General features: G+C 35.0%; 5 protein-coding genes across 11 annotated transcripts in view; 3 read left to right on the plus strand and 2 right to left on the minus strand.

Annotated features, from left to right (window-relative positions):
- Nucleotides 1–14,190: 14,190 nt before the first annotated feature.
- SLC15A2 (solute carrier family 15 member 2) lies at nt 14,191–63,011 on the minus strand. Its single transcript, XM_051985366.1, has 22 exons — nt 62,370–63,011; nt 56,401–56,488; nt 53,885–54,026; nt 38,928–39,020; nt 38,595–38,694; nt 36,763–36,853; nt 36,559–36,636; nt 31,463–31,545; nt 30,996–31,082; nt 30,404–30,493; nt 30,253–30,297; nt 29,277–29,309; nt 27,692–27,780; nt 26,949–27,030; nt 25,826–25,960; nt 24,994–25,155; nt 23,314–23,360; nt 22,659–22,769; nt 22,047–22,143; nt 21,110–21,256; nt 19,527–19,631; nt 14,191–17,810 (listed from the first exon to the last, which is right to left on the minus strand). Exons 1-22 carry the CDS (start codon nt 62,505–62,507, stop codon nt 17,637–17,639), a joined length of 2,217 nt encoding a protein of 738 aa, XP_051841326.1. The 5' UTR covers nt 62,508–63,011; the 3' UTR covers nt 14,191–17,636.
- A 12,358-nt stretch (nt 63,012–75,369) lies between these two features.
- Nucleotides 75,370–132,780, minus strand: EAF2 (ELL associated factor 2). The gene is made up of 6 exons (XM_051985374.1): nt 132,593–132,780; nt 125,423–125,517; nt 120,255–120,391; nt 103,922–104,067; nt 97,068–97,328; nt 75,370–75,848 (listed from the first exon to the last, which is right to left on the minus strand). Exons 1-6 carry the CDS (start codon nt 132,696–132,698, stop codon nt 75,802–75,804), a joined length of 792 nt encoding a protein of 263 aa, XP_051841334.1. The 5' UTR covers nt 132,699–132,780; the 3' UTR covers nt 75,370–75,801.
- Nucleotides 132,781–132,850: 70 nt separating this feature from the next.
- IQCB1 (IQ motif containing B1) lies at nt 132,851–181,205 on the plus strand. Of its 5 annotated transcripts, XM_051985371.1 has the most exons (16): nt 132,852–133,083; nt 133,480–133,614; nt 137,074–137,188; nt 137,546–137,708; nt 140,109–140,238; nt 146,717–146,810; nt 149,792–149,891; nt 150,423–150,595; nt 152,532–152,638; nt 157,595–157,704; nt 166,843–166,985; nt 173,390–173,538; nt 177,431–177,562; nt 178,121–178,147; nt 178,853–179,009; nt 179,762–181,205. In XM_051985371.1, exons 3-16 carry the CDS (start codon nt 137,089–137,091, stop codon nt 179,980–179,982), a joined length of 1,806 nt encoding a protein of 601 aa, XP_051841331.1. In that variant the 5' UTR covers nt 132,852–133,083; nt 133,480–133,614; nt 137,074–137,088; the 3' UTR covers nt 179,983–181,205. The 5 variants fall into 5 exon arrangements, with proteins under 5 accessions (XP_051841332.1, XP_051841331.1, XP_051841329.1 ...); XM_051985372.1 differs by lacking the exon at nt 133,480–133,614 and having other exon boundaries at nt 132,851–133,083; XM_051985369.1 differs by lacking the exon at nt 132,852–133,083 and having other exon boundaries at nt 133,111–133,614.
- A 32,256-nt stretch (nt 181,206–213,461) lies between these two features.
- Nucleotides 213,462–217,547, plus strand: LOC127557939 (uncharacterized). The gene is made up of 2 exons (XM_051991206.1): nt 213,462–214,024; nt 216,123–217,547. Exons 1-2 carry the CDS (start codon nt 213,849–213,851, stop codon nt 216,916–216,918), a joined length of 972 nt encoding a protein of 323 aa, XP_051847166.1. The 5' UTR covers nt 213,462–213,848; the 3' UTR covers nt 216,919–217,547.
- Nucleotides 217,548–225,174: 7,627 nt separating this feature from the next.
- Nucleotides 225,175–288,358, plus strand: part of GOLGB1 (golgin B1) — a 70,186-nt gene continuing 7,002 nt past the window's right edge. Inside the window, exons 1-20 of one of the 3 annotated variants that reach the window (XM_051985375.1) lie at nt 225,175–225,237; nt 228,361–228,435; nt 231,590–231,701; nt 242,258–242,352; nt 243,746–243,898; nt 244,091–244,249; nt 247,443–247,574; nt 248,253–248,384; nt 250,019–250,141; nt 251,187–251,300; nt 252,300–252,702; nt 253,993–254,108; nt 257,126–257,240; nt 265,879–265,955; nt 266,640–271,828; nt 273,612–275,535; nt 280,361–280,539; nt 286,829–286,994; nt 287,176–287,313; nt 288,183–288,341. In XM_051985375.1, coding sequence (XP_051841335.1) covers nt 242,260–242,352; nt 243,746–243,898; nt 244,091–244,249; nt 247,443–247,574; nt 248,253–248,384; nt 250,019–250,141; nt 251,187–251,300; nt 252,300–252,702; nt 253,993–254,108; nt 257,126–257,240; nt 265,879–265,955; nt 266,640–271,828; nt 273,612–275,535; nt 280,361–280,539; nt 286,829–286,994; nt 287,176–287,313; nt 288,183–288,341 — 9,372 coding nt within the window. In that variant the 5' untranslated portion in view covers nt 225,175–225,237; nt 228,361–228,435; nt 231,590–231,701; nt 242,258–242,259. Of the gene's footprint in view, nt 225,238–228,360; nt 228,436–229,988; nt 231,702–242,257; nt 242,353–243,745; nt 243,899–244,090; nt 244,250–247,442; nt 247,575–248,252; nt 248,385–250,018; nt 250,142–251,186; nt 251,301–252,299; nt 252,703–253,992; nt 254,109–257,125; nt 257,241–265,878; nt 265,956–266,639; nt 271,829–273,611; nt 275,536–280,360; nt 280,540–286,828; nt 286,995–287,175; nt 287,314–288,182; nt 288,342–288,358 lie in introns of those variants that run through there. The other 2 variants (XM_051985376.1, XM_051985377.1) reach the window with 2 other exon arrangements.

The raw sequence follows: 288,358 nt of genomic DNA on the forward strand, positions 1-288,358 counted from the left end.
TGAAAAAATAAAACACTTGAAAATAGAGAAAGAGAAAGAAGAGAGAGAGAGAAGAGAAAGAAAGAGAGAGAGAGAGGAGAAAGAAAGGTTAGCACACCAGACTTTTTCCTTTTCAAAGACAGCTGATAGCCAGCTAATCAAAGACTATAAAAGCATTGTCCCTTGAGAACATTTCTACTCTGGCTCTGAGAAATGTCTATTTGAATTATTTGGGGTTAGTGTCCCACGTCTCTATAGTCACAACTTCAGAGATTGAAGCAACATGTTGCTTCTGAGTAAGTTCTTTGCTTTAAAGGATTTCATTCTCAGGAATATTTTGAAGAATGTGGAAAAGTTATGGGCCATCTCTGCAAGACTGATTCTCTCTTGACCATATTAAAGGCAGAGTTACCTTCCCTGTTCATAACCTTATGAAAATTTTTGAAGTACTATCCAGAAGTTCTTGAAAAGCAATATAGTATAGGGAATGAGGAAGTGGCCTGATCCATAAATGAAGAATTGTTTTTGATTAGCTTTTTTTGAGGGGGGGGGGTGTTAAAATTTATTTAAAACAAATGTAAAATAAGAAAAAAAAAAAAGAAACCACAAAAACATTGTCCTAAGAATTGTTGCTTTTCAGTTTCTCAATTATGTCTGACAATTCATGATCCCATTTGGGTTTGTTTGTTTGTTTGTTTGTTTGTTGCTGTTGTTGATTTTGGTTTGTTTGTTTTTGGCAAAGATACTGGAGTGGTTTGCCAGTTTAGGGCAAACAGGGTTAAGTCACTTGCCCAGAATCACACAGCTAGTGTCTGAGGCTGGACTTGAACTATCTCTGACTCCAGGACAAAGGTTCTATCCACTGAACCACTTAGTTTCCCCCATTCAAATCTTCCCTCTTACATACATTGATAGTGTGAAGCTAGGAAAGTTATTTAAACTGTTATGTAGCACTCCCTGCCCCATTCCCCTTTCTTTAAATGAGTAGAGGGAATCCCTCACTGGAAAGCTATGTCCAAGGATAAAATCATTAAAGGACCAAAAATTCCAGAACCCTTAATGTTTGGGGTTTTTTTTGCTAATGATGCTAATTTGTCAATAATGAATGTGTTTCTTGAATCAATGAAAATATTAAAATAAGTTTTCTTAAGTGTCTGTGAGAAGAAACATCATGGCATTCAGACTAAGTAGAGAATCAAGTGAAGGTGGGCTGCAGAAGCAGATTGATAAATTGGGAAAAAATTATTAGATCATAATGGCATTGGGAAAATTAGTTTAAAATTATCCCCTATGCCTGGAATGCTCTCCCATCCTCTACTGAAAACTTTTCTCAACTGCTCTGAATCCCAGTGCTTTCCTTTATTAATTATTTCCCATTTGTCCTGTATATAGCTCACTTGGTATATATTTGTTTCCAAAATTGTCTCCCTCATTAGATAGCAAATTCCTTGAGGACATGGATTATCTTTTGCCACTTTCTGTATCCCTAGTATTTAGCACAATGCTTGGCACAGAGTAAGTATTTAATAAATCTTTACTGATTAATTGATTGGAAATGCACTTAAAAGAATTTCAGGACCATCATCAGGGTGCTTTGGTGGAATTTCTAATATTTCAAAGGAATTAAATTTGTTCTCAGCAGATCTTTGGTTTGCCCATGCATAAAAGAGGGATACTTGTATTTTATAATATCTATTTTATCTTTCCCCTCCTCCCCCTGCTTCCTTTCCATCCATAAAATTATTTTGGATTTAGATTCACACAGTATATATTTTATATTTACTTATCATGTGTTTTTTTTTTTCCCTCTGCTACAATATAAATTCTCAGAGGGCTTAATATTTAAGTCCAGTGCCTGAAGCATAGTAAGTACTTAATAAATGGTTTTGACTTAAAGGATTGTGTTTGTGTCCCTAGCATCTAGTCTGGTGCCTGGCCCTCGGCACATAGTAGGCCTTTAATAAATGCTTGTTAAGTTGAATTGTATTGAATAACTTTAATGACTTCATTTCCTCCCATCTAGCCTGGGCTTCATGACCTACTATTTTCCTAGAATTCTAGACTCCCTTCTCTTTATATTTGACTATTTCTTAAATTATATCAATCCCCAACTCTGTTTCAAAAATACCATTCTTATTTTCCTGCAGCAGTTGGGAAGAGATGAATTCATATATGTAAAACTGCCTTCTGGTTAACTCTGAAGTCATACAAAAAAGGGTAAAAAGATATAAGACTTAAAAACATTTTGATCCTGTCAATTTCCCTAATTAGTTTTTTGGTATTTGAACAAACTGCTATGGAGGACGCTGCTATAATGGTTGCCTAGCTTTGCTCTGGGCAGCTCCCAGTCCCTCGTTTTCTGGAATTAAAAAAGCCTAGAGATGACAAATACTTTCACAGTAAATTAGTTAAGATTATTCAAGTGCCTATGTATTTGTACTAAGATTGTGATAGAACAATGCCTTCTATAACTAATGGAAAGACCATACAGACTTAGCATCAATCTCCATACATTTTGTGGGGTGGGAAACAATTATTAAAGAGCTCCTTAAATAGATAAGAAGGCGGGATTTATTCTTACAAGGATATTTATCAAAACATGTTTAAAACCTCTGTGTCTGCTCTCTAACCTCCCAAGTAATTATGTAGCAGGAAATCTGCGTATAACTGTGGAATGTATCTTTTTCTCTGGAGAAATAGCATCTGGAAAAAGTGATAAGAGTTGACACAATGAGGACAGAAACATTGAAAGAAACAACTTGTTAGAGGGAGGGATCTCTCTCCCTTCCTAGGAACCAGGACATAGTCAGTAACTAGATAGCAAAATCTTGGAACGCTCCCACCTTGGCTGTAACTCACTGATAACAATTTTGAGGCAAAGAAGGATTTTTTCCTATGCTGTTATCACCTGAGGGCTTAGGGCTCCTTCTTGAAGATATGATATTTTCAATTATCTCCAATAATCCAGGAAGGCGGTAGTAGCAGTATCAGAGGAGAGGAAGGGGCATATATGAGAGATGTTACAAAGGTAAGCTTGATACCCATTGGCAATAAATTGGCTATGGAAGTGAGAGAGATCAGGGAGTTGAGAATGACACCTAATCTGCAAGCCAGAGTGACTGGAAAGCTGGTGATATCTTTGATCCTAACAGGGAAGATAGAAGAATAGGTTTGGGAGAAGTGATGGATTCAATTTTGGACATATTGAGTTTAAGGTATCTATAAGACATCTAGTTCCAGATGGCCAATAAGAAGTTGAAATTGAGAGCCTGGAGGTCAAGAGAGAGGTTATGGATAAATAAATAGATTTGAAAATCATCTGCATAGAGATGATGACTGAATCTCTGAAGCTGATAGGAGTACCAAGTGAAGTAAACAGAAGTAGAAAAGAAGAGAAGAGGAAAATCCCCATGGTTATATGAAGATCCAGCAAAAGGAAACTGCGAAGGAGCAGTATTCTATTCCTGTGTCTTTTTTACAAAGTCTCTATCTAATATTCAGAGGCCTTCTTCTTGGTCTTGTTTGTATTTCACCAATAACAGTGTAATATTTGAATTATACATTTATTATCCTTTTCTTTTATTGACTACTGATAGGTTTAGACCTGGAAAGGATCTTGAAGTTTATCTAATTCAACACATTCATTTAACAGATGAGGAAACTGAGGCCAGAAAAAATCAAATGACTATCCAGGATCACTCAGGTAGGAGGAGAGAAAGAATTTAAACCTAGCTCTTAATTTCAAATTCCTCACTTCTCCTGTCATGCAATATACCCCATTTTCTGATTACAGTTTTCTTGGATGATACTTTCCATTAAATATTGCAATAAGTTAATGAAAACAAAATACTCAGAACACAATTCACACACATTCCCATGAATGGTGTGAGAATATTTTTCTTGTCTCCCTATTTAGCCTGGACTTCATAGCCAATCAATTAATTTGCATCTTCTTATAGCATCCTGGTGACCTTCACCATGCCCTTTATGTCAGCCCCCAGACCTGGATTACCAACACCTAATTTTTCCATTACTATTCCTATTTTACTAGAGACAAGACATCAAAAAATGCACATAAATGTGACCCATTGCCAATTCATACATATTTCCCCTAGGTCTTCTCTGAGTATGGTAATACTTTTATTCATTCTTTTTGTTAATAACAATTGTACCAAATTCTTCAAATTGCCAATCTCTCTTTCTTTTTACTTCTACTTTATTGAGATCATAATTGAGACATTCCATTAAGGCAATGGTATCATTTCCCTGCCTTTTCATCTCAAAAATTCTCTGTATCATTAACACACCTTCCTTTTTAATTCAGTGGAAGAAATTACCTTCTTCCTTTCCAATCCTAAAATTTTCAGATCTTCTTGATCTTGTCTCTTCCTATTTCCTCTAGGATCTTCCTCTATCAATTATGTTATACCCTCATCTATATATGTGTGTGTGTGTGTGTGTGTGTATATGTGTGTATGTGTATGCATATGGATATATATATTTGTTTGTTTTGTCTGGAATTGTGATTTCATCAGTGTGAGAAACATTCTGAACTTGACATCAGGTCCTGTAATATTGACACACTGCTTGAGCCAGACGAATTATTTAGTCCCTCAGTTCTTTACTACTATAAAAGTAATGCTATAATAATAATAATAACATTAATATATAATTTTAGGGTTTGCAAATCACTTCACATATATTATTTCATTTTATCCACACAAAAATCCTGCTATAAAAATTTTAGCATATTTAAGACCAAAATTTTGTTTACAGTTTTTTGCAATGACAAATAATACCACTATAAATATTTGAAAACATATCTTAATTTGGGGCAAAACTTGGGTTATATTCTGAATAGAATCACTGGGTTGAATATGACAAAGTGTATGATTATTTTTATAACTTTTGTTGCAAGCCTTGTTTGAGTGCTTCCCCAAAAGTTCCTAATATCATGCAGTTCCACCAGCAATGACTTAGTATGGCTGTTTTATCTTAGTCCTTCCAGCCTCTCACTGAGTTTTTAATTGCCTTATCAACTTTAAATCTAATATAATACTACAAAATTATTTTCATTTGTATCATTTTGTTGAATAATGAGGTTTAATATTTTAAAATATTATATATATGTATATACATATACACTTTACACATAAAATATATAAAGTGACAATTCACTGTATTTCCTGTTAGAAACTGAGGTTTCAAAACTACTATTTGTTACACCATTTTTTAATTGTATCTTCAATTTTTTTCTTTACTGTCCTTTTTCACTTCTCATCCAACTTTCTCAAATCTTATCTAAAAACAAAACAACCTTCCTATGATATATTCCCCCCTTCTTTTATCTTCAAATTTCTCCAAAGACCACTTGTATAGATTACATTGCCTCACTTTGATTGTTTCTAGAAAGCTGTGCATCTATCTAAATGTGCCCTTGACCAGGACTTCTGAGTACTTTATGCAATTAGCACGTGTATAGACTTATTTTATGAGATAGATTTTCATAAAGGCAAACAGAAAAATGAAAAGTATGGATGATCCACTCTGTATAAAAATTACACTGTACTAAATGTACACTGTTGTATTAAAAAATGGAACTTACCTTTAAGTAAATATGGCAAAATCTATGCATTCAAAAGAAAACTATCCTTCCAAATAGTTATCTTGGGATATTCTACATTTTCAATATGCTCAAAATATCTTTTTGGGGCCATCTTTTAACATTGTTTTCTCAGCCAATATACTAGCAAAAGAACAAAATAAGTCACATTATCTCATAGTCATGTTTTTTTAAAAAAAAACAGAAATGACATTATTCAATTTCATTGCTCACCAGATTTGATTCCAGATAACTTTTGACTATTTAAAAAATAAAATCTTTCCTCAAAGGAGCAATGTTTTCTACCAGTGAAAATAATAAAAGAATTTAATAGAGTCTGAAAGCTGGAAGGAAACTAGAAGTAATCTAGTTCACCACTTTATCTAAAGTATGATTCACATTGACAGCCTCCCCACTGAATAAATTATCTTTCAGTCATTATTCACTGACATGGAACTCACTATCCAAGTAGCCAATTCCAGTTTTATAATAATAATAATAATAACAATAGCTCATATTTAAGCCTTCTTAAGACTTAAACATTAAATATTACCTCATTTTTTCCTCACAATAACCCTAGGAAGCAAGTTGTTATCTTGATTTTACAAATGAGGAACTGAGGTAGACAAGGTATGACTTATTCAAAGACATACAACTTAATGTGTGTGCCTGAAGCTATATTTTAACTACTTCATGACTCTAACTGCAGTCTTCCATCCACTATTCCACTTAGCAGGTTTAGTTTTTATCCTAACAATGTTATGGCAATAGCCACATTGGTAGGATTCTTGGAAATACTCAGTTTCCTTATGGAAATTTCTGTCTTTACAAAGATATCTCTGAGCATCTCAATGCAACTTCAAACCAACATTATTGGTGCACAGTTTGGGGATACAATCTGATTACTTATGGTATTCAAGGCCATATAAAAAAAACTCTCATTTTTAATTTTTAAGAACTTGTTATTTTTATTAAAAAAAAAAAAAACAAATAATCAACACTCTTCCCCCCTCACTAGAATTTAGTACATCCTAACTACAACTATACAGGATGTCCCAAAAAGTTTTTATGCACTTTCAGGGTCTACCAGCTTTAATAGCTTAAAGTACACAAAGATTTTTGAGACGCTCTTGTATAAAAAAATTAATGGGGAAAAAGAAATCTGATGATAGAGAATTAATGAGTGACTGAAAAATTATGGCATTTTATGAGTTGAAATTAATTTATTTAAATATAAAGAGATGTGAAGCAAGTTTGTATTGATGATTATTAATAAATTTATAATAATAATTTGATTAACATTATGTTTTTTCTAATGTAATAAATCCCAGATTTATTAGTTTGCTCATTATTTAGATGAATAATTATAACTATTTTAATATTTCTTAATAATCCAATGACCAATGTGCTTTAAGTTTTCTGAGCATAATTAATTTTGTTATCTAATAGTAATTTGTACCAAATAGTCATAGAAACTATTTTCTAAGATTTAGGGTAGAAACTAAAAATCTATATTATAATTTTGAATCATATGCTTTAGATAATTCCCTTATCTTACTTGTTTCATGAGGAATTTACATGCAGAGGTCTTCTGCCATACATTTGTTTATGTCTACCAAAAAATAAAATCTCTTAAGAACTCTGATCTGAGTTTCTAATCTATCACAACAAATGATTCTCCTAGAATGTCCAATGCTAGTTAAATGTCATCTTCCAATATAACTGCTTCAAAACTGCACAGCAATTTTTTGGATGCACCTTAAAGTGTTTTTATTTTTAATCTCCTCAAATCACTTCATGGTTATACTTCTTAACATTGAAAATGATTAAGTCCAGTATTTTAATGGGAAGGAAAATCTAAAAAAAAAAAAAATACTTCATGATTTACTCAGGGAATTGTTTTTAAGAGGTAGGGTGATATAATGAATCACTTATGCTAAATTTGGAGCCAGGAGACTTGAATTTAAATTCTATTTTTGATAATGACTAGCTATATAATCACAGACAAATTACTTAACTTCTGTGAGTTTTAGTTTATTTGTAAAATGAGCATTAGGATACCTATAATACCTACCTCACAGCATTATTGGTTTTTTTTTTTTATTAAAGCTCTTTATTTTCAAGACATATGCATAGATAATTTTCAACATTCACCCTTGCAAAACCTTGTGTTCCAATTTTTTTTCTTTTTTGTTAGTTTTACCATTCTAATGTGTGTGAAGTAAAAACTCAGAAAGGTCCTACTTTTGATTTCTTTAATTATTACTTATGTGTTATATTTTTCATATGCTTGTTGATAGTTTGGTTTTCAACCTTCGAAAATTATCTGCGAAAAATATCTGCAGCAGCTCTTTTTGTGGAGGCAAGGAAGTGGAAACTGAGTGGAAGCCCATCAGTTGGGGAATGGCTAAATAAGTTATTGTATATGAATGTTATGGAATATTATTGTTCTATAAGAAACAACCAACAGGATGATTTCAGAAAGGTCTGCAGAGACTTACATGACCTGAAGCTAAGTAAAATGAGTAAAATCAAGAGAACAACAAGATTATGTGATGATCAACTGTAATAGAAGTGGCACTTTTCCACAATAAGGTGATCCAGACCAATTCCACTACACTTGTGATGGAGAGAACCATCTGCTTCCAGAAAGAAGATCATGGGGACTGAATTTGGATCAGAACATAATATTTTCACCTTTTTTGTTGTTGTTTGCTTGCTTTTTTAAAAATTCTCTTTCTTTTCATTTTTGATCTGATTTTTCTTGTACAGCATGATAAATGTGGAAATATGTATAGAAGAACTGCACGTGTTTAATAAATATTGCTCTCTAAGGAGCAATAGGATGTAGTGGGGGGAAGGGAGGGAGAAAAATTTGGAACACAAAATTTTGCAAGGATGAATATTGAAAACTATCTTTGCATAAAACAAAAGGCTATTATTAAGAAAAAAGAAAATTACTGCTCATATTCTCTAATCATGTGCTTATTGGGGTTTGGCTTTTGTTTTGTTTGAATCAGTTCTCTCTCTCTCTCTCTCTCTCTCTCTCTCTCTTTCTCTCTTTCTCTCTCTCTCTTCCTTTTTCTTTTAATTGTTTGTTGCCACAAATGAAGGAATTAAAAAAAATCTTAAGTATTTACAATGTGCAAAGCATTGAGTACTGAATGATAAGGATAAAAAGAGAAAAGTCTAACAATTTTTGCTCTCAAGAATGCAAAAATGCCTCAATCTCATGAGGGAGATAATATATATATAGAAGATTTCCTGTAAAATTCAAATACAAGCAGTCCATTGGTCCTTGAGTGCAATAGAAAAGCAGATGATAAGGTATCTTTTAAAATAGTATTTATCTTTACTAAAATCACATTCAATGGCCAAAGACTTTGAAAATGAGAACTTTGTTTCTGGTTTTTTAGTTACCAGACTACCAGCAGAGGCAGCTGCCTAGTTTCAACCCCTTAAGAGATGTTCTTTTAAGGGATAGCTGCAGAGGCAGGCTGAAAGAAAATTCAGTAGCCACAGGGTCCTGTTCTTATCAGAGATCTTGAGTTCAGTGTTCTGCATGGTCTCCAAGGGAGTTTGAAAGAAGCAGGGGTTAACATGGCAAAAGTGGCAGCTGGCACATGCTGTACTCGTTTTCATTCGTTCTCTCTCTCTCTCTCTCTCTCTCTCTCTCTCTCTCTCTCTCTCTCTCTCTCTCTCTCTCTCTCTCTTTCCCTGTCTTTATGTGTGTGTGTGTGTCTTTGCCTCTCATTCTCACTTTTGCTCTCTCATCTATCTATATCTATAAGATTTCTAAAACTATAGAATCTTTATCTTTATATAATTACAAATATCTATGAGGTTTCTGTTCTAGTCAGCTACATTCGATTTGTTTGCTTAAAACCTTTTAATTATATGTAATCAAAACTATCTGTTTTGTATTCTGTGATTTCTTTCCCTATTTATAGATTTGAATGTTACTCTAATTTCCATGTTCCTCTAATTTGTTTATAGTGATAGGTGGGTGACACAGTGGATAGATTAGTAGGCTTTAAGCAAAAAAGACCTTTAGTTCAAATCCTCTCTTGGATACTTACCAGCCTTGTGACCTCTGCCTCAATTTCCTCAATTGTAAAATGGGGATAATAATAGCATCTACCTCACAGAGTTTTGTTGATGAGAATCAAATGAAATAATATTTGTTAAATGTTTAGCACAATGCCTGACATATAATAGCCAGTATATAAATACTTTATTCTTCCTCCCTTATGATGTGACCTTTTATTTAGAACATTCATCCTATTATCTCCATTATCAATCAGCTTCAAATGCCTCCCATTTCAATCCATCCTCCATTTATCCACCAAAGTTATTTTCCTAAATCTCAGATATACCATGTCATCCTCTAATTCCCACTCCATTCAATAAACTCTAGTGTCTTTTTTTCACCTTACAAAACTCTCTATTTGGTATTCAAAGCCTTTTAGCTTGGTCCCTTTTTGTCTTTCCAGCCATCTTATATAGTATTTCCCATTATGTTATTTTTTTTTTTAATCCAGTAACACTGGTCTCCTCACTGTTCAATAAAAAGAAATTATGTTTCTTGGCTCCAGGCATTTTATCTGTCTCTCATACCTGCTTTCTGATTTCCCTGACTTCTTCTAAGTCCCAAGTAAAATCACCTCTTTTACAAGACGTCTTTCCCAATCCCTTTTAATTCTAGTGCCTTCCTTATTGTATTTTCTATTGATCCTGTTTATGTACATTTTTTGCAAGTTCTCTCTCCAATGGGGCAGCTAAGCGGTATGGAATCAAGAAGACTCACTTACATGAATTAAAATTCAGCCTCAGACACTTACTAGCTTTTTGGCTCTGGACAAGTAACTTAACTTTGCCTCAGTTTCCTCATCTGACCAGTAATCTGGAAAAGGAAATGGCAAACCACTCTAGGATTTTTGCTAAGAAAATCCCAAATAGGGTCACAAAGAAATAAAAGCTGAAATTATCACCACCAACAACAATGAAATTGTTTCCCCCATTAGATATGAGTTCCTTGAAGATAGGAACTATCTTTTGTCTCCTTTTGAATCCCAATGTCTGCCACAGAATAGGTACTTTAATTTCTTAAAATTGTTTTATTTTTTCTGATTATATGTGGACATTAACTTTTTAAATATACATTTCTTTATGAATCATGTTGGGGAAGAAAAATCAAAACAAAAGAGAAAAACCATGAGAGAGAAAAAAACAGGAAAAAAAATGAATGTGTCCTGTTTTGATTTACTTTCAGTCTCCACAATTCCCTTTTTGGATGTAAATGGTGTTTTCTATCCAAAATTTATTGGAATTCCCTTGGATCACTGAACTGCTGTTCATAATTGAACATCGCATTCTTGTTGTTACTATATATGATTCCTGGTGTTTCTTGTTTTGGGCAGCATCAATTCGAATAAATCTTTCCAGGCCTTTCTAAAATCAGCTTATTCAGCTATTCTCCAGTTGATGGGCATCTACACATTTTTCAATTCTTTGCCACCACAAAAAGAGCTGCTATAAACATTTTTCCTCATGTAGATTCTTTTCCCTCCTTTATGATTTCCTTGGGATACAGATCAAGGGAATGTAGAGTTTTATGATCCTTTGGGCCTACTTCTAAATTGTCTCCAAAATGGTTGGATCAATCCATCACTCTACCAATAATACATTAATGTCTCAGTTTTTCCATATCCTTTCCCAACATTTATCATCTTTTCCTGTCATCTTAGCCAATCTGAGAGGTGTGAGGTGATACCTCAAAGTTGTTTTGTGTTTCTCTAATCAATAGTGATTTAGGCATTTTTTTTTCATATGACTATAAATGGCTTTTACTTCATCATCTGAAAATTGTTCTTATCCTTTGACCATTTATCTATTGGGGAAGGACTTCTATTCTTATAAATTTGACACAGTTCTTTATATGTTTTAGAAATGAGATCTTTGTTAAATTTTTTTCCAGCTTTGTATGTTCCTTTTAATCTTCTTTGCAATGGTTTTGCTTATGCAAAACCTTTTTAATTGAATTTAATCAAAATTGTCCATTTTGCATTTCATAATGTTTTCTAGTTCTTCTTTGGTCATAAATTCCTACCTTCTCCAAAGATGTGATAGATAAAATATTCCTTGATTTCCTATTTGCTTATGGCATCACTCTTTACACCCAAATCATGTACCCATTTTGACCTTATTTTGGTATGGGGTGTGAGAAGTAGGTCTGTGCCAAGTTTCTGACAAATTATTTTCTAGTTTTCCCAGCAATTTTTATGAAATGCCGAGTTCGTATCCCAGAAACTGGCATCTGATGGTTTATCAACTATTATATTACTATAGTTATTATGTCATATGTGTCTTACCTATTCCACTGATCCATCACTCTATTTCATAGCCAGTACCAAATGGTTTTGATGACTGCTGCTTTATAATAGAATTTTAAGTACTGCTAGGCCACCATCCTTTGTATTTTTTTTCATTAATTTCCTTGATATATTTCCCTTTTGTTCTTCCAGAAGAATTTTTTCTAGCTCTATAAAATAATTTTTTGATATAGTAGGCATTTCTAAAACTTTTTCCATTGATCAGTTGATTTGGGGGGTAATCTTTGTGGAACACTGGGCCTGAAACTGGAAAGAAAAGTTCAAATCTGGCTTCAGACACTTACTAGCTGTGTGACCCTAAGCAAATCACTTAACCCTATTTGTCTGTTTTTTCATCTGTAAGTGAGCTGAGGAAGGAAATGGTAAACCACTCCAGTATTTTTTGCCAAGAAAATCCCAAATGGGGTCTTGAAAAATTGGACATAACTGAAAAATGACTGAATAACAAGAAGTCATGCACCTGTCTGAAACAATTAAGTTCTAACATAGATGGAAGAATCCTGCTTTCTCGTGCTTCTGATTGCTCTTTCTCTCTGCTTTTCTATCTTTCTAGATTTAGACTTGGCCAGAGACCTCAAGACAAGCTGGGCCCAACCCCCATAGCAAAGCACTAACTTCTGCCACTGATTCTCTTTCAAAGCTTTGGAGACCAACTGGCAGAGGGGCCCCAAGGAAAATGGTGCAGGCAGGGTGCCTTTCATTTCACTCTCTGGGGGTTATGACTTTTGCCAGTCAGAGAAAACTGTTGGTAAATTTTGGGGAGAGCAATTTCAGCAGAGTGATAAGTTGAAAATCTAAATTGCAAAAGATTGTGGAATAAGAGATGAGGAAGTAAAGGCATCAGGTATTTTTTTGTTAGAAGATTAGCTAAGAAAGGAAGGATCAGTCTTTCAGATCAGACAGCATGAGTTGGGCAGGGTGGGGGTAGATTTGTCTGTAATGATATGTGGAGAGAGACTGTGTGGAGACTTATAAAGACTATGAGAAAAAAAAATGAGTAATTTACACTTGAGAAAGTCCATTCCATTCATGAATAGCTTTATTTGTCTCGAAGTTTTTCCTGATATCAAACCTCTTTGTAATTTCAATTCATTATTCTGTCCTCTGGGGACAAAGAACAAATCTCATCTCTCTTCCACATGAAAGCCCTTCAAATCCCTGAAGGCAGCTATCATGTTCCCCTTTAACTTTTATCTTCTGTATCTGAACATCGCCACTTCCTTCAACTGGAACTCACATGACATGGATTCACCATCTTCTGTATACTCTAGAATTTTTCAATGCTTTTTCTAAATAGTCTCAGAGAAGCAAATACAATATTTCAGAAGTATGATTAGTGCATTTGTATAGTGATTATTTTCACCTTATTCCTTGAAGTTATGCCTTTCTTGATACAGTCCAAGATCACAACAGCTTTTTTAACTCTGAAATAACGACCAGTAAAATCCAAAGATTTCTTTCACTCTTCTAATCACACTAGAATGGATGAGCAATACCTGGGAGGAAAAATTTTCCTTACTAAACATTGGGAGATACAAATAAAAAAAAGAGATTGGGCTCTCAAGGGATTTGCATTTCCTCAGTCAATGCATTGAGAATTTATGCCTAGGAAAGAGTAAAGCCATAATAATGAATAGAGCCACAAGGCAATGAAAATATGAGGAGCATTGGGAGTATCAATTTGATTACTGTAAGGAACCAATGCACAGCTGACATGGCAAGAGCGACAGTGGAGTAACTGGGATTGACTGGCTAGATATAGTGAAGTCTTATACATCAATTTGTTCCCACACATGAGCTGTGGATTTCACTGGTTGGGTGCACAAACAAGGCCAAATCAAGTCAATACGCATTTATTTAGTACTTATTATATAAGACTCTTTCCTAAAAGGTGGGGATACAAATAAAAGCAAAGAGACTCTCAAGTAACTCATAGTCTAACTATTTAAGGGCAAACAATATACAAGTTAGAATGGAGATAATCATAGAGGATGGACATTAACATTAAAGGGAATTAGGAAAAAGCTTCTTGTAGAAGATGGGGTTTTAGCTAGGATCTGAAAGAATCCAGGGAAGCCAACAAAGGGGAAATTCCAGGCATGAGGGACAGCCAGAAAAACTTTCCAGAGTCAGGAAATACAGTGTACTATAAGCACTGTGACTCTGTATCACAGAGTATGGTATAAAAATACTGGAAAGGTAGGAAAAGACCAGGTCATGAAGGACTTTAAAAGGCAGAAATGCCATGGCAGTTAGATGATATGGAGGGATGACTGGAAGTGAGGAATGGGGCTAGATTTAATTATCTTTCAACGGACAGTTTGACTCATCCCATACTTAAGAAACTAGGGGTTTTGGAAGGATTCTAAGTCTAAAAGTAATACTCAATATTTATTCCTATTGACCTGTATGTGCCAAAATGTTTGTAGCAGCCCTGTTTGTAGTTGCTAGAAGCTGGAAAATGAATGGATGCCCATCAATTGGAGAATGGCTGGGTAAATTGTGGTATATGAATGTTATGGAATATTATTGTTCTGTAAGGAATGACCAGCAGGATGAATACAGAGAGGACTGGAGAGACCTACATGAACTGATGCTAAGTGAGATGAGCAGAACCAGGAGATCATTATACACTTCGACAACGATATGGTATGAGGATGTATTCTGATGGAAGTGGATTTCTATGACAGAGACCCAACTGAGTTTCAATGGATAAATGATGGACAGAAACAGCTACATCCAAAGAAGGAACACTGGGAAATGGAATGTGAACTATTTGCATTTTTGATTTTCTTCCCTAGTTATTTTTACCTTCTGAATCCAATTCTCCCTGTGCAACAGGAGAACTGTTTGGTTCTGCAAATATGTATTGTATCTAGGATATACTGCAACATATTTAACATATATAGGACTGCTTGCCATCTTGGGGGGGGGGGGGTGGAGGGAGGGAGGGGAAAAAACGAAACATAAGCGAGTACAAGGGATAATGTAAAAAAATTACCCTGGCATGGATTCTGTCAATACAAAGTTATTATTAAATAAAATAAAATTAAAAAAAAAGTTTATAGGGAAATATTTGTAAAATAAAATAAAAAATATAATATTTCTATTAAATTTCATCTTAATCATATTTAACACAGAGCTCTAGTCTCTGTGGTCTTGTCATCCAGTGTGTCAGCTATCCTTCTCCCTGTTACCTTTATATTATGTATAAATTTGGCAAGCATATCACCTGTCACAAATTGTTAGGCAACACAAATCCTGAGGGCAACTGACTGCCCTAGGATCCTTCTAAGAGAGGATATTATGTAACAATCTTGATTACATATAGCATCTTTCACTTTTTTAATTATATGAATTTACAAATTAACAATAAAGGACATATAAAGAACACTATCTGCATCTGGAGAAATGATAAATAGAAATACATTTAGAGTGATTTTACATATATATATATAGGTATACATATATATATACCTATTTGTTTCTAATAGTAGCCATTTCTAGGGTGGGGGAGAGAAGAGGAAATACAAATTTACATAGCTTTGTTGTATATTTGGAAAAATAGCAGATTGTATATGGTAGATTTGTAACTTCATGTGCAATTTCCTAATTCCTCCAGTTGTTAAGTCATCTTTCCTTCCTGGAATTATACATTCATTTTAAAATCTTAATCTCACCAAAATTTGGAACTGTACTCATAAGACTATAAAACTATATAACCTTTGTTCCAGCAGTGTCACTACTAGGTCTATATCCCAAAGAGAACAGAAAAGAGGGGAAAGGACCCACATATGCAAAAATGTTTATAGCAACTCTTTTTGTGGTGGCAAGGAATTGTAAATTGAATGAATGACCATCAATTGGGAAATAACTGAATAAATTATGGTATAGGAATGTAATGGAATAGTATTAGTTCATTTAGAAACGATGAATTTACATGAACTGATGTTAAGTGAACAGAACCAGGAAACATTACACACATTAACAGCAAGATTATGTGATGATCAGCTGTGATAGATTTAATTCTTTTCAGCAATTGGATGATCCAAAACAATTCCAATAGATTTGAGATGGAAGATGTCATTCACATTCAGAGGGAGAACTATGGAGATTAAATGTGGATCAAAGCATACTATCTTCATTTTTTGTTTGTTTGCTTTTTCTTTCTCATTGTTTTCCCCTCTTGATCTGATTTTTCTTTCACAATATGACAAATATGGAAATATGTTTAAAATGATTATATATATATGTGTGTGTGTGTATATTAGATGACTTGCTGTCTTTGGGAGAGGGAAAATAAGAGGGGGTGGGAGAAAAATATTGGAACTTATAAAAAATGAATGTTGAAAACTTTACATGTAACTAGAAAAAAATAAAATATTCAGAAGATTAATATCACTTATGACATATAAATTATTTATATATACCTTGCCTTCCTACTGTGCTGTAAATTTTTGAATTCAGGAACTGTGATTTTTTAAAATTTATATCCCATTTCATGCCCTAGAAATAGTATGTACTTAACAAGTATTTGTGGAATTGAATTGCTGAAGGAATCCACGTAAAAAAGATTTTCAGAATTATAAAGCAATTTTGAATGAGGGTTAAGTGGAAAAGGAATGGTATAATTTAAAGAGGCTATAGAGAAAAGTACTGAATACTGAAAATGATGACAATTAGCAAATATATTGCATGTTCTGGAGCATTATGGTTCAGTGATGTGAAGATTGGATGGCTAATCATTATTCCATAATTTTCATACTATATTCCCTTAAAGAACATTTAAGTGACTTAGACTGATTTCCTTTTTCTGGCTCCAAGAACATCAAACAGACTTTTAACCTTTAACGTGATTTCCATTATATGTCAATACTTGGAAAAAAAGATGTCCCCCTCTTTTCATGTTAGGATAGAAAAATTCTAATCTCTTTCAAGCTCTTCCTTTTCCCCCCATTAGAAGTTAATAAACTAGCACTCTGATCTATTAAATTACCTACTACATAAGGTTGTTATAAACAATAAAGTGCTATGAAAATATAAGCTGCTATTTAGTAGCAATATCCTTAGTAGATTTTGTGAATAATAATTGCACAATGATCAATCATCTAATATAGTTTGATTAGTATAAATCAATTTACTTAGATTCAAACAATCATGATGCACTGACAAAAGCCCAAAGTTAAATGACCAAAACCCAGATAAGAGAACCAAGAACATTTGGCAATGTTCGAATGGCAAATACAGGTGCATATTTCCCCTTCTCCCACAACAGTATGCATTCACATATTGAAAAATGTCACAGTTAAACAGTTATATAAAAAGTTACACAGTAACATCTAAATTATTTTCTTCACATTCTTTTAGACACACAAGAAATAACCATCTGTCCCAGCTTCACCAGAACAATGCATGACTCTATTCTCTAAGAATAGGTGATGAGACTGAGGTGTGGAGTGGCTGAATTTCTTGTTCGAGTATGATGAATGACAGCTGCATCGGCGTCTCTGATGAAATAGGTATTACTTCTTTGACCTAGCCCAGTGAGAAGGATACTCAATATAGATATAGGCTAAGATCAGGACTAGGGATGAGATAGACTGATTTGGGTAGATAAAATAATATAAAAGAAATAAAGGTTTGGAGTAGAGCTAAGGGAACAATCAGAGTTTCGTTTTCTGGATTGCCAGGTCTCTCGTGTTTCCCTCGATGTGAGAAGGTTCTGTGTCTTCCAGATTATAATCTTCTGGTTTTATAGGAATATAGTAGTAGCCCATTATGGAAAAGATAATACAAACAATAAGCAGGAGACCAGAAAACAAGATAAATTCGGCCCACTGTGAAGAGAAAGACAGAAAGAAAAAAATTTTTAAAGACTTTAGAAAACATGTCAGGACTCACTGGGAAATTGTGTATATAGGTGTCACATTGTCATACAAAAAGTCTTGCAGAACAGGGATTTCTTATGAAGACATTACAGGGAATATAAAAATGGAGGGAATGGTTATTATAATGGACAAATAGTAAATCCAGCTTTTCTGAGGATTAGTCAAGCTAAACAGATTGACCTTGCAGCATGGGAGTTGCTAGCTAAATATTAGAAATATCTTTGTTTCCTTCTATAATATGTGGTACTGGGACTGTGGAAGGATATGAAATCGACCTTTTCTGGATATCTTGATGTCGGAACCCAGAGTTTGGTTCCCAGTTCAATAACTCTGGACAAATAACCTCTCTTTAAGACTGTTTCCTCATGTGTAATACTTATATTTGCTGTGTCACTGAATTATAGTGAGGAAAGTGCTTTGTAAATTGTAAACTATTCTATAGTTCACTCTGTTAAAGGTCTGTGGTTGCTGATGTAGATATCAATGTAGATCACAACCTATTTTAATAACTTATCAGAGCCTTTTAGAGTTATTGCTGATAACTTCATAGTTTGGTAGAATAAACCAGAGTTTATGCTCTTCTGGCATAGTCTTCTCATCATTCTAGAATCACCTATATTCTTTGATGAGATAGCAGAATAGGACATTTAAGGGAGAGTACTACAAGAAAAATTTATACACTCTTGCCATAATTTTTTTATTAGTGAGAAGTGATCTCTAGGAGATTCTGACTTCACTGAATCTATCAGTATAACTCACTCAAGGATCTCAAAGGACCAGAACTATAACTAGATGTGCATGGGAGAAAGGAAATAAGTTGTTCTCAGTAGGTTTCCATCACAGTGTAAACTCTGACCAGGCCCCATTCTTTCCATATCCCTCAATTCAAATCCAACAGTTTTTCTGCCACACCATGTTTTCCTAAAGACATTCTGAAAAAGTTCTTTTTAACTCTCATTTTAATTCTGTACTGATCCAACCATCTTCAAATGATCATAATTCAATGCCTCAAAGATCTGTGATTTCTTTTGTCTTGAGTATTTTGTTTACTATTGTGATTCGCACAAATGAAAGGAGCTCTTATCAAGCTTTCAACATTGTAGATAGATTAAACGCATTCCTGAAGCCACAAAAATTCACCACCTAATGATGATTTGCATATCTGAACTTATTAAGTTGGTGCTTGGACAGCAGATGTGGAGGCCATTTCTGGGCTTGTTTTAAAAACTTTCCCAGATCAGGAGGACCTGACAAGAGTTTATAAAAGTTTATACTGTTGATATAATCCTTGAGAATTCAGGATTCCCTCCATACCATGATGAGATCTCAGAGTAGGACTTTAGTGGATGTTATGAGGAAAAACTCTCATCTCTCTACCTAACTTCCATATAGCTTCCTTGCCCCTACAGCCCCTACAGCTCCTACTCAATTCTTGTCCTCCTTGGCAGAAAAATTACGCAATTCTGAGGCATTCTGTGGTCATTAGCTCATATCATTAAAAAAAACAAACTAGTTTCTCATCTACATCCACAGGAGTCATTGTTCACTTCCAAAGACATATCCCCAAATGTTCACTTTTCAGACAGCAGCCATGCAGCTACCTTGTTTTGTACCACAAGTGCCTGGGGGAATGCATGTGACTAGGTGTCATAATAGGACCCATACCTGCACCAAAGCACTGGTCTGTGCCACAATAAGTACGATGACGTTCCCCATACCCACTGTCATGAGCCAGGCTGCTTGTAACACTGACTTCATGCTGGAGGGTGCCTAAAGAGAGTACAAAAAACAGAGTTTCTCTAAGCCTCCTCAATTTCCCCCAGAAAGTTTCCCTCCCCTACTCCACTTCCCACTCAATAAAGATTTAAGTGTCTACCTTATGTAAGATACCATGTTAAGTTGTGAATATATAAAGACAAAATTCAAATTATCCTTGTCTTTGAAGAACTTTTTATTCTCCTAGGATATAAATCTTTAAAATAAAATAGTACCCACTAAACTTAGCTATCATGTGAGCTTGAGTACTACACCTTCGCCTGAGTATATGAGTTGCTTGGTTCTGTGGTTATGAAGGTCGCTTGGAGCCAAGCTGCCATTCTACCATTGTCATAGGTTAGGAATCTAAAGGCCTAAGAGGAAGAAGGCCCTTGGCCTATGTCCTCTATCCTGTTAGGGAAACTCAAGAATTCAAATTACTAGTTCCCTGAATTATGCTCAAAGATTACTACAGATGGTGATGGCAGTCACGAAATTAAAAGATACTTGCTCATTAGAATGAAAGCAAATCTGAACAGCATATTAAAAAGCAGAGATATCACCTTAGGGACAAAGGTCTATATTGTCAAGGCTATGGGTTTTCTAATAGTAACATATGGCTATGTGAGTTGGACTACAGGGAAAGCCGAGTGCCACAGAACTGACACTTTTGAATTGTGGTGCTACAGCAGACTTTTGAGAGACCTTTGGACAGCAAGAATGTTACATCAGTCAATTCTCAAAAGGAATCAATTCATGCTATTTACTGGAAAGTCAAATACTGAATCTGAAGCTTAAATATGTTGACCACATATTGAGAAGACAAGATACTAGGAAAGATTGAAGGCAAAAGGAAAGTGGGACAGCAAAGAATGAGATGGATAGACAGTATCACAGAAACAAGGAATGTGAACTTGGACAGACTTCAATAAGTGGTAGAGGACAGAAGGGTCTGGTGTGCTATGGTCCATGGAGTCACAAAAAGTCAGACATGACTGAGTGACTGAACAAGAATCATGCTCTTCCTACCTCTGAAAAGCCTTACCTGAGACAGCTTTGAAAGCTGGTCAATCAGTCAATAAACATTTGTTAAATGCCTGTTGGGCATTGTGCTAAGCCCTGGGAATACAAAGAAAGGCAAAAGGTAGTCCCTACTCTCAAGAAACTCACAATGTGTTCTAGGAGACTACATGAAAACATACAAACAATAAATAATTTAAAAGGAAATAATCAACAGAGGGAAGGCACTAGAATAAAGAAGGATTGGGAAACGCCTCCTTTAGAAGGTGAAATTTTAGCTGAGACTTAAAAGAAGCTCTCTGGAAGCTGACTAATTACTATAAACTTGAAAAGAAAAATAAGCTGTATATCATAAATAAAATCTGCAGTTTCATGTATAATTTAATTTTTTTATTATGTATATTGAAATTTTCATATGATTTGGTATTTCTTAATTCAACATAAAAAGAAAATATATAAAAAAAAAATGTTACCTGAGCATAGGAGAACTCAAGCCCTGTGATAGAAAACATAATCTCGCCCGCAGTAACTAGCATGTATTGTGGCACCTGCCATGCAATGGACAATTGATTGGCTGGAATATCTTCAGTTTTCCACGCTCGGAGACCTTGATCAGAACTCTAAGCAGGAAAGAAGGGAGATTTACCAGCAGTACCAGAAAAACTGTTCTGAGATGCAAGTATCTTTTCAACCAATCATAATAACAGTATTCTCTTGGTTATTACTCTTTTCAAATTAATATTTTCAAGATGATCATTAATTTCTATTCTTTGTCATCTAATAGGTCAGAAACAATAAGGATTGAAATTTATATTAGAAATCAAGGATACACCTTTCCTCATATATACTTAATTTGCTCGGCTCTCCACGATAAGAGCTCTGAAGGGTCCAAAACTAAATTGATCTTTTTGCAGTGTTAAGACAGCTGCTTAATTTCTTATACTTCAAAAGAAGCGTTTCAGTGATTTCGTTTCCAGGATTTCAGGGAATCAAGTGAAGTAAGTCCTTTAGCTCAAGTCATACTTAGGGAAGCAGCAACCTAATCAAACATCCTAGATAGTGATATTATTTCTAGGGGCCATGTTGAGACTAGAGCAAATTATCTTATTTGAGTATGAAGAACGGACGTAAATTCTGATTTCTAGTCTTCACACTATTTAGAAGTATAAAATGCCATAACTCTTTAAAATCCCATACATAGAAAAAGGTCCACAAAATGAAGAGATCTCAGTGGGCCTTCTATGGGTAGGAAATGAGTCTCTTGCCCAATGAATAACATCTCATCTTTCCTCATTTACTTACATCTACTTCCAAGCAGGCTCCTTGGATGAAAGAAAGTGAAGATAGGGGGAAAGAAATGAAAAAGGGGTTAAAAAAAAGGAAGAAATGAGAAGGGAAAGAACTACCTACATTAATAATGACAACTGTGTATGCTGCACCAAAATCAAGTAGCCCCAGGTCCAAGGAGAAGTCCTTGTCTTGTGTCCTACACTGCACATTATGGTATCTGGAAAAAGAACGAAAGAGCGATCTTAAACCCAAAACTACACTGTGCCTCAAAAGGATATTTCCTATTCTAAGCAAACTAGACTTCAAAAGGTCAGAAATCTGTCTCAAAATTATTTAAATAATAATACAATAAAAGCAAAAAGTAAGGGATTTAAGTGCTTTTTTAATGTGAAAAGAATAACATTTCAGCACCTTGATCTAAAATGTTTCTTAAATAATAGCTTTTTATTTTCAAAATACATGCAAAAATTTTCTCTTTCCTATTTGATTACTGCAGATATGCCTCAATCTTTTACCCTTGTACATTACAAACTTTTGAGAACATCTTCTTAAAGTAATTTCCAAAAAGATAAATTTCTGGGGCAGCTAGATGGCGCATTCAATAGAGTACCAGCCCTGAAATCAGGAGGATCTGACTTCAAATCCTTAACCCGTCCTAGCCGTGTGACCCTGGGGAAGTCACTTAATCCCAATTGTCTCAGCAAAAGAAAAAGAAAAAGTTAAAGCTCTTACTTTCCCCTTTCCACGGTTTTGTAAACAGAGATGCCATAGTCTTTGCCAACAATGAGGAAGGCATTTCTGCTTAAGGTGATGTTAACATCTTTATCCAAGGTGTTAATAAACCTGTGAGTCAGAAAAAAGTTGTTAGAACAGAAATAGACAAACCTCTGAAAAGAATTCCCTACTGTATAAATTCTTAACCTAGGGTCCATGAGCTTGTTATTTTGTTTTTAAATGTTCTGATAAATGCATTTTCCACAGAATTGATGTTCCTTATAATTCTATCCATTTTATATTAATTTTAAAACATGCTTCTGAGTAAGAGTAAACAGGCTTTAGACTGCCAAAGAGTTCATGATACAAAAAAAGGTTAGGAATTCCTGACCTAATTCTCTTTTTCAGAGCACAGAGCAAGAGGGAAATAATAAATATAAGCAGGAGACAAAAGGACTCAGGACTGTGAAGAACCTGGGTCATGCCCTAATCCCATCAAAATTAACTTGCCTTTCTGCTATGCTTTGTTGACCTGATCATTCTAGGCAATCCACAATGAATCTCTAATCAACACAAGCAAGATCTCTCAATCTACAGGTCACAGATCAAACCTACATCATGATCCAGTGGAGAAAGAGAACCCCAGGAATGCCCAGTGATTTGTGATTTATACCTCACAGCTGCCATTCCACTGACTGTTGAGGTTACTGTGTTCTTTATCTGTAATATAGAGAAATCAAAATGAATTAGAAAATCATCACAGCATATAAAAAGGCAATTCTCTTTTTTTGTTTTTAAATAACTTTTTATTGATAGAACCCATGCCAGGGTAATTTTTTTTACAGCATTATCCCTTGCACTCACTTCTTCCCCCAGATGGCAAGCAGTCCTTTACATGTTGAATAGGCTACAGTATATCCTAGATACAATATGTGTGCAGAACCGAACAATTCTCTTGTTGCACAGGGAGAATTGGATTTAGAAGGTATAAATAAGCCAGGAAAAAAACAAAAATGCAAGCAGTTTATAGTCATTTCCCAGTGTTCTTTCTTTGGGTGTAGCTGCTTCTGTCCATCCTTGATCAATTGAAACTGAATTAACTCTCTTTATCGAAGAGATCCACTTCCATCAGAATACATCCTCATACAGTATCGTTGTTGAGGTATATAATGATCTCCTGGTTCTGCTCATTTCACTTAGCATCAGTTCATGTAAGTCTCGCCAGTCCTCTCTGTATTCATGCTGCTGGTCATTCCTTACAGAACAATAATATTCCATAACGTTCATATACCACAATTTACTCAACCATTCTCCAATTGATGGACATCCATTCATTTTCCAGCTTCTAGCCACTACAAATAGGGCTGTAAAAAGGCAATTCTCAAAGGAAGAAAAAAATCTTCCAAACCATGGATAAATGAAATTTAAAATCATGTGGTCCCACATCATACCTGTATTATATCAACAAAGATGACCAAAAAAAGAAAAATGATAACTATTGGAAGGATTGCAGGAAAATAGGGTGATTAATTTTTTTCCCTGAAGTCAATTGTGGTTAAGTGACTTGCCTAGGGTCACATAGCTAGGAAGTGTCTGAAGTCACATTTGAACTCGGGTCCTCCTGACTTTAGGGCTGGTGCTCTATCCACTGCATGCTTAGACTTAATCTTCAAAGATATCAAAGAAAAAAGAAAAAGATTTCTGTGTACAAAAGCATTCATATCACAACTTTTGTTGTATCAAGAATTATAAACAAAAGAACTGTCCATCCAGTGGGGAATGGCTAAATAAATTATGTGAATAAATTACATATGAATGTAATAGATGAAGCAAGATACTTTCTTCCTAATAGTCATAAATAAACTTGATGGAAGGAATGAAACATACATTGTCCAATGAGTAAAGCATTGCATTTTTTTTTATTTGACAGGAGAGTAGAATGGAAGTTCAAAAGTAAACACAGATAAGCAGGTTAATTTAAAAATAACATGTTGAATACATTACATACTCTTTAAGAAAGGCAAGCTGTATGTCATAGAAACTTGCATTTTCACAGATAATCCTTTTCTGTATTCTACTTTGTATGTGGAAATATATGATATAGCTTTTCCTCTCTTTTGTGGGGAGGGGAAGGAGTATAGAGGGCCCACAACAAAGGGCATGGGTCATTAAATTCTGAGCAAAAACAAGTCTTATTAATCCTTTAGACTTAGCCATCAATGAATTATTTATACTAGAGGAGCAGGGACTTGCTTGATAACAATCACAAAGACCATTCTGCCCAGATAATGAGCCCATCACTTCACTGGGTATACCAAAGAGGTTCACCATTAAGGACTATCCCAACACTCACCAGGAGACTGGAAACTCCCCTTTGATCTGCATGAGTGACCAAGCTGTATTTGTTCTTCTCTTCCAGGATATGTTCATTGGTGACAGACGTGTTGTGAAAGTGTAGCTGGAAGTAAAAACTCTGTCTCTCTGTGTTCAGGAGCATTTTGGAATGGTCTATTTGCTACAGAAAGACATTAAAAAAAATATGCAGGATAAAAAAAATCTTCACTGCAAAGTTGAACATGATAGTTTTGAACTTACACAATTTTGGTCAAATCACATAACTTTTCTGGGTCTCATTTTCCTTATTTGTACATGAGGATGTTAGAAGTGGAATCCAGCGATCACCAGGTGATGTCTAAGGTCTCTTTTAATCTAAATCTATGATTCTAGGCAGTTACCAAATAGTCTCTTTGCTACTTTCATGAGCATCACAATTCCATAAGGAGTGAGGGCAATGGAGACTCAGAAATGCTTACTATCATTATAGATATGAGTGAAGATATAATACAGATAGCAATCTTTATTGTCAAACTGGTGAATAGATCAAGAGTTCTTCACCTTTTTTGTATCATGGAGTTCTTTGGAAGTCTGGTAAAAACCTATGGATCTTTTACTTCTCAAAATAATGTTTTTTTAACACAAAAAATACATAGGATTGTAACGAAATCAATTGTATTGAAATAGCTCTCCATTATATCCACAGACCCACGATTAAGAGCTCTATTTTTGGAAGTGATTAGGAGATAGGCTGAGATCTTTGGCTAGGTCACTCTAAATAACCATGCTGATAATTGGGGATACCATGCAAGTGTGATCCCAAATCATCCTGGTTCCATCTCCCCCCTCACCTGGAAGGGCTTGATGGTGTCTGAAAACAGAGAGTTGTTCTGATAACCCATCAATCCCACTTTCACTTCATCATCTGCCAGATTCAGTATTTTCAGGTACATCTCTTTGCTTCCTGGCTTGTGTGGGCTCATTTCCTAAGAACAATAAACACCATATGAGAATCATAAACATCAGGGGCAGCTAAATGGTATGTGGCTAGAAGACTGGCCCTGAAATCAGGAGGACCCGAGTTCAAATCTAATATACCAGCAGATATGTGATCCTGGGCAAGTCACTTAATCCCAATTCAGTTCTTTAACTCTTGATATTCATTTGTTTAATATATCATATGTGTTTCTAGCATTGGTTTCATAAACATTTCTAGTTTAATAAGAATGATTAGATTTGGATTGGGCAGGCAGCATTCTGAAGTGGTTAAAAGATCTGGAATCAAGTCTCATGCCTAGTAAGGTTACAATTACTAGCTCTCGCACTTTGGGAAAACCATCTAGCATCTTTGAGCCTCAGTTTTCCTTTGTAAAATGGAGATAAGTGCCAATTCATATACTGTCAAAACTTTTTAAGTTTGTTCCAAAAGTTTTACTTCAATTTTAAGCCATTAAAGCTTTTGTGGGGGCCGAAAATTTAATTTATAAAGTAAATTATTCTGATGCCTCCTGATATAGGTAGGCAATCTTTGGTTCTCAAAGTAATGACAAGTTCTGATAGATCCCATTATGCTGGAGAGCCTTTGACTATGATCCCAATGAAAAACTAATGTATTTGTCATTCAAGGAGCAACTTATTATTACTAGAAATTTGGTTACCAGGTGGTGAAACTTAAACCATATAAATTCCTAAAAATCAACTACTAAAATGCAAATAATCTGTATTAGTAAAAGATTCTTCTACACTACACTAATAAAACCATGGATAAAATTTGCTATTATTATAAATAACATTGTAGAGAAAAATGTTGAAAGAACTGATACAATGATAAATGAAGGTTTTCGTTTTTCTTTTTTTTATTCATTAAAAAATTTTTTTATTAATGGATCCTCTAAGTAAACAGAATGAATATTCAGTGAGGCATTTTCAATTTACATTAGAGCTCATGTATTTGAATCTTGGGTTTGTACTCACATTTATCTTGATCTCAACAGCAGCTGCAACTGCAAATGATAGGGATGCCAGGATCATACCAATTGCTATTTTCCTAATAGATCTGGGTAAGGGAAGGAACAAGATTCATGTGACAAAGGACTATTTGAAGATGTCCCTACTAAGCAGAAAATGAGCAGATGCTATGAAATGTGTTTTGCAACAAGAGAAACATTTATCTATGTGTAGACTTGGATTGAACTAGTCTAACAAAGGCAAAAAGATTGATTACTCTCTCCATCCAGGGATTATCTGATTCACCTTTACAATGAGGAATGGGTCTCATCACATTCAAATTATGTCACCAAATACTCTAAACTTCTTAGAAGAGGGAATGAAAGAAAATAAGGTATTTATTAAATACCTACTATGTGCCAAGCATTATGCTAAATTCTTTACAAAATTTCATATAAACACAATACAAAAGAAGCTGGTCCTTAACTCTCACTATATTCTCAGTAAAAAAAAAGGCAAGAGATTTCATAATCATAAAGCCTGAATTAAAAGCACAGCTATATATGGAACTGGAAAAAAGAAAATTATACAGATCAGTTTTAATTTTGTAGGAATTTACAAAATGATCTTGAAATTAACAAATAAGAGACAGCAGAAAAACTAAGGTAAACTAACTTCAATGTATCACTAGACAAATACTACCAACATCACTATCTCAGAACTCAATAGAGAACTTGTGTCCAAGGGGAACAGATGCAGCAATAACTTACGTTAAGTTGATTCCACATTTCTTGACCAGAGGATAGATACCCAGGTCAAACATAGGGATGAAGATAAGCACCAGAAGGGGATTCAGCACCTGTAATGCCGTGTAAGGAAGATTGGTTACTAACATCACAAAAGAGACAATAAGTTTTAAGGAATATTCTAGCTGGTAAGACCAATAGCATTCCCAGGTTGCTCTAGGACATTCTGTGAAGAGTCCTTTTTCAGTTTAGACCTGGCACCCCATTTCCCACGAATTTCCAAAGATTTGCATTTTCAGTCATCATTATATTGTCATAATCAGCCCATAAGCATTTGTTAAGTAATTGACATACGGCAGATATTAACCTACTTGTTAGTATTATTTTTAAAAAAGAAAAAAAAAAGTAGTCCCTGCCTTTATAGTAATAGAGGAAATAGCATAATTAATTAACTACATTAAGGATTTTTCATAGTTCAGGTGGGAGGTGATGACGCTCTGAGTGGCAAGGAAGTATTGTAAAGGAGGAAATAATCAATACAATTGAGTATGTGGACTAAGACAGGTAAGTCAAGGATGCCACTGAGGCTGGGTGACTTGAAGGACAGTATTACCATAGGCAGTTACAGCAAAGTTGAGAAAAGTTTGGAGGGAAAGCTGAGGTTTGAAATATCCAGCCTGAAATGTCCAAGAGATAGCAGATGTGTGAAGTGGAGTTCAGGAGAGAGACTGAATATACAGATTTGGGATTCATCTGAATAGAAAATAATTCAAACCCTGGGAGTTGATGGAATCATGAAGGGAGAGAGCATCTCCTTCCTCCCCTTCTCCCCCCCCCCAAAAAAAAAAGACACGTTCAGAACAGTGCATGACATGGCTGAAGAAACAGCAGTGACTGAGAGTTAGTTTATTGCCTAACAGGAGAGCTAGCTAAGTGAATGTCATGAAAATCTAGATTTCAAAAAAAGTAAGGAAAAGCAGATTTCTTTACACATCCCTCCACTGCCTTGAGTATTTAAACCTTCATAGTTTACCTCCCAAATTCTTCACATCCAATTCCTGAATCCCCTCATCTATAAGTTCTTGGTAATATCCCTTGTTTTCTAACCACCTAGTCTCTCTCAAACTTTCATTTAGTTTGTCTGATTTTAAAAGGGCCAATTACATTGTGAAGGGCAGGAAACCTCTTCCTCTTTTCAAGCTACCTCTACGTAGAGCAAGTATAAAAACGACTGCTTATGGATTTTCACAAATACCTCAACTGTATAGTCTTAAGAAAATGAAACTGAAAAGGAATATATCCGGTAAGAAGTAGAACTAAAGGATATAACTACATAAAACATATTTTGCATATGAAATATCTATAAAATGATATTACATCTGCTTTGAAAAGACTTAAGTCAACCCCCTGTGCTTTATCCAGAATCTGAATATTCATTTTACTGGCACTTGGGAGGTAGTTTGGAAAGGTGGGTCAAAAAGAAGACATTTTTCCCACAGCCCCAAGACCTCCTTGTCTCAAAGAAGAAAGCAGGAACGTCATTAACAGCTGAACTGGGAAGGAGTGCAAGAAAAGTACAAGGAGGCATGGCTATGGGGAGGGATCCCACCTGTATCTGGTCAGGCTGGAACACAAAAAATCCCTGAAACATGAAAAGGAAAAACATGAATAAATCTCTGAAATGTGAAAAGTTGGTTTGTAACCACCTGTGGTTAGCATATACTTAAGATGTAAAAGAAAATAAATATTCGTCATGTATAAAATTGAGGGAGGGAACAATAATACTTTACACCATCTATCTCACAGGCTTTTCTGAAAAAAAGATTATTAGTATAGTAGCACTATCTATTTGTAAGACTAGTAGTCTTACAGAAGTCAGGATCTGATTCATATTGTTCAGATATGTCCAACTCTTGGTGACCCCATGGACAATAGCAACTGTCCATGGGCTTTTCTTGGCAAGGATACTGAAGTAGTTTGCCATTTTTTCTCTTCTATGGTTTAAGGCAAAAAAAGGTTAAATGACTAATCCAGGAGCATATAGCTAGTAAGTATCCAAGCTGTTTTGAACAGAGATCTTCCTGACTTAGTATTTTATAACACTGAGTCATCACCTAGCTATTCATCTAATGGATGGGTTACATTAAAATAATGATACATAGCAGGAAGAATACACAAAAGGCAGTGTGAAGTAGTAGACAGCTTGGAATCAAATCCAGCATGACACATATTAGCTGTGTGACCTTGGCAAGTTACTTAAGATTGTTCCACAGGTTGAAGTGATATTACAGATTATCTACATTTTACAAATGAGAATTACCCTTCATAAGATCAACTTTCACACTGTCAAGTTAGTCATAAGACATCTTATAAGTTAGTTCTAAGACTAGTTAAAAGACTAACTTGCCAATTTTCTTCAGTAGATGGAGATTCAAAAGCATGCCTCATATCAAATCTAAATCAGAGTCTGGTCCAAAAATATAGGAAAATAAATGCAAATAGACAGTCTATCATTTGGCAAAGAAATCAGTTCCTTTGATACAGAGCAAGAAAATAATTTACATGATAAAATCATTTCTACTCACCATATTACCATTCATTCTAGTTGCTTGCAAAGTCCACCGAGAGCCCTAGAGAACAGAAAGGGTTTCATGAGATATTTTAAAGGAAAGAAATGGAAGGAACAAACTTAGGAAGGGCACAACCCGAAATTCTAATTAAGAAACCTTTTTCTACCTGTTGATCCATAAGAGCCCAGAACATTGGTAGTGGAATATAAAGGAACAGCACACGAGTCAATGTCTTCACTTCCGAGATGAGCTGTTTCTGTAGAAAGAAAAAGATGTAACTTCCTTAGTTTGCAAAAAATCTACTAATACTTGAATAACTCATCAGAACAAAAAGTGCAGAAAGCAGTAAGAAAACAATTTAGTTCAGAGGTGCCTGCCGGGGTAGGGAGGGGAGGGGGGGTCCTCAAACCAGCAGTATGGATTTAGATTGAAGATCATAAAGACAAGTTTCTGATGAATAAGTGAGTGAATAAATGAGGCTATGGAATCTTTCCCAGGTCAGGTAGTCCCTAAGTCTTCTCCAAAACAGAGTTGTCTTCTGTTTTTGTCTCAATTTGTTTATATCAGGAATTAGGTTCAGTGATGTGAGGAAATTGGAAGCATAGAAAATTATGTCAGTTGAAGAAGTCCACACTACCAAGTACAAGTAGGAAATGGCCTCTGGAGCCAAGAGCAAAGGAAAAGTTATCAGTCTGTCACTCGCCAGCACATGGTCCTTACCACTTAGTAGACAATTCATCTCTATAACACCAACTCACCGGGTACTTTTCCTCTGCCCAGTCCAACCAATGCTCTCTTTTTGAAATTTCACTGGAACGGTTCTTTAGACGATTTAAAATAGCAAACTAGGGAAGAGCCAAGAGAAGATCAGAAAAAGAAGAAAAGGGGGGACCAATCTTCTCCCAAGCAAAACCACTTTCATCTATTTCACTTCTGAATTTTTGAGATAAATCAATTAACATTAATAACAGAATTTCAGAATCCTTAATAGCTGAGTTTTTGTGCTCTTTGGAAAGTAGTCTTTGTCTAATTAGGATTTTAACAAAATGATGTCATTTTGAAGATGGCTAAGCACAACTAGAACGACAATCTAAGCTTGGAAAAGTAGGCTATAATAGAACAGACCCACAAAGTCATACACACAAATGTGTATAGCTCCCTAAATTAAATGTTTCCTGAATTTCTCTATGGCTTAAAATAGAAGATTAAAGATTCACTGACTTACCCAGATACATTTGATGACTTTAACCACTATGTTTCCTTCAGGGGGAGGTTTTCTGTACATCGTACTTCCAAGAGCAAACACAACTGTAAGTGATTGTGGATAGGAAAATTAAAGCAAACCTCTTACAGAAGGTGCTGGGGTTTTTTAGGGGGATGGAGGGGGGGAGGGACAAACATTTTTTCAATGGCATTTTATTTTTCCAAATACATATAAAGGAAATTTTCAACATTCATTTCTGCAAAACTTTGTGTTCCAAATTTTTCTCCTTTCTTCTACTTCCTCCCTTCCCAAAATATCAAGCATTCTGATATAGGTTAAACCCGTGCAATCGAAAGGCATTAGCTTTTGAATCGCAGATTTTGGGTTAAACATTACTGAATACAAACATTAAGATGCAGACGAGCCTCATTTGTAAGGTGTAAGGAAAGAGATGTTATGTTTTTATCATCTAATATGTGTGTCTGAGATTTTGCTGGATCCTGTAGGATGAAGACCACAGGGTTTGTACATGGTGGATGTTTATTAAATACCTTTCAATTTGCTATTCCAATAGGGAACAGAAGACCAAACATATTAATAAGGATTAACAAAACATTACTTAATATTGTTAAGATATCAGGAGACAGTTTTCCAGAGCCAAGGCCCAGTAAGCATGCTGTTCCCCAAGTTTGACATAACAATTCTTTGCACTCATCTCCAGATGATCTCAAGCTTTGCCTAAAAATCACATAATTATTATATTGCTCTGATCAGCACTCTGAGCTCAAACACTGGACAAACTCAGATAAATGCTGGTCATGAAGCCTTGCTACAAATCAACATTGTTGTCACATTGTTACTGTTAACTTTTATTGCCAGGGTTACACATGCCAATGTGTAACCATTGGTATAAGTATCAAGGTTTAACCACACTAAAGCAAGTCCCCGGGACTAGGGGCAGGCCCTCGAACATATGTCTAATTTCTCTCTTTCTTGCAAGCTATTTCCCGCATTTGAAATTAAATTTCTCCTTGATTCCTGATCTCTAGTCACTAGCCTATTCTGTTCAGCTCCAGCCTGCCACAGGTTAGAAACCAGTGTGGTCTATTTGACATTAACTGGTGTTAGAAGTGAGACTGGCATGGAACTGGGATATTGCATTCCTCAGTACCAGTGAGAACGGACCAGAAAAGATTGCTTTGTGGTCATTTACATACTAGAGTACAGGCCAAAAGATTAGTAAACATAGCTCTCTCTAGATCACGTCACCTCAGAAGAATCAAAAACTTACAGATTATCTCTAAAAACAGCTATACAAAAAAACCTGATGTTGAAATGTGGCCCGTCCATACTAGAAGTGGATTGCCACTTTAACAGTTAAAATTCATGAAGAAGGCTGGAAAAAATGAACAAACAGCAGAAAAAAGATACTGAATATAGAAAGTTACTATGATGACTGGGAAGAGTAAAACACAAACTCAAAAGAGACAACAACAATCAAAACTGCGCCATCAAAAGTCTCAAAGAAAAATATGAATTGGTCTCAAGTCATGGAAGAAGTAAAAAGGATTTTAGAAATCAAATGAAGTAGAGGAAAAATCAAAAAGAAATTGAGTGATACAAGAAAATCATTTAAAAAGCGTAAACAACTTCATAAAGGAGGCATAAAAACATTGAGGAAAATAACACTAAAAACAGAATAGGCCAAATGATAAATGAGGCACAAAAATTCAATGAAGAAAAGAATTATCTTAAAAAGCAGAACTGGTCAAATGGGGAAAGAAGTGGAAAAGTTTGAAGACAAAAATAAATCCTTAAAAATTAGAATTGGCAATTAAAAAGCTAATGACTCCCTTAGATATCAAAAAATAGAAGAAAATGTTTTAATGCCTCTTTGGAAAAACAACTGACCTGAAAAATAGATCCAGGAGAGATCATTTAAGGATTATTAGACTACCTGAAGCCATGATTTAAAAAAAAAAAAAAAGAGCCTACATATCATCTTTCAAGAAATTTATCAAGGAAAACTGACTTGGTATTCTAGAACCAGAGGATAAAATCAAATTCTAAAGAATATACTGATCACCTCTTTAAAAAGATCGCAAGATGAAAACTTCCAGGAATATTATAACCAAATTCCAGACCTCCTGGGTCAAGGAGAAAATACAGAAAGTGAATTTGGAACTATGCTATCAATCTGTGCAGTGTCTCTACTGGCCTGTATCTCAAAGATATTATAAAAAAAGGGAAAGGGATTCCCATGTGCAAAAATGTTTGTAGCAGCCCTTTTTGTAGTGGCAAGGAACTGGAAACTGAGTGGATGCCTATCAGTTGGGGAATGGCTGAATAAGTTATGGTATATGAATGTTATGGAATATTATTGTTCTAAAAGAATGATCAGTATACTCAACAATGATACTGTTTGAGGATGTATTCTGATGGAAGTGGACCTCTTCGATAAAGAGATTTAATTGATCAAAGATAGACAGAAGCAGCTACACCCAGAGAAAGAACACTGGGAAATGAATATAAACTGCTTGCATTTTCGTTTTTCTTCCCGGGTTATTTATACCTTCTGAATTCAATTCTCCCTGTGCAACAAGAAAACTGTTCGGTTCTGCACACATATATTGTATCTAGGATATACTGCAACCCATTCAACATGTAAAGGACTGCTTGCCATCTGGGGGAAGGGGTGGAGGGAGGGAGGGGAAAAATGGGAACAGAAGTGAATGCAAGGGATAATGCTGTAAAAAATTACCCCTGGCATGCATTTTATCAATAAAAAGTTATTTAAAAAAAAAATGATCAGTATAATGATGTCACAAAGACCTGGAGACACTTATAGGAACTGATGCTAAGTGAAATGAGTAGAACCAAGAGAACATTGTACACAAGATTATATAATGATCAATTCTGATTAATGTGGCTCTTTTCAACAATGAGGTGATACTAATAGACTTGTGATGGAGAGAGCCATCTGCATCCAAAAACATAATTATGGGGACTAAATGTGGATTTTCACCTTTTGTTTTGTTGTTTGCTTCCTCCCCCCCCCCCCAGCCTTTTTTTGATCGGATTTTTTTGGGGCAGTATGATAAATGTGAAAATGTGTATAAGATTGGATATGTTTAACCTATTGAATTATTTCCTGTCTAGGGAAGAGGGTGGGAAGGAAAGGAGGGGAAGAAAAGAAAGGGAGAAAAATTTGCAATACAAAGTTTTTTAAGAGTAAATATTGAAAACTAGATAGTTTTAAATGCATATATTTTGAAAATAAAAAGATATTATTTAAAAAAAAAATTTACTGCAAGTGGCCAGAAAGGAACAATTAAAATATCATAGAGCCATAGTCAGGATAAAACAAGACTTAGCAGTTTCTACATTAGAGAATCCTATACAGTATCAATGTGAAACTTTCTATAAAGCTTTCCAACTCCTTGATTCTGTGGGGATTCAAAACAGGAACCTTCTATTTTTTCCCCTGGTCACTGTCATTTTCTTTCTGACCAAGTCCTTTATGAAATTTCATACTATGCTTTTTGTTCAAACACCAATAGCTTTGGTGTAGCCCCTGGCTGTCTTTTAGCTCCTCTACTGTAATGTTTTTTCCATTTACGTTCTATTGACTTCAACATCATTTCTCTCCTTTTTCTATTGTTTTTCTCCACTCTATGCCAATTCCCATTTTTCCAGAGCCCAGCAATGACTTTTCCATTATCTCTTAAATAAGAACCAAATTATTCATTTTCTGTTTCAAACATCCTCCTCCCACATTTACATATATGTGAACTCATTTCTCTCTATTTTTCTATCCCACCCATTCTCTACATTCTTCAAGATTTCTCTGTTCTTTGCTTACTAATGATACTCTCAACAGTACCTTATATCTAAAACAAACCTTCCCCAGCTGACAATGGGGGAAGATGATGAGGGTTCACTGGTAATTAACTGACAATAGGAAATAATTTAAGTTTCATAAACAGATGGATTTTACTGAAAGGGAGATTGGAATAGAATGGGATTTAAAAAAAAAAAAAAAGGAATAGAATGGGATAGTAGCAGCCACTACAATAGAGGGAAAAGGACTTGGGGTAGACATCTTAAGAGAAGAGAACAGCACTTAATAAGTGCTCACTATGCTGAATGCTTTACACATACACACACTATCTCATTTGATTCTCACAATAACCCTTGGGAGGTGGGTGCTATTATGATCTCCATTTTCACATAAGGAAATAAAAGCAGACAAAGGTGAAGTTGCCCAAGTACAAACAGCTATTAAGTATCTAGGGCTATTTTTAAACTCAGGTATTCCCTAACTCTAGGCCCAGTACTCCATCTATTATGCCATGTACCTTCACTGCAGGTGACATGATTGGGCAGTGAATCTGGATCAGATAGTAGGTGTTTAATAAAAACTTGCTGACTTGACTAATCAAAGAACAGCTGAGGAAACATTTGAGAAAGTGTGTTCTGGTGGTAGTAGGAAAGAAAAGGGATAGAGAGGGATAAAAGAGGCAACAATGGCTCCCTAGAATGATGAAGAAGTTAACCTCATACAAAGGAACTATTAGAATTTCTCCCTTCTCTGAACAATTAAAACTAAGAAAAATGCTGCATTCCTGGGCTACTATTTCTCTGTCAAGTTCTTATTGTTTGGGGCTGGATTTGTTCCAAGAATGTCATACTGGGCCTCAGGAAAGAAAAGTATTTTAAGGTCAATGATTAAAAACAAAAACACACAGAGCTGCCCGGGGATGAAGTAACCCAAGTAACCAACCCAACCCCCTCTTCTAGGGCTTGGTCCTGGGAGAGGAATTTGGATGAATGAAGAATCACACCTCGTTTCAATTGCATTAAACTTAGCCTCACCTGCACGTTGACAAATAGAATATGGATTTTCTAGCTCCAGTCACTTAAAGAACTCAATTTGTATTATTAGGGCAAGGCACAGGAGCAGCCAGCTAAGAGTACATACATTCACTTCAGAGTGTGCTTTTGGGTATCCTAAGAAATCAAAGTACCCTACAATTGCTCATAGAGCTGGGTTTAATTTAAGTGAACTAGGTTTAGGGAAGGGAGGGATTCTTTTCTCACTTCCTCAGTCTACTTACCAAGAGCTACCACCATTAGGATTCCTGGAACCCCAAAGGCTAATGCATAACAATCTCCTCCAAAGCACCGTATATCACCTGGAGAAAGGACAAAATAAAGGCAGGTCATCCTAGGTCTCAGCTTTTCTACAAATCAATTTCATACAGTCTTCTCCAACATCACCCTCCTTTCCACAACCATTTACCAGAACAAAGAACTCTAACCTCTTAGCATAGGTGTGATAAAGGTGGAGATCAAACCCCCTGCATTGACGGACAGATAGAAAACTGAGAAGAATCTGCTCCTTTCTTTTACCTAGGACAAAAAAAGAAAGAAAGAAAGAAAAAGAAAGAGGAAAAAAAAAAAAAAACACAGGATAAATCTCACCATCATTATCATCAAGCATAGAAGCACAGATCCTTACAGTCCATATCTTCCTGACTTGCCAAATTCAGAACTACTATAAACAATGATAGTGATAGTATCTCAAAAGTCTTAGAGCAGCTTAAAGCTATTAGAAATTAAGCCTATCAATCCCAATAAACTTTGAATGGAAAATGTCATCTGTATCCAAAAAAAATAAAAAAAAAACTATGGAGACTAACTGTAAATCAACACATATTATGTTAACTTCTTTTTTCCGTTTTTCTCCCTCTATTGGTTTTTCCCTTTTGTTCTAATTTTTCTCTCCCAACATGATCTATAAAGAAATGTGTAATAAAGAAGTTAATATATATAACCAGAAAAAATAAAGAAACAAAAATTTTTAAAATTAAGCCTATTTTAAAAACAATTTGCTTAAGCTTATTAAGCTAATTACAAAAAGCTTAAATTTGCACTAAGATTTTGGACACCTAGTACATGCATAATCCTTGTTCTCTGCGAATTATATTACATATTACAAACTTATGGTATTTGCAGGTATTGCTCACCAAATCTACATAAACTAAACTAAATCATATGGGTTGTACGTATAATGTAATGATATATATTATATATTATGTATGATATAATAATAAATAATATAATAAAAATGTTAGCAGCAGGGAGGAAAAACAAGGGAAAGAAAGAAATCATTGACCAGACGGAAGACTTTATTTGGCGCTTGCCAGGGAAACTGTCTGAAAGTTTAATAGAAGAATTAAGAGCTATTACTTTATCATTTGCAGTCAAGTGTGTGGGTCTAAGAGTTCAATAAATGCATTTCTTCAGGCAGAGGATGACACAGAAAACAACTTGGATCCTTCAGATATCCCAGTTCCTTTACCCATTTTGTTTCCCCATCCCAAGTGGACTTTCCTCACTCCACTCATACTTGCCCAATTCTTTATTTCACAGAGCTTGCAGATGAATCCCCCTTGGTACGGGGACTAGTTGACTTTGCAAACAATCTAAGCCCAAAGAAACTCCGTTTGGAGTGAAAAAGGAATTCCAGGGACCTCCCCATCCTCTGGACATAATTAATTCAAAGCCAAAAACTTGAAATGTGCATAAAGATTGGCAATTACTTTATTCCACTAGATTACCAATCACTTTCCTGTCCAGGAATATTCGCATGGGTCAGAAATCACAAAGGTGATTAAAAAAAAAAAAAAAAAAAAGAACTGGGAGAAAAACAAGAATAAAAAAAAAAAAAAAGCACAAATATACCCAATACAAGATGGGAAAAGACCAGAGCTAGAAAGAAAAGAAAGAAATACATGAAGTAATCAAGACAGAAGGAAGCTAGGTATATGGGATAAAGTGAAATATATGTGATTCTTACTTGAATCCTCAGACTCTCAGACCCAGCTGAATCCTCTTCACTTTGGGCATCTATTCATTTATATTTTTTCCCCCTTCATTGACTGAGGGGAAAAGGCTTTTCTAAGTAAGAGTGATATCTACAGGAAGCCTTTATGTTGTTTTCCATGGTTTGATGATTCTCCTCAATGGTAAACCATGTTAATTTGCATTTAGCCAGGCCTTCTACCTTTCCAAAGTCCCTCCCCAAGCTGGGATGCCTGGGTCCATTTTCAAAAAGACAAAAAAGATGCTGAAATCATATGGTTCTTACATGTTCTTCTTCAAACTGGTCTCCACCAAAGGCTGCCACACAGGGTTTGATACCTCCTGTTCCCAAGGCTATGAAAAAGAGGCCAAGCATGGATAGAACCCTATAAGAGAAAGATAAGGATACTGACAGTGTTTGTTGTATAGTTTTACTGCTGCAGTCTTGACTGTGGGACTACAAGACACAAAGTACATTAGAGCAGAGAGTATCATAACCCTTTTCTCTCCCACATTCCTAAGAAAGAGCCAGTTATCTCCCTGCCTGGCAGAAGGGAAAGGGGGAACTGAAGCCTGCAGGAATAACCAAGGAGAATTTGTGTTCGGTGATTCTACTCACGTGTGCATTGCATGTCCCCCCAAGACTGGCACTGCACCAAGAGACTTGACCAAGTGACCCAGCACGTATACCAAAGAGAGATAGATGATTGTCCTGTCAAGAAATTCAAGTTATTTAAGAGGAAGAGGAAGTTTACAAGTAATTTTACAAAATTAAACAATAGTACTTGCTTTGAACACACAGAGATGCACTAACAAATGTTGGTGCCATATTCTACCCCACTCTCAGCATTTTCCTCAGGTAGATATTTTGGAAAGCATTAAAATTACACACAATGGATGGAGAGGAAGATGTTTCAAGGAACAATTGCAAAATTTTAAATGAAAGGAACTATAGGGTGGCTTAATAGATAGTAGTAAGGAGTTCAGATACTATTTACTTGCTAAGTGACCTCGATCAAGTCATTTTAATCACAACAGCTTCATTAAAAAAAAAAAAAAGAACAAATTTTATATGAGAAACAAAGGTGAAAGTTAAATAGGAAAAAGACATGTAGGAGTTCAATAATGAATCTTTTTCTTTTATGAGGGGCTAGGCAAGAATAACAAGTGTCTTCCATCTACTTCCAGCCCCTTCAAGTGCAGGCAAGGCAAAAACTTCAGAGGATAGAGTCTCTGGTAAAGTTGAAGGGATAATAAAATTTGCAGAGCCAAGCCAGTGACTTATATTGATTTATCATGTATTTTATTCAAGAAGTGACTGTGACAAAAGGGAGTCATAAAGACTAGGGTAGGATCAGAGAGGAAATTAGAGCAACCTGTATAGAATTTGCTCCAAACTTACTCTAATATAAGGGAAGGTGAAATTTGGTTCCCTGTCCTCACTCCCAATTCAGCCAATTTTATCAATGGATATAATCTAAAGTGACATTATTTCTTTTTCAGGTCATAACATTTGACTGCAATACACTCTTCTTTTGATTACTGTCACAGTCAGCAACAGACCTCTAGGTCACACTCTTACTTTATGATTCTGTCACCTAGCTCAATCTCTTCACAATCCATTAAATTCTATCATTCTCATCACTCTATAGCAGCAGCTTTGTTCAAGGAGACACACACACACACACACACACACACAAAATCCCCTCCCCCCCCAAAATCCTATGGTTATTTTTCTTATTTTGGTCCTCTTTCATCTGTTTGTAGCATTTATGAAATCGCTTTTTGATGGTCTTTCTTCCCTTGGCTTTACTCTGATTATTTTCCTTTTACTTTTCAAATAATTTCTCTGCTTCCTTTTGTTGGCTTCTCATCCTGCTCCTGTCCCTTAAATATGGTTTGTGCCCCAAGGCTCAGTTATAGACTTTTATTTTTTCTTCCTCATCTTACTTGGTATTCCACCTATAATTATAGACTTCAATTATTGTAACTCTGAAGAGTACTCTCAAATCTAAATATCATATCCTGAATCACTAACTGCCTCCTGGACATTTCCATCTGGATGTCTCCTTGGCACCTCAAATTCAACATACCCAATAGCTATCTCATTCTCTACAGTTAATCTGGTTGTTTCTCTAAAATTTTTACCTCTTACTTCACACTATATATACAAGCCATTGGAAAGACATGCTGTTTCTGCTTCCACAATGAATTATTCTTGTTTTTTTTTTTTTTTTTTTTTTTTTGCATTATTATGATAGCCCAGGTCTTCCTATCTCCTTTTCAGTATATCTTTCACATTATTTCCTAAAAAATTTTCCTAAAACTTGATATGGTCATTTAGTCCATAATCAAAAACCTTCAATAACTTTTCATTGCCTTCTAAATGCATATTCAATTAAATGTTCTTTTACACATTGTATTATCCTTACAAAAAGGGGTGCAAAACTTTAGAACTGAAAATCATTAGCTTGTCCAGCCATCTCATTTTATAGATGAAAAAACTGGGCCCAGAGATATTACATGATTTGCTTAATGTAACAGATATAGTTAGGAGTAAGTGTCAGGACAAAAATGTCTCATCTATTAGATTATTGAGCTATCTACTTCACTATGTATGAAATGAGAAACACAGAAGGGAAGACTCATGAATCTACAGAGTATCCTTATTGAAGGGAAATGAACCTACATATGCAAAAAATGTGTGAAGCAGCTCTTTTTATGGTGACAAAAAAATGGAAAAAGAGTAGATGCTCATCAATTGGGGAACTGCCAAATAAACTATAGTATATGAAAGTAATGGAACAGTATTAATGAGCAAAGCTGATTTTAGAAAGGCATGGGAAGATTTACACAAACTGATGCTGAATAAAACAAGCAGAAATAGAAACACATTGTATGTAGTAATAGCAGGATTGTGCGATGGTCAACTATGAAAGACATGGTTCTGTTCAGAGGTTCAGTGACCCAAGGCAATCCCAATAAATTTTAGCTACAAAATGCCATCTGCACTCAGAGAAAGAACTATGGAGACTGAATGTAAATCAACACATGCTATATTCACTTTTTTTTTTCCTCATGGTTTTCCTGTTTTGTTCTGATTTTTCTCTCCCAACATGATTCATAAAGAAATGGGTATTTTAAAATATATATGCATGTATAACTTTTTAAAAATTGGGTTTTTTTCTAAAGAAAAATATTTATCATATTTGAAGATGACATAAAACCAAGAAGGATACATACTGGGTGACAGTCCAATAGATCCAATAGAACTTGGGTGGCCTACAACATTGTGTTGAACCCCCACAAAGAAATTCAATAGGGATAAATGTAAAGTCTCGCACTTATCCAGAAAATAATCCCACTCAAAGTTTCTAAGTCATATGAGCAACAAGATGCCAGACTAGATACTCATCCCTGATATATGAGGGTAATGAATATTATTGTTCTTTAAAAAATTATGAACAAGAGGCAGCTAGGTGGTGCAGTGGATAGAGCACCAGCCCTGAAGTGAGGAGGATCCCAGTTCAAATCTGACCTCAGTCACTTAACACTTCCTAACTATGTGACCCTGGGCAAGTCACTTAAGGCCAGAAAAAAAAAAATGATGATGATGAACAAGCTGATTATATAGAAAAGTCTGAAAAGATTTACATGAAGTGATGCTGAGTGAAACAAACAGAAGCAGGAATACATTGTACACAATAACAGCAAGAATGTAATGATAATCAACTATTGAAAGGCATGGTTCTTCTCAGTAGTTCAGTGAACCAAAACAATTCCAATAGACTTTGGACAGAAAATGCTACCTGCAACCAGAAATAGAACTAAAGAGACTGAATGTAAATCAACACATACCAAGTTCACTTCTTTTTTCTGTCTTTTTTTCCTCTCCCATGGTTTTTCCCTTTTGCTCTAATTTTTCTCTCCCAACATGATTCATAAAGTAATGTGTATTAAAAATAAAATTACTACAATAAAATTTTTTAAATAGATACTAATCTCCATGACCTTTCAAACCTGTCCAAAAGAGAAATAATGAACCAAAGGTAAGACAATTTCAGCTATTTCCAAGTCTAGAACAGCCAGAATCCAAAAAAAAAAGGGAAAATCTCCCCAAACTCGGGACTTGATGCTCACCAATCTTGAGCTTACTCGGCAGTCTTCCTACACACCTCTCATTCTATCAGCCGTGAGGCAACATCAGTAAACTCAAGGCCACAATACAAGGTGGCATCAAAAATTTATACTCCATTATCCTCTCCCTCTTCCCATATGAGACTTCGAATTTAGGCTGCAGAAGTTTTCTAACTCCTCACTAGCAACTTGGGCACAATTCTTTAGGAAAAAAAATCTGCCAGGGGCTACAACTAAGAAGGACTTGTGTCATGGAAAGCAGGCTCTTAACTATCAGTGTCATACCAAAGAACTGAAGAATAGAGGGAATAGGACAGATCACCAGGACAGGATAGGACAGGATGGCATGTGTGTAAGGAACAGTGTAGCACGATACTAAGACTGAGGAAAAGAACATATCATGCTGCTGAAGTCAATTCTAAACACTCAAGTCATTCAGGGCAGAAATCTATGCTAGAAATCTTTGAAATGCCTATTTTGGGGGCAGTTAGGTGGTACAGTGGAGAGCACCAGCCCTGGAGTCAGGAGACCTGAGTTCATATCCAGACTCAAGACACTTGACACTTACTGTGTGAACCTGGGCAAGTCACCTAACTCTGATAGGAAGAAAGGAAGGAAAGAAGGGAGGGAAGGAGGGAGAGAAATAGGAAGGAAGGAAGGAAGGAAAGGAGGAAGGGAGTAAGGAAGGAAGGAGGAAGGGAGGAAGGAAAGGAGGAAGGAAAGAAAGAAAAGGAGGGAAGAGAGGAAGGAAAAAAAGGAGGGAGGAAGGGAGGGAGGAAGAAAAGGAGGGAGGGAGGAAGGAAGGAAGAAAGGAAGGAGGGAGGGAGGAAGGAAGGAAGGAAGGAGGGAGGGAGGAAGGAAGGAAGGAGGAAGGGAGGGAGGAAGGGAGGGAGGGAGAAGGAAGGGAAGGAAGGAGGGAGGGAGGGAGAAGAAAAGAAGAAATGTCTACTTTGGAGAAGACTGAGAAACTCAGATCCAGCCCCAAAGGAAACCACAATTAAAAAGGGAGAGTCAGAAATTATCAATAAGGAAAATAAGGCTAAGGGAAAAAGGAATAAAAATACCAAAGATTTCAGGAAGAAAACTCAAAAACTTTGAACACAAACATAGATCAATAGGAAAAAATAGTAACAATCCAAGGAAATATGGCCTCCAGATCTAATAAAGAATTTCAGCTGTCTAATAAATACTGCCCCCCCAAAAAAAATTAAGCCTGTGGAATTTGCAAAGATCATATAATCATAAGATGCTCTTCCTGCATTGTTTAAAAAAGAAATTAGAAGCAGAATTTAGGTCTGACAACACAAAAATAATGAGCAGAATGGAAAAATTTAAATGTGAAACCACAGAAATATGTAAGAACAAAAGAGAAATTAATAGATTTGAAATATAAATACACAGAACTGAAGGATACTCTAGAAAGAACATTAATAGAAACTATGCAAACAAAAATATACTGAACTAAAAGACAGGATAGAGACAATCTAAGCATCATAGATCTCCCAGAAGAGCACACTAGGATAAAAACCTTTAACATCACAATGAAATATAGCCTCCAAAAAAATCTTCAAGGATGCTAACTCCAAGATAGACAGTGTTTCTGAACAAATCAGTAAAGAAGCAAGTTCTGCAAGCCAATAGAGAAAACATTTTAATTATAAAGAAAAAAGCATTCAAATAGCTCAACTTTTCTGCACTCACTAGAAAAAAGAATAGATAATGCCAAGTGAAATAAGCACAATCAGAAGATCATTATACACAGCAACAGCAAGGTTATAAGAAGATCAATTCTGATGGACGTGGATCTTTTCAACGAGATGATTCAGGTCAGTTCCAAAGATCTTGTGAAGAAGAGAGCCATCTGCATCCAGGGAGAGGACAGTGGGAACTAAGTATGGATCATAACATAGCATTTTCACTCTTTTTGTTGTTTGCTTGCATTTGTTTCTTTTCCATTTTTTTCCTTTTTGATCTGATTTTCTTGTGCATCATGATAATTGTGGAAATATGTATAGAAAAAGTGCACATATTTAACATATATTGGATTACTTGCCATCTAGGGAAGGAGGTAGGGGGAAAGGGGGGAAAATTTGGAACACAAGGTTTTGAAAGGGTCAATGTTGAAAAATAATCCATGCATATGTTTTGAAAATGAAAAGCTTTAATTAAAAAAAAGGAATTGCATATGTTTAACATATATTGGATTACTTGCTGTCTAGAGGAGGGGTTGGGCGGAAGGAAAGGAAAAAATTTAGAACACAAGGTTTTGTAAAGGGGAATGTTGAAAATCATCCATGTATGTATTTTGAAAATAAAAAGCTTTAATTTAAAAAAAAAGAAAAAAGAAAGGAAGAAGAATAGAGAATGAAATGCTGTGTTTCAAAGCGCAGTGGAGATCAAGATGCATCCCAGGGTGACCTATCCAGCAAATCTGAGATTAAACATACAGCAAAAAAGATGGGTGTCCAACAATAAACAGTTTGAAACATTCTTATAAAAAAAAAGAACTGAAAAGATTATTTGCTTCTTGAACATTCCTAACAGAAATTTAAGAGGAGTGAATAAAGCAACAAGCAAGGATACTAACGGCAACATAGAGATAATAAAGAAACCAGGAAAAGACTTCTTTCTAAATGAACACAAGGAGATATAGAGCAAAGCAGAAATCTAGTGAAGAGGACAAGGCAGATTATAGAACCTGGCAATGCCCTGCCTACAGAATATTCAAACATATGTCTAAATTTTAGGTATAAAAAAACAAGATAATGGAACATTGTTGTGCCATAAGGAATGACAAATATGAAAAATTCAGAAACATACAAAGAGTGAAAAAAAGTATCTTAATTGATCTCCCTGCCTCAAGTCTCCTCTTTTTATATCTTCCATACATTTGCCAAAGTGATGTGCCTTGAGCAAAATTTGAACGTGTCATTATGTTCCCCTACAGATAAACCCTGGTGCTTCTTTCTAGGATCAAATATAAGCTACACTGACATTTAAAGCTCTTCACGATGTGGTCCCATCTTATTAACCCAGCCTCATAATATACTATTCCTTTAAATGTACTCTATAGTCCAAACCAACTTTCTTGCTACTCTTTACATATGACTCTCTAGTCTTTAGTGCCTTTGCACTGGCTCTCCCATTTCTAGATTGCATTTCTTCTTCACCAACATCTTCTGAATTTCTCATTTCCTTCAAAACTCAGCTCAGGTACCAACTTCTGCAGAAGCTTCTCCTGATCTTCATTGTTACTGCATATCTCTCCTGCAGTATTACCTTATTTTTGTCTTCAAAGTGTTTTCATACACTTATGAACATAGCTAATGTCCCCTCCCCATTAGAATAAAATAAATTCCTCCAAACAAGAACAATTTCTTTGTATCCTCAGAATCTAACTCAGGGTCTAGTAAGGTCACAGTAGATACTAAATAAATGCTTGACAATTAGTTGATTGACTTACATAGGAATGCAAAGTGAGGAAAGTAGAGGCAAAAGAAAACTAACCATAATGATTATATCAACGGAAATAAAGTCAACAGAAAGGAACAACAGAATACTAAGCAAAATAAACTACCAAGGTTAGTACTATACTGTCAGAGTAGAATATGTCTCTCCTTTTTCTTATCTCTAATGTAATTTAACCTTTTTTTTGATGGGGAGGAAGGTGGTGGGAAATGCACTTTGGGGGTTTTTTGTTGTTTTTAAGATTTTTATTTTCAAAATATATGCATAGATTGTTTTTAACATTCACCCTTGCAAAACCTTGTGTTCCAATTTTTTTTCTCCCTCTCTTCCCACCTCCTCCCTTAGACAGCAAGTAATCCAACATATGTTAAACATGTGCAATTCTTCTATACATACTTCCACAATTATCATGCTAGAATGCATTTAGTAAGAGTATCTGAGTGACTGTCATGAAGAATCTGTTACATCAAAACATTGTATCAATAAATTAAAATTCTTGACTGCTGTTATTTTTGTATTCCAGATGCCTTGCCCATAGTAAGCACTTCATATCTGCTTGCTGGATAAACATATGTAGATTTTGGATAAAAAGAGGGAAAAGACTCATCTTTTAAAAGAGAAGGGGTCCAGATATAAATGATTTTGCTATTCTCAGCAGTACAATGACCCACAATTACTCTGAAGGACTTAAGATGAAAAATCCTATCCATACTCGGAGAAGAAATAGGTTGTCTGAATACAGATTGAATCATACTCCTTTTCTTTTTTAACTTTATTTTTCTTGAGGGTTTTTTTTTTTAAATTGGGGTGAGAGAGCTGCTTTCTTTCCCAACATGACTTTTTTTGAAATATTTTTGCATAAATTCATATGTGGTTTCTTAATGGGGGAGTGGGGTAGGAATAAGGGAGAGAATCTGGAACTCAAAAGTTTAAAAAAAAAATGTAAAAAACCTGTTTTGAATGTAACTGGGAAAATATTAAATAAATAAGAAAAAAGAAGAGGTCCCTTCTCAGAATGTTTACTGCTTACTTCATGATTTAATTCTAAGTTTCAGTTAGGGCTTAGTAAAACTATGTACATAAATTTTTTTAGCTAAGTTCAGAGTCCTCTGTCATCTGCTTATGGACTTCCAAATATAGAATTACTGGCATAACAAATGAAAATTTTGCAGGTGGAACCTGGGAATTAAAAATACTCTGTGCAGGTGAGCAAGTCTGCTTTAGTCAAATCTTCAGGAATCACTGTCACTGCTATTACTATGTCTTGAACTGCTCATCCTCTAGTCAACTCACTCATAAAGTTATGTTTGAGAATACATGTACTTTGTAGCATCCCTTTTTGTAGTGTCTAGGAACTGGAAATAGAGTGAGTGCCCCTCAGTGGGGGAATGATATAATATATGAATGTAATGGAATATTATTCTATAAGAAATGATGAGCATGCGGATTTAAGAAAAGCCTGGAGAGATTTGCATGAACTGATGCTAAGTCAAGTGAACAGAACCAAGAAAATATTGTACACAGCAACAACTAGACTATGTAATGATCAACTGTAATGGACTTGGCACTTCAACAATAAGGTGATTCGAAAACAATTCCAATAGACTTGTGATAGAAAGTGCTATCAGTATTCAAAGAACTATAGAGACTAACTATGAATCAATGCATGACATTTTCACCTTTTTGTTGTTTATTTGCTCAGTTGTTTTTCTTTCTCATGCTTTTTTTTCTTTTTTGATCTGATTTTTCTTGTGCACCAAGATGAATATGGAAATGTTTACAAGAATTGCACATGTTTAACCTATATTGGACTGCTTGCTGTCTAGGGGAGGGAGGAGGGAGAAAAATTTGGAACACAAGGTTTTGCAAAGGTGAATGCTGAAAACTATCTTTGCATGTATTTGGAAAAAAATATATTTTTAAAATATTTTGAAAAGAGAATACAATATATATGTTCCATATGCTCCCTGTACTAAGGCATCTATGCTCAGGTCCCAGATTGAGGAAAAGTGTGCTCATATACAGGTTTTGCCAAACTTCCCCATTATGGATTCCTTGTGAGGAGGAGATTGTACTGGTACATAAGCTTCCTAAAACCCCACAACCCTGTCCTTGAACACAGGTTTGTTCCATTCTGGACTAGCCTGTGCTTTGAAGAGGGAAAAGAAAAGAACATAAAAGAATGGGGAGGAAGCATTTTATCTTCCCTATCCCGGTATCTATCTGGGCACTTCTTGTGAGTTCTCCTCCCTAGAATGCATTATTCTGTGACTTCCTTGAGATCTGGGACTGTCTTTTGCCTTTCTGTGTGTTCCCAGCACTTAGGCACAGTGTCTATCATACAGTTGACAATCAGTAAATGCTTATTGTCTGATTTAACTGACTTCCTACAATCCGAGCAAATCAGATCATCTTGGAAGCAGCCTTAGCCCCTGAAACTGCCCACTTTTCTTTCAACAAGCTTGTCTACACTTTCGTGAAGAGGTGCCTACAAGATGACAGGGGTTTCTTAATCTTTCACACATCATGGACTCTTTGATATAGTAAAGCCTATGAATCCTTTGTCAGAACAATGCCCTTGAATGCATTAAACAGAATACATAGGGTAATAAAGGAAACCAAATATACTGAAATACAGCTATCAAATTAGAAAAAAAATTATAGAATCCAGGTTAAGGAATTTGTTACTAAGTCTTTTTTTTTTTTTTTTTTTAAGTTATGTCTGACTCTCCATGATCCCATTTGGGGTATTCTTGGCAAATACTGGAGTAGTTTGTCATTTCCCTCTCTTGCTCCCTTTTACAGATAAGGAAACTGAGGCAAACAGGGTTAAGTGACTTGCCCAGGGTCGTAGTGTCTAAGGACAGAGTTGAACTCAGGATGATGAATCTTTAACTGCAGACCCAGCATACTATCCACTGTCAGCTAGCTACCACCTACCTCCACCTCCCACCCTTGGCCAGGTGAGCTTCATTATAAATCTACCAGTTGATTGGAGAGCTCACAGATTTATTAGGAAAAAGGGAGATTTCCCTAATCAAGCCTCCCTTATAGAAGGAATATAAGAAGAGAGCTAACATATTTTTATCTAAAGCTAGAAAGGACTTTAGATCATCTAATTAAGTCAATAAACATTTATCAAAATTGTGGATGTCTGACATATCTTGGATTGATTGCCATCTAGGGGAGGTGGGGGAAGAGAGGGAGCAAAAACTTTGGAGTGCAGGGTTTTACAGGGTGAACGTTGAGACCTCTCTCTATTTGAAAATAAAAAGCTTTAAAAAAAAACCACAAATAAAAACATTTATCAAGTACCTAGCATTTCCCAGACACTGTACTAAGCCAAGAGGATACAAAGATCCAACATACCTCATTTTATTGTACTTTGCAGATGTTACTTTTTTTTTAAAAATAAATTGAAGGTTTGTGGCAACCCTGCATCAAACAAGCCTATCAGTGCCATATTTCTTTCCTTTTTTTTTTTTTAAATGTTCATTTTCCCCATTACATGTAAAAACCAATTTTTTTCTGATTATACATGTACTTTTTTCCCACATATTTTCTTATGAATCATGTTGGAAAAGAAAAATCAGAAAAAGGAAAAAGCATGAGAAAATAAAAGCAGAAGAAAAAAATGAATAAAGCATGTATTGATTTTTGTTCAGTCTCCATAGTTTTCTCTCTGGATACAGATGATGTTTTCTATCCAAAGTTTATTGGGATTGTCTTGAATCACTGAACTACTAAGAACCAAGTCTTTCATAGTTGATCATTGCACAACTCTGCTATTCTGTGTAGTGTTTTCCTGGTTCTGCTTGTTTTACTTAGCATCAGTTCATGTAAATCTTTCTAGGTCTTTATAAAAATCAGCCTGCCATCATTTTCTTAAAATAATAGATTTTAATTTTCAAAATATATGCAAAGATAATTTTCAACATTTACCTTTTAAAACCTTGTGTTCCAAATTTCCCTCCCTCCTTCCCTCTATCCTTTCCCCTTCCCCTAGACAAGTAATCCAATATATGTGAAACTTGTGCAATTCTTCTATATATATTTCCACATTTGTCATACTGCAATCTCTCTCTTTTCTTTTTGATCTGGTGCACAAGAAAAACCAGATCAAAAAGAAAAAAAAGAGAGAAAGAAAAAAAAAAGCAAGCAAACAACAAAAAAGGTGAAAAAACTATGTTGTGATTCACATTCAGTTTGCAGTCATTTCTCTGAAGGCAGATGGCTCTCTCCATCACAAGTCCATTGAAATTGGCCTGAATCACTTCATTGCTGAAAAGAGCCATGTCGATCATTGTAATCTTGTTGTTGCCTTGTATAATGATCTCCTGGTTCTGCTCATTTCATTTAGCATCAGTTCATGTAAGTCTCTCTAGGCCTTTCTGAAATCATCCTACTGATCGTTTCTTATAGAACAATAATATTCCATAACGTTCATGTACCTTAACTTATTCAGCCATTCTCCAAATGATGGGCATCCACTCAGTGTCTAGTTCCTTGCCACCACAAAAAACTATTCATAATTTTTAATAGAATATTATTCTTCAGTCATTCCCCAATTGATCGGCATCTCATTTTCCAATTCCTTGCTACCACAAAGAGTACTGCTACAGAAATTTTTGCACCTCTGGGTCCTTTTCCCTCCTTTAAGATCTCTTTGGGATACAGACTTAGCAGCAGCACTGTTGGGTCAAAGGGTATATACAGTTTTATAACCTTCTGAGCATAGTTCCAAATTGCTCTCCAGAATTGTTGAATTAGTTCATAGCTTTACCAATAATGCATAAGTACCCCAGTTTTCCCAATCCCCTTCAATATTTTCTTTTCCTCTCATGTTAGCCAATTCAATAGGTATGAGGTGGCACTTCAGAGTTGTTTTAAGTTGCATTTCTCTAATCAGTAGAGATTTAGAGCAGTGCCATATTTCTAATGGTATGTATTCATACCATGTCACATCCTGGTAATCCTCATAATATTTCAAACTTTTTCATTATTATCATATCTGTCACGGTGATTGTGATCCTTGACCTTATTTGTAATTGTTTTGAGATGCCTAAACTGTGCCCATATGAGATGGCAAACTTGATCAATCAAAGTTGTGTTTTCTGACTGATTAATTGACTAGCAATCCTCACATCTTTCTCCTCTCCTTGAGAATCCTCATCTCCTGAGATGCAACAATATTGGAATTATAGTTAATTAATCATCCTACAATGGTTTCTAAGTATTCAAGTGAAAGGAAAAAAAATCAATCAATGGAGCAAACTTCATGTACTATTTTAAGACATTGCCACAGTCACCCCAACCTTCAGCAAGTACCACCCTGATCAATCAGCAGTCATCAACATCAAGGCAAGACTCTCCAACAGCAAAGAGATTACGATTTATTGAAAGGTCTGATGATGGTTAGCATTTTTTAAATAATAAGGTATTTTTTAATTAAGGTTTTTTTTAGACATAATACTATTACATACTTAGTTGACTACAATTCAGTGTAAACATAACTCATATCCACTAGAAAACAAAAAAAAAATGTGTTTGGTTCACTTTATTGTGATATTTACTTTGGAGTAGTCTAGAACTGAAACCCACCTATCTGAAGTCCATATTTCTACTGCATTACAATAGATCAGTAGTTCTCAAAGTGTAGTCCAGTCTCTGAAACTCTTTCGGAGAGTCTTCAAATTCAAAATTATTTTTTATTTCTAATATGGTAAATATTTATAGCTATAACCCACATAAACAAAAACTTTTTGGACAGATCCTCAATAATTTTTAATAGTATAAAGATATTGAGAACAAAAGTTTAAGAACCACTGCAATAGAAGAAGAGACAGTGAAAATGAAAGGCAGAAGACAGGGACTGCACATGGCTAGAATTGAGATTATTTGGGAGTGGGCAGAAGGAGAGAGTAATGTGCCTTTCATTGCTTAACCCCACCACCATGTCTTTTGTTTGAATGGAACCAGACCCTAAACCAAGTAATAGTAGGGAGAGAGGTACAGACACTTTGTCCATACCACTCTGGTAGGAAGGTGGGCTGACAGAGGCTTGATGGCTATAGGACCCTTAGGATAGAGAAGTAAATGGACAGAGAAGGATGGGATAGGTATTTGCTGGTGCTGGGTTGGAAGCAGGTTGACCTTCTCCCACTTCAGGTTGCAGGCATCTGACTACAAGGTAGTTGGCAGAATAGTTGCTTGGGGCCAATTCTGTGTGGTGTAGTTTTTAAAAAAGCAGCTTCCAGTCCCTTCAGAAATAGTTTAGAGGCAGACAATAAGCTAAAAACTGAGATGAAGGCCAGCATTTGAACTCCTTCTCCCTTCCCCCCTCCATCTCATGGAATCCCTTCCCTTCCTTTAAAAGTCAGTTCAAGTATCAACCCCTAAGAAAGGATTGATTTCTTTAATCTTTTCAGTATAATAATAACAGCTATGATTTATGTAGTTTAATTTATGTGAGATTTGCAAAATGCTGATATGTTGTCTCAATTGGTACTCGGACAACCCTGATGCTATCACAGAGGGTTGCCCTCCATTTCCACACATGCGATGACAAACAGTACTTGGGAAAAGTCTTTGCCTTTCCTGGCAAGGAGGCATGAGAAATAAAAAAAATAAAATAAAATAAAAAAACAAAAACAAAAAACAAACAAAAAACCCCACAATTTTCAAGAGGAAAAGACTTAAAAACCAAAGAACCCAATTTCCAAATCAGAGTAAACTATACTCTTAAGAGTCACTTAGAAAAAGCCTCATTTCCTTCTTGGTATTGATATACCTTGGATATAGCTATTGTTGGTTCAATTCCAGACCACCACAGTAAAGCAAATATTGCAATCACAAACTTTTGAGTTTTTCAGTGCATATAAGTTATGTTTATATTATGCTATAGTCTACTAAATGTGTGTGTATGCACATGTTGATATTTTAACTTTAAAATATATTATTACTAATAATAACAAAAATGCTACCCATCATCTGAGCATTATGAGTGTTCTGATAGAGATAGATATGTGTGAATGTGTGTGTATATATCTTTAATTTGTGAAAACAATGTTTGAAAGACAATCACATTATAAGTGCCCTATTAGTGCTACTTTCTGAGACAGAATGAGCCAGTCTCACTGAAGAAGGTATTTCTTATGTTCTTATAAAAATATAGCAAAGATTTAAGAGACCACGAGATAGAAGAAAAGCAGGAAAGCCAGGTTTGCATAGCAAAGATGAGGAGCTGAAATTACATAACTTAAAGAAAAGAAAGTTGATTTAATACTGAATATTTATAAATGTGCAGATAATATCCATAGACCAGAGGAATAGAATAAAAATTGTAGCACAGGGCATTCAATATATATTTATGAAAGAACCTTTTGATTGCAATAGCTCTTAATATACAACAAGAATGACTGAGGAAAGTCTGCAAAAACCTTTTCTGTTAAGGCTGAAATAAATTTGTTGTTGGTTATATAATTGAATGTGTGAGTGGTGAAAATATGATTATAAGCAAATGTTCAATTTGTATATCAGTTTCAAATATTTATATGCCCAGGGTCACATAAAAATTTCTCAGGCAAAAAAGGGGTTGAGTAAAAAAAGTTTAAGAAATCTAGTATAGTGATAGAAAGCTGGGTCTAGTGTCAGAAATACTCATTTTCATGAGTTCAAATCCATCCTCAAGTACTTGCTAGCTATGTGACCCTTGGCAAGTCACTTACTTCTGTTTACCTCAGTTTCCTCCTCCGTAAAATGAGCTGAAGATGAGAATGGCAAACCACTCCAATGTTTTTGCCAAGAAAACCCCAAAATAGTCAGAAACAACAGAAATGAAAATATAACAACAAATCTGTTATTGTCTAGTGCCAAAGGGAAAGAAGACAGGACCTCTGGTGGTCTTCATCTGTGAATTCCCTTGGGATGTGGTCTTTCACATTATGATGTTGGATGAGGTTGTTTTCTTACCTGAACCTTCCCAACCAAGAGTCAGCCATGACTGCTCCCAAAAGAGGAGTGAAATAGCAAAGGCCACTGAAGGCATGGTACACAGATGTAGCTGTATCTTCACTCCAGCGTAGGAAGTACAGAAAGTAAAGTGTCAGCACAGCTAGAATGGAAAGAAAAATATAGGTGAGATGAAAGATGGATTAGATCACTATTTGGGAAGGGAGAAGTTGGAAAATAATGGTCAAATATTATCTGATGAAGAATGGAGCCCATTTTCAAATACCTATACCAATTAAATAGACTTCATGTCACTACTTATTCTTTTATCTCCATCATATTCCTCACAATGATTTGTGAATTAGTTTATTTGTACATATCTTAGTTATATCTATATTTGACAAGGACATAACATTTTCTGGCGATGGTGGTTTCTGGGTCCTTTCAGTCTCAATATTATGGCATGTTTTATATCAGTCAGTCTTCTGAAGGAAATGATAACAGTCCATTATGTTCTATTTCCATTCACATATTTCTGATTTTTAGAGTCAATAATTTGTTTAATAAACAAACGAAAACAAACACTTGTGCCAAGTGGAAGGGAATTATGGCATAAATAATCCAAAGTATCAGCCTTACAAAAATCACTTCTATTTGGCTTGAAAAACAGTAATGATTTTGTAGCAGGTTTTCTTTGTCAATTATATTTTGCTCAGTTAAAATTAATCTACCTACTCTAAGCACCTAATGTAGAAATGTTAGGACTAAAATTTCTGATAGATAACACCGAAAAAAGAATAATCTGCATTTGGATGAGAAGCTGACTTGATAAACTAATCTCCTAGACTCTAGAAAGTTGGATGGGCCATGAGACACAGTAAACTATTGCTTATGATGCTAAATGAGCCTTTCCTTCCAGGGCATTCCACAATAGAGACTGCCCATTCGCAGTTTAACTTTCTAGATTTGGAAGGCACAAGGATTTGCAAAGGATTTGGAGAAAGAAGCAAAGGGAGAAATTGTTGAGATTAGGAGGATTGGGGAGCTGGAGAGACAAGCATTTTAATAGACCTTTGCTCTAGTTTTCATAGGTAATTCAAGGACTAGAAATGGTTCTCTCTGAAAAAAAAAATTTAGATGTAACTTTATAGTAATTGAATTTTAAGAGCTCTAGGCAAGAAACAAAACTCAAAACAATGAGCTAGAGGCAAAGCGGAGACTAAGGGTAGACAAAGTAGGTATTCCCTAGGATAAAATACATGGAGACATAAGGAGATGCATTTTTTAAACCGAGATTCTTTTAATTCACATATTTTTACAGCCAGAAAATTGTTCTCCCTGTGGTCTGTAGGTATTTATTTTGTGATAAGTTAAGATCTATATGTCAAGACTCAAAGTAATTCAAGTTGAGGTAGAGCAGGGATGGATTTTTGTAATTATGCCTAGTACCCAAGAATACTCTATTTTTTCTCTAAGATTTCGTCCCATGTGAAGAGACCGATGATACAAAATAGGGAAGGGATATTTGATAAAGCAAAGTTAGATAGGAAAGAATGGAAGAATGATGCAAATTTGGATAGCACTTTGCCTGACACTTGATAGAGGGTTAATAAGTATTTATTCATTTATAAAAAGATTAACCCCAGTCTAGAGAATTTAGACTCCTTGGGGAAAATATATGGAGAATTCATCCTCAATCCCTTTTAGATCAAACCTCTAGAGATCATTTTTAGCAATTCTGTGTCCAGTGCTGTCTACAGGATAGAAAGCACTTGTGAAAAGACTGACAGCTGAACAATGGAATCAGGTCATGGTAATGTATCATGGGACCAGACTGAACAAGATCCAAAGCAGAAGAATTTATAAGCATATCTCAAAATTAAAATTCCTCTGGTCAATGTGTGTTAGTACTATCAGTACTAACTCTTGTATTTCTAGTGTTACAATACAAAACTACTTTCTCTGCTGGGTAGGAACTTCATACCAACAACCTTCAGTGCCACAATGAAGATATATGGTGAACTCACCATTTGGTGTAAAAGCAGTTTTTCTGCAATTGGGGTTTTGGGCAAGTCACTTAACCGTATCTTCATATATAAAATGCCTGCCTCATGAGGTATTGTAGGGAAAAAGTTTTATAATCCTCAATATACTAGACAAGTATGAATTACTGTTATTATAGTTATTTCTCAGCTGATAAAAGGTCAAGGTTGTGGGTAAGAGTAGCAGGGGCTTTCATATTAAAACTAAGACCTGGAAAAGCTTCCATTTTCACCTTTAGTTTTCTGGCTTGCACTAAGATTTCTTCATTCAGTCAATGGACTTCTGCTTTTAACTGGTTATGAACTACAAAGTAACTTCTTAAACAGGAAGAATTCTAAGAGGGCTTTTTAGAAAGCCTTGGCCAGAAAAGAAGTGTTTTCTTATACTAAGAGAAGAAAGGGGATTGTCTAAACCAAGGATTGGAGGGTGGGTATAATATAGAGAAATGGAAGAGTCAGGCAGGTGTGGAAGGGTATCAGGGAGTCAAAGAGTACCTTTCATGCCATAGTAGGAGAACCGTTCACAGAACTCATTCGTCACGATGAAGACAATGCTCAGTGGGTAATTAGAGCCACATATTTTCTGTGGAACAAAATGGGAGAAAATTCCCCAATTAGAGTGTAATGGAAATATATTTGAAACGTCTGTCTCCCTGCCCCCAACATCATAACAAGCATTATGGTCAGAAAATGCACTTTCCAATCCTCACAAGTGATTGTGAGCTCCTGAAGGGCTTGTTGTTTGGTCATTTTTTTAGTCCTGTCCACCACTTTGTGACCCCCTTTGGTGTTTTCTTGGCAAAAATACTGGAATAGTTGGAATAGTTTACCATTTCCCTCTCCAACTCATGTGACAGGTAAGGAAACTGAGGCACATGGTGTTAATGATTTACCCAAGGTCACACAGCTAGTAACTGCCTAAGGTCAGATTTGAATTCAGGAAAGGTAATCTTCCTGAGTCTAGGTCTGGCATTCTAGCCACTATGCCACCTCCTTAAGGGAAGGGACTATATCTTTTGTCTTTGATACTCTCAAACACTTAGTGCAATGTTTGACACATAGTAGACAATTAAATGCTTATCGATTGAATGATTAGTGAGATGATAGTTATGGTTTACATTCCCTAGGCTAAACTTGCTTGAAGGGGCAATTCAGAAATAATGGTTATTTATCTGAATTATTTTGTACACAAAATCTTATTTTGCCCAAACCTCCAGTAACCCCAATAGCACTCCCAAGATCCTATCCCCTTTTCCCTGAACGTCATGGGCAATATTTGTGGAGCTAGATTAGAAGAAGCTTATAATAGGATCATTTCTATATGAAGGTTTCCATTCTCTCTGCCACATGGGACAGGTTAGTTTTTTCCCTGAAAGGTGACAAGAGACCTCACCCAAGGAAGTAAAGTCCAATCTGTACCTCATTTAATAGAGTTTCCTGGTAACCTCACTCAACGTGAACAAGCTTCCTGGTTTCCCATAAAGGATCTACTCAACTGAAGTTGGACATGTAGGATTTGGAAGAAGTCCAAAGCCACTCAAGTTACCGTATCTTTGCCTTGAGACAAAGGAATCTGAAGCTACAAAAGCTAAGTGTAGTTGAATCTTCCTGTTGAATCTTCTTTCTATGCGATGACTAAATAAAACCTAAATTACTGAATGGCCTTAAGTGACTTTTCTTATTCCAACCATGCTAATGGTTGCAAACTAATAGGAAGCAAAGGATCTCCAAATCTAATTATTTTATTTTATTCTCCAACCTTCTTAATCTCTCCAAAGCCCAGCACTGTACATCATCTTTTCCTCTCTAAATTTTCTTACTACAGTTCACTCCTGGCTCTTCTCTTGCTTGTCGGATCATTCCTCGGTTTCCTTGACTACATCTTCACTTCAAGGCTGTCTTAGTCCCTTTCTCCCCTCCCTTCATATTTATTTTTATTTATTTTATTATAGCTTTTTATTTACAAGATATATACATGAGTAATTTTTTTCAGCATTGACAAATTACAAAACCTTTTGTTCCAATTTTTCCCTTCCTTCCCCTCACCCCCTCCCCTAGATGGCAAGTAGACCAATACACATTAAATATGTTAAAGTATATGTTAAATACAATATATGTATACATATCCATACAATTATTTTGCTGCATAAGAATTATTGGACTTTGAAATAGTGCACAATTAGCCTGTGAAGGAAATAAAAAATGCAAACAGACCAAAAAAGAGGGAATGGAAATGCTATGTAGTGGTTCACACTCATTTCCCAGAGTTCTTTCGCTGGGTGCAGCTGGTTCAATTCATTACTGCTCTATTGGAAATGATTTGGTTTATCTCTTTGTTGAAGAGGGCCACATCCATTAGAATTGATCATCATCTAGTATTGTTGAAGTATATGATGATCTCCTGGTCCTGCTCATTTCACTCAGCATCAGTTCATGTAAGTCTCGCCAGGCCTTTCCGAAATCCTCCTGCTGAACATTTCTTACAGAACAATAATATTCCATAACATTCATATAACACAATTTACTCAACCATTCTCCAATTGATGGGCATCCATTCAGTTTCCAGTTTCTGGCCACTACAAAGAGGGCTGCCACAAACATTCTTGCACATACAGGTCCCTTTCCCTTCTTTAGTATCTCTTTGGGGTATAAGGCCAGTAATAGTATGCGCAGTTTGATAACTTTTTGAGCATAGTTCCAAATTGCTCTCCAGAATGGCTGGATGTATTCACAATTCCACCAACAATGCATCAGCGTCCCAGTTCTCCCACATCCCCTCCCAACATTCAGCATTATCTTTCCCTGTCATTCTAGCCAATCTGACAGGTGTGAAGTGGTATCTCAGAGTTATCTTAATTTGCATTTCTCTGATTAATAATGACTTGAAGCATCTTTTCATGTAGCTAGAAATAATTTCAATTTCTTCATCTGAAAATTGTCTGTTCATATCATTTGACCATTTATCAATTGGAGAATGGCTTGATTTCTTATAAATTAGAGTCAATTCTCTATATATTTTGGAAATGAGGCCTTTATCAGAACTTTTGACTGTAAAAATGTTTTCCCACTTTATTGTTTCCCTTCTAATCGTGTCTGCATTAGTTTTATTAGTACAAAAGCTTTTCAATTTGATATAATCAAAATTCCCTATTTTGTGATCAATAATGATCTCTAGTTCTTCTTTGGTCACAAATTCCTTCCACCTCCACAAGTCTGAGAGGTAAATTAGCCTATGTTCTTCTAATTTATTTATAATCTCATTCTTTATGCCTAAATCATGGACCCATTTTGACCTTACCTTGGTATATGGTGTTAAGTGTGGATCAATTCCTAGTTTCTGACATACTATTTTCCAATTTTCCCAGCAGTTTTTTTGTCAAACAGTGAATTCTTATCCCAAAAGCTGTTCTCCCTTCATATTAATCAGTTTGGTAATCTGATTAGCTACTATTATCATTTCAATATTGATCTGACTAGTCTTAATCTCTCTGCTGACTTCCATGCTCACATATCCAACTGTCTATCCAGTATTTTGACTGGATGTCTTATAGACATGTCCCGGACTGACCTTATTATCTATCCCCCGTTCCACAGTTAAACCTCCCATCTTTCTAATTCCCTATTAAGGGGAATTTGATGACAAATATTGTGTCATCCACAATTCTTCACTCTCATACTGATCAGTTTCTACCTTTATAATGTCTCAGGTATTTCGCTTCTTCTTTGCTGATACTGCCATCACTCTGGTACAAATCCCCAACATCACCTGCCTAAATCATTGCCAAAGTCTGATGGTTGATCCCCTGCCTCAAACCCCTCCCAAATCTGTTACATCTTCCACTCAAATGTCAAGTTAATCTTCCAAAAAAAGGACAGTTCTGACAATATTGCCCCTAAATTCCTTGGTTCCCTCTCTATCACTTTTGGTACCAGATATAAGTTCTTCTGCTTTTAAAGTCCTTCATAATCTGGCCCTTTCCAAGTCTTCTTATACCCCAACCCCATTCTCTCTCTCCTCTTCCCCTATCCCTCCCTATTCCTTTAAAACACTCATCTCAGGACTCCCCACATTGTTACTTACTTCCTTCAAGTCTCAGCTACAACTCTACTTTCCTGGCCTTCTTTCATCTTAGAGCCCTCTCTGAGATTGTTTCCAATTTAATCACTTACATATAGCCGTTTTTCATGTTGTCTTTTCCATTAGACTATGAGGTCCAAGAGCAGAGTCTCATTTTCTTTTCCTTTCTTTTTATCTTTTGGGTTTAGCAGCGTGCCTGTCCTTAATGAAGGGAGATCTTGGCCTGGGGCACAATTACCACCCATTACCAATTAGTGTCTCAATTCTCCGAAGATCCCTCCCCAGGCCATAGAAACCTAAATATCTATATATATATATCTATATCTCTCTCTCACACATACACACACCCCCTAGATAAGAACCAAATTCCACTTATTTAGGGGTGAGAAAGAGAATTACTTAATAAGAAATTTTCTACATTAAACCTGGTTTCCATTTCCCTAGAATTGCAATAGTGACCTATAAGCTATTTAAGGATATAATATTCATCCTTGCAGGGGAATTCTTGCAAACAGTGACTAGCCAGCTCGAGGAGCACCATGGTTAGAGGCAGGGCCCATTAAAAAGACAGAAAATACTCTGAGAGGACTGTTTAATTTTAATGTACCAGATCTCTTATTCAGAAATCTAGTTAAAATCTCTTTAACTCAGAACATGAAAACATTCTACCACTGTACTACCTAGATGCCCCTAATGTCAGAAGGAGCTGAGTTCAAATGTGGCTTCAGACACTTCTAGCCATGTAATCCTGGACATATCACATTGCACTACAACTAGGCTGATAAATTGCTGGGGGACAAAAGAACATTTTATTCTAAATTTTGACCATAATTGACCCATCTGATCAGAGCCAGTTGTAAAGAGAGAGAAATAACCCCTCTCCTGAAGTAATCTGATTTATCAATATTATCAGTCAACCGATTAATAGAGGTTTATTAAGTGCCTATTATATACCAGACATTGTTCAAAACATTAAAGACAAAAAAAATTAAATTTTTGAAAAAGCCAAAGAGCATTCCTGAACTCAAAGAGTTTCAGATTGGATGAAGTGACAAAGTGCAAACAAATTTACAAAGCAAGTTAAATACAGGATATATTGGAAATAATTAACAGAGAGAAGACACTGGTGAGATTTTAATTAGAATTTAAAGGAATCTGGGGAGGTCAGTAGTCAGAGTGAAGGATGAAGAGTTCCAGGCATAAGGAACATTCAGAGAAAATGCACAGAACTGATATATGGAATATCTTGTTTGTGGAACAGCCAGGAGGCCAGTATCACGGAATCAAAACGATTATGATGGGGAATAAGATGTAAAAGACTGGAAAGGTAGAAGTAGATAGATTATGAAGTATTTTAAATGCCAAACAGAGTATTGTCTATTTGCCTCTAGTCCTATCTTTTACTTTACAATAATAATTAGTATTGAAAGCATGGACTACTGGATGACAACACTGGGATTAAAAGAACTTAATGCTGGTCAAAAAAATATGTTTCTATCACTTTCTAGGAGCACAGGATAGAGGCTTCGTGAACGAATGTTTGCTGGTTGATTGTATGAGGGACTGAATACCCTTACGTTGTTTAATTTCCCTAGGCACCAGTTTGTTTTGTTTTTTTTTTAATTTGTAAGAAGATAAAAACAGGTCCTAATTATCAGGTTGTGGGCAGTGCCCTGCCTGAAGTCAGGAAGACTCATTTTCTTGACTTCCAATTTGGCCTCAGACACTTACTAGCTGTATGACCCAGATCTAGTCATTTTACCCTGTTTACTTCAGTTTCCTCATCTGTAAAATAAGCTGGAGAAGGAAATGACAAAATGCTCCAGTATCTTTGCCCAGCTAATCCCAAATGGGTCAGGAAGACTCTGCCCCAATTGAAATGACTGAATGCAACAATTTATTAACTAGTCATGGAAATAAGTGAGATAATTAAAACTTAAAGATTCCAAAAATACAAATTAGCATACAAGTGCAAAGCATTGTTGTGGCTGTGTCTTGGGTCTTTCATCAGACTGGCTACTTCCCAATGATAGACACTATGTTCTGGTTCTTTCCCAACCTTGTCCCTTAGCAAGGGATCCAGAGGGAATGTGAACTGAGTCTCTTACTCAACTCGATAGTCAAGTATAGAGGCAAGCCTCCCCAATGGATTATTCTTTTCCTTTAGAAAATTCTTCTGAAGCATACAGTGAAACCTTGAATCTAAGATGAAATACAATGATTATACCTCACCCCATTTTAAGAAGAGGTTTTACAGTGTTAATTCTAGTCCCAGACAAAATGGATTTCACAATCCATATTGGAATTGAGAGGCAGAAAAAACCTAGAAGACAAGGGAGTAAAGGTATCCCTGTTGAGAGGCAGTACAATCTTGGAATAGACTCACCGGAGTGGTTTTCTTTGGAGGATTTGAAGGCTGGGGTAACGCTTCTTCTGGGGAGACGAGTGCAAAGAGGGTTTCCTTGGATTCGTTTTGGGGTAAGTTATTCATGGCCAGCTCCTCACTAGCTCTTTCCTCAGGCATGTGGCTGCAGCAAGCAGCTGGGACAGTGTCCAGCTTTCTTTGAGAAAAAAGACTTGGAGAGGGGTGGGAACTGGGAAGTGGTTTCAGAATTTAACCCCGCGAGCTGATGCCTGGCTTAAGGGGCTGAATTAATTATCGGGAAACTAAACTGGTTGGTTCACGAACCAGTAAGGAGAAGGGGAGGGACTTGGAAACAACTAGGAAACTGCATCTTAAATTTGTAGAGTGCTTTATATTTTTGGAAATATTTTCATGATCTTTATCACACGTTATTCTGGTAACTGCCTGGTGTGATTAGTAATAGCTACATTACATGGTGCTTTTCCCTTGGGGCTTTGTTGAGGGATGGGACACTAGTAAGAACAGTATCTGGAGGAAGAATGAGGGGAATGAGAGGAAAGTGCGCTCAATTCCTGGAGAAGGAATGATGAAAAATGCCTTTGACTACTGGCGATCCTGAATAGTAGTAACAGCAGTAACACAGAACCCTGTTCGAACCAGGCACTCAAACTATTTGTTTCTTTAATTTGACTTGAGTAAGTATTAATACTGTGATCCCAGCACAAAAAGTCTTGAATACTTGGATTTAGCGGGGAACTGAGAAGAAGGGAGAGTAAGGAAGGATGGGAGAAATACTCCAACATACAAATGTTAGAAATTGAGGCTTGCTGGAAAGTGGAGTTGATGATTTCTATTGTGAATTAAGTTGACATTCTTGAACTAATTATAATTGAAGACATCTGAGATTCATCGCCCTCCCTTGTGGATATCAGCCACTGATCTCTCTAGGAATTCACTCACTCAGTCTGTTTGTCAACTAGTGTTTATTAAGTTCTAACTAAATTTACTGAATTCATAAATGCAAGCAAAAGAAAACAATGTAAATGACTTTGATGCAGGTGTGGTCCCTTTAAGATTCCTTTCTTTCTGATTCCCAATCCCTTCTAATTAATGTAATTACCTTTTGATTCACAAATCCTGGTCCCTTTGAATTCCAATAGAAGATTCAGATCTGTCTCAGCCCCACCTGGAACTGAGCCAACTTTGGGCCTACACACCCTCAGGCCCCTCAGGCTAAATCTCTAAAAGGGCCACCTGGGACCCCTTCTTTGCAGAGGTCCCCAACATGCTAGCCATGTCAGGATCTTCTGTCAGGTGCCCTTCTTATGTCTACCTTCACCTATTTTATCAATCTAGCTTTTATTGGGGACTCTTGATGCTATTAGATTTCATTTAACGCCGTATCCTTGCGCCGAATCCAATGGGGTTGCAGGGGAGCTATAGTTGACTCCCTGTACCCGGAACCTGCCACTAGACCTCAATTAAACTCTAATTTCATTTAGGCACCCCATATCTAGACCTCATCAACTTCAAGGAGCAGGACAACACATAAAAGGATGTTGAAAAGTAGGAGAGGGGAGCACTAGGGAAGGAGATCAGGCACTGGGGCATGATGGAGAAATGAGAGGGAGCTGGCATGGATACTCAGAGAGATCCTGGCAAGAACTATTGGAACAGGGGAAGAAGCCTCAAAGGCAGAGGACACTGGAACTAAGGGCTGTTGTGAGTTTCTGTAGACAGAGATTTCTGTGGTTTGGTGAAGTTTCAACCTAAAGAGTGATCTGTACTGGAAAGGGAAAGTTCCTTTCATAATTTTCCCTTTCTAGATCTTTAGTGGCAGCATTTGCTTATCAAAAGGCCACATGTATTCACTGAGCCTCAATATCTTAATATTTTTCCCTTTAAACTTTAGGCTACTTAATGTTTTGTACGTTTAAATGAGATTGAGTTCCACCATCTCTTCTAGAATCTGAAGTTTCCATTGCAAGACATTGCCAGGTGACCCTCCTTGGTTTTGGATGCAGTGGCTGACCTTGGTCTTTCCAAATTAAAGCCTTTCTCAGGTCTCAGTTTGTCTGAGGCAATGCCCATTCAATGACTAAAGGCTAGAAAGCACAGTGGATAGAGAGCTACTTCTTAAGTTAGGAAAACTTGAGTTCAAAACCGCCTACCTATGTGACATTGAACACCTGTCTGCCTCAGTTTCCCCTTATGTAAAATGAGGATAATGACAGTACTTACCTCCCAGGTTGAGATCCTTAAATTAGTTAATATGCTTGGCACTTAACACAGTGCCCGGAACATAAGTAAATGTTTAATAAATGCTTAGACAGCTAGGTGGCTCAGTGGATATGGCTTCAGACACTTACTAGTAGTGTGACCCTGGAAAGTCATTTGAAATCTATTCTCCTTAATCCATTTGTCCTGATTTATACCATGTCACTGGACCCAGATGTCTCTGGAGGAGAAAGTGAGGCTGGTGACTTTGCACCTTCACTTAAATCCAACTTCCATGTCATGAAATCATCTCCCTGATATCTCTTCTTCAAGAATGAAGGACAAACAATGGCACCTTAATCCAACTGGAGAAGGAAATGGCAAACTACTCCAGTATCTACCAAGAAAATCCTATGGTCCATATGATCCATGGTGTCACAAATAGTAGGATATGACTGAACTGAAGAGCAGCCAAGCTACAAATATTTTATGGGCAGCTCAGCATGAAGGTGAGTTGCCCCTCCCTCTTGTCCCTTTTTGTGCTTTCTTTGTATATATGCTTTCCTGCCGGCAACTTCTATGTATATCCGCTCTTTGCTCATATTCTATGTTTATGTGGGACATTCCACCTCAGATTAATAAGAAATATTCCCCAAAGAGTTCAAGAAAAGGGAGAATACTCTCTCTCGACCCAGAAGCAGAAATATTTATGGCAGTTCTTTTTGTTATAGCAAAAGACTTCTACACTAAGGGGGTACTAGTGAAGTGGGGAACGGGTGAAAAAATTATGTTCTATGAATGGCATATGAATATAATAGAATATTATTGCTCCATAAAAATACCCAATGGAATGATTTTAGAGAAATCAGGGGCTGTATGAACTGGATATAGAATGAAATCCATATAGTAATAGCCATATTACAAAACAAAAAATGAGGAGTGAACTAGATGGAGCTTGCCTCTTAACAGTGGCTGAACAGAGTAGGGTAGAGATAGGAAGTAGAAGGTCTAAGATTTGTTTTTGCTGTTTGTCCTTCATTCTGGAAGAGGACCATGACAACAGGGAGGTGATACCATGACATGCAAGTAGGTTGGATGTAAGTGAGGGAGAGCTGGGCAAGGTCACCTCCTCATTTCCCCTCCAGAGCCATGTAGGTCCAGGATCAGGACAACTAAAGATAGTCCTGGATGCAATGGGAGATCTTGACTTTTTTAAGCTAAGGTCTTCAACAAGTCCCAGTGTGACTGAGGCCACACCCCCTTCAATGATTCAGGGTAAGTAATAACTGAGGCAAAGAATCTCCTCACCTACTCAAAAAAAAAAAAAAAAAATCCAAATAAACAAATAAACAAAAAAATCTGGGAGGGGAAGATCCTCATGGTAATGACCAGCCACACCTGCAGAGAACCCATGATAAAACATACCTATATGTGGGTCAGAAATCATTTAGTAAAAAAAGCTGGAGAGATCTCTAGAAGCAAAGCAAAGTTTATTATACGTTCTCGTGAGAATCGGGTATCCCACCCATAGAGCAGACAACCGAAGGGAGGAAGCACCGTAAGGGGCAGGGTTTTTAATCCCTAACGCAAATTCCCCCGCCCACCACTGACCCTCATCCTTTGTGGCTGAGGATCTTATATTCTAAACACGGGAATACCCAAGAAATTGAACTTGACCAATAAGTACATAGTTGCCCATGTTTGGTTGAAATAGGGAGGATAATAAGAAGTGGACTTAAGTATACCCTTAGGGGGATAACAGGGAGGAGACTTTAAGTATGTCCTTAGGAGGATAGCAAGGGAGGAGACACTTTAAGTATGCCCTTGACTTAATGCTTAAAGTCCTTCAGGCCTACTCAAACTTTGAAATAGATGAAGCCTTACTCTATTTTCACAACTGTCTTGAAAGATCTCACCTTATCTCGTTCACCTACCTCCTGATCGAAGAGTAATGGAACCAAAGTGCGAATAAGATATATTTTTTAGATACAGCCAATATGTGGATTTAATTTATTTTTTTTCTTTAATGAAAGCACTTTAATAAGTAGCATTTAGAATAGAATACTTGCCCTAGAATCAGGAGGAGCTGGCTTCAAATCCAACAGCAGACACCAGCTGAGGACTGAGCCAGTCACTTAACTTATGTTTACTTCAATTTTCTCATCAGTAAAAGGGGAAGTAGTAATAGCACCTACCTCCCAGAATTGTTGTAAGGATCAAATAAGATAATAATTATAAAATAAAGCAATTATAAAGGATTAAAATAATTATATAATCATTATAGAATTCTTATCATGATGCCTGACACAGTAAGTTCTGTATAAGTGTTAGAGAAGAAAGAGGAGAAAAGTTGTGCTTTTCATTTTTTAAATTTAGGTAGTTGTGAGGGGGCAATGATAACATTGGTCTCCCCCCTTTCAAAAAAAAGGATAAAAGAAATAAAGGAAGATTGTTGAGGCGTTCTTTAAAATGCATAGAAAGAAAGAATAAAGCTCAGGGGAAAATACAAACAAATAAGCTTTGAAAGTAATATTGAATTAATTACTTTTTGTTAAAGCAAGCTAAATGTAATAAATATATTTTTCTTTTTCTGCTCTACTTAATATTCAGAAATGTTCTCTCTTTTGGGGAGGTGTTTGTGAAGTTCAGAGTAATTTTTTAAATAGAGCAAATATTCCTTTATGATACCATTCCAGCAAATTGCTGAGGGGTCATGAATTCTAGTTTTAGAAGTACAGATTTAAAGAATACCTTTAACCTAGTAACCTAGGGTACTTGTGCCCATTGAGAACTCAATTTGGAAGCATAAAAGAGGTTAATCCAGAGGAGAATTATAAAATTATATAGTAAAGTCATAAAGTATCATATAAAGGTCAGATGTTACTATTATCTTTCTTTTTCCAAATTCCTTATCCCACCTCCCAAGGGAAAGGAGAATTGCAGTTACAAGAGTCCAGCTTGTTTCTGGCTATACTATTAATGATTAAGTTAGAGACTATTGCTCCCAGAATTCTTGTTCTTTCTACTTTAGTTTGACTAATGTCTATTGGTTCAAGCAAATGAATGGTTAGAAATTATTAGCCAAGTTAGGGGTCACTATAGGTGCCCAGAAGATGCATCATGTCATTGCCCCAGACCTGGTCCTATCTATCAGGTAGCTAAAGAGACATTTTTCTTTATTATGCTACTTCTCCCTCCAAAAGAGATATCACAATATGCAGTCCTTGGAGCAGCAAGAACCTATCGGCTGATTCTGGGGAGCAATTTGGAACTATGCTCAAAAAGTTATCAGACTGTGCATACCCTTTGATCCAGCAGTGTTTCTACTGGGCTTATACCCCAAAGAGATACTAAAGAAAGGAAAGGGACCTGTATGTGCCAAAATGCTTGTGGCAGCCCTGTTTGTAGTGGCTAGAAGCTGGAAAATGAAAGGATGCCCATCAATTGGAGAATGGCTGGGTAAATTGTGGTATGTGAATGTTATGGAATATTATTGTTCTGTAAGGAATGACCAGCAGGATGAATACAGAGAGGACTGGTGAGACTTACATGAACTGATGCTGAGTGAAATGAGCAGAACCAGGAGATCATTATATACCTCAACAACGATACTGTATGAGGATGTATTCTGATGGAAGTGGATCTCTTCGATAAAGAGAGCTAATTCAGTTTCAATTGATCAAAGATGGACAGAAGCATCTACACCCAAAGAAAGAACACTGGGAAATGAATATAAACTGCTTGCATTTTTGTTTTTCTTCCTAGGTTATTTATACCTTCTGAATCCAATTCTCCCTGTGCAACAAGAAAACTGTTCGGTTTTGCACACATATATTGTAGCCAGGATATACTGTAACCTATTCAACATGTAAAGGACTCTTGCCATCTGGAGGAAGGGGTGGAGGGAGGGAGGGGAAAAATCGGAACAGAAATGAATGCAAGGGATAATGCTGTAAAAAATTACCCTGGCATGGGTTCTATTAATAAAAAGATATTAAAAAAAAAAAAAAAGAACCTATCGGCTGTCATGGAGCTATTGTTCTCTGCTGAGTGAATCTGTACCCAACTAATTCATTGAGTGCTTTCATTAAGTGCTTTCTTATGAGACAGGCACAATGCTAACTGCTAGGGATACAAAGAAAGACAAACAAACAAATTTTTAAAGCAAAAAAATAAAAAATAAAAACAAAAACTCCAAAACTGTCCCTGTCCTCAAGGAAGGGACATCTAGGTGGGCATTGTAGATAAAATGCCAGGCCTGAAGTCAGGAAGATCTGAGTTCAAATCCAACCTCAGACACTTCCTAGTTGTGAGACTGAGAAAGTCACTTATCCCTGTGTGTCTCAAGTTTCCTCATCTGTAAAATGAGCTGGAGAAGGAAATGGCAAACCACCCTAGTACCTCTGTCAAGAAAACCCCAAGTGGTGTCATGAAGGCAACAAGTCCTCAAGGAGCTCACATTACAATGAAAACAACTATGAACATACAAGAAACATATGATCTAAATGGAAATATAATCAGTCCTACTGGGAAGGTGCTAACAAGTAGTAGGTGGGGCAAATCAGGTGGAAAGTGAGGCATAGGAAGGGCTTCTTACCAAAGGTGGGATTTAACCTGAGTCTTTGAAGGAAGCCAGGAGGTGAGGGTGAGGGATGATGAGGGATAGATATGGGGTACCTAAATGAAATTAGAGTTTAGTTGAGGTCTAGTGGCAGGTTCGGGGTACAGGGAATCAAATGGAGCTCCCCTGCAACCCCCTTGCGTTCGGCGCAAGGATACTGAGTTAAATAAGTATAGTGGCAGGGCAAAAGTCCCCAATAAAGGAATTTATTGGACCAAAAAGCTAGATTTATAAAAGAGGTTTATTATGATTGGAAGTAAGATTAAAGTATAGTTAAGGAAATAAGTGAAGGTAGCTATAAGAAGGGCAGCGGACACATCGAGTTCCAGTGGACAGAAAATCCTGACATGCCAGGCGTAAAGTTGGCATATTTGGGACCTCTGCAAAGGGGGGGTTCCAGGTTGCCCCCTTTTATAATGGGAGATTTAGCAGGGAAGAGAGGAAGGGGGAATTCCAGGTTGACCCCTTTTATAATGGGAGATTTAGTCAGAGGAGCCTGTGGATGTCATCCCAGGTTGGCTCAGGTCCAGATCTTCTATTGAAATTCAAAGGGACCAGCATTTGTGAATCAAAAGGTAATTACAATTAATTAGGAGGAGTTGGGAATCAGAAAGAAAGGAATCTTGAAGGTACCATACCCGCATTAAGGAGGGGGAATGATAACTAACAATAACAACACGCATTTATAAAGTAATTACTCTATCAGCCACAGTACTAAACTTAAATAAGAATTTGATCCTATAAACAATCCTCGGAGGTAGATTCTATTATTATTCCTATTAGGAAACTAGGACTAATTAAATGACTTACTCAGAGTTGTTCCGGGTCTTCTTAACTCTAGGATTTACCCAAAGCTTTACCCAGAAAGAGCAGAGACACAGAGACACAGAGACACAGAGTGACACACTGTGTGGGTGGTTTGTGTGTGTGTGTGAAAGAGAGAGAGAGAGAGAGAGAGAGAGAGAGAGAGAGAGAGAGAGAGAGAGAGAGAGAGAGAGAGAGAGAGAGAGAGAGAGAGAGAGAGAGAGAGAGAGAGACAGGAGAGAGACATACAACAGAGAGAGAAAAACAGAGACAGACAGATACAATCAGACAGACAAAGGGAGAGACACACACAAAGATAGACACAGACAGACAAAGGGAGAGACAGAGACGGACAGACAGAGGGAAAGAGAGACAGAGATAAAGAGAAAGAAAAACAGAGAGACAGACAGACAAAGGGAGAGACTCAGACAGAAAAACAGAGAGACAAAGGGAGAGACACAGAGACAGAAAAACAGAGACAGACAAAGGGAGAGACACACACAGACAGAGACAGACAGAAAAACAGAGGGACAGATTCAGTCAAAGGAAGACACACAGAGAAAGAGAAAGCGAAAGCGAGAGGACAGACGGAGAGGGAGACAGACAGACAAAGACAATGTGAATGAGTATTCCAGGTCTTCAGTAGAAGTTACTGAAAAGACACAGGAAATAAAGGAAAATAGTGTCATTGGATCATACAGTATACAAAGATTGGAAAGATAAGAAGGGAAAAGGTTGTGAAGATCAAGTATCACAATATATTGGCTTTGTCTTCAGACCCTCATATATAGACAACTCCCAGTTGTAATTTCCATGAGAATTAAGCATTTCCACCCACCCAGTATTATTTAGGTAAGCTCTTGGAAGAGCTCCTTTCAATCCCCTTCCTCAGCAGGTCAGCATCTTTGCCAGGACCTTGTGTTAGATAATAAGAAACCATACTAAGGCAGAGTTCCTAAGGATGATGACTACCTGGTAGCTGCTTGGTGAGCCATCAGGGTTGCCATTGGACTTGGATGCAAAATTCCTAATCCTACTAATTTGAATACATATGACCACTTTAGGAGATTCATTACTCAAACTAATTGAGATCTACTAGTACTGTTTACCTGTTTACTCTTTACTCCCCAGTATTATTGTCTTCCATCCTTTCCACCCCATGTAGTTCTAGAACCATGATACTTCTAGGACCTAGAAAATGGAAAATCAGTTGAACGATATAAAGAAACCAGATAACTGGGCTTATACCCCAAAGAGATACTAAAGAAGGGAAAGGGACCTGTATGTGCCAAAATGTTTGTAGCAGCCCTGTTTGTAGTGGCTAGAAGCTGGAAAATGAAAGGATGCCCATCAATTGGAGAATGGTTGACTAAATTGTGGTATATGAATGTTATGGAATATTATTGTTCTGTAAGGAATGACCAGCAGGATGAATACAGAGAGGACTGGTGAGACTTACATGAACTGATGCTAAGTGAAACGAGAAGAACCAGGAGATCATTATATACCTCAACAACGATACTGTTTGAGGATATATTCTGATGGACATGGATCTCTTCAATAAAGAGAGTTAATTCAGATCAAAGATGGACAGAAGCATCTACACCCAAAGAAAGAACACTGAGAAATGAATATAAACTGCTTGCATTTTTGTTTTTCTTCCCGGGTTATTTATACCTTCTGAATTCAATTCTCCCTGTGCAACAAGAAAACTGTTCGGTTCTGCACACATATATTGTATCTAGGATATACTGTAACCTATTCAACATGTAAAGGACTGCTTGCCATCTAGGGAAGGGGATGGAGGGAGGGAGGGGAAAAATCGGAACAGAAGTGAATGCAAGGGATAATGCTATTAAAAAAAAAAAAATTACCCTGGCATGGGTTCTATCAATAAAAAGTTATTTTAAAACAAATAAATAAATAAAAGAAAAAAAGAAAAAAAAAAAAAAGAAACCAGATAAAAGAAAATCTCCAAGTAAAAATGAATTCTAAATCACTGGAGATTTGTCTCATTGACTCAAAATCCCCTAAACTCATACAGTAGAGTTCCTTTTCCTTCCCTTCCCTATCTCAGCAAGTCCTGGAGTGAAAGGTGCCCTTTGGCCGCCAAGCTAGCACTTTATTATATATTACTAATTGCCTAGCTGTTTAGGAGAAACTTCTGCCACTGGAGGCCCCCCCACAGTCCACATTAGTGATTGCCTCTTTGGGACCCTTATGCAAGGGTGAATGTTGAAAACTATCTTTGCATGTATTTTGAAAAATAAAAAGATAGTATTAATTTTTTTTAAAAAGAAATATATTTCAGAAAAGCCCCAGGTATGCTTCGCAGTATTCTTCACAAGTAGGTGCCAGTTAAAGCAAAAAGTGGATCCTTTGAAAGGTCTCATTATTTGAATTTGTATTGTATATTTCCAAGGGACTGGAAACAATTAGCTTAATTTATATGATTATAGCTTTGAATAGTGCTAATTTGAATACATATGACCACTTTAGGAGATTCATTATTCAAACTAATTGAGATCTAGTAATACTCTTTAGCTGTTTACTCTTTACTCCCCAATATAATTGTCTTCCATCCTTTCCACCCCATGTAGTTCTAGAACCATGAACCATGGTCAAATCAACTCTGCCATTATTCCTGGATAGAGTGCCTCATTCTACTTCCCCCTTCTCTTATCTCCACTGATCATCTGTGTGTCTTTCAAGAACCAAAGTGCCTCATCCAGCCATTCTGGAGAGCAATTTGGAACTATGCTCAAAAAGTTATCAAACTGTTCATACCCTTTGATTCAGCAGTGTTTCTACTGGGCTTATACCCCAAAGAGATACTAAAGAAGGGAAAGGGACCTGTATGTGCCAAAATGTTTGTGGCAGCCCTGTTTGTAGTGGCTAGAAGCTGGAAAATGAAAGGATGTCCATCAATTGGAGAATGGTTGGTTAAATTGTGGTATATGAATGTTATGGAATATTATTGTTCTGTAAGGAATGACCAGCAGGATGAATACAGAGAGGCTTGGAGAGACTTACATGCACTGATGCTGAGTGAAATTGGCAGAACCAGGAGATCATTATATAGCTCAACAATGATACTGTTTGAGGATGTATTCTGATGGAAGTGGATCTCTTCGATAAAGAGAGCCTTAATTGATCAAAGATGGACAGAAGCAGCTACACCCAGAGAAAGAACACTGGGAAATTAATATAAACTGCTTGCATTTTTGTTTTTCTTCCCGGGTTATTTATACCTTCTGAATTCAATTCTCCCTGTGCAACAAGAGAACTGTTCGGTTCTGCACACATATATTGTATCTAGGATATACTGCAACCCATTCAACATGTAAAGGACTGCTTGCCATCTTGGGGAAGGGGTGGAGGGAGGGAGGGGAAAAATCGGAACAGAAGTGAATGCAAGGGATAATGCTATAAAAAATTACCCTGGCATGCGTTATATCAATAAAAAGTTATTAAAAAAAAAAAAAAAAAAGAACCAAAGTGCCTTTCCCTAGCATCGTTCCCTTTGGGATATTTTTCCAGAACTATTGATTGCTTTTGAATTTGTATGACTAGCCCTGGCACAGTCCTTGTCAATAGACTTCATCATTCATGATTAGAAGAGTTAGTTCCTAAAGGACCAGTGAAGAGAAACATACATTTTTCAATCATAGACAATGTGTGATTTGTTTGGAATGACTAAATACATGGCAGAAATAGGGACTTTTATTTGAGGGGGAGAGAACTAAAGAGGAAATGAAAGGTAACCTATAGTCAAATGGATGGAAGAGTCAAATGACTACCTGGAAGTTATTACCAGCTGATCCCATCTTCATTATCCATCCATATTCTCACCTTCCACTTCTAAGACCTAGAAAGTGGAAAATCAGTCAAAAGATATAAAGAAAACAGATAAAAGAAAATCTCCAAGTAAAAATGAATGTCATCAGTTTACTTTTAATTTGATTGAAACTTATGAACTAAAGACGGTTTTAAAAAAATCACAAAAAGGGAATTCTCTCTATCAAGTAGACAATGTAGGAACAGTAAAGATGATATATATGGCGCAGGGTATATAGACAACAGGGACTGCATGGCACTAGTAGGCTAACATAATTTGACATGACCAGACCAGAGAGAGTAATTGCAGTTGTGATCTCAAGCCAGTTCCCTCTTAGTTTAAGTTTGATTTGGCAAAGAACTGTGGCACTCACAAAGCACTGAGCTTTTGATAAAAGAGTAAGTTTATTTTGTCCTAACACAGCAATAATACCTGAGCTTTTCTCATTGAGGTCTCCAGTGTCTCAACTTGGAAATGTATCAATTGGTAAGGAGCTGGCAACTCAGGTGGTTCCAGGCCCGCGCCAAGTCTGAGAGACCTTGACTACACACAGCTGGAATCCAGCTGTACCAACATGGAAGAGGATAGTGGTATAATCAGATAGAGGGAGCATCCCTGCCTGGTTTCTTGTGGCCAGAGCCCACCCTGACTGGATAGGGGGAGTCTTTTCTGTGGGACCAGCAGTAAGTTCATTCTTAGATAGAAGGATTAGCTTGGTGGGTGCTGGAGAATACTGATCAAGAGGGTGAGGAAAGAGACATAGCCAGTATTCTTGTTGAGCGTATGCATAAATTGAACTGTTCAGAAATAGGACCAGGACATTCAGTTGCTAGAAAGAGACTCTGATGTTGGCGATCATTTGCAAAAAGAAGTGGTTGTTCATCAGAAAGAGAACTCTCTGTTTTCAGAGACAATGCAATGTAGAGAAATAGGCCCTGTATGGGAAGAGATCTCTCCTGAAAGGGAGGGAGAGGCTCCATCCAGGAATCCATCCTATGGTCTGTGACTCTGTGGAGAAAGGACATAACACTGGAAAAGAAGAGCAAACTTGGGACAGTTTGGGGAATTCCCATGGTAATCAGAAAGTCCCAGATATATCCTCCTTTTAGTAGAAAATCTCATTATTCTTCAAGACTGAATCTACCAGATGCTTACATTTCATCAATACCCTCGGACTGGAGAATACTGTGATGGGCTCCAGGATTTTTATTGAAGGAAGGAATATTCCATCCCATTTCCTGCCAGCCACACTGCTTCTGGGTTTCTTAGGAAGCCTCCTTCGTGCTCTCCCACCTTCTTCTAGTCTAAGATCCTGGGGCAGGAGGGGAAGAGGGGAGGGAGGGAAGGAGTTAAGACTGGTTTTGTTTGTGTTTGAATCCCCAGCACTAAGTACTAAGTCTAGCACATAGCAGGTACATAATAAAAGTTAACTGAGGATTTTGGAAGGAACTTGCTGTAGGGGAAGTTGGTTGCTGAATAAGTTCAAATAGAAACTTGAGAAGTCTCTGGAGCGTATTCCTGAAAGGTTGATGGGAACAAAATTTAGCTTTTTGACATTAAGCTGTTTATTTTTCATCTCAAAAAACAAATAAGGAATCATCTGATGTTGACTCTGTAAGAGGAATGAACAAATTGTTTTCTCTGATCCATGCATTTTGTTTCACCTTATATCTATATATATTTATTTAATTATTACCAACAAAACTTCAAGAATAGCAGAGGGCAAATATAAAATACAATCAACATTTTACTTCATATTTTAGTACGAATCCAGTCTTTTAGAGAACAAAAACACTAAATAAATTAATGTGTTGTTTCCACATATTAGCAGAAAATTAAGATTCAAATTACATTTCCATTATTATGAAAATTGAGACAGTTCTCAGTCTTGAGAAATTTTATTCTTGGTGTAAAACAAATTCTCTCATATTCTAATATTTTAAAAATATTTATGTTGAGGTATGGTTTTTTTTTCATTCATCACTGTCACTTCCTGATTCACTCAGTTGCAAATCATTTCCTAAAATAAAAAAGAAATAAGAAAATTAATTATGTTGAAGTTTTTTTAAATGCCATTAATATAGAATAAATAAGATTAGGTAAAATGTAAACTTACAGCTCATTATTTTCAACTAATATTTTTCATAACAACAACACTAATATTTACATAGAGCTTTATATTTTTACAAAATGTTTAAAATACCTTATTACATTAAGAATTAATTTGCTTATTTCAAAATTTAAATAGTGTTCAAATTTGCTACTTGTCTAATGTTAGTTTAGAAATATCACTTAACATTTATTTTTGTCATTTTAGTTCAAGTATCAATATCACCAATGTATTGTAAAATAAAAATATTCTTTATGTATTATACTTTTGATTCTCTTTCTTTGGGCCTTTTATTGAGAAACCATCAGAGGAACTAAGGAACACCTAGTTTAAATGAACATCTTACATTGTTTTGAAACTAAGCCTGAAGTTATACTTAAGTGATAATTATCGACAATACAATGCTTCCTGCCAAGGAGAATTATTCTTTAGAGAGTGATCCTAGGCTGGTAGGTTAGAAAAGGTTCAGAAATGGGATGCTATTACTGATTCTTACTATTATTGCTTGTGAGATCAGGAAGTGGCATTGAAAAATTACCTAATATGTGCTAGCTCTTTTAAAAAGTGCTTCAATGGAATAGGTTAGGTTCAAAGGACAAAACAGCCAATAACTTTAATAATATAGTGTTTGACAAACCCAAAGACCCCAGTTTTTGGGATAAGAACGCATTATTTGACAAAAATTGCTGGGAAAATTGGAAAATAGTATGGCAGAAACTAGGCATTGACCCACACTTAACACCATACACCAAGATAAAGTCAAAATGGGTTCATGACCTAGGCATAAAGAATGAGATTATAAATAAATTGGAAGAGCATAGGATAGTTTACCTCTCAGACCTGTGGAAGAGGGAGGAATTTATAACCAAAGAAGAACTAGAGATCACTATTGACCACAAAATAGAAAATTTTGATTATATCAAATTGAAAAGTTTTTGTACAAACAAAACAAATGCATTCAAGATTAGAAGGCAAACAATAAACTGGGAAAACATCTTTATAGTCAAAGGTTCTGATAAAGGCCTCATTTCCAAAATATATAGAGTATTGACTCTAATTTATAAGAAATCAAGCCATTCTCCAATTGATAAATGGTCAAAGGATATGAACAGACAATTCTCAGATGAAGAAATTGAAACTATTTATAGACATATGAAAATATGCTCCAAATCATTATTAATCAGAGAAATTCAAATTAAGACAACTCTGAGATATCACTACACACCTGTCAGATTGGCTAGAGTGATAGGGAAAGATAATGCGGAATGTTGGAGGGGATATGGGAAAACAGGAACACTGATACATTGTTGGTGGAATTGTGAACACATCCAGCCATTCTGGAGAACAATTTGGAACTATGCTCAAAAAGTTATCAAACTGTGCATACCCTTTGATCCAGCAGTGTTTCTACTGGGTTTATACCCCAAAGAGATACTAAAGAAGGGAAAGGGACCTGTATGTGCCAAAATGTTTGTGGCAGCCCTGTTTGTAGGGGCCAGAAACTGGAAAATGAATGGATGCCCATCAATTGGAGAATGATTGAGTAAATTGTGGTATATGAACGTTATGGAATATTATTGTTCTGTAAGGAATGACCAGCAGGATGAAACAGAGAGGACTGGCGAGACTTACATGAACTGATGCTAAGTGAAATGAGCAGAACCAGGAGATCATTATATACCTCAACAATGATACTGTTTGAAGATGTATTTTGATGGAAGTGGATCTCTTCGATAAAGAGAGCTAATTCAGTTTCAATTGATCAAGGATGTACAGAAGCAGCTACACCCAAAGAAAGAACACTGGGAAATGAACATAAACTGCTTGCATTTTTGTTTTTCTCCCCAGGTTATTTATACCTTCTGAATCTAATTCTCCCTGTGCAATAAGAAACTCAGTTCTGCACACATATATTGTATCTAGGATATACTGTAACCTATTCAACATTTAAAAAAAAAAAGTGCTTCTACCCTTAAGGAGGCCAGTCATCACATTTTTGTAGCTCTTGAGTTGTCTGACTCTCTGTGACCCCATTTGGGGTTCTCTTGGCAAAGAAACTGGAATGGTTTGACATTTCCTTCTCCAGAGATGAGTAAACTTAGACAAAGTGACTTGACCAGGATCACACAGCTAGGAAGTACTTGAGGTTGGATTTGAACTTAGGTTCACCTGTTTCTAGGCGAGGCATTCTTTCCATTGCACTATCTAGGAGCCCATCATGTTTTCATGTGAGTGCATTTAGCATATTGCTGTTTAATGTGTTAGGGTTTATTTTCCTTTACTTTAGAGGTAGGAAAAACTGAATTTTTATTCCACATGCAATATTAATACATTATAACCACAGAGAATATAGTACCACAATATACAAACCTAAAATAAATACGTATGTATTTCATATTATCTCCTAGCATGGAAAGAATGGCAGATTTGATCGTGTGGAAAAGAGGAAGCAGAAACGAGAGAAATTTTGGACAGAGAGAAAAAAAAATGTTTAGGACTAGGGTAGAGGAAATCTGAAGAAGAAAGGAAAGGAGCAAGGGAAAATAAAAGATGTTTCATTTTCTGCCACATGGAATAAAGCTGCAAGAGCTAGTTCTACGAGCAAGTAGAGTCCACCTTGTGCGACCAGATCATCAGCCTAAATAAATTTTTTACCCATCTTTACCTCTAGTTTTCTGTGATGAATCAATCACAGAACTAAGAGAAGAATTTTCTGGCACTTTTCCAGGTCTGTAGCAAATTTATAACTTCTGTGGTAGAGAGCTGAGGATGGAAAATTCCCTTATGCTGCTACTTTTTTTTTCTGTTGATATGTGGATTTCTAATATTTTGTTATAAGTAAAACAACTATGAATGTTTTTGTAGTCTTTAAAAAATTTTTGTATGTTTTCATGATTTTTTTTAAGGACAAAGTTCTAGAAATTGACTATAATAGAACTTTTATTTTTTCACAGCTTCCATACTGAATTCCAACATTTATTACTAATTTTTTTTACATTCTAAGGGTTATAAGTTGGCATTTTAAAGTTATCTTTATGTACAATCCAAACATATTTTCATGTGATTAATGGTTTGTATTTTCTCATACAAAAATTTTCTGTTCATATCTGTTGGGGACATTTCTTCACTGGGATCTATTTATTTTGAAATTCTAGACAGCAGATCTATAGCTAATATGTACTACAAGTCATTCCTTCCCTCTAAATATGTTTCTTTTAGTTTTAGCGATCTTCATTTTTTGTTGTGCAAATCCTTTTATCTTCATATAAAGATTATCAATTTTTGCTCCAAAAGTTAGATTAATATCTAAGTGAGAATTTATTTTGGAGTATGGCAAGGATACTAAACACATTTTTTTTTTTTTGGCCACTCAGTTTTCACAGCAATTTTTATTTAAAAGTTATTCTTTCCATAGTGTTTTTTAAAAGCTGATTTTTATTTTATTTTAAATTTATTAGGTATTGAAAAAAGAGAACACTTCCAAATGGAAAACAGCACAAAAAAAATTGAAGATAACTGAAACCACGCATCTTTTAGTTATAGCTTGCTTTTTTAAAAGCAAAATTAAAAAAAATAAATTCAATATGTCATTTTCAAAGCTGTCTGCCTGTTTTTGTTTCCTTCTGATCTTCTGTCCTCAGAGTGTTTGTAAAGCAGTCTTATTAAATACTAACATTTAATTGGTGCATCAGATTCTATTTCTGAGTTCTCCTTTCTCTGTTCTTTTTCCAGTAAAAGGACATTTTCATAGCTATTCCTACAAAGTACATTTTGAGATTTGGTAGTGTTACTCCCTCTTTTGCTTTCTTTTTTACATTTGTTCTTGATATTCTTGACTATTTTTCCTTATGAATTTTATGACTTCAATTTTGTGAAGTCACCTATAAGAGTCTTGATTGGCCATACAAGTTTATTAATATTGCCATTTCTTAAATTTGTTCAATCTGACGATTGATAGTTCATTTTTGATGGATTTAGTATCTTCAGAATATATCTCTTAATAAGTAGACTGAAGCATTATTAATCAAAGTTATGGCTTATTAAATGGGCAGATTTGATTCAGAATTATAGATGGCCTTTTATTTGTTTCATTCTTCCTTGATTTTTATCTAAATAATTTTGAATTTGTCTTGGTATGTTTTGACAAATTAATGTTCAAATATCTGAGGTATTTGATTATTAGTATAAAGAACATTTCTCTATCAGTTTTTCCTTGATTCCCATTAGTACTGTATAAGAAGCAGATGATTTTAGTAGGTCTATCTTGCATCTTGCTACTTTTAAATTGATTTATTAAGCTCATTCTTTTGTTGAGTATCAAGTTTTCTAAATAAATGTCATCTGCAAATTGAGTATTTTAACTTTTTCATTGCTCCTTAATTTTTTAAATGCTTTATCATTATTGCGATTTATTGCTAAAACTGTTAAATAAGAATAGTGGGAGTGGGCATCCTTATTTATTAATGCTTTTCTCTTTAATGAGAATACTTCTGTATTGCATAAAATATTGTTATTCAGTCATATTTGACTGTTTTAACCCCGTTTGGGATTTTCTTGAAAAAGATACTGGAGTGGTTTGCCATTTTTTTCCAGATCATTTTACAGATGAGAAAACTGACAAAATCACAGAGTATCTGAAGCTACATTTGAACTCAGTAAGATGAGAATTCCTGACTTCGTGCCTGACATTCTATTCACTGCACCAATCTAGCTGCCCTATAGAACATATTAACCTTTTTTTTTTTTTCAAATGTATACTTTTAAATTATATTCTGGTAGGAATTTTTCTAGTTCTATATTTTAAACAGCTCTTAACAAAAATGCTATATTTCACTCAAAGGTTTTTTGGTCATATCTAATGAAATGATATGCAATTCCTTTCTAGATTCCCATCCTCTCCTAGTTAATAACGTAAATTACCCTTTAACTCACAAATCCTGGTCCCTTTGAATTCCAATAAAAGATCTGACCTGTTCCCAGCCCCACCCGGATCTGAACCAACTTTGGAGCTACACCCAAAAGCCCCTTGAGGTAAGTCTCCCATTATAAAAGGGAGACACTGGGACCACCCCCTCTTTGCAGAGATTCCAAATATGCTAGCCATGTGAGGAACCGCTGTCCTGTGCTCTCCTTATCTCTACTTTCGCCTATACTTTAACCTTGCTTACCCAATAATAAACCTCTTTTATCAATCTAGCTCTCGGGCCAATAAATGTTTTTATTGGGAAGTCACGCCATTACTAGACTCCATTGACCACCGTATCCTTGCGCCGAATCCAAGGGGATTGCAGAGGAGCTTTGCTTCACTCCCTGTACCCAAACCTGCCACTAGACCTCAACTAAACCCTAATTTCATTTAAGTACCCCAAATCTAGATCTCAACACTCCCATTTGTTTTCCTGGTACAAAAGTAACCTTGAATCCTATTTTATAACTTACTTGGTTATTAATGCATCACATTTTATATTCTTATAATGGGAGGACTAGACATTGAGGATCATGTCCTTAAAGCATTCTAAGTTGATTGTATAGAACATGCACTATTATTTCAATTATTCTACACTTGATTCTAATAAATAATGTGGAGCTTTGGATAATTATTTCCAGCCATGAATGACTAAGAAGCTGACACTGTGATGACATGGATCCAGAAGATCTGACAGCTTAGGAATTGCTATGTTGAGATATTATCCAATACTATCTTACTCTATTTTTTTTTTCCTCGCAGTAAGTAAAGTAAGGACTTCTGTGAGCCAGGTGATAAAAAAGAGCTGTTGCCCATCCATCTGACAGGTCTGTAAACAAATGATATGTCTGTTTCTTTTATATTTATTCTTTCCTAATTTTAGGTAAACAAGTATTCTGAGATATGAATGCTTGGACATCAATGTGAGTCCAGACAAACTCAGAGAACCTTAGCAGAGACCTGTTGGCAACTGAAGTCAGTAGTGGAATCGAGAGTGGCAGTGATTGATGAGAGAAGAAACGCCTATAGGCAGATGTGAAGAGAGATTTATGCTAAGATAACTTCAAGGAAAATTATTTCTTCATTTTCTTTTTTTGCTGAGGCAGTTGGGGTTAAGTGACTTGCCCAGGGTCACACAGCTAGGAAGTGTTAAGTGAGGTCACATTTGAATTCAGGTCCTCCTGACTTCAGGGCTGGTGCTCTATCCACTGCGCCACCTAGCTGTCCAGGTTCTCATTTCTTTCGTCATTTTTACCAAAAGTTATGGCACGATTTCTTACTCATTCTTTCTATTACTAATCAAAACTTTATTTAAAAAAATTAAATCAGTCCTTTTGTTATATTAAAAACTATGCATCTCTTTTGCTTGGACTTCCTCCTACTATTAATCATGAACATATACTACCTTCTGTTATCTGTTTCTCGGATATTTTCCCTTCTTTTCCTCTGTTATGATAAAAATTTATGTAATCTATGCTTTTGTAAAGCTCTGTGGGTTTTCAAATTTTTTGAGCAAGGCGTTTATCTTGAATTGAAAAATATAAATAATTTTAAATGCTTAGCTTTTTTTTTTTTTAAAGAGATTTGTTTGATGTTCAAAAGCTTACTTGAAATGGATAAGATTCTCAGAAAAATGGCTGACGTCCTTTTCTTTCTAACATACCATTTCCTGTTTCCATAGAAAATAGGGAATTTTGTTGAATAGATAATCCTGGGTAAAATCTTAGGTGCTTTTTAATTTTTTAAAAGTTATATGCCAAATAACTGTATGGACATGTATACATATATTGTATTGTATTTAACATATACTTTAACATGTTTAACATGTATTGGTCAACCTGCCATCTGGGGGAGAGGGAGAGGGGAAAGAGGGGAAGGAGGGAACAAAAGGCTTTGCAGTTGTCAATGCTGAAAAATTACCCATTCATATATTTTATAAATAAAAAGCTGTAATAAATAAAAAAGATATGCCAATGTTTTAAATCTTTCCTCCTATATTAAAAATTTCTGCGATTTTAATTATTATTCCTTGTCATGTGATTTCGATACTTTGCCCAGCTGTATTTTTCTTTGTTATTGTAATGTGAGAATTTAAGTATAACGTGTAGGAATCCTGCAAAAATGGCTGCCTGAATAGTAAACAACTGACCAGCTATCTCTTACCTATTCCAGCAAAATACTGAAGTATGCACCAAAATAAATAATGATCAAGAAACCCATTAAATTACAAGTGACTTCTTTACCCTCAATCTTCAACTTTTCAGAATAAAAAATTCAGGCAAAGGGGCCACAGAGAAGAGGAAAGCCTTGTCTTCTCACCCTAGCAAAACCAACACACTCTCCCAATGATCAAAGATGACTAGGGCACCTGTAGCCTTCCAGGATCTGAATCCAGAAAAAGTGAGGGGAGGGATTTAAACTAAAAAATTTAAAAAAAAAAAAGAAAGGAAAGATAAAAATTCCTATGTGTAAAATTTCTATATCATATACCAAAGAATAACTACTATGTAGAAAGGACAATAGTAGAGAAGCCCAGTAATTCTTAGGAGATAAAATTCCCAAAAGGAGTATTATTATATGCAAATGCACAAAGTATGAGTATAAAATAAAATGAATTAGAGATCTTAATAGATAAGAAAATTTGATCTGACAGCTATCACTGAGGCATGGAAAATGAGACTCATGACTAAAATGTTATTCTGGAAGGGCATATCTCATTCAAAAGAGAGTACTATGTGTTACAGAGACAGAAAGAATAAACAGAAAAGATATTCAGGAAATATTATGGCATAGAAGTCTTGGGGACTACAATTAACTAGATATTTGCAATAGTTCAATTCAAGGTTGCAATAGAACCAAAATAGTTCATGAGTTCATAAATTGTGATAGCATCTTTCAAAAGCTGGAGAAAAAAAAATGAAAACAACACTGTTCTACCAGATCACTCAGAGTCCCTTCCCCGTCAATCACTCTTTGATTTCTCATGGATCCATATTACCACTACTCCTCCTGGCTCCTTATCCAATTCTACCCTCCCCTTCTATTAGGGTTTGTGAACACTAATTCCATTTCTTTAAAATTGCCCTTTAGATTGGACTTCTTAATCTCACCTTTCTGCCACCTCCTTACAATCACAAAAACCTGTTGGTTTCTCTCCTGGAGATACTACATTCCAGGTTCCTTTCTCTAGAACTAAATGCACACTTTCAAGCACCTCAACCCATTGGACCAGAAAGAAGAGCAGATAAGATTCCTTCTCTTCACTGCCATTTTCAGGTTCTCCCCTTTCATCTTCACTTAGCTTCCTTTGAGGCTCATGGTCCAGATCCTATAAAGTGTTATCCAGACTACCAGACTGAAGATCTGTAGGACCATTGTGCTGACCTCCTTGTTGTACCTCTGTGAAACCTGGACAGCAAACTGGCACCATCCCAGGAAACAGAATCGCTTCCATCTGAATTGTCTTGGGAAGACTCTGAAGATGACCCGGCAGGGTGAGAGGCCGGACACTGAGGTCCATTCTTGAACCAAAGGGCCAAGCATCCTGTTCTGCTGCAGAGAGCAGCTCCACATTGTTCGAATTCCAAATGTATGCTTGCCAAAAACAACTATTTTATGGAGAACTCACATAGGGCAAGCATTCATAAAGTAGTCAGAAAAAGCAATATAAATCTCTTTTAAGAATTTTAGAATCAATTTGCGACATGGGACACACTGGCACATGACTGCCCAGCATGGCGTGCCCTCATCAGAGAAGGGCTCTATGAACAAAGCAGAATTGAATTAGCTAAGAAGAAAGAGGAGATGCTCAAAATTAGAGAAGCTACCCCAAATGTTCATAAAGACTCTTTGTGTCTGACCTGTGGCAGAGCATTCTGAGCTCCTATTGGTCTGATCAGCTAGAGTTGGACACACTAATTTGACTCTAACATAGTGATGTCATTTTGGTCCTCTTTGGGAAAGAAGGACATTGACCAACCAACCTGCTTTACAATCTTTTTCTTTACCTAGCCCCTAGTCTTATACTTGGAACTTACATGTTAATATTCCCTCAAAAATCCTTGTTTCCCAATACATCAATCTCAGTTCCTACAGATCAGCATTTTTATTCCAACTCAGCCACATTAATTTCATGTGGCTATTTATGTTTGCAAATCTTTTGAGGACTTTTTGTTCATCTATTGAGGAATGACTCCTGGTGTATTTGCATGAATTGCCTAAATATCTTTGCTAACAGACTTATATCAATGATCTTTGATGCAAATTCCTTCCTCTACCATCTATTCTGTTTTCATTGATTTCATTTATGTAGATTGTTAATATTAATCAAAATTATTCAAAATTAGTTTAAAATTAGTCAATATTTTATCTTTAAAATAACATAACTTATTTGTTTAAGAATTCTAACTTTCACTATAGTTGGGGCAAGATACTTGATCTTGTATTTTTCAGTTTTAAAAAAAAGTATGATATCTCAAATTGTGAGTCATGTATTCATTTAGAGCTTACTGTAGTGTGATATAAATTGTTTATCTAATTTTAATATCTATCAGAATTCTTTTCCGTTTTCAATCTGTCCTCATCATAGGTGGAATCTTTCTTTCAGTATTTAATTTAGTCGGATTTATCAAACACTGCACTACTACTTTTGATTGCTTTTGTCTCACCTATCCAGTCTGATCTAGAGATATACTTTTGTTTTTTTAAATCAATACTTAAATTTTTTGATGACTACTATTTTGTAATAGAGTTTAAAGTCTGATAATGCTTTGCCTCCTACATTCACATTTTTTCTCATCCTTGCTATCATTTTCCTTGCTATTTTACATTTTTTTCTCCTCAATGAATTCTATTATTTTACCTCACTTTCTCCCCCAATTTAGGGTTCAATATTAGTAACAAAGGTTGGTTGGCATAACCTTTTAAATTAATTTAAGTAGTATTATCATATTTTGGCCACAAGCAGAGAATTTCTCTTCAAATATTTAAATCTCCCTTTATATCTTTAAAGGGTTTTGGAATTGTACTTATGTAAATATTGTGTACTTTAGCAGATCAACACCTAGTTTTTAGTTATTTTGAATGGATTTCTCTTATGTTTCTAACTGACTTTTAAAGTATATAAAGACTTCAGCTTCTGAGATAAGAGCTCACTATTTGACAAAAATTGCTGGAAAAATTGGAAAACAGTACAATAGAAACCAGGCATTGACCTATATAACAAGATAAGGTCAAGATGCGTTCATGATTTAAACATAAAGGGTGATACTAAATAAGCAAATTAGAAGAACAAGTAGATTATTTCCTCTCAGATCTATGGAGAAGGAAGGAATTGTGGCCAAAGAACTAGAATATATTATGGAATGCAAAATGGATAATTTTGATTATATTAAGTGAAAAAAATTTTGTACAAACAAAATCAAGGCAGACAAGATTAAAAGGCAAGCAGTAAACTGGGGGGGGGGGGGAGGAGGGGAAGAGGGGAGATCTTTACAACCAGAGATTTTGATAAAGGCCTCATTTCAAAAATATACAGAGAATTGACTCAAATTTAAAATAATACAAGCCATCCTCCACTTGATAAATGGTCAAAAACCAATTGTCAGAGGAAGAAATTAAAACTATTTCTAATCATATGAAAAAATGTTCAATTACTACTGAGTAGAGAAATGCAAATTAAGACAACTCTGAAGAACTGATCCAACCATTCTGTACAGTAATTTGGAATCATGCCTAAAGGGCTATCAAAGTGTATATACTCTTTGATTCAGCAGTGTCTCTACTGGGTCTGTATCCCAAAGAAATAAAAAAAAAAAAAAAAAAAGAAAAAAGAAAAAGGATTCACATGTGCAAAAATGTAGTGGCCCTTTTTTGTAATGGCAAGGAACTGGACACTGTGCTGATGCCCATCAATTGGGGTATATGAATATAATGGAATATTATTGTTATATAAGAAATAATCACCAGTATGATTTCAGAAAGGTCTGGAGAGACTTAGATGAACTGATGCTAAGGGAAGTGAGTAGAACCAAGAGAACACTGTACATGGCAACAACAAGATTATGTGATAATCAACTCTAGTGGACATGGCTCTTTTCAACAATGAGGGGACTCGGGGCAATTCCAACAGACATGTGATGGAAAGAACCATCTGCATCCAGAAAGAGGATTGTAGGGATTGAATCCCTACATAGTGGATCACAACATAGTTGTGAAAACACCTTTTTTATTGTTGTTTTCTTGCTTTTTTTTTTCTTTCTCATTTTTTTCCTTTTTTATCTGATTTGTCTTGTGTAGCATGATATTGTGGAAATATGTATAGAAGAATTGCACATGTTTAACATATATTGGATTATTTGCTGTCTAGAGGAGAAGGATGGGGGAAAGGAAAAAGAAAAATTTGGAACACAAGATTTTACAAGGGTGAATGTTGAAAACTATCTTTACATATATTTTGAAAATAAAAAATTATTATTAAAAATACAGCATAGAAAAAGATAATCTTTGTGAGTTTATTTTACATCTTGTAACATTTCAGCTAATTTCTAGAGTTTTCTAAGTACATAATCATGTTGTCTGCTAAAAAGGATAATTTTGGTTCCCTTTTTGCTGATGCATACTTTTAAGTTTGTTCTTTTGTCCTATTACTATAGGTGGAATTCATAGAATTATTAAAATAATAAATGAAGAAAAATCATTTTTGCTTTATTTCTGTTTGTATTGGTTTTTTTTTTTTATTTGAAACACTTTCATCTCTTGGTTTTAAATATATAAAATGAGTGGTCCCCTTCCATACCTATGATTTTTAGGGTATTTAACACATGAGGGATATATTTTGTCAAAAGCTTTTTTCCATGTATATGGAAATAATCATGGAATCATCTTTGTTGTCTATAAGATCAGTCATGCTAATTGTTTTCCTGATGTTTAACCATCTTTGTGTCACTGGAATGAATCCAACCTAGAAAGAGTGAAATTATTTTTAACTACATTTCTATAGAAATAATATTGTATTTTAAAACTTACATTAGCATTCATTAGTAATATTGGTTTATTCCTCTTTCTCTTCCCTCTCTAATAAGTTTCTATTTTGTGCATCAGGACAATATTGGTCTCATAAAAGAATTTTGATAAAGTGCTTTCTGTCTCTATTTTTAGAATAATTTTTGTAAATTTTGACTGTAATTATTCTTTAAATGTTTGATAGAATTCGTGAATTCTAAACCCATCTGACTCAGGGCTTTTTTTTTTTTTTTTTTTTTTTTTTGGTTTGGAATTTTTGCTTGACTTCTTTTTCTTAGAAAAAGTTGTGTAAGCTCTTTATTTATTGTTTTGTCAGTTTGGAAGTTTTATTTTTTTTGTAGGTATTCACCAATTTTCCTTGAATTCTTGATTTCATTGGCATATAATTATGCATAGTAATTCAGATAATTCTTTTTTTGTTATGAATTTGCCTCATTCACCTTTTATCTCAATAATTTTGGTTTTTTCTTTTCTTGATCAGTTTCCCTAATAGTTTATTAAGCCTGTTATTTTTTCAAAGATCAGTTTTATCAGTTCTATACCTTTTAATTTTCTCTGTTTTCAAGATTAAAAAAATCTGTTTAATGATTCCTAATAAATGTCCTAATTTAATAATTCCTAAATAACTAATTTATTTTCTAGTTTTTAAAAAGTTGTATATTTAGTTTATCAGTCTTTTTCTTCTGTTAATATAAGTTTTCAGGGATATTAATTTTGTTCTGAGAAATATAAGACCTAGTTCTCAAAATTATTGGTTTTTTGTTTGTTTCATCTTATCATCACCTTTAATATAATTAATTATGGTCTGTATAAGTCATTCTTTGATTTTTGTCATTAGTTTCCATTTAGGTTTGCATCTTTTGCTCTCTCTTCTCTAGGTAATCATGATACTATTTCCTTTACCAATTTGTTGCCTCCCTTTCTTTCTTTTGCTGGATCAATATCCACATACATATCATACCAATTAACTGTGATATATAACACAGCTGTATTCTGTGACTTCTCTTCATATATATATATATATATATATATATATGTATGTATATATATGTATACATACACAGTACATTATATACTATATACAGTATTACTTTCCTCCCTCTTGCTGACTTCATCAGCTCTTATGCATTTATTTATGATCTCTTTGTAGATGAGTCCCAAAACTAAACATTTATCCCAAATATCCTTTCTGATTTCCAGTTACAAATCTCTAACTACTTAATGTACTTTAGGAGACTCACTTAGGCAGGTGAGTCAAGGATGGATCTAAATCAGGAGAGACTGGAGGAAGGAAATAGAAGGCAATATTGCAATGGTCCATATGAGATACAATGAGGGCTACAGTAGGATAACAGCCTCTATGTGATTAGATAGAAGGGAGAATACAGGAGGTGTTGTGAATGATACTATTTAGCAATGAATTGGATATGTGAGCTAAGTGTGATTAAAGAATCAAGGGTATGAAGTAGATAAGTTGGAGGATAGCAATGTTCTCAATAGTAATGGGAATATTTGGAATTTGGGAAGGACTTTCAGGGATATATGTGAAGATAATTAATTCTGTTTTGCATATGTTGGATTTTAGATGTTTATAGGACAATGAGTAGAAGGCATCCAATAAATCAGTGCTGGAGGGGAAACCATTATTCTATGTAAATAGATGTAATGAATTTAGAACTAAATATAATAATTTGCCTCTGAAAGATATACATAGCATTTATAAAATTTATCTCACTCCCTACTGAGTATTCCTATACAAAGGGATATAAAGATGTGGCCTTATTCTGAAGTTTCTAGTCTAATTGTGAAGATTAGACATAGGAAAACAAGATACCGATAAATGCAAATGTGTAAGCATAATGGGAAGGTAAGATGTTCCCCAAGATGAAATAAACAATTATTTATCGAAGGCTTATGTGGATATGATCTTGTCTCTAGGTACCCTAAATTATCAAACTGTGGAATTTCAGATGTCTGAGATGATAAGAATGTCTCTTCAAATACGGTTTAGGCAGGAAGCTGAGGTTAAAGGATTTTTTTTTAAGTATTTGGGAATTTTAAAATATACAACAACAGCCATTTTTAAAAATTATGTGGCACTAGACAAGACATACAGAAATCTGGGAATTATTTACTTAGAGAGGATAAATGAAGTTATGTGCTGATGAGATCAACAGAGCTTTGAGAGCCCACAGTTAGTGGGCATGAGCTAGACAGAGTAAAGGAGAAGAAGAAGTGGTCAGATAGGTAAGAAGAAAACTATGAGAGATGAATATTATGAAAATCTGGAAAGCAGAGAATATCGAGGAGAAGAGAATGATGAACAATATCAAAGATTTCAGAAAAGTCAAGATTGAGAAAAAGACCCTTAGATTTGGCAATTAAGAGATTAACGGTCCCTTTGGACAGAGCAATTTCATTTGAAAGATGAGACTGGAAGCCAGATTGCAGTGTTTGGAAGAGAGTGAGAGAGAACATATGAAAAATAGAGGGATTAGAGGTTAAGAAGACACTGAAGAGATCAGGGTGAGAGGTTGTGTGGAAAGATAAAGACATGATCAGACAAAGGCATTCTAGAGTTTATGAACATGAAAATAAAATCATTATGGATTATGGCAAAATCAGGGGCATGATTATCTCTCTCTGTGTTGCTGAGATGAAGTAAAAGAGTAAGTTATAGAGAGAGCTGATAGAGAGAACAAGGAAATTGTGGTTTTTGAAGAAACATCACTATGTATGTTGAAACTTCCTAGTTTCATAAATGAAGTTATGTGCTGATGAGATCAAATAAGATGATATAGAGGGAAAAGACAGAGCTTTGAGAGCCCACAGTTAGTGAATGGTGAACTGAATAGAAAAGTTGATATTAAAACACAAGACTTAAGAGAAGCATAAAAAGATAAATATGAATGAGAAATTGTAAGAGATTAAACAAGTTTAAACTGTTTGCATTCCTACATGGGAAGAGGGTATAATTAACTCTTAAGAACTTTATCATCACTAAGGCAATTAGAGGGAGTCTACTTAGACAGAGGACATAAGTGTGAGACAAAGAAGAATGGAAAGGTGAGAGAGCAATGCACTCGGAAAACAGGGAATGGAGAAGAAGTAAGGGGAAAGTCATCTTATACACACAAAAAGAGTGCAAGGAATAGTTTATACAATGGAATGGGGAGGAATGAGAGTGGTAGGACAATACTTGAACTTTACTCTCATCTAAGCTGGTTCAAGAAGGGAAGAATCTACATACAAACAATTGGGTACAGAAATAGAACATACATACATATAAAGATACAGAAATCCATCTTACCTATTAGAGAAATAAAAGGGAAAGAGGCTAAGGGAAAGGAGTCGAGGAAGAGAATTAAAAGAAAATAGATTATGGGAAGCAAAAACAAACTCTTAAGGAAGGAGCTGGGGGGGGAAGGACAAATATAAGGAGTAGGATAGAGGGAAATATAGTTAGCAATCATTGTGAATGTGAATGGAACTAAATTTACCAATAAAAGGAAAAATCATAAAATGGACTAGAAATCAAAATCCAACAATATGTTGCTCATAAGAAACACAATTTAAACAGGAAAAAACAGTTAAAATAAGGGGTTAGAAGAGAATCTATTTTGTGTTAGCATAAGTTAAAAAGGCAGGGGTAGCAATAGTGATCTCCGAAAAAGCAAAAACAAAAATAGATCTAACTGAAGGCAATAACCAGGGAAACTACATTTTGCTAAAATATATTTTATACCAGGACTTCTTAAATTTTTTCTACTTGAAACTCCTTTTCACCTGAGAAATTTTTATGTGACCCCCAGATATACAGGTATAAAAAAATAGATATACAATCACTTAACTGATAATAAACCATAACTTTGTAACCCTCACATTCAGTTATAAGACTCCTTAATACCCAAACTCTTTTTTAAAAAAGCTTTTAATTTTCAAAACATATGCATAAATAATTTTCAACATTCACCCTTGCAAAATCTTGTGTTCCAATTTTTTTCTCCTTCCACTTCCTCTAGATGGCAAATAATATAATATCCAAATTCTTATAGGAAAAGTTAAGTGAGTTATAGGAGGAAATATATGGTAAAACTTTTGTTTGTCCTTCATTTTTGAAAATGACTTGACTTGCATGTGAATTGGATTTAAGTGAGGTAGAGTTACAAAGTCATCAGCCTCACTCTTCCAGAGTCATAGTAAACTCTGAAAAAAATAGTAGGGAAGCTCTATCTCTCACAGAACTACATTAAATCTAACCACAAAAAAATCAAGAAGGAGATAAAGAGAATTTCAGAAAAGTTAGTTATAACAGACTGCTAAAGAATATTGAATAGGAATAGAAAAGAGCTCAGTTGTATATGATTCTTTCACAAAAAAACTAAGTACCGAGGCAGAAAAAGCTCTTAAAGACGTGCAGAAAAGAAATCCTATAAAATGCATCTTTTTGTGACCATAAAACTTACTTTCTATTTTTGATTGTATGAAGAATACAAAGAAAAGAGAGAGAGTTCAAGTATAGGGGTCATGAATCAGAAAAGGTGGGTCTTGAGTAAATAGAAAGAGAAGACAAATAACGAGTGAAAGAAATTATTTTTTCAAAAGGGGTGCAAAAATGAAATTAAAAGAACTAATGAGCAAACTAATTGAAGAGGAAAAGAGGAAAGAAAAAAAAGAGAAGGAAGAAATGTATACTTAAATAAAAGCAGGAGATTAGGAATTAAAAAACAAAACACTAAAGGGAAATGGGTAATAAACAAAAATAGGGGATCTGGGGTAAGGCAAACAGTTTAGATCAATGAGGGGTTGGGGAAGAAGTGTCCTACCATATGGCAGTGTCCTCTCTTGCATCTGCAACAAATAGCATTGTTCTGAGAGTGAGGCACATTGGAAAGAGGGAATACATAAGGAAAGCCTTACAAGATGGTGATCAGAAAATACCTAGAGAACAAAGCCTAAAATGGTTATCTTTAGGGTTACCTTTAAAAAGAAAAGATTCAAGTAAAACAATTGAAGGAACATAATATTAGGTTTACATAAGAAGAAAGAAAAAAAATCATAACAATTCTCCACCTCCACCACCACCAATTTTTGAGACAGATGGAGGAAAATACAAAACTCTTCTAACTTGAAATGTGAATGAATTAAATAATATAATGAAATAAAAAAGAGTAACAGATCAGATAAAAAAATTTCAAAATTGGAAACATTTAAATATCAACAACAATCACAAAATAAAACTGAGGGAGTGGAGAAAAAAATTATTATGCATCAAGTAAGTAAAAAAAAGCAATCATTATCATGCTATCAAGCAACGTAAAAACAAGTATTCCAAAAATAAAAGTGGATAAACAAAGAAATTATATTAGGGTGAAAGGGACCATAGACAACAAGTGAATATTCAGTAATAAACTTATTTGCAACAAATGCTTAGTAATAAAATTTGAAAAAGAAACATTATTTACGCCCAAGAAAACATAAATAGTAACACAATTTTAACAGAAAACTACCATATCCCTTTATCTATTTGGGATAAGTCTAACAGAAAGATAAACAAAAGAGAAAGTATGGAACTGAACAAATTTCCGAAGACACTAGAGTTAAAAGACTTTTGCATTTCCTAAATGGGACACCAAAAATGTATACATATTTCTCTGCACTACATGGAACTTTTACAAAAACCGACCAGATTCTAAGGAACAAAGATATTCAAACAAATGTAAGAAGGCAGATATATTCAATACATCCTTTACAAACCACAATGTAGTAAGAATAGAAATTGATTCAGGGACCACAAACAAAAGATACATACCCAAAGAGAGACTTAACAGTGAAATTTTAAATAATTAATGCGTAAAGAACAAATCATAGAAACAATTAACAACTATGTAAAAGAAAAAGATATTGATGAAACAAAATACCAAAATTTCTGAGATGCAACTAAAATAGTTCTTGGAAAAATTCATGCATCAACAAAATAGAAAAATAAAAGATTAATGAACTAAATAAATTAAATTATTTATCTTAATTTAATTTAAAAATAAAAAATAAACGAAACTTTTAAAAGTTTCAAAAAGCACAAAAGAGAATATGTTAAAAATTAGAGTGGAAATAGATAAATTGGAAACCAAAAAAATAAATAAATAAAACTAAAAGCTGGGGGAAAAAACTAATAAAATTGATAAATTTTTGGCTCACCTAAAAAGCATAGAGCAGAAAATTGAAGCAATAAAATAACAAATGAGCAAAGTGAAATCACAGCTAAACCAGAAGAAATAAAAAGAATAATCAGAGCATGTTATGCAGAATTATATGCTAAAAATAAACAAACCTGAGAACACAAAGAAATGGAGAAGTATCTTCCAAAAAGTATACTCAAACTATTAGAAGAACCAAAGGAAGCAAATAAAGTAATCACAGAAAGTTAAATAGATTTAACTCTAAATGAACTACAAAAGTGGGGATGGAGGAGGAACCTTGGACTGGAAAGGAAAATTCTATCAAGATTAATGTTTTTGACATTTTATAATTTTGAGTTCAAAATTCTTTCCCTTCATTCAGCCCTTTCCCTTGCCATTGAAGCAAGCAAAATGATACTCATTATACATGTAAAATAATGCTAAATGAATTTTCCTTAGTAGCCATGGTGCACCTCTCAAAAAAAAAAAGCAAGAACAATAAAGTTTAAAAAAAAAAAAAACTTCAATCTGCACCAAGAGTTCATCATTTTTCTCTCTGGAAGTAACTAGTATTTTTCATCATCAATTCTTTAGAATTGTGGATCATTGTCTTGATCAGAGGAGCTTAAATCTTTTATAATTTATTATTATAATATTGCTATTATTGCATATAATGTTCTTTGGGTTCTATTTATTCTACTTTGTATCAGTTTCAGTCTTCCCAGTTTTTTCTGAAACTATCCCATACTACATTTATTAATAGCACAATAGTATCCCATGACAATTATATATCAAAACTTGTTCAGCCATTCCTCATGTGATGGGCATCTCCTCAATTTCCAATTGAGCTATGATAAATCTTTTTTTTGTACATATGGATCTTTCTCCTTTTTCTTTGATCTCTTTAGAATATAGGACCTAAAGGTGATATTGCCAAGTCAAAGAGTATGCTACAGTTTTATAGCTCTTTGGGTCCAGTTCCAAATTGTTCTCTAAAATGTATCAGTTTACTACTCCATCAAAAATTCATTGATATACCTATTTTCCCACATCCTCTCCAACATTTGTCTTTTTTCCTTTTTGTCAGGTAAGCCAACATGATAAGTATTTTATCAAAAATTTAGAAAACAATTTGTAACCATACTTCACAATTTATTTTCAAAAACTGAAAAAAATAACCCTACTCGGCTGTAAGAAACAGTACATATGATGAATACAGAGAAGCATTAGTATATGTGAACTGATGCAGAGTGAGATAAACAGATACAAGAACAACTACAATAATGTAAATAAAAAGAACAGTACATCAAAAAAAAAGGTAACAAAATTATAAAGATCAAGTGGGACTCAAATGAAGAGATATGAGACTCCACTCCCCAACCTTCCAAAAAGGTGTTACATGTTTTCAAGCTTTTTTAATGTACTGATCAGTTTTCTTTTGTTTTTTTCTCTCCAAAAGAAAAAAAAAAATGGGGCAGCTAGGTGGTTCATTGGATAGAGCACCAGCCCTGAAGTCACGAGGCCCTGAGTCCAAATCTAGCCTCAGACATTTAATACTTCCTGGCTGTTTGACCCTGAGCAAGTCACTTAACCTAATTGCCTCAGTAGAAAGAGAGAGAGAGAGAGAGAGAGAGAGAGAGAGAGAGAGAGAGAGAGAGGAGAAAGAAAGAAAGAAAGAAAGAAAGAAAGAAAGAAGAAAGAAAGAAAGAAAGAAAGAAAGAAAGAAAGAAAGAAAGAAAGAAAGAAAGAAAGAAAGAAAGAAAGAAGGAAATATTATTTGTCAGATGGGATGACTCTTGGGGAGTGTAATAGGGCAGAATGCATGGAATAATGTGGTGAGATAAGAAACAGAAAATAGCATGCCTCTAAATAACGAAATCATACAGTGAGCAATGAAAGGGCATATGGAAGGTATAATCAGGTTCAATGAAAGGGCATATGGAAGGTATAATCAGGTTCTAACATAAAACTAAGGAGGAACCCTGAAGAAATACAGAGTAAAGAACATAAACAAGGAATTATATGAAAAGAATAATAGATCTGTTAGCTAAGTGGTAAAGCAAAGGAATATCAGGTAAGACAGCTATAGTTCTCCACTGATACATTTTACACATCAGGATAAAATGAGGAAGGCATACAGCACTTTCAGTGGACTCTGTGTTGAACTTTGGACAAGAATCACAGAAGATGAACAAACATGAATAGGTCTCAGTATCACTGGAGAAAATCTCTCTGATTTGGGAGATTTCCTGACATCAGATATCCATTTGAATATCCTCCCTTCCATCTCCTTAATTATCCAAGGGATGTTTTCTTGTTAACACAAATAACTAATTGGTGAGATTTCAGGTGTTAATTGGGAAATATTTTTAATAGGAGAGCAACCAGCCTAAACCAAAGCACTCAATCTTTTTCAACTGTGAAAAGCCAGTTCTGAGTGGGAAATGAAAAATGATTTGTGGGTACCAGACCTTTCCCTCCATCAGAGACAAGGATTAGTAATCACAAACATAACTTTCCCATCTCTCCTCCTCCAAGGTATCATTCAAATTCTTCTTCTATCAGTTCTTGGCACATAGTAGGTCCTTAAAAATGCTTGTTAAATGACTAAAAGCTAAACATTTACAGTGAAAACTTGAACCTTGGCTTTGCTGAACCTCTAGCAAGTTCAATCTAATCCTCAGTTACTAGAGAACTCTCCTTTTTCTCTTACTTGTGTTTCTATCAATTTATCTAGATTTCACCAGTTTTATCTACTCATAGTTGTTTGCTTATTCAATATGAATTAGTATTTAGAAACACAGCTACTTAACAGATATACAAAATAGTAACATTTTGCTCTTCCCCAAAAAACATGCAAGCAGATCTATGTAGCATGGGCTTTTCACCAAAGCTGTTTTCATTTTTTATCAAAAATATCCTTTGAGATTTTCCCCTTACTCTTTTGTTTGATGAACTTACTTAATGTATTCATCAGAAGTCCAGTGCCATCCTGAGATCTGTTATGCATGGTCTCCATATCAGAAATCCATTGTTGAGATTCAGCAGATGAGGTCTGATGGCTTGGTACATGTTTTACTGAAATAGAATTTGAGAGTTTGCATCCTTCATCTTCTGAATCACTAGAACTATCTTCACTACTTGAAGATGAAGAACTTTGGGATTCTGAAGAGCTATCAGAACTAGTCATCTGGTCCATTATACTAGCTTCTGCCTTCAGTTCTGAAAATAAAATAAGAAACAAATGAACAAATTTAAATTTAAAGCTAATGAAAATGTAAAGATGATGGCTATGAAATTTTTGATGAAAATGGGTAAAATCATCCATTAATAGGATACAAGATATTATGTAAACAAAAGCACTTTTTAATATTGATTAGGATAATCAGAATTATAAACTAACATAGGCCATCAACAATACAGAAATCTACGTTCTACAGAGCATAAATATGTGCTTACATTAAAAAGTTAATATCTTACATAAAATATACTAAATGAGCTGAAAAATAGATTTAAGGATATACTTAAAAAACAGAGGATCAATATATTATTTTCAGTAAAGCAAATCAGCTTAATTTTTTAAAATCATGCTTATTTATTTTTAGCATTCATTTAAAAAATTTTGAGTTCCACATTCTCTTCTGTCCTATACTCCTTCACCATGTGTTGAGAAGGCAAGCAACATGATGGTTATTATATATGTGAAGTCATGCAAAATATAATCCCACAGTAACCATATTGCAACAATAAAAAAAACCACAACAACACAAGAAAATAAAGTTTAAAAAATGTGTTTCAATCTATATCTGAATTTATCAGTTCTATCTCTGGAAATAGATAGCATTTTTCATCATAAGTCTTTTGGAATTGTCAGGGATTACTGTATTGATCAGAATAGCTAAGTCTCTCAGTATTATCATTACAATATTGTTGTTTCAGTGTACAATATTCTTCTTGTTCTGTTCAATTCACTTTGGACTGGTTCATACAAGTCTTCCCAGGTTTGTTCTGAACCCATCCCCTTTGTCATTTTTTACAACACAATAGTTTTCCATCACAATCATATACTACAATGTTTAGCCATTCCCAATAGATAGGCATTTAGTTTCCTTTGTTTAGTTTCCTTAAATGCTTAAGTATTCTTTAATGTTAAGTGTACATATACTTAATTCTAAATTAATGCTTGAAAAGTCTTTTTGCTTTTTAAAAAGGACTTAGAATACTGTATTATAAGCCTACCAGAGACCAAAAACCCATAAAATAGTGCAGGAAGAGATCTGGACATCATTCTGTCTAGAAGATTCACTTACCAGGAACTGAATTCTAGAGTGATGTACCTTATAGAAGGTTAGAAAGTTAAATCATGACAGAAGGAGAACAATTCTAAATTGAAGACTCTTTGCAGGCCATTCTGCCTCAAGAATATCTCTTAAACATCTCTCTAAAATATGGTAAAATCACAAAAAAATTTTCTATCAGTGAAATATTCCCTCTGTAAGCCAGATAAATAGTGCTTTGGCAATGACAGAACCATAATATGAATGAAGCAGAAAATAATTCAATCAAAGTTTCAGGGAGATAATAAGAGTTAATAGAAAATTCTTTTTTTTATTTGATTTTTTTTTCATTAATTCCCTTGAGATTCTCGAATAGAAAATTCTTGTGGCAAAAAAAGGAAACTAAAACTAATCTGACAGCCAAGTCAGACAACTTTTTTGGTATTATGTTCCCAGGGAAAACAAACTAAAGAATCACTTAGTTCTCTTGATAACTCCCTATGAATGTGTGTTTAGGAAGGCATTAAACTAAAGTAGAATCAGTAAAGAGAGAAATATATCCTAATGAAATTAAAATAAGAATGATGGTAGGAATGATATTCTATGATTCTTACTTTTTCAGATAAGTATTAACAAGGAAGAAAATTTGGGAAAAAATTTTTTTGGCTTTAAATGTTTATCTACCCATATGTGAATCATAGATATTTAACGAAATTAACAGGAGGGTTGTGCTATAAATTAACATATAGAAGTTAGATGACCACATGGAAAGGACACCAGACAGAGGATTCCTGCATTGGGTTGGAGACTTTGTATAGAAAAGGAACAAAACCATAATTCAAAAAGAAACTTTTGTAAAAAGAGACCTTGCATTGACCTTAGAGAAATCTCCTAGCAGCCTAAAGTAAATCTATCCAAGAAAGAAAATCATAAGTGACTCTTAATTATTATTCTTGAACTATAAATATGTTCTAAAAGATAAAATCTCACTGTTTCTCTTAAAAAAAATACAAAGAACCTATTAATGCAAGTCATAGAAAAGACAAGCAGGAACCAAAGAATCATGACAAGGAGATGATCCAAATAACTGATTTTTTTCTCCCTCACTACCATTTTAGATGGAAAACTGAATGAATGAGATTGAAAATAGGAACTCAAAAGTGAGACTTGTGATTAAAGAAGAATGAATGAAAAGTAAACAGAAAAAAGAAAATAAGATATAATGACAACAATGTAAATAAAAAGAAAGAGAATCACACACACATACACACAACCAATTGGGTATATTAGAAAAAATATAAAGCAGAAATATGACTTAAAAGAATGGATATTAAACAACACTTCTCCCCTACCCCTTTGCAGACATGGGACAGCCATAACTGTGACACACTATACATGTTTTTGGACTTTATTTATATACTGATCAGTTATTGATTTTTCCCCCTCTTCTTTTTCTTTCTTTCGTCTTTAAAAATTACTATTATGAGGAATGGCTGTCTAGGAGAAAGAAAGGAAACTTTGGTGATATAAAAAATAAAAGACATCAACAAAAACTTATTTAAAAAAAAGATGAGAGGAAACATCTTTTATCTCTGAGGCAAAATCCAGTTTATAGGTTAGGGGAAATATTTAAGTCAGAAAGTGTTTTGGTTTTAGCTGGAAACTTTCCAGAAAGGAAATTGATTCATTCAGGTCTCACAACCTGAGAAATGGATAAAAGACTAACTGTCAGAGGCAGCTCTAAGAATTGGCCTACAGCTAGGAACCCAAAGAAGGATGTGTTAACATATCATAGATTAAAAAACAAATGCTCCCTTCAGAGGTACATAGTTATAAGGGAGAGAGAAAGAGGAAAAATGGATATCATGTTAGGTTTTAATACTTTTGCCCAATTAACTTTTTCTCAAAACTTACAAAACTATCAGAAATCTAATAGGTTAGAGGCTTAAAAAAGATAATAATGCAAACATTTTACAAGTAATAACAGAGGAAAATAATATGAGTGATTTGGAATATAAAGAAAATTCTTATAGGTAATTTGTTTTTAATAAGGTTAAACTTGATTTTCCTCCTAAATTCCAATACTCAAACCCTTATAAAGCTTCCAAGTTCTTTGAGTGATATACCAAGGAAAACATATGGCTGTGATCAATTTTGAAGAAACTAATGTTGCAATCCATAACTCAGGACATCCCAAAAGACTGTTTTTCACATATAGGTGTCAGGTTCCATATCTGTATATACAATTATCACTAACAGCAGTAACTTCAAATATCAAGAACGTATATATGTATGTAATTCAACATACAAATGTTCTTAAAAATTGAATATATGACAAATTTTGGTAAAATACTTTCCCATTAATTTCTGTCAAATGGTCAGAGAATCAGAAGGTGAGAAGAAAGAACTTCTTCCACTGATTTCACCTACTTTCTATGGGTAAACTGAATCTGATTCAAGTAATATGTTCTTCATGCCAGATTGAAGAGGAAAATGGAATCAAAGAAGATTCTTATATTCCTATGCTGAAGAAAAGCCACAGAATTCATGTCTCTGAGCTATCTTGGAAGAAGTAAACAGATACTAGTCTTGGCAAAGCTCTTGATGTCTAAAGTATTAAAAATTGCATATGACTGACTGAAATGTTTATGTATAGGGGAATATATTGAGAAATTGTTGTGACATTTAAAAAAAAATATGTCATTAATTGGGAAAATAAAAAATGTGGACAATCATGTCAGAAAAAACCTCAAAAGTTCTCTGTTATATAGAATATTTATAGTATTATTAAAGTAGGGGAAACCTGGTGGTGATGAAATACCAATTCAGTTAGAGGAAATAAAAGAATTGTAAAAACCCAATCATTTATTCCAAATTATATCCCAAGTATTAATACTACTGAATACTACTGCTAGCATTCCCAAAAAGCAACTGTATATTGGTTTATTAATATAAATGTGTAATAAATATATAATATGTATACACTTGTACATAGATGCATCATTTTTATAGATACATACAAACATAATACATATATGTATATACACAGTTATAAATGTGCATATAGACACATATACATTATTTATTGAATTTATTGAATTTTATTGAAATTTATTGAATTTTATTTATTGAAATTTAGGACAACTATATAGTGTTCTAAAGAATACATAGTTCTATTTCAAATCCTATGATAAACAACAGATGCTATCATAGATGAAATGGAAAACCATATCCTGTGACTGTCAAAAGGAAAGACCATATCAGATGTCAGAAGAAAAAATGAATGTGCCTTTTAATACTATTTACAGATTGTTGCTACTTTATTTAAAAATTAATCCAATTTAAAAGACAAATGTTTTAAAGTTTAAAAGTAGCACAATAACTAGAGATTTTGTATCAGAACAAGCTTGCAAACTTTTCATACCAAAAATGTACATTTTATTCTAGTTAAGAATTTGATGTCATAATTAATGAAGATAAAGAAAAGAAAAAATATCAGAATGTGCAAAGAATTTTGTTTATACAAGTAAAATAATTCTTTTAAAAATGAATTTCAAATTTTACTATTTGTCAAAGGAAAACAAAATACAAACATTACACAATCAAGTTCTTTCCTTATAGAGTTGAGAATTAAAGTCAAAAGCACTTGCTTAGCTGGATTATTTGTTATAAATAATTTGTAATTACCCCTGAAACAAAGCAATCACCAAGGATTACTCATTACGATGTGAAAAATTTTGCTATACAGTACTATTTTTAATAATAATATTTATTATGAGGATCACATAAGGCAGAACACTGTGCTATGCATTGAGGGACATAGAATGTTTTGATAAGAAATTTCCATTTCCATAGAGGTTACTATCTAGTGTCATTTGTAGCAGAAATCTTTCCCAAAAATCATGTTTCAAAAACCAGAATCATCTTGTGTTGTAGTTCTTTGGTTAGTACTTCATAGCTAGTGCTTTGATTTCAGTGCAACTTAATTATGCACTCGTACATATATTCCTCAGTATTTAGTTTCACACACACACACACACACACTTTTAAGTTCCTACTTTGAATTTCATTCGTTCCAGTTCCTCTTGTACTATTTGCTCATTTTTCTAGCTATATATCTTATTTTCCTTACTACACTACAAAATTCAAAGGGTCTATTTCTTACATTTTGGCTGAAGTACATAGTCCTGAATACATAATGGGCACTGACTACATTTTGAATAATCTTAATTCCAGTGCCTTTCCTTAATTATTTTCTATTAATCCTGTATATAATTTGCTTTGCAATCATACTATCCCATATATGAAAAAGAGAGCACCTTTTATGAATTTAAGGAGAATTTGCTTATCTTCCAATGGAATGGTTTGATCTACTGTTTCATCAAGGACTTTTCCCAGCCCAGACTGCAAGTTACAGGACAAGCTGAAAAACCTAGGTGAGAAGCAATGAAAGAAGGAAAGGCAGTGGAAATAGTTAAGGATACAGTTAGGTTTTTTTAAGCCACTTTTCAGCTTCACTCTCCTTGTAACAGGAAGATTCAGTTATCATGGCAAACCTAGGATAAGAGGCAAAGACAAAAAAATTTCTCTCAGCTCCCTCTAACCTGGTTTTCCTGACATTGTCTCCATAATGTTTGGATCAGTATGATTTTAAGGCAAAGAAACTAATTAGTGCATAGCTGTTTTTGTTGCCCTTGCTCTTGATAAATCTCAAATCCAGGATCCCTTGGAACTAAAAACTCTGAGCTCTGTTTGTCTTCTCAACTCTGCTTGGACTGGAAGCAAGAGAGGTTTGAGACTAATCAGAAATTTGGGTTGACCATCATCATATCTGAGACTAAGCAAGAAGCAGTTGCTAAATGCTCTGGGGTTACTGGCAAGTAAAATCAAAAGCATAAGCTGGAGAAAACTGAAAGAAATGTTTGCCAGCTTCTGTTCAATAGAGCTGTTAATATCCCAAAGAAAAAGAAATAAAACATACTCTGTTTTATGGCCGAGATGAGGGCAACATTCAAAAAATCTGCACTGCTCTGATCTGTTCTTGACTGGGACTACAATGCATTTATCTATTATTGCCCTCCTACCAAGTGACAGTTTATCTTCAGCCTTGAAGTGGATCCAAAAACCAGATAGGAAGTTGTTTTTCAAACAAGGGAGGTGTATTCAGCATTACTTCTTGAAAAAACAGAAAGAAACAGCATATTTTTTCAACTTGTACACCATCACCATATTCTCTCTCATACCCACGACAGTTTGTGGACTAAGAAAACTGTGGGGCAGCATAGTTGCACATTAAATATATATATATATATATATTATAATTTATATTATATTATATTATATATTATTAATACAATATCTTTAAAAATTTATACCTAACATGATTCTATCATGATATTCTATCAGCCCCCTGTACAGAGCTTAATTTAATTAGTTAAAAAGAATAAATAAAAATTCTACTATCTTAAAAACAAAACTAACATTTTTACTTGAAATATTCACAAACACACAATTAGATATTTTGTGATTCCATTTTACCTCTCTCAATATCATCCATAGGAGATTCTGGAGACATTTTTTCTTTTGGAGGAGAATGTTTCATATTGTTTGATGTTTTAACTGCATTTCTCATTTGTTGTTGTTGCTGTTCGAGTCGAGACTGAATTTTACTGCTTCCTTCAGCTCTGCAAGTATATTAAAGTTATCCCAAAAGAAGACATTAATAATTCCAATGTATTATGATTCTTATAGTGTTACTATAATTAAACACTAGTTTTTAGATATAGCAAATGTTAAAAGTTCTAAATAATTAAAATTATAAAAATAAAAGGTGAAGAATGCTCTGTCAAAATTCCTATTAAAATCAAGTCTCTTAGGATATTTGAGTATCTAGAAGTCTAGGGAAGAAAGTGAAATACTTGACTGAGAACCTACCCCTAAAGGACCAAACATTTATTAAGTACCTACTACATGCAAGGCACTGTGCTAAACACTTTTATAAATATTACCTCATTTGATGTTCACAGCAATCTGTGAATTAAGTATTATTATAGTCCCCATTTGATAGTTAAGGAAACTGAGGGAAACTGAGTAAGGCAGAAATTAAATTATTTGCCCATAGTCATACAACTAGTGGCTGAAGTCAAAATCAAACTCAGTTCTTCCTGTCTAATAAGATAATATTTGCAAAGTGCTTAGCACATTACTTGGAACATAAGTGCCATATCAACAGTCTCCTCCCCTTCTTTTCCCTGTGTCCTGACTCCAGACCCAGCATCCTATCCACTTTAACATCTAATTACCAGAATCTTCCTTACTGGAAAATGATCTTGTAAACTTCAGAGGGTCAAAGGATTTGAAATTCTAATCAGTATTCTAGCAGTATCCTTGATACAGTGGTGGTTGATGGCAGTGACTGCATCAGGAGCTAAGGGCAAACTATATCCAGTGAGGAAAGGCAATTTCAAGACTAAAAGGAGCCTAGTAGAAAGTTCCTTATACCTAAGAATACTTGAGTAAACATATTACAATGGGATCTTTAGCTGAGAGCTTTCTTTCTAAAAACCTTACAGCAGTGCCCCTAGAACTTGAGGAAAGAAATGTAGTCGGCTATGTTTTAGGGGCTAATATTAAATCTGGAGACTGTCCTGGTTACACCTTTTATAATGTTTTTCCTAACAGAAGAAAACTCTTGGATGCCAGAAATTGTTTTAATTTATCTTTGCATCTGTAGCATCTTGCACAATACCTGACACATAAGCAAGATATAATAAATTCTTATTGACTTATTGAAAAAATATTCAGCTGTTATGTTGTTCTTCCATCCAGATCTTTTAAGTGAATATGAATCCAGATCTTTCCTATTTTGAAGGAACAAAATACAGTTAAGAAAATCTGTTGAAGATTTTTAAGGGCTGATGAGAGTTAACCTTGACTCTTTCCCCTTCCCCAATTTCCTAAATAAAGTTACTCACCCATTTCTTTCATTGTATTCTTGCACAAAAGAAATTCTTTTTTTTTTTTTTTCTGAGACAATTGGGGCTAAGAGACTTGTTCAGGGTCATAGACTAGGAAGTGTTAAGTGTCTGAGGCCACACTTGAATTCAGGTCCTCTTGATTTCAGAGTTGGTGCTCTATTCACTGTGCCACCTAGCTGCCCCCATATTTATTCTTTTAAACTTCTATTACTAATATTCTAATATACCCTTTTATCACCTTGAGCAGTTAGGTAGCTCAGCAGATGCTTTGATAGCTCCAAAGTACACTGGCACACAGTAGACATTTAATAAATGCTTGTTGATTGAAACACACTTAATAAATGCTTATTGAATAAATGACAAATTGAATCCAAACTAGTCAAGAAGTATATTGGGTTCTGGGGTTCTAATATATCTTAGAGATTATATAGTACAACTCCTGAAATATATAAGAAAATGAAACGTTAAGTGAATTGCCATAGATTACAAGGTGACAGTCAGATTTGAGATTCAATCCCTGTTTCTTTGACTCAGAATCCACTATTCTTTCTAGGACAATATGAAGACTGTAACAACTGAGGAGGAAGAGAAAAATGAATATGAGGTCTCCAGGAGAAAGGGGATATAGAGCTTTTTAAGTAGAAATGGTTTCCTGTCTTAATAGAACTCTAAAGGTGTCAGCAGTAAATATGCTAATTTTTGAATAGAGATAGAAGATAATAGTATGGTGTATGGCAATTTCCTACTGAAACTATAAAAGTGGTTATATGTCAATCTGACATGACCAGATGTCTTACTTGGGAAATGTTAAGTCTGTTGAGACTTGACAAACACCAAATGAAAACTACTATATTTCTAGAGTTTACAAAGAAATGATTGATCCTACATGAATTAATCTGAAATCTGTTTCTGTAAATATTACAAAATAGTGAGAAGGAAACTGGGGAGCATAATTAGTATTTTCATTATTACCAATGTTTGAATATAAGGACTTTATTAGAGGAAGACAAATATGGGAAGTGAAGAGTTGATTGAGAAGATTATATCAGTACAGGATTTATCTTTTTTTTCCCGGCAACTGGGGTTAAGTGACTTGCCCAAGGTCAACACAGCTAGTAAGTGTTAAGTGTCTGAGGCTAGATTTGAACTCAAATCCTTTTGACTTCAAGGCCAGTACACTGTGCCATCTAGCTGCCCCTAGGACTTGTCTTTTTAGATAATGAATTGAAATAATAGACATCTAATGAGGATAAAAAAGAATGTCCAGTGTCTATGCCAATAAGAGACTGGCCTAATGAAGAAGGTTTTAACATGGAAACAGAAAAACAAAAAACCAAAACAAACAAAAACCAACTGCCCAGATACAACTGTTAGGCTAGATACACTGAGAAGGAATTTGTAACTTTATTTTGTGTGCAATAAACTCCTTTTCTAATCTTGTAAAGCTTCCTCAGAAATATGTATTTAAATTTATATAATAAAACATACAAGATTATAAAAAGAAAAGAATTATATTTAAACACAGTCATCAAAGTATCATAGACCCCCAACTTAGGAACTTCTGCCATAGAATATTGAAAAGAAAAGAAAATTAGCAAAAGTCCAGTGATTTATAGGAACCCACAACTAGGTGAGGGGGCAGAAATTATATTTGTGGCATTGAAAGTCTCTATGCTAATGCACAGAATACAAGTATTCAAAGTTCAAAGTTGCTGTTGGACTCACAGGACTTTAGAAAGAGAAAGACAGGCCAGGAATGCTGTAAATGTCTAAGTCTTTATTATAAGACACATCTTAATGCACACAAGAAAAACCATTAGGCCTAACTTGAAACATCCAGTGCCTGGGACATAGGACCATAGAGACAATTGAGGGGTTCAGAGTCAAGGTCTTAGTCACCTGAGGGGGTAAAGATGTAATTAAGTTTCAGGCAAAGTGGGGAAGGAAACAATGAGATCCAGGGTTGGATATGATGATCTCTAGATAGCAAGAGGACAAATGGGGTCAGTGATGGTTCTATAACTCAACAAAGCCAGATTATACCAAGACTTCATCACTCCTCCTTCAATGTGGGGACAGGTGAGCTCCCTTCTCCATGCCAAGGCAGCTCTTATGAACAAAGGCCATGGATTTTTAATGATAAAAAGATCCAGAGTAGACATGCCTGATTTTTCTCACCTCTACTGTCACAGGTAAAGAAATGCCAGAATGACACAGCAAAAGTCATTTACTGGCCACCGAAGTCACAGAAGTTGGGAAGCTCTGTGGAACCAGCATAGAGCTTCCATTCCTCAGTGATGGAAGATTCCAGAAAAGTGGATAAAGCAGGCAAAAAGAAAGAACAGTGAGCTTCCCTCCCATTAAAAATACAATTAAAGCATTTGTTTAGATGATAGAATTCATAAGAAAGTTAACTAGAAATCAATGTAAGGAAGTTAACATAATCTCATAGATTGGCAAGATAATACAACTCATAACAGAATGGAGTATGACAATGGGAGAATTTACCTTGTTATTAAGTAAAAAGTAAAAGAGATAGAGGAGTGGTGGCATCCTCTATTAAGAAGATATACTTGATGACCTGGAAAAAATAACAACAAAGGCCATGTGGAAAAAACAAAAGGTCAAGAATTTCAAGGGAATTAATGAAAAAAAATCAAATGAAGGTGGCCTAGCTGTGCCAGATCTAAAATTATATTATAAAGCAGCGGTCATCAAAACCATTTGGTATTGGCTAAGGAATAGACTAGTTGATCAATGTAAGAGATTAGGTTCAAAGAACAAAACAGCCAATAACTTTAATAATCTAGTGTTTGACAAACCCAAAGACTCCAGTTTTGGGGATAAGAACTCACTATTTGACAAAAATTACTGGGAAAATTGGAAATTAGTATGGCAGAAACTAGGCATTAACCCACACTTAACACTGTACACCAAGATAAGGTCAAAATGGGTTCATGACCTAGGCATAAAGAATGAAATTATAAATAAATTGGAAGAGCATAGTATAGTTTACCTCTCAGACCTGTGGAAGAGGAAGGAATTTATGACCAAAGAAGAACTAGAGATCACTATTGACCACAAAATAGAAAATTTTGATTATATCAAATTGAAAAGTTTTTGTACAAACAAAACTAATGCAGACAAGATTAGAAGGGAAACAATAAACTGGGAAAATACTTTTACAGTCAAAGGTGCTGATAAAGGCCTCATTTCCAAAATATATAGAGAACTGACTCTAATTTATAAGAAATCAAGCTATTCTCCAATTGATAAATGGTCAAAGGATATGAATAGACAATTCTCAAAGAAATTGAAACTATTTCTAGTCATATGAAAAGATGCTTCAAGTCATTATTAATCAGAGAAATGCAAATTAAGACAACTCTGAGATACGACTACACACCTATCAGAATGGCTAGAGTGATAGGGAAAGATAATGTGGAATGTTGGAGGGGATGTGGGAAAACAGGGACACCGACACATTGTTGGTGGAATTGTGAACAGATCCAGCCATTCTGGAGAGCAATTTGGAACTATGCTCAAAAAGTTATCAAACTGTGCATACCCTTTGATACAGCAGTGTTACTACTGGGCTTATACTCCAAAGAGATACTAAAGAAGGGAAAGGGACCTGTATGTGACAAAATGTTTGTGGTAGCCCTGTTTGTAGTGGCTAGAAGCTGGAAACTGAGTGGATGCCCATCAATTGGAGAATGGCTGGGTAAATTGTGGTATATGAATGTTATGGAATATTATTGTTCTGTAAGAAATGACCAGCAGGATGAATACAGAGAGGCTTGGAGAGACTTACATGAACTGATGCTGAGTTAAACGAGCAGGACCAGGAGATCATTATATACCTCAACAACAATACTATATGATGATCAATTCTGATGGATGTGGCCCTCTTCAACAATGAGATGAGCCAAATCAGTTCCATTGGAGCAGTAATGAATTGAACCAGCTATGCCCAGCGAAAGAACTCTGGGAGATGACTAAGAACCATTACATTGAATTCCCAATCCCTATATTTTCACCTGCCTGCATTTTTGATTTCCTTCATAGGCTAATTGTACAATATTTCAGAATCTGATTCTTTTTGTACAGCAAAATAAAGGTTTAGTCATATATACTTATTGTGTATCTAATTTATGCTTTAATATATTTAACATCTACTGGCCATCCTGCTATCTAGGGGAGGGGGTAGGGCATAGGAGGGGAAAAATTGGAACAAAAGGTTCGGCAATTGTCAATGCTGTAAAATTACCCATACATATAACTTGTAAATAAAAAGCTATTAAAAATTTTTTTAAAAACTGAAAAAGTTGGAAGGAAAAAAGATCAAACTTAGAATCAATAAATTTGCTATGTAACAAAAAAAAAAAGAAAGAAAGAACTCTGGGAGATGATTATGAATCATTACATAGAATTCCCAATCCCTATATTTTTGTCTGCCTGTATTTTATATTTCCTTCACAGGCTAATAGTACACTATTTCAAAGTCTGATTCTTTCTGTACAGCAAAATAACTGTTAAGACATGTATACTTATATTGTATTTAATTTATACTTTTAACATATTTAACATATATTGGTCAACCTGCCATCGGGGCGAGGGAATGGGGGTAAGGAGGGGAAAAAGTGGAAGAAAAGGTTTGGCAATTGTCAATGCTGTAAAATTACCCATGCATATAACTTGTAAATAAAAAGCTATAAATAAAAAATAAAAAGAAGATCTACTTGTATAGAAATTTACAAATTTGAGTGGAAAAACCATTCAGGAGCAAAAGGAAGGAGTTGCTGAAATGATATTGCAATCAGAATATTATATATATATATATATATATATATATATATATATATAATATATATATATATATATATACACACATATATCAATCAGAATATTATATATATATATACACATATATATATGTATGTATATACCAGCCAAATGGAGGAAATAAGATTTTGATAGTTTTTTAATTAATGCTTTTAAAAAAAAAAAACCACAGTTTTTATTTCTAGTAATACACCCCCTACACACACACACACACACACACACACACACATGCACCTTCCCTTATAACAAAGAAATACACTTAAGTAAAATGAAATATTTTGGTCACGGTTAACAATATATAACTTATTTATATCTAGTCTACCACTTCTTTGCCAGAAGCATATTCACAGGTCAGTCCTCTGAAATCATGATTGGATCCTGCATCAATATTGTAGTCATTGTGTAAACTGTTCTCTTGGCTCTGAATGCTTTTGATGAGTGAGATTTTTTTTTTTTTTAAAGAAAGTAACCTGGTTAGAAGGAACTCATTGATTAAGTATGATTCTTAAAACCACAAAAGATAAATGGGCAAGTAAATGAGTACAGATACAAAAGAATGTTAGAGTTCTCTAATAATAGTGTTAGGAAGACTCAAACCCAGAATTAATTGAGACTTGGGAAAAATGCTAAGGACAGAAAAATGATACACACACACACACACACACACACACACACACAGATGGTTGCATATAAAGGCCAAAAGGAAGATAGAAAAGGGATAAGATTATTGCTTGGAGTGGAAACAACAGAGAGAAAGTAGAAATATTAAATATCTACCTTGCTTCTGTTTTTCTCTCAGGAAAAAAACAATCTTTAGAAACAAATATAGTGCTTGCTTTGGCAGCACATAGACTAAAATTAGAAATAGAAGAATAAAATATAGTTGTTAGGGAATTTAAACCTAACGTAAGAGAGTTGATAGAAAACAGACACTAATGGAGACCAAAATACAATATTCCAAACGAGTGAGTCAAAATAAATCATAGACAGTATTAAAATTATATTAAAAGAGATTTATACCAAGATATATGGAACTGTAACAATTCACATTTACAAAATTAAAAGTTTTATATCCAGCTAAAAGAAATCTTAGAGACAACTTCATATCTCTGGACTTGGAGTTAAAAATTAGAAAACTAACTAATCAATGATCCAAAAAGAAGCCCCAAAGAAAAATATCAAAAATCAAAATTGAGAGATGCCGAACAGAAATTTTAACAAACAATAAACACAAGATTTTGGGAAGGAAAAGATTAATAGAGGTTGGAAGAAAGATTGCATAGTAGTAGAAAGCAATGTAGTGAGTTCTGTTCCACAAACTTCTTCAAATAGATCTAGAAAATGTACCACATGAAAATTGTTGTAATAACAGCAACTTGAAATGAGGGTTGGTTTTTCTATTCAAAATGGCTCAAGGAATACTTCTATACTTTCCATCCAGGTAGGACGAAGGAATGCTTAAATGGGAAGAATGGAAGAAATGCTTAAAAGGGAAAATGATTAAGAAGGAAAGTAAAAAGAAAGACAACTAATTCTTTGGAACTGTGAAATACATATAAGGATTTTTCCCAAAGATGGGAAAAGAGGTAGAACAGGATCTGCTAACTTTTGAAAAGACAGTTTCTGCCCCAAGGAATGATGAGGATCCCTAACAAATTCCACATGTTAGTCAGTCAATAAGGGGCCTACACAAAGTGTTTGTATCAAAACACTGTCCCAAGCACTATAGATACAAAAGAAGACAAAAGTCAGTCCTTGCTCCCAATGAGGTCATAATCTAATTCAGAGATCACTTATGTCTATCAATAACATGACAAAGCACCTGTCAAGTTTAACTATGCTATCACTTCTGATGATTCACATAAGGAAAGGGAATAGCCCAGAATGAATCTAGAATGCATTCCTAGGGATCATGAAGTCTTAAACAAGAAACTTAAGACATTACTGTCATAGATGGTGATTTCATCATTACTGCTGAATTAAAATAAAAGCATCAAAAGAAAACAAATGGTTTGGGGAAGTAAATAACAGTTAAGAAGATTGTGTCTAAGAATACAATTTGGATTTCTGTAACAGTGCTTAAGATATAGGAATAATAGGTTTTGAGCCAACAATAGAAACAACAACTGACTCTGAATGCCCTGCAATCATAATCATCCAACTTGACCTTAGAGATAAAAAATATGCCTCCCTTTTTGCTTTTTGGGGGAAAAGCAGGTATGGAGAATGCAAAATGTGTAATACTCTATATTTACTATCAGTATCCGCCTCAGTTTTGCAGAAATGTCTCTCTCCCCCTCCTTCCCCCTTATCCAAGTCATTCTTTATCCTTAAAGAATTTAGTACCTGGGTTCATAGTCCTCTTTACCATGAGTCCAGCCCTTACAGAAAGAGTCTTTAAATTATGTGTTAATATACCTTTAAAAAACTCTTGCATCCCAAATTAAATAATATCAACTTTCATGATCATATACATTTACTCTATTTCAATCACACGAAATTATACCCTTAAACTTTCCATCACCCACAAGTGTTGTACCCAAGAATTCTGAAATTCCTCTATCTAAAATCTTCTATCATTCTCATCTCTTTCTATGTGCCTCATACCTCCTAAACCCATTTTTATTTCCACCATGATCATGTTCCTGTCTCTGAGTGTTCTCCAAGACTCACTTCTACTGGCTTCACTTTTTTCCTTTCCTGATCTTAACCCCATCAACCAGTTAAACACTACTCTGTCCTCTCCAATTCCTTGCCCTCTTGTCCTATCTTCATGCATACTTTACCAAAGTTTAGTTCTGTGGTTTATTCCAACTGTTCCACCATTTGGGGTCCTACTCCCATGCTGCTGATCAGTGTTAAAGAAAAAAGCAGTGAAAGTCACCAACTGATTGGACCCACTATAAATTCATGTCACCAACTCTCATGCAGAACCTCACTATAGCAAGGCAATTCATCTTACCAATTTGCCTAATTCAATTTCTTCCCAGAGCAATTGCTCCAAACCCTTACTTTCCTTTCCCTTTCAACCTTCCCATTTTCTTCCCCTATAATTGAAGCTGTTTTCTTACAGAAAAGTGAGGCCATCTACCATGATCTACCTCTTTTTCTGTTCTCTCCATTCCACTCACCTTTCCACCCTTTATCCCACCCCAACCCCAACATCATCACTTATTTATTCTGGTCTCTGATGAAGAGACAAACCTTCTCTTCCACAAAGCCAACCCTTCTACCTGTTCCTTTGATTTGACTTTTTCCCCATCCCTGGCAGATTGTCCCTTTAGTCATCATCCTCATCTCACTCTCTTATATTCAGTTCTCTTTCTTCAGTGACTACTTCACTGATGGCTACAAGTATCCTCATGATCTAGAATACCACAGAAAAATAACAACAAATATAAAATAAACATAAAAATAATAATAGCATGCACTTAGTGTTCTGTTTTGTAGCATGATTCTTTGTGTTCAGTTTTAATATAGTTGAGTACAGCAATGGATTAAGAATGCTGAGCCTAGGGATTCAGGAAAATCTGGGTTCATTTTTGGCTTCTATATGTTTGTGTGACCCTGAGCTTATCATTTAACTTCTAGCTGCTTCAGTTTCCTTAACTATAAAATGTGATTAATAATGGCATCTACTTTCCAGTGAGAATCAAATGACAATTGTAAAGTAGTGTATAACATACAATATAGTGTCTGACATACAGAAGATACTTAATAAATGGTTATTTCCTTCTTTTTTGCCTTCTTTCTTATATCTCAGTAATTCTTTATAACAGTTGAGGAAGGTTATTTGGGGTTATTTTGGATATGAAAAAATTTGAGTCTGGAAAAAGTAAATTAACTTGCTCAGGGTCACAGAAATTTCTGAGGCAGGATTTGAGTTTTTATAACACCTAACACAGCACTCTATCCATTATACCATGCTGTCTTTCTTTACAAAGTATGTAATTTATTGGCATATAAAAGATGATGATAATATGAATGAGTTCAGAGATACTGGAGATTTGTGTAAGCTGAAAATACTTCATGGCATAAGAAAGACTTGAATCTACTACAGAGAGTGAATATAAAATGAAAAGAGTTAAGGACTAAATCTTGAGTCATGTATATACAGTTAGTAGATGAAAGTAGATGAAAAAAAGACCCATTGGAAGAGACAGTGAAAGAGTAGTCATTAAGCTACGAGAGAAGCTAAAGAAGTGTAGGTGGACAGAAGACAGATGAGAAAGCAGTTTCAATAATCTTGAATGCCACAAACTTCAAAGAAAAATCAGTTGAACTGATTTAGTGATTTGGAAGGTCTTAAATTTTGAGAATGTTATTTGAATGGAGTGGGAAAGAAGTCAGTTTGCCAAGGGTGTGAGCAAATCATTACATTTGGAGTCGGAGAATTTGAGTTTCAATTCTGCCTGTTACTTATTAGGGGTACAAATTGGAACGGTCCAATTCAGTTCTCTGGGCCCGTTTTTCAGATGCAAAATGAGGATAACTTCTAATGTACTTACTAACTCTAAACCTATGTTTAGGATCAAAAACAGCACTATATAGTGGTCAGAATACTTGACTTGGATTAAGAAGACATGAATTGAAATTCTGCCTTATACATCAAGTCAGCTAATCTCCTTAGGTCTCAGTTGCCTCATATGTAAAATGAGAAGGCTTGACTTGAATATCATAAAAGTCTCTTTCAAATCTAAATCTATGATCCAGATTGCAATTTGGCATTAGCCTCATCACTCAACTGAAATTGCTCTAAAATTATCAAATAGTTCTTGAATGCTCCTCAGTCTTCATCCTTTTTTGACCACTTACAAAGAAAAAAAAAGGTATCTGTACCTAGATACTCTCTCTTTATTTTTGGACACACCTCTTGCTCTCCTGTCCCTCCTCGTATATGTCTACGTGTGTGTGTACCTCTATCTCTGTCTGCCTCTTGTCTCTTTGCCCTGACCCATCTGTCATTTTTTAATATACTTTGCTTAATCATTAACAATATCACATATAAAGTTCTCTCCCGGTCCTCTCTTCTATTTCTAGCTTCTTTCAGCAATTTCAACAGTTCTCATAGGCTCAATTATTATCTCTATGAAGATAAATATAGTCCAAGCCCTTACCCTAAGTTCTCTTCCTATACCACCAACTGTTTGTTTGATGTTTTGAAATGGATGGTAGCCACTTCAAGCTTAAACATGACCAAGACAGAATTCATTAGGGTCTCCCAAAAATCTACCTCTTCCAACTAACTGTGGATATCAGCCAAGACTTGGTCCTTAATTCTTTTCACTTTATACTCACTCTCTATAAATTCAAATCTTTCTTCCAGATTTCCTCCTTTCTTTATACTTGTAGGCACCCAGGTATGCTCTCTCCATTAAATGTCTCTGATTCTAGCTCAAGCTCTAATCACGTAAAGCACAAATCTATAAGCACAAATATAGTCCTATGTGACTAGCTCCCCTACTCATGAAGTTGCAGTGGCTTTCTATTGCCTCTAGGAGCAAAAAATATCTCCAGAACCTTCACTATCTAGTTCCAGCCTACATTTCCAGATTTGTATTATTTCTCTTTACATTTTATGTTTTAAACAAATTGGCTTATTTCCTGTTCTTCACCTGTAACATTTCATGTCTTATCTCTGTACCTTTGCCTGAACTATACTCTCTCCTCACTTTTGTCCCTTAGAATGTCCATCTTCCTTCAACACTCAGCTCAAATGCTTTGTCTTATATGAGACTTTTCCTGATCCCCTGCCTTTCCTTCCTCCCCTGCCTATGATCAGAGGCTAATCTTTCCCCCACATCTTCAAATTACCATCAATACACCTTGTATCTACTCATATGTGTACAGTTATATCTCTGTATGGTAGGCAAATTTCTTGAAGGCCTTTAAAGGCAAGAGCTATTTTGTTTTTATCATTGTCTTTGTATCCCTAGTAAATAAATAAATAAATAATGAATAAATAAATGTTTTTGTATTGATTGATTGTTAATGGATAGTGTGGCCATGAGTTAAATTTTAGTTGACATTCTGATACATTTCAGTTGATAAGGAATGATTTTCAGCAAAAGTGGGAGGTGAGAAGAACTATTTTAGTCAAATCAGTCAAAATCAAATTCTAGGTGGCTATTCAGGAGAATTATAAGAGTGTAAAGGGATTTTCTGGGATTCTACTGATCTCAAGGAATACAGCAACCCACCTGGTTGATCACACAGGCCTAGCTGTTAAACCCATTGAGATTAACTGAAGAAAGCACAAAATTCAGGTGTCATATCCTCAATTGCACCCCAACCTTCCAGGGAGGGTCTAGAAAGAATCAAAGAAACAATAAAGAGAGAGCCATAAAGATCTACCATGGAAACATAATCAGACATACAAATGGTAAAAAGAACTGGAGAAAAAGTATGAGATGTTCCTTCTTCCCCACCCTGCCTGCTACTTAAGTACTTCAGTGAAAGATTAAGACACATCAAAAATCAACTACTGAAAAAATTCAATGAAATTTGTGTTTAATCCAAAGGACATTGAGGACCCTATCACTTTGCCTTTCTAAGGTAAAAAAATAATTAGAACCATTCAATTCCCCCTATCACCATCAATGCAAGGATACCACAAAACTGAAACATATCCGTCATTTTAGTTTTACATGTGGTTTGTGACTTAAAGTCATTAAGAAATTACTCCTAGGGCAAATACCAGAATTATGTATGAGACCATAAAACTAAAAATATGTCAAGACAGAACTCTCTTTTTGGGATGTCTCTGCTTGTTTCTAGGCTTATATATTAAAGAGTTCTAACCTATTATTGGGTATTTTTAATATTTCAATGTTTCAATGGATCGAAAGTCAGATTGAAACTGTTTTAATTGCAGTGTCTTCTTCCTTTCTTATAATCTGGTATGTTGAATTTGACTGTTCTTCTAAGTAGCTAATGGTTTGATTAACCATAGGTAGCTAATTTGATATCAATTTTTCTTAAGAATTACCCATCTTTTCCTATCAATGACATAGTCAATTTCAATTTTGGTGATGTTATTAAATCCTCACTAACTAACATTTTCTACTCTCCTCTTCAAGAAAATATTTATGATATATATATATATATATATATATAATTTTGTAATTATATAAGTAATCTAACCAGCTCTTATGTTTTTAATACCAAATCATCTTTTCCAACCCTTTTTTTTTGCCCTTCTATTCTTTGTTCACCTTCACTTTAAATTCAGTTGTTGAAGTATACACTTCAGGTGTTGAAGTATACATTAATTTGATTTGGAGAATGTGAAGTTTGTCATAGAATTTTTCCTTTCCTGTAACATCTGTACATAAACTGCAATTATTTTCATGGCAGTCTTAACTGTGGTCATCATAAACATGAGATGAAAAGATTAAGCATCCCACAAAATTGAGTTTAGAAAGGACCAAGGATGAAAACAACATCCAAATTAGAGCCTCGGAATAAGCCTTCCATCTTTAAGCAAAACATTTTTCATGTTTTTTTTTTAATTTAAAGAATCAAATTTATAGAATTTATAGAATATCAGTATTGATGGGGTTCCTCCTCCCCCAAAATATTTCAACTTCTTATTTGTCGTTCAGTTATTTCAATTGTGTCCAACTCTTCATGACCCCTTTTGGGATTTTCTTGGCAAAGATACTGGAGTAATTTGCCATTTCCTTCTCCAGCTTATTTTACAGAAGAGGAAACTGAGACAATCAGGGTTAAGTGACTTGATCAGGATCACATAGTAAGTGTCTGAGTCCAGATTTGAATTCATGTTTTCCTGACTCAAGACCTAGCACTCTATCTACTGAGCCATCTAGCTATCCCAATATTTCAACTTGCTGTTTAGCAATCATGATATTAATTAACAAATTGATTATATATAAGACAAAAAATAACTACATTTGTATGGAGAGCCATTTCTATATCAGCTGTCTATTCAGTCAGATCCCTGACTAGTTTAAAAAAAGACTGAAATGAATACCAAACTAGAAGAAAAGATAAATATGAGAAGGTAAGTTGAAGTTAAAGAAGAACATGGGGAAAAAAAGAAAACAGAATATGTGTGGTTTACAATCTTCACCATGGGAAGATCACTGTTCCACTAAAATACTGAAAAATATTTTTGAATTATAGAAGAGAGGTAATTCTGAGCCATGAAGGGCAAATTTTGGCAAATCCCACCAAAATAGAAAGATTTCAAGTATGCCACAGTCTAATGGAGACTAATTTGTTGTCTAAAAGCAACCTAAAGAAATTTGGAAAAACTTATCACTATAGTCAAAGCAAGAGAAATTAATAAGTAACAACAATTCTTGAAGCCCATCTTCTAAGTAATTAGTGGGGCTAAGATTTGTATCAACGGAGGGAGTGGCCAATAAAATTATTGACTTCTGAGGCATTGACTAATCATTATATATATTGATTTTATATACTAGATCCATTCTGCACATTAAAGCTCTATTCTTCTTGTGCTTCCACCATGATCCATAATAAATCTCAGATTCTTGATGGCATACCAGCAGAGGATATATTCAAAAAGGTCCTAACAAACTAGAAGGCATTTAAATATGGACTATATGCTTTTCATTCAATGTTCAGACTACAAATTTAGAGAGCCTCATCCCATAGGGATGAACCCTAGGTGATGAATTTTCTGGTCTTTCAACTACCAGTCCCATTAATTGGTGATGGAATGTATGCAACTTTGCCCACTAAGCACACTATATTTCCTGTTGGTCCCAAATACCTGACCATTCTTCATTTTCACATCTTGTAACATCTAGTCTTTCTCCTAGTCCTGCCCCACTGACTTACTTCTACCCACATGAACCTTCAAAACCTGGATTCTCATAAAAGAAAGGAAATTTCACCGAGGGAAATTAATCCATTCATCTTTGGAGCTCCTGCCCTAAAATCTAACTTGACTGGTGACTAAGAAGGAGCAAACTAACTTACTTAGCTGGCCTCACTCCTTGAAAGAGTGTAAGGAAGAGCACTATGCTCATCCTATTCACCAGGCCATGTTTTGCCTTTATATCCAGTCATACAACCATCCACCCAGGCCCTTTTACTATCTTCATCTCTTCCATCCCAGTCTTTCACTTTGGATACAGTTCTTTGTATTTTGGATACAGTACTCAAACTGATAGCACCACTACTTCTTCTGGAAAGGGTAGGTCAGTTAACTTTACACATCAACTCACCATCTCTGTGACTTGTCAGACAAAAACTCCCTTCCCTGGCCAGCGCTACTTATATGCAATGTCTTTACCCACTAGAATACAAATTTGAGTGCCAGATCTGCTTTTTTTTTTTTTTTTTTTCCATTTGTATCTCTAACACTTAGCATAATGCTTGGCACAAAATAAGTTTTTAATAAATAATTTTTTCATCCATTCATTCATTATACTATCAAAAGAATGTGATCTGTGTCAGTGGAGGAAACACTCAGACCAATGCAATCAGGTAACTTTAAACAATCAAATGTACTACATAACTATACACTGGAGAGGTAAGGAGAATCTTGTGTTTAAGTTGTAGAATGGTAATTATATTTTATGAGCTAAAAATAAACACACATGGTCTTACAAAGGATATCTGCTCTGAAAATTATACTTCTCTTCTTGAATTGGGCCTGTTCCAGAAAATCTATTACAAATGGTCTCTGTAGTTATTGACTACTCTGCCAAGACATAATAATTGCCACAGTCAAAAGATTCTGGGTTGAAAGCATTCTTGGAATATGTGAGTAAAAATTATCCAGGGAAAGAAAATTATTAATAATAAAGTACATGAAAGATTTCAAGTATGAATCACAGTCTTATGGAGCATTCAGAAACAAACTAAAAAGAAAATCATTTAGTATGATAGGGAAAGACAAAAATAAAATCAAAACCAAAATTTTGGGCTCCAAAACTTGGAAATAAAACAAGAAACTTTTTAATAGAACAGATTAAAATATAACAATCCCATGATATTTTTTATTTACTTTTCTTTACAATTTTCAATAAAGGACATTTATTTATCAAACTACTTACCTTGTTTTCTTTACAGTGATGTTGCTGCTGAGTTTTTCTAATCGACATTCTCCAGTATCATGGTTAATAATCAAAATACATTCTTTTAGGTAAGGTTTCTTTGAGCCTTTGAAAACAGATACTGGTGGTGTTGAGCCCTATTTGAAAATTTTTAACTAGTTAATTAACATTTACATAGAATTTTTCATTTAATTTTAGAATTAGAAGTAACCTTATATGTAGCCTTCTTTTAACTATTTCCTTCTTATCCTGTATACAACTTCTTTTGTATATATTTGTTTGTATATTGTCTCCCCATTAGATTGTAAGGTCCTTGAGACCAGGAACTACTTTTTGCTTTTTTTTGTATCCTCAGTGCTTAGCATAGTTCTCGCTGCATGATAGGTACTCAATGTTCATTGATCAGTTGATTGATTAGATCTACCTTCAATTTCTTAATTTTAGAAATGAAAAAAACTCTCAACTCTAAAAGGCCCAAAAACTCTTTCACATACTTGAACTTTTAATTTTTCCTGTTACCCTAAAATGTAAAGTCCCATGATGAAAATCCATGATGTCCATATAATTTAAATTGCAGAGAACCTAAATATAATGGAGAGGTTACTGTAGGTATTAATAGGGTATTAACATATTATAATGACACTAAGAAGTTAGGCAAAATATCACTAAGGAAAAAAGCCCAAATAAAGCTATCCACAGAATATTAAAAAACCTAAACAGAAGTTTTCCAATGTTTTGGGTAAATTTTCAATGAAAGATATACGGGAGGATATGGTTAAGGACCTCACAGGATAAGAAAGCATAGCTCTGATCCCCATGATGATGAGATGAGATCACTGATCCCCATCCTGATCCATGTATTTTCTTTCTTAAGATGGATTTTCTTTCTTCCCTAAATTTAATATCATCCTAAATTTTGAATATTGGCCACTGTCCATTTATTTTTTAAAACAGTTTAATACAAAGAGAAAAATTACCCAGAGATCTCCTGAACATACAGAAGGTAGGCCATGCTTCCATAAGGATTCATCTCTAACTTCAATAATAGATTTTAATTCCAGGATAGTAAGGGCATTGATCTCAAGCTTGTGGCAGGCAGTAGTTAAAATTTTTAAAAGTCCCTGCCAAGATATGTTGAAGAGCAGCATAGCAAAGTACTTTGACTAGGGGTAGATTAATATTGTTGCTCAATTCTTTTAGTCATATCTATTTGTGAACCCATGTTTAAGGAGACTTTTCTTGGAGGCATTGTTTTTTGGGGGATTTTTTTGCTGAAGCAATTGGGGTGTTAAGTGACTTGCCCAGAGTCACACAGTTACTAAGTGTTAAATCTGAGGACAGATTTGGAATCAGTTCCTCCTGACTTCAGGGCCTATACTTTATTCACTTCACCATCCAGATGTCCTTAGGAGGGGTTTTCTTGACAAAAATAATGCAGTGTTTTTCCTTACAGGGTTAAATGACTTGCCTAGGGTGATACAGCTAGTAAATATCTGAGGCCAGATTTAACTTGGGTCTACTTACTCCAGGCCCTGCACTCTATCTAATGTATCACTTAACTGCCTTGGGTGGACTAAATCTGCCTCTTTTTGAAGTGATAGTAAGAGTCAATTGGCTTTTGAGGGGAAGGGTAGTGGTGTTGGGGGACAGGCAGGATTTTCAAGGGCCCTTCATTAAGGGAGCTTTCCAGAGTATGACATCTGATATCCAAATAGTGATATATACCTTCCAATACTCTTATGTCCATTATCCAATGTATTATCCTGGTGAGACAAACAGGCCAGCTATTAACAATAATAAAGCCAATAAGTCACAGCTTGGATCAGAACTGAACACCCAAGTTTTCTAATGTCTAAATCAGGGCATTTTCAACTATATCAATTTTATGAAAAGTTTAACAATGATCTATTCATATTCTCTGACCTAGCATTCTCATTGTGATGAACAGTGTATGTTCTGACTGCGATCAGTAGTCTGTAGCTGGGTAATATAGTGATACTTACTGGCCCATATAGAAATCAAACCTGTAACATTGTTCTCATTAGAACAAATCTATAAACAAGCTACTGATGATGCTGTAAATGTGGTAAACTTGGAAACACTAAACAGTATATAATACTATACTAATATAAGGTAATATTCTTAGGATTATTAAATTAGAAGGTTTTGGGTATTATAAAATTACCAGCTAGTGGGAGAATGCTCATTTTTTTTCCAGAAAGAATATAACTTTCTCACATTTTCCATGGTGACTGAGGATTTTAGAAAAAGTTTATCTGAGGGGATATTTTCATAATGCGGGGGAGAGCAAAAGCATAGTCTCTTCAAGAATATACTTTCTGTTCTTTATTTCTCATGATTGTCCTAGGACTACAAAACCAAGGTGGGTTATTATTAATTTCCAAAGATGATTGAGGCTGCATATTCAAGAAGCAGAACTACGAATAAATCTCTAGCATCGTGGCTAAACCCCTCATAAGATTTGACTCTATACTAAATAGTTTCTATATGTCTAGATAGGACCACCATCTTGGAGTTTATATTAAAGGTTCTTGCAGAGAAGTTGAAATAATGTTAGTTAGCTTAGCAAGTATTACAGTGGAGGTAGAACAGTAAGTAAAAGAAGCTATGTAAAGACAAAGATTTTCCAGAATTATGCTCTTCCACTCTTCTGACTTTATCAACATACATATCATACAACATTATTCAAATTATGATTATTAAGGATTTTTCAAAGGTGCTTACTAAACTTTTAGATTCTTGAGGGAAAGGATCACATCTTATATGATAATCTATCTCCCCTAGCACTTAGTATATTGCTTAATAAATACATCCTGTAATATATTCCTGGACTTATTTTCTTATTTCCTTTAAAAATAGTACTTTAAAAAATGTCTTCATTTACACACACACCCCTATATAGACACACACTACTCACTCCCTATACTAAATTCCCTACATGAATATATCAGCTTATAAAATCAAATACATTCAAGTGTTTAAATGTATTGAATTTTAAAGTCTCTCCTCCATCTTTCCCCATAGTAGACACCTCAAAGTTATAGATGAGAAAGAGAAAAAGAAAAATAAATGAAGACCTGGAGGACTACATAAATTCCTGGGAAGACAGGACTTAGTAGAGAAGAAAAGAACTATTTATAGTTCTAGGCACAAATTCATTGGAATTGTTGTTGTTGAGTTAAATAAAGCACCTTCTATTTTCAATGTTTTATTAGCTTGAGTACTCGCCTAAAAACAGAAAATCTTTTACCTTTCACTTTTTTCACGAGATGTAGACAAGGACTAAATGTTAATGCTCTTTCTCAGGTGAGTCAAAATGATTTATGATTTAATCAGATTTACCTGAGAATAAACTCAATCAGTACACAAAAATATTTACTTCTAGGCCATGAGTTAAATTGTGCACAGCCAGGTCTCCTTGATATAGGAATCCATTAATTTTTTGAGTATATTTCTGAATAAGGAAAAAGCTTTTTTCAATATGTGGAGAGAACAAAGACACAAAAGGCTTTTCACTGAACATTCTAAGTAACAGGAAATGAAATAAATACTAATAATACCCTAGTGCTAGTGCTAGTGCTATTAGCTTTTATGCTTTTCCCTCAAGCAGTATCTAGAGCCTATTGGGTCAGCAAGTGACCAGAGTCTCATATGAACATATGAGACATATAACAAAATATGAGGTATAAAACATTCTCATGATAACTAGAAGGAAAAGGGGGGAAAAAACTCTAAGAAACAACCTATTTCAAAGTCTGTGACTTCTTCCTGATCTCTGCTGCTTTTAATTTGGGATATTAACTCTTAAGGAAAGTGAGAATACTTTAGATCCAGTGGACAATTTATAAATATTAATGAATGGAATTCAAAGGAAATATCCTCAATATAGGAATCCTTGTTCTTCTGGTGGGGACAGCAAGAGGCAATCATTTGTTAAAAAAACAAAACAAAAAAAAAACCTAATCCATATTAAATCTTTTTACACACACACACACAACACGAATTTGAAAGAATCATCCATTGTCAAGAATACAATTTGAAGCTAGTCTAGCATGGTAGTGTTTGTTACTAAATGAAGGCTTTTCAACGATTGAAGAATTGGGTTAGTAGGCTCCAGACAATCTTTAATAGACATAATAAGATCATCTTATTAGATTACGAATTAATAGTTGATCATGCTCTTTCCTTCTTTGCACCTCACATAGCACTTTATATATTCATTATATAGTAGAGTTTTCTGTGCCATATCCCTTTAGTAGATTGTAAGCTAAACAACTGTAGAATTGGGCAATCACAATAAGTATTTAATAAATATTTGCTGGATTAAACTGAATTCAAACAAGTATTGTATTAATACTATATAAATTTCAGCACTATATTTTCAATTTTCCCTTAGGACAACTCAGAAAGGAACACAAAGTATTTAAGACAAATATGAATCAATAACAAAAGTTTTGTTTTTCTTTTTTCTTCATTGGGAAGAAGTCAAAATGGAGAAGGGTCTAAGAAAAGAGTTGCCCTTTCTCTCCCAAAAGAGAAGAAAGAAAGGAAAAAAAGTGCGATTAAAGCAGTTTTAATGCAAAGAGAAGGCCAAAAGAAATAAGACAGGCAAGACAATTTTAAGTTACATGTTAAATTTATTATATATTTAAAAAGAAAAGAGTGATTCATATGATACATAATTTCAAAACACAATCCTTTTTTTCTGTTCTATTGTAAATATGAAGGCACATGTTTTATTTGTTTAACTGTTAAATTCAAAATTTTGAAAAAAACCCTAAAATATAAACAAACTATAGTCAATTCTTGGCTGGAACATTCTATCAAAAAATCTCTTTAGATATTTTTCTGAAAAAAAAAGTAAACATTTCTAAAAGGATTTTACCTGACATCAGTTAAATGAATTAAATTTTTAAGGGTTCTTTTTAGACACCAGATTAAATAAATACTTCAAATTAATAGCATATGCTGCTAAAAATCTTAGAACTATTAAACAATTCATATTATTAATTAGAGAATTAACGTTTTGTGTGTGTTTGAAAATTTTCAACTCTTCAGACTCAAAATTTTAATTTTCTTTTAGCTCTAATTCAGACTATGCTTCCCTATTTAAATATGTTTTATTTTAAATAGATGACAATGCTTACCTCTATATTTGGCAGTGTTATTGTCACCTGTTCACCTTTGCCAACTTCAAGATCTCCTTCACAAGAGGTATCAATAGATGCAGGTTTAAAGTCATCTAAAAAACAAACAACACCACCAATCTTGGCAACTTGTAAAATTTGCTACTTAAAATATCAAAAGTTGGATATGTTTTATAAATATTGAAAAAATGTTTAAATAATCACAGAAACAAAAAAAACCCTTCAATCCAGCTTGTTTCTTTATATATGACTAAGAAAAGAATATATATGTGATATTTAACATGTATAGGACTGCTTGCCATCTGGGGGAGGGGGTGGAGGGAGGGAGGGGAAAAATCGGAACAGAACTGAGTGCAAGAGATAATGTTGCAAAAAAATTACCCTGGCATGGGTTCTGTCAATAAAAAGTTATTATAAAATTTTAAAAAAAAGAATATATATGTGAGACATACAATTTTTAAAAAATAATTATAACTTTATGCTTATCATACCCAAACTATGATGAACATGGAAAGACAAGGTCCTTCTTGGCAAAGGAATTCTAGAGAAACTCGTCGATGTTTTCAGTGTGGAAAAGTTGGACATTTGAGAGCTCATTGTAGATATGGAGATAGAGTGAGAAGACAGGGTGAGAGAAAACCCAAAACCCCATGTCCAAAATGTAATCTGAATGTAGGATGACCCAGAGAAATGAGAGGCAGGATCCAGCTCCAAAGTATCAATCAAAGGACAGGTGGGGCATGATAGCAGCTGAGGTTACACCCAGAGAGACTTTAGAAATTCAGGACTCCGATGTCATCAACCAATAGAAAAGCAATCAGGATTACAGTTGGGAAGAATACAAGCCTTTTGACAACAAGGCAATATCCAGTGCAAACAACTCCAATTGTTGACTTACTTATATCTTCTCACAGCATCTAATAAAGCATTCTGCAAATAAAGTATTGTAACCAATACTAGAAGCTTTATAAAATATTAAGATAGCTTTATGGGAGTGATATAATATAAGAATGATTCATTTTAATACATATGGCCAAACAATTCTGGTAGTGCTTCTGAGAAATTCACAATAGCAATATTCACTGTTCCTTGCAAAATTAAAATATGCTTCAACAATGATCTTTAGTTTCAGATGATATTCAACAATTATTTATTTATTACTTGTGTGTACCTACTATGTACCAAAGGGTTAAGTGCTTTGGATACAAATACAAAGAATGAAAAAAAAATCTTCTCAAGAAGCTCATATTCTAACATAGGATACATTATATACATATAATAAGTATATAGAGAATATAAAGAAAACTAAAAAAATACAAAATATTTAAATATAAGCAAAGATTTAGTATGCATTTATGATTTCATTTACATAGTGAACTCCTGGAAAGGAAGCTCTACTAAAACAGATCTAAACTTGCCTTGCAACTTAGTTACCTGGGGTTCTGAAAGGTCATTTGACTTTCCCAGTCTTATAGAGATAAAACTTGAATCTAGGTTTTTCTTCAAAGTCAGTTCTCTATCTACAATTCTCTATCTATTGTGCAAAATTGCCTTTCTCTGCAACTATCATCAAATATTTGTTAAGTACCAATATGTAAGTAAGTACACAGGATGAATAAGATAGAAGAAGAGATTGTGCTATGAAATGGGAATTTGTGCCAGAATCTCTTAGGAACAATGATTATGAGTGATGGTGAGAAGCTGAAAGCATAAATATGCCAAATGGAGTTTGAAGAATAGTAGAAGTGGAGGTCACTGTGACAATTTTCAGCTAGGATTTTTCTTGATGAGTAAGAACTGGAAAAATATTTACCCTTCTTGTTGGTCATATTACCCAGATTTCATGGAGACTGGAATGTCCAATAAATGAAGCACACACCCTTAAGAATATTCTGTATTAATAGTGATCTTTCAAATGTTAAGGTACTGGGTACTATTGGGCTGCTGAGGTAATGAATTCATAACTAACACAGGCTCTGAGTGAGTCCAGGATTTAAAAGAAGTGATAATTACTACTTACTTTATGACCATAGGCAAATCATTTAATGTGAGAGCTTTGATTTTTCCATATGTAGTATGAAGAAGACATATTACTTACCTCATCAATATGATATGGAAACCTTAATGCATCAAATAAACATAACAGAATGTAGATTCTTCTATTATTTCTGCTTTTTCACTATAAACACATAGTTTTATACCTCACACTAATGAAGTCATTTACTTCTACCCAGTTGGTTTTCCTTCTAATATGTGACAGTACATTGTCTGTTTCTTCTCCCCATTACATGGTTCTTAAGCATCAAAACCTTTTCATGTCTTTATATTTATTTTTCTTACTATTAATCTGGAAGAGAAACAGCAGGTATGAAAAGGTTCCCCAAATCCACTAGTTTCACTGTTACATTTGTGTTGCTGGATAAAAATTGTGAGCCTATTACAAATTAATGTTACCTAATCTCTCAGTGCTGCTAGGCAATCTTTTATAGCTCTCTAGTTAACTCATTATTCCCTTACCATAACAGTTTTTCTAAACCTTTTCATCCTTCCTAAAATAACCCAAGACTAGTCCTGTCCCCACTTACTTAGGTGAGAGCTTGGTCTCATGTTTTCTTTAAAAACAAAACAAAACTATTTATCACTGAGAACTCCTTTGTTTTCCTCTTCTCATCTCATACCACAAAACACCCTTTCCCACTCAGCTCCATACCCTTCCCATCTTCCATCCCCGGCCCAATTTAATAAATTCTGATGGCTCCCTATTACCTTCAGAATCAAATATAAAATCCTTTGCCTTTTAATATCTTTTGTAATCCAGAACCCTACACAACCTTTCCAGTTTTCTTACATCTTACACACCCTCCCCCCCCTTCAAATACTCATACATACTCTGTGACCAGTGATAAAGGCCTTTTGGCTATTCTTTCAATGAGATTTTCATATCTCAACTCAACTCTGGGTATTTTGATTGGTTATCTCCCATATATGGAATATTCTCCTTCCATATTTCTATTTCCTGGCTTTCTTTAAGTCCCAGCTAAAATCCCAGGATTTCCGCTCTCTACAGGAAGCTTTTCTGATTCCTCTCAATTCTAGTGTCTTTCTGATAACGATATTTCCAATTTATCCTATGTTTAGCTTATTAGAAAATAACTATTTATTTGCATGTTATCTTTTCCAATTAGATTGGGAGTAAGGACTGCCTCTTACCTTTCTTTGTATCCACAGCACTTACTACAGTATCTAGCACATAGCAGGTTCTTAATGAATATTTATTTACTGCCTGATCTTACTCTATTTTAGCAAGTGCCTTCTCTCTTTTTTCTTCATAAGTCCTAAGTAAGAAAGGTGTACATAGATGGTAATTTTACATCTTTAAGGAATGTTCATCTATATTTCAGATAAAACTACAATCTATTCTAAATTTTTATTTATAGCTGCCTAAGTTGGAGGAGGAGGAAGAGGAGGAAATACAGTGAGAAGAGAAAAAAAGAAAATAAATGGGAGCTTAGGAAATAGTGGTAGTATAAAAGGTGCCTCCTTAGGAGTTTGTACTCCTTTTCTCTTTCTATTCTATGCCTAGGTCTCTCACTGCAGAATCCACAACACATCAGTATTTAACAATGTGGGAAGCTAGGTTTGGAGTATAGTAGTCTTCTCAGATGGTGCTTTTATGGTGACTATATCTATTATCTGAATTACCAGACATCTAATATAATTCTATAATCAGTTGTTAAAATGTTGTGCAGTCCTAATCTCTAGTCATCTTATACACTGTTTCTCTAACAAGATTATAATGTTGAGCACAGGAACTATTTCTTCCTTCTTTTGTATCCTTCAAGTTACTATGCTCACCATACATACTCAATAGGGACTTATCAATTAAAATGACACACTGGAAAGGAACTATGGTTCATCAAGCTCACTTTTGTTTTGATTATAGCTAAGAGCCAAGATGAGAGAATATTTTTCCTATGACTGTCAATCTCAAAATGCCAGGATAATATTCAAATATCACTTGTTTTCCTTAATGCCCCATTCTAAGGTTATTACTAAAATACTTCTGAAGAAGAAAAAAAAAATTGTTTAAAGAGACATATATGGATTCACAGAGATTTGATCAACTTAGAATTTTAGAAGATACATATAGGAAATGCTATAGCAGGTTAAAAATGACAGTCTTTTTAAGAAAAACATCAGGAGCACCAAAGTTTAGTGATAAATACTAATGGAAAACATTTTTTTTTTAAATCATTTTGCATGCAATGAAAGGTCAAAGTAAGTGATAGGATCATTATTAATGGCAAATGAGATGATAACAGATGACAGCAAAGGAAGAAAATTTCTTCAATCTATAAAGGATGGTTTATGAGCAATTTGAAAAAAAAAATAGCAATAACGAAGAGTCAGTATGGCTTCAGAAAGAACAGGCCATATCAAATTAATCTCATTTCCTCTTCTCCTAGGGTTTATGGTATGTACATTAGGGATATGTCAATGACAGAGTGTACTTTGTACATAAGATGCTAGTAGAATTATGTAAATACAGAACTAGTTGAATTATATAGTCAGAGAGAAGTCTTAATGAATTGATTAAAGAAGTATCTTGTGGATAGCCCTATGTATTTGCCCTTGGCTCCATACTGTTCAATATATCTGTAAATGACAAGGATGACATAAGCTCACAGAAAATAATTCACATGTTGTTTAAAAGTTAGGTTTTAAAAAAAAAAATCCAGACTGGGTAGGATGATGAGATAAATCTAATGAAATGGCATTTAATAGGGATAAATGTAAAGTACTCTAATTAGATTCAAAGAAACTTCTTTGTATTTATGAAGATTACAAAATAGGAGAAACATGCATCATTAAACAACAGTTCTTGTGGGCAGTAAAAAAAAACAAAAACAAAAACAAAAAAACCTAGGGGTTTAGAATATAGCAGGTCCTGTGCATGACAGCCAAAAAAAGCTAATGCAATCTTAGGCTGCATCAATAAATGTTGAAGATGTCCTAAACAGAACAAATCTGAACTATTATGTCCATTACTAACTGTCACATTTGACAATTAACACTTATATAGTGTTACTATATGCCAGGCATTGTGCCAAGCACTTTAAAATTATTATCTTATTTTATCCTCATATCAATCCTGGCAGGTAGATGTTATTATCATTATTTCACAGATGAGGAAACTGAGGCAAACAATGACTTGCCCAAGGATGCATAACTAGCAAGCATCTGAAGCAAGAGGAAAAACATTTAAAAGCTGGAATATATCCAGAAGAAAGATAGTAGACTAGTAAGGAGACTGATAACCAAGCCAAAAAAATAATCAAGTGGGTATTATAGCACAGAAAACTTGTTTACTCTCTGTAGTGGAGAACAAGAGCACATGACAGCTTAAAGGATTGTCATATTAAAGAGAAATTAGATTTGTTTTGCTTGAATATGGAGTGCATACCTACTTTGTCTACTTTAGGAAAGCAAATGTGTCAGAAAAAAAATCTCTAACATTTAGATCTTAAGATCTCTTCAGTAGTAGAGACTACTCTTCATTGTGACTACCTCTTCATTGGTCTTCAAGAAGAGATTCAATGATCAATTGTCAGGAACGCTCTAGGCCTGAATACCTATTCAAGTATAGTTTGGACTGTGAATGTAAAGATAACCTGTACAACAAGTTAATACCTTATTTAGCTCTTGTACAAGGTGTACTTTTTATTTGATTTAAAACCATCTGCTCATGTCTATCATGTTATGATTTTATGAACTTCAATCACATCTCATGATGAAACAGATATTTTCAAGCTTCTACATTTTTCAGACTAAAGTGTTCTGAGTACTTTACCTTCAAATAAAAGCTCTATCACCCACCTGATTAGTTTGGTATCTTCTCTATTAAATTTTTTTCTTTCAGTTTGGCAACCATAACCATTTTTCAAATTAAGAAAAACCAAGAAAGAGGAAGAGAAAAAAGAGAAAGAAAAAGAAAACATCCAGTTTTTTGGTGGAAGCAGAGAGCCACACTAGTACCCAGAAAACATAAATCTAATCATTAATCTATCTGTAGATATCCAAATGTTTTTTCATATCAAATATTTTGAGTTAAATTCCAAAATACGTGGAACTACTCCAGAACAGATACATTTTTTCTTTTTTTCTACCAGCTAATAGTATTTTTGTAATTTTTCCAATTACATGTAAAAATACAATCATTTTTGTAAGATGTTGAGTCAAATTTTTCTTTCCTTCCTATACCTCCCTCTTCCCCAAGATAGCAAGTCATCATCTGATATAGATTATACATATACAATCATGTTAAACATATCTTCATAAATAGTCATTTGTGAAATGTGAAATCAGAACAGGGAAAAACCATGAGAAAGGGGGAAAAAAAGTGAAAATAGCATACTTCCATCTGCATTCAGTCACTACAATTCTTCCTCTGGATCCCGACAGTATTTTAAATCCTAAATCTCTTAGAATTTCTTGGATCACTTGCTGAGAAGAGCTAAATTTATCATAGATGACCAAAAGGAGATCTTTTTAAACCCCTGAAATTCTACTTTCTCCAAAGTGGACTTTTAATAAATGTTGAAGAAAGAATATAAATGAGAATCTTGCGAATGTCTTCACAAGATCCATGTGGTTAGGGTACTGATAGGAGTGTGGATGGAAGAGGGAGGGAAAAGAAAACACGGCATCGGCAAGAGGTCAGGAACTGTGGATCCCGGCCGCCGCCGCCGCTCCCCTCCCCAACCTCCATGATACTAGCATGGCACCAGCTGCCTTGCAAAACGCTTCCAGGTTCACTTCATCTTTCATTTGTTCCCTTCAACATCAGGAGAACCTATCTATCCGTCACCTCGGAACCCCTAGAACAACCAGAAGCCTCTCCCTGTCACTCACCTGAGTTCTGTCTGCCTGTCACCGACTGTCACTCAACCCCTCCCCCCCAGCTTCTCTTTTATGTCTCCCCCCCCCCCGGGCACCCACAAAAAAAGGGTTTACGAGGCAGAGAAGACAAGAAAGACCTTTCTCCGTAGGAAAAAAGTGGGGACCTTTGTGAGGAATACTCCGGAGACTTCGGGGACTCATTCACAAGTGAAAAAAACCCACTGGGCCAGTAATGTAGGCGAAGTATAGCCCCCTTCTTGCCCCACTCACAACGCACGGTGTGGAAGGCGCTGCGCGGATGCTTCTCGAAACTCTCTCCCAACTTTAGCACCCGCTCCCGGCTGTCAAAATACGGAGCTCCGGACGGCCCATTCATCCTCCTTAGCCGCAACTAGGCAGCACGCCACCTGCCACCTAGACCCGGAGGCACAGCCTGCCGGCCTCTTACTGCAAGCTCCCGGTTGCATGCTGGTCGGGGTGCGGGGCGGAGCCCAGAACGGGCCAATGTGGAGCCTCGGAGGCGTGGATTGGCTGTTGCTTGACAACCCAAGGGGGATTGGGGGCGTGGCTATGGGAGCTTTGAGTGGAGCCGCCGAAGGGTTTTCGGTCCGCGAGCGCCAGCCGCTGGTTTGCGCAGCCGCCGTTCGCTCATGAACCGTCGGGGGAGTGAAGTATTCGTCATTTGGCCACTACGTCTGCTGCCCCTCGCTCTGACGTGGACGACCGCAGCCGCAAATGGTCGTCCCTTAGTAAAACTCCACGTAAGAGCGAGGTTACTGTAGTCGCACGTTCTAAAACGAAGGGGCGGGGGAGGCGGAGATGGTGGGGTGGAGGTAAAAGGAGGCGGGGCAGCGGGGCGCGGATGGGTACAGAGAACTTTGCGATCTGCCCAGTCGGCGGAAGAATTTTCGGCTTCCATCTAGGGAAAGGAAGTTTACGCCGCGTGGCATTTCGGCCTGAGGTACTCTGGACGTCCGTGACGCCAACCACACGGGCGGATCTTGGAACCTAGAGAGGCCTAGAAGGGACTTCCTTGACCTTAATTGCACAGCTGATAGATTAGTGGTGGATTGCGATTTGAGACCCAAGTCTGGGCTCACCCTCGAGTGTCCTTTCCCATTCATGCGTGAAACTTCCCTCCTCCGTCCCCCTTGTAGAGCAGGTTCCCTGGAGCTTTTGGAGGAGAGACAGCTCGGTTACCTGGGCAACGTTGAAACAACGCTTTGTGTGCTGAGCATAAGCAAAGGGGGCCGAGAGAAACAACCTTTTATTAAGCGCCAAATGTATGCCAGGTACTGTACCAAAAGCTGCGGGGTAGATGCTGTTATCTCTTGTTACAGTTGAGAAAACTTGAGTTGCCCAGGAATCACACAGATAGTGTCCAAGACCGGATTTCAACTCAGGTCTCTCAGTTCCTGACCCATTCAAACAGCAATGTTTGAATTGTGTTACCATCTTAGTGGTTTGGGCTAGTTCCTCCCTCCCTGTTTTTCTTTCACTCTCCTCCCTTTGCTCCACCCTGCAGAAAATTGGCAGGTTGAAATTGACTAGTTTTCTTTGAACTGTGGGCCTTCTGTGCAGTTAAGTAGGGCAGTGGATAGCATGCTGGACTTGGAATCAGAAAACCTCCCCTTCAAATGCAACTTTAAATATTTAACTAGCTATGGAATCAGGGTTAGTCATGTAAAATAGGGATATTGATAACAGTGCCCACTTCTCAGGGTGATACAATGAAATATTTGCAAAGCATTCTTCAAACTTTTAATGCATCATGTATATGCTAGCTGAATTTACAATTTAGTCACATATTTATATGGAGGCATCAGGTTCCATACAGTAGGGCATTTGTTTCCATAAAAGATAAAGGAATGAACTTGAACTAAATAATAATACTGAATGCCAAGGGATGGGAGTAAATTTTTAAAATCCTAAACAAACCAAAATTATTTGCCCATCTTGAAAACTTTTCCATCTGTGACTGTCAATTGTGTTACTTAGTTTTTTTTCATTGTTAATAATGTTTCACCCTTTGGAAGCGTATATACTAGAAAGAGCACTAATATAGAATCAGGAGACTAATTTTAGGCCCAGATACAGAGAATCAGTTATGTAATTTACTAGGCAATTTCCTTAATATCTTGTGAGAGCTGGGTAGAGTAGTAGTTAGAGAACTGGAGTTGTGAACATGTGGTTTCAAATGTGAACACTTCCTGCTTCAGTGTCTTTATTTGTAAAATAATAGCATAATAATAGCATCTTACCTCCTTAGGTGGTTGTGGATATGTGATGATATTAGTAAAGTTTTTTGGTAAATCTTAAACTCCATATGTAAGTATTAGTATTTATTATCTTATTACCCTTGTTGATAAAATGAAAATGTTGGACTAAATTAGCTCTGTGATCTCTTTAAGAACTTATAAGTCCTTAACTTACAGTGTTAAAACTATGTATAAATCATCTCTTTAGACTAGATTAGAAACAATAAATTAGAGGAAGCAAAAGAGAGGCACCCTGATAAAAGTAAAAACTAGTTATAAAGGAAGAAATGCCTTACAAAAACTATAAACATGAGTATTTTTAGTATAGTATTTCATTACAATATAGTACAACTGATGCTTATAACAATACTTAATTCTAAATATTAATTTGAATCATGTTTACTGAATTGTAAATATTAAAATAAGTTTGAGGCAGTTTAAGTGACTGGAAAATATGCTTAACATAGAATACTAATAGACTTGGAATGTAAAATGCCATCCACATCCAGAGAGAGAACTGTGGAGATAGGATGCTTATGAAAGCATACTTTTCATCTTTTTTTCACTTTTTTTGTTTGCTTTTTCTTTCTTGTATTTTTTTCCCTTTTATTCCCATTTTTCTTTCACAATATGACCTAACATGGAAATATGTTTTAAATGATTGGATATGTATAACCTATTCAGGATGTAGTCTCAGATATAGTAGTACATTTAACAATTTAACAATAGTAAATTAACATTTAACAAATCAGGTATTACTTCACAGAATAGTCAAATTCTTTTCAGATTTGTTTGAGAAAAAAAGTCCTAGGGCATTTTTCATTCCTGGTGAGTTATACTTCAGGTGATTTGAGATCTTTTGACCTTCCTGATAAGCGTGGATGGTAGCAATAGTTGGAGAAAATGGAATTATATAAAACTTTTTTTATGTGATTGTAAGTCAACTGTTTGCATTCTTTCAGGACTTTGTTTTTGTAATCATGTTGCTTCCATGAACATTAGCATTGTCAGATACTAATTAAGTATAAGATGCTTAATCTAATCACTTAATTGCCTAAACTTCAAGTCAAAAGATTTGTGGTGGACTGGAATATGTTTATAGACAAGGAGAGTGAGGTACTTCTGAGGGGAAGTGACTTGTGGCTGAGCTCGAATTCGACTCTAGGCCCTCTTGACTGGAAATACCTTTTGCATTTATAGGGTTTTTGTTTCCAGCATAAATTCTTTTCATTAAAATGTCCTCTGGCTGAAGGCTTTTCTGTTTGCATTATATTTATAAGGTTTCTTTCCTGTATAAATTCTCTAATGAAGAATAAGATTGCAATTTTTGTCCTTTTTTGTGTGAATTCTCTGATGATAAAAGATGTCTTGTGGGTGGGACTCTTCTATATTTCCAGAGATGAAGTGACTTGAGACAACTGGGAGATTGGAAATCTGAATACTTTATAGAAAGATATATATATATATATATATATACACACACACACACACACATATATACACAGTTTCCCTCTTTTGCTTTTAACTATGGTTATTTTTTTTCTAAACTTGATCGTGGAACTATATGCATCACCTGCTAAGCTTATACTGACGACTGCTTGAATCTGGACTGGGGAACTACCTTCTTCTACTTCTTCTTCTTTTTATTTGCTAAGGCAGTTGGGGTTAAGTGACTTGCCCAGGGTCACACAGCTAGGAAGTGTTGAATATCTAAGGTCAAACTTGAACTCAGGTCCTCCTGACTTCAGAGCTGGTGCTCTATCCACTGTTTTATCTAAGATGCTGAATTGTTTATTGAACTATTAGGAAACCTCAGAACAACTGAATGTGACCTATATCACTCTCTGGGACAGGTCTTCTTAAACTTTTCCCATTCACGATCTCTTTTCACCTGAGAAATTTTTACTCAGCCTCGGGCATATAGATATATAAATAAAACATTTACTGATAATAAATCATAATTTCACAACACCCATATTCAGTTACCCAACTCCATATGGGGTTATTACCCACAGTTTAAGAAGCTTAACTCTAGAGCACATATCTGGGAGTAGTTAAATAAAAAAGGACTGTCCTAGTTGAGTAAGCCTGTAATGTTGAAAGTTTCACATATCTGGTTTCTAATTTGCAGGGATTTTAATGGAGGATTCCTCTTACTAATGGAAACTTGTTAGTCTTTATTACTTTTAATGAAGCTCTTTCTGCTTTCTATTATGGTTTTTGTCCAGGTGCTCCCATAGTTTCAAAGCTAGGCTTTTCTCAGGTGATACATTTGGTCATAGAGATAATTGAACTAGATGGTAATAAAACTTTGACTCCAGATCTGGTACTTTTTTTATAATACCAGATTATATATAGATTTTTAAAATTTTAACTTGATGTTACAAATGTGAAATGTTATTAACCTCCTATTATCCCCATTTAAAATATTTTAATAATACAATGTGATAGGAATCTTACCTGACTTGTATTACATACTTTTTTTTATTAAAGGATAATTAGTGGAAAATGGAATCAGTCATTGTGGATCCAAGGATATTGTCTCTAGCTGCTGAAGTTACAGAAAGCCCTGAACAGAATGTTCCTGTTATTCTGTTGAAATTAAAAGGTAAGTTCATTATATAATATATATTTGAATAACGAAACCATAATCTCGACTTCCAAAGTTATTTTGGGAAGTTATATTTTAATCATTTAATTCTAAACTGTACATGTATATCTTATATTGACTGTTGTTCTAGAGCACATTTGCATTTTCTTTCCTGGAAATAACTGAGATATTGAACAGTATATTTTACTTTGAATCCTGAAATATAATCATCAAAACCGGGTTAAATATTTAAGTATCTTTGAACAAGCTGTGCTGCTTTCTGATATATTTAAAAGTTATCATTAAATAATGTTTAAAAGCTATGGTAATTATGGTGGAAGTAACTAAATGTGTCTCTGTTTTCTTTTGCTTCAGAAATTTTAAACAGTGCCCCTTTGGGAAGCTCAGAATTAAAGAAGATTAAGCAGGACATATATTGCTATGATCTCATTCGATATTGTCTATTGGTCCTTAGAAAAGATGACACCAAAATCCAAGGTGGTTGGATGACTATTTCCCAACTTGCACAAATATTAAGGTAAAGATGAAGAAATGAATCGAGTTAATTCTTGCTCAATTTATTCTACTTTTCATCCTAGAATCTCTGTTACATTCTTATAAGGAAAACACCATTAGCTAGTCTTTTGGAGAATGGAAAGTTGTAATTTTCTTTGTTTTTCTTGGGAGACTTATAAATGAGTGAAAAAGTAGTGTTTTAGATATGTAAATCAGTATTGTTTTTAAAAATCTTAGGAAATCAAATCTAGATGTACTCCATCCCAACCAAAATAAAATAAAATGTTAAATAAGCAACATCCTATGCTAATTCCGGCTTTCTGTTATCTTTAGCATCTATTCCTATGTTAAAAGTTTATGTAATAGGGAGAGTATCAGAAATTTTCAATTTCTGATCCAGAGTTTGTAATTTCTTATTTTAAACCATGGTCCAGAAATCCAAATCCCATTTTCAGCTACCACCTAAAACTAAGCAAATTTCACATGCTAAAGTAAAATTTTCCTGCATAGGTCTTCTGTCTTCAAAAGACACTGAGAATAGCACAATCAGTTGAATTTGTCTAAGACTTCATAATTGTTGGCAATAATCACTCTTAGTTTCCTGGAGGCCCAGAACTTTTTTGTTTTTGTCTTTGCATTCTGAATGTCTAAAAGAGGACACTCAAGATTACCTTCTTTATTAGCTCCACTCTCTCACATTTCTAAAAGTTTCTCCCTGTTTTTTGGCTATTTCTCTGCTTTTTACAAATACTCCTATGTCTTTTCTATCCTCAAAAAAACCTGCCCTTGATCCATCCATCCTTGCTAGCCATCTCCCTTTATCTCTTCCTTTTTTTGGTTAAACTCCTTTTAAAAACTGTTTACAATTCCTCTACTTTCTTTACTTTTTTGTTCCTTTAGTTTCTTTACTCTTGCTGCCTCTTAACTCATTTCAGTTTGGCTTCTGCTCTCATTATTCAACTGAGATTGCTCTTTCCAAAGTTACCAATGATGTCTCTCTCTCTTTTTTTTTTTTTTTTAATAATTATAACTTTTTAGTGACCCATGCCTGGGTAATTTTTTACAACATTATCCCTTGCACTCACTTCTCTTCCAACTTTTCCCTATCTTCCCTCCACCCCCTCCCCCAGATGGCAAGCAATTCTATACATGTTAAATATATCACAGCATATCCTAGATACAATCTATGTGTGCAGAACCGAACAGTAATCTTGTTGCACAGGAAGAATTGGATTCAGAAAATAAAAATAACCCGGGATGAAAAACAAAAATGCAAGCAGTTTATATTCATTTCCCAGTGTTCTTTCTTTGGGTGTAGCTGCTTCTGTCCATCATTGATCAATTGAAACTGAGTTAGATCTCTTTGTTGAAGAAATCCACTTCCTTCAGAATACATCCTCATACAGTATCGTTGTTGAGGTATATAATGATCTCCTGGTTCTGCTCATTTCACTTAGCATCAGTTCATGTAAGTCTCTCCAAGCCTCTCTGTATTCATCCTGCTGGTCATTCCTTACAGAACAATAATATTCCATAACATTCATATACCACAATTTACCCAGCCATTCTCCAATTGATGGGCATCCATTCAGTTTCCAGTTTCTAGCCACTACAAACAGGGCTGCCACAAACATTTTGGCACATACAAGCCCCTTTCCCTTCTTTAGTATCTCTTTATGGTATAAGCCCAGTAGAAACACTGCTGGATCAAAGGGTATGCACAATTTGATAACTTTTTGGGCATAATTCCAGATTGCTCTTCAGAATGGTTGGATTCGTTAACAACTCCACCAACAATGCATCAGTGTCCCAGCAAAACTCAACTTTTACTTTCCCAATCAACTGTCTATTAGATTAGATACTGAATTAGGTAGATATTACATATTAATTAGATAGATATTGAATTAGATAGATATTAGATATGAATTAGATAGATATCCTTAGATATCCTGTAGCCATCCTAAACTCAATATATCCAAAACACAACTCTTATTTTCCCAAAAAACCCTCCCTCTTCCTTATTACTATAGAGGGGAGGGCATCATTATCTTCCTTGTCATGCAGGCTCACAATGAAGGTATCTAACTTTTCACTCATCTTTGAGTGACTAAGTGCTTCTCTTGTATGTTCCTTCAAAGCAGCAGCTAAACTTTACATGATTGCTAAGTGGTCAGGACATTTTAGTACTATGCTATTAGTATGATCTATAGTGTGTTTATTTTTCCTAAATAGGCTTACTTTTTCTGAAAATCACTGGTTTGATTTTGAAGGAAAAGTCCTTTGTTTATCAGGCAAATGTTTATCATGAAAAAATGCAAAGGGAATTGTGGCTAAAAAGGTTCAAGATTTATGGTAGCTTTAATGTTCGATTTTCATTTATAATAAGTGCAAACCAAATCACAAAACTATGTTCTTGTTTTAGCCAATGCTGTGTGGGCTTGGAGCCAACAGAAAATACAGAAGAATTTTATAATGAATTGCTTCCTTCAGCTGCAGAAAATTTCCTCATTTTAGGAAGGCGATTGCAAAAATATTACATCAGTGCGGTTGAGGTATGTGCATATGTTTAGCACTCTGAAGACGACATTACTGCTGTCTTAAGAAAAGAATATTATTTTTCAGTAAACATTTGATGGAAAATAAGAATAAAAAATAAACAGCAACTTGAAATTTTTTTTTCGTTGCAAGCAAAGAGAAGAAGAGGGGAGAAAACTACCTACACTTGAAAGTTATAAAATTCTGTTTGAAATGGAATATAAAGGAAAATATAGTTATATTTAAAGCTGCCCTCTCCCACTAGTCTTCAAAACTGTCCAAAGGCATATTTGTTTCCAGTGTCTCCAGCTCAGTATATAATCCCTTCTGGAAACATGGGAGAAAGGAAGATTTAGATTTCTAAATTAAATACTTTTAACAACCCCTTCAGAGGGAGAGAATGAGAGTAAGATTTTTCTCTGAGCTGTTGACTTGCAAGAAGAAAACTGAAAATTGTTTAATCTCTCTGTGTTTCACTATCTTCTATGCTTTATAAACTTGTATAAGGTCTTAATGTTTTCAAAACAAAAATATTTAATATTTTATTTCCAAGTAAGAATGAATACATTTTTCACAATTATATAGCACTTTACTCCTTTCAAAACATTTTGGTATAAAGTATTGCCATTCACACTTGGTCATAAAAGATTCTTAATGAGTATATAAAACTAGCTTAGAGGATCATTGATAGCTCTTTGATTATATATGAAAGAAATGAAACAGCAACACCCTTTGATCATATATGAAAGGAATGAAACAGCAACACAGAGAGATGAGGCAAATTAATTCTTTGCTTCTGATTACCAAGAAAGCTTAGGAATTTCCTAATTGCACTTTTTCTGTGGAAATCAAATAGTGAGAAGAATGGACAGGGGTCTTTTTGTAGATCTAAATAGCAAACGTACAGGATGTGATGGCTTACACTTAGGTTGTTTTTTTTTTTCATCTTTTCATATTTTTATTTAATATTTTGAGTTCCAAATTCTATATTTCCTTTCCTTCTCCCCTCCTTGAAACAGTAAAGCAATCGGATATAGATTATACATGTGCAATTATGTAAAATGTTTCCATAATAGTCATTTTTTACAAGAAGACTCAAAAGAAAAAAATGAAAGAAAATAAAAAATTAACATGTATCAGTCAATATCAGTTCTTTCTATGGAGGCAAACAGTATGCTTCATTCATCATTTAGGAATGCCTTGGATTATTGTATTTCTGAAAATAGCTAAGTCATTCACAGTTCTTGATTACACAATATTGCTGTTACTGTGTACAACATTTTCCTGGTTGTATTCACTATACTATACATCAATTAAGTCCAGGTTTTTCTGTATTCATCCTGCTGGTCATTCCTTACAGAACAATAATATTCCATAACATTCATATACCACAATTTACCCAGCCATTCTCCAATTGATGGGCATCCATTCAGTTTCCAGTTTCTAGCCACTACAAACAGGGCTGCCACAAACATTTTGGCACATACAAGCCCCTTTCCCTTCTTTAGTATCTCTTTACGGTATAAGCCCAGTAGAAACACTGCTGGATCAAAGGGTATGCACAATTTGATAACTTTTTGGGCATAATTCCAGATTGCTCTTCAGAATGGTTGGATTCGTTAACAACTCCACCAACAATGCATCAGTGTCCCAGCAAAACTCAACTTTTACTTTCCCAATCAACTGTCTATTAGATTAGATACTGAATTAGGTAGATATTACATATTAATTAGATAGATATTGAATTAGATAGATATTAGATATGAATTAGATAGATATCCTTAGATATCCTGTAGCCATCCTAAACTCAATATATCCAAAACACAACTCTTATTTTCCCAAAAAACCCTCCCTCTTCCTTATTACTATAGAGGGGAGGGCATCATTATCTTCCTTGTCATGCAGGCTCACAATGAAGGTATCTAACTTTTCACTCATCTTTGAGTGACTAAGTGCTTCTCTTGTATGTTCCTTCAAAGCAGCTAAACTTTACATGATTGCTAAGTGGTCAGGACATTTTAGTACTATGCTATTAGTATGATCTATAGTGTGTTTATTTTTCCTAAATAGGTTTACTTTTTCTGAAAATCACTGGTTTGATTTTGAAGGAAAAGTCCTTTGTTTATCAGGCAAATGTTTATCATGAAAAAATGCAAAGGGAATTGTGGCTAAAAAGGTTCAAGATTTATGGTAGCTTTAATGTTCGATTTTCATTTATAATAAGTGCAAACCAAATCACAAAACTATGTTCTTGTTTTAGCCAATGCTGTGTGGGCTTGGAGCCAACAGAAAATACAGAAGAATTTTATAATGAATTGCTTCCTTCAGCTGCAGAAAATTTCCTCATTTTAGGAAGGCGATTGCAAAAATATTACATCAGTGCGGTTGAGGTATGTGCATATGTTTAGCACTCTGAAGACGACATTACTGCTGTCTTAAGAAAAGAATATTATTTTTCAGTAAACATTTGATGGAAAATAAGAATAAAAAATAAACAGCAACTTGAAATTTTTTTTTCGTTGCAAGCAAAGAGAAGAAGAGGGGAGAAAACTACCTACACTTGAAAGTTATAAAATTCTGTTTGGAATGGAATATAAAGGAAAATATAGTTATATTTAAAGCTGCCCTCTCCCACTAGTCTTCAAAACTGCCCAAAGGCATATTTGTTTCCAGTGTCTCCAGCTCAGTATATAATCCCTTCTGGAAACATGGGAGAAAGGAAGATTTAGATTTCTAAATTAAATACTTTTAACAACCCCTTCAGAGGGAGAGAATGAGAGTAAGATTTTTCTCTGAGCTGTTGACTTGCAAGAAGAAAACTGAAAATTGTTTAATCTCTCTGTGTTTCACTATCTTCTATGCTTTATAAACTTGTATAAGGTCTTAATGTTTTCAAAACAAAAATATTTAATATTTTATTTCCAAGTAAGAATGAATACATTTTTCACAATTATATAGCACTTTACTCCTTTCAAAACATTTTGGTATAAAGTATTGCCATTCACACTTGGTCATAAAAGATTCTTAATGAGTATATAAAACTAGCTTAGAGGATCATTGATAGCTCTTTGATTATATATGAAAGAAATGAAACAGCAACACCCTTTGATCATATATGAAAGGAATGAAACAGCAACACAGAGAGATGAGGCACATTAATTCTTTGCTTCTGATTACCAAGAAAGCTTAGGAATTTCCTAATTGCACTTTTTCTGTGGAAATCAAATAGTGAGAAGAATGGACAGGGGTCTTTTTGTAGATCTAAATAGCAAACGTACAGGATGTGATGGCTTACACTTAGGTTGTTTTTTTTTCATCTTTTCATATTTTTATTTAATATTTTGAGTTCCAAATTCTATATTTCCTTTCCTTCTCCCCTCCTTGAAACAGTAAAGCAATCGGATATAGATTATACATGTGCAATTATGTAAAATGTTTCCATAATAGTCATTTTTTACAAGAAGACTCAAAAGAAAAAAATGAAAGAAAATAAAAAATTAACATGTATCAGTCAATATCAGTTCTTTCTGTGGAGGCAAACAGTATGCTTCATTCATCATTTAAGAATGCCTTGGATTATTGTATTTCTGAAAATAGCTAAGTCATTCACAGTTCTTGATTACACAATATTGTTGTTACTGTGTACAACATTTTCCTGGTTGTATTCACTATACTATACATCAATTAAGTCCAGGTTTTTCTGAAATCATCCTGATTGTCATTTCTTATAGCATAATAATATTTCATTATAATCATATACCATGGTTTATTTACCCATTCTCCGGTTGATGGACATCCTTTCCATTTCTAATTCTTAGCTATCACAAAAAAAGCTGCTATAAATATTTTTGTACAAATAGTTTCTTTTTCTTTTTTTGGATGTCTTGGGAGGAGAGGGGATGGGAATAGACCTAGCAGTGATTATTTCTAGATCAAAGGCTATGTACAGTTTTATAACTATGGGTCATAGTTCCAAATTCCTCTCCAGAATGGTTAGATCAATTCACAACTTCAACAGCAGTGTATTAGTGAACCATCTCCCACATCCCCTCCAACAGCCAATGTTTTCCTTTTTTTTTTGTCACATTACTCATTCTTATAGGTATGAATTAATACCTTAGGGTTGTTTTAATTTGCATTTTTCTGATCAGTAATGATTTAGAGCATTTTTTGTGTGATTATAGATAGACGTGATATTTATCTGAAAACTGCTTGTTTTTGGTCATTTATTAGTTGGAGACTGTATTTTTATGCACTTTGTAATTTTTATAATTTTAATTTATAAATTTTATAAATTTGGCTCATTTCTCCATATATTTGAAAAATTGGGCTTTTATCAGAGATACTTATTGCAAAAAAAATTTCCCCCAGTTTTCTGCTTTCCTTATAATTTTGGTTGCATTAGTGTCCTTTATGAAAAACTTTTAATTTAATCAGAATTATCTGTTTTACATTTTTGTAATGCCCTCTTTAACTTCTTTGGTCCTAAATTCTTTCCTTATCCGTAAATCCGTAAATCTGACAGACAAATCATTCCATGCTCTCTTAATTTGCTTATGGTATCACTCTTTATATGTAAATTATGTATTCATTTTGACTTTTTTTGATATACAATGTGAGATGTTGATTTATAACTAGTTTCTGGCATACTGTTTTCCACTTTTTCATCAAATGAGTTTTTGTTCCAAAAGCTTGGCTCTTTAGGTTTATCATATACTAGATTACTATGATAATTTACATAATGCAATTTGTATCTAATCTATTCACTTGGAAGTTTTTAGGGAATTTAAGGATGATATTGAAGAACTATTAGCCAGATTACCTGAACTGTCATTATAAATAACCAATGCACAGGCATACTTCATCACATTGTACTTTACTTTATTTTGCTTTGAAGATAATTGGCCTTTAAAAAAAAAAAAAAAAAAAGCAAATTGTAGATTTGTGATGGCCCTGTATTGAGCAAGTCTATTGTGAGCAAGTCTCTTCTAAAGAAAATTAGGCTAATAAAGAGAGAGGGTTCTAGTTCTGGGAGACATAGATTGAAATATTAAGAGCTGTCTTGTTGAAGAAGAATCAGTTAGATTTGTTCTGCTTATCTCTAAATGTCAGAATTCAGACAGTTGGTAGAAGCAGAGACACAAATTTAAGTTTGCTATAAAAAAACTTGCAATATATAGTGAATTTTGCAAAAATACAAAAGCCTTTCTTTTTGAGTAGTGGCTTCTCTCTCATTGGAGATCTTCAAGCAAAATTTGGATGACTTTATTGGGGATATTGTAGATGGAATTTTTTGCTCAGGTAAGGGTTGGATTGGATAGGCTTATAGGTCTCCTTCGACTTTCATAAGTTCTAATTTCTGTGCTCTTTTCAGTTCTGTCTTTAATATAAATAATTATATTATTATAAATTAATAATAACATAATAATATAAAAAGTGACATCTCCCTATCTGATATAGTAGAGAGATCATGAGATTTGGAGCCAGAAGTCCTGAGTTCAGATAGCTACTATTGTCCCCTTCAACTCTGAAATTCTGTGTTTCTTTGAGCAGAAGATTTTTCAGTGTCATCTCTATCTAGGAAAAAAATTCCAGAGGTACTTTGATAATCAAAAATCAGTGAATCTCATTTACAGAAATATATTCCCAGACTATTGTAGGGGTGCCTTGGAAAATGCCATAAAAATGAAAGACAACTTTGCAGAGAATATTGTAGAAGTGGTTAAACTCTAGATGAAAATTGGACAAGATGGTTAAGAGATAATGTGGCACAGTAAGTAAAAACTACTCATTCTGGGGGTTAGGACTTAAGTCTAAATCTTACCTTACTGCCTGTGTGACCTTAAAATCTCTGAGCCTCAGATGAGAAAATTTTGCACTGTATATCCTCTGAAGGTCCTTCCAACTTTGTGCTATTTAAAATTTATGATTTTGTATGGATCAAATCATAGTTTTTCCCCACCTTTTTTGGTGGTTGTTTTTTCTTGTGTTTTTTCCCTTTTTGTTATGATTTTTCTCATGCAACATAACAAATGTAGAAAATTATTTAGAAGAAATGCACATGTTTAACCTATATTGGATTGCTTGCTGTCTAGGAGAGGAAGGAGGGAAAATATTTGGAACAACATTTTGCAAGGGTGAATGTTGAAAAATATCTTTGCATGTACTTTGGGGGGAAACTTATTTTTTTAATTTTATGATTCTATTCAATACTTTGAAATTTTGAGATTCTGTGAGTCTAAACGTTGTAGAATTTTTCTGGCATTAGAAAATTTTCACATCTTTTTCATGTAATTATCTCTTTTTATCCTTTTAACTATTTAATTCTCAGTAAGTGAAATTAACCCTATTTTCTAGGGGGAAAAAGCTAAGGCTCAAAAGTTGAGTTGCTTTAAGTCACATAACTCATAAATAGTTTAGCTTTGAAAAAGGACTTATATTCTTTTATTCCCAGGTAGAGCTATATTAAAGTTGATGTATTTTCTTTGTTTTAAGAATGAAGAAAAAGGTGAATTCTTGTGGCATTTCCAGAGTGTGATCGGCTCACTGTGCTGTCTACTAACAGGGCATATTCAACTCACTAAAAATGGTAAGAGAAGATTAGGTAGGTAAGCATAGAACAAAGTAACTATTAAAGGATCCTTATAGATTTTAATGTAAATACTAACAGTCCAGATACTTATTTTTTAAAACTCTAACACACACACACACACTCTCTCTCTCTCTCTCTCTCTCTCTCTCTCTCTCTCTCTCTGTATGTGTGTGTGTATGTGTGTGTATACACACATACATCTATACATATATGTATGTATATATACATGCTTACATTCAATATATACATATACACACATGTATATATTTTTCTGTAACTTGATACTTAGTGAAACTACTTTTTAAAAAATCCCATCAAAAGAAATATGCCTGTGTGGATTATTCTAGTGTTAAAATAATTTTTATTAAGGGAATATATTATGTTGGTTGAAGATGATACCAAAATGAAATTTTCTTGTGTCTACATTTTTGTCAGGCTCTAAAACATTTATTTATTTTCCCACTTAATTATTATATATAAAGATAGGTTTCAACATTCACTTTTATAAAAGATTTTGAGTTCCAAATTTTTTTTCTTCTTCCTTTCCTGTCTCCCCAAGATATATAAATCTGATACAGCTTTTAAGTGTACAGTCATATTAAACATATTTCCATATAAGTCATATTGTAAAAAAAGAATAAAAACAAAAGGGAAAAGCTATGTGAAAGAAAAAACAAAATAAGTAAAAGAGTATGCTTAATCTGCATTCAGACTCCATAATTCTTTTTTTCTGGATATGGATAGAAATTTTCCACATGAATCTTTTGGAATAAGTCTTGAAATCATTGTGTTACTGGAAAGTGCTAAGTCTAAGTGCTAAGTTGAGTATCATACAATGTTGCTTTTATTGTGTACAATGTTTTCCTTGTTCTACTTACTTCACTTAGTATCAGTTCATATAAGTACCTTTCCAAGTTTTTCCTAATTCTTTGCCACTACAAAAAGAACTGCTGTAAATATTTTTGGTTATGTGGGTTCTAAATTGATCTTCAGAATGTTTGAATCAGTTCACAACTCCACCAACAATGCACATCTCCAACATTTATCATTTTCCTTTTTTGTTACCTTAGCCAATTTGATAGGTGTGAGGTGGTGCCTCAGAGTTACTAAGCATTTGTTAAGTGCTTTCTACGTGTCAAGTGCTGTCTAAGCACTGTGGAATATAAAGAAAGACAGAAACAGCCCCTGCCTTCAAGGAGTTAATGTTTAATAGCCTAATATTCTCAGAAATGCTAATGTAGGGTTATCTCAGCTTTTTTATCCTTTTTGAATTCTGGCCAGAAAAACTTTGGTTTTATGAAAAGAGTTAATAATAGTTGAATTGTAATACAAAATAGACCCAACACAGACGATTTAAGTTAAGCAGATTTAAACAGAATTTAAAAAGAGAAGTCTGTCTTTGGTGCCCTGTGTTTATCTCCCTTTCTACCTGCTCCAGTCCTCATAAGCTCAGAGTGTCCAAAATCCCCACTGTAATGTTTGACTTGAAAATTACTACTTCCCTTTCACAACTTCAGTTCTCTTAGAACTAGATGAAGCAGGACACAGATAGTCCTGGAAGCGAAACTGTTTTCCTATTGGAGGGCAAATAGCTGATAATATATTCCTTAGTTCTACTCCAACCTTCCACCCCCACCCCCTCCCCCCCAAAAAAATCTACCAAGTATATTTACATTTTAAAAGAGGGTTGTTCAAACCAAATCTATTTCTTACCTGTGATGTGGGAAAGTTATCTTGGAACTGTAGCTGTGAGTTGCTCCAACCATTCTGGAAAACAATTTGGAATTACAAGAGAAAAGTGATTAAATATTTTTTGTACTCTTTGACCTAGATATTCCTCTAGGACTATATTGCAAAAAAGTTATTAAAATCAAGAAAATTCCACTCCCATAACTAGAAAAAATACCCACATTAAAAGCAAAATATAATGAATGATAAAATAAATGAAAGCAGTTCAATTCAGGAAAATCTCAGAATATAATTCAACAGAAAAATGGCTGGATAACAATTTCAGTGAACATGATAGATATGAAAGAGTAAGAAAGAAGAAACCTCAAAATCATCAATTCATCTGGAAAACACATAGAATCTGAAATAGTTTCTACTGCTGGACAGACTAAGACTGATGACTTACCTAAATCCTGAGTTACTGTAGGACTAAAACCTATCAGATATCTACACAAAGTTTAGCATGAGTATGAGTTTATATGAATACTCCAAGAAGATGAAAATAAAAATCCAGCTTGCATTATGTTAGCAATTTAAAATTGCAACACAGAAAAAAGCCTTCAGGTCTTCCAGAAGAAAAAAATATATATCATTTACAAAAAGATCAAAAGAGAGCCATTGAATCCCATAATATTTTTATAATACAAAAAAGGACAAAAGCAGGAATAATTTTTATATAAATCTTTAAAACAGAAAGACTTCAATTTCAGAATTATCTTCCCAGAAAATCTAAACATTCTTTTTAAAAAAATGTATCTTAGGAACTAGAAAATTAAACATATAAGCAATCCTATATACAAAGACCAGAAAAAGGATTATAAATGAAAATTTGAATCTATTTCATTTGACTATTTTAAAAAATGTATTAAGTTTAAAATGAAAGTACTAATGGTTCCTTACTTAAATGTGCCCCCTTTTGAATTTAAGCATTTTTTAAATGAAAAATAATTATTTAAATTGAAGAACACTAAAAAAATTCATGAAATTGAAAAAAAGAAACTCATGAATGAAGTTCACTGGTTTGTGTTAGATATGAATTTTAAAATCAAAGTTCAGATAATCACTAAAACTGGTATAGTTTATATTTATGATTATTGAAACTTGGCCTTTATAAACTTTATTGTAGAGTATAAAATGCAGGAAATACTATATTTTGCACAAATTGTTTTAATGCTGAGATCTCACTTGAAGCTTGATATTTGCTTCCTCAGTATTCACTTCTTTGATCTTTTTTCTTTCTATTATGACAGTTCTACAAAGTGGTCATTTTTTACATTTGTTGCTAACTGATGATGTTGAAACAGGATCTGCAATCATGACTGTACTACAGAACATCTTAGAAGTCAAAAGGTGCCTTTATTTATGTAATTTTTTTTCCTCTGAAGATGTATTTAATTTATATCAATTTTTAAGAAGCAAACTATGTTGTGTGCCTGACACTTGAAAAATAATAACAATATTTGTCATTAAAAATAAATAAAAAGTCAGAATCATAGAATATCAAAAATTTAATATGCATATGGAGCTCATTTTGCTTTTAGAGCCTAGAAGTGCTTAGAATTAGTACTTCCCAAAATATGATCAGATTAGAAGATGCCCTTTTTCTGTCCCCAGCTGATCAGCATATGTAAAATCCTGCATTTATAAGATCCCTTTAGTAAATGTTAATTGAGCACATGAAATGCTCAACAAAAGTAATCGTTATTGTGGAGGAATACAGAGGAAAAGAGGACTCTGTTAATTTGGTAGGCTGGTTGTAATTTAGTTGAATATAAACGTCAAGAAATTAACAATAGCAAAGTGATACTTGAATACACATTGTGGAATTTCAATACATGTACTTTAGCCACTAATATTCTTTGTATTTCTTTGTTTTATTAGTGAAGATTTGCTCACAATAAAAGAAAAAACCCTTCATTCAATTTTAGACGAACTTGTTTTTAAGCTTTCATCTTCAACTAGTCTTGTCATTGGAAGTGTTGCCATAAAACTGTTACTGTTGATGACCAAATCTCATCCAGAAATTACGATGCTGCTGAATAATCGGTATACAGGTAATGTATATAATATATTTTTGGTCTTGAGAGTGATAAAAACAAAAACATTTTACTAATGGCTACTTAAATAGAAGTATAGCTATTAGGAAGAAAGAAAAAATTGAGTTATGTCAGTAAAATACCATTTCTTTGTCCTAAGAGTTGGTCTGGCTCTAGTGATTTTCTGACATGGTGACAGATTCTCCATCTATATCATTATTTTCTTAAAAAAAAAAAAAAAAAACTGAACCTGGAATGATGTTAGAGGGCTGGCATTGGGGTCATAAAGATTATTCTGGGTTTAAATTCTGTTTCTAACCCATGCCAAATGTGTGATCCTAGGCTAGAAACTGAACTACATAGTGTTTCAGACAAATCAATAAAATTTTAGGTTGAAGAAGAGGTGCAGGTCGGTTTTAAGACAGGAAGTTTTTAAGCTGGAAATTCTCTAGGAAAATAAAATCACAAGTTGGGGCATGGAGGGGAATTTTAGTAGTACCTAATTATGTACTATTGACAATAGACAGACAAAGGAAAATAATTGAGGTATAGTTGAACTTTTCATATTACTTTCATTCTTTCATCTTTGGTTATGTTAAACTTGCAACAAAGAAATACTAGTACTGGAATACAGTATTTGTATTAGAAAACAAATATACATAATACTAAAATAATAGTGAACATAATTTATCTTTAATGATCCAAAAGGCTAAACTTAAGGAGCTTGACATCAGAGTCATTATAACAAACATCATTTAGCTTTGGGCACTACGGATATAGGGGCAGCTAGATAGCAAAGTAGGTGCCAAGTCTGAATCAGGAAAACCTGAGTTCAAATAGATTTGACCCCTCAGACACCTATTAGCCGAATGATTCTGGGCAAGGTATTTTACTCTGTGTGCCTTAGTTTCTTCATTTATAAAATGACCGGGAAAAGAAAATGGCAAAACATTCCAGTCTTTTTGCTAAAAAAACAAAAACACAAAAACCAAAGAGTCAGACACAACTGATAATGACTAAACAATAATAATAAAACAAGCATGAGGTTTATATAGATAAGGAGGAAGAACTATAATTTTGTGTTGTTATGATGTTGGGAAGAAAATGTTTGTTCTCAAACTATAAAAGATGAATGTTTGATGGAACTTACAATAATAGAATGTGACCATAATTTTTCTTGCCTTTTTTTTTCATCTGAATAATATTAGTTGTACATCCCTAGATTTCGGGACTAATTATCAGTGTTAAAGACTTGTTCAAAAAAGAGATTCTGAGGCTTTAGATGGCTAGCTCAAAGGAAATGATACCAAATCAAAAAAACCTGACTTTGCCAACTGTGCATGCTACACTAGAAAGCCACATGTCTTTCTCATCTGTGAAAAACACATGCCTTAGAAATATGTACTGAATACCTTTTGCCTTATCTTTATTTTATCTCTTAAAGATAAAGTTAGAAAATTTTACATGGGTACTTTTCTCAATTGAGAAAACAATCATAATCAATATTACAGCACCTCTTATCTAAAATTTTAAATGTCAGGGAGCCTGGGGATTTGCTAGAAACCACACAGGATAATGTTAACATTTTAACTTAGTGAAACTCTTCCTTTAGAACTAACCATATGTTAGTCACTCAGTCCATTGTTTTTATTTGTTTATTCTCAAGAAAAGAGACATGTACTTGTTCTTGCTCTGTTGTTCTGTTCTGTTTTATGGTTTTCTCTGTATTTGAGTTCTTCTTAGACGATATAGTAACCCGCAAATCAGTGACCTTGAGTTTTATCAGAAAAGGATAGAATTTCAGACACTTTAATTTTATCACTGAGAAAAGGAACACACAATGGCTTTTTTTTTTTAATTTAAAAACCTAGTACTTTGATATAAATGCTGTTCTGATTATTAGCTAAAGAACATCTGTTTTAATCTCAGAATGCCTTTTGAAATTAATTTCTAGGACTTAAAAGTATGCTAAATAAGCAGTGGTCTGGGAAAGAAATTGATCAAGAACTTAAACAGCTTCTCAATCTGTTACATTCTGGAGTCTACCAGGAAGAAGAGCAGGTATTCAATTATTAAGATAGTATGTTTGCTAATTGACCTAGCTTTTTATTTTCCCCATTTCCCTTCTAATACTTTTGATAAGTATACTTCTTTATCAAATTGGTGAGATTTTTCCCTCTCAGATTAATACTTCCACCCTATTAATACATATCATCTTATTTATAATTAACTCTAAACTGTTAATATTTTTTTCAAATTACTTTAGATTATTCAACTCTCTGCCACTAGATTAGCTGTCAGAATCAATGCCCTTTCCCCTTTCACTTAGGACAATTTCATGGCCTTTTTGCCTTTCACACTGGTCTTGTATGGTGTGTTATGCTCTTGAGTTGAGATCCTTGGTTCTGGAATTGCTTTTTTTCTGAAGACTTACAGTATTTTTTCAATGATAAGGCGACTCCAGATTTTGGGGCAACTCCAGATTTTGGCTGTGACATTAAGACTTTTCCTTTTGGGATTTCTATCAGTAGGTGATTGGTAGATTCTTTCTATTTTACTTTGTCTTCTGGTTCTAATGTATCTGAGCAGTTTTTATTCATGATTTCTTGAAATATAATGTCCAGTCTATTGATAATATTCTTGGCTTTCAAGAAGCACAGTGATTCTTTTTTTTAAGCTCTTTATTTTCAAAACATATGCATAGATATCTAGCTTTCAACATTCACCCCTGCAAAACCCTGTGTTCCAAATTTTCCTCTCCTTCCCTTCCCCCAACTCTTCCCCCAGACAGCAAGCAAGCTAATATGTGTTAAATATGTATGATTCTTCTATACATATTTCCACAATTATCATGCATTTTAAAACTTTTTTTTTATTATAGCTTTTTATTTACAAGATATATATATGGGTAATTTTTCAGCATTGACAATTGCTTTGGGTTCCTGCATTGACCTGGATTTTTGAGGTCCAAGATACTTCTTGTTCAGGGCCTTTTCTGGTGTTTTAAGCCAGAATACTAGAGTCCTCAGAGCTCTTATGTCTGAGGGCTGTGGTACTATGCTAATTAGTAATTACTGTGGCTCTGTGGGACTTGAAGATTCCTATTTTGAGGCTTTCTGCTAGTTTCTTTCAAGGTCTGGACTCCTTGTAAGGCCTTGTTTGTCAACACTGGCTTTGCTGGTAGAATGGGGAAAGATGACTTTCTTTATGCCCATAGGAATCTGGGTATCTTTTGTGCAATTTCTGAAATAGGAGAAATAACTTATTATGGTTTCTTACTGGATTTCTTAAATCATGATTCAGTTTGATGTGAATTTCAGGGTTTTTTGCTGAAATAAATATGTGGGAACTGGACCTCACACTTAGGCACAAATCAAAAAAGCTGAGTGGGAGCTCATTTCATGGGATTTAAAGGACAATTTTACATTTCAAATAATTTAAATGTGTCATACTACTTGTATCTTTTGTCTTATGACATATTGTTGGTTACATTTTATGATTTCTTTGGTGTCAAATTCTTAGAAATGCAGAGTTTTAGAAACATCAATTATTAAACATTTATAAAACACTTATGTTGTGCCACTTTGCTAAGTGCTGAGGATACAAAAATGAGGCAAAAGACAATCCCTGTCTTCAACTTATAATATTTTAAGGTGTATTAACTCTTTTTTCTTCTTTTAACTTCATCAAAGCGTTTTTAAAAATTCTTATGTTCTCCATCTAATAGATTTTTGACTGAGAGAATTCTGAAGAGATAAATTTATCATTTTCCTATATTATTGTGGGTAGCTGGTAGTATAATAGTTAAAGTGTTGGAGATAGAGTTAGGAAGACGTGAAGTCAAATTTCACCTCATATACTTACTAGTTCTGTGTCCCTGATCCCAGTCATTAACCAAACAAGGTTTGGTTAAACAAGGTTCTTCCATATAAAATGGGAATAATAATAGCACCTTCCTTAGAGGGTTGTTGTGAGTATCAAAAGAGATAATAATTGTAAAAAGTGCTTAGCATAGTACCTGGTATATGTAAGCACTTTATAAATACTTTTTCTCCTTCCTTTTCCTTTTCCATATTAATCTGTAGTAAACATTTACTAAGTTCCTCCTGTGTGTTTAGGTACTGTAGAATATGACAAGTCTGTACTTGTTTAATCACTTCTGATTGCTTGCCCGTATTAACTTTTTCATGTTTCTCTTAATTCTTATGTTTGAACTTCGAAGTTTCTACAAAACACTGATTTTTTCATCAGGAATACTTGCAAGTCTTCTATTTCATTAAAGGTTAATTTTCTCCTTGTAGCATTATATTCAGTTGGGTAGATTATTCTCAACTATAAGTCTTATTTCCTTTATCTTCTGGAATATTGTATTCTAAATTCTCCCCTCCTTTATTGTTTTGATTACTAAAACATAAATGATCCTGACTATGCTTGCTTGGTTCTTTAATTCTTTCAGGCTGCTTGAAGTATTTTTGTTTTTGACCTTGAAGCTCTATATTTTGACTATAATATTTCCTAGAATATTCCTTTTGGAGTTTCATTAATTTACTGACCAGTGAATGCTTTCTATTTTAACTGTCATCTGCTTCAAAGGGATCTGGGCAGTTTTCATATATAATTTCTTTAAATAAGATCTTTTTTTTTTTTTTTTTTTTTTTTGATTATGACATTCAGGTAGGTTAGGGATTTTAAAAAATTTTTCTCCTTGATCTGTATTCTAGATTAGTTGTTTTTACTAGAAAATATCTTAATATTTTCTCCTATTTTATTTTTGTTTTAATATTTCTTATCTCCTGAAGTTATTAACTTCTGTTTGTTTCATTTTTATTTTCAAGGAATATGATACTTGGTTAAGAAAAGTCTTTATACTTCTTGAGAAGGACCTACATGTACAAAACTGTTTATAGCTATTCTTTTTGTGGTGGCAAAGAATTGGAAAATAAATATATGCCCATCAGTTGGGGAATAGCTTAATAAGTTAAGGTATATGAATGTAATTGAATACTATTTTTCTGTAAGTAAATATGTACATACTGATTTGAGAAAAGCCTGGAAAAATTTAAATGAACTGATGTTGAAAAAGTTAGAATAAGAACCCAAGAAAATATTGTACACAGCAATAGCAAAATTATGTGATGATAAACTATGATAGACTTAGCTCTTCTCAGCAATTCAGTGATCCAAGGCAATTCCAATAAACTTTGTATGGAAAATGCAGACTGCATCCAAAGAAAGAACAATGGCAATTGCAAATTGAAGCATACTATTTTCACCTTTTTTCCCTCTTTTTTTTTTCCTTATGGTTTTCTTTCCCAATATGAATCATATAGGAATATATTAAAAACGAATGTACATATAAACATATATCAGATTACTTGCTAGCATGGGGAAAGGAGTGGTAAGGAAGAAAGAGAAAAAAATTAGAACTCAAAATCTTATAAAAATGTATGTTAAAAACCATCTTTACATATTATTATAACATACTATTAAAATAAAATTTAAAAAAAAGAAAAAAATGATTTTATACTCCATACCTCTTGATTTAACTATTCTTTCTAATTTATTTTTCCATAGCTCTCTTTTATTTTTCATTTTTTACCTCTAATGCACTTATTTAATTTACAAAATTATTTTAAGCTCTTTTTTTATCATTTCCAGAGATTGTAGTTGAACTTCTAACCAAGCTCTGATTTTTTTTTTTTTTTTAAGTTTTGTTTATCATTCTCTTGATTTATAGCTTGGAAATGCCTGTTACCATAATAGCTCATTATGGTGTAATTCTTTTTTGTATTTGTTTGTTCATTCTTTCAATGTTATTTTCTGACTTTGAACTTTTTTATTGGGGTCAGTGGATCAAAACCACAGAACTGCTGTTTGCTTCTGTACTTGGAACATACAACTGAAAACCTGGGATCATTCCTTGCCCAAAATAACCAGAGTCTTCTCCTTCATCTGCATTACATTTGTGTGTCTCATATATTGTATCTAGGATATACTGCAACATATCCAACATATAAAGGACTGCTTGCCATCTAGGGGAGGGGGTGGAGGGAGGGAGGGGAAAAAAAGTGGAACAGAAACAAGTGCAAAGGATAATGTTGTAAAAAAAAAAAAAAATTACCCTGGCATGGATTCTGTCAATATAAAATAATTATTAAATTAAAAAAAAAAAAAAAAAAAACATTTGTGTGTCTCAGCCTTGAGGAGAGTGACAAGAGCGCTCAAATGCTATCTGTCCCTGCTTCTCATACAAGGTCAGACCCATTCTGAACCAGGTCTAGACCCTCTTCTTGCCCTGGGCATTGCTAGAGGCAGGCCCTTCTTTAGATGTTCCTGGTGAGACTTCATCCCTTTAGACAGATTTTTCTTTCTTTTTCTCTGTGATGATCTGGACTGGAAATAGCCTTCATTGGAATTATTCTTTCTTGGATTTCTTGATCCAAATTCAGTGTTGTCAGATCTTTGTCAGATAGTTGTGCTTTGTATGTCTAACTGCTACTCTGCCATCTTGACTGGACATTTTTAATAGTAATTGGTAGAATCTTCTTCTGCCTGTTATTATTATTTTGTTCAGTCATTCCCTTTGTCAATATGAGACATATGACTCTGCTACAAAAATTCTCAAATGATTTAAAGATCCAAGGATTCAAGCATTAGGCAGCATTAAAATAATCAGAACAGTAAAATTCACCAGAGAGGACAATAATAGGTTCATGGTTAATCAAGAAAGACATTTTGGAGATAAGGTTTGAAGTCACCTCATAGATTGGTCATCCTGAATTACTCTCTTTAGCTATTCTCTCACTGTTGTTTGCAGGGCTTATTGATGGTATAGGTTTAAGAAAGAAACCTTTCTTTCTATGCTTGCTCTAAGTATGAACAGCAGTACTCAGTGTAAAGCAGATGTCACCACCCATCTTTCCTGTTTGCAATAAACAGTGCTTGTTAAGACTCACTTTTCAAAAACTGAGGTGAAAATAAAGTCCTTTAAATTCATTTTCTGCTATTAAATTTCAGAAATTTTATCAAGCAGCTTGCAAGATCCAGGCTGCATGGAAGGGTTTCCAGACTCGAAAGAGAATGAAGAAACTTCCATGTGCAGTGATTGCTTTGCAGAGGAATTTCAGGTAAAAGATTGTAAACAACAACAACAATAATAATAGTAACAATTATAACTAGCACTTATGTAGCATTTTAAGGTATGTGGATTTCTTTATATGTTTTGGAAAAGAGGAACGAAGGCCAGTCAATGAATAGAGACAACCTTGTCAGAGAAATATAGAAATAAAACCAAAGTTTTAGTGACTTTTGAATAACTTTGTTTTGTTTAGTTGTTCCCAATAATTTCTGGGATAACTTCTTCAGGTTAAGTGGGGAATAAGAGGATAGGGACTTGATGTGCTTCCATGTAGTTTAGGCCTATATTTGCAGAGAGAACTAGATAGTGGATAATTCTCTGGCTGGTTCAGTCTCTAATATCTATAATTATTTCTGTATTCTAGTTAATTCTAGGAAGAAGAAGAACACAACTAGAATGCTACAACTTAAACAAATTTCTGGTATTACTATCTTTCTCCACTACCCCCCACCCTCCAGCATGCAAACTTAAATATATTCATACACATATTCTTTGAAGCATTGAAAAGAATAGTAAAACATAAGCTTTTAGGACACCTCTGCATTTGTGTTTAAATCTTACTTTATTTGGCATGGAAACTTACAGGTGAAACTTCCTCACCAGAAGCAGTTAAACAATTATACATCTGAAACTATTCTGCTTTCAGTAAGTTAAATTCACCAGCTGCATTTCTCAGTTATGATAAGATTAAAACAATAGTGCTCCCTGGAGCTAGTCCACAAGTCATGTTATATTTAAAGCAAGGCGTTAAAATAACAAACAAAAATCACCCTAGTGTAAAGCATGTGGTTTGAGTGTCAGGTAAAATCATACAAAGTCTCAAGGCAAACTTAATAAATATTTTTCCTTCAATTCTCAAAGTATACTTTGAAGAAAAAAGGTATGAAAGAAAATTGTGACCAGAAAAAAAAAGCAAAAGAAAGGGTTAAAATATGGTATAAAAGATTGGAGTTTATTCCTTAGAAGATGTTTAATTGATCTTCCTCTATTTTCATTTCTTATTTTTCTTTTATCCATTGATTTTACTACAGAGCTTACCTACTTCTTTTCTGTTTATATATAATTTTGTCTTTTACATAATGTGCATACACTTAAGTATTCGTGATATACCACAGCACATGTAAATATACTTAATACACACTTGGGCAACCCACAATTTTGATTCTTTGGAGATTGATATTCCATGAATTCCATGAATTCCTCTTTGTTTATCTCTGCTTCTAGCTTCTTCCATGTCCAATTCAAGCTTCAAATAGCCCAATTTTGACCATTTTACTTCTGTGTTGAAGAAATTTTAGTGGCTTTATATCAACTACTTATATCTATCACCAGAAAGATATTGATGCTCAAAATTGTGAGACTTTCTTTCAGAGAGAAGCTTGGGGTCATTGCTGATGCGTCACAATTTCCCAATTAAAATACAGCCTTCTTTCAACTGTCTTCCACTACTAGCAGGATTCAGGCCTTAGCAAGATTGTGGAGATTAGTAAGAGAAAGGTTGTTCAGCTCCTTCTGGTGGAAGATGGCCTAACAATGGGAGATACATTTTATATATATTCTTCTGATTCCTTATCATGTTCCTTTTTCTCCATATAGTTGCCATCATAGTTCAGGTCTTCATCAACTCTCATTTGGACCATTACATTAGTATCCTCTTTGTTTGTCTCTGCTTCTAGCTTCTTCCATGTCCAATTCAAGCTTCAAATAGCCCAATTTTGACCATTTTACTGTGTTGAAGAAATCTTAGTGGCTTTATATCAACTCTGTTGCCTCTAACTTCAAATATAAACTCCTCTATTTGTTATTTAAATCTGATTTAAATCACTATCTGATTCCAACCTTTCTTTGATTATACATTGCTCCCCTCATGCCCTTTAACTTTGTAGCTAAACCAACCTACTTATTCTTCCTTTATAACATTCCATTTTCCATTTTCAAGGTTTTCTCCACACACTTTCTTCCTTGCCTCTTCTTTACCTCCCTTGGGCCTCTTTCTTCCTCTGCTCGTTGGAGTCTCTTTTCAAGACTCAGCTTAAGTGCCATCTTCTTCACAAGGCCTTTTCTAATTCTTCCCCTATTTCTTAGTTTCTCCTCATTACTTTGTATATAGTGTGTATTTTCGGGGACAAAAAGCTCATCTAGGAATGTGTTCAAGTTCTACTTCCAATACATACTACCTTTGTGATCTTGGGCAAATCAGTTAACCTCTCAGTGTCGTAGGAATTTTGATGATTAAATTACAGATTCACATTGTTAGAGGGAGTCTTTATGCATATGTCCATGTACATGCATATGTGTATGTATGTATATCTGTATGCGTGCTTTTTGGCTGTACAAATGTATTTTGGTTTTTCTTCTCCAGAGACTATTTAATTTTTGTTTTTTGTGTTCCTAGGATCCTAGTATAGTTGCTGTTCATAATAGGAATTTAATAAATGCTTATTGAATTATATGTAGCATAATTCATAGGCTCCTTCACCATTCTGGTTGCTTCTCTTTTTACATTTTTCATCTTACAATGTTCTTCCTAAAATGTATTAGGAATTATACATAATACTCTAGATGTGGTCTGACCAGGGCAGAGGATGACGGGAACTACCACCTGGATACTCTCTCTCTCTCTCTCTCTCTCTCTCTCTGAAATGCCCCTTAACATCACTTGAGCTTTTCTTCTCTTTTTTATTTTTGCTGCGATCTCACACTGTTGACTCATAATGAGGTTGCAGGCCAGTAAAAAGAAACTTAAATGTGTCTTTCACACAAATGGTTGTCTATGCTTCCCTCATCCTGTTTTTGTGAAGGTAATTGTTGAATTCTGTATTTACATCCCTATTAAATTTTGCTTATTAGATTCCGTTTGATCTGAAGATCTTTTTTGAATCCTGAATGTGGAATTCAGTATTATTTAGCCTTCTTAATTTTGTGTCATTTTCAAATTTGACAAGTATTCCTCCTACACCATCACTCAAATCCTTGATAAAATTTATATTAAGTGTATTAAATAAATTTCTTTTTCCAAATGTTCACTCACTGTTCTTTCATAGTGTGTTCTAAAACTTAGATAGGAAACAAAATCAGTCTCACATTTGCTACTCTGATAGGTGGAGGTGGTATCTCAGTGTTTTAATTTACATTTTTCTAGTGATTTCTGAAGTGATTTAGAGCATTTTTATATGATTATTGATAATTTTTATTTCTTCCTTTGAATACTTGCTAACCGTATCCTTGGGCCATTTATCAATTGGAGGCTGGCTCTTATTTTTGTTAATTTTAGAGTAGCTCAATATATGATGTTAAATATTAGCCTTCATCTAGTTTCTGCCAGATTGCTTTTCCAGTTTTGTCAAATAGTGAGTTCTTGCCCCAATAGCTAAATCTTTGGGTCTATAAAACATTAGGATTCTATGTTGTTTCTTTTTTATATTGTGAATTTAATCTGTTCCAATGACCAACCTCTCTGTTTTACTTCAGCATCAAGTTGTTTTTGCTGGTTACAGCTTTATAGTAGTTTGAGATTTTGTACTATTAGTCTCCACCTTCCTTCCTAATTTTAAAAATTAATCTCCTTGATATTCTTGACTTTTTTGTTTCAGATTAATTTTTTTTCACATAAATTTATTCATTGGTAGTTTGGTTAGTATGGCACTGAATCAGTAAATTAGGAAATATGGTAATTTTTATTATATTGGCTCCACTTTGTGAGCAGTTAATATTACTTTACTTATTTAGATTTGTTTCTTATTTGTGTGAATTATTTTGTAATTGTGTTTGTACAATTCCTGTTTACCTAGGCAGTAAACTCCTAAGTGTTTTATACTATCTATAATATTTTTTCTGCATACAGTGCTTTAATATTTTTTATTATAAATTTAAATACAAAATGAGAAAAGAAAAAAACTGCAACATTGCCACATACACAGCATACTATGAGAGGATTCACAAAATTCCATTTCAAGAAAATCTACGTAATAAATACTGCATATTGTTTTTAAAGCTTCCCAACTTTTCTTTGCTTTCTTGAGTTTTTTTGGGTCTCCGCTATGTCTTTTTTACTTATTTCTTTTTTCTTCCCTCCCCCCATCCTAAAGAAGGCTACAATTAAGCATGGATATATCTATAGATATCTATAAACATACATATATATACACTTATATGTAAGACTACTGTGTAGTGTTCTGATTAGCTTTCTGGAAGTCTTTGGACTAGGCTTCCTGTCAGCTGAGTAATCACCATGAGAATAGCCAGAGATAAAGTCCAAAAGTCTTTATTGTTTCTTTCACAGTCTGTCTCCTTGCCTAGGTCAGCCACCACAAGGCTTATGAAGATGGAATGTCTCTCTGAGTCCGAGAGCTTGAGCTCCAGCCTCCAGCTCTCTGTCTTCTCTGAGTCTGTGTCTGGCAGAGTTTGTCCCAGTTTATATGCTCTATTACAATTACATCATTACAGTATACTGAGTATAAACAATCATTATATTACTAGGGCAACCATACTGAACTAGAGAACTCACATGCTAAACTAGATAACCATTGTCTTATCAATTCCACTGAGTTAGCATCTTGTTGTAGAACTAAATCAATCATACTGAGCCTTAAGTATACTTCTCCAGAGTTAAAATACCCTTCACGATACTATACTTATTTCTACCTGTCATCTATTTCTCTGAAGATGGATAGCATTTTCCTTCATAGATCCAAGTCTTTCCATATTTTTCTAAATCAGCCAACTCATCATTTCCCATGCCAATTCAGTATTCCAATCCAGTCATGGCTTATCTTGAGAATTCTTTTCCTCAATAATCTGTAATCCTTTCATTTTTGACTACATAGGTTTACAAAAAGATTTTGGTTTAAAATAATCAAAATTATCCTTTTTGCCCTTGAATAAGGCTTTTTCTTATGACATAGTTTAATGTCTGATGTTGCTGAATCTATTTCCTTCTTTTTTTTTTTTTTTTTTTCTTGGAATTTTATTATTTTTTCTAACTCAGTAAAAAAAAATTTTTTTTTCACAATTTAATTGGGATGACAGTGAATAAATAAAATTAGGTTAAATTGTTATTTTAAAATTTTATATTGGCATTACCTACCCATGGACAATAAATATTGCTTCAGTTACTTAGATCTGAGTTTATTTATGTAAAAAGTGTTTTGTGTTTATGTTCATGTAGTTTCTCTGCCTGTTTTGGTAGACGTGTGCTCCTGTGTTTTTACTGTCTAGATTTTTTAAATGGTCTAAAACAATATTGAATAATGTTGGTGACAAATAGTGTAATTTGTTTTTCACTTTTGATTTAATCTATTTTAACCTTAACTTCCAGATCCTGATTACTATCTCTGCTTTTTTTGCATAATAAATTCTACTTCTGCCTTTTATTTTATCTTTTTTGTGTATCTCTCATTTTTATAATGTGTTCTGATAGCAACATATAGTTGAATTTAAACTTTTAATCTGCTCTCCATTTCTGTTTTATGAATCACTTCATCCCATTCACATTCTAAACTATAATTACTTTTTTTTTCCATTTTTTTCTCTTTTTTTTCTTTTTTTAATAATTATAACTTTTTATTGACAGAACCCATGCCTGGGTAATTTTTTACAACTTTATCCCTTGCACTCACTTCTGTTCTGATTTTTTCCCCTCCCTCTCTTTACCCCCTCCCCCAGATGGCCAGCATCTATCCTATACATGTTAAATATGTCACAGTATATCCTAGATAAAAATATATGTGTGCAGAACTGAACAGTTCTCTTGTTGCATAGGAAGAATTGGATTCAGAAGGCAACAGTTACTTTTATATTTTCTTGTTTCTTTTTTTCCTCATTATTCTTCTCACCATATTTGCCCTTTCTCTTCTCACTCCTCTGCTTTAATTCTACCCACTACCTTGCCCTCTTATTCATTAATCCACTCCCCCCTCTAAAAATACCTCCCTTTTCTCCTCTTCCTTCTACCCTATCCCTTTGCCCTCTTTTTTTTCTGAATTTAGAAACTTTTTCTATTGTTCTCTTTCTCTCTTTTCCCTTCCTCCCTCTCTGTCTCTTTTTCTGTGTGTGTGTGTGTGTGTGTGTGTGTGTGTGTGTGTGTGTGTTGGTATGTATTTTCCCTCTTTAACCCATTTCTGATGATAGTAAGATTCCAGCATTACTTACCCTCCCCCTATTAATTTCTTCTGTTAGTATTTCTTTTTTATACTTCATTTGTATAAGATAATTATTCCTTTTTAACTTTCTCTACATGGTTTTAGTTTTTTTAGAATCCCCCCATCATACTCAGCTCAACCCAAGCTTTTCTTTTAACTTATCCAAATAATGATGACAATGATATGAAGTAAACAATTTGACCTTATTGAGTCCCTTATAATTGGTCTTTAATGTTTACCTTATATTTCTCCTGGTTGTTCTATGTCAAAATTTCCCTTATATTCTGGTTTTTTTTTTTTTTTTTTTTTCACAAAAACCTGAAAGTCTCTCAGTTGAGTTACTATCCTTTTCCCCCCATTCAGGATTATACTTGACTTTGCTGAGGAAATTACCCTTGGTCATAACCCCAGCTTTTTTGTTCTATGGAGCTTTAAAAAAATCAACTTAATTACATAGACAGGTACTTTCTGGAAATGAAAAACAGAAATTACACCATGTGTCATCAACATTATTCAACCTGTAATTCTTCAGTGTAGTAGTAGCTAGTAGGTCTTCTGTAATTCTTAATGTAGCTCAACAATAGTTGATTTGGCTTTTTTCCTTGATGCTTCCAATATTTTGTTCTTAACCTGGGAGCTTTGAATCTTGGTTATAGTATTCCTGTAAACTTTCCTCCTGGGACCTTTTCATGTGATGAATGATAGATTTTTCTATTTTTGCTTTGCCTTCTTATTCTAGAACTTCAGGGCAATATTCCTTGATAATTTCTTGTAATACTGTATCCAGATTTTTTTGATCATATTTTTCAGATGGTTCAACCATCCTTATGTTTTCTCTTCGATCTGTTATTTTCTGATGGGATGTTTCACTTTCTTTTCTGTTTTTTCATTCATCTGATTTGTTGGTATCTTGAAACATCATTAGCTTCCCCTTGCCCAATTCTAGTTTTCAAGGAATTATTTTCTTTCTCAAGTTTTTGATTATGTCAATTTGACTGACATTTTCTTGATTTTCTTGGATTTCTCTTATTTTTTTTTTCTAAATCTTTTATTGAATTTTAAAAGTTTTTGAAGTTCTTCCAAGAATTTTTGTTTTGGGGACCATTTTGACATTTCTCATTGAAAAAGAAGTGACTTTTAGCTGCTTTATCTTCCTCTGAACATAAACCCCAGATCTTTTCTAACCTCATAGTAACTGTCTACGATTGGGTTTTTTCTCCTCCACTTACTTATTTTTATTTATTGTTTTATTTTGTTTTTAGTAGCTAATAGTGTAATTAATTTGCTTTTTAAAAAGCCTTTTTACTTCATTATATTATTCCTTGATGTCTCATGGAGTCATTAACTACCATTCAATTACTTTTAATTTTCAAGGAGTTAATTTCTTCAGTGAGGTTTTGTACCTCCTTTACTAATCTGTTAATTCTTTTTTCATAGCTTTTTTCATAGCTTTTTTTCATAGTCTCATTTGTTTTTTACATAACATTTTTAGCTTCTTCAACTCTTCTAGAAATTTTTGTTGGATTTGTTACCTATCTGTATTTTTCTTAAAGACTTTGCTTATGCGAGGAATATAGATAACATTTAGTGCTATCTTCCTACATAATGTAATTTGGGAGATACTTAATTGTTTGGCCTACAATTCCTCAGTTGCCTATATATACTCTATTAACAGGAAATTGTATATTAATTCTTCCTTGTGGTATAGCTAGGTGGCAAGTAGATAGAGCACTGGACCTGGAGTCAGGAAGACTCATTTTTATGAGTTCAAATCTGGTTTTACCTGTGTGACCCTGAGGAAATCACTTAACTCTATATGCCTCAGTTTCTCATCTGTAAAAATGATATATAAAAGGAAATGGTGAAAATTCCAAATGGGTCACAGAGAGTTGGACAACACTGAAACGACTCAACTACAACAAAGTCTTCCTCTGTATTAAGGTATTTTTAAGTCCCTGTTCAAATGAGACTGGGAAAAGGGATACCTTAAACTACTAGTATTGTAACACAAATTACTTTATCAAATTAATTCATGATTCTTCTCCCTGAGGAAATGGGGGAAGAAGGGGCAGAAGAGAGGTAGTTATAATTGAGAAAAGATTAGAAAATCAAAATTGTAAGGTGAGCCACTGTGCAACACTACATAGGGCACCTTAAATATTGCAAACATCCTGTGAGGTGGGATGCCAAATGGGAAAGAGGAGGCCACCAAAAAAGTGAAAATATACCTGAATCTTTGAAAATTCAAAGATGGTTTCAGCATTGTTTTGCCCATTTTTCTCCCTGTGTTTTAAATATATATATATATATATATATCTTATATAATCATACAGTGTCAGAACTAGGAGGGCCTTTAAAAGATCATCTTGTTCAATCCCTGCCTTCAACCTCCTCCTCCTCCTCCCAAGCTTCAAGCTCCATAGTCTACAAAAGAAAAAACCAGGACCCAAAGAAGACTTGATCCAGTTCATCAAGTGAAACTACTTTCACTAGACCCTGACTAGAACTTGTTTTTGCTGACTGCTCTCCTCTTTCTACTGCCATACTGAATTTGAAATAAAGTAGTGGGAAATTAGGATAATGTGACAATGAACTGATTATATTGGCAGGAAACTATCCCAAAGAATAACGTTTCTTCCACAGTTTCCAGTCTTATTTGCCTGAGACTCTAGATCATTAAGTGATTTGCCCCAGGCAAATCTGGTCATTCAGATGAAGAGACTATAGTTTGAATATCCCTACTCAATTGGGTATCCTAATTTTAAACAGTGTTCAGAATAAAAATAAATAATATTATGTTTATTGGCTTTCTTTGCTATCCCTGTCAGAGATGATAGAAAGAAGTAGGTGTGACTAAAGAAAGCTAGGTAGTTTTGTAAATGTTGGCCAAGACAATGCAGACAGATTTCATTACTGGATAACATTTTTGTGGCCATATGATTTTTGAATATTATTTTTAAGTCTCTGTTAATATTTCTATCTACTAGAAATAAGAGAGAAAAACAGCTGCTTAAACTGAAGAAGCAAAAGGAAGAAGAGGACCTCAGATTACAAATGCAACTTCAAAGACAAAGGGCCATGAGAATATCTCGGGAATATCGGCTAAATTTGCTGGAAATAGTTCATCCAGGTAAGAGCTGACATTACTATTTGTGTAAGAATAAGAGGTTACTGTGTAATTCCTGAAAAAGTATTTTTCCAATGCTTTTTTTTTAATCACAGATTTATTCAATCATCCTCATTTGTTGTTCCTTTCTCAGATCTTTAAAGACTCTTAAGTCTTTAACTATGATTCCTATAATTAAAATAAATTAGTTAATATAGTCAACTCTACTAGGAAAAACAAAGTTCATGTTTAAGCAGGCCACTATAGATAGTGAAAACCTTATTTTAAGACTCCCATTAGTGATAGGACAGAAAGGGAAGCCGAATGACCATGAAGCACATACCCTTCAGCTTTGACAGTTTCTTATATAACAAGGAAGGAGATATAAGAAAATTTGTTCATTAAGAAACTACAAAGGAGTTCCAGGTAAACAATTTTTTATGGAATCACTTTTTAATTTTCATGCTTTCACTTTCTACTACCTCCTTTTCTGTTCTGTACAAACTTAAAAAAAAAAAAAAAACAACTTCACTTAATTCTACCATCTTTGCTACCTATTATTCTATATTTGTCTTCTCTTTCATGGTTAAATTCCATGAGACAGCCATCTATTTATTTAGTGTTTCAATTTCCTTTCCTATGTCTTGTCATTTGGTTTCCATCCTTATCAACTGAACAATTTTATCTCCAGTTACCAGTGATCTCTCTAATTAGCAAATCTAATGACTTTTTAAACCTAATTCTTCTTGATCTTTATAACACTGGTAATGTTTTTGCCTTGATATTCTACTCATCTAGGTTATTGGGACAGTTATCTCATGGTTGTTTTCTTATTTGTTCAGCTAAGCTCAGTTTCCTTGGTGATTGATCATTCATCATGCCCATTAATTGTAGATGCTCCCCAAAACTGTTTTGGGACCTCTTCTTTTTTCCCTTTATACTATTTCATTTGTTGATTGCATTGTTTCCAGGGCTGTACAGATGATTCCTTGATTGATATAGCTAGCCCTAGGTTTTCTTCTAAGGTCTAGGTTTCATTGATTTTTAGACATTTCAAACAGGAAGTCCTAAAGTTATCTCAGATTCAGCATATCTAAAACAAAAATCATTAACTTTCCCTATCTCTCCAAAAAGTAGGAACTGTCTTTCTTTTTTGTCTGTATTTTTAGTGCTTCCCACAACTCCTAGGATATAGTAAGCACTTAATAAATGCTTGTTACCTTAATTCTTCTCAACTTCTTTATTACTGTGATAGGTGTAACCATCCTCCTACTCATCCAGCCTCAATGTCTCAATATTATCCTAAACTCCTCACTGTCATTAACCTGGTCATATCAAATCCTGTCATATGTCTTTGCCATATCTCTTGTAAATGTCATTGACACACAGCTACCACGCTTATTGCCTAACTTATTGAAATACTTTAAAAAACTTTCATGAATACCAGAACTAAATGGATGCCAAACATTTAAAAAGCAATTACTATCAATACTATATAAAGTAATTGGAAAAATATACAAAGATGTCCTACCAAATTCCTTTTGCAACATAAATCTCATGCTGATACCTAAATTAGGAAAAGTGAAAACAAAGGAAGAAACTATAGACCAATTTCCCTAATAAATATTGGGTGTAAAAATTTTAAATAAAATAATAGCAAAGAGATTTCAATAGTATATCACAAGAATCATACACTATAACCAGATAGAATATATACTTGGATTGCAGAGTTGGTTCAATATTAGAAAAGCTGTCAGTATAATTTGACCACATCAAAAAACAAAAATCTTATGATTATCTCAATAGATGCAGAAAAAGTTTTTGATAAAATATATCACCTATTCCTGTTTATGACACTAGAAAGCATAATAAATGGTGATTTTCTTAAAATAATAGTATTTATCTAAAACCAAAATCAGGAATTCTCTGTAATAAGGATAAAATAGAAACCTTCCTAGTAAGGTTAGGGATTGAGCAAGGATATCCAACTTCACTATTATACTGGAAATATTAGATATAGCAATACTATCAGAAAAAGAAATTGAAGGAATAAAAATAGAGAATGTGGAAATAAAGCTTTCTCTCTTTGCATATTATATGATAGTAGGATTAAGAGAATCTGAGGAAATCACCTAAAGACAAATCAAAACAACTAACAACATTAGCACAGTTGCAGGATATAAATTAAAATTACATAAATCATAAGCATTTCCATGTATTACTAGTAAAGTCTAACAGGAAAAGATAGAGAAATACTATTTAAAATGACTACACATAATGTAAAATACTTGAGAGTCTACCTGCCAAAATACCAATACATGAACTACATGAATACAAATGGAGATCTAAACAATTGGTGAGCAGCTAGGTGACGCAGTATATAAAGTTGCCAGACCTAGAGTCAGAAAAACTCTTCTTCCTGAGTTCAAATCTGGCTTCAGATACTTACTAGCTTTGTGACCCTGGGAAAGTCACTTAATAATGTATGCCTCAGTTTTTTCATCTCTGAAATGAGCTAGAGAAGGAAATGGCAAAGATACTGGATCTTGATACTGGATTGATCATGGGTAGGTTGAACCAATATAATAAAAATAATACTACCTAAGTCAATTTACTTATTATTCAGTGCTAGACCAATCAAACTACCAAATAAATATTTTTATAAAGCTAGAAAAAATAACAACAAAATTCATTTGGGAAGAACAAAAGGTCAAGAATATCAAGAGAATTAGTTTTGTTTTTTTAAGTAAAGAAAAGGAGCCAAGTAGCACCAGAATTCGAAGTATACTACAAAGCAGTAATTATCAAAACAGTCTAGGACTGAATAAGAAATAGGGTGGTTGGTCATTTGGAATAGATTAAGTATACAATGTAGAGAAGAAAATTAATTTTTTCTTTAATTTAATATTTGAGTCATTTAGTATTTGAGAAATCCAAAGAGCCAGAGTTTGGGGACAAGAACTTACTGTTTGACAAAACTGTTGGGAAAACTGGGAAGCAGTCTGGTAGAAATTAAGCAGAGACCAACATCTTACACCATATACAAGTTAAACTCAAAATGGGTATATGATTTAGACATAGAGAATGATATAAGCAAATCAGGGAAGTATGGGAAAAATTATGTATCATAACAATTTATCAATTCCTTATCAGGGAAGAATTTATCCAATCAAAAGAGAGGATCAGAGGGAGATTAAATGTATAATTTTGAATATTAATTTAAATTAAATTAAAAGGGTTTGCACAAATAAAATTATTACATCCAAAATAAGAAGAAAAACAAGAAACTGGGAGAAAATGTTACAAGTTTCTCTAGTAAAGACCTCATTTCTCAAATGTATAGGGAACTGAGCCAAATTTAAGGCTCATTCTCTAATTAATAAAAGGTTAAAGCATTTGAACAGGCAGTTTTCAGAAAAATAAATTAATGCTATCAATAGTCACATGAATAAGTGCTTCAAATCACTAATGATTAGAGAAATGCAAATTAAAAGAATTCTGAGACTACCTCACATTTGTCAAATTGATTAATGTGACAGAGAAAAGAAAAATAACAAGTTTGGGAGGAAATGTGGAAAACTTGGGACACTAATGCCTTCCTTAATTGCATTTTAAACTGTTAGCTATTAAAAAAAGGTTGGGATGGTGGAGACCAGAAGTCTTGCTCTAAGCTTATTTGTTTCCCATTCCATAAATCTTTACTTCTTCCTCCACATCTGCAATGAGTCTGAGGGCAAGAGACCTTTATTTAAATCTTGATTCTCTATTTACTACATATGTGGCCTTTGGCAAGTTAGTTAACTTGTCTGGGCCTCAGTTTTCTTATCTGTAAAAAGAAAGGGCCAACCTTGGTGATCTCTAAGTCCATGTTCAGCTCCAAATCCCAGGACCAGATGTTCTTTATGCCTGTTATCACCTTGGAATGTCTTCCTATTCAGCAATCTGTACTTCATTGTGTAGGAAATACTATAGAAATTACACCTTTTGGGAAAATACTGAGTGCAAAGCAATTGAAAGAGACAGAATTTGAGATGAGCACATCTCAAGTTTGCAAAAGGTTGAAGAATTTCAATTTTCCAGAGTGTAAGCATATAATCCTGACCTTTATGCTTGGAAAAATCATTAATAAGGAAAGAATTTAAGAATAGTTGACAAGGAAAGCAGTGATCACTATGAGCCAGCATGAGTTAAGAAGAACAGATAATGCTGCTCCTTATATCTTTTTTTTTTTAACAGAATTGTTAGAATAATAGGTTAGGAAGATGCCTGGGACATAATAAGTATGGATTTTAGTAAAACTTTTTACAGCTTTAGATAATCATGAGAAAGTTATTTGCGAGATAGTTTGATGGGGTGGCTTTGTTTTCTTACTATCGTCTCACTTATTTGGGGATTTCAGTTTCCTAAATGTAAGCTAAATGAGGAGATATCCTCAGAATGTCTCACTATTGGATTTTGTACCCAGCATGACAGATTATAACACAATATGAGAAAAATTGTTCAGAGCACGAATTAGTTATCCTGGGAAGGTGGTGAAGTCTCCTGTACTGTGGGTCATCAAGAGATGTCCCAGTGATCAGATGGCATGGATGTATCGTAGGAATTTATGCTAAGATATAGGTTGAACTAAATTACCTCATGATATCTAGATAAATAAGTAGTTGTATTCCCATTTTAGGGATATAGAATTGAAATGAAGAGAATTTCAGTAATATATCCATGCTCATAGAACTGGCATGCAAGCCAGAATTCAAAGGATCAGAGGATCTTAAGACTTAGAGCTGAAAGGAGACTCAGACACCATCTAGTATAATTAGTCACTTCATTCTGTATAGAATGAAATTGAAGTCAATGAAATGCAGTTAATTGCCTTCAGTCACACAGGTGGTACATATCAAAGATGGGATTTGAGTTCTGATTTTCTTAATTCCAGAGAAAATGTTCTCTTACTATATCATGCTGCCATACTAGGTCTTAGGATAACAAATAAGAAATCCTCCCCTTTTTTGTTAAACAATAGGATGGATAGCAGCCTGGTCTTCCTTTATCACTGTTTTCAACATTAGTCATAAGCAGACTAATATCTGTGGAACATACTTCTAAATCACAGCCATTTACCCTACTCTGCTGCTTCCTGAGTACTCAGGAGCTTATGGAGTAAAACACTGGGGATCTTTTCTAGTTAGTCATGAAATTCTTTTTCTCTTAAGTATTCATCACCTGATGAAAGTTATGCTTCTTTCCTTGTGGGAAAGTCAGTGTTCCATTTGCAAGATTGCCCACTTAATCTTTTACAGATTTATTTTTTTATTCCATCATATATTATTTTTGTCATTTTGATTGGAGTCACTTTTTCATTGCTATGACCATTTAACACTCAGTGAGTGAATGCCACTAAGATAAAAATCTGAATACCACCAAAGAAAGGCCATTGGTCTTCACATATGTTACCCAAGAGTGAACAGTTGCACAATGGGAAATTCCAAGAAGGAATTTTTCTCTAAAAACTCAAGGCCAATATGGAACACAAAGGGAAATTAGAAAACTATTCACAGTGCCTGTTTCTTGGTTAGTGAGCTATTAATAAATATTGATTGATTGATTTTAATGATCAGGCTTGGTCCTGAGGAAGAAAAGATGAAATACACGTCTCTCTTTTTTGTGGAAGAGCGTGAAGAGCAACTAGGCCCTGCTGTGGATAGAGTACCAGGCTTGGAGTCAGAAACATTCATCTTCCTGAGTTCAAATCCTGTCTCAGATACTTATTAGCTGCATGACTCTGGGCAGGTCACTTCACCCTGTTTGATTCAATTTCCTCATCTCTAAAATGAGCTGAAGAAGGAATTTAAAAATCACTGCAGTATCTTTGTGAAGAAAACCCCAAATGGAATCTCAAAGAGAACAATTGAAAACAACAAAACACAACAAAGATGACTTTGGGTGTATAATGAGTTAGACTCTGGTCAGTTGTCCTGTCAGTTGCTTTGGCATAGGTTCAGTGTCAAGTGAGGTTGGGGGAGTAGATGAAAGAGAAATAATAATTGTATAAAACAAGAGATAAGACTTAGAGGAGGAATGAGGAGATGATTCAGATTTGTGTTTTCATAAGTTTAGGGAAATTCTCAATGAGAAAACTTCCTTTACCAATTCAGATCTACAACTTTATAGCAGTAGAGATTCTCTTGGAAGACTAAGTGATTTTGCTTAGTATTGTGTGGCCATATCAGAAACAGAACTTGAACCCACATCTTCCTTCTCTAAGGCTGGCCTTTTTCCAGTATGCCATGATGCTATCCTGATATTTTTAAAAGAAAAGTGAAAAAAAGTGTGAAGGATGAAAGAGCTAAAGAAATTACCATACTTTTGAAATCGAAATTTGGAAGCAGTAAAATTGAGTGTGCTTTAATTTATTCTTTTTTGTTTTGTAGGTCAAGTGGGAAAACATATCCAAGAAATGGAGGAAAAATCAGCACTGATTATCCAGAAACACTGGAGGGGATATAGACAGAGGAAAAACTTTAGTCAACAAAAGCAGTCTCTAAAGGAGTATAAGGCAGCAGTCATCCTTCAGAGAGCAGTGAGTTATTAAATTAGGTCTCCTTATGTTTAAATAATTTTCATTTCATGCATGGATGATTCTTATGGCATTATTTCTGTACTACAGTGATTGTGCATTTCTTAAATTAAATTTTTTGTTTTTGTTTTAAGTTTAATGTGAACATTTCAGTATACAAAGAACAGAAAAGAGGAATTATATATGAAACTGTAAATTTCTACAATATATAATAAAGTTAATATAGTTGTAGCAAAACTGCTGTACTTGTATCTCCCATTTGGAATTTCCTGTCTTTACTATGCATTTTTAAAAATGCTCTTCTTTTGAGAAGGGATCACTATCACTGTCAACAAACTACCCCATAGCTACAGCTCTCTCTTAGAAAAAATATACATACATAGTTAAGCAAAAGAAATCTATATACTGGATATTACATTCTTTATCCTTAGTATTTACCTCTCTTCAAGAGATGCTAAGCATGTTTCATTATCAGTTTTATGAAGTCATAATGAGTCACTATATTATCAGCACTCTTAAGTTACTTAAAGTCATTTTTTCGCATTATTGTGTGATCAGTAATTGTGTATATAAATTCGTATTGTATATAAATTGTTCTCCTGTTTCAACTCAGTGAACTCAATTCATTGTATCAATTCAGCTTTCTTAGGTGTTTCTGAATCCACGTCTTTCGAAACTTCTTATAGCACAATAATATTTAATTACATTGACATATTACAAATTCATTCTCCAATTGATGTTCATTACCCCTTCTTTAATTTCCAATTCTTTACAAATATGAAAAATGCTACAACAAAAATCATTGTAAATTTGAGTTCTTTTCCTTTGTCTTTGATATCTTTGGAGTATAAAACTAGTAATTGTACTGCTGAGTCAAAGAGTATACATATTTCAGTACTTTTTGGATATAGTTCTAATTGCTTTCTTTTAAAAAATATGTTTTATATTTTTCAATTAGCAAAATTCCATTTTCAATACTTCTTAATCCAGTCTCCCTCTCCCATCCTCCACTTCTAGTTGAGTATAAAAGGAAAACAAAATCCTGTCACAAATACATATATTCAAGGAAAATAAGTTTCTGTTCTGATCATATCCAAAACAATACACATGTAGTTCTTCGTTCTGAGTCATTTTATCTCTCTACTATGAATTTGGTAGCATGTTTCAACATTTGTCTTCTGTGATCATGGTTGGTATTACAATGATCAGTTTTTATTCTTTCAAAGTTGTATTACCTTATTTTTGTCATTTTACAAATTGTTCTGATTCTGTTCACTTCAAAAGTGAATTGCATCATTTCATAGCAGTCTTGTCAGGTTTCTCTCAGAAGAAAAATATCATTTCTTATAGCACAATAGTATTGCATACACACATTTATATATCTTGACCTGCTCGGCCATTCCTTGATTCTCATTTTTTGCCCCTCTTCCCCCCCAAAAAAAAGCTATAAATGTTTTTGGACTGTAGGACTAATTCCTTCCTTAATCTTTGTTGTTCAGTCCTTCAGTCCTGACTCTGGGATCCTATTAAGGAGTTTTCTTGGCAAAGTTACTAGAATGATTTCCATTTCTTTACCAATGGATCAAGCAAGTAAAATTTAAGTGATTTGTCCAGGGTCACATAGCTAGAAAGTGTCAAATTTGAACTCAGATCTTCTTGTCTATAGGCTCAGCATGCAAAAACTGCCTCCCGTAATATCTACCCTCTCTCTAATTCTCTCTTCTCTTTTCTTCACTTTCCCTCCTATTTCTCTCTCTTGAGGGAAATTTCTATACCCAACTGTATGATAACTATGAAATTATTCTTTAAAAAGAATAGTTCTTAAATTCTTCTCTTCTTTATCTGTTTTCCAGATCAGTTCTATTTACTATATCTTAAATTGTCTTCTATTTTTTCAGTCTTTTGATTTTATTTTAATGTTTGTTGTGGCCTCATAGTATTCCATTTGGTCCACTGTAATTGCAGAGAGTTTGATGCTTGGATAATGTTTTATACCTTTTGTGCCAACTGTTAATTCATCTTACAAGTCTTTCTTTTCTAGATCTTTTTTTTTCCCTCTTCTTTTCTTCAGCTCTATCATTTCATTTATTAAAGCACTTTAAATTCTTTTTCTAAATCTTGCTCATCTTTTCCAGAATTCTATTTGGCTTTGTGCCCAAGATGTGTTTTTCTTTGAGACTTTGCTTATAGATGATTTAGAGTCATTATCATCTTCTGGGTTTGTTTTTGAATTCCTTAATGCTACAATAGCTTTTTATGATGGGATTCTTTTTTTAATTTGCTCATTCTTTCAGCTTTCTTCCTGACTTTGGACTTGATGTTAGGATCATGAATACTTCTGGAGGGAAAGTCTAGGTGGTTCTATTGCTACTTTCTTGGGATGTTGAGCATTGTGTTTTTCTATGATCTCAGAAATAATCCAGACTTAAACTATGCAAGCTTTCAGTGCTCCAAAAGTATTATAATCCAGAGCAAAGTCTGATCACTGCCTTCTCTCATACAAACTCTGCAGTTCCTCATCTAGATTTGAGTCTTGAGAAACAGTAGATGGATGTTAGATTCAGTCCCCATCATGTACTTGGAAAGTTCTGCTGGTTCAGAGTGATGGACCTGCAGGTTCCCCTTGTTCTGGTTATTTTTTTCAGGGTTTAGACTAGCCTTAGAACCTAGACCCCTCTCACTCCTGGGGTCTAAGCTATACCACTACTGCTACTTTTTGAACTTGACTTTTCTCAGTACTAGGCCACAGTCTTTGATTGCTTCTTATCAGGGAACACTACCCTCTATTTCCCTTACCCATCCCTAAAACTTGGTAGTAGGCAATAGTGTCCCATAATGTTTCCCTGATTTAGGTCTGGAAGCTTTTCTTTCCCTGATACACATTGGTGCTAGAGTGCTTTGTAGCCATGCTCCTGGCCAGACCCTGTCCACAGTTTGCACAAACTTCTCTGTCTTCCTATGCTGAACTGAGCTAGAAAAAAAATGGATCAATGTTATTTTTTTCTTGGCTTTTCCCATCAGCATTCAATCTGGTGCATTTTCTGGTTCTCTTTGGAAGTGCTTCCTGTTACTCTGCCATCTTGGCTCCCTCTGACCCCCAAATTTCTTTCCAGAAAGCTTAGATCAATTTATCTCTACTAAAAGTTCATTAGTTTGCCAGTCTTTCCTTATCTCCTCCAATAACTACCATTTTCTTTTTTTTTTTTTCATATTTCACAATCTGGTGGGTATAAGGTAGAATTCAGTTATTTTTCAAGTCAATTAGTGATTTGTAGCATTTTAAAAATATAGTTAATGATAGCTTTCAGCTTTTGAGAATTGCCAGTACTATTTTTTTACTTTGACCATTTATTGGAGAATGTCTCATATATTGAATCAATTACTTTTATATCTTGGATATTAAACTTTTTTTTTTTTTTTTTGGCTAGGCAATTGGGGTAAAGTGACTTACCTGAGGTCGCACAGCTAGGAAGTGTCAAGTGCCTGAGGTCAAATTTGAATTCAAATCCTCCTGACTTCAGAGTCAGCACTCTATCCATTGTGCCACCTAGCTGCCCCTAAGCTTAGTACTTTTAATTTCCTATTCCAACAATGTTTTCTCCACTCTACTTTCTTGTCTGTAAGAAAGAAATACAGAACTTTTGTGAATCAAGAACGATAATTTATTGTGGTAATTTCAGTCTTTGCTTGCCATCTGGGGGAGAGGGTGGAGGGAGGGAGGGGAAAAATCGCAACAGAAGTGAGTGCAAGAGATAATGCTGTAAAAAATTACCCTGGCATGGGTTCTATCAATAAAAACTTATTAAAAAAAATTTATCAGTCTTGTTGAAAGCCTCATAAATAACTGTCACAAGTAAAAGAGAAAACTACAGACTTTTCTTTTGTTCACCTTTAGGCTCTTAAATTCTTAAGAAAATGCCATCAGAAAAAAAAAAAGTCTTATTCTTGGCAAGGATTCCCCAAATTTACTGATGCACGTAGAATGGAACTGAAGCAAAAGATTGACAATTATATCAAACAGCACTCAGTAAGTAGGTTCCTGTCATGGGAAGATTTATTTATATTATTATTTTATGTTGTAGATAGCAACAATGAAAAGATTATACATACCATGTTACACAGCTATAAGAATAGAAACAAGGCATAAATACATGGCATAATTTTAAAATATTTATTTATGTGTTCTTTGTGAATTTAGATTGTGTTTTGTTCCTTTATGATCACCTTCTGTATGGATGATGTCATCTTTCTTTGAGGATGTCCTTTTAATATTCTTCACCAGTGGAAGGAAGCATTAATTCTAGTAATTTAAAATCATTATTAATGATCATCTCCTATTCCAATTCCAACATGTTCCCATTCTCCATGACATTAAAAATTGCTCCATAAAGCAGAACAGTGGTTGCAAACCAACTACAGGATACAGCAGCTAGGTGAAAAGAGTCTGTTGCAGAAAATATCCTTGCTTCACTAACCAAAGATCCTTTCCTGTGAATGCCTGTCCATAGGCAGTCACTGAATCCTCTTCTCGGTTTAGCTTCTTTGGGAGAATTTGACCAGAAAATGTTTCTGATTTCCCTTCCAGATAGATAAAAGCAATCAAGGAATGCAGGTGAGTTGAGTGTTAAGTATATGTAGAAAGTCAACCAATATATATTATGGGCCACATTGTAGAAATGTCCATTTGAATAGAGGCTTATCTATAAACTCCACTTGTCAGTTTCATATCTTCTGTGTAAGAAGGCAATTAAATATGTGTAGTATATTTTAGAAACATTTCCATTTGAAAATTTAAAAAAAAAAATTGACCCTTTAAGGATTATTACCCCTCAGATTGCTGGAAAACCAAGCTATCCAAAAATAATTTAAGATCAAGGATTCTAAATAACCATGGTTTTACCGTCCTGTTACAAACAATCTATCCCGAAGTTGTCCTGATAATTATATGGTAAATAATAACTAAAATATTGTTTTTCTGAAAGGCACATACAGATGTTAAAATAAAAGCTGTGTTATCTAGCACTTTACCAATGATAATAAGCATTGACTCTATTATTTCTAATCTAGATCTTCTCTAACTTTATCTTCTTGCCTTCCTGCTTTGCCATCTGTAGAGACTCCCCTTACTTTACTCTAAACTTTTGTCCTATTTAAGATTTTAGGAGATAGTAGGTAAGCTTCTTAGAAAATCAAGATAGAATAGAACATTGAATTTGCAGATATTGGAGAAAAACAGTTATTCTATGGCATTCATAGTTAGATGAGAGAGAAATTAATACATATGACTTCATGATATTTATTTTTTATCTTTCTCCAGGGCTCTGAAATGTCAGATGTGGCTAGCAGGGAACTTCACACCCAGGCTCAAGAGCAGCTGGGGCACTATTTTCTAGGGAGGGCCCTAGAAGAGCGAGCACAGCAGCGAAAGGAGGCTTTGCAAGCTCAGATCAGAACCAACATTGAGCAGCTGATGAGTAAGTGATGAATTCCATGTGTGCTTTTTCTAATAAACAAATTCCATAGAACATGTTAGATCAAAAAATCACAGAGAAGGGCCATTTACTAATTACCTATCTAATCCAGCCACTTGTCTCCAATAATAGTTTTACTTAAACAATATTTTCAGGAAAGAAAATTCTACATTCTTAATTCCTCTCTATTCCCTGCCACCTTTTATTTAATCATATCACAGTTCTTTCTATCTTATAGCAGCTGATGTCTATTGGGTTTTGTTTTCCTTTTTTAGTAAATACTATTTCCAAAAGAAATCAACTTTTTAAAAAATTTACACAGTTCTGTAATCCTTCTTAATAAGGCCTAGGTCTTTTTTTTTTTTTTTTGCAGTAATAGCATGAAACCATAATATATCTCGTCCAAACAAGCAAATATAATTCATAGATGAGAGTAATGGTCACTTGGTACATTGTTGTAATCTACTTAGAATTCAGACCATTGTCCTCCTAAGTTCTTAGTTGATGGAGATGGAAATGTTGGAGATTCATGGGTTTGGATCAGAAAGAAATCTTAGAGTCCATCTAAACCAACTGTCTTCCCCCCACATTTTTCAGATAAAGAAATTGAGGTTTGGGAGTGGGGTCAGTGACTTGTCCAGGTTCAAACATATAGAAAGTGTCAGCATCTAAGGCAGGATTTGAACTCAGGTCCTTGTGATTCCAATTCCAAAGCCCTATCTACTATATCATGTACCACTCTTCATTTATTACAGGTATGCCAAATCTGAGGGAGATTACAGAACAAGAGGCTGAACTCTTCATAAGCAGATCTCGACCTGTGGCCGCTAGAGCCAAGCAAGCCCATCTTGCCACACTAATAGAGAAACAAGCACCTTGGTGGAAGAAGCTTAGGGATGAGGTTGAAGATGAAGAAATTATTCCAAAGGAATCTCTAAATATAGATTTTGGAACCTTATTTATTGGTGGAACATAGGAATTTAGCCTGGCTCTCAGTCTTAAACCATGTCACGTTATAATGACATTACTCTAGTTAGGACTATCAGTCATCACGACTGGACATACCAGAAGATTTAGTAATCTGAGTTTTCGTGACCTCCCTTCCTGGTTCCCCTTCAAATAAGAGTTGTTCTGTATTTTAGGAGATAGTTAATTTTTACTTCTATATTTCTTTCTCTTCTCTCTTTTCATTTCATTTCTCCATTGTGAATACCAAAGTAATTTGAAACTTTTGCTGTAGAATTAAACACAGATTGGTACTATATTTATGTGCAGGGCAGGGCAAATTTTTTTATGATTATACTTTTTTAGTAATTGTTCTGAACAGTTTGACAGATCAGTCATTTTTCAGTTCTGTTATTTAGAATTCCTAGTTTTTCATTAAAGATAAACATTTAAGAAATAAAATAATTTTCTAAATTTTTGAAGAATAGCCACACATTTTTTACATTTCTCATTTTCTTGAAATCATTGCTTTTTTATACTTAACAGAGTTCAGAGCACATAGAAGATTCTCAGCTTAGGCTTTTGACTGATGGTATAGCTAGTTAATAGTTTGCTATTTTCTCAGTCACACACACAGTCTATATGTATTTGAAAACCTGCTCAGGAAGATAGTTTGCAGTTCTCTCAGTCTATTAAGGGACTTGAATTCTTGTGTGTATGTGTATGTGTATGAGTGTAACAGGAAACTGAGGACTTCTCAGAATAATTGCTCCCACTCTTTTCAATTGTGATGGATTATGAGGTTTTCTCATAAAATTGTCAACAAAGGTAGATTGAACCTATAATCTAAATTTAGTTTATGAAGGTCTGATGGGTTTGGGAAAATGAAATAGAATGCTTATACTAGCTCAAATAAACAGTTGTAAACCTTGACCACCCATAAACCCATAAAGTTAGGAAAACACACATACAAACAGTTGTAAACCTTGTTTATATAAAATTTAGGTCAACCATATGGGCCTGACTAGAATTTAGCAAACCCTTGCTATTTCCAAGCACTAAGCAAGGTATTAACCAGATGAGGAGAAGGGGGGTGGAGGGGAAGGAGGTGTCATGGATTCTTGTGGTTTGTGATTATATAATAGCCTTAGATTTCTGTGGGGATTGACCTTCCTTCACTGGGGAGGGAACCCCAATGAGTGGACTGTCCCTTTTCTCATGAGATCCTAATAAAACTTCTATTCTTCACTTTGAGATATCTCTGAGTATTTTTGAATTGGATTTGCCATACCACACATGTTTGTGTGTGTGTTTTGAAACCACCTCAACACTTTTTTTCAACCTGAAAAAACCTTAGGACATCATTTTTTAGCTATATTAGCAAAACACTCATTTCATTTGTGAACACCTAAAAGGAGAGAGTCTGATATTTTAAAGACTATTATACATCACATCAATTAATTTTGCTTAGCTTGAGATTCACCATTTTACATAAACCATGCAATGTCCTGTTAAAAGCAAATCGAAAAAAAAAAAGTCATAGCTATTGTTACGCAATCACTAGTGGGCTCAGAAGGTAGGCTGCATGCTTGCCCTTTCTCTCTTCACTAAAAAAGGTCCCTTTCAGCTTCTGAATCTGGACTACATTCAAACTTGGAGGAATTTCAAAAAAAGAGAAGTGTCAGATGCTTTTGTCTTTGCCTGTTTATGTTCCTCACCCTGGATCCCCAAGGACATTACTTAAAGTTTAAATTTGATTCTTGTTTTAAATTCTCCCTAAAAAAGAGGAAAAAATAAATTCATTGTATAATCCATCACAATTTCCTCAAACAAAAGGAAGACTTGCCAACTTCAGGATGAAGGCTTTAAGAAGCAAACAATTCATAATGACTATTTTACTCAATTTGAGGGATTATTATATCAGTATTTCACATTTGAGCTAGTTCCGTGCTTGTCTAAATATAAGACGCTTGCTTTCCTGGATTCAAAGCCACTGTGCAGTCGGGAAGAACACCAATTAGAGGCTTGATCTTTCTAAGGAAAAGCTCCGATTGTCCTAAATCACTAGGCAGAAAGGAGAGAAAAAATGGAGGTCGGTTACGTGAACCTGATGCTAAGTGAAGTACGTAGAACCTACAGAACATTGTGCATGGCAACAAGATTATACGATGAGCAATTCTAGCGAACATGGCTGTGAGAAATGGATGGGCATTTGTTTTCCACAGTTATGAAAATTAAATTGATGAATTGAAACTTAAATTAGAAAACTGAAGCTCATAAGGACATCAAGGAATAATCTAGGGCGTCTATTTTCTCCCAAAAGAATGTAAGTTTCTTGGGAGCAGGGACTGGCAATGTAATGAGAGGTAGAGATTCATGTCCTGTAACTTCTGTAACATCCAATTAATGAGGAATCAAGGGTGGGAGCCCATAAGTCAAAAAGATAGGGAAAGTCCCAAAGATGAGATATAGAAGTTGAAAATTTGTATCTGATTGGTGTGAGAAGTCCTCAAATGGACACAAAAAGAAAAGGGATTAAGTGGGATAGACATGAAATTGACTTCTGCCATAGTTTGGGGTTACAGTTCCAGGAAAAAAACCCTTGCTTATACCTTTGCTTAATCTCACACAGCACAAAGTGCTTTGTAATCTATAGTCTCCTTGTTCTTGTATCCTGAGAGTGGAGTACAGATTGTGAGCCTTGATACTAAGGGACAGCTGAGGCTCAAGATGTGATAGTTATTTAATGGGATAAAAAATCCTGTTGCCTGTCCTTTGCCTCACTTCACTAGATCCTGATGAAGGCAATGCTCCTTTCCTATAGGAACTGAATAAACTGCTTTCTCCTCTGACTCAGAAACCTCAATTTGAATTATTTTGAATTAGTGGTCACTGTCCCACACTTGCCTCTTCAACAGTGAAGTGATTCAGGCCAGTTTCAATGGTCTTGTGATGAAGAGAGCCATCTGCACCAGACAGAGGACTGTGGGAACTGAGTGTGGATCACAGCATAGCATTCTCGCCTTTTTTTGTTGTTTGCTTGCATTTTTTCTTTTTTTTTATCTGATTTTGCTTGTGTAGCATGATAATTGTGGAAATAAATATAGAAGAATTGCATGTTTAACATATATTGGATTGTTTGCTGTCACAGGGAGGGGGAGGGAGAAAAAATTTGGAACACAAGGTTTTGTAAGGGTGGATATTGAAGACTATGTATATGTTTTGAAATTGAAAAGCTTTAAAAAAAAAGATGGAGTCATTCCCCTTTTATCATCCACAATGTCAGCACCTGGCAGGTATGTGACAACAGTAGATAGAAATCTAAATCAGGGCCTGGAGTCAATAAGATCTGAGTTCAAAACCAGCCTTTGACACCCAGCTGTGTGACAGTGGGACTAGGTGCTCAAGCTTGTTTGCCTCCATTTTCTCAACTCTAAGATGAGCTAGAGAAGGCATAGCAAAGCACTCCAGTCTCTGTCAAGAAAACTTCAAATAGGGTCATAGCAATCGTGACCGAAACACCACCACCAAAAATACCTCTACCTACCCAGTGACTTGTTAGGAAATCGCTTTATCAACTTAAAAGTGCCAAATTTCCATCAGCATCAAGACACAACTGTTCTCTGAAATTATGGGGGGAACTCTGGTACACACAAGTCCCGCTGTGTAAGAGGCAGGCTTATACATAGTAAGCCCCTCTACACTGATAACAAATTACACAACATGTGGAGGTATTGAGGTTGGGCTAGCAATATCTATCTCAAAATAAGCATGACAAATTCACAATGCCATTCTCTTTGCCAAAAGGCAGATTTATTTAGGAAAAGAGTTTACAAAATAAGAGGTAAAATAGACATCAGAAATGGCAAATATGAAATAAAGTTGAGAGAGCATATAGTTAACAAGGAAAAGACAAGTTCCTTAGGGGAACTCACAATTAACCAGGAGAAAAGAAATACACCAAAAGGTGGGAGTAAGCCACTGACTGGCAGGTTATCCACAGAGGGATTTAGCAGACTAACCAGAGTTAGCTAGAGTAAGGAGAGAAAGATGCCATTGGAGAGAAGGCACAGGGAGAAAGAATAACCTCACAGTGGACTTAGTCCCGGAATAAACTTAGCAAAGATCATCATAAGCAGATCTTTGATAAAAGGAAGGTCATTTGGCCATTTCTCTCAGATCAAAGACCAAACATTTTTTCATAGAAGAAATACAGCTGTGGGGGTTTCTCAGGGCAACCAGAGAAATAAAGGCAGGAACTCAGAGGGAGGGTCAAGGAGCCAGATAGAGTGCACCTAGCAGACCAGGCCCCAGACCTGTCTACTACATGCTAATCAATGTCTCAAAGGCTGTTGAAAGATGAATAGAGGTTTGTGATAGACAAGAGTTCTATCTCACAATCACTGTATACAAACTGCATAGTCTGGGAATTGGTTATATCTGATAGAAGCTAGATGAGCTTCTTCCTGACAGGCAAAGATAGTTCACATTAGAGGGAAACCATAATATTTTGTTTAGGTCTACCTCAAAGGAAGTTCATTGAGAGACAAAAATCATAAGAGATATATTTGGTATCATTAACTAAGGATTTATACCCTGAAGTAAAAATCTCGCTATAAACACTACTTGTTCTTTTGAACAAGTAGTTCCTTAGTCTTCAGGAGTTACTAATCTAATGGAAGTCGTGGTTTCTATTTTTATTAAAGTCACAATTACATGTTTGAGAGGAAGGAGAGAGAAATCAAGCAATAGAAGGAAAATATACATCTTAGTTATGTGTATATGTGAAAAGAACTAATGTTCAAAGTTAACCCAAAAAATATCACCAAACACCACCATCCTTCTTTTCATTTAGATCTTGCCTTTTCTCCATTTCCTAAATTTAATTGCCAAACAGTCCTGTTTACCCTACCACATTCTTTCACATTTTATCCACTATATTCTGTTTCTATTTAAGTCAGGCTCTTGTTTCTTGTCACCTAATTTTTGTAGCAGTGTAACTGATCTTTCTGCCTTCAGACTTTAGCCTCTACATCCCCCCCCCTTTTTTTTTTTTTAGCAATTGTAATTTTGGTAATCTTTCTAATGTATTACTCTGGCCGTGTTATTTTTCTGCTAAAAACAGCAACCAAAAAAAATTCTATGACTCCCCAATGTCTACTGAATCAAGCATAGGTTCCCAATCCATGTAGCATTCTTTTATAAATACACAGATATGATGGACTTAGGGGCCAATCCCAATTGAGTGGAATTTGAGGTAGGTAAACAAATATACATATAAAAATCAAAAAGGGAGAGGATCTTCACAAACTTGCAAATAGAGAATTTTGTACTTTATATGAGCATTCAGATTTTTTTGTTCGAATAACTTTTCTTAACCAGATGGAGACAAATAGCTACAGCAGATAATTAGAATCAAAGTAAACGCAAATATTTTCATGTACTAACATTAATTGCTGTTGAGATCATTTCATATATTTACAAGGATAGTAATTCTTAACATTTTTGCTCATTTATATGAAATCTAATTCTTGCTTGTGATTGTAGTATCAATTGGTTTTTCCACCTATATATATCATAGGCTCCTAATGTCCAAAACAAAACTCCTTATCTTTCTTCTTAAACTCCACTTTAAAAAAAACAGACTCCCTATTTTTGTCAAGGGTACCACTATCCTTTCAGTTATCCAGATTCATGAACTTCACCATTATCATATCCAAGATTGCCAAGTTTTGTCTGTTTTATCTCCACATCTCTTTTTAGATCTGTTTTGTTCATCAAGCTGATTGCTTTAGTTCATCACATTTCATCTGGGCTATAATAGTATCCTCATAATTGGTCTCCTATCTAGTCTCTTCTCTTTCCAATACAAGCTTCACACAGCTGCCAAATCAATTTCTCTAATGAACAGATTTAACTATGTCACCCTGAAGAAACTTCATGGAACCCCAATTGTCTAAAGGGTGAAATACAAAATCCTTTTTTGGCATTTAAAACTCTTTGCAGTCTGGTTCCAACCTGTTTATTCGGATTCAATTCCCCCCTCTGTGGACCTTACGCTCTTGCCAAATAAGCATACTTGCTGCTTTTCATTCATAATATTCCATCTCCTGCTAAGCCAAGAATGTTCTTTTTTCCTCACTCCTACCTCTTGGAATTTACTAGTACCAATCAGCTCAAGGCCTGCTTCCTAAATTCCTTCACAAAACATTTTATGATTTCCCAAGTTTTTTGGATGTTAGTGCTCTTCCTTCCCTATGTGAGGGATATAGAAGACCCTTACCTAAAATGACTACTCAGAGACTTCTCGAAGTAAAAAGAAGAAAAGTTGTTGTTTATTAATAAATTCCCATGCGAATGAGCAATTCCACCGTGAGGAGGGAAAGAGAGAAAGCTCACAGTAGAAGGGCTAAAGATTTAGGAAAGATATACAGTTTTTATAGGTTTGGTTACAAAGGATTACATCATAGGTTAGGGAGCATTAAGAAAGTAGGTGCCCTCTCCCCTTAATTGAATGTTAGACATGGGTACCAACAGGCCTTCAAGATTTAGATTACTAAGCTAACAACATTCAACTAATAGTCTAAATATTGATGACATTGAATAGTGATAAATGTAATCATTTTAGGTTAAGTAAACATATCTAAAGTTTTAGTAAATATTGGCTAATACACAGCATACTTATGCAGGTCACAGAGACATAGAAATAATAAAAAATAAAAATATAGAAAAGGAATTTAAACATTTCTGGAAGTTCTTCACTTTATCTCCATTTCACACACTTAAAATTCCTTGTGTTCATTTCCATGCATTTTGTACTTCTTTATGTACTTATTACTCCTCTTCCTTCCCTCTCCTTGTAGCATAATAAGCTCCTTAAAAGCACGAATTGTTTTATTTTTGTCTTAATATTCCCACTGCTTAATTCAGTGTCTAGTATATAATAAGTGCTTAACAAATGCTTGTTGAACTCAATTGAATTGAAAATAATTTCATCCATGATTACAAACCAAGTCTACAATAGAATCATTTACAACCAGCTTCTTCCTATGAATACAGAAATGTGTGGATATAGTAGGGTGAAAAAAAGATTTGAAGATAAAATTTCACAGAGTATGTTGAGTATTATGGTGATAGATGACAGGAGAGGAGTGATATCAGAATTAATACCCAAGTTTCCTTTGCTATTCTCTATCCACTCCTGTGCTTCACTTCACATGTCTCCTATAATTCTTTTTTTAAGCTTTTTATTTTCAAAACATATGCACAATTTTCAGCATTCACCCTTGCAAAATCTTGTGTTCCAAATTTTTTCCTCCCTTTTCCCCATCCCCTCTGATCCAACATCCTTCTTTTTACATATGAGAAAATCGAGTTCCAGAGAAAAGGAAATGACTTGCTCAGTTTCACAAAGCTAGTAAATTATTATATCTGAAAACTCGGGCATGAAGAGGTTGAGACTTTCTACAGATAATTTTTGGTGGAGTGATACTAAAAAAAAAAGTTCCTTAACTTCCAGCCCAGGGCTCAAAAATCTCCCAATCTAGCGCTATCTGTTGGAATAAGCAAGTTCAAGCTGCTGGATCTTCTGGTTGCTGTCCCTTTCTTTCCCATTCCTATTCATTTTTCTCCTCCCTCCTCTCTCTCCCTCTCCCTCTCGTCTCTGGTGACGTTCCTTTCCCCAAGCTCCCCATTCCCACATGGACCTCCCTCATGGACCATGACTTCATGGTTCATCACCTGCCAACCAATCAACAAGTGCCTAAGTTCTTTTAACGGCCATCCTCCTCCCCACGCATCCCCTTCCTTTTCAAAGTTTCCATGGTGATAGGAAAACCAAGGTTGCTTCGATATTCGGGGAGGAGGGAAGGGACTCGCTATTGTCTGTCACAAGTCAAGCAGACGTCTGTGCAAAACGTAAACGGAGAGAAGCAAACACATGCATGCGGTAGCAGAGAGGGAAAAGAGAAAAACTAGCAGGAATAGGTAAAAAGAACAGGAACAGAATAAGGTGGTCAGTGTAAATATGAGGTCTGAATGGGGAGTCTGAGGGCAGTCGGGGAAGAATGGCAATGACTATTTTCTACCTCTAGTTTTTTGTTTGGTGTGTGTGTGTGTGTGTGTGTGTGTGTGTGTGTGTGTGTGTGTGTGTGTGTGTGTTTTGAGCTATTTCTTTAGGACCTGATGGCATGAAACCTAGGATAAGACTTGATTTCCACAGAAGAATCAAGGTATGGACTGTATCCCATTCTCCAGCCTTCTACTTCCAAAGCAGACGTCCCCTTCCTCCACCCCATCCTTGTAGTTATCCTCTTACCATCCTCTGTCTGTCTCTCTCTCTGTCTCTCTCTCTCTCTGTATTTCTGTTTGTCTTTCTCTCTTCCTTTCTCTTCCTTTCTGTCTCTGCCTTTGTCTCTGTCTCTCTGTCTCTGTCTACCTGTGTTTGTGTCTATCTCTCTCTGTATTTTTCTTTGTCTCTGTCTCTGTGTCCATCTCTCTTTCTTATCTATCTCTGTCTCTCTGTGTCTCTCTCTTTCTCTGTTCTCTCTTTGTCTCTCTGTTTCTGTCCCTGTCTCTCTCTTTGTCTCTGTTTCTGTCACTCTGTCTATGTTGGTCTGTCTCCGTCTCTGATTCTCTCTCTCTCTCTCTCTCTCTCTCTCTCTCTCTCTCTCTCTCTGTGTGTGTGTGTGTGTGTGTGTGTGTGTGTGTTTCTCTCTCCCCATTCCTTTTTTTCCTTCTTCCCTTCCCTACATTCCTAAGAATTGGGAGTGAACATTGGGTCCCTCCTCCTGCCTCCTCTCCCCTCTGTTAGGTACTCAAGCCTACTTGGTAGAAAAATCAGAATGGGAAATTGGGCTGGCGGCTATTGCATTGTTTTCATTTGGGGGCTGTGATGGGGGTTGTTGATAATCAGCAAAAGCACCAATTTCTGAAGTGAAGCTAGGGACTTTAGAGTAAGAAAGGTCAGAAAGCTGATGAATCTTAGAGAGTGAATGTAGTTCAAACTGCATGGGAAAACTGCAAAAAGTAATGGAGAAGAAGCACAAATTGCCTCTCTTTGCTCTTACTCCGCTTTCCTTGTTTCTTCTTTTTTATCTCTGTTTTAGGAAGGTGAGGGATGCCCATTTAAGGGGACAGGGTTGGTAGTGGGGTGGGGGTGGAGGTGTTTCTCCATGCCTTGTGTCAGGGGTTTTTAACCTTTTTTATATCATGTTTCCTTCGGCAGTCTGGCAAAGCTTATGCACTCCTAAAGAATAATATTTTTAAATGCGTAAAATAAGATAATTCTATATATCTTATTTTATGCATTTTAAAAAAATCAAAAATCTATTATATTGAAAAAATTGCCAAGTTTTTGAGTTTACAAATGCCGGGTTAAGAATTCCTGCCTTAGGTGGTATGAGCCAGTTCTGTGTGAGCTAGTTGGACTGAATCTTTCTAAACTGGAAAACAAAGACCTGGGTAATCTCTGCTGCCTCCATCCCTAGGGTCCCTTTGTTGTGGAGTGAAGATCCCCAAAGACTCAAGGGAAGTTGTCATTGAAAGACTATTTCAGCTGTTTTGTCTATCACACTGTGAACCACTAGATGGCTGATGAGAGGTCTTTGGCAATGTTGTCTTAGTTCATAGGTTCCCCCTTTTACCAAGGGCAAATGTAGAGAAAAGCACAGAGTTTGCAAATAGTCAGTGATTGTGTATTTGACAGAGGTAGGGAAGAGACTGGCATGATTGAATAATAAGGATCCCTTATGTTTGTCTAGCCCTGTCAGTTTTCACAATGCTCACATATTCATCACTTTACCCTATCTTCACAACAGTCTTGTGAAGTATGTAGGACAGGTAATATTACCCTCATAATAAAATCAAGGGTCAGAGAGTTCTTCAGGGATCCGTTTGTTTCACAGTTGAGAAAACGCAAAAGAAATCTTCCTCAAAATTTTGCCTGTGCTTTTAATATGTCTAGCTAATTTCACTTTGGGGAATGATTGGGCTTAATACATGAAAAACAGAAAAGGACTTTTGAGATCTATTAGGTCACAAAATGACTAAATAATATAAAGATGTTATTTTTCTTTTTCTTTAATTTTATTTTTTAAATAACTTTTTATTGACAGAAACTATGCCAGGGTAATTTTTTACAATATTATCCCTTGCACTCAATTTTGTTCTGATTTTTCCCCTCCCTCCCTTCACCCCCTCCCTCAGATGGCAAGCAGTCCTTTGCATGTTGAATAGATTACAGTATATCCTAGATACAATATATGTGTGCAGAACCAAACAGTTCTCTTGCTGCACAGGGAGAATTGGATTCAGAAGGTTTAAATAAGCCAGGAAGAAAAACAAAAATGCAAGCAGTTTATATTCATTTTCCAGTGTTCTTTCTTTGGGTGTAGCTGCTTCTGTCCATCCTTGATCAATTGAAACTGAGTTAGCTCTCTTTATCGAAGAAATCCACTTCTATCAGAATACATCCTCAAACAGTATCGTTGTTGAGGTATATAATGATCTCCTGGTTCTGCTCATTTCACTTAGCATCAGTTCATGTAAGTTTCGCCAGTCCTCTCTGTATTCATCCTGCTGGTCTTTCTTACAGAACAATAATATTCCATAATATTCATATACCACAATTTACTCAACCATTCTCCAATTGATGGGCATCCATTCATTTTCCAGCTTCTAGCCACTACAAACAGGGCTGCCACAAACATTTTGGCACATACAGGTCCCTTTCCCGTCTTTAGTATCACTTTGGTGTATAAGCCCAGTAGAAACACTGCTGGATCAACAGGTATGCACAGTTCGATAACTTTTTAAGCATAGTTTCAAATTGCTCTCCAGAATGGCTGGATGTGTTCACAATTCCACCAACAATGTATCAGTGTCCCAGTTTTCCCACATCCCCTCCAACATTCCCCATTATCTTTCCCTGTCATTCTAGCCAATCTGACAGGTGTGTAGTGGTATCTCAGAGTTGTCTTAATTTGCATTTCTCTGATTAATAATGATTTGGAGCATATTTTCATATGGCTAGAAATAGTTTTAATTTCTTCATCTGAGAATTGTCTGTTCATATCCTTTGACCATTTATCAATGGGAGAATGGCTTGATTTCTTTCTTCTTTTTTTTTAAAATAACTTTTTATTGATAGAACTCATGCCAGGGTAATTTTTTACAACATTATCCTTTGCACTCAATTTTGTTCTGATTTTTCCCCTCCTTCCCTCCACCTCCTCCCCTAGATGGCAAGCAGTCCTTTACATGTTGAATAGGTTACAGTATATCCTAGATACAATATATGTGTGTAGAATCGAACAGTTCTCTTGTTGCACAGGGAGAATTGGATTCAGAAGGTATAAATAACCCAGGAAGAAAAACAAAAAGATGTTATTTTTCTAAATGAAGAAATTACTGTACCATATTACATATATAACATATAACAGATGAGAGGCAATCTTTTCTCTATATTCAACATGTTAGATTCTATTTAAAATATTGTGTACAGTTTTATTTATCATTTTAAAAGGGATATGGAAAAACTGGAGAAGCTCCTGAGAGGAATAAATCAGAAATAATGAAAAGATTAACAAATAAATCATGTCATGTGAGAAAAGGCTCGAGGAATTGAGATCATTTAGCCTGAATAAAAGAAATGGAACTTGGTAAAGAAATTAGTGAGGAAATTACCAGTTGATGCAGAGCAGTTAAATGGCAAAGTGAATAGAGTGCTAGGTCTGGAATGAAGAAGATTCATCTTTGTCAGTTCTAATCTGGCTCCTTACCATCTGTGTGACCCTGGGCAAATCACTTAATCCTGTGTGCCTCAGTTTCATCATCTGTCAAATGAACTGGAGAAGGAAATGGTAAACCACTCTAGTATCTGTACTAAGATATTTCCAAATGGGGTCATGGAGAGTTGGTTAGGATTGAAATGACTGAACAGAAACATTTCGGTAAAATGATTAGGGAATAATCTATTGTCAAATATACTGTCTGAAGAATTATAATAAAGAGTACACTGACCAGTTAGCTATTCTTTCCAAATAAGAATAGTAACATTTTTCCTTGCACTCTGGTCTTCTGATTCCAAATCTTTCCTTTTTCTGTCATACCATAGTACATTGTCTTAAACAGAAAAATTTTCCTAACTTTAATAATAAATCAATACTGAAAGTTGCCACCTGGAGCACTTCTGAGATTCCTGTCCTCTAAAAATAGGATAGACAGCTATTTCTTGATTCGTTTAAATAGTCCCTTGCTTGTCGGCAGAGACTAAGCAGGAGTCCTTATGAAGAAGATTATATACCTCAACAATGATACTGTTTGAGGATGTATTCTGATGGAAGTGGATCTCTTCGATAAAGAGATCTAATTCAGTTTCAATTGATCAAGGAGGAACAGAAGCAGCTACACCCAAAGAAAGAACACTGGGAAATGAATATAAACTGCTTGCATTTTTATTTTGCTTCCTGGCTTATTTATATCTTCTGAATCCAATTCTTCCTGTGCAACAAGAGAACTGTTCGGTTCTGCACACATATGTTGTATCTAGTATATACTGTAAGTTCATTCCAATGATTCTTAGTCTCCATCACCTGCTGTGTGACCTAGAATATAAACTTATTATGCATTATAATGAAGAATGTTTTGGATGATATTTGTGTTTGTGAAGAAAAAAAATAACTAGCAGGGCATCTCTCTTTTTAAATTTTTAAATATTTTTATTTTCAAAATATTTGCATAGATAGTTTTCAACATTCACCCTTGCAAAACTTTGTGTTCCAAATTTTTTTTCTCCCTCCCTTCCTCTTAGCCCCTTCCTTAAATGGCAAGTAATCCAATATATGTTAAACATGTGCAGTTATCCTATCCATATTTCCACAATTATCACAAGGCATATCTTTCTAAACTATTCTTCATTATTTTTTTAGATGCCTCACACAGACCTGAGCCAAATCAAATTGAATAACAGTTGATTGACTTGCTAATTTGCAAATAAATACTTTAAATAGGAATTCTATATAAATGTACAGAAATGAGTTTTGAGGTCTCTGCTAATACTGCAAATTCTCCTTGTCAATTTAGCAGGTCCTATGCAACCAAATTTTAATTTTTAAGTTGATTTTCTGAGGCCTTCAGGACCCTAAATCTTGCATGAGGCTATTTGGGAAATAGCATCTGATAATAGTATTTGGCTTTAGTTCTAAATGATGCTTGTCCTTGAATTTCACAGAAATTCAAATGGTGGTGGTTGGTTGTTGTTACTTTTTCTTGAAGAGGACCAAAATGACCTTACTGTTTTAGAGTCAAGTTACAGTATGTCTGACTGTGGCTGATCAGACCAATACGAGCTCAGAATGCCTTATTGGACACGAATAGTCACTATGATCATTTGGGTTAGCTCCTCTAATTTTGTGTATCTCATGTTTCTTTTGGCCTAATTCAATTCTGCTTTACTCAAAGAGTGCAGCACCTTCTCTGATGAGGGCACTCATGCTGGGCAGACCTGTGCCAGTGTTTCCCATGTCATACAATCAATTCTAGGTTATTTTTTCCCTGTTTTTAAAAAGCTTTTTATTTTCAAAACATATGTGTAAATAGTTTTCATCATTCACTCTTGCAAAATGTTGTTTTCCAATTTTTTTCTCCCTCCCTTCCCTTCACCCTCTCCCCTGCCTGGCAAGCAATTCAATATATATTAAACACATGTAATTCTTCTATACATATTTCCACAATTATCATGCTACACAACAAAAATCAGATTCAAAAGGGGAAAAAATGAGAAAGAAAACAAAACAAAACAAAAAACAAGCAAACAACAACAAAAAAGTGAAAATGTTCTGTTGTGATCCACACTCAGTCCCCGCAGTCCTCTCTCTAGGTGCAGATGGCTCTCTTCATCACAAGATCATTGTAACTGGTCTGAATTATCTCATTGTTGGAAAGAATCACATCCATCAGAACTGATCATCATATAATTTTGTTGTTACCATGTACAATTTTCTCTTGGTTCTACTCACTTCACTGAGCCCCCATTCATGCAAGTCTCTCCAGGTCTCTCAAATCATCCTCCTGATCATTTCTTACAGAACAATAATATTCCATAGCATTCATATATTATAACTTATTCAGCCCTTCTCAAACTCAGTTTCCAGTTTCTTGCCTCTACAAACAGGGCTGCCACAAACATTTTTGCACACGTGGGTCCCTTTCCCTCTTTAAAGATCTCTTTGAAATACAGACCCAGTAGAAACACTGCTGGATCAAAGGGTATGCACAGTTTGATAGCCCTTTAGGCATAATTCCATATTGCTTTCCAGAATGGTTAGATCAGTTCACCATTCTACCAACAATGTATTAATCCCAGTTTTCCCACATCCCTTCCAACATTTGTCATTATCTTTTCTTGTCATCCTAGCTAATCTGAGATTATTGTAGTACCTCAGAGTTTGTCTTAATTTGCATTTCTTCTGATCAATAGTGATTTAGAGCATTTTTTCATATTACTAAAAATAGTTTTAATTTCTTCATCTGAAAATTGTTCATATCCTTTGACCATTTATCAGTTGTAGAATGTCTTGATTTCTTATAAATTTGAGTAAATTCTCTATATATTTTAGAAATGAGGCCTTTATCTGAATCCTTGGATGTAAATTTTTTCCTTGGTGTGGACAAAGACTAAAGGAAGTCACAATTCCAAACATGTCCACTCTAACTCAACTGGGCCCTCACTGAGTCCAGGAATTTCACAAATATTATCTCATTTAATCATACAAGAATTCTGACAGTAAGTGCTGTTATTGTTCCCATTTTTACAGTTGGGGAGACTGAGGCAGATAGGACTTAAGTGACTTGCCCAGAATCACACAGCTGTTGTCTGAAAGAAGATTTGAACTTAGGATGACTGATTTCAGGTCCAGTTCTCATCCAGTGTGCTACCTTTGATATAATGCCTTTGATATAATCATGTTACTTCCTTACTCAAAAACCTTCACCCCATTGGTGCCTCTAGAATAACTTCTCAGCTTGGCATTTTACAGCCCAACACAGATTCCAGTTAAGGTTTAATAATGGCACCTACCTATCAGGATTGTTGTGAGGATAAAATGAGATAATTTTGCAAAGTACTTAGTAAATCATAAAAATATCACAAATATTAATTGTTGTTATCATCATATCATCATCATTATTTACTTTATGCTCAAGCCAAACTGCATTGTTACTTAACATACTGTCTCTTTCTGTAAATTCATGTAAACACTTGCTTGGAATATCTACCCTTACCTTCTCTTCTTAGAATCTCTTTTTTTTCCTTGAGGTTCATTTCCTCTATGAAAGATTTCCCTGATTCCCTTACTTCTCAGTGTTCTTTCCCTTCTCAAAGTACCTTCTTTTAATATATGTGTGTAAATTTTGTATCCCCTACTAGCTTTTTAGCTCTTTGAAGGTACACAGCTGTTTTTGTCTTTATACCTATCCCCTGTGTCTTATACCATGTTTTACAAATAGTAGATTGTATAAAATCTTGTTTGATTCATTTGGACAAGATGGGATCCTGTTCCTACCCTCCCCCAAAAATGCATGTACAAAAACTTCTTTATTGAAATACGAACTCATAATACCAGAAATTGGAGCTATGTTAGGCCAGGATGATTGCATCGTAACACTTGTAGCACCTGCCAAATGTGGTGATTCAATGACAGACTTATGGCCAAGTACATTTTCCTCATTTGTAAAATGAGAGGACTGGATTAGATGAACCATAGATTCTTTTCATTTGACATGACTTTATCTTGCTGTGGGACTTTATCAGTCTGTAGGCCCCAAATAAAGGGAAGTTTACTTGTTTACTGAATCTCTATGTCTCTAATAACTACTACATCAGTGTATTGGGAATAGGGGTGGGGGAAATCTGATAAACTGAGGCCCTAATTTTCCCTCATGCTGAAATGCACTCATTCACTGCTTACCTTACCCTCTCACAGAATGCTTGAGTTCCTTTAAAAAATCAACTCAAGAGCCATCTTCTGCAGGAGGCTTTCCTGGACTCCAGTCACTATGGGTTTCATACCTTGTTTTACCTTATACTATATATTTTGCATACCTATTATCATTTCCATTAGAAGGTAAGCTTCATAAGGACAAAGGTATTTTCACATTTTTGGAGGGCATCTCAAGTGATTGGCACAAGTTCCTGGCACATATTAAGTTTGTAATAAATATTTATTGATTAATTGAAAGAAAAGGGTATCACGGAACACATTAATCTATAATACCACCCTATACATGACAGTAATTTCTAGATTATAAGTTCCTTAAAGACAGGAACTGTGTTTTATTTAATATTTAAGAAATATAAAATCTAATACTTGGAAGGGACCTCAGATTCTAGTCTAAACTGTACCTGAATGAAAATCTCTTCTACATGCTAACTGGTAGTCACTCAGCCTTTGGAGCAGTTTGGCAAGTAGGTTCCACAGTGGGTGGATTGGTGGCACACTAGATAGAATACCTTGCCTGGAATCAGGAAGACTCACTCATCTTTCTGAGTTCAAATTTTGCCTCAGACACTACATGATCCTGGACAAGTCACTTAATCTTCTTTGCCTCGGTTTCCTCATCTGTAAAATGAGCTAGTGATGGAAATAGTGAACCACTTTAGTATCTTTGCCAAGAAATCACAGTCATATAAAACTAAAAATTGACTGAACAATAGTAAGGAATTTTTCTTTTTCTTGTTGTTCAGTCATTTCAGTCATGTCCGACTCTTCATGATTTCATTTTGAGGGTATAGCCATATGCTAACTCAGTGGACTATCTCTTTAACTCCATGTTGTTATCTAAGTATATACTCTTAATCCATTTTGTTTTTTTCAATGTCTATATCTAGGCTAATTATTTATGAATACTAGGGATTTCAGGTGAAGCTTTGTAGTTCTAGCAGGCTCTTAATTAATGAAAAGTAGTTCTTCCTATCACTAGAGACTGCACCATATTCACTGGTATTCATTCATTCAATGGTATTCATTATGAAATGAGTGCTGGATCCAGGTTCAAATCTGGATTTGATCTGCCATTTACAATCTGTGTGAGTGGGGCATTTAGGTGGTATAGGGGACAGAATGCTGGACCTGGAGTCAGGAAGACTGACTTCAAATTCAGCATCAGATACTTCATAACTGTAATTCTGGTAAGTCACTTAATCTCTTTTTGCTTTAGTTTTTCCGATTGTAAAATGAAGAAAATAACAGAATCTACTTTTCAAGGTTGTTTTGAGTTAAAACTCTTTGTAGAGTGCTTGCCATATAGTAGGAGCATATATAAATGTTCACCTTAGGGCAACTTAGTCTCTACAGGCCACAGTTTCCTCATCTATAAAAGGAATGGATGACCTCTAAGATCCTTTCAACTCTAGATTTTTGATCCTTCTCATATCAAGGTCTTCTTATATCAAAATATGGATTCCTTCTAATCTTGCTATTATTATTTATTTTTTTCCCCTGTTGTACCTAAAACAATTTTTTACATTTGTTTTTAAAACTTTGAGTTCTAGATTCTCTTCCTTCCTCCCTCCCAATTCCCTTCCATCACTGAAAAAACACATTCTTGGCTGTACTTTTAATGGGTTTATATCTGTATCGAGCAATTTTTCCATTTGTAAAAGACTCATGCACAGTATGCATGAGTCAGCCTCTGGCTTCTTCCCATACTCTAGTTATCCACTAGAGACAGAAATCTCTAGTCTTCCAACTCTCTCTTTTCTATTATTTACTCCATTTTCCAAGTAAATTGCATTCCCCTCAACTTTTTTCTCACACCTCTTCTTCTTTCTCTTGACTTCTCTACTTTCCCCTTCCCAAATAAATTATAAGTTCTGCTATCTACCCATTAAAATGTTTGCTACTTTGTAACCTCCATTATCTTGGACAAACTACATTAAAAAATTTCCCCCTCCCTCTACCTTCTCTGGGCTTGGAGTCAGAAGATTCTACTTCAAGGGTGTCTGGTACTCAAGGATGTCCCCTTAATGACACAACAAATCAAAGTTAAAATATGATTATAATAAAGGCCATTCCAAATAGGAAGTGGTTAGGAGAAGGATCAGAGACAAAAAGAAAATGATTTGATAAAAACATTATTTTTCAAATAGATCAGTCTTTTAGAGGAGGCAGCACATATTATTTGATTGTTTTTTATCACTTATAAGAAGGAAGAACTCTTATCTGTGGAGAAAAGTTTCTAAGGTAACAGGAGCCGGACACCTGTGCTTCCCAGTTGCTTTATCTTAGGTATCTTGTTACTGTATCAACAGCAACAGGATATAAATAATGTACTCATAGCCAGTTCCTTCATTAACATGTATAAGCCTTCATTTTTTTGGATCAGGCGGTTTCATGAACAAATATATATATGAGGAGACTGGAGAAACTAGTTATGTAGATTTCCCCTGGATTGCACAGAAAACTGTCAAAGATATCATAAAAGTCAGGACTGAATAGAATTTGGTAATCTGTAATGGTGTGTACATTGACTGTCAAAGGGCACAAAAATGCTTTTATATTTTTTAGTGAAGAATATGTTCTATATAATATGAGAACCTTCTTCTTCTTCTGCCCTAGGTGCTACTACAGCTGCAAACCTTTACATACTAATCTCAAAGAGCTTCATAGTCCACTGCCCAATTCATGGCATATCCCTTGAGAAAGGGTCTCACCCCTTTGGGAAAAGGATTAAAGTAACTATGGAGATGATGAACTGGTATGATCATCCTCCCACAGTTGTGATAGATGGACTTGAACTAAGTAGGAAGTACACAGAATAAAGTTGGGGAGGTTCATTCAGGACACTATGGCATATTGAATAAGAACACTGGATTTGGAGTCAGAAGACCTATGTATGTTTCCTGTTTCTACCACTTGCTTCTTGTGTGATTTGAGGCAACTGTGGGTTTCAATTTCCTCATCCATTAAAATTAGATTAGATAATCTCTAAGGTCCCTTTTAGCTTTAATATGTGATATGGTCCTAAGGTATTTGGTCTCCTTATGAGTGTTGATCAGCAATGATAACTTTGTTTTTTTACATTATCAGTGGTGGTCTTAGTCATCTTAACAACAGTGATCAGCAATTGACTTTGCTAGCAGCACAAGGAAGAATACCCATAATGACATTGGTAATGATCTTATTTCACTCACGTAGGAGATGGCAACTGGCTCTGCAGTTTCAGTACCAGAGATATTGTAAAACGTGTGATATGGTGGAAGGAGGATTCAAGAGAGATCTAGATTTTGGTTTGACATAGCAATCTGCCATGGGAATTGGTGAGCCAAGATGTTGCCCCAACATCAGCAACAAAGGACTGAGAATTGAAGATCTTTTCTGCAAGTAGAGAAGGCAAGGAGGATTTTTTTAGTGACTGATATAAAGTATATGATATTTGTCTTTCTGCCATGGCCACTGTTGCTTGAGCTTGAAGTGTAAATTGGCCTACATCTTAGAGTAAAGAGGGAAAGAACAACAGGAGTAGCATCTGTTTTGCAGATGAAGAAGAATGGATTGTGATGGAGAGAATCATAGAATCTCAAAGGCCATCTAGTCCAACCAATACTAAAATAAGAATGGTTTTTCCAATATCCTCAATATCTGGCTTTTCCTGAAGATCTTTAGCAAAGGGGAAACTACTGCTTCCTGTGGCAGCATATTTTTTTCTTTTTTTTTCTTTCTTTTTTTTTTTTTTGCATTGAAAACATTTATTTTACAACAGAAGTTTCACATAGATAATTTAGCGATCTTTATTTTAGTGGGTATTCAGACATACAGTGCATAAATCACCATGCTAAACCATAAAATAATTCCTCCAGCTTTTCCCTTATATATATACAGGAGCTCAGTAATATCAAGTGTAATAATCCACAAAGTTCTGACAGCTTGTGGCAGCATTTTAGTGAAAAACTCCCGAAGAAAAATCAAAAGCCATGTATAATATAAACTAACTGGAAAGGGAGGTGGGAAAGATGAGGAAATAAATCACAAATCTGGTATAATGGTCTTATGCAGTATAGGATGTATGTGTATTTTCAATTCTCTGGACTTTTTCTGGAGATTTCTTTCTGTTTAAAGCAGATACTCTCAACCCACTTGCAATAATGAAAGCATTCTCTAAAAATATATCTCTCAAACTACTCTTTCAAAAGTATTCTCAAGATCTCAAGAGCTTGATAAATTATAGAATTATAAATTTAAAGCAGGAATAATTTTTAGAGGTCATCAGTTCTGACTTCCTTATTTTACAAATTAGGAAATTGAGGTGCAGAAAGATTAAATAATAGGCCCATAGTCAAGTATCTATTAAGTATCTGAGGTACTTTAATTCAGCGACCTCTCTACTGTGTCATGTTGCCTTATAAAACATTAAATGGCTTTATGATCCAAATTCAGTGGTCTTTTTTTTTTAGTCCTCATTCTCCTTGATTTTTTGAGGAATAGTTAACTATATACTTCTCATCTTTGCTCTTGATGTTTTTTATGAATTTGGTTTGATGTAATATAAAAAGTATTAAACTTGAAATCAGTAGGGGTAGACTTGAATTCTACCTCAAATATTTAACCTAATTGACACTGGAAAAATCATTTAGACACTCAATTTCAATTGCTATATTTACATAATGGGAATAATAATAATTGTACTACCTACTTCCCAGTGTAATTGTTAGAGAAACACTTTGCTTACATACTAATGCTATATGAAGTGAAAAAGAAAAGTTAATATTTAATAATATTTAATATAATTGAATACTTAATAAATTCTTGACTTACATTAATGATATTAACCTTCAGGAAGCAGAGAAGGTGACAAGAGGAACTGCTATTCTGAAGTGATTTTGATCAATAAAGAAGTATTTGCTGAACTAGGGATGGCTTCCTTGGTAAGAATTAACTTCCATCTACATAGCTATAAAAATATATATATATATATATATATATATATAACAGACAAAATCTGGGTATAGTGTGACATGCACAAAAGATTTTGGTAGAATATATTTCAAAGTGCATTGTAAAAGAATATATAGTGTGAGCCACAGTTTTTTCTTTTTAATATTATAAAGAGTTTCAGAAGGACTTGACATGATATGATATCCTTTTTTTAAAAAATGAAAGTGGGTAGAGTTTGCAAACTATAGACCAGAAAGTTTGAATTGTATTCTTGAAAAAAAAATTTTGAATATATTAAAGAGATAGTTTGTCAACATCCAGAAAAACAAATGGTAATCATAATGAGTCAACAAAACGTCATTAAGAACAAGACATACCAGAATAAACTAATATCCTTCCTTGACAAGATATGATATTTGTTGAATAATGAATGTTGTATGGCTTACAAAGATTTCATCAAAGCATTTGACAAAGCCCCCATGCTATTTTTGTGGCCAAATGGAGAGATATTAACTGGGGATAGTGCCCTTAAATGAATTTGGAATAGGTTGTTATGACCAGAACTGAGTAATAGTCACTAATGAGTCATTGTTGATGTCAACATGAAAGGAAGTCTCTATTGTAGTTTTCTAAGGATTTGTGCTCTTCATCACAGTTTTCAGTGATCTGGATAGAGACATAAATTTTTGAATGACACAAAGCAGAATATAGTGGACACTCTGAAAAATAGAATTCATAGGATCAATTCCTGAATTCCTCAGGATCCAAAACTTAAGGTAATATTTCATAGGGAGTCAGGACAATCTAAGTTCCAGTTTGGCCTCAGCTATTTACTAGTTGTGTGATCCTGAGCAAATCATTTAACTTCTGTCTACCTCAGTTTCCTCATTTGTAAAATAGGGAAAAGAATAGCACCTTCCTCTTGAGGTTGTGAGGATAACATGGGATAATGGTTGTAAAATGCTGAGCCTGATATCTGGCACATAGTAGGCACAATTATCAATGTTAGTAATTAGCTATCATTGACTATACCTCTCTCCTGAATTCCCTCTCCTTTCTTGGATTTTATGTCAGTCCTTTCTTTATCTTCTTTTATCTATCTGACTATTTCTTCTTAGTCTCTTTTAAAAGATAATCATTCATCTCCACTCCTTAAGTCTCTCTACTGTAGTTCTGTCTTGGGTTTTCTTTTCTTTTCATATATGCTCTCAGTGACTTCATCTCTCATAGGTTCAGTTTTCATCTCTATACAAATTATTCTCAGTTTTACAAATTCAGCCCTAGTCTCTCTTTTGCATCACCAACTGCCCATTAGTTATCTCCAAATGGGTTTCAGAGAAGCATCTTCAACTCCACAATTCAAAACAGAGCTCATCATCTTTCATGCCAAACCCACCCCTCTTCCTTTGTTTTATTTAGTAATTTTAAAAATATGTATTATTTCTTTATGTTAACATTATTTCCTTTAAAAACTTTGAATTCCAAATTCTCTTTCTCCATCCCACCTTTCCCCCTGGCCACTATGAATGCAAGCAAAATGATATCAATTGTATATGTGAAACCATGCAAAACATATTTTCATGTTAACCATATTGCCAAATACTTCAGTTTTTACTCAGAGGTCATCAGTTCTCTTTGTAGAGGTGGATAGCATCTATTCATGAGTTTGTTTTGCATCATTGCATTGGTCAAAGTAGCCAAATCTTTCACAGTTGATCATCATTGTCACATTGCTGTTACTGTGCATAATGGTTCTTCTCACTTAATTTTGCATTAGTTTACATAGTTTTTGCTATGATTTTGTTATGGTTGCTGCTGCTGTTGCTGAAACCATGACTCTTCATTATTTCTTTTTCTAAATAGATTTTATTTTTCCAAAAATTGCAAAGATAGTTTTCAACATTCACCCCTACAAAACCTTGTATTTTAAATTTTTCTCCCTTCCTTCCTCTCCCCCTTCTTCAAGACAGCAAGCAATCTGATATAGGTTAAATGTGTGCAATTCTTCCAAACATATTTCCATATTAGTTATGCTGTACTAGAAACTAGAGACTAGGCCTACCAGATCAAAAGGGAAAAAACTGAGAAAGAAAAAAACAAGCAAGCAAACAACAGTAACAAAAAGTGAAATTACTGAATCCACATTCAGTCTCCACAGTTCTTTGAACTTCATAATTTCTTATAGCACAATAATACCCCAACACAATCATGCTTAAAACTTGTTCAGTCATTCCCCAATTGATGAGCATCCCTTTAATTTCCAATTATTTGCCACCACAAAAAGCTGTTGTAAATATGCCCTTTTCCTTTTCCTTTTAAATTATCTCTCCTTGATCTATTTTCAGATGAGATATTTTACATTTTCTTCTTTTAAAAATCGTTTTTTTTTTTTTTTTTTTTGATGTCTCATGGAGTCATGAGCTTTCACTTGCCCAATTTTAATTTTTAAGGAATTATTTTCTTCAGTGAGCTTTTGTACATCTTTTCCCATCTGGCCAATTCTGCTTTTTAGATAGTTCTTTTCTTCAATGAATTTTTCTATTTCCCTTTCCATTTGGTCAATTCTATTTTTAAGGAGTTTCTTCTTCAGTAAATTTTTGTGCCTCTTTTACCAAGCCATTAGTTCTCTTTTCACAATTTTCTTGCATCACTCTTTTCCCAATTTTTCCTTTACCTCTATTATCCCTTAACTCTTGATAATTCATGTTGGGCTTGTGTCCAATTAGCATTTTTCTTTGCATCCATTCTTTGGATGTTTTCTCATTGTTGTCTTCTTATATATTGGTCTATCTTGTCACCATATTAGCTTTTTATGGTTAAGTTCTTTTTTTAATCATTTATTTTTCCAGTCTATTTATTGACTTGGAACTTTATGTTAAAGTTGGGTTCTATTCACCTAAGGGTAAGGAGACACTGCCTCATACTTTAAGCTTTTTCATACTGTTGTTTTCAGAGCTAGTTCTAAGGGATCTGTGAGTTTTGATGCTTCCAAACTGCTGTGATCCAGAGAGAGATGTAGTCATTGCTATCATGGTCTGTTTTTTGATCTTTATCTAGGAAGGGCACTACTTCCCTATTGCAGTCACAAATATCAGTACTTTTCTTGTCCCTGGAACTATTACTACATCCTCTGCTCCCTTGCACCATAATTGCTGGTGCTCCTCTCTGCCTTGAAACTCCAACTAGAACTCTTGTTCTTTTGTGACCAATATAAAAGGACTTTTCTCCACTCTGGAAATGTTTTCCAAAACTGCTATTAGTAACAGAATTGCCAGTCATCTCCAGTTGCCAGTAAAGGGTCCCTATAATCTTTTTGACCAGCTGTACAATTCCTGTTGTCTTTAGGATGAGAATTCCTGAAACTGCTGTCATAATTACTTCAGCTATTTCTCTAAGGCCTGAAGCAGGTGCTGGTGTCTCAATCCAGACTGGCTTCCACTATAGTGTAATAGATCTCTCTTGCCAAACTCCTAAGTCATCTTAGACTGGAAAACTTTCTTGCCCTGATCTTTTGTTTTTTGGAGTTTTAAAATTTTAAAGAGAGGAATATTGTAAAAATTTAGCTAATTTGCTATCTGAACTCCATTTTCTTGGATACATCTCTACTTACTCTTCCTCATAATTTTCCTATTTTTGCTGAGAATACCATTGTTTTTCAAGGGAACCAGCTTCACAATTTTAGAGTCAATGTTTAATTTCTTTGACTTTATAAACCCAATGTATTGTACATTGCCTTGACAATATGGGTACTTAATAAATGCTTGCTGAAGTGTTAGTGGTCTTTAAGTTTTTGAAGGAACCTTAGATGGGAAAAAAAAACCTAGATTTATTCTGCTTGGCTCCAGAAGAAAGAATTAAGACAGATTAAGACATGAGTCAAGTTTTCAGAGTTGTAAATTTACATTCTATATCAGAAAAAGCTTCCCAATAGAGCTATTCAAAATGAAACAAACTATTTCAGAATTCAATCAGTAGGTTCTCTCTCAATGGAATTATTCAAAGGAAAGCTAGATGACCACTTATTGAGGAAGGCTATAAAGGGAATACATTTTCAAGTGAGGGTTGAACTAGATAGTCTTTCATTCTAAGATACTTTAATTTTGACCACAGGCAAATAACTTAAATCGCTTAGTACTTCTGGGCAACTTTCCAAGATTCACTAACAATTATTAATATGCTTTGATAGAGGGAGAAATCTCACTGAGAATTATTTAGACCAATAAAATCACAGTTTCAAATAAAAAAGTCAGTTAAACTCTCTAACTTATCCTTAAAATAGGGATAATCCTTTTTCTACATATCCTAGAGGGTTGTTGTAAGGATGGAATAAAATTGTGCATGTAAAACACTCTATATAATGTATTGTGTTAGTGTTAGCTATTATTATCATTATTAGTGCTGATTTACATGAGTAGTATTATTGATGCAGCATTTCTGTGGAACACGGAAAGCCTCAGAAAGGGAATGTTCCCCTTACCCAAGGCTTGATATTTCTGAAAAGACCATAGAGGGTATCTTTTACAAAAGTTTGCTTAGTGCTTGGATAGTCATTCTTAGAACACAATAGCAATTCCATGAGTAAAATCAGCAACAGAAACCCTGTTAACAATATCAGGAAATTAACTTCATTGGTGTCCACAGCAGTCATCTGATAAACAAATAAGGTCTAATAATAGAGTTAGGGGTGGATATACAATCTCAAGTGTTGCTCCAAGTATGTAGGAATCACAGCCTTGGTCATAGTCTGTGTTTCTGGTTGATCTACTAAGCATATAATGTGAGATAATAACAATCTTTCAGGATATCTCTATTGTTTCTCTGTTTTATCTTCTGTCTGTGTATCCCCAAGCATGTTTGGGGTTGGGGAAGAGCTAAGAAGGCAACATCCATTAGAATCGGCCAGAAACAAGGTAGAGCCCAAAATAAGAAGTGCCACTGTTACATATTAAGAATATCTTTTTAGTGGAAATTTCAGCTTTCTGATTCTCCCTTTCTTTAGCTTCATATCCATCATTCCCCTGAGAAAAACAAGTGAGTGTGTTCTAGCTAACACTATCCCAATTGCTGGATTGTGATATGATATGTACACAGTATATCTTCATTTATTCTTGATTGATTTGTCTAGGTTTCTCCACTATGAATGTTGCTGTTCTACATGGTGTCCTGGTTCCATTCCATTTTGAGAGCCTGGAAACTCTTATTGACTAGAGTCCCACATAAGCTCTGCAAGGACATATCTTCTGAAGGCCATGTTGTCATTCACCCTTTATCTGTTATCTGAAGAGCAAAGACCATTTGACTCTCCCTTTGATTTCTTGTTTTGTGGAGAAAATACTTGTGGTTAACAATGGCACTGACTAGAGCTTAGAGAATATTCCCAGGGCTTTTGGTTCTAGTACCACTGGCTTCTCCAGCCCTTGTATTATTCATTGTGACAACTGCAGTGCTGAAAAAGTTTTTTCACTTAAAGGGAAGTAGTCCCCAGATGGATGATCACTGGGATGCACCCCCTACCAACATCTCAGTGAAGATGTCTAATCTTTATAGTCCCCTTTGTGCCAAAGTTCCCCCTTGGCTCTTCCATCCTATTGACAAACAAGTGTTGCATGGAGATATAAAGCAAGAACTAAAGGAAAAGCTTCGGGAACAGAGTGCAAAGGTGGTAACTGAGCCTAATAAGCCACTTTGTCCACGTATGCTCTATGATGGATCTGAGAGATCTCTGACCAGTATCTATGGAGACAAGGAGCCTGCTCATCCCAGATCTGAAGCTTTTTCTCGGCCCAATCTGTTCCATTCACTCCCCAGCCCAAAGGACATCAAACAGGAAGCAAGGCGTCGGCTACAGCTCCACAGACAGAACAGCTCCCCAAATCTTGCTCTTTCTCATCTAAAGCAAGGTTTAGATATGATCAAATACAGGAACACAGACTCTGTACAGGACTCTAGGGAAACCAGGAGACTGGAATTGGGAAGAAAACTTCACCTCAAGGGCCGACTGTACATTCCAACTTTTGAAGAATTCAAGAAGATGAGACAGAAGTTGCTGGACCCATCCTTAGGTACCCCCAAACAAAGAACTCTTGAAGAGCCTCAGCCTTTGCAGGAAGGTGGTGAGAACAAAACCCCTATGGTCTTTAAGGAGTCTTCTCTGTTCTCTATAGCTCAGAGCCAACCAGTTTCAGAAATGAATAATAACTGCAGTGTAGGATTGTGTGATTTAAACTCCACCCAGCACCATCTTATTTCTCACAATTCAACAACTGACAAAAAACCATTTATTTCACAAGACATTGACTCTTGGGTTCCGAGCCCAGAGAATTGCAGCTCTGTAGTCCCTAGCAGAGATGACTCTCCAGCTCCCATCTGTTGCAGCCTGATTTCCAGGTCTATATTGCAAGTGGACCACAACAAAGAAAAGCATCAGACAAAAGAGGAAAAGGCAGGCATTCTAGACCTTTCATGTATAGTCTGCCACAGTTCACCACAGTCCCCAGCCTCTGATGTGCCATTATCCTTCTGTCCCACCTTGCGGCTCAAAATCACTGACCCGACTTGCTATGGCAACAAACTACAGAAGGTGAAGGAAGGGATGATTGACTCAGCCCTGGGCCTTATTAAGAAAAGGTATAGAATTGATATGAGCTGACAAAGGCAAATGCTAGGGGGAAAAATACTCAGGTAAATGGTTTCTTCTCACTTCCAGAGGCATAATTTGGGTATTATGAGGTCACTCCCAGGCAGGAAGGAGACAGGAGTGTTTCTTGCAAATAGACTTAAGGTCCTCAGGATGATCAAGGTCCCCGGGGTCTTTCAATTGGGGGAATAACAATAACAACAACAATAATAATAATTAAACTTTATATTGTACTTTGCTGTTTTTCAAAGCATTTTATATATATTCATATATATGTACATATAAACTCATTTGATTGTCTCACCAACCCTTTAGATATTCTTAATCCCTATTTTAGCTGAGAGAAACAAGGGACTTGGTCTGGGTCACACATATACTAAGTATCTGAAGCAGGATTAGAACTCAGATCTTCCTGATTTCAGGATCAACACTCTAGCTATACAATATGCCAAGCTACCTCTTAGGATAGCCAAGCCCTTAGACAAAACCCTTACGACCACTCCATACTGAATCTATAATCTTTGCTACCAGGACAAAGTAGTTTCCATCTGCATTCTATTTCCCTCATCTAAATGTCATTCACTTCCTTTCTGCCAATCTATTTTCCTTACTTCTTTAAAAACTTTATTCCAAACTTAGATCTTGAAGCTTTTATTGATTTAATGTCACATATCCTATAAACTCTTAAACCTCAGTGCTTTTTATATACTCTGCACTCTTTCATTGACATCCATATGCTGCTTTGTACCTAAATCTGAAGTCTCTTTCACATATATAAATGGTTGAAAGTTCATCAAAGGCAATCACCCAGTGTTTGATTCTCTTTATATCTTCCACAATGCCTAATTCAGGGTTTGATGCATTGGGGGTCCTTAAGAATTTGTGGAGCTAATGGTAACATTGCTTCCTGTAGTTGTAGGCCCAATGTCACTTCTCCAGCACGGTCACAGGATCCCCAGGATGTTGCTCATGCTTCGCTGAACAATAACAACCCTGCACAGATGTGCTGGAAGGACCTGAAAAACAAGACTGCAAGGGACACTCAGTTGGTTGGATGGGTAAGCCCAGAACATAGCGAGTAGTGAACCCAGCATTTCAAAGTTAAAAAGAACCTTAAAGATCATGTAGTCCAACCTGTACCTGCTGAGAAATTCCTCTATAACATCCCTGAAAAACGATTACCCAGCTTTTGCTTTGAAATCTCCAGTGAGGGAGAGCCTGCTGCTTCCTGAGTCAGCCTGTCTCATCTTGGAATAGCTATAACTGCACAAAAGTTAAGACTTGTGTAAGCTGAAATTTCTCTCTGACTTCCCCATTGTTTCTAGTTGTGTCCTCTAAGGCCCAGATGAATATGTCTAAGTCCTTTTCTATATGACAGCCCACAAGGTAGGGAAGAGTTCTGTCTAATGTTGGAAGAGGTAGAGCAGCCATTACGTTCTTTGATATGGAAGGGAAGTATGAAATAGGGATTTGGAGAATTTGAGTGAGGCCTGGGAAGAAGACTTGGGTACATCTGCAACAAGGCCCCTCGTCAAGTCTAAGCATTCAAAATAATGTAGAGCAGGTTATTTGATGAAGTCTATGAACCCCTTTATAGAAAAACATTTTAAATGCCTAAAATATATGAGATTACAAAGAAAATTAATCATGTGTAAAAAAAAAAAAAAAGAAAATTAATCATGTGAAATCCTGTTATCAAAGTATCTTTTAAAAACATGTTCACAGACCATCGGTTAAAAACTGGTCTAGAGAGAAGTTGTAGGTTAAAATTGACATCTGGAGAGAAGTCATAAGAGTCCAGGGCACTTTGATACTTATGCCAGACTGTTTTCCTACTGTTAAAAGATAGATTATCTCTCTGTACTTCATTCTGGCAATGTATGTCTCAATTTGAAAAAGAAACCTATTTCTGAATAGGATGAGCAGAATAAACACGTCATTGCTATAAAAATGAATTCTGTGATCCTAAAAGCAAGGGCAGAATGATTTAAACAGATATAGTAATGAATTCCTAACTGCAAAGGATAAAATAAGTTATTAGAATGACCTTGGGGGATACAGAGATAATACAAAAGGGAATAGGGAAACATTATAGTGAATGTGGGGCAAATATCAGTGACTAACTCAGAATCCTCTCATTGTTATCTAATCCCACTTCTATTCTTATGTGACTGGTTCCCCTGAACACCTTGTTCTAGGTTATGATCAGCAGCTTCTTTTCCTGGCTGTGGGTAATATTTCCCTCATTGCTCCCCTCAGTCCTTATCTTCTCTATCACTTGGGTCCTTCTTTGGTTTTGCTGTTTCTGAAACCTTCCCTGTTCTGGTTGTCATAACTCTAATACTCCCCTTTTATTCTTTCCCTCTTAGCCCTATTCTGCACTCACTTTCTCTCTTGCCCCATTCCCTCTTGACTGCTGTACCATATATCTTACAGACTTTGAGCCCCGGCTGCCATTGTTCCAGTTTGAACAATTCTCTGGAGAACTCCAGGTCCCCCCAGAAGTGTCAACCTCAGCCTCATGTTAGTGGCTCAACACCAAAGACAACTAGCTGGAAAAAGCACCTGGAGTTGAGGAGTGCTGCCATCATTCATCAGCACACAGACAGATGCCAGACCAAGAATAACCCTGGTACCAATCTCTCCCAATAATTACTTTCCCTTATCCCCAGACCTGGAAGATTGACAAGTGACCATTACTAGACCATCCTATAGCCTTCTATATACCCACTTTGATTGCACCATGGGTGGCGGTTTACTGATTGGTCAGATTCATTTACTCTGCTGAGTGGGATAGGCCCTGTAGCCTCAAGATAAAGAAGGAGCATGATGAGAAAGAAGCCCATTTCTATTCTTGTTAACTGACTACTAGATCTCTGGCACTTTCTATATCTTTTTGTGGCTCTATTGATATCATATCCCAAAGAAATTCCTAATTTCTCAGAAACTATCACATACCTCAAATGGCAATAGATAAGTCAATTAACTTCTCTGGATCTCAGTTTCCTGATTTGTAAAATGAAGAAGTTAGACTAGATGATCTTTTAGGGTTCCTTCTAAATCTAGATCTATGGTCTATGACCCTGATCCTATGATCTCCTAGTCTTCACAAATGGATAACAGAGAGAGCTACTAGATAATTGCAAAGATCTCCCAAGCAGGAGAATTCTTCCCCTTCCCCCACTTTCTCTCTTTCTCTTTCTCTTATTAAGGTGACCTTTGAGCAAGAACAACAGATGCTCTACATCAAGAATGACATTTATGGTCATAGTCAATCCCTCTCAAGAAATGTTCACTGACATATTTTGTTTCTCCCTGCCACTCCCTTTGTGACTTTTACATTCTTCTCATTCCTCTCCTGGAAAGTGCCTTAGTTATAAACTCCCCATGTCCTTGCAGTAAGTAAGCAGGATATAAGTAGCTATGACACTCAAAGCATGGAGACTTCCTGCCAGGAGGGTATCTTTTGCCTCAAAATTCTACAATCTTATATTTCCACTTTTTAAATGATCCTATCCAGTTTGAATAGCCTAAAGTTTTTGGAACAAGTGTACATCTTTGGGCACTATTGACATTTCTTAGATTATATGTCTCTCCTCTAAATTCTATATTCCATCATGATGGTGAATATCCCCTGGACTTTTACCCTTTCAATTATGCATATATAGAATCACAAGAGTCACTCTAGGATTTGCATTGATTTTGCAATAAGAGAAAAATATCCCCTGAAATTTAACAACTCTTCTTTAAAGGATAAAAAGATTAGCTTTTTTGCTTCTCAAATTTGGAAATAATTACTAATTTCTGAGCATAGTCAAACAGAAAAATAATTCTACTTTGGCTTATTGTTGTTGAAAAGTTCATTTGATCATTATCTATTTCAAAATTAAATATTTCTTCCAAACTAAAGATGTTCTTTCTTTCACTGTTGTGAAATGTTGTGTGGTAAAACAAGTTTATGAGGAAGCTAACTACTAACAATTCAACTTTTACTCTTGATTTCAAGTGTATTTTCATATCAGGGAAACTATATAAAACTGCAGAAAACCCTTTATAAAAGTGTTCCCAATTAATTCAGAATTTCTGGATATTTGGACAAGAATTAACCTGGGCCATCAATGACAAATATAGACTATATCTCAAAGATATATTTAAACTTCTAAAGAGAATAACATGGCTTCAATCACATTAGGAGCAACTATTTATAAAAGTTGATGTATCAATTTAGAAATAGTATTGTTACTATAATAAGTTACTATACTGAAAATAAAATAAAATTTTAAAATATACTCTTAAATTTTTTTTAAATTCAGCATTTTTTATAATACAAATTAGCAGAGTTTTACTGTATTTTGTTAATCTGAATTCCTCTAAACCATATTATCATACCCCTGACAGTTGTGACTCTTAATCTTGATATTTTTAAGCCTGGGGGAAATTATGAAAGGAAGTTTTGAGGGGGAGAAGATGAATTTGGTTTTATACTTGAGATGTTGGTAAGATAAAAGGTGGTGGAGAATTGAGGGTTGCCCAGAAGTGAAAGTGTGATATAATGGCAAAAACATTTTATTCTAGTATAGATTGTATTCTAGATTTACCACTAATTAGTTAAGAACTTATAAGCCATTTAACTTCTGGACCTCAATTTCCTTGCCTGTAAAATAAGAAACAAGGTTCATTTAGATAATTACTGAGTTCCCTTTCCCTCCTGAAATTCAAATTCAGTGAATTCTTAGACCTAATGTAATAGTGTTTTAGTACAATCCAGTGTTTCACTTCCTTACTGCCTAAATTTTTCTATCCCATTGATTTGCAAATAAATTGGGTTTTAAATGTGTTTGTATTTGGATAGGGTAGAGAAGCAGGAATTCTTGGATTTTTTTCTCAAATGTTCTTCTCTTCAGCCTTTTTTGGAACAGAATTTCCAGATATCCCTCATGGCTGGAACTTGGATGAGAACTGTTCCCCATCTGCGATACAACATTGGAATAACACAGACTGCCTTAGAACAGGCAATGGGATGACAGATTTGAATGAGGAAAAGAATAAGGATGAACCAAGTAGAGACCAAGAGGCAACAGGGCAAGACCCAAAGACTAGGGCAGTTGAGGTAGAGCATGTGGACACTGGCCTTGAGCCAGTCCCAGACAAAAATTGGCACAGCCAGCCATCCACAATGTCAAACTCTCCAGAGGCACATTGCATAGACTGTGGGGAGAGGAAAGAAGCCTTGAGCCTAGAGGATGGGAGCCTTTGTGGACAGTGCACCAAGCTACGATGGGAACGGAAACAGGCAGTATTGGAGTTCATTCACACAGAGGCCAGCTATGGGGAAGACCTGCACATTCTTAAGGAACAGTTTCAGTTGCCTATGCAGTCTGCTGGACTGTTGAACCCTGGACAGCTGCTAGTTGTGTTCAGCAACATCCAGGAGCTCATTGATCTCAATGAAAGATTTCTGAAGAGCCTGAAGCAAGAGATTTCCCAAGCCTTGTCACAGGTATGGGATCTTAAAGGGGCTGCTCTTTTTTCCTAATAAGTATGTAACTCTAATCAGATTTGATGTTATCAAGGGCCTCAAGTATCATGCCAGTAATACCTAATGGAAGAATTATCGGACCTCAAACTAGTTCCAACTCCTCTTCCCAGTCTCCTCTTGTTCAGTGCAGTCCCCTCTCAGCCTTCTCAGCTCTCTTTCATTATGCACTTGTAACCACATACATTTGGTCTAAGCCTGTCGGTGCTTGGAAGGAACCCATATTAAAGATGATAAAAGATCCATTGTGATTCACCATTCATATCCAGACCAGGTTATTGGGTTTTTTTTTCCCTCCAATTATGAGTTACAGAAAGACATGAAGAATTTGGAAAGAATTCAGAAGGAAGCATACAAGAATATTGAAAGAGTTAGGAAGTTTGATGATCAGGGAAGGAGATTATTTAATTTTGAATAAAAAAGTCTAGGACAAGCAGTCTCCAAACTCCATTTCAGATGATGATAGACAAGAGTAAGAAGCTACTTTCCATCTCAGAACAGAGTTACAATAAAACAGTGGAGAGGTCACTGAACATATAGCTGAGAAAACTGGGGTTCAAATCTTGTCTTATTATCTTTTCTGGGGCTCAGTTTCCTCACCTATAAAAATTAAGGGGTTGGACTCAAATGGCCTGTAAGGTACCTTCTGTCTTTGTATATTATGAATGCTTGCATCATTTTTACCATGGAAACATCATTTTTAAAATTAGAAACGGCCTTGAGACTCTTTCCTAGGAAAGGAAGAATTGGGCATTTGTACTGCTTCCTTCTTCTTGATAAAACTTCGGTTGATGAGTGATTGGAGTCTCTTATGTTTACAGGGCGATGATGACCTGATGACCGTGTGCATTGGTGAGATCTTCCTGGAGTATGTCAACATGTTGCCTGCTTTCCAGACTTACTGTCTTCAGCAGGCATCCTCCATAAGCACTCTCAGCACCCTGGAGAAGGAAAAGGAGCTACTTCGGTAGGGGGTATGGAAGGAGCAGGAGTATTGGGTGGTGGGGGTGGATATCAAATGGATTGAAGTATGTAGGAAGAATGGCCATGGAGGCTTAAAAAGAACTATAGGTTGAAAAACAAATAGAAGCCCATCATTTTGCCATATTTGCCTCATCATTGTCCATCCTGAAAAAGTCACAAATAGTAACTAACCTCAGGTTATATAGAGCATCCAGAAGCCAGGTGTAAATTCTAACTTTCACTCTGGCCCTGACCTTTGATCTTGTCCCCCTGGTAAAAATAATTACTACCAAAATAGACTACTCTAACCTATATCTGAAGAGGAATTCCTTTTACAAAATCCCAGAGAAGTAGTTATGCAACTTCTGTTCAAATGCTACCAGTGATACTGCTCTTTTATCGCCACCTAGCATTCTCTTTCTCTTTTGTACAGCTCTAACAGATCTTTTTTCCCCCAAATCTACTACTCAACAAAATCTCTGGGACTAAACAGAACAAGTTTAGTTTTTTTTGCTCTCTTTCCCAACTCCACACCATCACTGCTGTAGTATAAACAATTTGATGGAAAGAGATGATCAATAGGAAGAGTTTTATAATAGTTGATAAACAGGAATCAAAGGATTAAAAATAGACTAACAAATAACACTAATAACACTAACAAACACTACTCACCAATAGTTCATTAAAAAGTCATTATCTCTAGTTGCTATTAAAGTCTCTTAGATAATTTAGAATATTATTTATTGAATTATATTTGTGTTATTTTTCTTGTTTTAGTACCAAACTTTTTGCAGTTTAGAGTTTTTTTTCCTTTTTAAGGGCTACCTGAATGCTTGCTGTCAAACTAATACATTGTAAAAGTTTACCTTATGATTGTTTTTTTCTTTTGATTATAAATTAAATTATGATTTTGAAAAAAGTTTTCCTTTTAAATTTCATGCCTATATATAAATACACAATCAGATATGTGTACAATCACAATCCATATTGCTATCTCCGAAGAAAAGACCAACTCAATATTAAGTAAATAAAAACAATTTCAGATTCCTCTACTCTAGTTTGAAAATTAAGCTGAACTCTTTTGGAGTTCAATATTGACCTATAATTTCTTATCAGAGCTGCTTATTGTGATGGATTGTTCCTATTTGCTGCATCAGCAGGGATGTTTTCAAAGTAGGTTAGGCATTACCCTGGCATGGGTTCTGTCAATAAAAAGTTATTATAAAAAAAAACCCCAAAAAACAAAGTAGGTTAGGCAAGATCACTTTGATGTTGTTGTAAATGATATTACCATTAAGGCTAGGAGAATAAAGCATGAGTCTAGTTTGCCAGGAAGCAAAATAGGAGAGCAATGAGGGAAGAGGTCAGGAGATGAGATATGAAGAAAGTTAGATGTTATTAAGATGTATTATTCTTGACTGACTGTTCCTTTTGTATCTAATTCCACTTGGTATTGTGAAGAATATAGAGGAAGGGTAAAATAAGATTCTTTGATCTGCCTTTTACTCCCAAGTGTTTGCTTTACAGAAGTACCTCTTCTTGGGGTGTCTGTGGCTTTGATGCTAGGGTTTTTTGAATATATGTTCCAGCACAGAATTTTTGATCAGTCAATGTCGCTAATGTGACATATAAGACATACTGCGTTACCATTATTTTTCTGGTTATATTTCTGACCACAAATCATAGAAAATTAAATCTCTGAAGAATCCAAATTGCAGGTATAGAAATAGAAATACAATGTGTGTGTAAATGGCAAAATAGTAACTTACATGTAAAATCATGTAAAAGATATCAAGACTATGTTATAATTAGAAAAGCCACATATTGCTCATAAGCTATAAGTGACTAAGTGCAATAACAGAATAGTGGAAAGGATACTGTTTGAAGATGGAGGGCTTTGGTCCAAACTCCACCTCTGCTATTTACTGTTTGTGTGAACTAGTTTCCTTAGTCACGAAATTGAATCAGATGGCCTCTGAGGTGCCTTTCAGTTCTAAATCTAGGATTCTATAGTGATTGCAAATTTCTTTCTTAGGTTATATTTTATTGTACTGGTAAGAAAAAATGTTATCTTTGCTTTCTCTCTTAATTGCCTATCCCAGGATTTTCCTCCATGCTTCACAGACTAACAACACGGCACTGAGGCGGATGAACCTGCACTCATTCCTAATGGCCCCATTGCAACGTATCACCAAATATCCACTTTTGTTGAGCCGAATCACACAGGCCACAGCTACCTTCCACCCTGACTACAGCTGCCTCTGCGAGGCCACGAGTCGCTTAGCCTCTTACTTGGAACACATCAATAGGAAGACAAAACAGGAGGGCAGCTTGCTCCGGCGCCCCTTCCGCCAGAATATCGGGCACCTTCATGAGCCAGTAGCTGCCATTGATCGACGGGAGCTGGCGCTGAAGACACTAGGCTGGCTATGGGAGGAGACGCGTTTTGTAATGGAAGGAGGACTGCAAATGGCTCAGCCCCCCGACGGCCCCTGGACTAGAAAGGGCAGTAGAACCCTGAAGTTCCACGCTCTGCAGGGGATACTAATGGCTAAACTACAGAGACCAGCTGAAAGTGGCTCAAGGCACGGGGGCCCAGCTCAGGGGCCGGTGGGAGATGCTGCCTTAGTGCTAATCCGGGATAAGAATTATGGTAAACTGAGCTTGTTGAGAAGCCCGATTAAGCTGGGCCGGTGTGTGGTGTCAGCTGATCCTATCTGCAAGACCTTTGAGCTGCTGGAGATAGAGCAGGGCGCCTTTATCCTGCGGGATGATGACTATGCCCATACTCAGCTTTGGCTCCATCACATCCGTGGGTACGCCCGGCAGCTGGGATCCTGGAAGAGGCGGCGCAATGCCCTGCCCAACATCATGATCAGTATTACCAGCCATCCTTGAGCCGAGGGGTATCCCTAATTAGGGTAAAAAGGGATGAAAAAAACAAAAAACATGATTTCAATTGCATCAGATCCCTAAAATGGTCTTTCTAGGAAGGATCTAGGTGTGTGCTAAGGACCCTACTCTCCTTTCTTAGCTAGGGACCCTAATTCCCTCAGTTGGAGAATACCTATTTTTCTTGGTGAGACTAAAGAACTCATTCCTTCTGGTCTGACTGGCAACCAAGGTTAACAGAACAGAGAAGCCAAATCGATAGCCCTACCAAGTTTTTGAGAGCTGAAGTAAGGCCCTATTCAGGCAGGGATCATGCAGATAATAATCAGGAAACAGATTCTATGTCTTTCTCCAAATCCTTAGAACCAAAGGGTTCTTCTTCTTTTTTTTTTTTTTTAAACTAGATCAGACTATTTTGGAACCATGTTAATCCATGCTCCTCTTAACCAAACATACAGAGGGACTACTACTTTGCCAAGTGCCTTTAATCCATGGGGATTTCTGGATTATGGTGGAGGAGAGGAGCTGGCTATTTTGTTGTGATAATAGGGAAGGAGGAAAAGTAAAATACCTGAAAAAGGCAGTCAGGAGGAGTACTATAGAGAAAAGGAGAGGGGGGAAGGGGAAGAAGGCATTAGGTGGAGGAATAGGTGTCTGCTTTCTAGTGTTTCCAAGTGGGAAATGGAAGTGTCACCAACCATTGCAGTAGGGATTGTTCTTGGTAAATAATTACCCTATTTATACATTTATCCAAAAAAGTATATGTTGAATGTGTATTTTCTGCAAGATATTGGAGTCAGAACCCTGAAGCAGAAACTAAGATAAATGGTCTCTGCCCTCAAGGAACTAATAATATAAATAATTCCTTTTTGCTTACTCAGATTCTTTTTTTTTTTTTTCACTTCCTTCTGATTCCTTTAGCTTGTTTCTGAACTCATGATTTAGTCATTCAACAAATATTACGTAAGGTACCTTGGGAGATGCAAAGATTAACAAGGCAATGTGCATGCTTGCCTCCATAGAGTTTATAGACTAATAAGAGGGTTATTACAAACATATAAATATATAATGTGAAATTAAGAGATATAAAGTTTTCTATTATTTCAGAGGAAGGAGAGATTCCTTCTGATTGAAGGTAACGAGAATGTCTTTCTGGAGAAGATGGCACTTGAACTGAGTATTGAATAATGGGAGACATTGGTTAGGCAAAGCAGAAGGGAAACACGATTCCACTCAAAAAGGACAATGCTATGGAGTTGTGGAATCAAAAAGTATGTTTGGGAAATACATAATCCAGTCTGGCTAAAGTATAGTTCATGGAAGGAAAAAGGAGATAAACTTAGGAAGATAAGATTGAACTAAAATTGGGGAGGGCCTCTATATGACCTTAGAGGTCCTTTCGAAGTATAAGATTCTTTATTTCTGGGGAAAGCCTGGAAATCTTCGTAACCACTTAGACATTGCAAATTCTCTAATTCGGCTCCCAAGAGTTCCTTGTACTTTCTGAAAGACTTCCAGGTATAGTCTCCCAAAGACTTGAACCAATTAAAGGAGAAAAACCAAATCTTCTAGGTACGTTCTGCACCTTGATATATTTATATTCCTAGTTGCTGGTCTGAATTTCTTGCTACTATTAGTTAGGATACTGAACTAAGGATATTAGGTTAGGGAGAACAGAGGAAGTCCATTCTCCTAGAAGAGCTATTGTGAATGCTACAACTAGAAATGTGATAACTCTACATTTAAAAAAATCAAATTAAAATTTTTTTTCTCCTCAATTTCTGCCCTCTTCCTTTCTGATTCTCTGGTTCACCTCTTTCTGACCACCTCTTTCTTCAACTTCTCTGTCCAGGATAGCAGATTTAGTCTGTAGAACAAGAAGAGAGGTAGAGGCAGTTGGAGAACCAGTACTAAACAAGAAATTAATGGACAGAATATCAAATAGTTGAAGGGGGGAGAAGAATGGGGGAGAAAGGAAAAGAAGATAGCCAGAATGAGTGATGGAAAAAATAAAGAGAAAAAAAAGAATAAGGAAGAAAAGGGTTTATTTAAAATTATACTATTATTTTCTGTTCATATTCTAACATTTTTAGAGGAAAAAATCAAGGGCAGTTTGTGCATAATTATATTTGACTTACTATAAAGTCATATTTACACTAAACCAGCTTCAAAGGTCAGTATCAATAGGGTGGAGGAAATTAGTAGAAGGGACATACAAGCTAACTTCCAAGAAAGTCCAGATTGGAAAAAAGCAGTCTTGAAGTTTTATATGCAGATTCAGGGAAGATGAAGTCTTCTGTCTTTGAATCTCTGAAAATGGGGCAGAAAATCTTGCTTCTATACATGGAAAGGGAACCTTTTATAGAGTAAATTTCAAGGAGCAGAAAACAAATTACTTTTATAGGGACACTCTATTGAGCTCACTGAAAAGTGCTTAAGAAGTCAAAATTTTACCTTCTTTCTCAAGAGCCAGAGTTGAATAAGCTTTTTAGCAGGATAAATAACATGTTTAAATTTTAAGCCTTTTTGCTAGTCAAAGTTTTATGGGTAAGAGAAAATTAAAAATTCTTTTTAACACAAAATAAAGAAACCCAAGTAATGATTTTAAGAGTTGAATTTTAGAGTGGAAAGTACAATATGTATAAGGCATATCTTTTTAAATGATGCTCTGTGTTTTATTTTAAAAGGCACACACATGCTAGCAACTATTTATGCTGATAATTTTAATATATTTTTATAAAATAAACATAAATGACATTATCACTTATTAATTAATGTACTCTTGATTATCCACACATTGGGGAAAGTTTAGCCTTATGGTCCATTAACTCAGCTAGTGGCATGCCCCCAACCAGGGGCCGGAATCAGATTAAAATGGAATAATGCAATGTTCTCTCTAAAACGTAATGTTCTCTGTTGAGGTTTTCTTGGGGTCTCTGGGAGCAGCCTTCGTTTCAGTTCAGTAATCATCACAAGTACAGCCATGTGTTAAAGTCCAAATCCTTTATTGTCTCCTTCAAAGTCTTGTCTGCTTCACTTGGGGCTCAGCTAGTTTTCTTATAGTCCAGATCCTTTATTATCTCCTTTTTGGGGCTGGGCAGCTTTCTGGAGAACCTTTCAGTCTGGCCTTGATCTTAACTGGGTTAGTGCAGGAATCCAGGCCAGCCAACCAATCATTATATCACTAGGAAACTATTATTTGTTGTAGGATTAAACCAATGCTAAACTCAATTTAACCACTGTCTCCTCAATTTCACTTAGTACCAGGCTTATACCCCAAAGAGATACTAAAGAAGGGAAAGGGACCTGTATGTGCCAAAATGTTTGTGGCAGCCCTGTTTACAGTGGCTAGAAACTGGAAAATGAATGGATGCCCATCAATTGGAGAATGGTTGAGTAAATTGTGGTATATGAATATTATGGAATATTATTGTTCTGTAAGAAATGACCAGCAGGATGAATACAGAGAGGACTGGTGAGACTTACAAGAACTGATGCTAAGTGAAATGAGCAGAACCAGGAGATCATTATATATACCTCAACAATGATACTGTTTGAGGATGTATTCTGATGGAAGTGGATCTCTTTGATAAAGAGAGCTAATTCAGTTTCATTTGATCAGGGATGGACAGAAGCAGCTACACCCAAAGAAAGAACACTGGGAAATGAATATAAACTGCTTGCATTTTTGTTTTTCTTCCCGGGTTATTTCTACCTTCTGAATCCAATTCTCCCTGTGCAACAAGAGAACTGTTCGGTTCTGCACACATATATTGTATCTAGGATATACTGTAACCTATTCAACATATAAAGGACTGCTTGCCATCTGGGGGAGGGGTGGAGGGAAGGAGGGGGAAAATCGGAACAGAAGTGAGTGCAAGGGATAACGCTGTAAAAAATTACCCTGGCATGGGTTCTGTCAATAAAAAGTTATTTTAAAAAATTTCACTTAGTACCTTGTTTCAAGTTCTGGCCCATAACAGAATAAGGAGCTATTTAAGAAAAAATACAATAAAACACAAATAACATATTTAAAAATTAAGTCCTTATGCAGCCTTTAGGAATCCTTAGGTTTACATTAATGATTGTGTCTATTTGAGTTTGACACCATTGAATTAAACTATAACCAAGGCACTATGTTGTACAGACCCAATGTCCAGTAAAATAGTTTTTCCAAAAGGCATGCTGCCTCAAGGGCATAGCATCTGAGCTGAACAAAACCTTAAGAACCATCTAATCTAACCCTCTCATTTTATAGGTGAGGATTCTGAGGCCCAGAAATATAAAATGATTTGCCCAAAGTCATACACAGTGTCAGAATTGGGATTTGGACCTCCAACTTCATTTTGATGTTCTTTCTACTGTACCACATACAAATGTCAAAAAGAATGATAGTAAGCCACAAAAAGGAAAAAAAAAAGTCAGTTGAAGAAAATCATAACTCAATTATTACTCAAGCTTGTTCCCATTATAATTACTATGTAAGGAATATAAAAAATGAGAAATGCTCAAGTGTTCTTAGATGATCAAGAGATGACCCTCCTAGGTCTCTTTCTCTCATCTATAGCCTACCGGCATGAGAGCCCACAGTCATAATACATAGGTGAGTAATATGTTTTCAGTTTCAAAATCAACAAAACTTCTCTAGATTTTCTTCTTTTGCAAAAATGAGGGAAGGAACAAATCCTGAGGTGGGTAGTCCAAATAATAAGGAAAGGTCTAGGGGAAGATGAGTTTTCTATCAAAATCAGTGGCAAAATCACCAAAGAGAACTTAATAGAAAATTTCAGAAAATTCTGAGCTCTTAAATAAGATGAATAGTCAGGTGTGAACTACACATAAAAATGAAATGAACAATCAGGTAAATTTTAAGGTTTTTTTTCCCCTTATTTTCATGTAGGAAAAAACTCAACCTTTGATACCTCTGAGGTTTTTTTTTTTAACTTGTGTTTTTTTCCATTATTAAATTTTATGCCTCAGAAGATGACTGTATATATGAATATATGTTTTTCCTCTATGCCACAACCTTCTTGCCTTCCTTACACCTTTCTATACCCATTCTGTTTTCCATCTTTACTCCAAATTCCCCTGCCTTCTTGGTTATATAAAACTCCCTATCCAGCTTCATATCCAGGAAGCTATTTGATTGCTACCCATTGGCAGTATCCATTAACTTCAGGATTTTCTGCTTTGCTCACTGTTAAGTTACATAGCTCTTCCCCAATGTGGTTCCTATGCTGTGTGATTTTCTTGTCCAAGTCAATTAATCAACAATTATTTTTAAGCACATCTAGGAATCTCCTAAGACAATAAGTTGCAGAAAAGATGCCAGCCTGCCTTGGCTTCTTTATCTGGGCATTCTCTACAAAATCACAAGTTTTATCCCACTACTATACTAAGTACTAGGGATGCAAAAAAGAAGAAAAACAGTTTTTGTCTTCAAGAGCCTTCTACTGGGGATGGCGAATACAACATATACAAAATTAAATACGGTAGATAGGAGATTTATATACAAAATCACATCGGTGGTGGTTTGTAAGATGGGGTTAATTACAGGGGAAATCAGGAGAGGCCTCATTCAGGAGCTGGCCGCTGAACAGTCATGAAAAGAATTGGGATTCCAAGAGATAGAGATGAGGAAAGATACAATTCTAAGCATGGTAGACAGCTTGTGAAAAGGTAGGCAGAGATAAGAGACAAAATGTTATAGGGAATATCAAATAATCCACAGGGTTATGATTTAACAGTCCCATTAAATTGGTATACAAAGTATGTGAATAGTAATGTATGATTAAGCATCTTGGGGAAAAAGTCTGGAGTTAGGTAGTGAATAGCTATAAATGCCAAAGCAGGAATTTATATTTTGTCCTAATGTCAGTAAGGTACAAATTGGTGTGGTCTATTAATATCCATTTGGCAGATTTGGGGATGGATAGGAGAGGAGCTGTGAGAAAAGATGAGTGTCTTAATGATGTAGTTGACTATATAAATGGAGAGAAGTAGATGTTAATGTTGTTGGGAAGACAGAATCAGCAGAATTAGGCAACTAATTGGATGTGGGAAGGTAGGGGGAGAATGAAGATTCAAGGATGACTCTTAGGTTGCAAACCCAAGTGACTTGGAAGAATAGTAATGCCCTTTACAGAAATAGGGGTGTTAGGAAGACTGGTGGGTTAAAAGAAAAACTTTTGTTTTGGACATACTGGATTTGAAATTTCCTCAAGATATGTAGGAAAAAAATCTTCCTATGACAGTTGATGAGACAGAAACCCAGGAAAGAGATGAAAAATATATGGGGTTGGGATTCATTGGCATCATAATAATTATTGAGTCTATTGGAAAGAATAAGACCCAGACTCAGGATAAATTTGGAGGATACATCTACACAAAGTTGGGGTTCATGTATGATGTTCCTGTAAAGGAGAATGAAAAGGATCAAGCAGTAGTTTCCTTGTTCTTTCCCCCAAAATATTAGTTACTATTAAGACAAGTCACTTAAAAAAGGCACTGTGACCCTCATTTTTACTCCACAAAACTATAATTTGACAAAACGTAGAAGTTATCCTTCATTCCTCATTCTCACACCCAATATCCAACCAATTGCCAAGTCATTAATTTTACTTTCACAACATTTCTCCTATGCAACTCTTACCCCTCCTCCACCACCTGCGGGGGAGGGGAGCCCTGATCACACCTCATGCTTTGATGGGATAGCCCCTCTGGTGGGGATCTTTGCTCCATTCTCTTCTCCACTCAGCTAACACAGGGATTTTTCTAAAATGCCATTCTGTCCTCATTTCTCCCATTGAATAGCAGGGGCTAACTCCAGAATCAAATGTAAAATCTTTTGTTTGGCTTTCAAAGCCCTCCATCATCTGGTCCTTATACTTTGCTCCTTTCCATATACTCTGTAATCCAATATCACTAGTCCCCTTTTTGTTCCTCTTCCTTTAGATTTTCGTTCATTTTCACTGGCAGTCTCCCAAGCCTAGAATGTTTCCCTCATCCCATCTCCACCTGCTGGCTTCTGCATGAAGCCTTTCATTTCTCCCTTAATGCTAATGCCTTTTCTCTGAAATCACTTCCAATTTATCCTATTTTGCTTATACATAGTTGTTTGCATGTCAACTCTGTCATTAGACTAATTTTCTTGTGATTTGATTACACATTACCCCTCACCCATTTTGCATTTCAACAACCTCCTGAGGGCCCTTTTCTACCTTTTTTATCCCCAGTGCTTAGCAGTGTCTGGTCCATGCTTCTTGATCCATTGTTGTGAGAATCAAGTAAAATAATATATGTAAAGGCTTTGCAAACTCTAGATCCTTACGTAAATAAATAAAAAGTATAGAACCATAGACTTAAAGCAGGGGTGAATTTTAGAGGTCATCAGTTACAAATCCCTCATTTTACAAGATGAGGAAATTGAGGTACACAAAAGTTAAATAATTGGCGGTATCTGTAGTAGTGAGCAAGTCACTACTCTGAGCCACTTTTGTCATTCATAAACTGAGAGCGTTAGATTAGATGAAGATATTTACATAGGGTTTTTAGGTTTGCAAAACACTTTATTTGACCTTCACAATAAGACTGTGTAATTAATTATATAGATCGGAAAACCTTCAGCTCAGAAATGCAGTGATTTTGCGTTAGGATCCTAGGTAAGAACAGGGAATCCAGAGGTCTGTGCCTCAGGATCGGGTCGGTAATTTCCAGGGTCAATCCCACTTAAAAATAAAGCACATTTGTTTTTCTCAATGAAGCCAGATCCAGCATCAATGGCGCTGCTCAGAAGAAACGAAAGTTCCTTATCTCCTTGGAAACCAAACACTCAAAACCGGATGTTACAACTCTGGCAATCCCCTACAAATTAAAGGCTGTAGCCACGCAAAACAACTCCCATTCCCACCTCCTTTTTGCTCCGTTTTCGTCCCTTACATCTGCTTCCGGGTCTTCTCTCTCCTCCCTCCCCCACCAGCCTCCGCCAGATCCCACCCTCTTCCATTCGGCAAGATTTATTGGCTGTCCTTTCGAGGAAGCCGAGTTACCCATCGCTGATTGGTTCAAATCTTTGTTGTTGGGCGTTACACAATTAAAGAAAGGGGAGGAGGGGAAGTGTTGGGTCTCCTTGGTAACGCCCAAGGGGCCGGTTTTTCTGATTGGTCCATTTCCCCTCCGTCTCTTTGTCTCCATTCCAATTGGCGAATATTTTCTCGGAGAGGAGGAGGAAGGCGGTGCCTCTGGCCAGGTTCCGGGACTGACGTGGCTAGTTGCGGGAGTCGAGGGTGGGGGGGTGCCGGAGGCTTTACCTGCAGCCGCTTCCAGGTGAGTGCTGCGGACCCTCGCGGCGCGAACAAACCTTTAACGGTTGCCCCCACGTTCTGTCCCCCTCGCCCTTTCCCTGGAAGCCGTGGTCGCGGAGGTGGGGGGAGGGAATGTGTGAGAGCGATTCTGCCACCCCCCACCCCCCTCCTTTTCTGGCGCCCGCCTTCGGGCGCACGACTTGAGTCCGGGCGGTGCGTGGAACCCCGCCCCCCTCCGACTCCCGCTTCTCTTCTCTCCCGGCTGTTCAGCTGGATCCCAGTCCTGTGCGCTTGCGCTTGTTCACCTCTGGCCTCGAGTCGGGACTGGGGGGGAATGAGGGTTGGGGGTGGATAGGTAGGATGCGCCTCCCCTCCCCCACTGCCCTGAATCGCTGGCTGACCCCGAGAGCGCCGGGGTTTTTCTCTCGGCACCGCTTCCTGTTCCTAAGGTCCGTCCTTCCTTGTCCTCGGGACATTTGCCCCCGCGCTGGGAGAGGGAAAGGTCTTCCCTCCACAGCTCATGGAAGTGGCATAATAAAAACTGGAAAATAATACGAATGGTCCGATCATAAACTACGACGCTCCAGTCAGGGAGGCCTAGACTGCAGTCATAAGAAAGCTGCCCAGGCTACTCAAACCCCATCTCGAGGTCCTGGCCGGTGGCCAATCAGTGGGCAACGATGAGTGACCTCTAGGACTCTTAGAACTGGCAGGGGACTGGAATATCAGCTCCTCACTCTTATCCTCCAGCCACCATTTACAAAAATAAAACATCTGGTTTCCTAGGTAGGAAATGCAGGAATAAAAGGATAGAGTAAGAATAAATCTATATGCTTAGACATTTGCATTCTGAGACATTTATGAACTAGAGAAGAACGTGAGAGACAATTTGCCTTTCTCCACCCTCCCCTTCCCCCACGCAAAAAGGAAAAAAGCTTGCTCTGTTTGCCAGCAACTATGAAGATTACGTCAGAATCAGCCTTTATTATGGCGCTGACTGTCTTAAATCAGGGAGACTGGCAAAATAAATGCAAAGGCAGAGTATAAAGCACAGTAGTAAATATAAATCGGTTATTGCCTTCTTAAGCTTTTAATAAGGGGGTAGTAATAGCAAGCAGTTATTAACCACTCTTAATTCCAGTGATTTTCCTCAATTATTTTTACTTATCCTGTATTTAGAGTTTTTATGTATTTACATGTTGATTTTTCCAGTAAATTGTAAACTTGAAGGCAGAGACTGTCTTTCACCTCTTTTTGTATTCCCAACTCTCAACACAGTAGTACTTGGCACATAGTAGGCATTTTAATAAATGTGTATTGATGGATGGATGAATGAATGAATGAATTAGGGCATTGGCTGTCTTAGGACAGGTCCAGGAGACCAGCAAAACAAATACAAAGGCAGATGAATTGAAAGCACTGCAGCAAATCTGTTGCTGCCTTTTCTCACCCTCATTAATTCCAGTACTTTCCCTCTCAATGATTTCCCATTTATTGTCTATTTTGCTTACTTTGTACATAGTTGTTTGCATGTTGTTTTTTACCATTAGATTGTAAGCTTTATGAGGACAGTCTTTTTGCATTTTGTTTTTTCAGCCCTTAACACAGTCACATAGTAGATGTAAAATAAATGTTTATTGAGTAAATGAATCTGTTATTGTTGAACAGTCATGCCAGTGTTAATGGGCAATTTAAAGATAGAGGGAGTATTTTTTTGCCTGTGCAGGCAAGAGCTTGCAGGCTTTGTCAATACATCACCTTTACATAGAATTTCTTTTTTTCTATGATATGTTCCATTTGAACCTCATAACAACTTGTAAGATGCTTACAGATCAAGTATGTCCATTTTATAGATGAGGAATTTGAAATCCACGGAGAGTGTGTGACTTGCTCAAGATGCTAAGATTCTAGATTCTAGATGCTATTTCTGAGTCTAGTTAGTGAGCCCTCTAACAGGAAAGGAAGCTTGACTATGGATTAGAAGAAGAGAAATAGTATGGTTAATGGTTGGAAAGGTGTGTAATGTTTTGAAAATGGAGTTGGTAAATCATTTGGGCAATAAAAAATGGGGAGTCTGACTTCTTTGTTAATATTTATTTTCTGTCTTGTCTTTACATTCAACATCTACAGCAGTGCTTTGTATGTAGTACACATTTAAGAAATGCTTGAATAAATGTTGAATTGGTTGGGGTGGAACTTGTGATAACATAGGTGATAAAGGAAAGCAGATGTGATGAAAAGGAAGTTGATAATTCATCAATAAAGCTTTTAAAATCAATGAATTTTTTTTATTATAGCTTTTTATGTACAAGTTATATGCATGGTAATTTTACAGCATTGACAGTTGCCAAACCTTTTGTTCCAATTTTTCTCCTTTCCCCTACCCCCTCCAGATGGCAAATGTTAAATGTTAAAAATGTTAAATAAGACATGTAAACATGTTAAAGTATAAATTAAATACATAATTAGTATACATATCCAAACAGTTATTTTGCTGTTCAAAAAGAATCAAACACTGCTGGATCAAAGAGTATGCACAGGCACAGTTTGATAACTTTTTGAGCATAGTTCCAAATTGCTCTCCAGAATGGCTGGATGTATTCACAATTCCATCAATAATGTATCAGTGTCCCTGTTTTCCCACATCCCCTCCAACATTCTGCATTATCTTTCCCTGTCACTCTAGACAATCTGACAGGTGTGTAGTGGTATCTCAGAGTTGTTTTAATTTGCATTTCTCTGACTAATAATGACTTGGAGCATCTTTTCATATGGCTAGAAATAGTTTCAATTTCTTCATCTGAGAATTGTCTGTTCATATCCTTTGACCATTTATCAATTGGAGAATGGCTTGATTTCTTATAAATTAGAGTCAATTCTCTATATGGTTTGGAAATGAGGCCTTTATCAGAACCTTAGATTGTAAAAATGTTTTCCCAGTTTAAAATAAATGATTTTTAAAAGTACTTATTATAAGCTTTAAAAATGTCAAGAAGACATTATAGTTCAATATATAGTTCAATAAAACTTAAAAACATGAAGTAAAATTTTACCCTAAATCCCTATCCCTTTTACAGAGCAGAACCAAACCATTGAATACATAACAAGTACACATAAAATGCTTTTATTTTTCTTTTCCTTTCAGGCCTACTTGAAGTTCAATGAAGAACTTTAATGTGGTTGTGAAAATATTTGTCACTCATTGCAACTGTCTAAACAGGTGAGTGAGCTTATGGAAAATTACAGTTTTTATAACATGATTTGGGGGTAGAAATAGGGATAGAGGCTATTAATTACAGCAGGTAAGCTGAAGGCAAGTCACTCAATCTACCTGAGTGAGAGTATTATGCTAGATGATGACTTATAAATCCCTTCCAGTTCTAAATTCTTTCAAGAATAGGATAATCATTGTAATGGAAAACAATTCCAGAATTGCTACCATGGAAGAAATTACAGTATTTGGTGATGCTTTAGATATATAAATAATGCTACATTCAGAAGGTAATTCTAAGCTTGTAAACCAATAATAAATATCGACTCTAGTCCAGATTTTCTCATTAATATTTACTTGTTAATAATTTTTATTTCCTAATATGGGTTTACTTTCTGTCAAGCTGGTTTTGTGATAGAAGTGATAGATTACATTACTTACATACATATGTATTTACATACATACATATGCACACACAGCACTTTTAAGGTTTGCAAAATACTTTATTATATCTGTTATGTTATTTAATCCAAGAATTCTGTGAGGTAAATCCTCATTTTATAGGTGAGGAAACAAGAATAAAGAATCTAAATGATTTCCCATTATTACTTGGCTAATAAATTGCAGTACCAGTATTTAAACTTCCCAAATCTATTATTATTTTCACTATACCAAGCTGCTATATATATATATACATATAATAACATATAGTAGTATATTTACTAGTCATATGTATATGTATTTTCTCTCAAGATTTTAAGCACTTTTATGAATAGGGCCAGTCTTTTGTGCTTCTTGTACAGTCTTACATAGGGCTAAATATAATGGGTACTAAAAGTTTAATTGATAATGATGGGGATTGGGGGTAGAGCCAAGATGGCGGAGAAAGTACAAGGGACTTTGTAAACTCCTCCCATATCCTCACAACTAACATTAAATTCAGCCTCAAAAATAGCTCTTGATTGGTAAAACTCACAAAGACTAGAAGTACAACTCACCAGCTGAAGATAATTTGGAATTTCATCGGAAAAGGTTTGTCCTGAGGGGCCGGGGAGAATATCAGTGGAAGCAGGGAGAGAACTAGAGGCTAACATATTGTGTAGACCCATTGGGAGTTGTCTCTGTGGTTAGAAAATTACAGAGACGACACTGGTGGAGACTGATTGCTCTGCAAAACAGTAGATCGAAGAGAAATCAAAGCCACTTTAAAAAACTCCAGAACCTCACAGGGTCTGGCTATACATACCCAAAACCAGAAGTGACAGCACAGATCATAGCACAACCTTGCAGCCCCAACAGGCAGTACGGGGCTTTTCTTTGGGGCAATTGTGAACTTGCACGGGGGGGGGGGGGGGGGGGGGGAGTGGGGGTGATGGATGAGGTGGGGAACGTGGGGAGGGTGGATGGGGTGGGGGGTGGATGGGGTGGGGGGTGGTGGGAGGGGTGAGGGGGGGATGGATGAGGTGGGGGGGACGGGGGGGGGGTGTGGATGGGGTGGGGAGTGGTGGTCGGGGTGAGGGGGGGTGGTCGAGGCAGCCTCTAATCTGCACAGTGGGGTGTTCGGCCTGGGGCAATAGAACTTTCAGTGCGATTTGCTTCCGGGCAGAGATACTTCTGAACAGGGCTATTCACTGTCAGCTGCTAATACCCACAGCCCCACAGGGGACTTTGGCCTGGGGTAGTAACACCTTCACTGCTTAGTCTCTAGCTGTAGGGCAGTTGCTAAACCACACAGTGGGTTCTCCACTGGGCACTTCCCTAGCTCCCACTGTGCTGAATCACTTCTGGTTGAGGGAGGGGGGACTTTTGCCTAGAGCATTCCCATACCTCTTTGCTGCCTGAAAGCCTGTTTACATTTTTCCCTGCTTTGCAGAGGAAGCTGATAACCTTCTTGCCCTGAAGGCAGCTCCTAAAGGGTTTTTTAAATGAGTAGAAAATCAAAAGGACAATTGATAACTTCTATACAGAAAAAGAGCAAGTTTGCAGCCCTGAGGAGACTAATAGCAAACAGTTTCCAGACAATACCCCAAAGGGAAATGTTACCTGACCCCCTTTACATAACGCTCTCCTAGAAGAGACCATTAAAAGTCTCAAAAGAGAGTTAGACAATATGGACATGTATACTTATTTTGTATTTAATTTATACTTTAATATATTTAACATGTATTGGTCATCCTGCCATCTAGGGGAGGAGGTGGGGGGAAGGAAGGGAAAAATCGGAATAAAAGGTTGGCAATTATCAATGCTGTAAAATTACCCATGCGTATAACTTGTAAATAAAAAGCTATTAAACTTTAAAAAAAAAGAGAGTTAGAAGAAAAATAGGGAAAGGAAAGGAAGCTTTGGAAGCTGAATTGGGAAAGGTAAAAAATTCCCAGGAAGTACAGGGAAAACAAAATTTGTGAATTGGAAAAAGTAAAAAAATCTCAGGAAAGTAAGATTTGTGAATTGGAAAAGATTAAGAACTCACAAGAAAGTAGGATCTGTGAATTGGAAAAAGAAAATAGTTCACTAAAAAAAAATTCCATAGAGCAAAACAACTCATTTAAAAACTCAATTGGACATATACAAAAAGAAGTAAAAAAAGCTAATGAAGAAAATAATTCATTAAAAATCAGAACTGAACAAATAGAAACTAATGATTCATTGAGACAACAAGAATCAGTTAAGCAAAACCAAAAAAAAAAAAATAATAATAAATTGGAAAAAACCATGAAATATCTACTTAGAAAAATGACAGACCTGGAAAATCTAGGAGAGATAATCTGAGGATTATTGGACTTTCTGAAAATTATGATGAAAAAAAGAGCATAGATTCTATTTTACAGGAAATCATCAAAGAGAACTGTCCAGAGGTAATAGAATCAGAAGGTAAAATAGGCATTGAAAGAATCATCAACACCTTCTGAAAAAGACCCTAAAATAAAAACTCCAAGGAATAGTGTGGCCAAATTTCAGAACTATCAGATTAAGGAAAAAATATTACAAGCAGCCGGGAAAAAAACAATTCAAATACTGAGGTGCCACAATAAGGATCACCCAAGATCTGGCTGCCTCCACATTAAAGGATCGAAGGGCCTGGAATTTGATATTCCAAAAGGCAAAAGAACTTGAAATGCAGCCAAGAATAAACTACCCAGCTAAGCTGAGCATTTTCTTCCAGGGAAGAAGATGGACATTTAATGAAATAGATGAATTCCATTTGTTTCTAAGAAAAAAACCAGAACTAAACAAAAAATTTGATCTCCAACCATAGGACTCGAGAAGCAGAAAAGGTAAAAGGAACACTTGAGAATTGTATTTCTGTTGTGGATTATACAAAAAGACTACATGTATAATTTGATTTTACTGATATAACATTAAAAAAGGGAAATAGAATTGGAAATGTGATAATGTCAGAAAAGGGGGAAAGGGAGGATAAAAAGAGGGAAACTACATCTCATGAAGAGGCAAAGGAAACTTATCATATCTGAGGGAATTTAGAGAGAGGGAGGAACATTGTGTGAATCTTACTCTCATCAGAGTTGGCTCTGAGAAAATTGACATACTTGTTTTACAGAAAATCTTCTCACCTCATTAAAAAGGGGGAGAGGAAAAGGGAAAAAGAAGAGAGTAATAAGGAAAGGGCACAGGAAAGGGGGAGAGATTCAAAGGGGGGAGGGAAGGATCCTAAAGATGGTGAGCGATGTGATACAAGTGGGGCACATAAGTTTAAAACTGGGAATGAGGGTTGGGGGGGGCAAGTAAAAGAAAAGCATAATCTGGGGATAACAAGATGGCAGGAAATACAGAATTAGTCATTTTAACCGTAAATGTGAATGGTATGAACTCTCCCATAAAGTGGAGGCGGATAGCAGACTGGATCAAAAGTCAGAACCCTACAATATGTTGTTTACAGGAAACACATTTAAAGCAGGGAGATACATACAGAGTAAAGGTAAAAGGCTGGAGCAGAATCTATTATGCTTCAGGTGAAGTCAAAAAGCAGGGGTAACTATCTCTATCTCAGATCAAGCAAAAGTAAAAATTGATCTAATTAAAAGATAAGGAAGGAAACTATATCTTGCTAAAGGGTAGCATAGACTTCAGCAATATCAATACTAAACATACATGCACCAAGTGGTATAGCATCTAACTTCCTAAAGAAGAAGTTAAGAGAGTTGCAAGAAGAAATAGCAAAACTGTAATAGTGGGAGATCTAACCTTGCACACTCAGAATTAGACAAATCAAACTACAAAACATAAAAAAGACATTAAAAAGGTAAATAGAATATTAGAAAAATTAGGTATGATAGATCTTTGGAGAAAACTGAATGGAGACCGAAAGGAATATACTTTCTTCTCAGCAGTTCATGGAACCTATATAAAAATTGACCATCTATTAGGACATAAAGACCTCAAAATTAAATGCCTGAAGGCAGAAATAGTAAATGCTTTCTTTTTAGACCACAATGCAATAAAAACTACATTCAACAAAAAGGTAGGGGTAAATAGACCAAAAAGTAATTGGAAACTAAATAATCTTATCTTAAAGAATGATTGGGTGAAACAGCAAATTAATAATTTCCCTCAAGATAATGACAACGATGAGACATCATACCAAAATTTGTGGAATGCAGCCAAAGCGGTAATAAGGGGAAATTTTATATCTTTAGAGGCTTACTTGAATAAAATAGAGAAAGAGAAGATCAGTGAATTGGGCTTCCAACTAAAAAAGCTAGAAAAAGACCAAATTTAAAACCCTCAATCAAATACTAAATATGAAATTCTAAAATTAAAAGGAGAAATTAATAATATTGAAAGTAAAAAAACTATTGAACTAATAAATAAAACTAAGAGTTGGTTTTATGAAAAAACCAATAAACTAGATAAGCCTTTGGTAAATCTGATTAGAAAAAGGAGAGAGGAAAATCAAATTAGTAGTCTTAAAAATAAAAAGGGAGAACTTTGCACCAATGAAGAGGAAATTAGAGAAATATAATGAGTTACTTTGCCCAACTTTATGTCAGTATATTTGATAACCTAAGTGAAATGGATAACTACTTCCAAAAATATAGGCTTCCCAGATTAACAGGGGAGGAAGTAATTGCTTGAATAGTCCCATTTCAGAAAAATAAATAGAACAAGCTATTAATCAACTCACTAAGAAAAAAATCCCCAGGACCAGATGGATTTACATGTGAATACCAAACATTTAATGAACAATTAGCCCCAATGCTATATAGCAAATAATGCTATTTGATAAAATAGGGAATGAAGGAGCCCTACCAAATTCTTTTTATGACATAGACATCGTACTGATACCTAAACTAGATAGGTTGAAAACGGAGAAAAAAAATTATAGACCAATCTCCTTAATGAATATCGATGCTAAAATCTTAAATAAGATATTAGCAAAAAGACTACAGAAAATCATCCCTAGGATAATACACCATGATCAAGTAGGATTTATACCAGGAATGCAGGGCTGGTTCAATATTAGGAAAACTATCAGTGCAATTGGCCATATTAATAACCAAATTAACAAAAACCATATGATCATCTCAATAGATGCAGAAAAAACATTTGATAAAATCCAACATCCATTCCTATTAAAAACACTTGAGAGTATAGGAATAAATGGACTTTTCCTTAAAATAATCAGTAGCATGTATTAAAAACCATCAGTAAGCATCATATGTAATGGGGACAAATTACAACGATTCCCAATAAGATCAGGAGTGAAACAAAGTTCCCCATTATCACCGTTACTATTCAATATTGTATTAGAAATGCTAGCTTTGGCAATAAGAGCTGAGAGAGAGATTAAAGGAATTAGAGTAGGCAATGAGGAAACCAAATTATCACTCTTTGCTGATGATATGATGTATACTTAGAGAACCCCAGAGATTCTACTAAAAAGTTATTAGAAATAATCCACAACTTTAGCAAAGTTGCAGGATACAAAATAAACCCACATCAGTCATTAGCATTCTTATATATCACTAACAAAATCCAACAGAGTTACAAAGAGAAATTCCATTTAAAGTAACTACTGATAGTATAAAATACTGCGAAGGGAAAATCAGAAACTTTATGAGCAAAACTACAAAACACTTTCCACACAAATTAAGTCTGATCTAACCAATTGGAAAAATATCAAATGCTCTTGGATAGGGCGAGCAAATATAATAAAGATAATAATGATGGGGATTATAGAAAGGGGTGATAAGAGAGAAGACTCTACTTAGGGTCTACCAAACTAATTCTCTTCCATATTGAGAATCTACTTCCTTTGTGGAAGATTTCTTATAAGAAGGGCCTCCTACCCTGACCTGTCTCGCATGGAACTTAAATTTTTGTGATCTTAACTCTCCATTAAAGTATGTAGTTACTGTTATCGTCTTTTCCTTAAGTGTACCTATCCTTGACTTTGACAATTCTTTAAATCTGTGATTTTAACATTATGGATATTCCCTTTCCCGGTGCAGATTGAAAGCCATCCATTCCTCTTTAGTCTACGTAGTTCTCCATATTTTGTCCTTCATGGAGAACTTCCCATATGTTCTCACCATATGATTGGCCCAACTCCTTTTCTTGTTATCATATCTCAGAAATAGTTTTAGTTTATATCTCCTTGCTTTATGGATGAATCAATGTTGATATATAGCAAATCATTTACCAAAGTTATCTTTATGCTACTTGTATTAAGGAATCTTAACACCTAAACATATGCCTGAGAGATAGCCTTTGAACAAGTAGTCTTTATAGCTATTTTTACTTTAGGGATTTTTTTTTTTTTTTAGGGATCCCGAAATAATTTAAAAATGATTAAAAGCTTTTTTTCTTCTCATTTTCATCTGGAATATTTTTCTTGTGTGCAGAAACCATTTTGATAACAGAGTTGATAAAAATAATGAAAAAGCACATTCGTTCCTTCCAAAAGATCCTGGGAGAAGTTTTGAAATCTTTGTAACTGAGTTTGGCTTTTTTCTTGGAATACCATGTATGATCTTTTCATTCTTTGAAATTTTCTTTCTTTAAGAGATCTTGAAAATCAATCCTGGAATACCGTTAGAATTTTATCACTTTCCATATAGATTTCCTCAATATTTATTGGTAAGATCCATTTGTTCTTTTTTATTTCATTTTAAAGGCTATTTCTACTTTATCATACAGTAATAGGGTTGCTGAATTATAGAGCCCAAATATTGTCATTCTGCTTTTATAAATAACGAGAATAAATTTCTATAGAAATGTTAAGTTTCTTCCATTTTTTTTCTATTTATTTTCTTCCTAGTTTCATCTCTTAAGTTCTTGGGATAATTTGGTACCAGTTCTCTTTCCATTCTTGCTTTATGCTATTTTATTAGGTGATTGTACTAATAATCTTAAATCCTATGAATTTGTAGGGGCAACTGGATAGTGCACTAGATAGAGCTTTTGCCCTGTATTCAAGAGAACCTGAGTTAAAATCTGGCCCCAGATACTTACTAGCAGTGTGATGCTGGGCAAGTCATTTAACTCGAACTACCTTATTAAAAAACTCCCACAAAAACAATTAACCAAATAAATAAATATGAACTTGTGCTGTGAACTGGTATTGTCTTTGTATGAATTCTTACTATTTAATCAGGGCATCAAATGTTTTCTGGTTGAGATAAGTGTCTGGCTTTAGCTTCCCTGTTGTGGCATTAAAACAAACCAAAAAACTCAACATCATTTAAACTTTTTTTTTTTTTTTTTAATTTTTTATTTAATAATTACATTATATTGACACTCATTTCTGTTCCGATTTTTTTTTTCCCCTCCCTCCCTCCACCCCCTCCCCTAGATGGCAAGCAGTCCTTTATATGTTGGATATGTTGCAGTATATCCTAGATACAATATATGTTTGCAGAACCGAACAGTTCTCTTGTTGCGTAGGGAGCATTGGATTCAGAAGGTATAAATAATCCGGGAAGAAAAACAAAAATGCAGATAGTTCACATTCGTTTCCCAGTGTTCTTTCTTTGGGTGTAGCTGCTTTTGTCCGTCATTTATCAATTGAAACTCAGGTCTCTTTGTCAAAGAAATCCACTTCCATCAAAATATGTCCTCATACAATATCGTTGTCGAAGTGTATAATGATCTCCTGGTTCTGCTCATTTCACTTAGCATCAGTTCATGTAGGTCTCTCCAAGCCTCTCTGTATTCATCCTGCTGGTCATTTCTTACAGAACAATAATATTCCATAACATTCATATACCACAATTTACCCAGCCATTCTCCAATTGATGGGCATCCATTCATTTTCCAGTTTCTGGCCACTACAAACAGGGCTGCTACAAACATTTTGGCACATACAGGTCCCTTTCCCTTCTTTAGTATTTCTTTGGGATATAAGCCCAATAGAAACACTGCTGGATCAAAGGATATGCACATTTTGATAATTTTTTGGGCATAATTCCAGATTGCTCTCCAGAATGGTTGGATTCGTTCACAACTCCACCAACAATGCATTAGTGTCCCAGTTTTCCCGCATCCCCTCCAACATTCATCATTATTTTTTCCTGTCATCTTAGCCAATCTGACGGTGTGTAGTGGTATCTCAGAGTTGTTTTAATTTGCATTTCTCTGATCAATAATGATTTGGAACACTCTTTCATATGAGTGGTAATAGTTTCAATCTCATCCTCTGAAAATTGTCTGTTCATATCCTTTGACCATTTATCAATTGGAGAATGGCTTGATTTCTTATAAATTTGAGTCAGTTCTCTATATATTTTGGAAATGAGGCCTTTATCAGAACCTTTAACTGTGAAAATGTTTTCCCAGTTTGTTGCTTCCCTTCTAATCTTGTTTGCATTAGTTTTATTTGTACAAAGGCTTTTTAATTTGAACATCATTTAAACTTAAGAAAAAATGATTATCAGACCATTATTTTTTCTTATCACACTACCTAGGTTATTGTAATAGCCTCCTAACTGATCTATTAGCTTGTTATCTCTTGTTTTTCCTGTTTGTGTTCCATAGAGCTGTCAGATTATCTTTCCAAGCCACGCTTTTGACTTTGTCACTTCTGTTTCTATATTGTCAGTGGTTCTTTGTTATGTCTAGGATAAGAGATATAAATGCCTCACCTTGGCATTTAAGACATTCTATAATCTGGCCATTTTTCTCTTCTTGAACTCTGAATTCTAACCAAATTAGATTGCAGAATGTTCTCTTTACTCAGCAGTTTTATTGCCACTTTCATTTGTCAAGACAATGCATTTGAATGCATTCTTTTCCTTACCTCTGGCTTCTAGAATCTTTCATTTAAGGCTTCTTTAGGAAATAAGCTCTTCCTTGAAGCCTTCTCTCATTTTCCCAGTTGTTAGTGCTGTCTTCCTCCTCAGATTATTTTGTATCATTTATTCTATGTGCATATTTAAAAGACTAGATGTAAAAGAAAAGAATATAAAACTTCAAGACAGATTTGGTTTGGATCCTGCTTCTGGCATTTATGTGACCCTAGATATGTCACTTAATTTATCAGTTTTTTCATCTATAAAATGGGAATAATAAAAGTTCTAGTGCTTTCTCTATGGGTCTGTCATGATAATATATTGAAAAATTTTGTAAGTGGCCATCAGAATGTAGTGATGGCAATAATGATGATTTATCCTCTTTATAGCTCTTTGAGGTTAGAAATCTTTTCTTTTTATTCTGAACTTAAATATTTCCATAATAAAGAATTTTGAAAAGGGATTTGGATGCAAAACTGCAAAACTATTATAACCAACTTATTTTCCTTTTAAATATATGCTATTATGTAACTTTGTTTTTTTCTTCTCTTCCCCCTCCCCCCCACCTCTAGAAATTGGTACCATTAGATACAAATATTTATATGTATATAAATCCATACTATACATTACTTATTTCTTTCTTGGGATGTAGTTAGTATCTTCTTTCATTTCTTATAATACAGTAATATTTCATCACCACTCTATACCACAATTTGTTTAGCCATTCACTCCTTGATGGGCATGCAGGTACTGTTACTTTTTATCTTAGTATCACTAGTTTGTTAAAGTAGATGCTTAATAAAAGCTCTTGTTGAATTCAACTGTTTTTCCATTTTTGGTCTCAACAACTTCTTTAAATGTTTAAATATGTTTCCTTGGAGCTGTTGTACTTTTTTTTTTATCCTCATAATTTTGTGTTGATTTTGTTCTTTGTTGTATAACCCATTGATCTGATTGCATGCACTCAGCTGCTTCTGAAATGATTCCTACCTCCCTAACAATTTGTTTCCTCTGTGTTTTGATATGGTCATTTTTGAGAGTTTTTTTTTGTTTGTTTGTTTTTGATAAGTACTTGCCATACAGTGCTTTTCATTTGATTTCTTGAAAAAAATATTTGAGATTTCTGAGACATTTGGCCTCTTATTTCTTTATCTCAACTTTAATTCCCAACATATTTTTTTGTCATCCTTTGTGGTGTTCTTCTTTTGTAAAATATATGATCATTCTCTCTGGGAACAGGTTTCGCATTGTATCAATTCCATTGAGTTAACACTAGGAGTCTAACATCTCCTTTGAGTTATCACCTTGTTTCAAGTTCTGGCACATAACAATCCTTCTCAATTGCTAACTTTTTGTAGTACCTAAGGTCAAATTCAAGAGGGAGAATTGTAAGCCGAGGGAAACAATCTTGGAGTAAGGAATATCTAGGTTCAAGTTGATCTTTGATACATACTGATCGGGACTTTGAAAGATTCCCTTAACCTCTCAGTGCCTTAGGCAAATCTTTATAGATTGCAAAGCAGCTGTGCATCAGCATTAATAGAATGGAGTGTTCTCAGTGGGAGTTGCCTATTCCAATGAAATCACAGATCCAATTTAAAAAAAAAATCAAGATTCAAAATGACTTGGTTTGGAGCATTGTGTTTTCAGCAACTGTTCTTGCAGTACTTAATGGACATTCCAAGTGTCCAAGTTCTCAGTGAATAGATATTTTGTATTGACCTTGAATCTAAGATGAGATAAATTTTGTCAACTCCTGTGTATATTTCTTTTTTGCTGGGGCTATACCGAAAGCATTTCTAGCTTGGAAGGCCTGTCAGAGCTTGTGCTTCTGTGGCATAGCTTCAGACAGCCTAGTTATCACTGGCATGCCACGTGGTTGCATCAGAATAGTTCTTCTGTGAAAAATGTAAAGTATGCTGTTCTATCCCTTCCAGATATAAGTAGATCTAGTTGAGAGATTGGATTAGAATTATATTTAGTAAGATGGCAAAGAAAGAAACATTAAACTTGGCATTTGACTCTATATGGAGTTGAAATAATAGTTAACATTTGTATAAACTTTTTAAAGTTTCACAAAGCACTTCATATATAGTATTTCATTTGATTTTCAGAACAATTCTATGAAATAGTATAGGTGATGTTATTACCATTTTACAGATGATGAAATAAAGCCTGAGAAAGGTTAATATGTGAGGCTAGTCAATGTCAGTCAGAATTTGAATCCAGGTCTTTAACACTCAAGTCAGTACACTTACCATTATGCCGCTTTACCTCTCGCATGCTATATTAATGCTTACCTTTATCTTTAAAAACATATAAAACTTTCACTTTCTCCTTTAAAGGATGATGAGAAGCAAAGTAGATGATTAATACAGAAGCTCTTTGTAATTGTAAATCATTTGTAACTATCAAATCATTGTAACTCAATTAAGCTGTTATACAGGGTGTCCTAGAAGTATGTGTAGTTTTAAGTTAACAAAACTTTAGATTATACATTTAAGACTGTAGTTTTAAGATTTCTGGGACACCCAGTAATAAATATTTGACCCACATTATTATCTACAGAAATATGAGATTTCTTCCAATATAGAAATTTTTAAAGATTTAGTAGGTGTGGCATAGATAGACAAGATTATATTATTATTTTCTTTGGATAGTGGTATATACAATTAGGTACATAAAAGGTTTTGGATTATCATCATTTTAATTTTTGTTCTAGGTTTATAATTGTAGACAGGGCATCAGAAATTGGAAGGGCAGCTTGGTACATCTGTGTGTTAATGATGAAAAAGATTGTGGTTCTATGTTGACCATAATTTTAATTACACATTTTGAATTATCAGATAAAGATATTGTCATTGTTCATTGCTGTGCTCACTGGTGATGACTTCTTTTGCCAGTTCTGTACAATATATGTGTCTAATGTGATGTAGATAAGAAAGGAAAAAGTTCAAAGATTTGAGGTATTAATATATAAAAGTTTAGATTCTTGAGAAGTTTAACTTGTTTTTTTTCCATTTTAGAGACAAAGATCACAGAATCAGAGCAGTGTGTTTAAAGATTTTCATAGTGTTATAGTATGCTTTAATAATTTTTTAAATGACAAGTAGCCTAAAATGTCCAATAATGATTAAATTGTTTTACATTAGTGTAATGAGATATTATTGTATTATTACTAATAATGAGATATTATTAAGTACAATTAAGAACATAGAGTATAAAGAATATAAAGAAGTCTGAAAAGACCTTTATGAAATGATATAAAATAAAAAAGAATAACCAATAATAATATTGATGTTTAATGTTTTTAATAACAATTAATTTTAAAGTAATCATAAGACAAAGTTAAAAGGGACCTTAGAGATCATGGATTTAGTGCTTGAAGAAATCTCAAAGGTTATCTAGTCCAATCTAGATATTGCAGATAAGCAATTTGCCCCAAATCTTGCAAGTAGTTAAGAATTAAAAGTAGAATCTGAACTCAGTTCCTTTAACTCCAGAGTCATTCCACTGTCTCACTGCCCATGGAATCACAATGATTTCTATAAATAGAATAGGATCCAAGATAATTGGTTTAGAACTGGAAAGAACCTTAAAAAGTCATCAGATCTAACTCTCTCTTCTCAAACCCTCCTTTTATACATGAAGAAGTTGAGCTCTAGAAAAGTTAAGTGACTTGCCTAGTGTTCCAACAGATATGGAATAGTTGACATTATGGGAGTGAGATTCACTGTATTAATGAATGTTTTCAACTCCAAAGATAAGATTTTTTATGATCTGTTAGCAAAATGTATAAGACTTAGGTATAAACCTTTGCACCTGTTTGGCTTTTGTACATAGTCTATTCTGATAATGACGAGTGAATGCCTTTTTGCTATGAAGAAATTTATATGTTAAAAAACTAAGACTAACATATAATTAATATAACTGTGAAGGAGCAAAACCATCATTTTAAAAGTAAATTGAGGGAGAGAGATGGATCCAGAAATTTTAAAGGGTTGGTGAAATTATTATAGGAAAAACTTTTGGAAGAGTTTTAAAAGAAAAAATAACAGTCTGTTGAAATAGTTATTCCATTTATTTTGTAGGGGAATCCTTACCATAAAAATTCACTTAAGCAAGTAATATCTAGCATTCCAAGAAACCAAGCTTGTAGTCATAGGTACACACATTTGTTCTACTCTCTCTGACCCTTCTAGATATGAATAGGCCATAGCTCAGATAAGATTAACAGCACAAAAATAAGTGACAAGATTTGACAACTAAATCACAAATGAGATTTGTATATAATGAAATATTAAAGAGGGATTAAATCTCATTCTTTGAAATATTGTCTCTCACAAAAAGAGGTGAAATTCTGAAGAGGATTTTACTTGTAACTCAAATTTTTGTATAGGTGTGGTTGGAAATATCAATATGAAACCAATTCCTATGTGTTTATGAATTAATATGAATTATGAATTTCCTTAATAGTAGCACAGATTTCATTTGATGACTACCAGCTTGGGATTTTTATTATACTCTGCATGATGTAAGTTTTATCAGTAAAAAGAAGCCTTAATTTTGCTCTTTTGTTACAGAAATGCTGAGCCGTTTGTCAGGAATAGCAAACACTGTTCTGCAGGAGTTATCAGGGGATGGCACTGATGGTGATATAGTGGGGTCTCAAAATCCAGTGAGTAATTTTTTATGAGCTAATAAAATTCATTCTCATCACTTTTGGGGGGAAACAATGTAATAGGTAAGGATCAAGGAATTTCTTGTCTTTGGTTTGAGAACTTCTTGCCCTTGTGTACCTAGTCATTTTATTCCTCTTGCTTGAACCAGATTTCACAGATGTATTTTTAATACCAAGAGCTGTGTGAAAGAAGTAAATCTGCCCCAATTCTGTATGATCACGTTCATCTGTGTTTATCATATCTGACTATAGAACTTGCCTATTTCAAGTCCTTGTTTGAAATGGAGGGACAAAAATCTGGCTATCAGATATTAGCTGATAAGTCATCCAAATTTTTCCCGGCATAGTGGTTTCCGTGCTAAGAACATGACAGTTCATGGAAACACTTGAGACACTTCCCCTTCTGCCTGTAATGGTCTAAGAAATATACATAATGAATCTAGTGGATGAATTGTTATAAAGTAACCAGAAACAAACAAAATCTCTATCTTTTAACTTGAGCGCTACCATTACCCAGATAATGTATGAGTGATTGTATCAGAGGATACAATAGGAGGAAATATTGATGAATTAATTCTTGATCATTACTCATAATTGTGGCCATTAATGTTTGTGTGTCTAGTTGTTTGAGTTTTTGTTTTTATTTTATTAAAATTATGTGAAATGGGTTTTTTTCCCCCAGGGAGAAAAGCAAGAGAAACCCCTAGTCATTTCTTCTTTTAAAAAGCAAAACAAAAATCTTCTGGGTTTTCCCTTGACAAAAGCCACAAAGATATTCCACTAGAATAAAATAATATATTTGTATTTAAAAAAAAAAAACTATCTTGCCTTAGATTAATGCTTGAATGAAAAGCTAGATTAGTGGCAAGGTGAATTTCAAAAAATAATTCTGTCAGTGCTTCTGTAGGACAGGATAGCTTTTGTACATTTGTGATCAAAGAAGGTGAGAAAGGCTTCATTGGACAAAAACTAAATTTTGATAGAGATTAGATTATTCTAGTTCTGTTCTTTTTAATAGGAGCACTGATACAATATTCCTTATAACTTCCACTATATTTTAGAAGAAAGATTTGGAAAAAATGGAGAAATTGGGTTGCTATGTTCCTAACACCCTTTTGCATTTACTATTGTATTTATTGTTGATTCTATTGTTTTATGTAATGTAACTCTGGTTAATATAGAAAGGATCTTTTCATGTTAGGGTAATTTGAGAACAAATATCTTGAGAGAGGAAAAAGAGGTATGAGAGTTTGTTGTTGTTGTTTTTTTTTAATAAAAAGGAAATCAAGAGCAAAAAAAAAAAAAGATAGGAATGAACTTATATTGGAAATTTTTAAAAAAGTGTGTTGTTTTACTATTTTTGATGTTTTTTTCTTTGTTTCAATTCTAGGAACTAACACAAGAACCTGAGATGGAGCTTAATAGTGGAACAAATGAGGATATTCTGGAGCGATTGGCCCACACAGAGCAGCTGGTGATACAACTGAAGGATGTTATTCGAGAGAAAGATATTCAGTTACAGCAAAAAGATGTTATTTTAGAGGTACTATTTTTTTTCCTTCAAAGTATTTTATGAAAAAACTATAATTCGTTTTTCCTCTTCTCTGCTCATTAAAAACAAATATTATAGTATTCCTCTAGTATATAGGTAGTGCCTACTAAAATTCACTGTCAGTATAAGTTAACTGGTAGGTAAATAAATGTTTCTTTATCAAGCATTGTTATTCTCTGATAGGAGGAAAGAAAAGCTGCAGACACAAAAATGACGAAATTGAAGCTTCAAGCCAAAGCTCGATTAGCCTCCCTGAATAAACGTATGGAAGAAATGAAGGCACAAGGAGGAATTGGGTCATCCCAAGAACCTCAGTCAGAGAAACAGCAGCTCCCTAACAAGGTATGGTTGAATTGAGAATAAATATTTTCAATGTATTTGTCTTCTTTGGTATCAGATATAAATCATAAACTCTGAAGGTTATGTCATCAGGAAAATGAGCTTGTAATTTCAAACCAGATTTCAAAACACAGGAAGAGTTGAAATCTTATAGAAAACAAGGACATGAGGGGCAGCTAGATGGTGCAGTGGATACAGCACTGGCCCTGAAGTCAGGAGGACCTAAGTTCAAGTCCGGCTTCAGACACTTAATATTTCCTAGCTATGTGACTCTGGGGAAGTCACTTAATCCCAATTGCCTCAGGAAGAAAAAAAAGAAAAGAAAACAAAGACATGAAATACCTGTTAAGTTGATCACCAGTTTCAGATAATAGTCAGGAAAGTCTTGCCTAGCACAAGCAAGAGGGAAGAGGAAGGATATTAAGGAGAGGAACATTGTATGATTGATGTTGGGAAGATAAAAGAAGATCCTACTGTGACATGGTCATGTTTTGATAGATTTATCTTTTGATTCCTTATTCTGAGTCTTTTGTGGTAGTTAACTTTTTAGATTCTGACTAACAGTTGAGTTGCTTCAAACAGGAGAATTCTGTTTGTCATTGAACTTGCCCCTTGATACTCGCTACCCAGGGTTTAAATGGAAGGAAGAGAATGTCATTCAGGTATCTACCCCTTTTTTACAGAGATTCATTCAAAAGTTGATATAGTCTTAGACTACATTAAGAGGTCAGAGTTTCCAGTGATATGGAGATTATAGTTCTTCTGTACTCTTTTCTTTTCACAGTTCATCCAGAGTGTTGTGTTTAGTTCTGGATACCATAGACATTAATAAACTGTAGAATGTCCAGAGAAGGGCAGTTAGAATGGTGGGCCTTGAGTCCGTGGCATATGACAACCAGTTGAAGGTCCTGGAAATGTTTAGCACAGCAAAGTGAAGACTCAATGGGTGCTTGATAATCAGAATCAGAAAATTGATGGGCTCTCATTTGGAAGAATAATTAAGGATGGAAGTTGCAAAGAGGTAAATTTAGGTTTGTTGTTAAGCCTAACATTGTAAGCTTGGCCAGAGTTGAAAAGTGAATTACTCTTTTTTTGTAGAGCTTTAAGCAGAGGTTGGAGTACCATTTGCTTGCTAGGTATGTTTTGGTGGAAATTCGTTTTATGGAAGAGTTTATTCTAGATAAATTCTCTCAATTCTGCAATTATGAAAGTCATTTAGGAAGTCATTTGGGTGTGCTTCAGGTTTTGATAAAATCAGCACAATAATACTCTCAGATGGGAGTATGTTTAGGCCCTCCTCATGTATAGTGAATCCCTCTTTAATTTAAACTCTGGCTAGACCATCTTCATTATTGTGGCAAACTCATTTGGGAAACCTCTATCTCCCTATTTTATTATTTGCTTTGTATTAATAATCAGACAGCTGATAAAGTTATCCCTGTGATATTTTTCAATATACCTAGTACAATTCTGACATAAGCCTGGGAGTTGTCTTGATAAAGATAGCTTTTAAAATCACGAATTGCTATAAAAAGTCACACATATTGTTTTAGTCAGTGAGGTATGTGTATAGGGAAATTTTTTTATTTTTTATTTTCTTCATTTCTCAGTCAGTTGTATAATGGTAAAGATACTATTTACTGTAGAATGCTGATTGTTTGCTGTGGAATATTGAACTTACATATTCCTTTCTAAAATATTGGATATATTGTAGTTCATTTGCATCAGATTGTTTTGTAGTGGAGTGGAAAAAAAAGCAAAAACAGTAGCTACTGAAATTGTCTTGGTCACCTTTTTTGGGTAATAAAGTAGAGATTTTTTTTTTTTTTTTCTGCACTGTTAGTGTCTTTCCCTGCTCCAGATACTTTTAGAATTAATTCCTCTATACCTTCAAAATTGTGTTCTTTCCTTCTCTGTATATGCAGGATTACTATTTCAGCAGATTATCCTATCTTTTGTTTCTTTAGTGCTATTTCCATTTCTTTAAGAAACTCATCAGGGATTATGATATTAGTCCAAATATGGTAACTTCATTGTCTTTGGCGGTGAAAATAGTTATACAATTTTTTATAGATTTTTTTCTTTTTTTTGTCATCTTGTCTTTTTTCATTTTCATCTTTAAATGTCCTAGGGGTGACTTGGTCTTTTGCCTGCCTTCACTGTTTCTCCATGGTTTTACAAGAGAAATTTTAATTCTGATGTTCTATATTTTTTGCTTATTTGTGTTATTTCCACTCTCAGATTGAATTTCTTGAGGATAAGAAATGTGTCATAATATCTTTTTTAGCATTCCTAAAGGACCTACCATATTGACTTAACACATAATATAAACTTTAATAAAATATTATTGTTATTTGAGTAGATGATCATTTGTTATTATATTATAATTATATTAAATAGATGTTATTTAAGTTACTATTGAGGGTAATTAAGTTAAGACAGAAATGCCAGCACAAGTATAATTTGCTAATTTGTTAGATGTTCTAAATATGTACATAGGATTAAGAGATTATCAAAGTGACTTGGGCCCTTTGCAGCTATGTTTGGGAAAGTTTTATGATAATTTTATGACTCTCAAGATTTTAAAAGAAGAGAATCTGATGTTTTTTGGGAAAAAAGATTTTGAGTTTTATGTAGTATAATAATAGATTGCTGGGGTTGAGGGATTGTGGCTAGGCAAGCAAACTATGTCAGAGAGTCAATTCATTTACTTGGTTAGAGGATTTAACAGAAGAGGGATTAGTTAAGTAAGGCCAACGTAGGGGATGAATAGGTGGTATTTAATTGTTGGAGAAGCCTAAAACCATAGATAATTATATTTTGATTTAAAAGACCATTATAAGGACTTAAAAAAGGAAGAAATATGATCAAAATGACAGAAAAAGTGATCCCTACTGTTGTATTTTAGGTAGATAGAAGGCAAAGAGCTAGAGCTTAGCAAGCAATCAAGTGCTGTGTTTTAGACATGAAATGATAGTTCTGAGAAGGTCATCAGAATGAAGAGAAAAGTGTGGACTCAGGATTTGTAGAGGGAAAACTTGATAGATCTTTGAGAAAGCCTAGCATAGTGCCTAGTACATAGTAGATGCTTAATAAATGCCTATTGGTGGGCAGAATAAGATTGCAGAGCAAATAGCAAAGGACTAAAGAAATTGTTTCTTTTAATCAGTTATTTTGTGTCTTCTGCTTACTTCAGTGTGACACACCTTCTAAAGAAGATCAGATGGAAGGATTTGAAATGCTGAAACAAAAACTCCAGGAGAAGGAAGAGTTAATTAGCATCCTGCAAACTCAACTCGGTCAAGTTCAAGGAGACCAAGCAGCACAGGTAAGAATTAAAGTGGACTTGTAATCATCAGGTTAAAAGGACAAAGTTCAATATGTTAATGGTAAGCAAATTTGGATAATAAGTTTCTAAAACCATAAGATATGATATTCCTATTTGGACTATATTTGTGTAATTGAAGCGGTGGTATCTGAATTATTTAATTTTAAACCATCAGCACAGTGATTTAATAGTTAAAATACGCAACACATTTTATAAGGCTTTATGGGAATATATAAAGGAAGTGTGTGTTAGACATTGTCCTTAATTAATTACTTCTTTGTTGAGAAGGCAAAACATAAATACATGAATTGGTATTCAGTGAATGATCTAGACTAGAGGTGTCATATTCACAGTAAGAGACCATAAAATTCCCAGTATAATCCAAATTTGATTAAGATGTTATTGAGAAATGTTTAACAAAAATAAATAAAAATATAATTTTATTTTGTGTTTTTCTTAGTATGCCAGCTGCAGCATTACTATTTGAGTTTGATACCATTGATCTAGATGAGTGTTTCTGAAGTGCAAAAGGAGAGAGCACTAGGATAGACATGAATGATTTCAAGGAGTAGGAAAAGGCATCTACCCTGGGCCATGAATGATAGAGAAAATAAATAGCAAGGAGCTAAATATGTTGTTTTGCTTAAATTGATTATTTTTTTTTTTCGGTTTCTTCAGTGTAACACACCTCCTAAAGATGATCAGATGGAAGGATTTGAAATGCTGAAACAAAAACTCCAGGAGAAGGAAGAACTAATTAATAACCTACAAGCCCAACTCTGTCAAGTGCAAGCAGAACAAGCAGCACAGGTAGGAAGTAAAATTTTGAAAGTATAGAGAATGATTATATTTCTCGTGGATTGAACTGAATGGTAGAGTCTAATATTTGTAGGTTAAAGACACTAGTTGAAATTCTTAGAATTATGGAAGTAGAACATACGTGAAAGATGAAGGTCAGAACACCAATTTGATAAGTGAATGAAAATCAAAAGAACACAGGTAGTAGAAGTCAAGATGGCAGACCCAGAATTTATGCTAATAACAGCTAGAAGATTTGTAGGAGTTGAAGGTCAGACTATCAAAAAAAGAAATTCTATATATACTGAAAGAGTAAGGGCAAGACAGATGAGAAAATTGCAAAGTATTAAGAAACTACTCTGATAGAGACGAACTGGCCTAGTCTCAGCTCTCTTTCTCTCTCATGCTTAGGTGAGAGTCTTGATTTGGACATTTGCAGCAGGTGATAAGGAAATAGCTGTTAACAAGTTTAGAGATAGAGAACAGATATAGTTTTTTTCAAGGACATTTCCTGCCAGTAAGGCTGGAAAGATAGTTTAGAGCCAGATTGCATATTGTCTTAAATGCATTGGAATATTTTTATAGACAGTAACAAATAATGTAAGGTTTTTGAGTGGGGGATTGATAAAGTAGCTTTGAATTTGACAGATGAGTCTAATTGTATTATAAAAAATTAATGTTGTGAACACTGAGAATTTTTAAAAATTGCATCATGGATGGTTAATATTCTTATTTAAAATTCATTTTTAAAAAGAATCTTTGTTCAGACTGACTTCTTTGATAGAGGACTTTTGTCATAGTTGGAGATTGAAGAGGTCAGATCAAGATGGCAGACAGACCCAGAATTTGTGCTCATAACAGTTAGAAGATTTGTAGGAGTTGAAGGTCAAACTATCAAAAAAAGAAATTCTATATATACTGAAAGAGTAAGGGCAAGACAGATGAGAAAATTGCAAAGTATTAAGAAACTACTATGATAGAGACCAACTGGCTAATCTTAGTTCTCTTTCTCTTTCATGCTCAGGTGAGAGTCTTGGTTTGGACATTTGCAGCAGGTGATAAGGAAATAGCTGTTAACAAGTTTAGAGATAGAGAACAGATATAGTTTTTTTCAAGGACATTCTCCTGCCAGTTAGGCTGGAAAGATAGTTTAGAGCCAGATTGCATATTTACTTAAATGCATTGGAATATTTTTATAGACAGTAACAAATAATGTAAGGTTTTTGAGTGGGGATTTATAAAGTAGCTTTGAATTTGACAGATGAGTCTAATTGTACTATAAAAAATTAATATTGTGAACACTGAGAATTTTTAAAAATTGCATCATGGATGGTTAATATCCTTATATAAAATTCATTTTTAAAAAGAATCTTCTGTTCAGACTGATTTCTTTGATAGAGGACTTATGTCATAGTTGGAAATTGAATTAAAACATCCTTATTCCTGGTACCCAAAAACAACCTATTGCGAACAGGAATAGGAATAGTAGTTAAACTATGTAGCTCTTTGTAGCTACTTTATAATTCTAATTTCTTGCCATTTCCTTCTTTTTTCCTTAAAATCTCTGAAAATTTTGGGAATTTCATGTTTGTTTTTATAGAAGATTGGGAATGTAACTTGGATAGTCTTTCTGGTTGTGTCTTAAGTTGAGTTCCATGCAGGAGGTGGTCCGGGAGAAGGATGCACGTTTTGAGTCACAAGTTCGTCTTCATGAAGATGAACTTCTTCAATTAGTAACACAGAAAGAGGTGGAGACAGAGATGCAACAGGTGTGTAACTAATTTTTTTTTTTGCGAACATTTTGATTTCAGTAATTATTTAATAAAATGTGATAGGTTACCTCCCCTCTCTTCTACATCCTCCCTAACCTCTCCATCTTATTGCTCATTAATGTATGTTTACTATTCACATAATCTGAGTATGTTGCTTAACTGATTTCCTTAAGTGACTTTATTCCAACTGTTGCTTTGATTGTATTTTTCTTTGGGTTTTATATTTCCCTACCCCCTAGGGGGTATTGATATCAGGAAGTTGGCTGTACTTTATATTGAGGCCAACATTCAGGAATTAGCTCATTGAAGATCAGACTAGCCTGATGGCTAATTTTATTATCAGGGAAACTCATTTCTCTTTCCTGTCTTCTCTTCCTTCTTTATTGTACAGGTATACTTCCTTCCAAGGCTTATTTTTTTCTCCCTCTCTAGCAGTCTTTGTGTGAGACTATTTTTGCCCCTCTTAGTTTCAGGCTTCAACTGTACTTTGTTCTGCATTATCACAGTCCCCACCATCTCACCAAAAAAAAGAGTGAAGTAAGATAAATTTTTTCTCTGGAAACTAACTGGAGAGAGGGAACATTTTCTCAATTAATCATAGACTGCCAGAATTGGAAAGGACATTAAAGATCATCTAGATTAATTTATATTTAAGATGAGAGAAAGATTAATCGGCAAAAAAGAATTAAAAAGTCTATGCTTCCTTTTTTCACTGTTATGGAATTCCTAAAGAACTGGCAACGATTTAGCTTTTGAGTATAGTGAATAAATGTTTACCTACTATTGAATAAAGGCTGATAGAAGAACAGAGTGCCACTGAAGGAATGGGATACATACTAAAATTTTGTTATTTTTTGTTTTTACTTTACTACTTTTTCCAATGTTATTAATATTTAAGAATGGATAAGACAGTTTTGTAATGTTTATTTTATTGTATGTATTTTAATTGTAATTTTCACAAATGTACTTTTCTGTTTTTAATTGTACACTTAGAGCTGACTTTCTAGGGTTTTCTAGGCTAAGGCATTCTTTTTCTTCCTAGAATCTAAGAATTCTGCACAGGAAGCTAGAGGAACAGGAAGAGGCCTTATTAGGACGTGCTCAGGTGGTAGATTTACTACAGCAGGAACTATCTGTTGCAGAACAGAAAAATCAGGTACTTCCTTTTACTTGACAGTTTAGTTAATATGGGCTCTATGTTCTTTTTTTTTTTTTCTATGTTCTTTTGATCCATGGTCTAATTTTTTGATAATTGACATAAATTCTTTTTTACATGAGTCCTTAGAAGATGGGCATTTTATATTTTTATTTAGAAGGTCTTTCTTTTGGCCACCCTGGGTCTAGAGTTTTGATGTAGAGTTATCTTTTCCACACTGTAAATTTTCCCATCAGTTTCTACTTATATCACAGGTTGGTATAAGAAATTATATGGGAATTCCGGAGAGTTTTGTGGAGGCCACAGACAACACTCAAAGGCCTGCAGATTATACAGAAAAAGTTTAGAAACTCAGAAATTTATAAAATATACATATTGTATATCAATCCAGATTTTACAATTAGGTACTGTAAACACTCCATAAAAAATTAGCTCAGACTTCACAAAGTTATATTTAAGCTCATTATTTATAATATATATAAAGTATTACAAAAACCTTGGCACGAAGGGAAGGCCAAAAAATTTTACACAGATTTTCTAGTTCACAGAGGTATGGAAGCTATGACTGTATATACTGCCATTATCCTTGGAGAATTTCTGTTATTTTACTTTGTCTTTTTCTTAAATAATTTCCTAGATCTATAATACTTATAACACCTTTAAGGTTTTTGTAATACTTAATATATATATATTATATATAATGAGTTTAAATATAACAGTGTGAGGTCTGAGTTACATACTGATGGAGGAGAGAGGTTAAGTAATTTACACTGCTAGAAAATATCCAAGGTGGGATTTGAACTCAAGTCTTATTGATTCCAAATCTAGTTTTTTAGCTACCATACCACTTTCCTGTCTGATATTATACCTTTTGTGACTTCCTTTGTCCACCAATTTCTATTAGATGCCTCTATGTTAGATTAAAGCAATCCCACTGTGCACTATCTTTGCTTATAAATTGATTGAGGTTTTGTCATATGTCTTTTTTCCCCCCCTTAGGTTCTCTCTGAACAGTTGCAGCAGTTAGAAGCTGAGAAAAATACGTTAAAGACTGTACTGGAAAGAGAGAGGCAGGAATCCAAGAATCTTATTGAAAAAATGGAGCTGGAAGTGGCAGAAAGAAAACTATCTTTACACAGTCTAGAAGAAGAAATGCGTTGCCTTTTGGAGCAGTTAGAACAGGAAGGCCAAATCCGGGCTGAATTAGAGTCTCAGTGTAGTGCTCTGAAGCAAAATCATAAAATAGCAGGAGAAGAAAAAGACTCTAAAATTTTGTGTCTTCAGAAGAGTGAAAAAGAACTACAGTTTGCTTGTGAGGCCTTAAAGGCTCAAAATGAAAAGCTACTTCAGGATATCAATCATCAGTCATTTCAATCTGCCCAGACTATTCAACAGCTAGAAGGTCTGCAACAACTTGCATTTATAATATATTTCTCAGTGTGCTGGTCATCTAATTAATTGCTAAAACTCATTGAATCAAATGTGGGAGGGGGGAAGGTTTAAAAGGAAGACATTCCTAAACTTAAAGAGAAATCTTTAGTTTTATTTCTCCTACTTCTATTAGAAATTGTATTTACAACTTATTGCTTATTATTATAACAATACAGCAATAATGACAACATCAGTTGCCAGAGACTTGTAAAAGACTGTGTTAAGTATGATTCTGGACTATAGGATACTCATAAGGTATAGTAGAGGAGAAGTTTTCAAAGTGTGGCCCAGAGAATCCTGGGAGTCTCTGAAACCCTTTCAGAGGGTCTATGAAATCAAAATTAGTTTTTATTTCAAAAACTCTCTATAAATATATAATCCACAAAAACAAAAACTCTTTGGACAGATCCTCAATAATTTTTAGTAGTATGAAGATACTGTGCATAAACCTTTGAGAAATATTGTAATAGAGTTTTTTTAATAGCTTCTATCTAGATTTAGGACCTGGGGTGCAAAATTTCATTTTGTCAGTCTTGGAAATAATCTGAGTTGTCCCTGGTTGATAAAAAAGATAACTCAGAAAGGTTTCCTTGGAGATCTAAACTTTATAATGAGGTATATATACATATATTTTTTATTTTATTATTATTATTATTGTTTTTTTGCTGAGGCAGTTGGGGTTGTTACTTGTCCAGGGTCACACAGCTAGGAAGTGTTAAGTGTCTAAGGTCACATTTGAACTCAGGTCCTCCTGACTTCAGGGCTGGTGCTCTATCCACTGCACCACCTTACTGCCCCCATGAGGTATATATTTAGAAAAGTGTTAAAAGACTTAAACTCCAAGAAAAAACAAAGCATATGTTTTATAAAGTAGTTGAACCAGAGAAAAATAGGAGGTGCATTGAATAGAGAACCACATTATTATAAACACATGTTTTTAATTTAAGCATATTTTTAATCAATACCATTTTATGGAAATAAGGTATAGGATTTACTGTGTAAAACTGAAACATAAAAAAAAGACAATACCATTTTTGAAACGGGGAGGGAAGATCTCTTTAATTTGATTGTTTTGCTATAAATGCTTTATGTAGGGATCTTTGAGAATGTTTAAAGCATTCAAATGAAACATTGTTACTGATATCTTCAAGTTGGACTAAGATAAGTAGAGGCTAACAGCTCTTTAGAAGTCTCCAAAGACAGCTGCCCCATAAAGTTTCAGCTCTGTGGTATATAATTTTGATGTATTTATTTTTTTTAGATGAACTCCAGCAAAAATCCAAAGAAATTAACCAATTTCTGATTGAACCAGTGTTGCAGAAATCAGAAATGGCCTCTCAGACTTCCAGCCCAGATGAGAATAGCCAGACTCTCAAGGTAATGAAATTTGGATGTCTTGGTGCTATTATATCGTTAGTACTTATAGATAACCAGTATTGTTTCATAGGATGCTTGATCATATCACTTAGTAATGCTCATGATGAGTATGAATAAAAAAATTACTATGTTGATAATTGAAATTTATCTACCAGTGTTTATTGAAGAGGTGGATCTACAGTTACTGATCACATTTTTTGTTTTTAAATTTTTTTTTCCTCACTTAATAGTATTTTACTTTTTCCAATTATATGTAAAGATAGTTTTTAATATTAATTTTTGTAAGATTTTGAATTCCAAATTTTTCTCCCTCCCTCTCTTAACTCTACTCACCCCAACATATTAAGCAATCTGATAGAGTTTGTACATATATGATCATTTTGAACATATTTCCATATTAGTCATATTGTGAAAGAAGAAACAACCAAAAAGAGAAATACATGTGAAAGAAAAAAAGTGAAAATAGTATGCTTTAATCTACATTCAGTCTCCGTAGTTCTTTCTCTGGATGTGGATGGCATTTTCCATCTTTTGGAATTGACTTAAATTCTTTTGCCGAGAAGAGCTAAGTCTGTCATAGTTGATCATCCCATGATGTTATTTCTGTGTATAGTGTTCTCCTGATTCTAGTCACTTCACTCAGTATCACTTTATGTTAATCTTTCCGGTTTTTCTAAAATACATCTGCTCATCATTTCTTATAGTACAGTAGTATTCCATTACCTTCATATATCACAGCTTGTTCAGCCATTCTTTAATTGATAGGCAACTCCTCAATTTCTAATTTTTTGCCACAACTAAAAGAGCTGCTTTAAATATTTTTTGTACATGTGGGGTTCTTTTCCCTTTTTTGCAATATAGACCCTAGTAGTGGTATTGCTGGATCAAAAGGTATGCACAAATTATATGGCTCTTTGGGCATAGTTCCAGATTGCTCTCCAGAATGTTTGAATCAGTTCACAACTCTACCAACAGTATATTAGTGTCCCGATTTTCCCACCTATTCTCTCCATTTATCATTTTCTTTTTCAGTCCTCTTAGCCGATCTGATAGGTGGAAAGTAATACCTCAAGAGTTTTTTCAATTTTCATTTCTCTACTCAATAGTGTTTTGATCAAATCTTTAAACTAAATTGACAGGTATTTAATGGTTTGATGCATAACTAAGGTTAATGGAGGGTGGCAGAAAGATACATTGGAAAATATGGTTCTAAATTAAGAAATTTAAAAAAGTGTAAGGAGTTAGTAACTTTTTGTGTCATGGACACCTTTGGATCCTTAAGAGTAATATTTTTAAATGCATAAAATAAGATACATATGATTACAAAAGAAATCAGTTATATTGAAGTCGTTATCAAATTTATTTTTAAAAAACAAGTCCACAAAACCTAGTTTGAGATTTATATTCTAAATGCTTTTAGCTTATGCAGAAACTTTGCCTTATATGCCTCTTTTTTTTTCAAAAAAGAATTTGGAAGATTCTGGCTATATTAATTACTAAATAACATCACAAAAAATGAAATTTACTAAAACTTATTAGTAAAAAACTGGTTACTAAGTTACTAATAAGATAGTATTTTTAAATTAGCTTAGCTAAGAAAAGATCAAAGTCAGTATCAGATTAGAAGAAAATGTAAAAATTAAAAGATAACTTTAAATCACAACTCCAACCTGATCTATCCAAAGAAGCTATTAACCATTCAAAAAAAAAGGAATGAGAATAAACAAAGTAAATTATTATGGACTTCATTTGGAAATTTAAACAATGTGACTCAATTATTGTGATGAGAAAGTCAAAAGAACCTAGAAATTGCCTTATCCAACAAACATTTAATATTATAGTCAAATGGAGAGATATAGCAATTTAAAGACTTGAAACAAATTTGCAAAACCGTAAAAGTAGGTGATAGAGTATTATATACAGAATTATTTTTTAAAGCAGCAAGAACCATTGAAAGGAAAAACCTGAGTTTGTAGAAAGTTTGGCATGACTTGTTGTATTTTCCTTTATTTTTAAAACATTTACCAATTAGATTTTAATCTGGTTTGGGATGCACACTAGAGCGTTGCTGGCTATCAGTTTGATTATATTTAAGGTAGAGAAAATAAGTACTTGAGGATGACAGGCAATCATTGCCAGATAGACCTTGTTAAGTTAGGAAAATAGCAACAGAAACATAATTGATTAGAGTTAGACCTGCATTTTGGCTCTACTTATATCTTAAGCCATCTATCTTGCTTTGAAAAAAATCTTTTAACCTCTCTTGAAGTCATAGTGTTTCTTATCTGTATAATGATGAATTTGTATTGGACCTTTTCCAAAACTCCTGTCATTTGTAAAATAATAATAATTCTGTGACAAGTTATGAAGTCATCTGTATACTAAAGACAAACTGCAGGAACACAGAATGAAACTAATTAAATATTTGCAGTCCATTAAGAAAAATATTTATGTCCTTAAATAAAATTATAAAGTTTGAACCCCACTGTCAGATGGTAAATGGGATTTTTAGCATAGAATCAAGAATAACATTACTCCCTCTCTTCATGAGGATTGGAAGATTCTGGCTATATTAATTATTTTTGTATTTTGTATTCCTTCTTTTGGAATTTCTGTTCAGCCCATTTCTTATCCTAAGATATTTATTTTGTGAGGGTTGTAAGCAAATTTTCTATCACTACTGTTCCTTGAACTGAACCAGGAATTTCTAAGTTACATATTCTATCTCATACAAATGATTTTGGATGAGTATCTTTATAGTTTATCCTTGAAACTCTAGCATACATTTGAAACTAATAAAATCCTTCAGCTGTCACTTCCCCTCAGAGATCATTTATCTGAATTGGTCCAGGAAGAACAGGGTTGTTTCCTGTTTTTAAATTTTTCCAATGAAAGAAATGTTGAAGAAAATGAAATATAAAAGCTGAAGAATATTTGGGCATTAGCTTGAGAGTTTTCCCTCAGCTCTGAGAATGAGAGTCAAAAAATGTCTCATTTGCTTGTTTTCTGCATTTTAGGTAGACTTAGAAGAGAACATTGCCTCTTTGCAGAAAAGAGTAGCAGAACTAGAAGAGGAAAAATGTACCTTGCTTCTTGGTACTGTGGAACTGGAGGAGCTGAAAGTTGAGAATGGTATGTATAGTATTATTGAAACTTACCTTCTGTGACTTCTTGCCTAGAAGAGTGTGTGTTTTAGTTATTGACTATTTGTAAAATGAAGGTTATACCCTGACCTCTAAAGTTCTTGCAGATCGAAGATCATCATCAACTTGGAAGAGACCTAGCAGTTTCTCAATTTTAAGATGAGAAAACTGAGACCCTGAATGATTTAAGTAACTTATCTGAACTAATGAGTATTTAAAAGCAGAGCTAGGCCTAGAACGCAATACTCCTAACTTCTAATCTTGCTTCTTTTGTTTCCAAGGTATCTGTTTTCAGTGTAAATCAGAATTCTATGTTCACTGGGACAATCAAGGATTTTTATCTAAGGAGGTTTGGTTTCATCTTAAGATATAAAAATATAACTAAGGTTGGCAGTATAATGTGGTTAAAAAAGATGATAGTTTGTCCAACTTACTCAGGCCAATTCAATAAGCATTTAAGTGCTTATTCTGTGCTGAGCAAGGTAATAAAGTACTAGAGATTAAAAAAAAAAAGTGAAATCAGTTCCTGCCTGCCAGTAATTGACAATCTTAATAATATGTGAACATAATTTTAGCGGCAAGGTACATGAGTATCTTAGGAAGGATCAAAAAAGACTTCTTCTAGAAAAGAGAATTTTAGCTGAGACTTTAAGGAAACAGAGGCAAAAATCAAGCGGGGAGAGAGAGCATTCCAGGGTGGGGAACAGCCACTGAAAATGGAGTCAGGAGATGAAGTATCTGATGCTAGGAATAGATCATTGTCACGAGACTGCAAAATAAATATAGGGGAATAAAATATAAGAAGACTGGAAAGATAGGAAGAGCCAGGTTAGGGAGGACTTTACAAGCCAAATAGAGAATTTTATATTTGATCTTGGAGGCAACTGGGAGCCACTCATGTTTATTGAATAAGGGGTGACTGTGCTTTTAGGGACAGAATTTTAGCAGTTGCGAGGTAAATGAATTAGAGTGGGGAGAGACTTGAGGCAGAGAGGCCAACTAGATACAAGGCTACTTTAATAGAGTATAGAAGTGTTCTAAAGGCAATTGAGAAAGTTCTCTACATGCATCATTAGATGGAAGACATAAGAGGAAGAAGATAAAGTAATAGGAAAGAGAAGAGTGTTCATAGAAAAATGTAAAAACAGGATAATGTATTGTTATAGGAACCTAGGGAAGGGGAAAGTTGCAAGAATGGAGTATTGTTGCAGAGCAGGTGGAAAACTCAAATAGAAACGAGTTAATAACTTTTGGCAGCATGTTAACTTAGAAAACCACACATGAACATTACACATGTACTATTATGATTTTATTTTGTTAAATATTTTCCTATTATATTTTAATCTGATTTAGATGGCATTATTTTTTGCTCACCACAGTGGATGCTTGCCATCTCTGTTGTAAAGATATAAAAGGATAAAGATAACAAAAAAGCCATTAGATTTAGCAAAGTGGGGATTATTTATGACCTTAAAGGAGAATAGTTTTACAAAAATAGGTAAAGAAGCAATGAGGAGAAATGATATTCTGCACTGGAGTCTAATCAAGAAGAAATTATTAGCACAATAGAAGGGACAGAAACCTTTAAAAGAAAATTACTTTTATCTTGAAATACATAAATGAAGGAAACAGAACACTAAATATTGTCAGGTATATATCACTGTAGGAAAACACATTTTTAAGAGTTTAAAGAAAAGAACTAGAGTGTCATATTGAATGTTTTTCATTCTTTTCTCCTATGAATGATTATTCTTTTCTTGAATCACACCATGGTAACACTTTATCCTATGATTGTCTCCCTCTCCCTTCTTAAAATATTTTCATTTTAACTTATGATGTCTTTTCCGACTTATTTCATCTTAATTTCAGGTTTTTCACCTCCTTTGCTTTTTTCAAGTACCTGTAACTGCCTCACTCGTATCATTCCTCTAAACCAGTGGTTTTCAAACTTTTGTTTTCAGTATCTTTATCCTATTAAAAATTATTGAGGATCTCTCCAAAGAGTTTTTATTTATCTGGATTATATTTATAGACATTTATCATATTGGAAATAAAAACTACTTTTGAATTTGTAGGCCTTCTAAAAGGGTTTCAGAGATCCCCAGGATTCTCTAGACCATACTTTGAGAACCACTGCTCTAACCCTTCCCAAATCCCACTTAAAGCAGAAGTATTTAGTTGTTTTTTTTTTTTAATATATATCTGCATTTGATCATGCCATAAGTATTCTATATCCATGTTCATGAACTCTGATTGTTGGATGATAATTTTACTATTCCCTCTTTCTCTATATTTTAACACTCTCACCTTGTTCCTTGCCCTCACCATGTCTTCTAACCCTTCTGCTCCTCAGTTTTTTAGTAGCTCTTTACCCATACATTGGTTGTACTCCCTGCTCTGTCTTTTTACTTAGTGAATCATTTAACTCTATACTGAACTCTATAATTTGTTTCCCCTTTCCTGTCACATATCATGCTTTGTAGAATTTTGGATTACTCCCATCTCTTTCAGTCTAATTTGTGTACTACACAAGAGTTGGAGAAAATCATGCTGATGGGGGTCCATTATAAATGTGTATTACATAGTCTCAGCGTCACTGTAGCACTGTAGCACTTTTATACTTTCTTAATCTATTTGCTATTCTATTCACCACAATAGAAGTTCCAGACTTATTCCTTCTTAAGCCTCCCATAGTACCCTCCTTATCCCCACCTTTTAGCTGATGATCTTGTCCCATAATTTTGGAACAATCAAGAGATTTTTCCTGAGCACTTTCTTTTCTCTATTTTTCTGCATCTTATATATCACTCAATCATTTTCCCCTACTATCCTGCTTCACTCCAGTTCTCATAAAAAAGCAGCCCTTCTCTGTTCCAAAAGCAAATTTCTCAGCATGTATCTTTAATTCTATCCCCTCCTTATTTCAGCAAACTGCCCCTGTTGTTTTACCTACCCTGTTTTAAATCTTCAATCTCTCCCCAAAGTCCAAAATGGGGCTGCTCACAAACACTGCTACATCTTCCCATATTTAAGAAATTTACTTTATCTGACTGTCTTCTCTGGTTAATATCCTCAGTTTTGCTCCTCTCTTATAGCTAACTGCTTAAGAAAGCCACCTATAACTGATGCCTGAACTGGAACTTCCTTCAACAAAGTTAATTGTCCAATATAATGACTTTTTTTTTTTTTTTTTGAGGCAATTTGGATTAAGTGACTTCTTCTGGCTCACACAGCTAGGAAATGTTAAATGTCTGAGGTCCAATTTGAACTCAGATCCTCCTGACTTCAGGACTGATGCTCTATCCACTGTGTTGTCTATCTGCCTCTATCTAAAAGCCTTTCTTAATACAAATTGTTTTTGATTTTCCCACAATCCTCAGTACCATTTCTGCTGAGTAGTCTCTTCTCTGGGTTTTTTTTGACATTCCTCTTTTCTGATTTTCTTATCTGACTGACCACTGTCAGTCTTTATTGGTAAATCTTAATCCAGATCATACGTACTAACCAGGGGTGTCCCTCAAGGTTTTGCCCTGGACTTTCTTCTCTTTCCTGTTTACACTTTTATTTTGTGATCTCATCAGTTCCCATGGATTCAATTATTATTTTTATGTAGATAATTCTTGTTTTGTTTTCATAATTTCTCTCTTCAGCTCCAGTTTGTCATTTCAAAGTAGATCCCTAGGCTTCTCAAATTCAGTGTTTGCAGAACAGAACTCATTATCTTACTCCCTGAAAATGTTCCCCTCTTGTCAACTTATCAATTATTCTTGAAGGAATCACCATCCTACCAGCCATTCAGACTTACAACCTTGGTTTCATCCTTGACTCTTCCCTGCCACTCAGTCCCACATATACAGTCTGTTATTAAATCTTGTTATTTTTATCACACAGCACTTTTCTTCTGTGTCCCTTGTGCTATACTCACATAGCTGCCACTGGTGAAATTCCCGAGTTTCATAATAGAATTTCCATGGTCTCTCCCCTTTCCAGTTTATTCTTTATTCAACTGACAGAATTATCTTTCTAAAGCACAGGTCTGATTATGTCATCTTTCTATTCAGTCAATTCCAGTGGTCTTCTATTACCCCATGATTAATTATAAAATGCTCTATTTGGTGCATTAAGTCCTTCACAAACTGGCCTCCTCTTAACTTTCCCAATTCATTTATTTATTTATAATTTTTTACAATTTACTCATCTTCTCTGTCAACCCTGCCTCCCCCTCTATTCTCCCCTTCCCCAACTTGATCCATTGACAATTAACTGTCTTTTATCCTTGAACAGTAATACTGCATTTCCTGCTTCCTTATCTGTATTGCAATTCTTTTCTTCTTCATCTCTACCTCTTGGCTTTCCTGACTTCTTTTAAGACTGCTCAAATCCCACATTCTGCAGGAGGTCTTTCCCAGTCCTGCCATTTCTTGTGCCTTCCTTCTGATATTACCTTCCATTTATATTTTATATTTCTTATATGTACACATCTAACTATTTGAATGATGTGTCTACCTCATTAAAATATGTATTTCTTGAGGGCAGGAACCATGTTTTTCTTTTCTTTGTATCCCTACTGCTTATTCCTATAGTAAGTGCTTAATGAATGTTTTTAGGCTAACTGATCTGTTTGGAAATCTTTCATTTGTTTGCCAACTGCCTTAGAAGTACAGATAAGAAAATACAAAAATAAATGAGTAAATTAGGACAACGAGTTATAGAAGTTACATGCAGAATTTGTTTCATTACTTTTTAGTAGTCACATTTATGGAAGTGTATTACATCTGTCCAAAACATAAATAGCTCAGGAAGATGAGAATTGGGAGTGCTTAGTGCTTTTTTTCAAGTTATTTTTCTAGTTTACTGAGCTCACCATGAGAGTCCAACAAAATTATTTAAAGTAATTACAAATCTCCAAAGACAAGTTATATCTATATTCCTAATTTCTTATTTTACTGCTTTTGTGTTTCTCACACTTCCAAAATCAAGTTAATGATTTTTTGTTCTTCCCAATCCACCTAAAATTAGTGAAATTATTATTAAATACTGGAATTGGTGAAAGAAAGAAGTAGACTTTTTCTTAGATCTTTCAAAGGACAAAATAGTGTCCCATTTTTCTGAATTATATTAGTCCTTCCTGATGGCAAGAGAATGAAATAAAATAATCCCTCGAGCAGGGTTTCTTAATGTTTGTTATGCTATGGTCCTGAAACCTATGAACAGACTCCTTCCCAGTATAAGATTTTTAAACACATGAAATAAAATAAGATTACAAAGGAAACCAATTATATTGGAATAGCCTCATCAAAATATTTACAAAAACAGGTCACAGGCCCTAGTTGAAGATTTAAAATAATCTAAAGCTTTTTTCCTATCATTTCATGGAATCTGAGCTTTTCAAAGACGATTCAGGAGAGGGACAAAGACATTGATAACATTTGTAGATTTGGTAAACATTTTGTTTTTCACAAATGGAACACTATTATACTTTTGGTCCAAATTTATGTTGTTGTTCTTAGGCTATTTATTTCCTATTTCTGAATTCCTCACTTGTTACCATTAGAGTGGTAGCAGAATTCCAGACCATATTTTGAAGGAAGTTCATTACCAAGATTTAACATTTCTTTAAAAAAAAAAAGTTTTTTTTTTTCATATTTTCCAAATTATCTTAGGACCTTTACATCCTAATCTCTTGAAAGCTTTGAGTTTTAGCTCAATTCTTTTGAGATTCTGTACCTCCCTCTATCATAATCTATAACATTTAAACATTTTTCAACTTAATACCAAATAAAAACAAGCATTTCCATTTACAAAGTTTAACAGAAGATATTATATGTAAAAGTGGAAATCTCTTATTATTCAGTGCTTGCTTTTTTTTTTAAATAGTATTTTATTTTTCCAAATATATTCAAAGATAGTTTTCAACATTCACCTTTACAAAACCTTATGTTCCAAATTTTTCTCCTCCCTATTCTTCCCTAAGACAGCAATACAAAGAAATAGAAAAAAGCCCCTTATAATAAATATGCATAATCAAGTAAAACAAATTTCTACATGTATCAAAATACTTCATTCTTTTTAAATTTTTTGTATTTATATATTTTTATATAAAGTTTCAAAACAAATACATAGTTTTCAACATTCGTCTTGCAAAATCTTGTGTCCAATTTTTTTCTCCCTCCCTTCCCCTCACTTTCTCCCCTATATAGCAAGTAATCCAATAAATATTAAACATGTGCACTTCTTCTATACATATTTCCACAATTATCATACTGCACAAGAAAACTCGGATCAAAAAGGAAAAAAAAATGAGAAAAAATAAAATCAAGCAAACATCACCAAAAAAGTGAAAATATTATGTTGTGATCCACATTCAGTTCCCATAGTCCTCTCTTTCAGTGCAGATGGCTCTCTTCATCACAATTGCATTGAAACTAATCTGAATCACCTCACTGTTGAAAAGAACCATGTCTATTGTTGTGTTGTGTATAACGTTCTTTTGGTTCTACTCACTTCACTTAGCATCATTTCATGTAAGTCCTCCAGGCCTCTCTGAAATCATCCTGCTTCATTTCTTCCAAAACAATAATATTCCATAACATTCATACACCATAACTTATTCAGCTATTCTTCAACTGGTGGGTATCCACTCAGTTTCCAGTTCCTTGCCTTTACAAAAAGGACTGCTACAAAAATTTTTGCACATATGGGTCCTTTTCTCTTTATGATCTCTTTGGGATATAGGCTCAATAGAGACACTGCTGGTTCAAAGGGTATGCACAGTTTGATAGCTCTTTGGGAATATTTCCAAATTGCTTTTCAGAATGGTTGGATCAGTTCACAGCTCCATCAACAATGCTCCGGTTTTCCTGCATCCCCTCCAAGATTCAACATTATCCTTTACTGTCATCTTAGCCAATCTGAGAAGTATATAGTGGTACCTCAGAATTGTTTTAATTTTCATTTCTCTGATCAATAGTAATTTAGAGCATTTTTTCATATGACTATTGATAACTTTAATTTCTTCATCTGAAAATTGTTCATATTCTTTGACTATTTATCATTTGGAGAATGGTTTATATTCTTGTAAATTTGAGTCAATTCTCTATATATTTTAGAAATGAGACCTTTATCAGAATGCTTGTTTATAAATTTTTTTTCTCAGTTTACTACTTCCCTTCTGATCTTGTCTGTATGATTGGTTTTGTTTGTACAAAATCTTTTTAACTTAACACAATCAAAATGATCCATTTTGCAATCCTTAATGTACTCTAGTTCTATCTACCTATTTGCCCCCAGCCTGTAACTTTCAGAGCTGTCCTGTTTTCCTACGTTTCTTTCTGTCCTTCTTCTTGTTCTTTTTGTGCACTTTAAATCATGTTTTAATGATCCGTTTCTTTCTTTTCTTTTTTTGCAACTTGATTACTAGTCCCTCTTTCCCTCCTAGTTCTTCTTGACCACAGATTCCTTCCTTCCCCACAGATCTAAGAGGTAAACTATCTTGTGTTCTTCTAATTTGCTTAAATCATCATCATTTGCTTAATATCTAAATCATGAACGCATTTTGACCTTATCTTGGTATAGGATGTTTTTACCATACTACTTTGCAATTTTCTCAGCAATTTTTGTCACATGGTGAGTTTTTTGTTTGTTTGTTTTTGGTGAGACAACTGGGGTTAAGTGATTTTCCCAGGGTCACACAGCTAGGAAGTGTTAAGTATCTGAGGCCAGATTTGTACTTAGGTCTTACTAACTTCAGGACTGGTACTCTATCCACTGTGCCACCTAGCTGCCCCGCACATAATGAGTTCTTATTCTAGAAACTGAGGTCTTTGGGTTTATCAAACCCTATATTATTATAGTTATTGACTTGTGAACCTAACCTATTCCTTTGATCAGCTGCTTTATTACTTAATCAGTACTAAGTAGTTTTGATGATTACTTTTCTATAATATAATAAAGTTTTAGATCTGGTACAGCTAGGCTACTTTCATTTGCAATTTTTTTCATTAATTCCTTTGAAATTCTTTATCTTTTGTTTTTCAAGATGAACTTTATTAGTTTTTCTAGCTCTGTAAAATAATTTCTTGGGAGTTTGATTGGTATGGCACTGCATAAGTATATTAGTTTAAATAGAATTGTCATTTTTATTATATTAGCTTGGCCTACCTATGAGTACTTGATATTCTTCCAGTTGATTAAATCTGACTTTATTTGTGTGGAAAGTGGAAAGTAATTGTGTTTATATAGTTCCTGATTTTGTCTTGGCAAGTAGACTCCCAAATATCTTAAATTATCTAGTTATTTTAAATGGAATTTCTCTTTGTATGCCTTGCTGCTGGGCTTTTATTGGTAACATAGAAATGCTGATGATTTATGTGGATTTATTTTGAATCTTGCAACTTTGCTAAAGTAGTGAATTGTTTCTAGTAGTTTTTTAGTTGATCTCTAGGGGAATGCCTTATTCTTAATTGGAAGTCTGTCACCTTTGTATCACTAGATTTCCCAGTCTGCATCATTCTTAAAAATCTGTTTCACTTTCATGGAATGACTTGATTGTTCCATGAAAGTATGAGATGACTGGTATTTAATTTTTAATTATTTGAAGCTAAAATTGTATTCTGTCATCATTTCAGAAAGACTACACTCTCAGATTATTCTTCTAGAGACTCAGCATGGATCTGAGATGACTGGTGGAGAAGAGACAGGACAGGTAATTGACAAAACTCTCCTAATTAAAAAAAAAAATGAACCAGAGTAAAGAAAAAGATCATAGGTTTACAACTGGAAGAGATTTTAGCAGTCAAATAGGCCAACATCTCTCTTCCCTCTGTTTCCCCCGCTTCCCCGTCTGCCTCCCAGTTTTACAGATAAACTGAGACTTAGTCTGCCCTGGGTCAAACAAGGCAGTAAGGGTCTGAATTGGGCTTTGAACCCAAGTTCTATGATTTTCAGTTTAAATAGTTCTTATTTCATATCATTGCATTATCTTTCTAAGTTGACTTTACACCTGAACATTTCTGGGAACTAGAAATGATATGACATACTTTATTTACATTTATATTTAGATTTCTTGACTACTCTTTTTATGTTGAAATAACTATAGTTTTGCATAGTTCATTGTGTCATTAGTTTATTTCACTCTTTGCTGTGTTCAGCTCTCTATTCTCTGTGACTTTTAGAAGGCAAGCTATATGTAATCACAGAATCATAGTTTTAAATTTGGAAGGGATCTTAGGTACCTCCAACCTATCTTTTTCCAGAGTTAATTTTAGAGTGAGCATCACTATAATCTCTTCTTTGATAAGGAAGTAAAATACTTCTTGCCTTGCTACCTTATAATTCTTGTTGACATTTTTATACTTTTTCCCTTTTTTTTTTTTTTTTTTGACCCCAGATCATCAGTGATGAAATCACCAAAAGCAGTACCAACAAATCTTCTGAGGAAAGTAGACAAGAAGACAACTTGGAGATTATTGTTTCACAGAAACATAAGTTGTCAGTTTTATTGTTGGAAATGAAAGAAGCCCAAGAGGAAATTGCATTCCTTAAAGGGCAACTCCAGATCACAAAGTCCAATACCAATTTGATTTCAGAAGTATCTGAACAGGGGGAAACCAAGCAGACAGAAGGTGAAGGAATGATTCATCAAGACACAGGATCAAGCTATCCTTTAATGCAAAGTGAAAAATGTAGTCCTATTGTAATTGATGTGGAAGGTACAGAAAGTGCTGTGCCTCAGAATCAGAGCAGCACCTCACTGGATGTACCTTTAGTTCACATTGCCAACACTGGAATGGAAATGGAGTCAACAAAAAAGACTGTAAAAGACTCTCTTTCTATATCTCAAGATCTTATTTTGTGTCAGCAAGATGAATTGAAAAGATTAGAAGGACAAGTATTGGAACTAGAGTCAAGTCTTCAGAAAGCAAAGGAGTCATATGAGAAAAGTTTGGAGGAAAAAACTGAGGAAATCAGTAAGCTAGTCCAGCTAGTAGAGGACTTTAAGAAAAATGAAGAAAAGAGTAAAAGTACACTTAGTGCTCTGTGTGATGAGAGAGATCAACTTTTGATTCAGGTAAAAGATCTTTGCATCATTACAGATTTAAAAGCACAAATAAAGCAACTTGAAGAGAACCTTGCAGAGGCAGAAAAACAAAGAATATCTGACTATGAAAATAAAACCAGCCGTGAAAGCCTCCTAACTGAACAAATTCAGAGTCTTAGCACAGAATCAAAATCAAAGGATTTGAAAATTGAAACTTTGCAGAAGGAATTAGATGAAATGCATCTCCAGCTTTCTGACCAAAGCACACTAATCAGAAACCTCAAAAGTGAACTGCAAAAGAAAGAAAGCGAAATGTTTGATTTGGAGGAACATTTAAGGAATACCTCAAACAAGATGGAAGAGCTTTCCCAGATTCTCTCCCAAAAGGAACTTGAAAGAGCAAGAGTAGATCAACTTTTGTTAGAGAAAACAAGGGTTGTAGAGACCCTTCAACAAGCTATTGAAGAGAAGGAGCAACAGGTGACTGAGATCAGTGTACGTATGTCTGAGAAAATAGTCCAGCTCAATGAAGAAAAGTTTTCTCTTGGGGTTGAAGTCAAAACACTCAAAGAAAAGCTTGATGTACTGTCCATTCCTAAAGAAGACAAAAAGGAGAAGGAAACAGACGAGAAAGAGGAAGAATGTTCAGGTGTAAAACATGATCAGGATGGTAAAATAGTTTCATCTCCACTAATAAAGAATGAAGAACTTCAGAGTGAATTGAATCTTTTGAAGAAAGAAAATGACCAAGTGAAGAGAAAACTGCAGGCTGCTCTTATTAACCGGAAGGAACTAATGAAGAAAGTCACTCAGCTAGAGAAAGATTTGGCACAGGTGAAAAATGAGTCTAAGGAAGAGACCCTATTCTGTGAGGGAGATGGGGTGGCAGCAACTCAGCAAGGTAAAGATGGTAAAGCAAAGCCAGAAGAATCTGTTATTCCAGAAAGTAGGGAAACTGAAATAGCTTTAAATCAGAAGATATCCGAGAAGGAACTAGAACTACAAAATTTAAAAAGAGATTTTGAAGAAAAGGTGGCAGCTGAAAAACAGCTACAGGAACTGATCAATGAGATGAAACAGAACTTGCAAGATAAGATAAATCTCATAGATTTGCTTAAAGCTGAAATAACTGAAAACCAGAGAGTCATCCAAAACTTAACCACTTGTAACAAGGAGGCTGGAGATGGAGATTCAGCAACATCTATAAAAGAGACACTAATTAGTACAGCTGGAACAGAAAGTGGAGAACACTGGAAACTAGATTTAGAAGACAGAATTTTGAATCTTGAGCAAGAAAAGGAACAACTCCAAAAGAAATTACAAGAAGTGCTAGCTTCCCGCAAGGTGACTTTAAAAAAAGCACAGGAGAAAGACAGACACCACAGGGAACAGCTAAAACAACAGAAAGATGATTATAATCTCTTACAGGAACGTTTTGATGAACAGAGCAAAGAAAATGAGAGCATACGAGACCAGCTACGTGAACTCGAAATACGAGTAAGAGAGTCTACAGACACTGTCTTAGCTGTGAATAGTAACACACAGGAATTAGATACACCTCAGAATTTGATTGAACCTATATCCAAAACCAAAGAAGAGTGGCCCTCACAAATGACTTTGGAATGTAAAAATGACCTACAGAAAGAAGATAATTCAGTAGAATTGCTTAAAACTCAACTGAAAGAGCTACAGATTCAGAAAGAAGAGCTGGAATTCAGAGTGAGTTCTACCATAAATGACCTTTCTCAAAAATCAGAAGAATCAGTTGTATTACAAGAACAGATAAAAAAGCTGCTTTTAGAGGCAGAAGGTCTTAAAATAGCCACTCATGAAGCTGAAACTGAGGTAATCAATCTGAAACTAGAATTGGAAAGTAGTCAAATGGAAATCACAAGATTAGAACATTTCAGGGAATTACAGCCTGAACTAGATGAATTGAAAAGTCTCATGAACCAAAAAAATGAAGAAGTTGATGTTCTTCATGTGCAAGTTAGAGAAAAAGATGATATCCTTGTTAAAGTACAGACAGAGATTGTAGAGCAAGAGGACTTGATTAAGGCTTTGCATGTGCAGTTGGAAATGCAAGCCAAAGAGCATGAAGAAAAAATTAAACAGTTGCAGATGGAGCTTTCTGAAATTCAACGAAAACCAGAGGAGGTGGAAGAAGAAGCTAAATCTAAGCAGCAAATTCAGAGAAAACTCCAAGCTGCACTTATTTCCAGAAAAGAGACCTTGAAAGAAAGTAAATGTCTTAAAGAAGAGTTGTCCTTAGCCAAAAATAATATTGAAACTCTCACAAAAACTCTGGCAGATGCAGAGAGCCAAGTTTCTGCTCACTGTAAAGAAAAGGATGTATTATTAGACAAATTGACTGTTCTTCAGGAAGAGAAAGAGAGACTTATTGCAGAAGTGGACAAATCTTTATTAGAAAGTCAAAATCTCAGTAGTTCTTGTGAAAGTTTGAAGCTAGCTTTAGAAGGTCTTACTGAAGATAAGGAGAAACTAATGAAGGAAATTGAATCTTTGAAATGTACCCAGATTGCTGAAAACACTGAGTGGCAGGAAAAGCACAAAGAACTGCAAAAAGAGTATGAAATTCTTCTTCAGTCTTATGAGAATGTCAGTAATGAGGCAGGACGTATTCAACATGTTGTAGAAACTGTAAGACAAGAGAAACAAGAACTGTATGGTAAATTAAAAAACACAGAAGCAAAGAAGAAAGACATAGAAAAGCAACTTCAGGAAGCAGAGCAGGAAATGGAAGAAATGAAAGAGAAGATGAGGAAATTTGCAAAATCCAAACAGCAGAAAATTCTTGAGCTAGAAGAGGAGAATGACCGTCTTAGAGCAGAAATCCACTTGGTAGGCAGTGAATCCAAAGAACCTGTAGAAGTGCTTCATTCCAGCCCTAGTATGAAGGAGGAACTAGAGGATACTAAGTTAAAGTATGAATCTCTTTCTAAGGAGTTTGAAACATTAATGGCGGAGAAGAACTCTTTAAGTGAAGAGATTCAGAATTTAAAGCAGCAGTTGAAAGAAACAGAATCCAAATTGGGCAAGAGTATAGAAAATCTTAAGAAGCATGAGATCCAAATGGATAATATAGAAGTGACACAGCAAGCTGTGTCTGTGTCTGTACCTGTACCAGATGAGATTGAAAAACAAGTCTCTCTGAGGACAAATGCAAGTTCAAACTATTCAGCACCCATCCCAGTGGAGAGCAGTGCCATGACAGATACCAGTGCAAATGAAGGGATAAGTTCACATGATGAAATTAATACATACATACAGCAAATTGATCAGCTCACAGAAAGAATTAAAGAATTAGAGGAGGAGAAGATCAGGGAAGAAAAAGATTGTTCTTTAGACGACAATAAAGATGTCTTACTGAACCAATTAGAAGCAAAGGATGATGAACTGAAAACTCTTCATGAAGAAGTTACCAAAATAAACCTGTTAAATGAGAAAATTCAAGAGGATCTTGCTAAAGTCACCAAGTTGAAGGAAATAGTGGAAGTAGAGAAGGATGATCTGGAAGAGAGACTTATGAATCAGTTAGCTGAACTTAATGGAAGCATTGGAAATTATCAGCAAGATGTCACAGATGCCCAAATGAAAAATGAATTATTGGAATCTGAGATTCAGAATCTTCAGAAATGTGTGAGTGAACTGGAAGAGGAAAAGCGGCAGGCAGTTAAAGAAAAAAACATAATTGAATCAGAAATCCGAAAGGAATACTTGGAGAAACTACAGAGTGCTCAAAAAGGAGGACATGGCAATAAAACTCATACAAAAGAGCTTCAGGAATTATTGAAAGAGAAGCAACAAGAGGTAAAGCAGTTGCAGAAAGATTGCATCAGGTATCAAGAGAAGATAAGTGGTCTAGAGAGAACTGTAAAAGCTCTGGAATTTGTACAAAATGAATCACAGAAAGAATTGGAGATGGTCAAAGAAAATTTAGCCCAAGTTGAAGAAGATCGTAAGAAAGTCCAGGCAGAGCTAGACTATTGCAAAGTATTATTGGATGACACTCAGAGTGAAGCAGCAAGGGTCCTAGCAGACAGTCTCAAGGTGAAAAAGGAGCTTCAATCAAATAAAGAGCTTGTTAAAAGCCAGATGAAACAAAAGGATGAAGATCTTGAAAGAAAACTGGAACAAGTAGAAGATAAGCATATGAAGGAGGTCAAGAATATGCAAGAAAAGCTGGATGCTTTACATAGAGAAAAGGTCCATTTGGAAGAGACTTTTGGAGAAGTTCAGGTCACCTTGAACAAAAAAGACCAAGAAGTCAAGCAACTTCAGGAAAACCTCAACAGCACTTTGGCCCAGCTTGCGGCCTTCACCAAAAGCATGTCTTCTCTCCAGGATGACCGGGATCGAGTGATAGATGAGGCTAAAAAATGGGAAAAAAAATTCAGTGATGCTATTCAAACAAAGGAAGAAGAAATCCGGGCTAAGGAAGAGAATTGTAGCATTTTAAAAGACCATCTAAGACAAATGTCTATCCACATGGAGGAATTGCAAATTAATATATCCAGGTAAACTCTTACTGTAATCTTTATTTTCATACCACTATAGGCAAAGGATTTTCCTCTTATTTAAGTAATTTTTATTTCCTTTAAATGCCACTTTGTATTCCCTTCCTTTTAAAATTTTAAATCAATTTATGTATTTACAACCATATCTGCTGTGTGGTCAATTCTGTTTTGGGCACTATGGAAACAATGAGAGTAGTATAAGAAACTATTTTGCCCTCAAGAAGCTTACACTCTAAAGCTTGGGAGAAGAAAAACTAAGAGAGATGCTGAACTTAGTCTTAGCTAGAGCAAAATGAGGAGGATGTTATAAAGTTAGGAAGGCATCATGTTTGAAAAAGATCACTAGAATAATTATTCCTTGTACTTGTGTACCTTGGGTGGGTGTGCTACATTATATATAGAATATTCAGAAGAAAGATTTGATGTCCTTTTATAGATGAACACATCTGAGATAAATATTAAAACATGCATTAAAGTATAAATGTGGTCACAGGGAAATTTTAAGTGAAACATTTGTTTAAGTTGTTAAATTGGTGGAAATAAAGTATTCCATCGTTTCTTTTCCACTGACTAAAAAGAAACATACCATTAAACCAAACCAGAGGAAGGTGTTGCCCTAAAATCCACATTTTATTAGTCCTGAAATAACAGGTTCTGAATTGTAAAAGTACCACAGTAGGTGCATTTTATCATCTTCCTTCTGACCCTGTTTTTTTCAGATGGAAAAAAAGAAGAATATATGAGGAGGAGGAATGAGTCCACTTTGTTGGCATTAAGTTGATACTCTAGGGTGGCAGTCAAGACAAGTCAAGACAAAATACGTTTTTTTTGGGTGTTCTGTAGGGTCTCTGTTCTTACCTGTCTTGTTTAAGATGAGATAAAGATGATCTGTGCTTTGGAACCTGATATAATAGTTCTCTCCCAATCCATGGTGGCAGTGACAAGCTTCTGCACAGCTTCCTCTCTCAGGTCTCCACTTATCATAGCCTTTTGACAGAGCAACTCAAATAGCAGCTGTATAAATATGGCATATGAGCGTGTCTTGTTCTCACTCCAATTAATTGCTGTATTTTGTTTCATATAGTTTTTTCCTTTAAGTCCTTGGCCCATTTCTTTCCATTATCGTATTAGCTTTCCTTTATTGTTTCTCAAAGGTTATTGTTTACTTTAAGAATCAACACTGGGGCAGCTCGGTGGCACAGTAGACAGAGCACCATCCCTGAAGACAGGAGGACCTGTCTTCAAATCTGACCTCACACACTTAATACTTCCCAGCTGTGTGACTCTGGGCAAGTCACTTAATCCCAATTGCCTCAGCGGGGGAAAAAAAAAATCTTCACTAGACTGGCTATGGACTTAACCATCCCCTTTCATGTAAAGCTGTTGTGGGGGTATAATAGCATGGAATGTTTATGTATTATTGTATCCCTTGTGCATATGCTTTCACTCATTTTCTGTCCCCTACGCACACACACGGCCAAAGGTGTTGGTAGGTAACAGAAATAGCAACTTAATATTTCTCATTATTCTTAATACCTAGTAGATCTAGAGAGTATATTCCAGAGTTGAGAGATAATCAGTATAAAAATAAGGAATGAGGAGAGGAGTGTTGTCTATAAGAAACAGCAAGAAAACCAGTTTCGCTGGATTGTACAGTACATAGAGAAGAATAAAGTATAAGAATACTGGTAAGATAGGAAGGCATCAGGTTATGAAGGAACTAAGAGATCTTTAAATTATGATACTTTGGGATTAGTCATAGTCATTTTCTTTCTCTTTTCAGACTTGAGCATGACAGACAGACCTGGGAGTCCAAAGCCCAAACAGAGGTCCAGTTTCAACAGAAGGTCTCTGAAAACCTTCAGGGAGAAAATAAAGGACTCATGTCTCAGTTGGAAGAATCTAAACAGATGTATTCTAATTCTCAGAATGAATTAGCTAAATTGGATGCAGAAGTTAAGTCTCTGAGAGACCAGTTGACTGAAGCAAATAGTTCTTTAGCAAAGTGTAAAGAAGCCAAGGAAAAATTAGAGGGAATTGCAAAGCAACAGGAGACTGACTTTCAGAATTGCAAGTTCAACTGTGAGCAGTTAGAGGCTGATCTGCAAGCCTCTAGAGATCTGACTGGCAAACTGCATGAAGAAATTAACACTAAAGATCAAAAAATTATCACTCTCCTTTCTGCTAAAGAGGAGGCAGTCTTGTTAGCTATATCTGAATTGCAACAACAACATAACAAAGAAATTAAAGATTTGGAAAGTCACCTGACCCAAAAAGAAGAGGAGAAAGCTGCCTTAGAAGATGAGAAAAAAAAAGCTGTAGACAAAACCAATCAGCTTATGGAAACAATGAAAACTATCAAAAAAGACAGCAAACAGCAGAAGGCTCAGTTGGATTCTTTTACTAAATCCATGTCTTCTCTCCAGGATGACCGAGATCGAATTCTAGGAGACTACCGACAGCTTGAAGAGCGGCATCTCTCAGTGATCTTGGAGAAAGACCAGCTCATCCAAGAGGCTGCTGCTGAGAACAATAAGCTAAAGGAAGAGATTCGATGCCTTCGGGGCCAGATGGATGATCTCAATTCTGAAAATGCCAAGTTAACTGCAGAACAGTACCAGAGGATAACAAAGGACTATCAACAAAGACAGCTCCTTGAAATTAGGCTTCAGCGGAGTCAGGAACTAGAAAATGAAAAGATCAAGTTAGAAAGAAAGCTAAAAGAGTCTGAAGGATTACGGGAAGAGCTAAGAAAATCTTCTGATGCCCTCGAGGAGGAAAAGCAAACCTTGACTAAGGAAATTGAGAGCTTGAGAACTTCTGTTTCACAGCTGAAGTGCCAAATGACAGCTTTGCAAGAAGGAGGGTCTTTAGGAGAGTTTCAGGCACAGTTGAAAGGTGGGGAAGAAGAGGTGCACAGATTAGGTATTACCCTTTCTCTCTCTCAGAAGAAAGTCACAGAGCTAGAGGAAGAATTAGCACGTGTACAAAAGGAGGCTGCTAAGCAGGTGGGAGAAATTGAAGAAAAGCTTAAAAAGGAATTGAAGCATCTTCGTCATGATGCAGGGATAATGCGCAATGAAACTGAAACAGCCGAAGAGAGGGTAGCCGAGCTGGCAAGAGATTTGGTGGAGATGGAACAAAGGCTACTCAAGGTTACTGAAGAAAATAAAGACCTTAAAGCTCAAATTCAGGCTTTTGGAAAGTCTATGGGTTCTTTGCAAGATAGTCGAGACCATGCTAATGAAGAGTTACAGGAACTAAAAAAGATGCACACTGCCAGCCTTGAGGAGCAACAGCGTCTTACAGATACTTTGCAGGAAGAGCTGACTAAACTGAGAGAAGATCAGATTCTGTTGAGTAGAGAGAGAGATGAACTTGTTTCTAAAGTGGCTTCTCTGGAGAGCTGTGTTGAAGATGATAACTCGCTATCTCAACTTGAGAAGCTTAACCAACAGCTCAGATCTAAGGATGATGAATTATTTCACTTGTCCTCACAGTTGGAGAGTTCCTCTAATCAAATACAGTCCTTTTCCAAGGCCATGGCCAGTTTACAGGCTGAAAGAGATCATCTCTTAAGTGAATTAGACAAAATGAGAAAATCAGAAGAAGGGAAACAGTGTTCATCACCCCAACACTTTACCAGTCCATCTGAAATGTCCTTAAAGAAAGCAATGAATTCACTACAAAATGACAGAGATAGATTGGTGAGTTCTGTTCCCTTTGTATGTTAACTAAAAGTCACTGAAACATAATACTGTTAATCTTGCTGCAACATGGTTAGAGTAGGGCTCTGATTTAAAAAGTACTCTTGGAAAGGTTCACTGCATTAGTATCGATAATAATTAACTGAAACCTTATAGTAGTATGGTCTTCAGAGTCCATTATGCTTAGGTCAAATCATAACACTCATAGTTATGTCATTAGATAAAACTACTTCATTTTCTTCAGATGTTCCCTAATTTTTAATAAGGCCAAATGTAACAAAGGATGTTGGGGGTGGAATCAGACCATTTAGGGAGTCTAGTATTTCAAGTTGGTAGATACTTGAAAGAAAGGTGATATGAGCAGAAATAAAAGGTAAATGATGTGAGTTATTAGGGAGATTTTACTAAAAAAGACTTGACAGCTGATAGGATATTGGACCTGTGGAAAAAGTAGTAGTTAAGGATGACTCTTAAGGTTATAAATCTAGGTAACTAGTAGGATGGTGGTGCCATCAACAGAATTAGGGAATTTTAAGAGAAAGATGAGTTTAGAGGGAAACATAATGAATTAAACTCCCCACCTCATTTTTTGTTCAATGAAAAACCCACAAATAAAATAGGAAAATAACTTTTTAAGCAGAGTTTATCTGAAGATTTAATAATATGCTAATGTAGTATAAGAGAAAGGAAGGCAGATATAAAATTGGGAGAGATCATCACAACTTCAAAAGACTGGGATCAGATATATCTTTCATATGTATATCTAAGGCTGAAGAAGGCTTCAGAATTCAAAAAAACTTTAGCTGGAATGTTCTTCAGAAGCCTTCTAATTCATTTTACATCAGAATCAGAATCTTGTAAGGGTGGAAAATAGGATTACATCAGCAATAACAGGTCCTTATCTGTGATTGTATTTTCTTTCTACCTATTTTAATTGTGTTCATGCACAATACCACAGTTGAGTTATGCTCAGTACCTTTGTCAGACTAAACCAAGTCCATGTTAAATTTGTCATTAGAGAAGTAAGACTTTGAATCTGAATTAAAATGTAATGCATGCCCAAAGTTCAAAAATTTTATTTGTTAGGTTGATCCTGTTGAAAAAAAAGTATTTCCCTGTTCCTTAGATTCATTTCTTTATTATCAGCCTCATATTTATGTTCCTGATGGTTAGTTTATAATCACCATCTGTCATCAGTGTAAGTCTCACTTTTATTATGTCCATAGAATTCATGAGGATGTTTTAGGATATTTATATATTCTCTTCTCCTTAGTTTTCAGCACATTTTGTAATAACATACATTTGTTCAGTATTTACTTTATACACAGTTGTATATTTTTGGTCATACACAGGCAAATGGGATATGTAGTCCATAGTTAAAGAGTTGAAAATATGATCATGAAGATAAGAAATGTATGTAAATAACAGTAATAGAAATTAAAGCATGATAAATGCATAGGTGAGAGAAAAACAAATGCAATGAGAGTTTAGAGTTTCTTCATTTGGCATAGCATGGTAGACTCTAAAGCTTGTGATTTGTAATTTTTCTTATAGCTGTTTTTTACTGTTGCCAGTGCTCCTGCCCTAATATAATCCTCTTAATATCTAATACTCAAATTAGTACAGTACTATCAAATCTTTTTGAATCTAGTTAATCTCTTTCCTCTATAATCCATCCTTCACACCAAACTATATTAGAATACATAGAATATTACTTTTGTCATGCTGTTCACCTGCTCATAAAACTTTGGGTAACTTTTTGCTTCCTAAAAGATGCAGTTTTATGCTTCTTAGCTTTCTAATCAAGCCTTGACACAATCTTCTCCCTATCTTCTCTCTCCTTATCAGATATATGTCTTCTCAGTCATTTTGCATTTGTGTCTGACTTTATGAGCCCATTTGAGGGTTTTGGTTTTTTTTTGGCAAAGATATTAGGAGTGGTTTGTCATTTCTTTCTTCAGTTCATTTTGCAGATAAGGAAACTGAGGCAAACAAGATTAAGTTTCTTGAATCACATAAGTAGTAAATGTTTTGAGGCCAGATTTGAACTCAAAAGGGTGAGTCTTCTTGACTTCAGGCCTGGCATTTTTATCTACTATGCCACCTAGCTGGCATGTATCGTTGTCCATCCATTGTATGATTCTTAGCATTCTTTTCTGCCACTCTCTTCCCATCACTGCAGAAACATAGAGCTGTACTTTAAAAAATATATTTTTTGATGATAACCTTATATTTTCAAAATACAAGCAAAAATAGTTTTCAGCATTCAGCTTTGCAAAACCTTGTATTCCAAAATTTTCTCCCTCCCTTTTCTCCTTCCCTAGGCAGCAAGTAATCCAATATAATTTAAACATGTGCAGTTCTTCTAAACATTTATCATTGCTGCACAAGAAAAATCAGGTCAAAAAGAGGAAAAAATGAGAAAAAAAACCAAACAACAAAAAAGGTGAAAATACTATGTTGTGATCCACATTCTGAACCCACAGTCCTGTTTCGGAGAAGGCTCTCTCCATTACAAGTTTATTGAAATTGGCCTGAATCACCTCATTGTTGAAAAGACCAAAGTCCATCACAGTTGATTATCACAGGTTGCTGTGTACAACAGAGCTATACTTTTTTATGGGCTACTTCAGCCAAAGAATTTATCACCTAATAGGTAAGAGTCGACTGTCAAGTGGACACCACAAGTAGAGGAGCAGCCATGAAAAGGGCTGAGCAAGCTTCACACCAGAGATACTTAGGGGTTTAGGAGAAAAGGAGAATGGTCAGGAGGTAGTTTCACAAAAGAAAGTCTTGAAAATTAGGCTTTTGAGTGATGGGTAGGAATCAGACAAACAAAAAGGCTCATCACTAATGGGTTGACCACAAGATGATGAATTTTTTATCCATGGTAACTCATAAAAAGTACAGCTCTGTGCTTCTGCAGTGATGGTAAAGAGTGGCAGAAAAGAATGCTAAGAATCATACAATGGGTTAGACTATTTAGAAACATTAGCATAACTTTTGGTATTCTAAATGTAAGATCCTTATCCAACCACCACCAAGTTTACATGCTACAAGAAGGACTGCATGATATGAATACTTAGTCCTATCTAACAAGATGAAACTAGAAGACATAAATACATTTCAGCAAAATCAAAGGATGACTTAGATGTTTGTTTAGAGAAGCAAATAAAGGTGATTGATTTGATTTCATTATGGACACAAATGCAACTAAGAACATTTCATGGGGCACTTGGTCATTTTATCTTAAACTACTTATGAATATAAGCAAAATAATTATTTGCTTGAAATCTGTTGTGTAAGATGAATAGTAGAAAAAAATCCTTTAAAGACAAAATCTTCTAAGCCATATAAATATATACTTAGGTATTTGGTGACTTCTACTTATAGGTGGGCCCAGAGGAGAAGGATTAAAAATATTTTGGTTGATTTAGGAGTAAGAAAAATAGCCAAAGCCATTTAGACTACACAGATATCTTATTCCTCTCTGTCTGGAATATTATCTTCATAGAGGGAGTTGGAAAGCATTGATAAAATCAAGCAACTTCACCAAAAAAAGAAACTGATGAGATTTTAAGAAATGATGATTACTAATATAGGAATTTCAAAATCATCTGTCATTGAGCGGTGAGACCATTTGGTTGCTAAAACTAAAATAAAAATTGACACCAAATTAAAGGAAAGTATAGAGATGAGAAATTGTGTACAGTTGCCCAAGTTCCAAGCCATACTATTCAGATGAGTTGTTGATGCCAAAAATAGGAATGAATAAGCTAATATCATTATAGTGTTTTAAGGTAACCAAGGCATTTTAAATATATTACCATCATTGTTCCTCTGAACAACCAAAAGACAGGTGTACTTGTTAGCCCCATTTTATAGGTGAGAAAACAGGTTCATGAAAGTTAATTTGCCCATAATCACACAAGTAGTATAAATGCTTTAGACAGGATTTTAATGTCTTGTTAGTTCCAAGCCCACCATTCTTTCCACTATGCTATATTAAGGCAAGGGCAACATTTGCTTAGAATATATACTCATCTGAAAAGGCATTGATCATCACTATTAATATAAATAAATTATACTTAACTATTGTAAAGAATTGACTATATCTTCATGGTCAATAGGCAAAGAGATTCCTGGAATTTTCCTAGCTAGCAACTATTAGACCCCCTTGCTAAGCAGATAGGTATGGAAGTGAAAGCCAGTACTGATCTTTATTCTGATTTTTTTTTTCTGGGTTGGGGATAGTAACTATTGCAAAATCCTTGTTTAGGTCTGAATATTTCACATGTCTCAGAATAGTTTGCAATGCTTTAGTGAAGCCCCTAGAGTTTAATTCACCACGTTAGTGGCTCTCTGGATTTGTTTGAAATACTTTTTCTTGAGCAGTCTAAATAGGAAAACAAAAGGACAGGAGCCTTGCCATTTCTGTTGACTTTAGAAAAACCCTTGGGTGTGTCTTTATGATTTCTAAGTCTGACTAGGTCAAAGGTATAGCTCTAAAGTCATTTCAGGCTTTGAATCTCAGGAGAATTTGTGATGAGGAGTAGATCTAGGAAGAGATAGATGATAGAGAGTGAGATATAATACCTGGGAAATTGACTCATAAGAATCATTGATTTATAACAGCAACATGTGATGTTAGCCCAACTTCATTTATTTCATTGGGTTTATGAAGCAATGAAATCTGTTGATGACCTCTTTGATTTACCTCTTTTTCACTTATCTAGAGGGATAAACTTGGGCTACTAATTGTTACTGATTTGCATTGGGAATGATAAATTGATACCTGACTCTAGTATATTTCTTTTGATTAAAGCTGAAAGAGTTAAAGAATCTACAACAGCAGTACCTTCAGATTAACCAAGAAAACACTGAACTCCGTCCACTGAAGGTTCAACTTCAGGAGTATCAGGAACAGACAAACAAGTATCTGTCTGTCCAGGAACAACTAAAACAGGAAAACCTCTCTTGTCAACAGGAGCTACAACACCTCAGGTGAGATTTTTTTTTTCCTTAAAAGAGAAGTTCTTTTTACACTTCTCCATGTACACCCCAACAGTCTTTCTTTGTGATAAATCCTTTCATAATTGTTTGGTGTTGTGTGTAATTGTTTGGTTGTTGTATGAGAGGAAAAAAGAATGTGTCCCCAGCAGTCCTTTGTGATTTCTTAATCTCCTTTCTAACAAGAGATCATCAGAACAAAAGAGAAATCTCAAAACAAAATGATTCCCTCAACACCTTGTGAGAAGTATTTGTTCTTGTTACTTGCACAGCATTTTTGTTGGGCACTCATATGTTTAGTTTGAGATGATGAACATGGAAGTGATGTTTTTGGGTAGACTTTAGGCAAACTTTACAAAATGAGTGTTTTCTTTTTCTTTCTTTCTTTTTTTTTTGAGGGGGGGCTTTTTTAGGATAGCCTTTTATTGTCCAAATACATGCCAAGATGGTTTTTTAACATTCACCCTTGCAAAACCTAGTATTCCAAGTTTTTCTTCCTCCTTTCCCTGCACCCTCTCCAGACAGCAAGTAATACAATATAGGTTAAACATGTGTAATTCTTCTAAACATATTTCCCCATTTATCATGCTACATAAGACATATCAAGTCAAAAAGGGAGAAAGAAACAAGCAAGCAAACAACAAAAAAGTGAAAATACTATGCTGTGATCCACATTTAGCCCTCCACAGTTTTCTTTTCTAGATGCAGATAGCTCTCTGCATCCCAAGTCTGTTAGAATTGGCTTGAATCACCTCATTGTTGAAAAAAACTGTCAGTCAGAGTTGATCAAAATGAATGTTTTCTGATGTAAATTTTTACCAGAGATATTTTATTCCAAAAATGTACCTTCTTAGTCAAAAAATTATGTACTGCCTTATACAGTTTCCTTAGTTAACTGAAAACATGTCTTTGACCTAAAAGTGCAAATTCAAAGTTAGGATTCAGATTTGCATGAAATGTGGAACTAAAATGGCAAAACTGGAAACCCACTTGCCTCTGGTCTGTTGTTTTGGAGTCCGAATTTTTGAGATTCCAAATTAGCTCTATTGTAATGGAGTTGAAGTTCTCTCTGCAATTTATTATCTGTGAAACTCTGGGCACTTAATTTCTTGGGTCTTCATTTTCCCCATGATATAATGGAAGGAATATAAGCTCCAGAATTAGAAAATCTGGGTTCAAATTCTGCCTTTGTTACTTACTAATTATGTACTGGCTAAGTCATGTAGCCTTCCTGGTCCTCAAGTTTTCTTCTCCTTGAAAAGAGGGGCTTGGGTGTTTGGTTCTATCTATCCATTGAGGAGCTTGGGCTATAAAAGCTTTTCATTCCCTGTCATTTCCCTCATCCTATTTCTATGAGAGCCATCTCATAGCCTTTCCTCATTACTTATGGCTAGTGGTTTACTTGATTTTCTTTCATCAGGTTCTATGTTCCTTATATTTTTAATAGAGAGAAGCAGAATAGCATATTGCATAGAGAGGGCCAGGCTCAGAAACAGAATAATGTAGCTTCAAGTCTTACCCCAGCACATGCTGGCAAGAATCTTAACTCAGTGTCCTGGGCAAGTAACTGTAAGACTGTAAATTGTGGAACAGTTGCTGATCTGCATTAATAGAGATTGCTTAGAGAGTATAGCTAGAGAGAGTATGGAGGGGTGGGATGGGGATGAGGAACTAGATACAGAAACAGGATTTAGGATTACAGGAGACATGGAATAAATTGATTGCAGAGACTCCAGGAAGGCTACAGAATTAGAATCACATCACCTCTGAGTTTATTACCAGCTACAGTGTGCTTATGGGAGTCTTTGGAGGTTTGAGCTCTTAGAGACTGCTTGATTCCTCTGAATCTTTTTTTGCTTTTGTTGCTTTGGTTTTCTTCAAACTTAAGGTTAGAGTAAGGAACAAAATATTTTTTAGAAAAATTGTTCTTTCTAGAGAGTCAAGCTGGTATACTAGCTAAGACTTCAGTTAGGTAGACCTAGGTTCAAATCCAGTCTATGACACAGTGATACTAACAAGTCACTTATTCTTTCGATGCCCCCAGGGTATTCTTGAGGATGTAAGCTGCAGATAAGTTGTTGATATTGTTAGAGGGAATTTCTTCACCAGGAGTCCGCTAAACTAATGAAATCACAGGTTTGAATTCCTACAAAATTGTTCAATATCTGGCTATACCAATCCTCATATTGCCAGCTCATCCAATCACCCTCCAAAATTGTATTCCAAGTGTGAGGATCTTTTCCTAGATAGAGCAACATATGGAGGATTCTGGAAGATAGCAAAGTATCTTGGTCAATCCCAATTTCCTCCACAAAGAGAACACATTTTTGCCTTAGGGCAAACATAGACTCATGAAAAATCTAGAAGATTTGGGATAAAACTGGGATCCTTTTGATACAACCCTAGAAAATCTGAAGAAAGACCCTAGGCTGAGATTGATTTCTCTGAAGTGCAAACACCTCCAGGTTAGCTCCACAGAAAGAACAAGCAGGGACCCTTCCAGCTAGCTTGGTATGGCTGAAGTCTCGGGAGGAACCACAAAGACTTTCACTTCTCTGTATGTGGAGTAGGGATTTGAGTCTGGAAAGACTGAAAGAATGTTGGGAATGCAGCCCAGCCCAGCTGTGCTGCCGAAACACGGCCTTGGACCAGAAGGAACCAGCACCTGGTGAGTGCAGAGGCAGTAGGGCAAGAGCACTGCTAGCTGTGGGCACCTGTAGGAGGAGGGTGGAGGTCTCTTGGTTAGGGTTTCTGGTCTGGAGGTCAGAAGGGAAACTTGAAGCACCATCCCCCGCATCCCGCAATCATAGGTGCTTACACCAATACCTCTTATTTAAAAAAAAAAAAAATTAATTGGCAAAGAAGAAAGGACCTCACCATTGAAACATATTATGGGAACAGAGAAGACCAGGATTTATCTTCATAGGAGGACACTTTAGTTTAAAAAAAAAAAAAAGCTTCTACCCCACAGAGTAATGTGATATGGCTCTCTGTCCAGAGAGAATTTTTAGAAGAACTAAAAAAAGAATTAAAAAACCAAATGAGAGTAAAACCAAAGAAATAAATTAAAACCATCTGAGAAAAAAGAGAAACTTATGAAAAAAAATTAACCAATTAGAAAAAGAGGTAGGGTCTCAAAGATGAAAATAATGGTTTGTAAATTAGAATTGGGCAAGGGGAAACTAGTAAAGTTATGAGAGACTAAGAAATAACAAAACAGATTATAAAGAATGAGAAAATAGAACAGAATGTGAAACATCATATGAAGAAAATGACAGATCTGGAGAATAGATCAAGAAGAGAAAATATAAGAATAATTGAATTACCAAAAAGTTCTGACCAAAAAGAGAACCTTGACACAATAATGCAGGAAATAATCTAAGAAAATTTCCCTGGAGTGATAGAACAAGAGGGGAAAATAGAAATAGAAAAAGTCTACTGATTACCATCTCAAAGAGATCCTGTGTGGGGGAAAAAAAAAAACAACAGGAGTATTATTGCCAAATTTCAAAATTCCCAAATCAAAGAAAATTTTGCAAGAAACAAGAGAAAAACAATTCAAATATGCTGGAGCCACAATTAGAATTGCACAAGACTTATCAGCAACTATAATAAAAGACTCCAGATCTTGGAATTATATCTACAATCAAAAGAACTTGGCCTGTAGCCCAAAATATCACATTCAGCAAAATTATCTATAATCTTAAATGAGAAAAAAAGGACATTCAAAGAACTTGCAGATTTTCAGAATTTTCTATCAACCAAACTGGAACTTAACAGAAAATTTAGCATATAAGAGCCAATGTGAAAGATCAGTTTTAAGAAACTTAACATGTACTACTGGGCTTATATCCCAAAGAGATCTTAAAGAAGGGAAAGGGACTTGTATGTGCAAGAAGGTTTGTGGCAGCCCTGTTTGTAGTGGCCAGAAATTGGAAACTGAGTGGATGCCCATCAATTGGAGAATGGCTGAATAAGTTGTGGTATATGAATAATATGGAATATTATTGTTCGGTAAGAAACAACCAACAGGATGATTTCAGAAAGGTCTGGAGAAACTTACATGAACTGATGCTGAGTGAAATGAGCAGGACCAGGAGATCATTATGTACTTCAACAACAATATTATGATGGTCAATTATGATGGACCTGGCCATCTTCAGCAATGAGATGAACCAAATCAGTTCTAATGGAGCAGTAATGAATTGAACCAGCTACACCCAGCGAAAGAACTCTGGGAGATGACTAAGAACCATTACATCGAATTTGCAATTCCTATATTTTTGCCTGTCTGCATTTTTTATTTCCTTCACAGGCTAACTGTACACTATTTCAAAGTCCGATTCTTTTTGTACAGCAAAGTAATGGTTTGGACGTGTATACTTATTTTTTATTTAATTTATATTCTAATATATTTAACTTGTATTGCTCATCCTGCCATCTAGGGGAGGGGATGGAGGGAAGGAGGGGAAAAATTGGAACAAAAGGTTTGGCAATTGTCAATGCTGTAAAATTACCATGCCTATAACTGGTAAATAAAAAGCTATTAAAATTAAAAAAAAAAAAAAAGAAAAGAAAGAAACTTAACATGGACAAACTGTTTAAATGTGGACAAATTATTTGTTTTTTTAGTGTGTGTGTGTGTGTATATTATATATATGTATTTATGTATACTTATAACACACATGTATTTATATAAGATTCATCTCCACAATAGGGTAGCTCAAAAGAAAGATTGGTTGAGTTCAGGTAAAAATAACAATCATACAAATGAGGTGCAGAGGAAGAATAGACAGGCATTAGAGGGGGAGAAGGGCTCGTAGTTTTGTGAACCTACTCACATTGGGAATGGATTCAGTAGGTAACACTATGTGTGTATACACACACACACATACACACACACACACACACACACACACACACACATACCACCAAGAAGGGGGCATAGCACCCTCCAGAATCTATAAAGAAATAAGGGAGGCGGGATGAGGGGAGATGGGGAAGCAAGTGGTGAGGGAAGAAGATGGCAAGGGAAGGATCCTTGGGTAGGGGAGATTAAGTAATAACAAGGCAAGTTATGGAACAAAATTTAATTAAAGAGGCAATAAGCATAGGAAAGATGTGTGGGTATGTGGAGGTGACTATTTATGTATACATAAATATATTTTTTCTTAAATGTAGTTTGCTTGGAAGTGAGGGGCGGGGGCAATGAAAGGGGAAAAAAGAATAAAGTAAATTAAGTGAGCAGCAGAGAACCAAAGAACAATTTACAAGAAAGTAAAGAAAAAATGGTATTCATGAATATAATTTCTTCTAATATTATAATATAACTTTTTTAATCCTGGTAATTTATTGTTATATATTTTGAATCCTCTCTGATGTTTGGGCACATGACAATGTTCTCTATTGTTTTGCTTTATTTTATTTTGTATTTCCTTTCTGTTTTCCTTTTTTTTTTCTTACTGTGTTTTTTCAACTAAAAAAAAAGAAGAAACTTCTTAGCAACTTGCAGTTTCTTTCTCCTCTGTTTTCCTTGATCTGTTGGTTTATTGTTTATCTCTTTGTTTTTAATATAGAAAAGACCATTCTTGTATTCCACACAATTTTTTTCAGTTATTCCTATTTGCAAAGATTGGTGTCAGTTAGTTAAAAAGTGATATTATAATTTTTTTCTACATGAAAAGAAATGTTATATATCTTATAAGTCACTGCTGATGGAGCTCATATTAATGAGAGAATAGTGAATGAGCCATTTTTCTTTGACCCTTCCACCAAAGAATTATAAAATATAATCATCAGAAATTGTACAACCAGAACATAGCAAATTAAACTCAGTAAATAAATATTAAATTTATACTATGTGCACTGTATTTTGCTTGACAGTGGGGGATATAAAGAAGGAACAAGATGCTCCCCCTGTCCTTAAGATTATAATCTAATAGGTAGGGATAAAGTGCTTATAGCTCAGGATCTGATTGTCTCTGTGGCGTTCTGATATGGGCAGAGTTTGGTTGAGCTATCTGTAGAGTGCTATGCAAGAGCTCTTAGTACTACCATGAGGAAGAATCTGCCAGGAGGAAAAATATAAGTGATGTCATAAGAATGCCTCTTTCCGTTCCCTACTCTTTAATCCAATTTAGCAAAAGACAAATGGGACTTGAGATATGAAAATAAGAGTGGGGTATCAATTATGATTGATCCTAAAACTTTATGAAAAGGCACCAAGATTCAATGTGAGTCTGAGTTGAACTGTCTCCCTCTGACCACTTTCTGTGTCTTCTAGAAAGGAGAAGAATACTTGGGAAGTCCAAGAAAAGCAGGTTAGAGAGCAGTATCTGATGGCCCTCTCTGACAAGGAGCAGCAACTGAACCATCTGCAGAATCTGGTGCAAGAGCTGAGGTCTGCATCTAGCCAGCCTTCTGTTCTCTCAGAGCAGTACCAAAAACAGGTGAGCTGGGCCTTGACCAATCCAAAGGAGTGGCTGGAGCTTGTGCCTGGTAGGCTTCCAAGGGAAACCTAGTGCCCATTGGTCACTTAATTATCACTCCCTGTAATGGTCAGAATTTGTCTATAGGAGATTTGGTAGTTAGAATGAAGAGTGAATTCTGTAAGTACTTTTCTCTCGGCAGGCATCCCCAAAAGCAGCAATTTCCCCAGAGTCAACCCGGGCCCTGGATTCTGAGATTGGGCTTCTCAAAGCCCAGCTTAACGACAGCTTGAAAGAAGTTCATCAGAAGGAGTTGAGAATCCAACAACTGAACAGCAAGGTGAGTTTCTCATCAGGCCTATGTTGGAGCTGTTAGAACTGAAAGAAAGAGAAGGAGTACTTGCTTCCTGTCTATTTCCTAGTAGGAAGAGAGGAAGCAGAGTCAGCTCTGGACACAATCAAAGGAAAGAAATGACACTTTTTCTTTGATGCTTCTTCCTGGTTTTTCTCTTTTGCCTCTTTCTAAGAGCAAAGTATGGAAGATGTGTCTCCAGCTTTGAGCTAGAAAATTTTTCCTCTTAGATACAAGGATAAGGCCAAAGAAACTGAGGTCTTAGCTTAGATAGGCTTGATTGATATGGCATTAAAAGTAGAACCAATGGACATTAGGATTTCAACTCAGTAAAAGAATGAATTTCCTAATGGTGAGAACTGTCTGTGAATGGAGTGGGCTAACTTGGAATGTAGTAAATAGCCTTCAAGGAAAATCCCTTGAAATTCTCTGATTCTGTTTCTTATATTTATGCTATACGTATCAGTGTTTGTTTTGTCATCCCTGTTAAATTGTGGGGTTCCACTTTCTTCTGTTTCCTCCTCATGGCAATAGTACAACAAGGTCTTGTGCAATTATCTTTATTAGTTTAAGGTGATAGCTCCTTGTCCAACTTTGTGGAATTGAAAAATAAAAGAATGTAGTGATTTCTTACACTTGGACCCAGGCTAATGTACTTATCCATATCTTTTCCCTCACCTTTGTTTGGGGCACAATATTAGATGATCTTTTGGAGTTAAAGGTTTTTCATCAAAAGTATTTTACCTGTTATCACCAAAATCTCTTACCTTGATCTCTTATGATCAAGAAGAGACGACCTGATGTCTACCAGTTGAGAAATTCTCTGTGGGCTACTAACCTGATTGTCTTTATTTCAGCTCTCTCAAATCTTTGAAGAGAAAAGTTCCCTTTCCATTCAGCTGCGTGGTAGCAGTCAGAGTCTTCGTGAAAGCCATCAGCGCTATAATGACCTTCTGAATCATTGCACAGGCTTAAAGAGACAGATTCAAGAGATGCAGCCCCTAAGCAAAGAAACGGTGAGTAACAGAAAAAT

This window comes from Antechinus flavipes, chromosome 3 (genome assembly GCF_016432865.1).
Source record: "Antechinus flavipes isolate AdamAnt ecotype Samford, QLD, Australia chromosome 3, AdamAnt_v2, whole genome shotgun sequence".
Lineage (NCBI taxonomy): Eukaryota > Metazoa > Chordata > Mammalia > Dasyuromorphia > Dasyuridae > Antechinus > Antechinus flavipes.

Excerpts from the sequence above, each read along its gene's own strand:
- SLC15A2 (XM_051985366.1), bottom strand. The coding sequence starts at position 62,507 with ATGCCTGAGGAAAGAGCTAGTGAGGAGCTGGCCATGAATAACTTACCC. Across the intron at positions 23,361-24,993 it reads GGGGAGTTTCCAGTCTCCTG|ATAAAGAACACAGTAACCTC; the intron begins GTGAGTGTTGGG and ends TCTATATTACAG. Across the intron at positions 17,811-19,526 it reads AGACCAGTGCTTTGGTGCAG|TGGGCCGAATTTATCTTGTT; the intron begins GTATGGGTCCTA and ends TTCTCTTCACAG.
- EAF2 (XM_051985374.1), bottom strand. The coding sequence starts at position 132,698 with ATGAATGGGCCGTCCGGAGCTCCGTATTTTGACAGCCGGGAGCGGGTG. Across the intron at positions 120,392-125,422 it reads TAACACTGCCAAATATAGAG|GGCTCAACACCACCAGTATC; the intron begins GTAAGCATTGTC and ends ATTTTCAAATAG. Across the intron at positions 104,068-120,254 it reads ATCACTGTAAAGAAAACAAG|AGCTGAAGGAAGCAGTAAAA; the intron begins GTAAGTAGTTTG and ends ATATACTTGCAG.
- IQCB1 (XM_051985372.1), top strand. The coding sequence starts at position 137,089 with ATGGAATCAGTCATTGTGGATCCAAGGATATTGTCTCTAGCTGCTGAA. Across the intron at positions 146,811-149,791 it reads TATTCAACTCACTAAAAATG|TTCTACAAAGTGGTCATTTT; the intron begins GTAAGAGAAGAT and ends CTATTATGACAG. Across the intron at positions 150,596-152,531 it reads GCTGAATAATCGGTATACAG|GACTTAAAAGTATGCTAAAT; the intron begins GTAATGTATATA and ends ATTAATTTCTAG.
- LOC127557939 (XM_051991206.1), top strand. The coding sequence starts at position 213,849 with ATGAGTGATTGGAGTCTCTTATGTTTACAGGGCGATGATGACCTGATG. Across the intron at positions 214,025-216,122 it reads AAGGAAAAGGAGCTACTTCG|GATTTTCCTCCATGCTTCAC; the intron begins GTAGGGGGTATG and ends TGCCTATCCCAG.